The sequence below is a fragment of the Notothenia rossii genome (assembly GCF_949606895.1).
Source record: "Notothenia rossii genome assembly, chromosome: 3".
NCBI classification, from domain to species: Eukaryota; Metazoa; Chordata; class Actinopteri; order Perciformes; family Nototheniidae; genus Notothenia; species Notothenia rossii.
In genome coordinates this window covers 69,943,339-70,231,696 of record NC_136901.1, presented here as the reverse complement: position 1 = coordinate 70,231,696, position 288,358 = coordinate 69,943,339, and the positions used below count along the sequence as shown (strand labels likewise).

The window sequence follows — 288,358 nt, the reverse complement described above, 5'->3', positions numbered from 1 at the left end:
CATTAGAGCTGATAACAAAAAGAATAATATCCTGGAGTGCATTGTTCTCATTCTGTGATGAATTCTTCCCTTTGTTGCCATCCATGCCCCAGATCTAGCAAAAAGCCATAACCCCAGAGAAAGCTCTCTATCTAATAACTGAAAATCCAAAGCTGTGTATTAGGTGTGTATTCATGGTTAAATAGGTCATGTGGTTTGGCCGACCTGACCGAGGGAAACCTCCCTAGAAAACCAGTTGAAAGACTAAACAAAAGACAAAAACTGCTAGAGGTGGAATTACTCTAAGGAGGAGGTCTGTCTATGTATGTGTGTGTGTGTGTGTGTGTGTGTTTTTTTTAGCATGCGTGTTCAGATCAAGTTCTCCCAGTGAGGAATCTGTCAACTTCTCTATCTAAGCCTGTCACAAGTCTGTGCAGGGTGCTCTACGCCAGTGTTGTAGTCAAGTCACCAATTCACGAGTCCAAGTCTTTCTTTCGAGTAACCACTCTTCGAGTCCGAGTCACCAAGGGAGAGTCGTAGTCGAGTCCGAGTCACCCAAGGAGTGTCCGAGTCGAGTACGAATCATTATTACCTGTGTTCGAGTCCGAGTCCAAGTCTGAGTCACCAAAGAAGAGTCCAAGTCAAGTCCGAGTCACAAGTCTTCATGTATTAATCTTCGTGGATATATGTGTTGAAATGTAGCTGCTCCTCTACATTGCTTTTATCCTGTCATGTTATACTAATCTGTCTATTGAACTGCTGTGAAGCGAGTTTGGCTACAATTCGTAATAAGTGCTATACAAATATAAAGCTTATTACTAATATTATTATTATAAACAAATAAACTATATTTAAAATGAGTTACCTTTTAGAGAAGTGATTATATTTGTATGCCAAGATTGGGACTCTTATTTTGAAGGAACTTTTACCGGTTAAATCGGTTTACCCAGAGCCGTAAAATAGAATTCTAATAATAGAATTCTCTCTATATGGCGCTGGGTTTACCATAAAGATTGAGCCCCAGAAAGCACATGGCTACTTAGCATGCAAAATGACGTCATTCTGCATGTTAAGTAGCCATGTGCTTTCGTGTTATCGGCTGAGTCTTTATTTATTGATTAGATCACGTTACTCTGATGATAGTGTTCAAGACAGCCTATAGGCCTATGTCTGAACTCGATCCTTAGAGTAATGTGTTACCGAGCCTTCTTCAATATTGTTTCCACATAACGAGCATTTTGTGCTGCTCTTTTCCAATGTGGAAGCAGAATGTGTGAAAGCATGTATGCGGGGTGTGTCTCTAGACATCTTTAGACTGGAATAGCGGGGCCCAGTACGTGAACTCGCGTCGCAGGTGCACACGCCAGGATAGAGGACATCAGACTCCAGAGAAAATTTGCTAGAGTCCGATTCCAAGTCGGAGCTTCAATGTACAAGTCGAGTCCGAGTCATCGTGGGGGGAAAAAATCACGAGTCCGAGTCCAAGTCAGCGTACGCGACAATTCACGAGTCCAAGCAGGGGGGGGAAAAGTTAGGACGATTCTAAGGGCCCGTGACTGACAGGGGCCCCAAAAACTGACAGGGGCCCCAAAAATTGGAGAACATGAAGAAAAAATGTTTAAGTAACCTTTCATCAATCAACAATAATTAACATTAATATAACATTATATTGATAATGTACTCACTAAACTTACGATTCATTTCACTTTTGTTGTTCGAAAAGTTAATTATCCAAAGCCTCTGTATACCCCCCTCTATTTACATGTAATGGTTTGGTCCTGTCTCCAAACGCTGTTTGACACCGCTCTTTCTAGCAGAGTGAGAGCATGTGAGGCAGGGATGCGAGTACTTACGTGTGTACTATGTCTCAACCACTAACAAAGTCAAGCTTTCAAAAAGAAAAGAAAGGAAAGAAAGACAAGCGAGAGGGACGAAAGGATGACAGTATGTCACCCAGTTTTGCTCTGATTTAGCATCACCATCAGGCCTTTTCATTTCCATTTCCGTTTTGTTTTCCATTTACACTTTAATACCCGCTTATTTTGTAGTTTTTTGTAGTTTTTTTTGTTATAGCATTTTATAAATCATAATATTGGTGTTAATGTTCACTTTATTTTAATTGAAGTGGTCATGTATATTTAAGTTATATTTATTTTGATTTATGAATGTTCCATTAAAAAATGTTATTAAAAAGGCATGTACACCATAAAAGATGACTATTGAGGTCTATTCTCAGGAATTTTAGTGTTATATCAAATAGTGAATTCTACTGCAGCAGAATGTTGTAGTAGAATTTGCAGTCTGCGCAGTGTTATATTTTCACAGCTCAGTGTCAGTAAATATTGTGCTAGTATTGGACTACAAGATAGATGCAACAAGCCTGTACAGGTAGTTATTTAAAGCATAAATGAGTCGGTTGGGTTCTGGAGGTGTGGTTACAGCAATTGTGCTTGGTTTGCGTGGCCTGTGCCTGGTGGTGGGGCCCAATGTGATATCTTTTCATGGGGCCCAAAGTCCCTGGCGGCGCCCCTGAGTCCGAGTCCAAGTAATCGTGCGCAAGAATTCACGAGTCGAAGTCCGAGTCAGTGTGCGAGTCCGAGTCGAGTCACGAGTCCCGAAAATCGGCACTCGAGTCCTACTCGAGTTCGAGTCCAGGGTTGCGTTCCAATAGTCCATTTAGTTTAGGAACCTTCCTAACCAAGTGAAATGACCCGGAAGTACGTCAGTGGCAGCCATGTTAACTGCCGTTCCAATTCTCCAAATGAAAGGAAAGGAGGTTTCAAACTTCCTTTATAACCTCCTTTAGCTTAGGAACCACTGGACCTCCCTTGACGAAAGGAGAGGAGAAAATGCTGCCCCACAATGCATTGGAGCCGCAGCATTTGCCGTCACTCAAAAGTCGGCCGTTCACGGAAACAAACGATTATGACGGAGAAATTATATCATGAAAGTTACGGTGCTTATTAAGCATTTTAAAACGTATGTGGTAAGTTGCCAAAGTGCTTTGTTCTGAACGTTCATCAGTATTATAATCAAAAAGAGAAATATGAACGTTAGTTTTTACTGAAATGATCAAATAAAGTCAACATTTCACTGAGCTGTGTGGGGTTTGTTCAACTTTTAAAAGATGTTTGAATGGTGATATACACAGTGATAGGTGTTAAAGACCGGAGCACGGTGCAGTCTCTAGATGAGTCCGTCGTTCTTATTAAACATCCATGTTGTAGTCCATTGTATAGAAAACTGTAGTTTCCATAGTTTCCCCACAGCAGCAGACGCACACAATGACGTCCGCCGGCGCATCATAAACACGTCGGATAGTGAAAGTGCATTCGGATTCTCTAAAGTACCGCAGTCTCTTCTCCTAAGTCCTTTTGAATTCTCCTATCCACTATCCCTTAACCCCGTGACGTTTCACTCAGAGGTCAAGGAATAGGAGATAGGGTTAGAATTTAGGAGCTGATTTTTGGATTATCGGAACGCAACCCCGGAAATGAGTCAGCAGTTTTGCAATTGTGATTCCCTCGTCTAAAAGTCGATTGGTTATTGTAATAAGATTTAGTTTAGTTTATTGGTTTAGTTGTCAGGGACCATGTACAAAAAGAACGAATGTAAGTATTGATTTTTCCTACAATAATTCAATAGAAAAATCCCGATGGTTTTTTTCAGAGGGAACCAGGGTTAGGCTAACTTCTGGACGGGCCTTTAAAAATACATTACCCCTGCATCACTCATATAGCCCCTCCTTCTTTCTATGCAACATGATGTATACAAGGCGTCATCGGGAAACTCAGACACAGAAGGAGAAATGTGTTCAGAAATGCAGCAGCTGTAAATCCACAGCAGAGAGGGGAGGATGAAGCGAGGATTGTTTGGGAGAAACACACCTGCTCCACAGCTTTGAAAAAGAGATCAAAGCATGTCCTCTAATGACAGCACTTTCAACAACACACATGCTTCACCCCTGCATCCTAAGGTGTGTATAGTAAAAGAACAAATACTCTCACTGCCCCCCACCCCTACTTTATATGTCATATCTCACATTACTGCCCAGTTGTGGGAAGCGATCCTCAAATGTGTGTATTTCCGCAGTGCGATGAAGAAAAACTGCACCTGAGTTTTGCTCCTGTGTGCAGTTAGATGTTGAAATGTTCCTCCAAATCTCAGTTTTTCCTAACAGGCTGGGACAGGAGGGCAGAGCCAGCTTGAAACCCCACACTGGCTTTTCCTTTTTTCAACACATCAATGCTTTGTTTTTGCATTTAACAAATTTTTCACATAATAAACAGATTTCTTCAATTATGAGCAGTTGTGTTTAATGAAATGCAAGTGGTATAGGAGTCATTAGGCAGCTGCATATCATCATGGATATCTTTATTTATCACATTAAAGAGAGCAGGAGAGAGGGGAGGGGAGCTACATTGCACTTGTGTCCTCTATATCAGATTCAATCCTTTTTAATTTGATGCAACACTGCTTTGCAATGATGCATGTATAAGACCTAAAGGCTCCTGACCCAGCAACACTGAAAGCTACAAAGCCCCAATCCACATAATCGTGCCGGCACAACGGAACAATGCATAGGAGTTTCATCTTTTATTCAGCAGGGCACTTATCTGAGACGCTTTAAGCTGCAAGTTAAATATCCTGTTCACCTCACAATGAGATAATGTGTTGTTACCTAAAGTGTCCTCCTGAGTTATACTTTGAATGCCAAGAATAAATATGAGAGTAGCCTGTATGAAATAAGAGCGCAGCAACAGATGTGAAGCTGCTACACCTAGTGGATTTAAGGCAGAAGGGCGAGAACCTTTAGAAGAAAGGCTTATGCATGGACATGCTTAGTATATCCAAGTTAATGAAGAAACTGTAAAATTTCTCAATCAGAACAGATCAGTGACACTCAAGTGGTTGCGAAAAGCTATGCAAAAAGCAGAGATTTAAAGGAAAGACATCTCCATGAGCTGGAGATTATAAAGCAATTATTAAGGAAAAATTGGAGGTCAAACTTACTTGTTCTATGGTTTGAAAAAAATATATATTCTACAGTTCAGCCAAAATCAGTCATTTTTGTACAAAACGTAATCTTACATTTATTAAAGCAGAAAACACTGTGCAGGAGAACATGAGACATTCAGACTAAAAGGACTTTACATTGGGTAGATACACACTTGATTTGATTAAGTTTGACATATTGTTATAAACCGAACTTCAGAAAGCATTTTACCACGGAACGAGGGGCATGATTTTGTCCTCTATCCTACGCTGGAATCAAGTTAGGCAGGAGTCTCGTCAGGGTCAGTATGCAGAAGAGGAAGTATTGCAGTGACCAAAAACGGTTTTAATTCTCATATAATCGTGTGAGTATTATATTAAGTCTCTTCCTCTACAAATGTTGCATTATCTATTCTCAACGGAGGTCAGTCAGTATAATGAATAACTCCTAAGGATATTTCCATAAACATATTGCCATTCTTCATCAATTTACTTGTATATTTTGCAAGGAATTGGATTTCCTCTACTTTCTTTCCCAGGGTTTCACTTGGCAAACATCTGAAACAGCAGGCTGGGGTTATGGGGCAATCAAAGTCATTAAAGACCTCACTAACAGCTTAATGCTGACTTTCAATTCAGAATGGGGGAGCAAATGGACTGTGAAATATGTGCTAATGGTAATAAGCGTTCGCTTACAAAGTGAGAGAGAAAAAGAGACGGATAAATCCCTGTGCTGTTATCACTGAGTCTACACATATCCTTTCACAGAGCCATAAACATGGACAAGGACAATTAAACCAGGGACTGCAAAGGGACAGCTTGGCGTAATACTGTGTTACAAAGTCTTTTTAAAAATACAAAATACAGCTCACATATAACAAAACACGTAGGCTCCAGGGTGTCCAAGCGCAAACTGAAAACACACGTTTGTAATTAAGACCATGTGAGACGTGCTATTTCAAAGAAAACGTAATTTTTTGCAGACGTAATTTCACATCTTTGGAGGACTTTGGCTGGATAAATATTCGTTAGAGTGCAACACCTCCCCATTAGGGCCACCCAGATGAAGATCCGTCTCCACAAAACATACAGTGGATCCTTTTCACTTTTTCAGTATACCGTGCTTTCATCATCAGGTCGCGTATACTTCAATGGTACCTTGAAGGATGTAAACAGAAACTCAACATAGCTTTAACAAGTTTAAAAAGGAAAGCAAAGCACTTTGACTCAAACAGCCAGTGAACACATTGATAAGATGCAATAATAACTGTTGTTCTATCGACAAAACAAAGGTATTTTTGTTCAAATTTGGTTAAAAAAACAACAGAGGGTCAATTGTTTAAGACTGCGTTTGCTACACTGTTATGCCAGAATGATTTACTGTTTTAGTATCGGCGATAAATCAGCTCACATTACGCAAAAAACAAATGTTTTTTTAATTATAGAAATTAGTACTGACTCAACAGTCTCTAAACTAAAAAAGCATAAGCAGTATAAAACGGCCAATCTGCACAGCTATGAGCAGAACAATTATTTGTATCCAGGATTGAACAAAGCTGGCTATATTGATCGTTTTCACAGAACACACATTTCACAGAAGGAAAGGGGAAGGTGTAAACAGTAACATTAATTAAATGGGAAATGATGGTTGATGTTCGTATAGCTGCTCTACCTAAGGTGAACCATAACACAAAAATATTAACAGAAAAATCAATCTAGAGCTGACAGCACTGCGAGGACGGAAAGGCTTAAAATATCACCCCCCTATACTCTGGGACTGGGACTGCAAATGTTCTGGTTTTGTCCCTCTGGCATAATGTGTGGAAGAAACATAGCTTGCAAAAATTAAAGAGTATGGTACTAGATGTGAAGTATAAATGAAAAGGTCAGAAGCAGAGTGGCCACCAGAATCAACTGTAGAGCTCAAAACACACAAAAATGTTTTTGTCATTAGACACGTGCATCCAAGGCTTGAGCAATAGAGGAGATCAACAAGAGAACACAACAGGGTCAATCAACTGTTTAATGTAATGTCAAACACATAAAATATATATTGTTTTAGCATTTAGATATGCATCATGATATAAACGACTCTAAGGGCTATCATAAATAAATATGAAAAATGCATTGAAAAATGCTTTAGCATGTGTAAGAGTGCACTTCACAAAACCAAAATTCGCCAAGTAAAGCCTCTTTTCATTCTAATATAAGTATAAAATACAATATCCCTGCATATTCAAGGCCAATAAAGAAAATATGTATTTTCCTTTAAGCTGGAAATGCAAGAAGAACAGGGAAAACAAATCGAGATAGCTACTATAAATTCAATCTGGTATTCGTCAATAATGAGACACATGGCCTGATCAATATTCCTTTCATAGCAGTGACCCCTGCTGAATCAGCAAAGGAGGATCCTCCAGATGCTTATCTTTGTAAGAGGGCATTTACAAGACCAGATAGTCATAAAGCTTCAGCTCCACTTCAGGTCCTTAATCAGGGCTTTTATAAGGTGCATGAGTTCAGCAGACACTCTTTTCCTAATGTTCTCCCCACCCATGTACATCACCAGTGTCTATAATGCTGCTTCTTCTCAGGAGCGGTGGTGCAGGCTGTGGCCGAGCTGCGAGGCGTACAGATGTGCAGCAGGGAGAATGGGGCCGCGGCCGTATGAGCAGCCCAGTCCGTAGAGAGCTGCTGGTCCAGCCTGCAGGTGAACACTGAGGGGAAAACCTAAGGAAGGGAAGCCTGGGGGGAATGACGCTTTGGGCCCAATGCCAGCCGCTATTTTGAGTTTCTCCACGTCGGCCTCCTGAAGCCTTTTAGCTTTAGCTCGTCGGTTTTGGAACCAGATCTTGACCTGGGTCTCGGACAGTGAGAGCGAGGAGGAGAACTCGGCCCGTTCTGCGATGGAGAGGTACTGCTTCTGACGAAACCTTCTCTCCAGGGCCAGGAGCTGCGCAGTGGTGAAGGGAGTGCGAGGCTTACGGTTGGTTTTGTGCTTCCTCAAGGAGCAAACTGCTGGACCGAGCTGCCCTAAAGGACATGGGGAAGATGTGAGGCTGACATTTTGCAGAGCACCTTTCCAATAGTTAAATATCTAAAGTACTAAATAAGGGCTGACATTATTATTTGTATATATGTATTTAACAGGAAATGATTCGACAAACATGTTGATGCATCTGAATTATCAAGAGAATTGCAAAACATGGCCTCAAAAATATGTTTGATGCTTTTTTATTTTTTATTGAATGTCACTTTAAAATAGTCTAAAAGAATAAAAAAACGAATCAGATTTTTTTGTAATCCCCATGAGCAGCTTTTAACATACAAACCACAAATGAGAGGAAACATATTTAAAAATTTAGGAATTAACCTATAATTGTTTACGGTTCTGCCTTTCATATGTGATTTTCCGTGTGAAAAAACCTCTGAACATTTGAATTGTTTTCTTATATGTATTACAACTATGGGAAATATATCTCACCTTAAATCTATCACTTGTTAACTTTTATTATCTAAAACATGACAGAAAATTGAATCCTACCTTGGATGATTTAAGGCACCAAATATATATTAACGATTATTATTATATTATTAGAAGGCATTATAACCAGTAAACGCCTATTAATACATCTTTCCAGACCTCACCCTGCATCACTTACGCTGTGGTGTTGACATCTTAATGGGGCTAGGTATCCAGGACACACAGTCCCCTCTTCCCGATGGTTCTGATTTCATAGATAGGCCTACTAAATGTTGAGGAAACTCCTCCGGCCTGTGCGAGTGATTTCGAGGTTTCCTGTCGGTCGCATGCAGCGGCCTCGACATGAGCGCGTCCACGCTGAAGGGCAGGCGCGACACCTGCTCCGCGCGCTTATTCTTCTCCTCGTCTGTAGCGTACCGGTCCCTCCGGTCTCCAGGGGAAGGCATGCTTTCCTCTTCAGGGCCGGGGTCGATAACTAATTCCAATCCAGCCAACACATAACTTTCTGTCACGTAGTGCAAACATGCGGGCTCCACACGAAGACAAAAAAACTGTGAAGGAGTAAGTTGACAAAGTTGTGCCGGGGAAAAAAACTTTGGGAGGTTCTCGGGAATTTCAGTCATGTTCAGGATTTGGGGAAGGCTTTTGATTGGACGGGATCACTGCGGGGGCCACACCCCCAACTACACAGCCGGTTAGCTGCACATCAGTAATTATGCAGGGAGATGATTGTCTTAATCATAATTACCGACAGTAAGAGACTGTATTCAATTCACTCTCCACACTGAATATGCTTAGCTCGCTTCGAAAGTACACAGGAAATGAGTCCTGATGGATGTCCTGAATTTCAAATGCAAGGGACGAGATGGAGGCCTTGAATTTTGTTGTAGAAAGCGTACTAATATAAGTAAATCAATCCAATGTCCTCTCTATGCAGCTGGTGATGGCCTGCTTTCTCTCGTTGCGTCAGTGTGACATCTGAAGAGCTACATTTCCACTTAACAAAAGCTGACAGAGCTCATTCAAGCCCGAACTCGTTGGACCTGACAAAACAATTGCGATGGTAATCAATAAGAATCATGGAGCTTTAAAAAGTCAAATCTCACTGAAGAGAAAACACACACTTAAATGTGAGAGCCAGTTTGGAGATGGATTATGGTTTTGGGCAGGCTTTAAAATGACTGTCATTACATTGTTGTTATTAACACCTTGTAATTAGGTCTGTGGAATCCGGTTCTTTTAAGCAGGATTTAACGGTAATGATGGAAAATTGCTACCTTCCTGAGGTGTGTGGCGCCCGCTGCGATTAGTCCCAGTCTCTGCTCTATTGGAGGAGACAGAGGCGTCTCATGCCCGTTTGAAGCTCGTACCTGTAGGGCTCCGGAGTATTAGGAAACATCATGAGAAGTGCAGCCTCTCCTCTAACCACTGAGATTCTGAGATTCAGTGTTCATTCAGCCAGGGAAAGACTTGCACAGCTGCTGATGCAAAATTAATGTGCTTTTTGCATGTCCTCTGCTCCGAGTTTCTATTTTTACTTTCATGTCTGTCTCCTTGTCTACCATGCAGGTCTATCCTAGAAGCCCACACATGTAAAGGCCACCTGTGCAGTGACTGCAGTGTGCTGTCCAGAGCTCTGTGATCTGTGTGCCGTCTGTAATCTGTAATCAACAGGATTACAGCGGCATCAGGGGCTCGGCTGCCCAGAGCCTCAACATTAGTCTCCATATGAAGCAAAGTGCACACACAGCAGGAGCTCCCTCCACTGTAAACACATGCAAATCAATTAGGGGCTTACCTGTCCTTTAAGTGTCCTTCCTATAAGAAAACCTTTCCATTTGATAATCGTCTTGTTTTATAAATCAGTAATTAACAACGCAGCTTTGACTCCTTATTCTGAAATACTGCAACATTGCATTTGACAAATATATTGTAGGATAAGGGAAAAAACAGAAACAAAAATGGAATATATTGAATATATTTTTAATTCGACCCCAGTTTCATAGAGTAAATTAAGAGATAGATCATCATTGAAATTGCTAGTCCAACACATTTTTGCAGCTAAACAGAAGTAGACTTTTCTATCATTTGAGGGTGATTGAGCAGAGCATAAAATGCCCCCTTTAATCTTTCACCAGTGTAATCTGTCTTTGCAGTCTTTTTTCTTGGGCAATCTGAAGCCAGAGTCTCTGTATGTGGCCGAGCAGCATCAGACCAGAGAGCGAACGTCCTCTGCTCAAATTGATTGTCCCTAACACCAATTACTACTGCTCTCTCTTCTGCCTCGCCGCACCTGCATTACACATAAGCACATGGCTCAAAAGTGTACAGTTTGCAACCGGAAATATTTATTTTGTATCAACACAAGTGCATTTTACGAGGACCTACAGACACATAAGATTCTAAATCAGCAGAAAAGTTCATTTAGATAATTATAAATGTTGATTCCTGTTCTGAATACAAACAATTAGCGTCTTATATTGAAATAATACTCAACACTATTTTAGTGAGGATTGGGTCTGTTTTTGCCACAGCGTTGTTTCGAGGACATGCTTCATGTCCAGAGAGCGCCCGCCACACATAGTATGCAGCCCACACACTTTCTTATTGCAGCCATCACGGGCCAATCAAGACTGACACCATACTTCATCTGGAGACAGTGAAAATAAACAACCCATAAAAATAGAAAAATTTCGTTTTAAGTATAGGTGACTAAGGATTACAGCTATAAGTAAAATGAGCTTTTAAGATGTATTCTTAAATCTAGAGAGGAGGTCATTCGGGGTGCACTTTGGCCAGATGAGGCCTGTGTTATAAAGCGGACTCCCACCACTCCCAGAACTGTTTACTTACAGAAGTACGGTGGTTACAGTTTACTTTCTTAAAACTGCACTGTTGTTCTACATACAGAACAGTACCTCGCCACTTTGCAAAGCATTTCAACAGTGAAAAGCACAGAGAACGGCATTAGTTTGTGTCGGGTGCCCTTAAAGGCAATGTGAGCGTCCATTCCCATTGGGTAACGGAGAATTGTACACCCGGAAGTAAGTATTCCCCTTACTGTCGATTGATTTTACAGTCATATCTGCACTACTCATCGACTAAAAAACTCCCGATTATCCTTGTTAATTACACAACATTGATTGGTTTAAATTGTGCGCAATGCTTTTGTATTTTTCCCCTTCGATTCGGAGAAACAAATATTTTTTCGGAGTAAAGGATGGCAGAAGACACTACACTACCCAGAATCCCCATCGTTTAGGACTACGCCATGTGCTCTGTTTGACAAACCCCGTGATTAGTTCTCAAGCTCTGTGATTGGTTGACCTCCAAATGCATTCCATATGAAAAAAAACGTTTCGTAAAAGATAAAATCATACTTTATTCAGCAGTGCTTGCTTTACTCTTTGAAAGTCATCACATGAATGCATTGTAATAAATGGTTCGGCTGCATTAAATATATTACACATCTGTCGTAGTTCTTTATTTTTATTTATCTACAGAGATCGGGCTCAGAATAGACCGGAAACTATTCTTTTACCGTTCAGTTTGAATTTCACAATAAAGTTAGTAGTAATATTTTGTTTTGATATTATTGTTTTTTATTAACTACTAGACCGCTGGGTCATGTTAAGAGACCATCTTTTCTGTGTTGCTGTGGGGTTTTTCCATCGCTTTTGTGTTACAAATATCAAAACAATAACTAAATATATCCGTCGTAAACTAAACCAGAAACAGCAGTATATTTTATTTTGTTAACACTGTAAATTTGACAGCTTTTTAACCCAAACCACCTACTGGTTAAAGCACGTTATTACACGTTTAGAGTAATGCAATGCAGGTAGATTGTGTTGCTTTTTAATGACTGTTTAAAATGCCTTTTTCTTAATGTCTTTTATTATTATTAACTACTTGTTACTTGTTGCTAGGGACGCTGCTATTGATATTGTGTTTCGCAACATGTTCTCTATCTATGGCACGTCTCTACTGGGAGTTGTAGTTTTAAAAGACGTTTTCGTATTTCCCAAGTTGCCAGTATACTGTGTACATCCCTGGAGGTTTAGGGGATAGGAAACACTCAAATTTAAAACATATAATTAATAAATTGGTGGAAATTGCTTGTGCCCATAATGGGCAGCATTAATATATATACCCACATGCCAGCTAAGGTCAGAAGAGCTTTATTTAACAGCTGGTCTTATGTTTGTGACCCCTCCTGTTGTTAACTGATAACATTACATTACATTACATTACATTAATTGATAAGCCTAAAACATGCACTTTTGCAAATATGGCAGTAGCCATTGATCATCTTAAGATAAGATATACTTTATTGATCCCAAGTTGGAAACATTTGTGTTAGATCAGCATGTGTAACAGTTGTAAATATGCAGTGGTGTTTATTTGTAAATTATTTAGTCTAATCACACAAATTCTGTGTTTTATATTTAATGATTCTGTGTTCTTTATTTATTGATTGTTCAATACCTGACAAGGCCGGAGATGAAATATCTATATACATCCTATAAGAGTATAATCATTATGTATAATATCAGTTAAAATAAGTGCATCAACATAGTTAACATTGCTGGAGGTATGCACAAATATTGATAGATGTCTTGTAATGCACTATTGAGGAACCTGCGACCCAAGTTTTTCATTCATTGCATAACTACCCAGTTTGTGAATATAATATGTCAATAAACCTTAGAAAATCTTGAAATCTTGAAAGGGATGTGCAAAATAGTCATTATATACAGTCTTTAATGAACTATTAGTAGAGAATAACGAGTAATGAATATACTTTATAGGGATCCTATTAATATCTAATAATAAAAATAATGAAATTCAATAACATGCTTTAACCACCAGGTGTCCCTTTCTATCAGCTGTGCACCTTTATGGTGTAAATACAGCCTATATCTACCAATTGGATCAAATATAAAAGTCAGCCGAATTAGTGTTGATCCTGCGAAGAGACGTATTGTGTGAAAAGAAATGTAAGATGTTGTTTAATTGCTGATATATTTATGATCCACGTCACGTTTTCAGTGTTGGTGGCAGTTCCTCATGTTTGTCTAGAAGTCTTCTCATCAGGGCGTTATAAATAGAGAACTACGGCAGATATGTAATATTTAAGTCAGCCGAACTGTGTATTACAATGCCGTTATGTGATGACTTTCAAAGAGAAAAGCAAGCACACTCGGAATAAAGTATTATTTTTTTTTTTTTAATGTTTTCGGTCTATTTGTTAATGACGATGTGATGTGAGACTGGAATTGCACAGGGGAAAATAACGTATCTTTAGATGTAGATTTTGTTAAACTAATACGTTTGCGCTTTGGACCAATACATTAACGGGGAAGGGGGTAGCAATAAAGATAACACCATTAAACAGTTACACAACATAACAGAAATAATATCGATAGCAGCGTCCCTAGCAACCACCTTGGTAACAATGAAAACGTTCTATGGACGCAATTTCCTGAAGTAATCTTCGTAATAACTAGCAAACTAAAGATCATGTACATCCACTGCACACATAGTCGGAAATAACAACTCATATTTCTCGCATCAAATGACATCAAAACGCATTTTAATGGCCAAACTAACTTTAAAATAGGCATTTTCCACCGAGAATAAAACGAAGTTCGGCCATGTTTTTTTTTTCTGCAGGGAGAAATTTGAAGATCACGTGACATAGGGCCTTTCTCACTTCTCTTATTTTTAATTTCCTCGCTCCTCGGTCTCGGTCTCACCGGAAGTTGATTTGTCTGCGCCATCTTGAGTAGCCTCCCAATGGCCTTAGGACCGAGGAGCGAGGAGCGATAATGGAGGAGCTATAATCGAGGAACCACCAGACCATCCTCCGATGAAATCCTCAGACACTCGCCCCGCCCCCCTTACTGTGTATCGTGCATCACAAATGGACGTCGCTTCACGTGACGCTCCGGAGGAAAAGACGTTCCATTGCTCTTAAAACTAATTTCCCTGCTTCTCGTGGTTTCCTTGCGTCCCTCCATGCTTCCCTGGTGGGAGGGACTAGTCACAGGGAAACGACGCAAGTGAGGGAGGCAAGGAATCCATTTAACCGAAGTGAGAAAGGCCCATAGACGCCAGCCATTGGAATGAATGGTGAAAAAAAACGGGGTTTGTCAAACAGAGCACAAGGTGTAGTCCTAAACGATAGCTGGGGATTCTGGGTAGTGTAGTGTCTTCTGCCATCCTTTACTCCGAAAAAATATTTGTTTCTCCGAATCGAAGGGGAAAAATACAAAAGCATTGCACACAATTTAAACCAATCAATGTTGTTTAATTAACAAGGATAATCTGGGTTTTTTTAGTCGATGAGTAGTGCAGATATCACTGTAAAATCAATCGACAGTAAGGGGAATACTTACTTCTGGGTGGACAATTTTCCGTTATCCAATGGGAATGGACGCTCACATTGCCTTTAAGGGCAGCCGACACGAACGAATGCCGTGCTTCCATGAGCGTCAAATCCCGCCGCAGGTGGGAATACATTGCAATCAGTTGAAAGCTATTTGCGTCCCTTTATGAAGCTGAAGGAGCCTAGGAGCATCAAATATATTTAGCTATAGGTTCTCATGGTTTATGTGCTGTATTGCTGGAATGCAAACCAACTGTACATTAATGAACATTATTAGCCATACAAGGAATAAGTTTGCAAAACATGGAGACAGAAAGTTTGTCAAGAGAATCAGTACAATGCTAACTTCAGGGTTCATACACTTTTTCACCAATGATTTTCAATGACTTTTCCATGACTTCTCAATGACCTTTACCTAATTTTCCATGACCAAAAAAAGTACTCTCAGCGGTACCACTGAAAATTGTTTATTTTAACATGGAACAGGAAAATAAGGTCAGTTATGAAAAATGCTGTGCCTATCTAAAACAAATCAAATAGTTGGCTTACTAGCTTCTACATGCTAAAGCAACTAAAATCTCTCACCAGCAAAATACCTCGACAGTTAAAACCTTTTATGTTTCATTACTATACGATACAGTATTTATTGTCATTATTAGGGATGCACCGAATATTCAGCCACTGAAAATTATCGGCCGAAAATGGTTAAAAAGGCCCTTTCGGACTTCCGGTTGGGCATGACGGAGTAGAGACGTGCGTAGTTCTGCTCCCGCAAACTTTTGTGCTGTAACTTTTCTGAAGCCCATAACTTTTCTTTAACTTACATTCAAGTGAACATTAATATTATTCCGCTCACAACGCCACCATAGTATGCCGTCCAAATTGGCGAAAAGCAACAAAAAAGAAAAAACCGCCGGGACCGATAGCCCCGAGCTAGCTAGCAACGATCTCAACATGGCGGACATGGCTAGCCTCCTTGAAGACCACCGTAGAGCTCTCTCTGCCGACTTTAAGTCTGCCATCTCAACTCTTGAAGCCAAACTAGACCGAATCCAAGCGACTGTGTCAGACCACGGGCAGACAATTGCTTCACTCGAGTCCAATGCTAACTTGCAGGACGAACGCATGTTAGCCCTGGAGGCTACTTGTGCTACGCTAACGGACAGCAATGCTAAACTGGTGGCCAAGGTCACTGATCTCGAGTCCCGCAGCCGGCGCAACAATATAAGAATTGTCGGTTTGCCAGAATCCATTGAGGGCCCTCATCCCTCGACATTCTTCCCGAAGCTGCTGATGGAGGTCCTTGGTGAGGGCGTCTTTGATTCGCCGCCGGAGTGCGACAGGGCCCACCGCTCACTCACCGACAAGCCCAAGCCGGGACAGAGGCCACGGCCGGTCATCATCCGCGTCCACAGGTACCAGCAGAAGGAGAATATTATCCGTGAGGCCCGGGCCAGGAGAGGCAAGCTACAATACCAAGGTACGCCCCTCGCCATCTACGAGGACTACGCACCCGAAGTGATGGAACAGCGCTACAAATACCGAGAGGTGATGGCGGAGCTTTACAACCTAGGGCTCAAGCCAGCCCTGCTGTTCCCTGCGAGGCTTTCCATCGTATCGAAGGAGGGAGGTAAGAAGAGATTCTCCTCGGTGGCAGAGGCTAAATGCTACATAGCATCCATTCGTCCTGACGCTGAATCAGTCTCACGCGTCTGATGGGACGTTTAGTAAGAGACTATTATTACTTTTTTTGTATTCTGCTTTCATGGACACTTTTTGTACATGCACTTTGGCCGCTCTGGTATTTGCACTGATAGTTTGAGCCTAGTGCTGATATTGCAATGAACATGAATGTACCTGCTACTGTTTACACTACATGGGACCCAGGTACTTGGACTGTTCTGAATGCTGTTTGAACTGATTCCTTCTATGGGTTTTAACCCTTAAAGTGCAATTCTATTTTGTTTTACTTGATCTCTGGGCCTTATTTTATTTATGTATGTTACTTGAGATCTATGTCAGTGCCTTATTGCCCCCTGCTATGCTTATATTGGTAGGCTGTTTACCTATCTATGGATGTTAGTATAATTGCTATTTTATGCATATATATATATACACTTGAGTTTTTTGTTTTTTTGTTTGTTCACTTGATACTTTTCCGTGTTACAATGGGCTTCCCGCTTTTAGTATAGGGAACGGGACCCCGGAAGATAAGTTCTGCTGTTGAGCTTTGAGCTATAGCGCTCAGTCAGGGTTTGTATTTGCGATGCTCCGGGTATGGTCACATTTGGGTTTATGGGTTGTGTTTTGTTTATGGTTTGTCTATTTTTGCCTTCGCTTGTTTTTTTTGTACTGTTTTTTCCCCTTCCCCGGTCTTCTTCTTCCCCCCCACCACTCCTCTCCCCTCAGTCCTCGGGAAGCACAACGTTTTCAGACCACCTTCATTAGACTCCCCATATGACTAACAGTATGACGACTGCTGGCAGAAGTGTGCGCCTGATCTCCTGGAACACCAGAGGAATGAACAAAGCTATTAAAATTGGTAAGGTCTTGACTCGATTGAAACATCTTAAAGGGGACATTATATTTTTACAAGAAACACACCTTAAAACGTCTGACACCCTTCGCATCAAGCGGGCGTGGATGGGCCATTACTTCCACTCAAGATTTTCTAGTAAAGCCAGAGGTGCTGCCATTATTATTCACAAGAGTGTGATGTTCGTACCAACAAATACTATTCTCGACAATAATGGCCGCTACGTCATAGTTTCAGGTGTCTTGCAGGGCATGCCTGTAATTTTGGTTTCTGTTTACGCACCCAACTGGGATGATGACCAATTCTTTATGAACCTTTTTGCTAAAATCCCGAACGCAGACAATCACCGCATAATCGTGGGTGGAGATTTTAACTTGATTCAAGATGTGCATCTCGACAGGTCATCCCTTAAACTTGGCACTCTCTCAAAATCCGCCAATGTAGTCTCAAATTATGCAGCACAATTAGGAATCTCAGACCCTTGGAGATTTAAAAACCCTCAAAGTAAAGCTTTCTCTTTTTTCTCACACGTCCACCACACATTCTCGCGAATAGATTTTTTTCTGCTTGATGACAGCTTGCTACACCTTGCCAGCGCGTGTCAATACCATCCTATAGCCACCTCAGATCACGCCCCTGTATCAATTGACATCCACTTCCCTCTTAGTGTTACTCCCGCTAAGTTGTGGAGGTTCAGTTCCCACCTGCTGTCAGATGACAAGTTTAAGGACTTTGTTAACTCTCAGATTCGTTTATATATCGAAATTAATGACACTGCTGACGTAAGTTGTGGAACAGTGTGGGAGGCTCTCAAAGCCTATGTTCGTGGGCAGGTTATATCGTATGTTTCCAAACTAAGAAAGGATGAAAGGGTTCGGCTGTCGGCAATTTTGGAAGAACTTCTCCGAATTGATGAAACGTATTCCTTCTCCCCCTCACCAACCTTATATAAAGAACGCATATTATTACATTTGGAACATGACCTTTTAATGACGAGCGTAGTGGAGAGACAACTGAGGCAAACTAAGCAGCGCTTTTTTGAACAGGGGGACAAGGCTGGGAGGCTTCTGGCTCAACAGGCTCGGGCAGTTAACGCTTCCAGATTAATCCCCAAAGTAAAGTCGCCCGAAGGCAATTTAGTCTCTGACCCGATTGAAATAAACAAGTCTTTCTTTGAATTTTATAATAATTTGTACACTTCTGAATGCCCCACAATTGGCACAATAAACCCAAATCCTCTTGACTCCTTAATTTTTACCCCAAATTGACGTAGTTAACGCAGGCGGAATGGGGGAACCCATTTCCACTTTAGAGATACAGGAAGCCATCAAATCTATGCAAAATGGGAAATCCCCTGGTCCGGACGGCTTCACAGTCGAATTCTACAAAGCATATTCGTCTCTTTTGGCACCAATTCTAGCAAGGATGTATAATGATTCCCTTAAAGAAGGCAGATTACCTCAAACCCTGTCCATGGCATCCATCTCTCTACTATTGAAGAAGAATAAAGATCCTACTCTCTGTGGCAGCTACAGACCAATTTCTCTCCTAAATGTTGATTGTAAAATACTGGCTAAGATTTTGTCCCTCCGCCTCCAACTCGTGATACCTTCTATAGTTCCGCTTGACCAAACAGGCTTTATGATAGGGAGACACTCTTTCTTCAACACCAGGAGGCTACTTAATGTTATTTTCTCGCCCCCGTCCAATGTCCCCGAAGTCATAGTTTCACTCGATGCGGAAAAAGCTTTTGATAGGGTGGAGTGGAGCTACTTGTTCTTCATTTTAGAAAAATTTGGCTTTGACTCAAAATTTATTTCTTGGATTAAGCTTTTATATGCCTCACCTTCTGCATCGGTAAACACAAATGGCATTCAATCGTCTGCTTTCCCTCTCCAACGTGGGACACGCCAGGGCTGCCCGCTTTCTCCCCTATTGTTTAATTTAGCCATCGAGCCTCTAGCTATATGGCTCAGAGGCCATAATGGGTTTGAGGGCATCACTCGTCATGGTATAGTTCACAAACTTTCCCTTTACGCGGATGACCTTCTCCTATACGTCTCCAATCCTGTGTCCTCTCTCCCTCCTATATTGTCAATCCTTGAGCAGTTTGGTCGTTTATCAGGCTACAAATTAAATCTCCAAAAGAGCGAACTATTTTTTGTAAACCAACTGGCGAAGACACTCCCCCCAACCGCTTTTCCCTTTAATATTGCATCAGATGGCTTCAGATACTTGGGGGTGTCCATCACCAGCTCCTTTAAAGATCTGTTTCCCAAAAATGTTCAACCACTCTTAGCTAAATGCAAATCGGATCTATCTAGGTGGTCTTCCCTTCCCTTATCCCTTGTTGGCCGTGTCAATCTTATTAAAATGGTAATTCTGCCGAAATTCTTATATCTCTTCCAGCATATCCCAATTTACATCAATAAATCTTTTTTCACCAGTCTTGACAGTCAACTAAATGCGTTCATTTGGGATGATAAACCCGCCCGACTTAAAAAATCAATTCTTCAGCTCCCCAAGTCGGAGGGTGGCTTGGCACTCCCGAACTTCCGTCACTACTACTGGGCCTCTAATATTAACCGACTCCTTTACTGGATTGGCCCCAAGACTCCTAACTCCAGCCCACCATGGGTTCACATGGAGATCTCCTCCTCCTCTAGCTCCTTACACTCTGTGATTTGCTCCCAACTTCCCGTAATGACGCACAAAATCTCAGTCAACCCAATTGTTACCAGTACTATTAAGATTTGGCTTCAATTCAGAAGGCAACATGGCTTACACAGAGCCTCAATCCTAGCTCCAATACTAAATAATCACTCATTCTCCCCATCCTGCTCGGACCCCACCTTCCGTATGTGGGCTGGTAACGGGCTTGTCACAATCAGTAATCTTTACAAGGATGGGGTTTTCTCTGACTTTGCATCCTTGTCAGCCAAATATCACCTGCCAAATAGTCATCTTTTCCGCTTCTTCCAAATTAGACATTTTGCTCAAAAGCAATTTCCCCATTTTCCCAACCGCCCCCCTGAGTCAGGAATTGACCAGTTTCTCACCCTTGATTGTGACCAAAAAAGGCTGGTATCTACTATTTATGGAAAACTTGCCTCCTTTGACCAAGCCTCTACTACATCTGTAAAAGAGTCCTGGGAGGGTGAGTTGGGTGTAGACATATCTGACAGTAAGTGGAGGGACATTCTTCGTTTGGTGCAAACCTCATCTATCTGTGCTAGGCACGGTCTAATGCAGTGTAAGGTGCTCCACAGGGCTCACTTTACCAATGCTAAACTAGCCAAAATATTTCCTCTTAGAAGCGATGCCTGTAACAGATGCAAGCAATCTCCAGCCAATCACACGCATATGTTTTGGTCATGCCCCAGCCTGAATGCATTCTGGTCTAGTATTTTCAAAACCCTTGAACAGGTCCTTAACACACCCATACCCCTTAACCCTCTAACTGCCTTGTTCGGCATCCCCCCAACACAGAACATTCCCACCACGACCCAGCGGGTCATCGCCTTCACAACCCTGCTGGCCAGGCGTTCCATTCTTCTGAAGTGGAAGCACGTTTCCCCGCCCACACATGACAGGTGGATACAGGAACTATTACAGTGTATTAATCTCGAAAAGATACGATTTTCACTTCAAGGATCCCTGACACTCTTTCATAAGACCTGGACTCCCTTACTACTGCTAATCAATGACCTGACAATCAACCCTGATGCTGATGAGTTGTGAATGAACCCGGTGGGGGGGGGGGGGGGAAGAGACCTTCACTTCCCCCTTTCCTTATCTCCCTAATATCTCGACCATTGCTTTGTTTGTCTTCTCTGTTTCCTCATGTAACTTGCAGTACCATTATTTCCCTGGTATTTATTTTTACTGACTAAAAACATGAAGAAGCATCTGTATTTTTATGTAATTTTCAGTTATTGGTCTTCGTATTTCATGTCATTTTTATCCCCTTTTATTTTTTTTATTATTATTTTTTTTATGTTGGTGTTTTGTAACTTTTTGATTGATGTCTTGTTTATAATGTGATCATAGCCCATAGGGTTGAGGGTGGGGGGGTGGGGTAACTATTTAGTCTTCCTACAGACCATCTTCTCTACGTGTGTACCTAATGTATTGCAACTGTGATGTCTGTCAAAAAGCCAATAAAAAGATTTTGAAAAAAAAAAAAGAAAAAAAAGAAAAAGGCCCTTTCGGTTTTAGCACCGAAAAAATATCACCGAATGTCAGAGAACAGGGTTACGTTGATTATACTCCGCATATTTGTCCGGGTGTTTTGATTTCAAGTGGTGGAGTAATCCCGAAGTGGTGAAAGTCTTTGCAGTTACACCCCCTCGAGAAATGTCAGCTGAATATGTTTTACAAATCGCAATCCGCGCCTCTCTCTCTGATATTTTTAAATATCTCCAAGCGGAAGACATGTTGGCTGTGAGCCAGCCGCGAGCATGGTCGCGCGCCGTGCTTGTCACCGCGTTTTGATTACGTCACCACAACAACACGTTAGGTTACCAAACTTATAGGTGCATTTGTTGTTGTTGAAGGCCTGGCTGTTACAGTCTTTATTTACACTATTTTGCTGCAGGCCTACTGGCCTAGATGTTTATGCAGTTTTAAAGCACCTTGGCTTTGTTCTGAATGCACTTTGTTGTAGTTATCCTACAGAGAAAAGAAAATGCACTTGACTTGGAATTAATGTACTGTAATGCATTCAAAAGTGCTGAATAAATGTTTTATGGACCCATAATAGTGATTATTATTTAAGTTAAGTTTTGCCATAATCATGTCTTTTTCCATAATCAGGTAGCTCAACAACATTGGTAAATAATGTATACATTATATATATATATATATATATATATATATATTTCTATTAATCATTTTCGGCCTTTCGGCATTTGGTTTTCGGCCAACTGTTTTCCTATTTTCGGTATCGGTCACCTCTAATCATTATGGTATTACTATTTCGGCGATTAGATCAAATATAAATTATATTTTATGCAACTTTAGTTACATTTCCATGACTTTTCCAAAACTTTGGGGAAAATATTGTTTTCCATAACTTTTCCAGGGCCTGAAATTAGCATTTTGAATTTCCATGACTTTTCCAGGTTTTTAATGACCAAAAGAACCTTGTAACTTGGGTGCTGAATGAAAAAAATCATTCATTCTTATTAATCGTATTTGATATTTATCGCTGATTTAAACAATGGATGAAAACATTATTTTTTCAGAATGTTCCATTGGTGATGACAAAGCAACATGGGTTTTAGGAATAAGCCGGCCTATAAGGTAACAAGTGGACAACTTTTAGTTAAACCAACTTTACACAAGTGTTCAGTCAAGTGCGATTTAGCCCAGAAAAAGGTTCACAGTCTCTTATACCCAAAGTCATTTGCAGATAAGTCTCAGACCAAGACAATATGTCAAAAGTCCAGACCCAGAGGATAGAATACCATATCAAGGTGGACCAGCCATGGAGCAGCAGATCCTTAAGAGGGACTCTGAGTCCTGGATCTCAACAAGGAAAAGGATGGTCTCTCTGTCAAACTCAAAGAGCCCAGGAACCTGCTGCAGAGAGACCAAGGTGATCCCCAAATAAACACAACCATTAAAACAGCGCATCTTATGAATAAACAATCAAGTACAGATACAACCAAATGATCCGCTCTAAACATTCATAAAGCCAAAAAAAATATTATATGTCAATCAATTCCTTGAAAATAAACAGCACACTTTAAAAATAGCCTACATAAAAATACGGTATTAAAATAAATACTGTATTTGTACCGTATTATTTTGTGTGTGTTTTCACGCACACGCACGCACACGCACGCAAACACACACACACACACACACACACACAAAAAGCAAAAGGAAACAAATTACTTCCTCTTGCATTACATTTGACAGCCACTTCATAATCTTTCTCTAACCCCCCCCCCCCCCCCCTTCAAACACTTTTGTGTGTTTCATCTCAACAGTTATTCAAAATATGTTTCTTTACATTTATAGCAAAGATACATGTAAATTATTGGCAAAAATACACATGTAACATTCACAAGTGTTGAGGACATCCTGATCGGTCCATGCGTCTTCTGTTACTCTGCAGATATGAGCAGAACTAAAAGACTCTCATTATTTACTCAAACACTTCACAGCAGTTTGCTCTTGGCTTGAAAGGGGATAATGCCTGTTGACTCAATTAAGGCCGATTAAACTCTTTGACAGCACTTGTTTTCCTGCTAAATTTAACAACCTGAACATTACCAGCTCCTGTTACCAGCTCCTGTTTCTCAGATAGAGCTTTTACAGTCAGGATGTGGTGCAGTAGGTGTTAAAACAGAATCAATCACCCAGACTTCTCAGAAGCAGAAGCTCCACCACACTACTATCTAGGATGCCAGCATTTGAATAAACCCAACACGCACTACAAATCTATGCAAAATGGGAAATCCCCTGGTCCGGACGGCTTCACAGTCGAATTCTACAAAGCATATTCGTCTCTTTTGGCACCAATTCTAGCAAGGATGTATAATGATTCCCTTAAAGAAGGCAGATTACCTCAAACCCTGTCCATGGCATCCATCTCTCTACTATTGAAGAAGGATAAAGATCCTACTCTCTGTGGCAGCTACAGACCAATTTCTCTCCTAAATGTTGATTGTAAAATACTGGCTAAGATTTTGTCCCTCCGCCTCCAACTCGTGATACCTTCTATAGTTCCGCTTGAAACACTTTTGTGTGTTTCATCTCAACAGTTATTCAAAATATGTTTCTTTACATTTATAGCAAAGATACATGTAAATTATTGGCAAAAATACACATGTAACATTCACAAGTGTTGAGGACATCCTGATCGGTCCATGCGTCTTCTGTTACTCTGCAGATATGAGCAGAACTAAAAGACTCTCATTATTTACTCAAACACTTCACAGCAGTTTGCTCTTGGCTTGAAAGGGGATAATGCCTGTTGACTCAATTAAGGCCGATTAAACTCTTTGACAGCACTTGTTTTCCTGCTAAATTTAACAACCTGAACATTACCAGCTCCTGTTACCAGCTCCTGTTTCTCAGATAGAGCTTTTACAGTCAGGATGTGGTGCAGTAGGTGTTAAAACAGAATCAATCACCCAGACTTCTCAGAAGCAGAAGCTCCACCACACTACTATCTAGGATGCCAGCATTTGAATAAACCCAACACGCACTACAACCTCAAAAGCGGCTGGGAATCAGGCTTTGCAGTCTAGAGTTGCAAAAACAGAAGATGACTTTATACATACATTAAGTCACAATACTTAACACGCAACAACATGCTCATTGCTTTCTTTTTGCAATGGTCCTTCCCGGTGTCTTTTATAGGTCTCCTGTCCACCACATTAGTTTCTAAGCAGATCTTGTATAATACAACCTTTTGTTCAAACTACAGAACCTCCCGGGGCCTCTGTCCATGTGGACAATGCAACACACTGCCGGTCAACATGCTACACATGTGGTCTGGCGGTCCAGCTGCCACAGTCTGCCAGTCACAGCTCTGATTAAAAGGCCTGTTTAACCGCTAATCACTACTCCTACAGCAATTTATCCTCAATGCTGTAGAAACAGTCCCATAAACTGCCTGTTTACTGATTCAAAACCACAGCCAACTCCATTTCCTGAAGAGCACAACAGCATGTGGTCTACAGGATTTGAGTTAAAGCATCTTCAATCTCATGAATCGAGCCTGTTTTGAGCACTCAGTATTTCAAAGTAACTTAGTTGTGTTTATTAAGGGGGTTGATAATACAGTGGTCTTTAAACCAGCTGTGCAGGTTTTGCTGCTGGAACTTTAATATTAATATTAAAATAAGTTTTAAGTGATACATCTCAGGTTGAATCAAAGTTGTTTTGTTGTAGGGATCCTATGCTGAGGTGCCTGGTAATGGGTCATCTGGAATATTCACATCAGGGACCAAAGGAGTCAAGCTACAAAGCAATGTCTTTGATGCAGTAATTGTGCTATTATCTATATAATCAAGAATTAAGGGATTCAAGGAATTATATAATAAACCCATAAACATTGAAAAGCAACATTGAAAATATTCGCAGCTGTTATAACCATGGGCCCTTCCCTAAAGACTTCAATGGTGTGTGAGAGTTCTGATAAGGCTGCCATGTTGTGTTCAGGGCAGAAAAGGGCCAAACAACTGGTCTCTAAGCACAGAGGAAATGAGGCTTATCAATCTAAACATTGAGAAACTGCAGAACATTTTAAAACAAATGGCCCATGGTTTAACAGCAATTAGTTGGCTGTTAAAATAACCACAGCCATATGCTGCAATATGATGTTGTTATCTAAATTCTGATAAAAGGAGTAAAGAAAACACGCTCATCTCAGAAAGCCAGTTGACTTTATTGAAATCCAAAATAAAAGAGTTGCCTGTATAACAGTTACTAAGTTAATGAAGCAGCTTTTGTAACTAGACATGCAGCCAAATGAAGTCAGCTTTTACAACAGTCTACAGTAAAATTATCTTAGGAACATATTTCTTTACTTGTATAACAAAAACACATGCCACTTCTTTAAATAAAATATGTAAGAAAGGTTGTTTGTTTTTTTGCCACCACCCACTAGTTCAGACATGTGTTAGTTTCCTAATGTAACTACGAAATTGACTAGTGACAAGTCTGAGTGGATCTTAAAAAAGGGGCAAGTCCACACCTGAACTACCAGACTTTGATATTATAGGAGGTGGTGCCCTCTGGTGGATAATTAAAATACTTTTATCTAAACAAAAGAGATAATATCATTCCTGCACCATGCTGTGCTATGGGTTGGTGGACTCAATACCATAAATAATCATGCATCACAACTTTAAGACATATTGAAGAAACATTTGTAGTGTTAGTATACTGTTGATGTGTACATAGGAAATGAAATAAGCACCTGCACAGTTACATTTAGGTCACCTGCCACCATGGTAGATGTAGTTAAATAAAGAAATATTACTTTGAAAAAAGCAATTACTAAATGAAAATTAGGGCCATATGATATATATTCTATATTAATAGTGTCTAGTACCGTTAGCAGATAAAAAGATTCAATGGCTGGTAAAAAATGTTCTACACCTGCCACTGTTTGACAAAATCATTGTAAAACAAAAAAATGTATATAAAGACTATTTATTTTATTGTTTATAAATGTAATTTAGGCCAAAGAATGTTTGACCGTGGTTAATGTTAATTTTGAAATGCAAAACCTCACAAAATGATTATTTCATGTACAAACATGATGGGTTTTTTGGAAATTAAAACACCTATCTTTCTCAATAAATGTAGACTTTGGGATATAGCAACCCTCTGGAGTTATTACGCAGCCCAAAAAGGAATCTTATTCTACAGATTTATAATGATAATTGTAGTAGTGTAGCCTAATTTGTATTTACCACAGTGCAGCAATACCAGGTTTAAACAGAACAGAATAGACGTGCAAGAAAAATAAAGACTTGCTGCATTTAAATGTTGATTTAGAACTTGGTATAACCAAAAATATGAGATACTATACTGTCCGGACACACTTACATTGTGGAACTGTAAAATACCAGACTCATTTGAATACAAATGTATGCACACAGATGTAAATATGGTCTCTTAATAAAACAAAACAACAATGTTATATGAACAGTTTGTAAGAAGATTGTTCTCTTTGGCAATACATTCTTATGCAGATTACTTTATGTTCTGGAAAACACAAATATATATTGTTGTAACATTGGTTTTCAACATTCCATGCTAAAGGAACTAAACGTTTCCATTGGTAAGAACTTTGATGTGGAAGAATACGAAAGTGAATGTGTTTTAGATCAAATAGGGAAAGTGACCTGCTCTGGTTGTGGGACGTGCAGCCTCAGTTGGCCTGTCAGACAGAGGCCAGTCTCTGTCTGATCAACTGGTTCTCCTCCAGCATCTTGGAGATGGTCCTGAGAACGGCAAGCTTGGCCTATTCAGGACAGGGTGATGCATTCCAGGGAAAAGAAGGTGTGGGTAAAAAAGATGTTGGTACTTTGGTTCACGGATACTGTTTTGGCCAATTATGCAAAAAGTAATGTTCAAAGGCCACTTAGTCTAGGAGGCGAATTTGAGTATTAACTCGCGTATGTTGAAGAACTCCAAATATCTTGCTCGTTCCATTCAAGTGCTTTATTAGGAGGTTCAATGGATCAGCTGGCGGCCCACTGCCGACTTGCAACTTTTGCACGGTATTTAAACAAACAAATCCAACAGTCGCACGGATGTGTGCGGTCAAAAACCTGTTCCAACTTCCTCTCTAGACTTCCTGCTGTGTCACGCTGGCAGCGTCATTTATACCTGAGCACGCTACTAAATTCTGCTTTCTATAAATAATAACAAAACATAAAACTAGAGCTGTCCATAAGCAAAATACAACATTACAAAAACAGTATAATTCATGTTCAATTGGCTCACCAAACCATCATTAATTACCATAACACAATGTGCCTAAATGGCTCTTACAGATACTGAGGATACAATGTAAATGTGTGTCTCTACTGTATGGTGGATGAGGAGTTTCTGATCAGCTGACTTGTTACCAAGACTTTTCAACGCAAATTGTTTGACTTATGTCATAATAGAAAAGAAGAAGAAGAAAAGCACAGGAGTTTACTGCTTACATTTAACAATCACTCAATAGTCTCACTAAGTCATGCCAGGCAGCCATTATTGTTTTTCCTATTCATACCTGTGGACTTCCTACTCTGAAATGTCTTCTATGAAAAAGGACTATGGATGTAATCAAACTCACTTTGACTTGTATTGGCTAGTATTAAAGTACCAGTATTGAAATTCAAAACTGAATCAACATCTTGTGTTATCTTTACGAATATCTTTGCACAAACAAATATCACACGTGTGTGTGCTGGTTATCGAAGACAATGATTAGCCTCTAGATAGTTTACGTCTGGTGATTCAAAATGAATTGATTGCGGCACACAAGATTAATGTTTGACTCCAAGTAGATTCAATATACAGCAAAGCTCAAAATAAACGGTAAGGGCCCGTAATAATGCTCATGTTTATCTTTATGAGTAGGACACACCTCCTAACCTTTCGAGGTTCGTCACCAATACACTTATTATCTACAATTCAATATGAGTTCAACACCATTTTACCTTAAAAGGTTTTTAGTATATTTCTTTTTTTTTCTTGAATGTCTTCTCCTATGCACATTATGTATAGTTTTTAAAGAGCCTACCTTTTCCTTCTCGTTTAATTCTCTGCTGGTGGGTCTTTGGGAGAAGAAGAAAACATCTCTAACCATCGAGTCAGAATTAGTTCCAGCGCCTGAAAAACAAAGTAAATGTTAAAATGAGGCTTCTGCTTACTACCCACAATAAACCATCTCTTAGCTTATTTAGGCTTAGCTTTGACAATTTAGACGAAGCGGGTCTGTGTTTGATTATTTTTTTCTAGCTACACGCCTTTGCTTGAGATAATTTAAACCACAGTCATCCAGTTTGATGACTTTGACCTTTAGAAGGACATCTGAAAAGGTTTTAGTGATAATAAAAATAACAGCCCTGCTTTCAAACAGAATTAACTCTCAGGCTTCACACAATAACTGATGAAAACAATTGAAGCAGGGCCTGTGCAGCACCAGCAGTACAACATTTAAACCAAATGTTATAATATATTATTCTTTGCAAAGTAGTTTGTTGCGGATTTAGGAGACTGTACTGAACTGCAATGGTCCTCAGCCTTTTTCAGTGTGTGACATCTTACAATTCTGACCCCCAACACTACAGGTCACAGCCTTTGTGTAAACATTATATATAATAGTCTAACCAAAGTGTTGCCTCTCCTCTCAGTTTGTCTTACCTTGCTGATTCAGTGGCCAACAAATGTAGCCAGCAGTAAAAAATAAATAAAATGTGCAGGTACAATGCCCATAGATTACAACAGTGGTTCTCAAACTTTTTCTGTCATTCCCCACTTTGAACAGGTGGGCCTTTTCAAGCCCCACCTGTTCTTCATCGCTCCAATAAAATGGTAGGCCAAACTTAAAATTGTCAAATGTATAGTTCTATAACAGGGGTCTCCAACCTTTTTTAGGATGAGTTATACTTTCAAAAAATAAAACAAGTCGTGAGCTACTTTTACTCCTCTTTTTTTTGTTTTTTTGCAGTGTATATATTTAGCACATTTGAACATTATTATATGCCACCTTTAACCTTTGTCTGCTGTTTGGGTCTGTGGGACCCGTTTTTCAATGTTTACTAAAAGAAAATGTATGCAATTGAATTATTTTAACCTGCTTTATTTGGTGGTGGACGTCACATCCTCTAGGGGGGTCCGGGGGCATGCACCCCCAAGAAGATTTTTTTTTAATGTTGAAGTTAAATGCATCAATCTGGTGCACTTTGAGCTAGGGCTGCTCAATTCATCGTATTTTAATCGCAATTACGATTTTGGCTTGCAACGGTTATGAAAACAACATAATCGAAATAAAACTATTTTATTTTTTTTAAATAGGTTTTTCAGTCGAATTATACTTAAAGTTCAGGGTAATCAACTGTTAAAAACATACTTTTCAAATTATTTTCTTCAATAAATTGATGTTTTCAAAGTAAATGGTTAATCGTTTTTAATAATCGTGATATCAATTATTGACCCTAATAATCGAGATTATGATTTTTGCCATAATCGAGCAGCCCTACTTTGAGCCAAACATGAATTTATGGACACAGCTCTCAACACTCAGATGAAAGGGAGCTGTATACTTTTCAATAATCCATACATCTTTAGAATATGATCACAACAAATCATTTAAACTTGTTTATTCTTATCTTATGTTACCTAGTTAGGATTCTTTCTTTTTATTTATGCATATTTTACTAATCCCTCCCCTTTTAAACTTTTTAATGTCCTATAGTACACATTGGAATGATTTCTTACTTTATTTTTTACAACTTTATTAAATAGATAAAGGTTTGCTCTCTCTCTCTTGCTCTTTCGCTCTCGCTCCACATTGCTTTTCTTCCCGACTGCAACGCTGTTGTGTGTGTCTGTGAGAGCGTTTCACATGTGTGTATGAGAGATTTTTACCAGAGCCTGTCTCTGAGGGCCTAAGATATTCTACAAAATAATGTTTAAAAACATTAAAACAAATTATATTTTTCTTTATATATATTTTTTAAATATGTTTTTAGTAATATTTTTCATTAGTTTTACCAAAAATAACTTGATTAAATTGTATTTAAAATAACATTTCCAAAGAAATAAATCCTTTGAATCTGCCTATTCAGTTTCTGTTTGAATGTGAAGGGTTAAATGAAAGAAGCTCGTCTCTGCGAGGTGAAGACAGGAGCTGTTGGACGTCCAGCTATGAATTCACAGAGGGCCCAGCTATAGTAACTGAACGAGAGTAATGTCAAATGACAGTACAATTGACCAATCATATCTTCCCTCTAAATGGGTGGGCTTTATTATCGCGGACTTTATGACAAGTTCCGCCCGCTGTGAAACTTTTCTTGTTTCCATAGCAACAACAACTGTCAACAGCCTTAACTCGCCTTCAAAATAAAAGCATGCCAAATTACACAAATTGGGTTATTTACAGGTGTTGCTTTGTGTGGTAGAGGGTCGCTGTCATTGATGCGTTTTGCACCCCGGGCGGGCCGTTGTTTTGATATTCCACCAGTGGGAAAAAAAAAAAATAATAATAATAATTAAAAAATATATATATATATATATATATTTTGTATTTCGCGACCCACCTATCACATCTCTGCGCCCCACCAGTGGGGCGTGCCCCACACTTTGAGAAACGCTGGATTACCATAAGTACTCCGATCTTGTAAAAGTAGAAATACCAAAATGTAGGAATACCCCGTAATAATTAAAAGTCCTGAATTGAATTGTACTAAAGTCAATGTACAACAGTATTGGCATCTACATATACCTAAAGTACCATAAGTAAAAGTACTCACTATGCAGATTTCAGAATAATATATATTACATGTTTTTTATAATAACTATTGATGCATACTATATTATAATTATTGATGCATACTAGACAGAGTTATTGATGCATACTAGACAGAGTGTTATCAAAGCTGGTAAAGGAGGAACTCATTTTAGTTGACTGTATTCACTGCTGGGTAAAATGTGAAAATAATCCAGGTGTAACTAAAGTCTTATTTAAGTCTTGTTCATGTGTTTTATCATTAAAGTAACAAAAATGACCTACATACATGTAGTGAAGCAAAAGTAAAAAATGTTCCTCTAATGTTAGTGGAGTAGAAGTACAAAGTAAAAAATTGAAATTAAAGTACTCATACCACCGAATATAATCAGTGTATCTACCAAATCTAACAATTGGACGGTAGATACACGGATTGAATATGACTTGAGTAAATGTACTTAGTTGCATTTCACCACTGATAACCTCTCAGATTCTTAGAACTTGACACTATATTATGCTTCCTGGTTCACAAACAACACAGATGCTGCTAACTAGCTAGCTAGCGTTACGGCTAACCTTGCTAACTTGAGCTAACCATGTTTAAGCTAACATTGGGAGCAACATTACCTCCTCCGATAACGGTGCTCTGGGTTTTATTTGTGGCGTCCTCTTTCATCCATTGTTTCTTTTTGTTCTTCTCTGGCCTCGTGTTGGACAAAGTGCTGTTATTGACTCTTTGCAATTTAACTTTTAAAAATAGTCGAGTTTTTTCATCAATGACGTTGTCCCTCTTGTTCCCGCGCTTGATCCGAGAGGGGAGCTCAGTCCGGCCCGGGGTCTGGTCCGGTTGTGTTTCATCTTTTTGACTGGAGCCCAGCTGTGAGCCAAAGTGGGGCACATATATTGACCTAACAGGTAACATGTTTTCCCCTCTAAACTCTACTTTAAAGTTTAATGGAAGGTATCAGCTTGACCAACTGTCAGGATTTATTTATTTGCCTGTCGCGCTGTCAGCCAGCAGGTGACAGTATCCGGGTACTAAAGACACATTTATGTGAGTCAAATTGCTAGATTGCTACGCATCGCATGTAAATTGAACCCATCAGTGGTAACAGGGGCGCAGATAGTGGGCGTGGGGGGGATACGTCCCAACCAATTTCATAGGGACACTGATCCGTCCCCCACATTAAAAAATATATATATATAGATATTTTTGTTATTTGTTCACATGATCGTTGTAATATGCATATGTAATATATAGACAACTTTTACTTATTATTAATTGTTATTCCTCTAAATTGTTATTTCCTCAAACACCTTAATAAATTGTCTTCCTTGCACTTAAAGGTAAATACCAATTCATTTGTTAAACCATATACATACTTACATTGTATTGTATTTTATCTTGAAACAGTTCATATTTGAGCTTACGGTTAATGTTACTTATGATTGTAAAACATATAGTAAAACAAATAGTCAGTACATATTGTGAAAATCATTTTTCTCAGTTTCGTCCCCCCCCTTTAAAAATCTCACCTGCGCCCCTTGGTAGAATGTAACTAAGTTGTAACTAAGTACATTTACTCAAGTGCTGTATTTAAGTAAAAATTAAAGGTACGGAACTTTACTTGAGTATGTTCACATTATGCTACTTACACTTTTACTCCATTACATTTTGCAGGCAAATAATGTACCTTTTACTTCATTATATTTATGTGAGAGTAGTTACATTGATGACTGTGGTTATTAATGCAAAAATATAAATCAACTAATACTTTATTAATTAGTACAGTAAATAGAGTATCTCATACTAACCAAACTTTTACCAAATGCAAGCGATGAACAACTACATTTAAGTATCTTTAAATATTAGTTAAATACACTTATTTGATGTATTTGGTATTTAAAATGGCCATTGTCCATAATGAGTATTGTTACTTTTGGTACTTGAAGTATATTTTGACAATAATTTTTTTTTTTTACTTAATTAAGTACACTTTTGAATGCAGAACTTTAGGTATTTGTATACTGTAGTAATGCTACTTTTACTTAAGTATATACTCTGAATACTTATTCCACCTATAGTACCCATAAACTGATATGAAAAGCCTAAGGTACGTTTACAACCTAAGAAATATAATGAGCTTTCCGAAGAAGCAGTAGTTAAGGAAGAACTCACATAGTCTTACCTTTAGGAAAAATATCTTAGCAGTCTTTAATTACTATTATGTATGTCAAGTATTACAGCAAAACTAGCCGCCAGAAAAATTATACTATTATAGTTCTGATGCATTAACGTTGGAAAGGGTGCTGCTACTCTTACATTTTTATATACAACTGTAGTGCATCACATGTCATAGTTAATCAATTTATGCATCTTAATAGGTCATGGGAATGTGACGTCATCAACGGCGAGTCATCCATCTTGGGAGGATACCAGCGAACTTAACCTATTCACTTAACCTGTATGCAGACCAATTAGCGTTACTTTCCACTTTAAACCTTTTAAACATCAGTCTCAGTCAGTAATAGACACCGTTATGATGCTAGCTGTAACAGCCAGTTTACTAAAAGTGTTGAGAAAAGCTAAAATACAGTAACACATACCACCTCACCAGGGATTCGATATTAACCATCAAATGCCGCAGTTTGCAAAAATGGTAATTTATGTATGCATGATGAGCAGATGTTGGGCATGCTTTATTAATTTTGGATGGAATGCAGCCGACAAATGACAGGCGACTGCTGTTAGGTATTAATGACTGCCATCATTGCTATAGACTCTATCCTCCTAAAATGGCTGCAATGCCCCAGAATGCACTGTGGTTCCCAGTCCCCATACAACATCTACAAAAAAAATCTTGATTCAAAATGCCTTTAATAGAAAACATTGTATCCATTTTCGATATTAAGTTGAATTATATTTATGTGTATAAGGGTTATAAAATCTCATGACCTTTTGTCACGTATGGGTATACTTTTATTGTATTGAAAATACTTCCTTTTATTAGACTGGAAAATGTTTGTTGGTACAGAAGACAGAGGGCTTAGGGTAACTAGGCGCTCACCATGGCCTAAAATAAACCTCCGCCTATAAATACCACTAACCTAATTAAACACCACCCACCAGATGTGCCCCAAAATGGCTGTCACACAACAATGGCATCAGGTGTTAGATTCCCATTTACTATAAAACATCCCCTGCAAAAATCTATTTAAAGAGCCTTTCTGAATATACTGAAATTAAAAGAGTACCTTTTTTTTGTGAATCAACTCTAGGCGTGTAATTCTTCCTCACAGCTGTTTTATTCGTTCAACAACTCACATTACAAATACTTCAAATGTATGCATACAGTTACAAACAGTTGGCAGCAAATGAATATATGACATTAGATTTTTGTTTTACTTCAATACTACAAACCAACTATAAAAACTGACGTCTGTATTGTAGCGTAAATTAATCAGGAAGAAAATATAAAAATTGGAACTTACATATAAATGTGAAATGACTTAATAAAAATCAAAATGATATCAGGTAAAAAAAAGTTAATAAATATAACCTTCCCAGCATAAAATTAAAAACTATTGAAATGTTGCAATCAAGTAATACTAACTGACATAATCAATATTCTTTTCATCTGAAAATGTGGAGCACAATACAGCAATTAGAAAAACTAGACACATCAACGAGTTTAACACATCACCCCAAAAATATAACAAAAATCTGATCAAAATGATAGTTATACATTTCAATTGAAAATATAGCAAATGCTAAATACATTATCGACCTAGTATATACAATGTTTTCAATCACAGTAGCATGGTAGTAGCAAAATAAGTAAATAAGCACAAAACTAATGTTTAAAAATAAATTCAGGTATAAATTAGTTTTTTTTTTCCTTGCAGACATCAGCATGAACAATAGGAAACAAATAATGTGTAAATGACTGCATGATTTATATGGATTAAATGACTTACACTGCGGAGACTTGTTTCTGGAAAGAATAAGTATTGCACATAATGGCTCAAAGTTAACTTGCAACATTAAATCACATTCAGGTTATGTCCCAAAGCATGCCACATCACAAAGGGGGTCAAGTGATCAAGTCTCCATACCTATGTCCTACTGAGTGTCCTCTACATTACAAAACGCATCCAAAGTGTTGTCACTGTGTAGATTGCATAAACATCATGTCTGTGTAAGGAAGGCAGACTCCATCATGTAAAGAGAGGCTACAAGAGAGGTGATCTCAAAGAGATAAGGACAAAAAAAAAGTTAAAAAGGAGATCTAGTGCATTACATTAGGTCCTGCATTAACACTAGCCATGTTATTTCTGTATTACATTATGCATGCCAAGAATAAGTAGAACTTACAGGCAGTCCCAGAAAGAGGATCTAAATATTCAAACAGATGATATCCACTCCGGTGATAGAAGGGAAGATTTCACATTGACCAAAGCCAAAACATTTACCCTATTTATAATCTTATTGAATACACCTAGGAGAGAAATATCAGAATATATTTTCAAGACTATCAAAATCAGTTTAGAAAGGTCTTGTCATGCCTTAGGATCCTGTAATTATGTTTATAAGGACAGAGGAGAATCCATATATGACTGGCTACAGATAGCCTTTTTTTTTTTTTTATCTACAGAATCACACCGATGCACCAGACAATTTTCAGATTTACCAGCACTTAAATATATAAAAGCTAATTGAAAATTATATTAATATCATTCATTTTCTTTTTTAAATTAAGTTTACCATAAATGCAGATCTCTTAGTAACAAAGGTACAAAATTATTTTTCACCAAGTGAAAAAAATGAGGTATTGCAAAAGGAGTTCTCCCATCTGTGAAAAATGTGCCTAAAATGACTATTGAAAAAAATATTTAGAAAAGTAGTGCATAATAAATGTATATATGTTCATGACAAAATAATCAGCTATAAAACACTGTACAAAAATCAGCAGGCCATGTATAAAATAATATCTTTATCTCTGTGACAGCAAATTCTAGCTACTACCATATCCAACCACAACACTTGTGATAGAAGCTCCAGTCATGGTAGAGCGTGCAGTGGTACACCATGAGGACAGCTCAGGGAGACTGGACTGTGCATTCCCATTAGTTTGTACTACATTAGCATGTTAGCTTCCAGTGCTAATATCCCTGACAATATAAAGTGAGCAAATACTACTGCCAATACCTGAGCCCTGAGGGCTGTGTCTTTATTAGCCGACACTCACAAACCGAAACTCCAGACAACGCCAGCCTTTCCTCCGCCGAGTGACAAGAGGACACAACATTATCCTGAAAAACCCTCAGATCAACATCTGCTTTTGATGATGCGTTTTAGGCCAATCTTTGGTTTGCCCTTTCTGGTTACAAAGTGTCGACTTTTAAACCTAAACCTAAAAACTCATGCCAGCAATCGAAACACGTGTGCCAGACTGAGGGGAGATTTTGTTTTGTGACGTGGCCAGATGCTATACACTGAGCTTCTTGGAAAACTCAATCGTACGACCGTGTGAAACGGCTTTCCTCCTCTCTTCAACCCAACCATTTTCACTCAACCTTTGGTAAATGGTACAGTTGTTTTCTAATCCTGCAAGCGAAAAGTAAGAAAATGCACCCTTCTTAAACTCAACTTCCATAGTTAGTATACTGATTTAGGTATGATGAACCTCACTAAAATTTGATGTTACTCTTGACAACAAATGTAAGCAGCTTTGCCAGCTAACACGAAAAGAAAGTACAGTCAAGTCAGAAAACATCTAAATCCAAATCTAATGCATCAATATGCTCATGCACACTTAAAGTCAAAACATAAATGGGATTTCACTCTCTTCTTAGCAGTTACTTCTTTTAGAAGGCCCAATTAAAATAAAATAAAAAATAAATTATGTTTTTTTTTTTTTAACTTAAAAGAAAAGTGCATTCATTTTTCATATCATAGCCCGTACCCCTTCCCTTACTACCCCTTTCTCTCAATCCCCCTCCGATCCTGCATCTTCTCCCTCCCTTGCCCTTTCGCCTCAGTTCCAGCGAAAGGAGATGTGTCTCGGCCGGTCGCCTCCCTCCTTCACCAGCGGCTTGTGGAACTCGCGGCCGGCCCGGGAATGGATGGCTGCCCAGCAGTACTCACAGTAGTACTGCAGACAGGTCACGTTGGCGCAGAAGAAAGGAGCAAACTTCCCCCCGCAGCGGGTGCCCTGGCACTCATCACACAGCTGGTCGTCCAGGACATATGGCTTCACTTCCACCTGAGAAACAGAGATGAAATGGAGGACAGAAAAGCTGTGTTAAAATGGAGGTTGAGAAAAGTCTGAATGCATGCACAGCAGCATGTCAGATAGGTTTAGATAAATATTTAATGACCTTCCACATTTTTACAGACCTGAATAGGAGATGGACTCACCCGTTTATCAATCTCCCCGTGCTGCAGTTGAACAAATCGGGCACTAATGGCTGCAATGTAGCTTTGCTGATTGGAGAAGGCTACTCGGCCCGCCCCTTTTGGATACTTAAGTTCAGGGTCTGTGTCTATCCCAGCGTAACACACTCCCCCATACAGACGGTCCATGATCATGGCGAGCTCCACTGGAAGAGCAATACAAAACGTGTGTTATTGGGATCAGAACCACTGCGAAACTGCACAACATTTAGGGGTCACAGCACACACGTACCTGCACGTAGGGGACGGGGGACACCTCCTACAAAGATAGTTTTCCTCGGGTCCAATGGCTGAGAGCCGTCCATTACAAAGTCACTGTCGTTCAGGTTCCAGGGCCGGATCTGGACCTGCAAAAATCAAGACCAAGAAAACAATCTTCCTCAGTTGGGCTCTAGTCATCCATTTTGGATTGTAAAAAAGGAAAGTGGGTTGCAGCTCATGTAATATGTATTGAAACCTTCCTTTGGTTCTATTTCACTGCTTTTGCAGGATGTTGTTGTTGCGGAGGATACTTTAAGGAAGCTTCTAGAATGAGGATACAGTAAATGCACCAACTTGTGAAGTCAATACGTTTCGCTTTTCTCTCCTTTTGTGCCGTTAGCAGAATACTGAAACATCTACATAAAAGTAAACTGAAAAAATCTAAATGAACGTTACAGTTGAAAGTACTTCCAATGCTCACAATCACTGGATCCTTCACATGTGTACCAATCTATTTTTCAATCATATGTTGCACTAAAAATGAGCAGTGCACTTAAAGTATGTATCAGATGGATTACCACTGTGAAGTCCTCATTTGGGCAAACAAAATAAAGAGATCCTTTCTGAGATACAATGACCAGCCACACTAAACTACACCATTTGTGCGAGTCTGCTTTTGCTGAACAGGACAGATAACAAGCATAAAATATTAAACAGTATAACCGACTCACAGGCTTGTCTTTGATGGTGGGACTGGAGACACACAGGTAAAGCTTGCCATCCTCCTGAATGCAGGCATCAATCAGGGCCTGCACAGAGCTCTCGTCTTGAAACAGCAGGAATGCATATCCTGGAAAGGTTGGACAAACAGAATAATGAGTGTGTATAACGAGCAACTATTCATCATCACACTGCTGTTGAGTCAACATGCTGGCAGAAATATAATGTTCAACTGGTTTGACTCACCTTTTGGTGGAAAATAGGACTTGCTCTCTGCCTTGTGAGGCCAGTCTACAAACAAGTGACCAAATCGGCGGAAACTGGCAGTAATTTCATCTGGAAAAGGAAACTCAAGACAATCAGTAATGATAATTAGTGCTGCCTTCAAGATTATGGGTGGGCAGATCAATACCAATATGTTTAGATACTAAAGATCTACATTTCTTCGGGAATATAGATTCTATAATAGTATATATTTTTTTTACTACATGTGTAATTCACCAAAGAGTGCACAACATGTAGTAAATAAACAATAAATGCATACCCTGACTTATTTAAACTGCCCACCCTTACATAAAAGCAACTTTAATATGAAAAAGTATTGACATTAGCAATTGTGGCCCTTGTGTAAACCAAATCGCCAAACCCTCGTCAAAACTAAATTATGCTTTTAGTTTCATGAAAAGGAAAACTGAAGAGAGGAACTAAAGTTGAATTAACAACATTTGTGATATGACTACATTTACATTTCAATAAATTATTGGTAATGATATTAAAATCTCCCACAAGAATTACAGGTACCATCAAAAGAAGTTCAATATTTAAGTTTGGTATAGCTTTTGATTAACAACAGTTTAGAATAGAACCACCCCCTGTAGCCAGTTACATACCTTCATCTATGTCTGGGGGGAGCCCTCCAACAAACACTTTGCGAGAATATCGCTCAACGCGTTCACCATTGAGGTGGGGGAAGCAGTGGGCTGAACCCAGGCCAGCCAGACCCTGGTCCCCAGACTCATCCTCTCCAAAAGAGCGCTCATCCTCCATGGGGAACAGAGACGAGTGACCTAGAGGAGATAACAATCTGGATTACACATATTGTTTCACCCCCAGCATGGTTATACAACAAATCTTACTCATTTGAAATAATATTAATATTACAATTAGAGGGGAATTTGATGCAAATGAATTATGTCAAGAAATGCACACAGAAGCAGCCGTGATTGCTAGTTTTGATGACACAGACAATACTACTAGGTCTTAGCAGGCAACATTGGAAGGCTTTCACGCCCTACAGAAAAATATGATTTAACCTGACACTATTTAAAGTCAAACCACTGACACTGAACAGCCAAGCAGACAAACAAAAATATAGAACCACAAGGTCATCATCAGGAGTCATCACTGATTACTAAATTCAAAATGAATGAAGGAATCAAGACATATTCACAAGCTTTACCTCGTCTTCTGCCATAACTTCTCGCTGCATGTAAAACAACACAAAACACTCTTGAAAAGACGTTTTTTGAAAAAGGCACAAAATAAGAGACAGCAAGTAAAACATTGCCAGGGCTTGAAATTAATTTATAGGATGACCAGTTCAGTGTGTGAGAGTGTATTTGATATTTACAGAGACTGAATATCCACTAAGCCAAATATGCTTTTCATCACATGTACTGTACCTATCCATTCAAAACTTTAGGAGAGATACATTCCCACTGAAATTGGAATAAATACATATTTCTGAAAGACAGCACGGCACGTAATCGTACGCCACAGTAATTAAATGCCTAATTAATCACTAATGCAATTAAACCAAAATAAAGCATACCTGCATTATCCCTATGGTTTATAGTGCTAAACTTTCAGTAATACCACATTACTTGAGAAACTCTGAATCATTAATTTTATAAATATAATTCTTATCATTTTGCATCCGAAAAGTGATGCCTGGATTTCAAATATCACTCCCAAAATAAATACAACCTACAGCATCTGTCTCTGACAGCATACTAGAGATGAAATGAATTTGCTCCCTCCCGTCTCTGAACCTCCCTGACAGCAGTATTATTTTCCTACTCCAAGAAGCCGGTCTGGTCTGGTTTCCTTTTAGTCAGCCATTTTGGTCGTGTGTCAATGTAACTACCACAGCAGTTCAGAGAGGTATAAAACTAGTAACATGACTCGAGCCATTTTATGATTTTACCACTCGTTTTATCTCAGATGTGGTCAAGTGATATCCATAGGTTTCTCTTTTGTTTTCTATTTTATGTCAGCTTATCAAACTTATCAACGTTTAAAATGTTAGTAAGACCTAGTCTATTCCTCCACATTTTTTTCCCTGCATTTGGCAGACATTAGTTCCAAGCCCTGACTTCTGCACTCCATATTTGTGTGCATGTCATTTACATACCATTCATAGGTAGAGGCCCGTCTCCTCCCTGGTGAGAGAAGTTGTAGCGTCCTACATGACAGAAACAGGAGAGGCCTCAGAACACCATTTCATGACATTTAACTCCTTCACCCTTTACATAATATTCTTTTCATCTTAATGCATCATTTTCTGTGTCTAAAGAAAAATACCATAATAGCACACAATTGGGATAATAATGAAGACGTCAGTAGAAAAATTCAATAGTGCCTCAAATGTAGTTCAGCTTATTCTTACATGTACAAAAGTGCATGTTTGCAAATCAACACATTCTAGGAAATACAATATATATTCGAAAATAGATGTGTTGCTGTAAAAAAGAAAGTACAAGAATGCACTGGCACAGATTATTATCAAATGGCTGTGATGGAAATTGAGCTTTATAAGATTGAATGGAACAAAAATGATCCGAATTGTTTTATTAATGGGAGTAAGTAAAGATGAAGGGTCTGCAAAAAGGCTGAAGGTAATTATTTTAATGAGTTACTGAGAATCTTAATTATGATACATGTAGAACAGTTGTATTTGGGACCTAAAAAGCACAATGCACGTTCAAACTGCCTTCAACACAATTAGCAAGGTGAAAATAATTTCCACTTGCTATCAAATACACACAACAAATTGCTGTATTTATGGAGAGCTATTGCTGAGGAGAAGTATCCTTTCCTCCCTTTTGGTAGTGTGGGAACCAACCTTTCAAGGAATCCTGCTCAGCCCTCATAATGTCAATCAGAGAGTTCTCCAGAGAGTGCATACTGAAACCATCAAAGGACCGTGTTCGCTCCTGCTGAAAGAGAGGAAGACAACAATTAGCCTCCTCATTTCCCACATCACCATCTGAAGCTGCAAGAGCGCTGACATAGTTTGCCATGATGCTAAAAGCTAATAAAAAGCTGCATAGATTATCCCCGTAGAGACTTCATCGGATAGCACTGTAAACAGAAAATGGAGCCCAGTATGCAACACAAAATCACCTGCATATCTCTGCAATATGAAAAAGATCTTCTTCCTGTATCCAATAGTATAAGATATAAGAATATATGCTAGTTAAGGGGCCAAAAGATATTATCCTTCCACTTAGCTAATTTCAGATCAATACAAATTCTAATTGAATAGCTGAATGTTAAACGATATATTAGCATTTGAATCAATTCAAACAACGCTGAAAAGCTTTGATATGTAATACAAAACACAAGTGAGGGTGCTTCAGTGTATCTAAATGGGTTGAGAGCATGCAAAGCTGCAGCCGAGCACAAGACTTCTAAAATCAGGACAAGAGGAAGACCATGTGATGAGGGCAGATGATAACACTGCTCTCCTTCAATGCAATGATCTAGATAAGAGCTCACATAAGCACACACAATACTTTTCAATTCATCCGTTTAGTTGGCTTAACTGTCACGCATCCCGCTTTGGTCAATGGCCTATTTGTTGTATTTGAGACAGATGAGCATGTTTAATAGGATTAACATCATTTGCCCCTCGAGGCCACACTAAAACTAAACTTTGTTCCTTTAGGCATCACACCAAGAAATTCCCTTAACACCAGCCAGAGTATTACCTGGGATTAGTGGTGCATGTTGTGAAAAAAGATCTTATTGCGATATGATCCATGATATGGAAATGAAATAATTCTAATTTTTTAGATATTTTAACCAAGTAAATATTTCTCTCCTCTGGTTTCCAGGCAGGGACATCTCTGCAGCTCCGTAATTCTTAATTCATTTCGATAAATATTTTTCCTTTAACAATTTTGTGCTTACTGCAAATTGTATCCTGCAATATGACATGCGATATGCTCACCTGGAAAGGGTAGACACTGTCACTGCGGCTCATGCTGTCCTCTACCCAGCCTTTGTGATTGAAACCAGAGCTATTCCTGGGGAACTTCTGAGAGGGAACCTGTAAAGACAGTTGGATGCGTTTCAAACATGTTTACGAAACAAATGCATCGTGTGCTATTATAACAAATATGCGAATATATTGTGTTGTTTGAGATGAGTCTACCTGATTGTTGGGGAAGGACTTCTTCAGCGGAGAAATTGAGTTAAGACCCGTCATGCCTCCACCTACCCCACGCCTGTACTCTCGGACCCCCTGCGTGCCTCCCCAGCCGCCATAACCACCGGGGCTCCAGGAGGTGGAGGTGGGAGTGGAGGGGCTCTGGTAGCTTCCCCAAGGTGAAGGGGGTTTGCTCTGGGCAGGAGTGAGGTGGGGCAGCTGGGTGAACGGTCCGGAGCGGTGGGGGTGCGGAGGGAAGGAGGGCTGGGGTGGATGAGGGCTAGCTGGGGAGCGCCGGTGCTGCTGCGGGACCCCCTGACCATGTGGGTGGTAGTGCTGGGGGTGAGGTGTGGGTGGGTGGTGCTGGGAGACGGGTCCAATCTGCGGGGAGAAACTACCTCCTGCTCCAAAGCCAGGCCCAGCGTGGTGAGAGAAGTTCTGGAACAGCAGCGGAGGCCCGTTGGCGTTTGAGCCAGTGGGCCCAAAGAACCCTCCCACGTCTTCTCCGACCACTGGAGACTGGGTGGATGGGACAGCGGGGGACCAGTTGTTAAAGCTGGTCAGGGAGGATGAGGAGGTGGATTGTGCACAGCTTGTACCCATACCCAGGCTGTCCTGGTAATCAAACCCACTCAGCACAGGGGATTCCATCCTCAGCTTCTCCTTTCCACCACTGCTCTCCAAAGAACCCTTCTCTAATGGGCCGTCTTCGGGAAGACCTCCCTCGAGCTCTCCTAGGCCTCCCCCAGCCTCCTGATGGCCCGGGGACAGGGCCTGAGGCTGGGACTGGACCTGAGACTTCTCCTGCATGTCCTGGAGGTCCAAGGCCTTGGACTTGTCTGACTCCAGAATATCATCTTGCATGTTACTGTGTTGGGCTACAGCAGGGAACAGCCAAGCACTGCCCCCATTGGTGGAGCAGGTGTTGTTTACGAAGGAAGGGGGGCTGGGGGGGTTGGAAGGGTGGTGAGGGTGCTGGGGTTGGAGGTGAGGAGGGATCCTTACAGGGAAAGCAGATTTGTTACCACTGCTGTTCTTCACCAGAACTCCGAACCCGTAGTCCCCCATTTAGGACAGCCAGTAAATCTTCAATTCACTTCTGGCTTTCACCGTCTTCTTTATTCTAATGTGTGGGCAGGGAATGGGGTAGGAATGGGTGACAATAAGCATAAGGCTGTTAGACCTCAAGTTGATCTGGCATCTAAAACAACATTTAAAAAAACAAGCCTCGCTTTAACCAGTGAATGTGCTTGGGCTGCACCCTGTCTGGTCTTGTGATACAATCAATGAGATTAAATCATTGACTCTTTAGGCCATTGGAGGCCTGGATGAAATATAACACCGGGGTAGCAGGCAGTTAACCACGGAAAACACCCAGCCTAACCAGCGCAGGCAGCTAACAGCCTGGTGAAGATTATACGCATCTAAAGGTCGTTACGCAGCTAGCAGCAAGCTAACAGCTGCTCCGCCACCTTCCATGTGCCCTTTTAATCATGCAGATCCCAGCAGTCAAATTTAAGGTACGATTATGCATTACTGTGCATCCGTGAACGCATAAGCGCTTTGGAGGCTTACAGCACGGACACTTACCGAATAATCTTCCCTTTTCAGCAATGACCTCCTCGTACGCGACCATTTAAATACAGGAAAATGTTGATGACGTCTCCTGTCTGTTCTGAATCTAGGGTAGTTCCCTTCACCGAGCCGCTAGGCTAGGATAATAGCCGATACCGCAGAGACGCTGTAGCATATTTGCAAAGCAGCTGGGAAGCCATACACGAATTACACGGCTACAACGTCCCTTCAAATGTCAGTAACCTACACGACAGCGTTACCAACTACAGCACGGCAGAGTATTACATGACATGAGTGGTTAGAAATGGTGTAAATCTCTTTAAACGACCTCGTCTGTTTCGTGTCCTGTATGTTCAATGTCACACACAGCCTACCAAACCCTGTCATCATTTTTACATCTCTAAATAACGCAACGCAACGTCGACGGTTGTTCCAACGTATCGACAAACATGTGCATTTAGTGATATGTCGGGCATAGTTACCTTCAGTTCGGCGTCATGACCTTATTGTTTAGATGTTAACATATTTTTGCGTTTTCCCTTTTTCTGCATTTCCTAGGCAGCCGGTGTAAATGGTCTCTTCTCTCTTCTCGATGACAGCTGGACCAGTCGGGAGACACTTCCGTCTATAAGCCCCGCCCACACCATCAGCCACCAGCCACTGTGTGGGTCAGGATTTCCCTCACAAGCCCCGTCCATTCTACTGAAATCTGACATTTGATAGGATGTTTGCCATTTGGCCACGCCCACATCAGTCATTCTCAATGAATGGCACATGCCCTCAAGACGTTCTCCTCCCAAATAAGGATGCCTTGCAATCAATGGGAGGAGTTTCGTTGCAATGCAAAGCAAATACATTAAAGATCCAAGCTAATTTATATCAACCAAGACACAAATGTGATTACTTAAGGCCAGTGGAAAGGGTTAAAATGCAAGGTTTAGGATTGGTATTTGCATTTATTTTAAATGCAGTTGTGTTAATTTGGCTAAGCAAATATGTTTCTCCATTACATACGCCTACAGCAGTTGTCTAGGATTGGTGTGTTGTGTATCAATAAGGCCCTGAAAAAAGCAATGGATAAGATAGATATATAGATATTTTTGTTTGATTCTTTACACTGGAGGCAGTCTATGGCAAAGTATATTATATTCAGCACACAATCAAGTTTGAAAGCTTGATTAATTTAACTTTAGTCAGATGCGTGCTGTACATTGATCATACCATCAGCAAGTTAATACATAACACATATTCACACATAGCCAATACCTCACTTAGTTAGAGTCTCTCCTTGCTGAAGCCAATTTATTAAACCCTTAATGATCCCTCACCAGGAGAGGAAAGAGTATCCTGTTCAATAGAATTACTCTTGCAAGACCTACAGTATACATTACTCAAGTGAGGCGTAACATTACTTGTGTTAAAGCTCAAGCAAAAAATACTCATTTATAAAGTCCTAGTAAACGTCATATTTAATTGTGGACACTATTTAAGGGCATGTGTGGGGTCCTGTCTCATATTAACATGAATACTTGATCAAAAAATGCTGTGCAGTTCAGTACTACGCCAATAACTGTTGGCCACTTTGTCTCTGAAAGCATTAGCAAATGTGCCTTTTTAAGGAAGCGAGTTTCAAAGCAAGCTCAAAAAGACTGTCTTCATAACTGTGCCATGAAAAATCTCCCTGAGAGAGCTTATTCTTGTTAACACAGTGTTCCCCAAGGCGGACCCACCCTTCATTTGTATCCTGTAGTAACAGCACACATCACCCCACCCCACTCCTGCAGCAGGGCCTGTTAGGGTGGTTTAACAACACACACAGCGGCGTGTCTTGAGCTTCTGGTTTCTTTTTAAAATAACAGACTGCTGTTCCAGGTACTACTTGTTTAATATTTCCCAAGCCAGTGTAGTGTGTGCAAGGTTAAGCGTCTCAGAACGTGTGCTGGGATCCACCATCTTATATATGCTGCTGCCTGGTCTTTTGAGGGCGACAGTAATTTGAGCAGTGAGTTGTGTCAGCGTTTTCTTCCCTAAGAGCAACACGCTCTGTATTCCCCAGTGAAACTGAGCCTTGCTGCTGAGGTTCCACTCATTTAATGCAGACAAATTACACATGATTATTCAACACGCAGTTTATAAAATGTGTGTTGTACCATAGGACATTCTTCTCTCTGAGGCCCAACAGTATAGACAGAAGTGGGGTGCACCCATTTACCCCCAAAGGTTCTTTAATGATTCATCCATGGAACTTAGGCACCCAGTCATTAATTCATTAGTTCTCACTGGAACACAGGGTAGATGTTCACAAAGCAGACAAGGCCGACTGTCTCAGGTTTCTCTGCTTCTCTTTCTGCTGCTCAGCCTCCTCTCAGATGTGATCTACTGCCTCCATATTGCTAGAGCTTGGTTGTCATACCAACCATGCAAACTGGGAGATGTCTAGTCCAGCCTGTTTGGCCAGGAGGTCATCGGTCTCAGATGCAATGCATTGTTACAACATTGTGACACAGCATAATTTCTCTTACACAATGTATCCCACTACACTCTGTGGCCTTTATATCAGCTCCCTGACTGTAGCGTAACACTCACAGTTTGCGATGTACAGGCAACTATGTCAGCATTAATTTGAGTGTTTGCATATACTGTAGCTCACATTTCCATTAGGACGGTGCCAATGTATTTGGAAATGAGTTAGTAATATTAGGATAAACACAAAAGTAGTATGGTGCAATCATTCCTGCAATGTTTTTCTAAACAAGAAAAGTTCTAGTTTAAAACAAAAATTGGAGATTTTATGCCACGTATCAAGTGTGTTATTTCATCAAGGGGTTACGTAAAGATTGGGGACTCAAAGGGTACAGAATTGAAAAAGAAGAAACTGTCAACAGGATCTAAAGGGTTTTGGGGAGTATGTTGAAGCAAAAAAACTACTTGAAAAAACTGAAAAACATCACAGTTCGGGTTAAAATAAGTATGTTGAATTAAAGCCAGGATGGGTGCGTATTTGTTGAAACACTCTTCACATCCTGACGGCAATGAATAAATCGAATGCTTTGTCAAATCTGGTAAATGTTGATGTTGCAGGACTTTTATAAGTCTACATGCCTGCCCATGCACTCATTGCATGTCACTGGAGTCTACGACAAGCTGTTAGCTTGACAGCTGTTCAAACTAAGCCCTGTTAGTCTTTTATGTTCATTAAGATATTATTACATTCATAATGATGATTACTGGGGAGTGACCTTGGACGGAGGCTTGAAGGGACGGGCTTTCAGTGTTGGCAAAATGGCGTCTTTCTTGCTAGATGTAGCAATCTTTGGAGCTAGAGCTGCTAGCTACTTTCATTGTAAAAATGTTGGTAACATCGGGCTGGGTTTTTCAGATGGATATATTAAAAAAGGCTTGTTTACTTGTGTTGGCTTCTACAATGTTACCTTCTGAAGCTTTAAGTTTCCTATGTAAGTTAATTAGTCAATGTCAATAAGTCAATGACACACAAACAGTCCTGATCTTTCATCATAAATAAGTTAATACAGATTTTAATTTCTTTATACTACCTTACCTGACTTTGTCATGGAGTAAAATTATGAAAGTGAAAGTTAAGCAAAAGGACGCGCGGTGATAACATGCTTAAGAATACTTAAGAAATGTACCTGTTACTCGCATGTCATTTGGTGATACCAGGGTGAAACTGAAGCAGTAGAGGATGTGATATCCTGATTCTTAGACTCTTATCTGGGTCAAAGTCCAACAATGCTAGACTTCTCATAACACAAATGAATAGTATTGTCACCTAAACTCTGATAATCCTTATAACGTCATCAGGGAAGTTTGGAACATTAGAAAGCTCCTATAGAGCCACAGAAGACATTATAGTGTTTCAACAGGCTGAGCCCTCGTGATGACTCAACTCAACTTCATCGAGTCCTCCATTAATGTAAAACATAATTCAAATGCATTGGTTGTTCCTGAATAGGTAGTTTAGAGACATACTATTTTAATGAACTTCCTGTAATCAAATATAACAGAGTATAACATGAAGCTTAGACACTTCGGATTCACTTTTTAAAACTAATTATAGAGACAACCAATGCTTCCTTAATGTGACATCCTTGTATCCAACATATGGTGATAGCTTAGTTTGTCATAAGAATAAATATGAATACTTGGGGAGGCGTGTGGCGCAGTGGATAGAGCCTTGGTGTTGGGATCAGCCGGTCACAGGTTCAAACCCCACTGAAGTCAGCATATCGTTGTGTCAAGACATTTCACCCGAAATTGCTCCTGTGGGGATTGCCCACAGTATTGATTATGTAGTCACTTTGGCTAAAAGTGTCTAACAAGCAACATGTAATGAAATGTACTACTTTCAGGGTTGAGGTTATACAAGGATTTCTTCACAAAAAGACCAGGTGAACCAAAGTATGAAAAAAGGGATTACACCTTAGAGAGTTAATAACTATACATTTTCAGCTTTAAAAACATTTGCAGCTTCCATTAAGTAAAACAACCCATATTGAATTAAATATGTTCTCATGCTCCCACTATATGCCTTTTAGTCAATAAAAAGAGAAATGTCACCACCCAGTGGTCATTTACTTTCACTACACACTCAGAGAAGGCCGGCTAACTGTGGCATTGTGGCAGATTCACAATGAACTGCAGAGGTGCTGATACCACTTACTTAGGTTGTAAGATACGTTATGTGTTATGTTGCTTTTTATCAACAAAAAAAACGAACCAAGGGTTTTGTGTCTCACATTCCCATGTATGGGCAAATGGCCTCAGCACACTTAACTTGACCCTAGAATGACTTAAAGCTGCAGAAGGACAGTTGGAAGTCCAACATTCAAATCAGAGCACTGTGTAAATGTTTAGTGAGGTAATGTACACTGTGGGTACAACTCATAAAAACTGACACCCTGATCCAAGCCCAAGCATAGCCAACAATCCAGAGCAGCTGACATCACTGTTTAGGCCTTTCAAAAGGGAGGATATTTCCAGTCCTTGAAACTTTAAACACAGTCTGTATTTCACTGTCAGAGGCGTCAAGTTAGACGGAGGCAGATGGGGTGTCTTTTAACTTGTGTGTATACCTGAGAAAACCTTCTTATGTGATACTATGCCACAAGAATGTGTTTGTCATGGTGTTTGTGCCATACTTCAATGAAATCCTTCTGTTCTGTTCGGATCAGATTTACTACTTTCAACAATCATAAATGTTCTGTTTTATATTTGAAGGCCTTATGATATCCTCTACAGTAGGCATTTGAACATATCAAATTGCTGATTTATTTAATTTTATTTTGAGTGGTCTCATCAACTTTTTAACACCTATGATGTACCTGGTCAAAGATGACCACCATAGGAAATTAATAGGAAACCCTAGATAAGGTTCTTACATCAGAAAGCACACACCAAAACCGACTAAATATTCATTTTATAATACATTACCAGTGTCTATTCTTTGTATATTTAATGCAGTTATTTATGTGAACCAGTAGTCTGATACATTGTTTACAGCTTAAAAGGGTGTTAGATAAAATGTGGTGATGATTAATGGTTGTAAGAGCATAAAACAGACAGGTCAAATTTGAACACGAACACCAAAGCAAGGGAAAAACCGGAAGGTTAAATAAATACTATAGTGATAGACACATGTACAAAATACAGACAAAAATATTTTAATGATAACAAGATACATTTGACTTCATGAGTCCAAAGATATTTGTAGGATCATATGCCCAATGTCTTAGGTGAGTTACAAACTTCTAGACCATGTTCTGTATTTTCAGCGGTGGAAGAAGAGTCCTTGTGCTTAACGGAGGAAAACACGTTGTGATGGAGTACTAACAATACCGGAAACGTGGTTAGTTTTATTTCCTCTGAACACATAAAGAAAAAAGCCATTCAAGCCACTACATTATTACAAAAAGCCATATCAAACCTAATGACAGAGCTGAACAGATTGTTACTTTACACACACATACAGTACATTCTCAATAGGATTAGCTTATGTCTCATGCTGGGCTGTCACAGGAATCCCAACTTCCAATAAAAAAAGAAAAGCCTGAAAGCCTCACTGATGATTCAAATCCACAGAGCTTATAATACTCTCTAAAGGATTGGGAGGAAATAACCCTAATGTAAGTACATCAGGAAAATAAAGTAGAAAAAAAACTGAGCCACAAAGTCTGCGCAGGTTTTAGCTTCTTTTTTTGCACCAATCACTCCCCGGCATGTGGTGTAATGTGCTCACAAGCTGCACTTCCGCAGCTTAAAGAGTAAGACTGGCCTGAAATGGTCAAAATAAGTGTCTGTGAATTAAAGCACGGAGAGAAGAAGAGTACGAGGAGAAGTCAAGATGGAGTGAATCATCACATAAAAAAAAGTCTCCCTTTTCTCTGCACTCCTCTTTGCCTCTCCGAATTGCTCGCTCTTGGCTGTGGCCCAGAGGAATTCTCTGGTGGCCTCGGTAAATACAACATTTAGAATAACAGCGCCAGAGCCCCCGTGTGTGGACTTAACCCAGTTCCTGGTTCCTTGCTGCGTTGCCTGCGGCTCTAACGGGTAGAATAACAGGCCTTCATGTCTCTCCTGAACTAGGTAAGGGACCAAAGAGGGATAAGGGATGATTTAGAGATCTGGAGGGTTTCAAGCCTCTTTCCTGCCCATTGGGACACCTCAATCTTCTGAAGAAGGGGCTCAATCTGGTCCTAAGGGGCATGCTGGGATAGAGGCTTGGTGCTTTAGTTGATAAGGAAACCAGGTTTGATCAAATTAAATATCTTGTACAGTTAGCTCTGATTAGAGGGCGACTGCTCTAGAAACCTGGTCTTATTTCTTAACCTGCAGCAGTCCAACACGGACTAACAATCATCCAAAGTGCAAAATCTAAGACTTCTGTGGCTCAACATCATCGTTAAATAGCTTCAACATTAAATCTCCCCATGACAAAGTATCATCCATTCACTTAAATCACAGAGAGGCGGTCACTGTGGACAATAACAAGTTTAGGCACCTTGATGTGTGTGATTTTACATTTGAAAAGGACTTGATTGAACATCCTCTCTTTGCTGCAGTTCACCAATAGCTAGATGGAAAACCAATGTATAAGATTTGACAGTTCAATTCTTGTTTGTGGAAAAGAACAATAATGTCTCCTGAAAGAATAAACATGAAATTAATCTGTGATGTCACCAGGGCAGAGTTTCTGAAGCTCCATTAACAATGAATGGGAGCGCTGTGACAGTTTTTGATAAAAATAACAAAGAGTCCATGTCTCCCATTCATTGCTGTCCAGACCGCATTGCTGGATGACATCAGAGATTAGTCTTGGCTCTCTTATTATTAGCTTTGTGAGAGACTTATCAATACATACAAGTGTGAAATGTCCATATTCATAGTATTACATGTGCATCCTCTTTAGAGTGGATTTTCACTTGCACAAGTGTGTTGGCTTCGTGGCCATCATGCACTACAATTCATATGTGCCAGAACTGGACTTGAAACCTGTACAATTTTGTATTTAATCATCAAGTATCTATAATACACATTCCCACTTTTGAAACCACAAATGGTGTATGTTACATATCTACAGACCAATGTGTGATGGGTGCAATACTGTGAAGAGAACGACAGACAGCACGCCATATACTATGTCATCTATAGTATATCAGTATTGCATATTGTAACTATATTTATGCATGTTTATATAAATATAGATAGGTATATTTCTATGTACATTTTGATACTTCAACATCGCATACAGAATGAAATAAATAATACAAATATAATCAAATCTTACAGTAAGTATGATTTGAGAAATGCTATATTAGAGCCTAAATAGTCCTAACAGATGAAATAATCATGATAATTACAATTATTATTCAATTTCTAAAAAAATAGTGGCCTACAGTCTGGCATAACAATACAAGCTACACCACAATTACCCTGCAAGTTTACCATGTGGGACTGCTGGAATGACTGAAGAGGGCGGAATAAGGACAGGAAAAGGTCGGGGCCTGTTTCCTTCTGCTCAGTCTGTCTGGGAATTTGTGTGTGTGTGTTTGAAGAAGTGTGCGAGAGTGTGTTTCTGTGTGTGAGGGTGTGTTCATTTGTGTTTGTGTGCATAAGTCTGCAAGTGTGGTTTTTAAACGTTGTATGGGATCAAAGGTCGGGACAGTCTCCTGCACTTTCACCTCCGGATGTCGATGGCCTCAGGGTCTTCCTGCTCAGCCACGAGTCCAGCCTCTGGGCTCTGGCGGCGGGGTCCCTGACTGCGATTGCGTGGGTGAGCATTGAAAGCCGCTTTAGCCGGTTTGTCCTTTTCGCCTTGCCGCGGAGGGCGAGGGAGCTCCAACTCAGGGTGGGAGGTCAAGGGCTGGCGGTGGTGTTCGACGGCAGAGCCGGCTGGAGAAGGGGCGAGGGAGGAGCAGAGGCTCAGGCTGTCACACAAAGCCCCCCAGTTCTGCTCGCACTGTAGCCGCACGCTCCGTGTCAACGCCTCCTTCACCTCCTCTCCGCAACTCAGGAGAATATTCACCAGCTCCACGTATGGGCTGGGCAGAGAGAGGCAGATAACTCACATGAAGCTTGTGATTTGGAAGCACAATAAAGACCAATGTCTAGGAAACAACAGGAATAAATGGGATGGCACTATTACTATACATGAAATAACAGAACAGGGAGGTAGGGAAGGTACACAAGCAGAGATTTGATAAGAAGAAGGGACAGGCCAAATAAATCTATCCAAACATGCAGTCCGGAGCAGCCACTCACCCTTTAGGAAAGAGATCTTGAAAATGGATCATCTCCACCATGACGGCCACATTGTCCTTAGCCGCAGAGCACAGGTTATGTTTGATGTAGCACTCTCTCTGGAGCTGGAACACCATCTCTTTAATGGACACACACTTCCTGCTGATGCAGCTGAACTTGTGCCGTAGCCCATGTGCCATACATTTCAGAGCATCCTTGATGAAGGATTTCCCCTATAAAACACAGCAGAGATAAAACTGTGAGCAAACTCTCAAGACAAGCTGAAGTTGTTGGATCATGTCAGCCAAAAATAAGCCTTCAGGTGTTTCTTTAACATATTAAAATATAATGTTGCTACTTTCGAGAACTTCACCCGTTTAAGCAGATTTTGTGAATTTGTGCAGTTGTGTTAAAGCAAACTTGTTTTGAATGTGTGGGGTGGAGAAATGCTGTGTGAATAGCAGTAGATCGTGCATGATTTGACTGCCAAAGATTCCCAGAATGTGATCCTATAGACATGTTAAGACCTCAGTCAGGCCTGGCTTGGCAGGTCTTCGGCGTCCGCTAGGCGTACGGCCAATTGGCTCATGACCCCTGATCCCAACTGTACATGCACCAGTCCAATGAGAGGGAAGGGAACCTCCCAAGAGAGGAAAAGAGATTAGGGGAACCGTACATTCATGATCGTACTTCTAGGAAATGTGGGTATGTATATATATAATACACAAAGCACAAGTAAACACATCTGTGCATAGATGACAAGTGTGGAGTGGTGAAGAGGAATGTTGCCTCTGGTTATACAATTTTTGCAAACACACAGACAGACTAGTTTAGTACCTGAGAGTCAAATTTGCCAGCATTGTGCAGGAACGTCATGCAGATTTCCTGCAGCCCTCGTATCTCGCAGGAGTTATTCTCAAAGCACTCAAACACACCACAGCCGACATCCCCTGCACTCACCAGGCAGTGCTGGATCTCAGCTGGAAAGAGAGAACAGGTTAGGGGAGGGACCTTATCGTCTGTTCACAGCAAAGACGGCAGCAAATTGTTACAGTTTTACTGCTGGAAGACACAACTCCACTTCATATTGCTGCACAAAATCACAAAGCTGATGTGGCGTAAGAATATTACAGGCGCTCGCTCGTGTGTTCATGACCTAGAGTCAGAGAGAGAAAAGGGATGCAGGGTGGGTGGAGGGAAGGGAGATAAGTCTCATTTCCCAGGCTGAGGGGTTCCTGCAGAGGAACACTATGACTGGTGACAGATATTACTGTGTCATTCTGCACCACAGTCCATCTGCATTGCCTATAGCATTGAGATGGGATGGTGCATTGCAGATATAGCCTTGACTGCTACTGAGTGGATGAAAACACAAATGCAGTCGTTTCTATAAATGTGCATCAACAAGTCTCTCAATCTTTGCATTCAACGATGAACTGCACACTAAATCGGCAGTATAAAAAATGTGCATCATTAGCTACATGAAGGGGTAAAAAAGCCGCCATGCAGGCAAAACAACTTGCAAAATATCTAAGTATATGTCATGTGAACACATAATATGAGCTTCTGCACACCACTGGCTGGCTCCAAAATGACATTTTCTCTTTACAGTGGCCACAAAAGACAGGAATAAAACAGATGTCTGAGGACAGAAATTACCATGTGAAAGTTAAGGTCTCTTTTAACCCTAAATTGCTGTGTAAGAGCATGCATTATGAGCCATCGACCAGCAGGGAACCTGTCAAAGAAACTACTGCTTTTATGTGACATTACTCTTAAATTAATCTGGAAAATTGCACGTTAGGTTGGCAGCAAAACCAGCCTTACACAGTTTGGCTCCGAAAACCCTGAGTGTTGACTCGAGTGAAAACATAATTACACGCGTGATCTGCCTCGAAGCTGATAACTGAAGGGCGTAAGAAAATGTTTTCCTTCAGTCGGAAGTGCGCATCAGGCGCGTAAAGGTGAAGCAAATACAGGATTAAATGGGATTTATTAAGAATCACGCTTGTCAACAAAGAGCCTCTGTTGGGGGTGGTAGGGGGAAGGGGCAGAGTTTGTAGGCACTGAGTTGAACTTTAGTGCGCAGGAAAAGTGAGCCGCTGTCAGCAGTGCTTGTTTTGGCATCACGGGAATGTGCTTGGATCGTACGAGCCTGGCCGCAACGTGCATTGAATTACACAGTGGTGTTACAGGGTCTCTGCTATGAGACCTGCATTGGAGTTTGTCCTTATAGTTTTTATTCCAATGTGGAGGCAAGATAAAAATGATGCTGTAATATTTTGACACAGGTTCACGTGGTGTGGCGCAAGTCATGCTGTCAATAAGGGGGGGGGGGGGGTCGACGACGACAAATCAGCCAATATAAACCAGCAGTTTGAACGAAAAGGCAGTAGTCCAATGTGGTTAGTGCTGTGTGTTAGACGCGTGTATGGTTACTACGCTATATTTCCCCCAGAAGATTGGGTCAAGAAATAAACTCCTGCTCTTCTTTAGCCACACAACTACAATCATGACTGCTCTACTAGCCTGCTTGAACACATCACACAGTATTAATTGGAGACACAACACATGCAGATTGTTTCCAGAAAACACTGATACTGTCACCCATGACGCGCGCACACGTACACCAGCACGCAAGCACACCTAGATGCGCTGCCGTATACATTACCTATTACCTTGTGCCGATCTATTAATAGTTTACTAACATATTGAGTTTCTGTCTGAGAGTATTTACAAGATATCGTCTTTCTGAATAATCGAAAAAGGGTCACTAGTGTGCACCACGGCGCCTGGATTTAATTTAAAAGCTGCGGATTGATCAAATCGCCCGGAGGGGTCCCCAGCATGGTTTAATTTTCAGCCACCGAAACACGTGTAAACCCCACGGAGATGTGCGCGCAGTTGCATCACCGAATCTTCCCATTCCTTATCTCCACTGACAATTGTAGTTCTTACCTGTATTCTGCAGGGAGAGGCGTCCTTTCTGGCTCGCAGGCTTCTCCGGGAGGGTGTCGTGGATATCTATATTATCCAATCCCACCACTTTTTCCAGCACTGACAAAATCAGCAGCGCCACGGCCAGTTTGACCAACATTGCGTCCCCCGTGCTACGATTCCCACCAAAGGTCCTGCAGTGTGTGTGTGTGTGTGTGTGTGTGTGTGTGTGTGTGTGTGTGTGTGTGTGTGTGTGTGTGTGCGTGCGTGCGTGCGTGCGTGTGTGAGGGGTTCACCTTGGATCAGTGATCAGCTCAGCTGCGGCTCGGTGTCTTATGGGGCAGCTGTGGGACTGAATGCATGAGCTGGAAGGGATGCTGCCTATATTTCTCAGAGCCCCGGGTGTCAATTTGGATGAAGGAGTTAAGCAGGTGTTGTCGGTTGGGGCTTCACAACCAATCAGAGACGCAGACATCCACGTCCAAGGTTTTAGGGGAGTGTCCAGTGAAAGTCTTTTGAAAGTCCCTTTTTGCAATAAAATTGGTGCTATAAAGAAATATTCATGAGTAAGTTGACTGTGACAGCTTTCGGATGATCAAGCAGTTTCTCACAAACCAAATCTGTCAATCATAAAACGCTCCATTATAAAACGCTGATCTCCAGTAGGAACTGTGATACTTTCAACAGCTTATTTCATGTGCATATTGCAAGATAACTCACAGGTCCTGTTTTTTGTTGAAAAATCAGTAGAAAGTCTGTTTTTGCCATAAATCCGGAACACTTATTTAGGCTATGAGAGCAGCGAGAGGACCAAGCTTGCCAACAGACTGGAGAAAACTGTAGCTATGAAGTCAAAGTAGTCTACATAAAATAGGCTTAGCCTGTGGGTCATTAATGCAAGGGAGTAATTCAATTTATTGCAGCTTCATTATGTTGTCACTGCTTTAAAAAATAAAGGTGAAAAGTCAGCACCATAGACTGGTCAGCACCCCATGAAAATAAATTAAATTTGTAATCTTGCAATCGATGCTGTAAAATCAATACCTTTACTCAATAACAGGATGACATATTGATTTGGTGATAAACGGATTCTTCCATTCAAAGGATCCTAAAAATAGAAGCCTTAATAACTCTGTGTTTATGGGGATGGAAATAGGAAGGGGTCTAATGCCTGGTTTAGTCCATGACAATGAGATCTGCTAACCTACTACGGGGAGTGGTCTAAGAATAGATGACGAAGGTTGGCAGGGTCGCACATTTGGAGACCTTAGAGGAATCTTTTTCAAGAGCAACACTCGAGGATGTCATGTGGAATAACTGTGAGCAGACTGAGCCTGCAGTGAGAACAGAAAGTCTATTTTCTTTGAAATGTTTCCAGTTACCTAATGGTGGAACTCTTTCAGGTAAAGGCCTCCATAGGAGACAGTGGTGCAATGCAGAATAGGAAGTCCCTGCGTGTGTCACTTGTCATGCCATAGAACCACAAAGGGACAGGAAATAGTATTGATGGCAGTAAATGACTATCAGGGTGCAGGGGGGGGGGGGGGGGGGGGAAATAACTGCACTTATTTCCAAAGCCTCTAGGGGGCCCAGTGATACTAATTGTTTATTCCTTTTTGCAATTTAAACTTTGCACCAGAGCAACCTCATTATAATAAGCTTCCATACATGCAAACAATACGCATTAAACATAAATACAATTTGTTTTCAAGCAAGATTTTTTTTGTTCAACTCATCTGCATATTTTAAAATGCTGGGAGTAAACTCAGGGAGACGAAGTAAGGACCCACGCTAAAAAAAACCATACTTTCTGGTTCGACACAATCTTAAAAGTGACCTATCATGCAAAATGCACTTTTGTACGTCTTTTATACATGAATATGTGGCCCCGGTGTTCCAGGGAACTCACCAAGTGTCAGAAAACACAACCCTCTCTATTTTCCTCCCTACCCAAATCTCTAAAAACGGGGCTGCAACGGATCTGATACAGACTGATCCAGATTTGAATTAATGTTACAGAAGTGGTGCTCCGCCTATATGGCCAACTCTCCACCTATCAGGGGAATGTGGGGTTGGGCCTATGGGTTGGGCCACCGCCAGCCATTCCCGCTTGAAAGCGCTGGAGACGCTGTAGTACATATGCCAGGCCTGTAAGTGGCGCTGTAGTCTGCCACAAAAGGAGCAAAGAAGACTTCCCGTGCATTGTTGCCCTTCTGTTTATTCTCCGCTGTGGCTCTTTTTCTCCCTCCAAGAGGCAAGCTTTTGCTCCCTCGCTGTAATTCTCTCCGGTTAGTCCACCAGCAGATGACAAACACCCACCTCTCCGCCTCTTCCAAGGAACGAGGGGACTGTGCGGCAGAGTTTCAGTTCGATTTTTTTTCCGTTAAAGTTTAAATCTTCCGGACAAAATTAGAAAAGTTTCGGTCAAAAGTCTTCTTTGTTATTTATTGAGCTTTAAAACAAATGAATAATGACTCTATAATCATATATAAGAATAAAACACGGAGGACGGAGATCTCTTTTTGTCCCCCTCTTCTCCCCGCTGCAGCCTAGCAGCTGATCTCAAAGCATGCTCCCCTCTCCTGCAGGGGGGCGTGGTCAGCTGCAGCTCACAGAATCAGCCCCCTGCAAAAACAGGGCTGGAAAGAGCATATAGAGCAAAATGAGGCATGGCTAAAATGCATGATCTGTTTGGTATTTTGAAAAAATATATATATTTATATACTTTATATGGGTATGGCCCTACAATATATTGTTCAAATATAGCATGATAGGTCACCTTTAAACTTCCATCCTGACAGTAATAATGAGGAATGATGATGTGTTTTAGGACGAAACGGGTTGTATCCGCTACAGTTCTCTATCGTATGGACGGTTCGTCCAAACGAGGCCGTAACGGAACAACAGAAACGGAGCCCTCAAACGATAACGGCTCCCAAGGTGGATAGATCTGCGAAACGCTCTGGGGGGCCAAACGGCTCCGTGTGTACGTCCAAAATGATCATTTCCTGATAACGATGACGCCATAGCCCCGCCTCTCCCCACCTCTGCTGCTCACCCCCACGTCACCCGCATCATTGCTGATGTGTTTCGCCAACAACAACAACAACAATGGCGGATCACAGGGTTGCTTTTGTGCTCCAGACACTACTGACTACTACTACTACTACTGACGCTACAGATGTTAGTGCAAAATCTACAGCTCCTCTACCACAACCATCAGCAACAAGTGGACATGGAGAACTACATGAACTACATGTTGCTAAATCCACCGTGGAGAATAAACAGAAGGGCAACCAGGCAACCATGGCAACCATGCTCAGGGGGTCTTCTTCGCTGCTTTTGGTGCATTTTGTGGCAGAAGTACAGCGCCACTTAAAGGCCCGGCACATGTACTACAGTGTCTCCAGCGGGTCGAGCGGTCTCGGGTGGACGGACATGTTTCTTTAGTGTAGGACGGAAGACTTTTTTGATATCGACTAAGCTTCGTTTTCGTCTCCGTGTAGGTAGGGGTAGTGGTGGTCTAATGGATAGTGAGTTGGGCTGAAGATTGGAAGGTTGTGAGTTTAAATCCCGCCTGGACCACCACTAGTGTGCCCTTGAGTAAGGCGCTTAGCCCTTAGTTTCTCCAGGGAGAATGTCCCTGTAATCGGTAATTGTAAGTCGCTTTGGATAAAAGCGTCAGCTAAATGAAATGTAATGTAATGTGTAAACGTGGCCTTAGTATCTGCGTGTGATCGGGTGAGTGTGGGGACCATGCTGAAACTCAAACCCTGGGACAAATGTGCTACGCCACTGCTCAGACCTCCCATACAGGAACATGGGGAAACAATTGGCCGTGGTGCGAGTGTGTGTGTGAAAGACAGACAGAGGAAAAGACAGACAAACAGGCATCTGATTGTGGCCTGCCTAATTTCATAGATCTGTGACTTTGAAATGTGTTTATTGTAACAATTTCATTTATTTTCATAAAATCCTTTTCATGGGAAGCTCTGGCTCTGTCTGGTGGAAAAACTTTAAACCCATGGCTATATTTAGACCATCAATGAAATTAGCCTAGAGCATTTTTGGACTCCCACTCTAGCCTAACCAAAATGATGATCACTTATAGCTCTAAATATAGATAATTATTATCTACAGACTGCAGTATCTATCGGTTTAATTTAGGTTTTTAGTCAGTGGAATGAATTTCAGAGAAGTCACCACAGCTGAGAAATGGGAGGTATTCTGGCCAGGAGATGGTGGAGCGTGGAAAACCTCAACATTTCAATATTCCCATTATATTCTTATGCTGGATGTGGTAGACTCTGCTGTCTGCTGTTGATTTATAATGATCTTGTCTCAGTTTTGTCTCCTATCCTCATACTATTACTCTAATTCAAAGATTTGTTTTGGTATTAGTATGGTATAATCTAAATTCAATATAGCATCGTTATGAACTTTGCGTTCCTCAATAAAAAGTTGTTCCAGTCTGTTTGCCACAAATTGGCTTAAGCTTGAAGAGCACAGAACGGAAATTGCAATGCAGCATTATTTTTCAAAGTCCACTGGATTTGCAGCCGGCTCACACACAGGAGGGTGCAGCGGCCGAGGCGCGCGTCTGGAGATGGGCTTGGAGTGTTTCCAGTTGTGCCTATACCACAAACTGGAATCTCCTGCTCAATTCACGTCTGCTAAAAGCTGCCCACGCTGTGAACACACCCTCGGTTTGGCCCAATCAGGGCGCTGCAGTGTACCACAGGCTTGTAATGGAGTGCGTCACCGATGCCTGCTGGTGCTGCATCCAAGTCATATGGGAAAAACTGCTCAACCAAGACTAACGACCTGGAGGCATTCAAGTATTATAGTTATTTAGAGACTATAATATAACTGTGGTTACGTTTTTTATTGCGAAAAATCAACAAATTATTTATTTTTCAAGTTAGGAAAATCTTTATGGATCCTTTGGTGAAATCCATAAGCTAACCAGCATATGGTAAACCAACCACAACCTTAGAGTGATAAACACATTATTGTATCGATAAATATAACACAATTATATTATATCATTGTGAATTCTGTAGAAAGCGCCAGAAAACGTTTTTCCACTTTTGGTATTTCAGGTATACTCTGATGTTTTTCGAACAAAGTAGGACTGTGATTTTGGTTACTTAAGAACATATCTGAAGACTTTGTCAACCGCTGGACTCACCAACAGACCAAATACCAATCATGAAATATATCCTTGTTTCGTCTTAAACGTCAGCTGGTATGTTACAAAACAAAATCTCAAGGACAATTTACATTAGAACCACATTTGTATTTCACAGTCTTCCTCTGTGGATGGACACAACTCAACATGGACAGCTGGTAAGTGAACCCTGGTTTTTTTGTTGTTGTAAAGATACTGTTTCAAGTATCGATAATGTACAGTCATGCTAAACAGTTAGCATGTTTCACAAAAGATTTTTTTTTCTGTATTGCAGAAAATAAGCTCCATGGCAAACACCCATTCATGATGCTAAAACATAATGTTCGGCAGGATAATCTCCACATATTAACGCCAATTTGTGATTTTTGAAGTGCCACAGGTAAAAAGCTAGGCTAAAACGAACTACATCACAATTGCATGGCTGGGCATCACCACTGTTAGGCTAAAGACGGACTCATTTTGGTGTGATGACGTTTTGGACAACTAGAAGTGATATGGAAATGCAGCAATGTGGTAACAAAGACATGCCAATACAAACATGGAGGTAAACCATGAAGGGTTCAAGCTTTTTTTTTAAATGTGCTTTGCAAATGTCTTACGAGGACACACACACAATTTGTTTTAGTCAATAACACTGAACTGAACAAATCTTTTGTTTTTGTCATGGCAACGCCACAGGACACCTTTAAGGGTTGGAGCTACTGGCACCACTTGTGTTTACTTCATATGAAAGCAACACAAAATGCCAAACAAAGAAACAAGAACATTCAGTGGTTTGACTAACCAAATGAACATCATGATTTAAAACTTTATTCACAAGGTTAAAATAATCTCGCAAAGAGTGAGCAAACAGCGACCAACTGTATACTTTGAAACGTATAATCAAGTTTTTTCAATTTGAATAAAAAGTATGTTTAAGTTTGACTAAACAATTGCACCTAAAGCTCAATTTAGTGGCTACCCTGGAGCTTTCAATAATTGTGCATGGTTGTCATTAGCAGATGAAGCGACATGTCATCCATGTTGATTACAAAATTGAGTTTATATGATATGATTGCGTGTTTTGTACGTGTGTCAGGGTTTGTTGCACTTTGTATGAAGACCTTGTTCACAACTTGACTGCATCTGTCACGCTCACTTGAATAAGTGTGAGGACTGTCTCAGTCTGATCCACAGATGGTGGCGTGAAAGCTATAGTGATATGTTTTTTTTCATAGCCTATTTAATCTGTCTTGCTTCAGAGGTATTAATAATCTGTTTCATATTTATGTTGCGTGAAGGCATTGTCTCCTTTTTGTGAGACTGTCCATAAAATGAGGAGTATGCTTTGACAGGAGTAATGCTCATTCACTTTGACTGCTGTACTGTAAACATACAGAAAGCAGACATGTGTTCTGAGTTGGGACCCCTGCGGCCCTGGCAAGTGATCAACCAATGAAACCACAACAGAGTGGCCCGGCTGGGGTGTGTGTGTGAGCGTGTGTATTTGTTTGTGTGAATGGGGGGTCACTTCACTTGGAGGGAGGCTTCTGTAAAAGCAATTAATATTACGAGTTTACAGACTGCTTATAGTACTTTACGGGAAGCATGTGGGTGCAATACGGCTAAAAGTTAAGGCTCAGCCGTGGAAAGCCGCTGGACCATTACTCCTGACTGAGTGACCCCAAAGAGACTTCAATAAAAAAACGTATAACATCTTCTCTTTAACTCTCAAACCGCACGTGTTGTTGTAAATGAGGGACAGTATCGCCGCGTTTACACTTCAGGTAAAAGTGTCTCCAATCTGAATTTGTTCCCCCCTCAAATTAGTTCAGTGTGAACAGAAAAAAATACATATTTTACATTTCATTACATTCTCTGATTGCTGTCCTTGATCAGATATATTTATTCTATATTAAATTGTGACTTGGGCGTGAATCCAGTGCAATATCTCTCTTGATTCTATACTAGCATTTGAAAAACAATGATAGCATCAATGATGTATCATTGAATAATTGTTTTTTGAATAGAATTTAGAATTTTGTCTCACTGCCAAAAAGAAAAACAAACAAACATAAACAAACACTCAAAAACAGCTCCAATGCACTGGTGTAAAAGGCAATGAAAAAACAATACAAGGTACATTATATATACATTGATTTGATGTTCTGGGAAATACACAAGACTGTGCTTGACCATAGAAGATCTTAGTCGAATAACACTTATAACATACCATTTTGTGGACTAATGGACTAGTTGATAAACACGCCTGATAACAATATGCTTCTCCAAAAGGAATAATGCTACTTTTCCACTTTAAATGTTTCCAGCGATGAGCTCATGAGCTACTTCAAAAAAAGTAATCCAGCATGCACAAGCATTACAAATTGACCAATCTACCAAAGAAATGTTAGTAGACAGACAAAAAAGACCAATTAACTGATTAAACAACTAAGAGGTGTCATATTCTTATTTCTATTCTTGTTGAATTAGATTAGAAGATTGATTCTACTCTCATGTTTATCCAAACTGATTAGCTTAGTTTAGCACAAAGTCTGAAAACAGGAAGATACCGCAAGACTGGCTCTCTGTCTAGAAATTACATAATCCACCTACTAATACCTCTAAAGTTAGAGGTGTTAGCACAAATATACATTTTTACAAAAAGGGTCAAACAGAGAGGTGGTGGATTTACCAGTCTAACTGCATGTTAGCTGTAGCTTCAGATTTATCGTATCAACATGAGATAAATGAGGTAATAATCTTCTAATTTAAAGGACCAGTGTGTATGATTTATTGATTGATTTATTGATTGATACATTTCCTAAAATAGATAACTACGAAACAAATGTTGCAGTGCATAGTCATATAAGAGAAATCAAAACAAAAAATGACATTTAAAACAACAACAGCAGCATTAGCAACATAAACAGTGCCACATCTAGTGTTCAAAAAGGAGTGAGAAGAAGTATAATTCATTTAATCTCACCCCCTTGTCCCTAAATGATTTATTTATAATCTACAATCTGCAATAATTATCATTTGTGTGTAGGATTTAGTGTCATCTACTGGTGAGGTTGCAGATTGCAACCAATTTAATATTATAAATGTGCTCACCCTTCCCTTTCTAAGCGTGTAGGAGAACTACAGTGGCCTTTTGGTAAGTTAAAACATGAAATGACCTTTCTAGAGCTGGAGTTTTGGCTTGCTTGTGTTGTGGCGATGCAACGTGGCTTGCTCTGTGAAAGAAGACCTGAAAAATACGAAGAGGGAATTCCAATCTGACGGAAAAAAGCAGCAACTAACTTTGAAGTGATTGTACACTAATGAAAACATATTTATGAAAACGATACATTCCATTTCTGCCAAAAAATCCCAAACACTGGACCATTATCTCTCAGCAAAAAAACAAATTCACATATTTCCCAATATCTTGAATCATTCATTTAAAATGATTGTTATTCGTCATCATAGGGTCAGTTCAGATCCATTCAGGACATGGCTACAAAAACATAGTATGAAAAGAATCAGATCAGTTAATCAAAGCTGAGCATAGAGTCTTGTAGTGTAAACAAAACTTATAAAACCCCTCAGAGGAGAAAAGGCACGAGTAGGGAGCAGTGTACCTCTGTAAGGAGAAGCTGTGAAATATCCAACACTTAAGTCTTCGAGGAAACTGAAGATGATATCTTAGTTTCTAAATGTGGCTCAGTTTATGACTGTGTATTTGTTTGTGTGTGTGTGTGTGTGTGTGTGTGTGTGTGTGTGTGTGTGTGTGTGTGTGTGTGTGTGTGTGTGTGTGTGTGTGTACACACGTATTGATGGTGTCCAGTGAATACGTATCATCTAAATGTTGACTTATGGGAGCTGCATTTAAAAAAAAATATGCTTGTTTTAACACGATGGAAGTACATATTTTATAAGGTTTTATGAGTCCAGAGAGTTGAAAAACTGTCTCAGCTCATTAAAGAGCATGTAAACTTGAGGTTTCGCACTGCGTACTGCAACATAAAAACCTGCAGTTTCGCAACATAGGTCTGCAAAATCTTTCTCCCTCTCTCTCTCCTATCCCATTAATGCACTCTTTGGTGAGTTAACTCACCTGACTCGTGAAAAGAGAGGTTTTACTGGCCCAGCTCAGCAGGCAAACTCTGGGCTTTGATTCCAACCATCCAGAAAGCGCCACATCTCAGACCCAAACTTAACTTGCCTCAAACAATGTGCTATTATAGAGTTTGCTCTGTATGGGTTATATTGCTAGAGCGTTGGCGGATTACAAAGTGCTTCGTCTCATTACTGTCTATATAAGCCTGCAGGCCCGGCCAGCACAAAGGAGTGATTGAGTGATAAGGGGAAAGAGATGGCCCGTAGCTGCCTATGAGAGCCCACACCTTGGCTGCTCTAGCCATGATGAGGACAGAGCTGATGTCATCGTGGCTAGAGACACAGGGGTCGACCCCTCTGATAGGTGGGCACGCTGGGACAAAAGAGAGCAGCTGGGACACAAAGGCCCCATTTAATGAGAGTGAGACATGAGGCCAGAGCGGACTCCGTGGGTGGCGCATAGTGTCATAGCTGCTGAAAAGACCGGTGAGCAATTAATCATCTGATTCAAGAACTGGGCAAACGGCTTTTTATGTAACATCACTTTAGACAGCTTCATCGAGGCAAAGCGAGACCTTTCTGGGTTACACTTCCATTTGATCACACTGATCCCCCCAACATTTCCCTCATCCCATAATATTGGATCCAGGGATGCTATATTTATAATGGTGTTCAGGTCCAACAATTGTGCAAACATAATATGACACACTTACCCCTCATTAGAGATGAAGGGTCCTTTGTGGCAGCCTGACAATCATTAAAACTTCTCCCCTGGCTTGGCATGTTTACTCTGTGGTAATTACCAGGTGATTGTGTAGCCCGTGACCCACATTCAGAGTCAGGTCAGCCAAGACATGGGGGATAATTGACAATATTCAGGGAAGTGCACGTAGAGAAAGAGTGTTAGAGTGGATAGTCATGTTCCTGCCTCATTAGACTGTGTTAGAAGACAAGCTGGCTCACAGTATTCCTGCAGTGCAACAATACCCCGCTCCGCTGTAAGCCCAAACCGTGGGCTCTGGTGTCTAAGGCGGTGTTTAAACGAGAACGAAACGGGTTGTATCTGCTACTTTTCTCTCGCGTGTAGCCCATTCGTTCACACAAGGCAGTAACGGAACCGCGGAAACGAACCGCGGAAACGAACCGCGGAAACGGACCCCGCAACCGATAACGGGTCCCAAGGTGGATAGATCTGCAAACGGAACGCTCTGGGGGGCCAAACGGCTCAGTGTGTACGTCCTATAATACGACCATTTCCTGATAACGATGAAGCCATAGCCCCACCTCTGCTGCTCACTGCTGTAGCATGGTCAGTAGCTACTGCTAGCTCCTCTACCACAACCATCAGCAGCAAGTGGACATTGAGAACTACATGTTGCTAAATCTACCGCGGGGCATAAACAGAAGGGCAACCATCACCATGCTCAGGGGTCTTCTTCGCTGCTTTTGGGGTATTTTGTGGCAGAAGTACAGCGCCACTTACAGGCCCGGCATATTACAGCGTTTTCAGTGGTCTCGTGTGAACGGATACGATAAATGAGCCGAATGCGAGTGAACGGAATACTTTTTTGATAACGAATTCGGTCCGTTTGCGTTTGCGATTGAGAGGGCATATGGCAGGATCGTTTAGCTATTTATTCACTTGTTGGTAATATGGAAAATAAATAAATAAACTTACTTTGTAATGTATATTTTTTGGGTGTGAGCTTATTTAACTTGGCCTCTGAAGCAGTTTTGTCTCTTCAGTGCCACCTAGTTCACCTGTGCAAGTGAGTGCACCACTTCTTCTGGCTGCGCTACTACCATGAAAAGTGTCTGACTACCTCCCTAACCAACACACACACCCACACACAGGCACACACACACAACATCTATGCCACCACCTTACTTATCACAGTGGCAATTACTGTCATCACCCCCGAAGTAAGCCCCACTGATCATTGGCTGGCCGTTTCCTTGCTTTAATGAAATCATGAATATGTTTTCGCAAATCGGCTTATGCTATTTGATGCGTTTATTACGTGATTATCTCCACAAAGCAACACTGGCCCAAACACAACCAATAAAAGCTAATGCTAGACCAAGCTGTGAAAAACTCAAAGGTGGCAACATCACTGAGGCTGCCAAACTAAATTGAATTTGGCAGTGCTCAGTCGCAAAAGGCACTGTGAGGTCTCGGCTATGCGATGTAAATCCAGGTTTGTTTGTTTAAAGGCGTCCGCACAAGACTTTGTGAGTCAATTTGGGAGCGGATGACTCACAAAACAAGAAGTATACAACTTAATGAACCCCAAAACACAACCTAAAATAACTGAATGTGGTACCGTAAAATGCTACCAGTAACAAGACGTTGTTGACCACTTGTAGTGGACCTGTAGTGACATGGTGATGGAGGAAAGGTTTTGGTGATTTCAGCCTATTGAAACTCCTGTTTTTGGTTGCATCATGCACTTTTAAATTGTGAACCGGCTGCTAGAAATGGCACAAAAAGGCTAACAAACTGCTGTGCTTAATGCTGAGACCTAGAAGTACGAGTACTTCATTTACAATTCATCCTCTTGGCTTCATGTGGTTGTTGTTAAGAGTTCCTAAGAAGTAGGACGATCCAAAGTCTTATCTGTGTCTTTTATTTTCCAGTGCTACTCAGAGACATGTTGGGCCCTGCAAAACTATGCATTAGTAAGTACTAATAAACCTTTTAGCTAGCTCATTAGAAAAGTGTTATTTGACATGTCTTGATTGGAGAGCATTGTTTCTATACTGGCGCCTGTGTCTGCACGAAAAACAACATTGGACTGGTATGGTGATAATGTTAAAGCCTTATATAAAATGACCTGTTTTAAAGAATAAAGCATTTTATTGTACTAGTGAGGAGTGCATTCAGCAGTTTATTTCCCTTTCCTGGAAATAACTATTTTCTGATAGTGGTATAAATAAAGCACTTGATATATTTAGAATAGTTGACGTTAATTAGCCAGCCCATGAATTAGTGGTTGGGTCCACATCAAACCAACATGTCACTGATGCTTGTGCCATGAGGTTACAATTGTAGGATGTTTTGGGATATGTGTTGTTTACGATGTGTGTTCTATGATGAGGGGGTAATTGATTGCTCTGATGGTGTGTGCTGGAACATGTTGTAATTTTCCGTAAGGAGAGGGGGGCTCGGCTCCAGCAGATAAAGAGTAGGACCGTCTAACCTTACCAGGAATTCCCAGAATTCCATTTCCTAATTATGACATCCGTGTAGCAGAGGCCCAACAATAACCCCCCTTTCACCAATCACACACACAACTGCGTGAACACACGCACACGCATGCAAACACACGCACTTACACGTGCACACATTCCAATTCCCTTCTTTGAGCATCATCAGATAAGAGATGGAAAGTGACGGGGAAATGGTTGAGGAGCCTCAGAGCATAAAGAGGAAGATAAGAGATGGAAAACAAGGAGGAAGAGCTGGCTTTGAGTGACTGTTAAGTCATTGCCATTTCCTTTTCTGTCTTTGAAGGTACTTCAGTGATATGGCAAGCCCCATTCAGCTTGGTCTTTTTAAAACTAAAGCGACTCATTATTATTTGACGGTTTTATACCTTGGACAGGGGAAAGATGCGCCAAAAGTCAACCGAGACACCAGACACCACAACTCTGGCATACTGCGAAATACACATAGCTTTCCTTGGCGGCTTGTTTTGGAAGGATTTGTAGCAAACTGACATGAATTTGGCAATAACTGAAAAGTTTGGCCATTTGGGGGCAGCAGAAACAAGCTCTAAACACAACACTGAATAATTATCAATGTTTTACTTGATAGGGAGGACTTGTTAGCAAAGAGTTGACTATGTGCATATCTAGCGGCTATAAAGAAATATACTCAATCATTTTGGAGTTGTGTTTCTGGTCACCTTAAGGGCAAGTATCCAGTCTCCTTTTAGCTTTTCTGGCCTCTACAAACTCTTAAGGGGAAAAGCTGGCTCATTAGCTGCTAAATGTTCCACTATGTCAGTGGTTCTCAAACATTTTCTGTCAGGCCCCCCTTTTGGAGAAAAGAAAAAGTCGGACCCCGTAATGGGCCAAGTTAACATTTATTAAAATACATCAATATGAACGTGAGCATTCCTTTCAAAAAAATCACTTCTAGAACAGTGAAAATAAAACAATGCTCCATAAGTCTGTGTGCTCAAAAAAAAAAAACATAATAGAAATTGTGCAATCCCTTTGCTAGAACAATAAGTTATAATACTTTGCCACTTTGCAATCTCTGCAAAAAAATGAAAAGAAAGAAAATGCTGATATTTGGCTAAAAAGTGTGTCTTATCAGGTGGCTGCAATGAGCCTGTTTTGCACTGCGCATTTCTTCAAAATGGTTTTGCAGGCCCAGTGGCGGCACCAGAGATTTTCTTCTGGGGGTGCTGTGCGGTAGCTTGATATTTCATAGAGGCTGCTCAAACATAGGCTTTCCCATTAATGTACCTGTCGCTAGTTGAATGTTCTACTGCAACAATCCACACGCACATACACAGTGCACCCGCGACTGTTACAATGAAGGCTCGATAATCAGCTCACGGCATATAGACAGGGGTAAAGTGCTATTTTTATAGGTGTTGTGTGGACCTAACCTCCTCTAGGGGGGTCCGGGGGCATGCTCCCCCGGGAAGATTTTTTTAAAATATTGAAGTCAAAAGCATCAATCTGGTGCACTTTGAGAGCAACATGAAGAGATCTATGGATACCTCTCTCAACACCCATATGAAACAGAACTGTAAACAGATTTACTTTTTCTTTACTCAATCATACCTGTTTTTCATTTATTCTCTTATTTTTTTATACCTAATGATCATATAAACGTGTGCCTTGGAAATAATTGTTTACATTAATCGTGACCAAACCGTTTGAGACTGACTGAGATAACTTAGACTAAAGTTAGGACTCTCCTCCACCGTGTTGTTGAAAAAGCTCCTTCTACCCGTTAGCGTAGCTCGCTAGCACCAGAAGCTAACAAGAAACGATCTCCGTTACTGGTGCGCTCTCTCTCGCTCGCGCACGCACACAAAATGGCTCGTTCCACACACAGAGCCGAGCTTTAATGAAACACAGAGACCGAGACGTACTTGCACTGTAGCATATTATTTTAGAATCAATAATTTTTCAAATTATGATTTTTTTTTTTTTGTCATAACAAATGTTCCTCCTGGTCTCTTGCGCCCCCTGACATGCCTCCGCGCTCCCGAGGGGGGACGCGCCCCCGACTTTGAGAAACACTGCACTATGTTAACCAGCTACCGTCCGGCAGGCTGTCTATCAGTGTACAGTCCGTTTTGAGAGCTTCTTTGCTAAGTAACTTTTTAGGCTTGAGTGCAGAGATATGAGTTTGGGTCATAAACCAAAACAATGAACTGAAAGAGGCTAAAATAATCTGATGAGGCAGAAGGCTTCGCAGGTGATATTTCTCTTTAGGGTTATCATATGAGCAAACCCTATTACACATAATAATAATAATAATAATAATAATAATAATAATAATAATAATAATAATAATAATATCAAACAATTATAATTAAGTAATATTAATCTTTTTATGCACATTTCTTTACCTTAAAGTGCTTTACAAGGAATACGTAAAAGCCAGGCATTTAAGGCAAAAAAAAAAAAAGATAGAATATGTTAAAATATATAAGTGAAAGTAAACAAAAACAGAAAGCATTAACAACACTCCTTTGTTTGAATCCGTAACATAGTAACATCACTACACAAACGCTTCAATTGGCTAGCACTCCAGAACATTGCACGCGATAGGCTAAGGCACAGGACATTTCTGACACATGATTAAGCGGTTGACCAATCACAACAAAGCAGACCAGCCAACCAATCATTGAAGACTGGGCTCTGGTTTCAGACAGAGGGTGAAAAGAGGTGCTGCAGCACAGGCAGTATGAGAAAAATAAAGCACTTTTAGAACATTAAAGCATGTAAACATGTCACAGTAGAGACACATTTGAACAAGAGCGTATGTCCCCTTTAAAATAAAAGTGCTGGATTCATAATGGTAGTTGTTTGATTCCTTAAAAAACATCTAGTCATAAAGCCTATTGCTCCCACCGTTCCCCTTCACACAAAGCAGTATAGGGCTAGTTAGCTGCACTGTCAGCCTGGCTTTCCATACAGCTCCTTCATTTCATGTGCCAGAAGTGCTTTTGGACACAAATCCTCTTTTGTAAGTCGTGGGAGGTATGAACCAAGCTCGAGTGTTGCTGTTTGCTCTGTACATTTTGTCCCTTTGGGAAATCTCACTGATTAAGTGCTACTATTTTGACAATATGTCAACTCACAGGGAGTGAAGATGAATTGATGTGCTTGGCAGTTCCGTAAACAACATTGCTGACCAACATGTTCCCAACCTCATCCCAATGCCGTCTGAAAAGAAATGGGTTAGAAGACTGCCTATTTTAGTGCTGCTGTCAGACTGTAAAGCTGTAATGAATCGTTTTAATTCAAACCTGTCAAGTGCAGTCTTCTCCCCCCCTTTTTTTATTCCTCCTCTAAAAAATGTCTTGACTGAGCTTCAGTGAATGTGCATGAATTATCTATGAAACAAATATACCAATTACTAAATTGCATATGTATGTTTCTATATTTTTAGGATTGAGCCCAGGGCCAGACCACTGTGTGAGTCGTCGTGGGGAAATAGAGGCCCTTTATTAGTGATGGCACACAGGGGTCCTTCATGAGGCCCACATGGGCACTTTATAACATCTGACATTAGCAGTTGAGAGTGTGGTTACCAATGCTTGTGGTCGATGCATGGCTGACGGAGTCCAGTCTTATGGGGTCAGACGGCTTGCTCACTTTCCCTCCCCTCTCCACCGCCCTTCAACTAAGAGAAAGAAAAAGACAGGGTAAGAATCAGAGGAAAGAGAAAGGGGAAAATACTAATCTAGTGATGCTGGATCAAAAACACACAGAAGCAGTTGGATAAACACCATGAAACTCACATAAAAGCTCTAAGGGGGTTACTAATCATTGTTAGCCAATGCTATATTAATCTGCATCAGAGGTGTTGGCTGACTTTATTAATGTGTTATACAATTCCAAAAACAGTGGGTGTTTTCTGATCCTTCTCTCCATTGGCATCTTTGTCACTACCTTCCAGAAGAAAACTGCAGATTGTGGAATATCGTGGAATATCGTGTATCAGGGTTAAAAGGGGGCTAAGCATTTAAAGCTATGCTATCAGCTCTGGGAGAGTGAGCGTAGCAGTGCCTTAAGTAAGAGGGAAATGATCACCAGTCAAAGGGGTTTAATCCTGTGCGGGCGATGAGTGTCTGTACAATATTTATTGACAATCCATCCTGTTTGTTGAGATGTTTAATTCTGGACCAAAGTGGTGCACCAACTAAATGACTTATCCATCTGTAGAGCCACTAGCAAGGCTAAAACCTTGGTTAAGGTTGAAAACATATTGTGGTGCAGGTTTAAAATCAACATCTATGTGGTTAAGTTTAGGAGAGGATGATAGTCATGGTAAAAACAACGGTAAATGGAGACGCAAACAGATGCTGGTGTCACCCAACCATCCGTTCCAACCTTCCCTAAGAGCTTTTGCGGTACTTTAACAACATCACGCTGCTTCCACCTTTGCTTCTGACAGACAACAGTCATAATTCACATGGCCACACGAGGTCCTTCTCAGAAAATCACAAACATAGGTCATTTGAGGCATTTGAGCAAACAACCGGAGCTGTAGCTTTTTTGGAAGGAAGACCAGTCTCCAAATTTAGACAATGTCTTCCAGGTCAGGAATGTTAGATAGCCTGCTACCAGTTTTCAGGCCATGCCTGAGTGTTTGTGTTTCCGTATGTGTGAATATTCCTTGCATGGCCAAGCATCAGAGCTGAGTGCACAGAGGGGGGTCAGTGGAGTACTTGTAGACCAACTCAGTGAACCCTGGAAGGCCAGTTCATCCTTCATCATACCTTGTGCGGAAAGGTCATGGTGAGAGAGAGGGAGCAGGGTTGTTTGTGCACACATAAAACACACTTTTTTCCAGCTCCCGATCCATGGTCTATCCCCTAAAGCCCTTACGTATCCATTGCCTTTAGGCACATTTTATTGAGTTGTTTAATAAATCTATTCTCTGTGTGGTTGGTTGGATTTCAAGGCAAAAATGTAAGTTATTTACTATATCCGAACCACGACTTCTTAACATTTTTGACACAGATTGACAAGTCATGTACATGTTTTGAGCACCAAATAGATCCCATACTGATATATTTAAAGCTCCTCATCGAAATACAAATATGTCAGACTTTCAAAGACTGACAAATCTCCTGTGACCCTGTTTGTATATTAAACAACACAAATAGCATCTCGTCCCCAAGGTTCAGAACTCTGGTGTAAACATTTGAAACTCTGCTGCTGTAAGTACTTGTTGCAATGTTGATGTCTTTCTCCAGTGTGTTTGTCTCTGAACTCTCTATCAAGGGAGACCACATGGCAGAGCGAAAAAAAAATCAGGTCCGGGGAGCCTCAGCGCAGCGAGGTGCCGCTTAGTTTTCAGGACATTCTGATGGTGGGCGCCACTCATCTTCATGGTTGCAGATCCCAACCCCCAATCTGCTGATACGCTGTCTTGGCCATCCCAGCTTGCGTAGCCATACCTGTGGGTTGGATGGGAGCTGCAGACAGCTAGTGAATTGAAGTTGAGTGTTTATGGTGTGAGAAGCAGCCCCGGGGTCTAAACACTGTCTCAGTGGAGTCTGTCACAGTAGGTTTGGTGAGGGAGGCAGATAATGGCTCTTCCGTGGTTATACGCTTCTGTGGTCTGAGCTGATCTACGCTGCGGTATCACATGATTCTAGTTAGCTTAAGGTATGGCTTAAGGTATATGTCTGTAGGCTAATGCGTTTGGTTAACAGCTAGCCAACCTATACAGTATGTGTTGTGGTTAACATGTAGCTGCTAACCCACAGCCAGGCTTCTTTCTGAGCCCTAAGCTGGATAAAGCTGCTGTGTGGGCTCTTTGCACCGTTGGTTTGGGTTCGAGGGAGTTGGTCTGAGGAGCTGAGGATGTAGCAGACATGCACAGTGGCGGGAAGTATGTGGTAATTATTGTGTTCAGGACTGCCATCTGTCAACTCTCCCCTTTTAGATATTTACTGGACCCGCATTCCTCTTGCTGGGTTGGTATTCACTTTGTGTGAGTGTGTTTGTGGGTGTGTATCTGGTAAATGCATGCAGTACACAAAGGGGTGCATATGATGTGTACACCAGACTCTATGCCTCAGGCCATCTTCCGTCATAATACCTTATAGTCCATATTATTCTAGCTCTCTCCGTCTCTCTCTTTCTGATTTCTCAAAGTTTATAACTCCTCTACAGATTGAGTTTGTCTTTTTGAATTATTTACATTTTTCAGAGACAAAGTTATTTCTTGAATATACAAATGTTACTCGGTCTGTTTATGTGTTGTGTGTATGTTAGATTCCAAACATTTTCCTTGTTATGATGTGCAAAGAATTAGGAGCATGTTAGGAGGGGGTGAATGCATTTCTAATAAAATGACAACATATTTTTTGTTTGTCATCTTCACCGTTGGTCTTTAAACGTAACCTGTCACAGTGTGAGCTGTATTCCTCTCCAACATTTTAGCCGAGCTCTTGGCTTTGTTAATGGAAATATGTCGAGAAAGTGTTCTGTCCATAGCTGGTAGAAAATGATTAAAAGTTTGTGTTCTTTACTTGTCTCTTTCTCTCTGATAAAGAAAGAGTGGTATCGCGTGATTTGGAGGATTATTAAATCTATTTAACTAATATAAGATAATATGATACCAAGAGATAAAAAAAAGCCTGTAAAACTGTCATGATGCAAAAGAAAATAATGCATAAGAGAGACATTAGGGACACAAGACAAGGACAAGCTGAAAGTGATGAAAGACATGAGGCCAAGCTTCTCTCTCTGGAGGTTGTGCCTCTCTGAGAGTAGACCCTCAGAGAAGACACCGCGAACACAGCACGCTCTCTAGAACAGGTCTTAGTCGTTATTATATTGGATAAAACCAATCTGATTTGGTTACGGCCCTAGATTCAAATAGCTGCATTCAGGTCTGCATACCGTCCCAACACAGGCTGAGATGTGCAGTGATGTCACAACTTCTGTCTGAGAGCTGCTCTTGGCAATTAGCCAGACAGGTCGGTCAGTAAACACAGCACGGGTCCCCTGCAGCGTGTTCAATGTTTGAAGTACATTCAGCAGCCGAGGCCCTGAGCAGTGGTCTTGGCTGTCATGGTGGGACCCTTGAAGGAGTCTGTGTTGTTATAGGAAGGCTCCCAAGCCACGGCATTAGCTCTTATTCCCCACAGCCACTCCTGACAAACCAGCAGGCTTCAGATGTGGCTTTTCCATACACACAAGAGCAGAGTGGTTCAGACTAATGTTTTATAGACCTGTTAAAACAGCACCATAAACAGAGGCTTGACTGAGTAACACATGGGGGTCTTGTCCAGTAAACCAACAACCCAAAGAGGCAATGATTTTTGTGTAAGTATATGCAGCCGTTAGAATTCTGTCATCGTGATTCTGAGTGTTTAACCCCCCATCTGTAAAATTAGGTGTGCAATTCCATGTATGTGAACTCAGAGGTTTATAAGAACTGTCATTAGTTGTTGAACGTCCATAGCGCCCTGTGTGGATGTAGACTCCTTAGCGTTGTGTCAGCGATGACTTTACTGACATCTCTGCAATGACATCTTTCCTTGAAGGTCTAAGTTTCTCATGTTAAATAAATGTTATTTGTTGGCTGCCACTCCAGCTGGCTCCACTTTCAAAATCACACTTTCTTAAATCATAAATTCCAGTTCCCAGAATATGTCGTTCCTAGAAACCTGGGTGCTAAATCGCAAGAATGCATCTATAACCCAAATGTGGGCCAAATAGTTTCCACGAAAGCCAATCTTGGAAATAGATTGACAGCAACAATTTTGGGACTATCAATAGAAAGAATGATAGTGGGGTATGAATTCTCGGATGAATTCTCGGATGGTGAGGTGCCCAGGGGAAGGAGGAGCAGGAGGGTGTCTTATAACGGTCATGTTGCTCATGATCCGGGGTGATGAGATGATTGATCCTGTAAGCTCCTTCGTCAACCTTAATGAACTATGTGGTGCTTCTCTGAGGCCACCATTGTTTCCTGAGTCCCATGACACAAGGCCAAGCTTGAGAGCCACCACACATGAATGGAGATAAATGCAGTGAGTGCCTGAGGTTTCCAACGTGGCCGTGTTATATGAGTAAATGATTAATCCGCATAGTTGGACCGTGTCTCCTGTCCGCAACAGCATACTCCAAGGCCACACAGCTGGTACCAATTTGCATGCCCCCGCCACATCATGATCCCACTGCATGTGTAGGAATCATGGCTTATCGCGGCAGTAATTCACTCCTTCCCCTCATGCCGAGGCTATTCTTGGACTTTCTGCCTCTTTATTTTTAGTCACGGCTGCCTCTCTGGGTCATTGAAGTGGTCTTGATTTGGTGCGTCAGCTCAAGGCAATGGACCCTGGGTGCTCAACTGTCATGAATCGCCTTTGGGATGCATGCTTTAGCAGAACCACAGCGTCTTTGTCAGAGACAAAAAAAATGCGTTGTTTTGCTTTGTTCATCGTTAAAGCTGCACCTGGATGTGGTGGAAAATGCATCTGTGTTTTATTCTTAGCTCTTGGGTTTGGGTGTAACCCAACGCACTTTAGATGTAAGAGTGCATGCATGTTCGCCCCTCAGTTCATCAGGTTTAAATGGTATCTTGCACAAAATAATCTGGGCCCCATTAAAACTTTGGCAAATAAAAACACAAATAAAAAGAGGCTGGATTGTCTCTGATAAATCTTCATCTGATCTTGTTTTCCTTGAAGACATCAAAGTGGTCACTTATAAGACATGTGCTGAAGGCCGTGACAGACCCTGAGGTGACCTCGTAGGAGGACGGATGCCACCCGGCCTCCTCATTGGATGACCTCATTGGTCGGCGGGAAATGAACTGGTGTACCCGTCCTCTCTGTCTTGGCTCATCCCTGGGTTCCTGGGTTGATTGAGAGCCACAGGGAACATGGAGTGCATCCCAGATTAACATAATGGAGTTAATTGATCAGCTAAAGTTCAGTCGGGGGACAGTCCTTGAATGGACTTTCTCCTTTTCTATCTGTTACTCACAGAGGTCCAAGATGACCTCACTCCATTCACCGCTTCATACCTGAATGTGAGCTTTCAGGTCACATCAGATAGTACTGAGAGCTTCCTTTGTCTCTTTCTGTTGCCTTTCCTTTGTTCAGCTCTCCTATAACTGTTGGTCAATGGAAACCAACAGCAGACAGACAGTTAGCTCTGGTTCTTGAAACAAATGTAGATAAAGAATTTTTTAAGATGTTAAAGGAATAGTTTGGTGAATTACATTTGATTAAAATGACTCTTAAGCTACTTACAATGCATTCATCCATGTAGAGTGGAAAATGTGGTTCTGCATTGGCTTTAACTAAGCCAAACCTTTCTGCTTCACAGACGGGATTTTTCTATTCAAGCTACAGTCAAAACAGGTGGTTTGTCAAATACAGATTTCAGTATTCTGACACAGAACGATTTTAGAAGCAATGTATTTCTATTGGTAGTATGTTTCGTGCCTGCACCAAATAATAACAAATTAGAAGGAAAAAAGATGACAAAAAATACAGATTTCAGTATTCTGAGGTTCTGAGCCTCATTTCTTTTCCTCGCGGACGGCAAAAAAACTCTGACATTATACAATTTAAAATAAAAGGGATAGGGTTAGGCCTAGGGTAAGATATTGAGTAAGAAAATGTTTTTATGAACCACACAGCTTCTGGTATTCCAAGACCCGACCGGACAAAAACATGTGGTGCAGGCACAAAACATACTACCAATAGAAATACATTGCTTTCAAAATATTTCTGTGTGACACGAAACAAATGCGAAAATCGTGTTGTTGAACACGAATCAATAGATTAAATAAATGTTGTGACTAGAACACGAAATGCAGTGAGACTGGGTTGCTTACAACAACATCAGGGCTATCACCCTAACACGCCTGCAACATTTTAACAAGCAGGCCGCCTACTGTGAGGAGGTATTTACACATCATTATGCTTGGTCGAGTATTAGGGTCACATCATCACTTTCCTTCTTTCCTGGCTGGATGGCAGTGGGCGGGGGGCATACCAATGAACTTATATGAAGTGCTAATACAAAGCAGCCAGCATGGGTCAACTTTGTAAAGTGATAGATAATCTGTGCCTGTGTAATCAACTTATTTTGGAGTCCACAAACTTGTATTCAACATCAACATTTGGCGAGCATTTTTTGTTTTAGCTAGCCGTTAATTCTGACTGAAGTTAGATCCACTGCCAGCCTGAATGTTCTTTGTTGTCATGACTTTTTACACACTTAGTGACTACTATTAAGGAGCCAATTGCGAGTTATTCCTGTAACAGCTGACAGCTGTCTTTATGTTAGCTACAGTCTCTGCATGGCACACTCCAGAAGTACGCTCCTCACAGTGAGAATTCACACACTTTCCAATTCAAACAGAAGCATATGATACAGTTTACATTTTTCCCAATTTAAACTCACCAAGAGAGATGTCTCAGAGATTGCGCTTGGAACGAAGAGAAGCCTGGTCTGTTTCTCTTTCCCCAGCATTGCTGCAGCTCTGAAAGGATAAAGGGTATAATTCAGGTTAAGGATAGAGAGGAAGAGTAAGGGGAAGTAATAGCAAAGAGGAGCAGAACAACTCACCAACCCTCAAACATCAGCCAAGAAGCTTTGAAAAACATTGATGGAGAGAAAGGAAGAAACATGGGTGGAGAAATAAGAGGAAGCATGAGGGATGAACTGAGGTAACGTCTAATGCCCTCCTGCTTACAAGCTTATAAAGATCTGTGTTCCCTCATTTAATATCTCCATGGGGTTGAACTTCGACTCAGCTTGAGGAGCTACAATCACTTTAAAGGCTCAATGCCAGCTTCCTATTAGCTAAACAATGTGTTTTTTCAGCCATACGTTTATGAGAATGTATGTATAAGAGTGAGAGAAACACCAACTCAGTCTCACGGCATTTCGTGTTATAGTCACAACTAGTGCTGTGTACCTGGACTCACATTCAGGTTCAGGTCCGGACTCAAGTCCAGAGGTTCAGGTTGAGGTCCGGACTTATAAGTCCGGACTTGTGTCAAGTTGTGTGAGTAACTAAAGTGAACTTATTGTGAGCTAATTATCAATTGAAAATAAACTCATAATCAACTCAAATTCAAACTCGTCAGGTTTATTGTGCCCCCTTCCAACTTGTGTCTACACCATGTCTTTTCTAGAACTCTACATGTGTTACTAACTACACAACACAACTACATACATAGTGATGTACATACAAGACTCAATATGCAAGAGTAAAAGTCTATGTGTTCTTGTTCAAGAACAACAGCATATTGACATTGTCTGGGTGAAGTGTTGCTCTTTCGGCAGACACGATATCACCATACATACAAAGGAGTTAGCTTAGCAACACTACCAAATATGGCAACCAGCATCCCACGCTGTCAGTGTCCACTATGTCTAAGCCAGTTTCCCTTGACGTCACACAGATCTCGCGAGCAGTTGCGATATTTTGCGAGACTTCGTGAGCTCAGTAATGGCCGCCATATCAGAAGCCAAAACAATGTTTTTCGTCTTTTCTCAGCGCAAATTTCTCGATCTATGGAAGGTTTTAGATGGTTTAGAACACAAAGGAGAATATACGTAAGTACCGGTTCCTGACGTTCCGGTTTTAACCGGACTTGAACCGAAACTTTTTACAAGTCCAGTACGTGTTCGGCGTACCGGTACGCAGCACTAGTCACAACATTTAATCTATTGATTCGTGTTCACCAACACGATGTTCCCCTTTGTTTCGTGTCACACAGAACGATTTTAAAAGCAATGTATTTCTATTGGTAGTATGTTTCTTGCCTGCAGAACGTCCTTTTGTCCGTTCGGGTCTTGGAAGATCGGAAGCTGTGAGGTTCATAAAAACATGTTCTTACGGTATGGTTCTTACTCAAAATCAAGCCACGATTATTGTTTTTATTTTAAATCGTATAATTTCGGACTTTCTTTGTCGTCTGTGGGGAAAAGAAATAGGGCTCAGAGCCTCAGAATATTGAAATCTGTATTTTTTAAAATCTTTTTTTCCTTCTAATTCGTTATTCTTTTCTAAATAACACACTGTTATTTACTCACCAATAACACACAATTATCCTTGTTTTTGTTTATTTGTTTAATTCCATAATCTTGGGCTTTTTTGTCCGTCAGGAACTGAATTTCAAAATAAAAATAACCGGAAACAGACGTAGCATTGTTGCAATCTTTATATATCCAGGCCGTTTCTCAATCGCGAGGATGCTTGCTTGGTAGCACATGTCTTCCGAGTCACTTGCTTCAGAAGCGAGGCAAGAATCCTTCCTGACATTCGGAAAACGAAGAGTGGAACAGACTCAAAATTACCCCCTAAACAAGGACGCGGCCACGGTGGAATTCCAAGTATACTGGAGATTGGAACAGTCCTTCGGCGGCACTCGATGACGTAGCATGGTTGCGATCGGATTGCGATAGAGTGGCGAAGTCCCTCCCTTTCCGGTGGACCGCCATGGGACCTTATTTCGGAAATATTATTTATTGAAGTCAATGGAGAGAGAAAGATTATCTTTCGATCCCGTTTGAATTGTGCCACGAATTACACATATGATGTTTGTCGATTTAATTTTGTCAATTATTTTTCCGAAATAAGGTCCCATGGGCCGGAAGTAGATGGGCGTGACTTCGGCCACAGCCAGTGAACTGATTACCCAAAATCCTCTGCTATGGTTTAAGCTCGCTGATTGGATGTTTTAGCCGCAATGCATGTAGGGATATGGTGTTCATGCCATATCAAATCCGAAAAACTTTTTTTTTTAAAGAAAATAATACTGTAATAATATAATACTGTACACGAAAAAAAGGGGGAAATCGTGTTGGTGAACACGAATCAATAGATTAAATGTCGTGACTATAACACGAAATGCCGTGAGACTTGTTTGGAAACACACACACTGAATGGGAAAGCAACGACAGAGAGAGAGAGAAGCTGAGACGAGGGTTACTCAAGGTAGCTCTTGTTATTGCATATAAGATGCCACTGGCTATTCAGAGTTTTGCCAAGTTGGTATTTTCATTATTAAATACATTGGAGGAATGTTGAATTTGGAAGGTTGGTGCGGCTGATATTCTCCCCTTTCACACATGCACTGCAACCCTTAGGTTATCTAGACATTACATTAGAGGAGCAGTATGTGAGAGTTCAATTCAGTCCTTTCGTCACTGAGGGCCGACGCTGCAAACGTCACATAGGCAAGGCAAGGAAAGTTTATTTATATAGCACCTTTCAACACAAGGCAATTCAAGGTGCTTTACAAAAATGAAAAACATTCAGACAAAGGCATTTAAAAACAGTAAAAGATAATAAAAGAAACATTAAAAGAAAAAATACATGACATGAATAAAAAAGTACATGAATAAAAAGTTACAGTGCAGTTTAAGATATGAATAGTTCACACAGAAGTTCCAATTTACTGATGAACATAACGGCTCAGTTTCAATTAAAAGCAGCGACAAAAAGATAAGATTTAAAAGTAGTAAGAGTTGCAGCGGACCTGCAGGTTTCTGGGAGTTTGTTCCAGATATTTGGAGCATAATAACTGAACGTTGCTTCTCCATGTTTAGTTCTGACTCTGGGGACAGAAAGCTGACCAGTCCCTGAAGACCTGAGAGATCTGGATGGTTCATAATTTAGCTGAAGATCAGAAATGTATTTTGGGCCTAAACCATTCAGTGCTTTATAAACCAGCAGCAGTATTTTGAAATCTATTCTTTGACAAACAGGAAGCCAGTGTAAAGACTTCAGAACAGGAGTGATGTGATCCACTTTCTTCGTGTTAGTGAGGACTCGAGCAGCGGCGTTCTGAATCAGCTGCAGATTTCTAATAGATTTTTTAGTGAGACCTGTAAAGACACCATTACAGTCGTCCAGTTTACTGAAGATAAAAGCATGGACAAGTTTTTCCAAATCCTGCTGTGACATTATTCTTTTAATCCTAGATATGTTCTTTAGGTGATAGTAGGCTGATTTAGTAATTGTTTTAATGTGACTGTTGAAACTCAGGTCAGAGTCCATGACTACACCTAGATTTCTGTCTATCTGTTGTTTTGAACATTGCAGGCTGAAGCTCAGCGCTAACTTTTATACGTTCTGCCTTGGCTCCAAAGACCATTACCTCAGTTTTGTCTTTGTTTAATTGGAGAAAGTTCTGACACATCCAGTCATTGATTTGTTCAATGCACTTACTCAGTATTTTAACTGGAGAATAGTCTCCTGGTGAAATGGTTATTTAAATTTGTGTGTCATCCGCATAGCTATGGTAACTTATTTATTTGTTTTTCATTATCTGAGCCAGTTTATGTTTATTTTTATTAAGGATCCCCATTCGCTTTTGCTCTTGACAAAAGCTACTCTTCCTGGGGTCCGACACTTAAAACAATACAACAATAATACAACAATAATACAGCAACATTTAGGACATAAGTCCTGACATCATTAACAAAATTAACAACATCACCAATATCATCAACAACATGCGATCAAATTCAATTAGGGTTCACAGCTCACAAGGGTACATGGTCATTAGTAGATGGCCCTTCAATCTCTTCTTGAAAGAGGCTCTGGACTCTATTTCAGTAAGGTAGTTTGGCAATGAGTTCCATTCCTTGATAGCTCTATAAGACACAGAAGATTTCAGAAGATTTGTCCAGGGTTTAGGTGCCAGTAGATGGCCTGATGTAGCTTGTCTAGTCTTATTGTCATGCTCGTTTCTTGTGTAAACTATTTGATTTTAGAAAAGTGATAACACGAGATTGCAGACATTTCTCAACTGGAAGCCATGATAGGTTTCTATGCATAACTCCAATATGAGTGCGCTTCGAGCAGTGGAGAGCTAGTCTGGCAGCCTTGTTTTGAGCTATTTGTAATTTCTGTAAATGTGTTTTTACTGCTGATGACCATATGACCGGACAGTACTCAAGATGTGACAAAACCAGAGACTGAATGACTTGTTTCAAAGTGGTTGGTGTTACATACTTTGTACATTTTCTCGCCACAGCTATGCTCCTTCCCATTTTAGTTACGACACTCTCAATTTGCTTTGTCCACCGTAAACCAGAATCAAGAAAAATGCCAAGCAATTTAGTCTTGTTTACCTGTTCCACTGGCTGACCAGCCAGTGTCAGGCTTAATTGAGGATTGCTGCTTAACATATGTCTGGTTCCGAACACCATTGCTTTTGTTTTTGCAATGTTGAGTACCAGTTTTTTATTGTTGACCCAGTCTGCTATGGCTTTAATCTCTATTTTAAGTAGATAGTTTAACTCACTGCATGTTGATGCTGTACTGTACATTGTGGAATCATCAGCATACATGATTAAAGCCAGTTGTAGCATGTAGATGTTAAAGAGAAGAGGCCCCAAGATGGAGCCTTGAGGAACCCCACATGTCATATTTGTCAACTCAGATTTGTATTTACCTATAGAAACAAAGTTGTTTCTGTCCTTTAAGTAGGATTCAAACCAATCTAGAACTGTTTCTGAAACTCCCACCCAGTTTTCTAGTCGGTCTAGTAATATGTTGTGGTCAACAGTGTCAAACGCAGCACTGAGATCTAATAATACTAATACTGAAGTTCTGCCACTGTCTGTGTTTAAGTTTATGTCATTGAAGACCTTTACAAGAGCAGTCTCAGTGCATAGGCTCAAGCAATGGTAAGAGACTTGTTGTCTATGAGGGAAATACGAGAATCTTTATCCAAGAACGTTATTATCTGACTGGCTTATCCTTTAAAAGCAACCGTTCCCTGCTCACTGGTCCCCGGGCTAAACTTTAGTTAAATGATTCATTCTCTGACACAATCGCTCAAGCCTGTGCCTCTCCAGCTCTCTGAAGTCTTTATGCAGGAAGAAGGAGCAAATATTTATATCATATATAATATGTGTCACAAAAAATATATGTGCTGTAGAGAATGGGGTGGGACTTTTTCAGTTTGCAAACAATATCTCTATCCAACAGTTACAGTGAGTGTGACTATACGTGCAGTCGGAGCCTCGGTTAAGCACTGAACAATATGGTTAGCAAATCTTTTAAAGACACTTTTAAATTAATAGATTAGAGTGATACAGTATATATTAATAAACTGCTTTGCCCATCAGTACTGGATCTTATGTTAAGCTCAACTGTCTCCGGGCTCCAGCTACATATTTAGCGCTCAGATGTGAGATCTTTCTGCTGATCTCAATCTCAAGAGAAAGGGAATAAGCATAGTTCGAAAAACGTTTTTTTAAATGTATTTTTATTCTAAACATATCAACTCTTTATAAAGTATGCTTAATTGGAAAGGTTTCTGTGTGTGTGTGTGTGTGTGTGTGTGTGTGTGTGTGTGTGTGTGTGTGTGTGTGTGTGTGTGTGTGTGTGTGTGTGTGTGTGTGTGTGTGTGTGTGTGTGTGTGTGTGTGTGTGTGTGTGTGTGTGTGTGTGTGTGTGTGTGTGTGTGTGTGTGTGTGTGTTTGAAGGGTTGCATGCTGCCAATACTTTAGTTCTTCTTACATCTGGCCAAGCACAACACTGGCATAGAAGTGAAATGGCCATAGCGAGCGCCTGGCAGCAGCATCTGAGAAGAGAACGCCAAGCTGAGGCAGCAAGAATCTATGCAAAGAAAAAAAGGTCACACCCTCACCTCTGCCCTACAAGACAAAATGCAAAAAAACAGGCTTACAGACTTACACATGTGTCTAGTAGCCGTTAGCACATTGCTGCATTTATCAAGGTACCACTAATATAAAATGAGGCCAGAGTCAGGCGTGTATCATCCACTGTCATCTAATCTGTCAAGAAAAAAACATGCGGTGATAGAAGTATCTGCTAAAGACAACTAAATTAGGAGAAGCAGAGACCCTGGCTGTTGGTTTTGGCCTCTCGGTGAGCACTGGCACAGATATCAAATCATATCGCAGACATTTAGCATTATTCAAATTGAAGCATAGAAATCCTTCCTGTATGTTATAATGACATTTGTACATTTATTATGGCTACACCACAATTTAAATGTCTTTTCTGGGAAAATTAGACACTGATAGATATTATTTGTCAGATCCAGTTTTCCACCATTCATCACGGCTGCAGGGGTAATTGTGGAGGTTACAGCCTATGGAACATTCCACTTAGGGGTGAATGATGAGGGGGGGGAGTAGACTCGGTATCACTCCTGTGCTTGACAGAGTCTTCGAACTGTCCTCCATTAAAGCATCTGATGAGTGATTCAATGCTTCTATATTGGGCAGGACTTTGAAACAGTGACATGAAAACGCAGTTGGCGGCAGCTTCACAAATCCCACATCAGGCCCAGGGAAACCATAATCACCACTTTCGTTTTTCAGCCTTGTTTATTTCAGAGGCTGGGGTTACAATTAAGACCATTTGCCTTGCAATTACTGTGTTAAAAATAATAAAACAATTTCGGCCTACCTAAAATACCTGCATTTTCTGTAATGATTCAGGGCGTGCAAATTGAAATTGCAATGTTTGGACATTGTCAGGGAGCTGTGCAAAGAGTGCCAGAGTGATAGAACTATGTTTATCTGGATGTTTGTCTACGTCTGGATTTCTAGCACTTTGTCAGAATGCAGCCAAACCCTGGTCACAATTTCTGCGTGACCTTCACTGGATAATTTTAGCTGTTTGGATGTATAATGTCATGATTTACTGCGAGGATTAGTTTTTCAACAGCCACAGCGTAAGTGAGGAATGTCTCCGGTGGACTAGTAAGTAAATTCCCCTGTCAGTAAACCCCCCTCTCCTGCTCCAAAAGCCCCTTCGCCCCTCCGCCCACATGCTCCCCACCGCACCACTTACCCTTATTTTCCCAATAAAGTCACACAGCTCAGCCAATGTCCTCCCCCCGGCCAGCATCTAGCCAGGGACGTACACAACGTTCTGAAGAGCAGCTTGCTCAAACAAACAGCCCACCCCCATCATGGCAAAAAGAGAGAACAAGAACATCATGATCTGATATCAACACTAAAAGTCTCTAGACATTCAAAAATTGGTTTTGGAAATATTATATGAGGAAGGAAATGGATTCAATATGTAGAGGCCTTAAGTCTGAACATTAATTCATGTTTTCTGAAGGCAAGGGGCAGCATAATGACACGGACATTTGTATTACTTCCTCCAAAGGGTGTATTTCTTAATTTTTTTGGGGTTTGTTTGTCTGTCGGCAGGATAACGGAAAAACAGCTTCATCTCATTTCAATTTGGAGCAAAAACATTTATAGATTTTGGAACACAATCAAACACGGTAGGGATACACAAAGTATGTTTTACTTTTTAGCCACAAAATGCTCCACTATATGTCTTCATCTGTTAATCACTTTGTCTGTCAACCTCAGGAGCTGCGCAGGAACTTTACAGTGTTTTTTTAAGGTATTTTCAGTGAAAACATCTACTTGCTGAGAAAACATGGGTTGATGAGAGCGTTGAGAGCTAATCAAAACAGTTAAGTTGGGGTCCAATAAAAACTAGACACTTTAAACACAATAACCTGCCGAATCAGGTGATATTCCTCAGCGGGCCTTTCACTGCGAGAATCATTCTTTCTTTTCCACAATGCACCCTTCGGTAAGTAACAAAAGAGAAGCCAGCAGGAGAAGGCTAGATTGTTAAAAAATTATCAATATAAAGGTAAAAACAACTTACATGGCTATTGTTAGCACCCACAGTTGTCAAGCTCAGCTTATGGAAGAATCCGGGGCGCACAATGAGAGCACAAAATAATGTGTGCAGTTAGGCAGGCAGGTAGACACGACAGCTGTTGACCTTTAATGAAATGATGGATGAACTTTTAACAGTCCTGGAACAGCCACACATACTGTATCTTATTATCTTCATTTTATTTATTGATTGCTGTCAGGATATAAAGATGATTAAATCAAAAATAACAAAAACACTTCTGAAGTACATAACCAATCATAGCTTTAAGGCCTAACTCTAAATCTGCTCTCGTAACACTTGTAAGAGGTTTGGCATCAATGGTCGCTACAGAGATTGTGTGCGAGAGCGGCACGGAAATAGATGTCTGTGTTTCATGTTTTTGATCCAATTGTTGTGGAATCTTGTTCAGACTGTGACACATGTGCTGCTAAGATGAGGAATAGCGAGCCTATAAAAGTTGTGCGTCACATCCCACGCAATGCAAGTCGTATAGGCCCGAGGTCTGGCTGTGCCGTGCAGGGAAGAGCTCGCAGTGCACGGAAAGCTCATGTCTCACACCAAGCTCTGTGCTGCAGGCCCACATGCACTAATTAGAGCTGATATACAGCCTGATGTGTGCTGATTGAAAGCAGGCTCATCTAACTCGGGACAGGGTCCTGTTGAACTGCTGTGGAACGCCGGAGGGTGTCATTTTGTTTCCAGGCACTTGTCTAAGGTCACTTTCATGGTCTCCAGACACATTTATTTGCTAGTGATTTAGAGAGGGTAAAACGATGCAGATCTGTGCGTATTATGCACCGACTTATTGATGGTGTAAAAGGATGTGGCGGTTTGTGCTCTCTCAGAGCTCTGCAGCTCACAACCAGCTCTCCATGTGGCGACAGCTTCAGCTTCACACAGAAATGAGTGGCATGCACCAGGCCACAGCACCATGCCAACCATGCCAGGCACTCCCTCTGTGCCTCTTGAAGCATGCACCCTCTTCTGGATATGCTAGGCTATAGTGTCTTGCTTGAATAATGATAACAGAAACACAAAGCCATCAACTTTTAAATCCATGTATGTGCATAAACAGTTTTATTAACCTGCTTTTGTCCAGACTTAGCTATTTGCTGTCCTCCTTGCAACTCTTCTTCGTAAAGGAATCAGTGCGGCGTTATTGAGATGGCAGGGCAATTACCTACTGTAGGATCAGTTTTCACTGGAACTGCAATCAAGCGTCTAGAAGAGTTCGCCATCCATTCTTGGCCAAAGTTTTACTATTTTCTTTTGAGACCGTTTATTCTTTGTGTTTGAGCAGGATATCTGTTTTGGTGTAGATTCCAGGAGGAATGTTATATAATATTGGATTCAAGGCCCTTTATTCATTATTGCAGGAGTATCCTGTGGATCTGCCCACAGAATGCTATCCAGCAGTTTGACTTTAATTATGGATGTAAAAAAAAAAGGAAAACGCTGGTACAGTTTGGCAGCTCAGACCAATAGCATGTTTTTTTTAATGCGGACGATACCGTGATGTACTGTGCAGGTCCCTCCATTAAGGAGGCTGTTGTTAAATTACAGGCTGTTTTTAACATTATTCAGACTCAGCTCTCTGAGCTAAAGCTTCTTTTAACTGTTGATAAAACCAAGGTAATGCTCTTTTCAAAAGCTAGAGACACCAGAGCCTGTTTTAGATATTGTAACTACGCAAGGAATACAACTTGAAATGGTTGCCTGTTACAAATACCTTGGTATCTGGCTTGATGATTGTCTCTCTTTTAAACTTCATGTCAATAACCTGCTTAAAAAACTGAGGGTTAGGCTAGGTTTCTTTTACAGGAACAAGTCCTGTTTCTCGCTTGAGGCCAGGAAGAGGCTAGTCACTGTGACCTTTTTACCTGTGCTGGACAAATCATTAACACATCACTGTACCCTGTATGCAAGGGCAGGTTTGCCTTCACTAACTGTACGCAGGCTCAGTCGCTGGTACATTTTTATATACAAAGCCATGTTAGGAAAACTTCCATCCTACATCTGCTCCCTGATCTCACGGCGAATTGTAAGTGGCTACTGACTGAGGTCGCATGCTGTGGTTTTATTAAATGTGCCAACTGCTAGGACTGTCTTAGGGAAAATAGCTTTAAGATGCGCAGCTCCACTGCCTTGGAATAGTCTGCAATTGAAATGGAAACTGAGCAATCTGGTGCCACTAAATGTTTTTAAAGCTCAGTTGGATACTACTCAATCGGAAACTGTTGGTACCTGTTCATGTGGATAGTTAGGTCAATTGTAAACCCTGTAATGATGCTGTATGATGTCCTTTTGTTGTTCTGTTGTTTTATGTTTTTATGTTTCATGTGGAACCTACTTGAGCAGGTCTCCCTTGAAAAAGAGATCAATGATCTCAATGGGATACACCTGGATAAATAAAGGTTTGAAATGAAATGAGAACAGCCATCCTTGTGATTTTACAGCTGGTTTGCAATTGCAGAGTTATTATAGATTAAGAAAACATGACTTGTGTCAATGAAATAATGGCAGCCCATTGACAAATACGCCTTCAGCAACCCAACACCTGGTGAAAGACCCATTGTTAGGTATAACAGCATGCCAGCTTGAAAAGAACAGAGCGGGTACACTGCCTTCATTTTTCCCTTTGAGATGAGGACGTTAAACAAATTGTGTTCCAATAATTTTGTCAATGGACAAGAGGCAATTTGACTTTCCTTCAGCTCGCACACTATTAGTCAAAACATCACATTTCTCATTCCTCTGTAAGGCCTTTAGGTACAATCACTGAGTGTGGGACCGCCAGTCAGCTTGACCAATAGTACATGATTTATGTCTAAAGGACTGCAAGCTGCAAGCAATTAACTACTGAAAGCACATTTGGTCAGTAAGTCTTTTACTGACATACTATAACAGTCTATAACTTGGTTTTGAGCTCTGTATGGGAATACCAGTATTTACTGAAAACAGGAGCAACCAGCTTGCTCTGTCCAAGGACCCTTTTACACATCCATCCACAACCCTGAAATTATCTAGACATTACCCAGAGGAGCTGTATGTATGAACGCAAATATCCAAATCATTTGGACCGGCCATTTAACAAGCTTAACCTCACCATCGCCCAAGTATCAAGTCTGTTTCATGTCCAACAAGCCGATCTGTGAATGGATCCGATTAATGTGCAAAGAATTTGCAGCGTGCATGTGGCCGCTTTGATGGCGCTTCTTTTGCGTCAGGTGTAATTTGGAAGAAAGAAATTCTTGAAAAGGGTGAAGAATATGGGTTATTTGGAAAAAAATATCTTACTGGATATGCAGACATGATTCATCAGATGTTGAGTTCATATGAAAAAACATACAAAGAAATGGTGTAAAAATGTAAAAGCAGCAGGCTGGGGTTTTAAAAGTATCCTTTTGTGCAGGACTATTGCTTGGCCTGGTGCATTGACATAGGACCTTTTGTATTTATAAAACAAATGAGATAGAGGTATAAAGTGAGCTTTGTGGCTTAGGCAGGCCGATTTGGGAACATTTTGACAGACTAGAACCATTTCAATTGAGCATTGCATTATGGGACAATGGTTTCCAATGGTACTGTCTAAGACCAAATTCATACATTTCATAGCTGCATTTATCTCGTGATCTTTTATGCAGTCATACAGAAAAAAAACGAATGGCCAATACAGTCGCTTGCAACTTCGACAAATCCCAGCCTCGCCATCATAAATGTCTCCATCATTATCTCTTAAACGTTTTCTCTCTCTTTGGTACAGAATGTCAGATGTAAGAGCCAACTAAGAGACAACTTGAAGTCTGGTGTCAGAATGTGCCGATTCAGCGATTCTTCATCACACTGTGTTTGAAAACGAGCAGGCCCCATTACAGACAGAGGATAAATGCGGGAGAGATGCATGATGGGGGAACGTTGGTTTGTCCAGTGATTTAGCTACCAGTTGGAACCTCTCACAGCGTCACTGATTCACTTATACAAGTCCGCTCAGTAGCGTCAGCCAACGGTAATGATGAGTTGCAGTATGCTAACCACACGGTGGACGCTGCCTCCTCAGACCCCAGACTGTCTGCACTGAGATACACCTTGCTGTTTGAGTGGTTGAGAATACAGAAGAGTGCCAAAAAGCCAGGGGAAAAAAGCATCGGCCATTTTCATCCTTTAATCAAACCAAACTTCTTTTCTTACCGCACACACATCGACGAACGTACACCCATTGCTCCGAGACGCAAGTAAGTAAAAACGTATAAGGACACGTGGCATGTTATAACTTTACCCCACAGGAGACGCACGTTTACAAACTTGTAAGTCGATTATGTTTTTGTTGCTTTACTTTTTCTCTTCTTCCTGTCTCTCTCTTCTTCCTCCTCCATCCCTTTTCTGTCTCCCACTTTAAGCTGCTTCTCCTCTCTGTTGACAGCTTTGCTCGTCTGAAAAAAACAAGCAGAATTACTGAGTAAAAGGGAAAAAGAGAGCAAATAACAGCTCTTAGAATGTTTGGACTGTGAAACCAGAACATTAGTACAAACCATAATGGCTGGCCCAGAGAGCCCAGCGCTTCTCCAGCACTTCACTCTCACAGGCAATGATGTAACGCCAGCCATTTCATATGAAGCGTTCGCTTGTTGCACTCCTGAAAGTCTATTTATACCTACTTCGTCTACTCAAAATAAAGCAGCCTATGTTAGGCTGATGCCCTTTAAATAGCCTATTTGTTTAAGCTGAGGGAGACTGCCACCATCGGATGGCGGTAGCTTAAATCTGGAGAACGTTGAATTGTTTAATGCATACAAAATAAAAGATGAAAAGAAAACTTCTAAATGTAAGAGGTCTTGCTTGTTTGTGATGATGTTCTACGCTTAGATATCCATAAATGACTATGTTCATGAACATAAAAAAGTGAGTCAGTCTACTGGCAGGTACAACCTGCTCCACTGTCCAGGACAGATAATTTTACTACTACAAAGAAATGTGTGTGTGTGTGTGTGTGTGTGTGTGTGTGTGTGTGTGTGTGTGTGTGTGTGTGTGTGTGTGTGTGTGTGTGTGTGTGTGTGTGTGTGTGTGTGTGTGTGTGTGTGTGTGTGTGTGTGTGTGTGTGTGTGTGTGTGTGTGTGTGTGTGTGTGTGTGTGTGTGTGTGTGTGTGTGTGTGTGTGTGTGTGTGTGTGTGTGTGTTTGTGGTGCCAACCAGGCCTCAGTGTATACTATGCAGCAGAATAAACAAGTCTGTCTGTGTTTGCAGTCTGTAATTAAAGCCGTATAAAAGTGCACACGCATGCAGTAACAGCACACGTCATGGCCCTCAGCGGCTGTTTCCCTCCGCCCTCAGCATGGGCTTCACAACAGCTGACCAAAAACCATCTAGCTTCTCTGCACAGACGTATATGAAACATACAAATGTGAAATAAAAAAGCTGCACAGACGTGGGCTGCACGGCAGGCTTGGATGGAGCTGAATGTGCAGCATACACTAAATGCAGCGTAATAACTTCCTGCTGCTGCTCACAATCACCCTTTGCAGTCTTGCTTCGTCAAGGCTGGATTCACAGATACACGGCAGGGAGATTTGATTGTATTGGCCTATTCCAGAGAGTAATCAGACCTCCCAATGGCTCCACCACCACCTCAGCTATAAAAATAACCTAGGCATGAGAAAAGACCACATCATGCTGGATCCTGCCAGCGTTTGGCTTAAATCTAGACCCATAATCTACAGTGAGGTGAGCTCACAGGGTAGTCAGTTTCAAGACCTCCCGGCTCCAAGCTGACAGCTACCTGTGCTGTCTGTTTGATCTTAGTGGGCATTCAAATGAATTATAGGCCCAATACAACACATGTACCTCCCAAAACCTGACATCTTCTTAGTATGATCAAAAACATATTTTTTTCTTCCCTGAAGTGCTATTTATCAATCGAGATATTGGCTGTACAGATGTTTGCCTCCCCTCAAATATAATGGATCTAGTAGGCACTTGGCTTGTCGTGTTAAAAGTAAAACAAATACTTTTGAAGAACTCCACAGCATTATCTGTTTCCATAAATCATGAACCGGTAAATCAAGATAATCCACAGATCTTGTTGTGACCAGATTCACCTAGGAAATATATTTTTTTATCACAAACTACACCCGCAATCCGCATCACCACGCAGCGTGCATTTATACAGCTAGTTTTAGCTACAATTCGAGAAGTAAGATTGTTGTTTCCTATTTCACAGATGAAACATTCACACAATACTCTGCACCAATACCATCCAAATTCATTCAAAGCACTACAATTAAGAAGAACAATATGTATTTTAGCAATTGTATGGCAAACTGTGCCTTTAAGGGTCAACCATTACATATGTATATTAGGTTACTCCTTGCTCAGCAAGACTGCTATACATCCAGATCCATACACTCAACAGAAAAGTGTAATATAAACTGTTAACGCCGGGACTTGTATATATAGCCTACTATATGTTACCGCAAGTCGGAGAATGTAAACGCTGACAAAAGGATTGTATGTGTGTCAAATAGCAGGGAGTGTGCATCTGTGCCTGTAGATACATGAACATGCCTATGTGTATGAGTGTGTGTGTGTGTGTGTGTCTGTGTGTGTGTGTGTGTGTGTGTGTGTGTGTGTGTGTGTGTGTGTGTGTGTGTGTGTGTGTGTGTGTGTGTGTGTGTGTGTGTGTGTGTGTGTGTGTGTGTGTGTGTGTGTGTGTGTGTGTGTGTGTGTGTATGTGTGTTCATTCACGTGACGCTTGAGAGAATCTCCATTATAGTTTCTGACCAGATTTTGCCCTCTGGTGGTCCAACTAAGACAGCACTGTTGTTTCCCTTCACTCCTCCACAAGTGAAAGCATCCCTCACAGCTGCACACAGCAGATGAAAGATGTTTTTTCACTGATTCAATTTATAAATATGCTCCACATGAAAACTTTTGTTGACCTTTTGTAGCTTAAATTTGGAGATTTTGTCAAAAACATTTAGCAAGGAAATGTAGATAAGTGGCCAGGATGACCATCTGCTGCATCCGTGCATTCAATTGAGGGTTGCTAAGTAAGTGAATGAACAGCTCTACACTTATTTGTGTATGTGTGTACCCATGCATATGTGTACATCCATGTGGGTGTGTGTGCGTCAGGTACCAAACAGATGCCCTCAGAGCCAGTGACGGTCCCACGCATTTCCCATGCTCACTCACACTGAGCAGTGAGTTCCACCACTCTCTCATTTTCACCTCGTCATGTGCTCTTCCCCTCTCCTTTTCATTCTCCCATCGTCACCGCTGCCATCATCATCACCCCACTTGGTTTTCAGCAGTGCTTTCGGCCTGACCTCATCTGTGGAGGAGGATAATTACCAAACGGGGACACCGTGTCTTATTTCTAGGTCAACGACTCGCTCACGTTTGCAGGTCTTTTTTGTTTCTGGGTTGGAAAAAAGTTGCCAATGTTCCTGCACCCCCCAGGCGTACCCCCTTCTGTGCCCCCCTGCATACATCAGTCGATAGTGAGATGGCTTTAGGAATAATCACCGTAATCTCTCACTGTCTGAGGAGTTGGCAGGGCCCCCTCTGTGCACTGCGACTAGGACGCTGTGTCCACGCAGTGCTAGATGTTAAAGAGTGGTGATTGCAGAGAATGTGGCATGGTTTCGCTGAATGCCAGCCTATTAAGTTCAGCCATGCCAAAGCTATATTTGTGTTCCAAATGTTCGGCTGATTTATAATGTACTGTACACATGAAAACACAAGAAATTGCTTCACTTTGCAAAGAAAACAACTTCCAGAAGAGCTACATATTGCCCTCATAATCATCCAAGTTCTGTTGTTTGTACAGTCAGAGTAGCTGCTAAGTGGTACCATGCAGATTTCATAAGTGTGACCTGGCTAGGGGACAGTGTTGGAGCAGGTGGTCAGCGGTAGATGGCTTGGGGTGATGGGCAACCCTGAGCGAGTTAAGCTGAGGTCTAACAGGAGCTGCCCTGGCATTTCAATCACCTTGAGCATCTAAAACACTATCCCTGTGGAAGCAGCATGAGGTCCGGGGGAAGGGGTCAAACTTTACTTCCCTGCCTGGACATACTGTGGATCACATAACTGGGCCAGCATGGGACTACTTGAGCTATGGAGGAAAACCACAAGGAAAAACTTTAGATCAGAGGTACGGTAGCTCACACAACAATAAATCTCTTGTTCTGTGGCTTCATTCATCACAGAAAATAGAAGATGACTATCATAGCTACCATACAATTTTAGTGCCGTTTTAATTAAAACAGACACATGCATGAACCCACACCCATCACTGCCCTATTCATTCCGCAGTAGCAGCCGTCACAGCCCCTAAGTGTCAGTTTGAAGGAGCAGCATTCAGGGAATGTAACGCATGTTGTACGTGCCTCGAGGTTGCCGCAGAAATTAAGCACATAGGTGCAAAGAAATGCCAGTCAGCCTCTGCATGGCTCCATCAGTCCAGCTCCTGGCCGAGCGCTGCCAGGCCCCGGGGCCCAGGAATGCTGTGCCCATCTGTCAACACAGAGCTGCCCTCCCTGGCAGATGCCACAGAGAGGATTTTGTAACCTGGCCCTGGTTGGATTTCATAACCTGGCCTGGCAGTGTAGCAAAGATTATGGGCTTGCATAAGATGGAGCTGCCTACGTGTGTGTGTGTGTGTGTGTGTGTGTGTGTGTGTGTGTGTGTGTGTGTGTGTGTGTGTGTGTGTGTGTGTGTGTGTGTGTGTGTGTGTGTGTGTGTGTGTGTGTGTGTGTGTGTGTGTGTGTGTGTGTGTGTGTGTGTGTGTGTGTGTGTGTGTGTGTGTGTGTGCGCGCATGTGTGTGTCTGTATCTGTGTGTCTGAAAACTAACTAACTAGAAAATAAAATCCAAGGTAATGTCTTAAAGTGGCTTTTTTTGTAAGTCCAAAAGTGAATTAACTTTAGTTTCCTGACTTTTGGATTATTAAGAGCATTGATATATTTGATATTGTTTTGTTGACTAATGATTGCAGCTCCTATGAATTAAAGTGGGTTTGACCTCAGTTTAAGACACATACATGATTAATTTACTGAGCAAGAATGTTACATCTCCTCTGTTCATCTCCTTGTCCTGCCTGCTCCTCCTTCACCCTCTCCCCCCCCCCCCTCATATCTCTTCCCACCACTCCTGTTCTGCTCCTGTAGCGCTGATATTTATAATGAATGGTGTTCTCTATGTGGGGCCTGAATGTGTGTGGTGGAGCCAAGGGAGCACCACCTGAGTGATGATTCTGTCTGCCTGAGTCTCTCTCTCTAAGTTTAACACGCACACAAATACACGGACACACACACACACGCACGCACGCACGTACGCACGCACGCACCCACGCACGCACACACACACACACACACACACACACACACACACACACACACACACACAGGGACAAACACACACGCCTGACCTGCTGGGAACACAGGGTCTTGCTGTACCAGGCCTCTGTGGCAGGGGCAATTAGAAAGGTCCAGACGGAGCACAAGCTCTCTTCTCATACTGTCCCCATTAGAGAGACAGGCAGTGAGGAAAGACAGGAAGAGGAGGACACACATTGACACACTGTCTCTCGCTCTCACACACGCACACGCACGCACACACACACACACACACACACACACACACACACACACACACACACACACACACACACGCACGCACGCACGCACGCACGCACGCAGGCACGCACGCACGCACGCACACACACACACACACACACACACACACACACACACACACACACACACACACACACACACACATGCACTGTGGCCGTACAGACAGCCCTTCGCTTACTTAAGGTGACTTGGTGGCTAGACATAATTAGCATTTTCCTCAGCTGTGTTTTAACCTGCTCCACAGACTTCTCAGTGAGAGCACAGAACATGGACATCATGTTGGTGTCTCAGAATAATGGGCTGGAGCTGGATGAAGCAATGCACAATCTGTTCAGATGCCAAGATGACGACATAATGGTCGATGCTTTAAATCTGGAGGGGTCAAACATCCCCCTTCATATATTTTCAAATATAAACTCCGATATGGCTTCAAGATATTTTTTATAAACTATGTAGATTGCATATCCTATATAAAACACTAGATGTAGACTATCTTTATTATATATTCAGCATTTTACTTTTTGCATCTCAATATTAGGCTTGCAGATCTACATCAAAAATGTTCACAGTAATCTATGCAAATATTCAATGGGCGCACAGGCTAGGCCATGAACACAGATCAGCATTAGGTGTGCACTTTTTAACCTTACTTATTTACACACATACTAAAGTTTTAATTAGTCACTATGGCACTGTATCAGAGTTTACAGGTGTTTATATTAATGTAAAAGTTGTGTAAGAGCAATCCCAAAAATTGACACATGTGGGCACACTAATAAAATACTTGAATGTCAAATGTTTAATGTTAAAGGGGTTGTCCCTTTCCTGTAGTGTGCTATAGGTTTTTGTGCATGTAAATGGTCTACAAAGGCTAACATCTCTCCCGCACACTCCCCCCTGTCTGAAGCACCTCCATTGGACTCCTTTTTCTACTTCCAGAACACAGTGACATCACTATATAACATTTGCGCTCCTATTGGCTAGATCTCCGACACATTGCAAGTGATAGGCTAAGGGGCGTCTCTAAGCAGTTGACCAATCACAACAGAGCCGGCCACCTAACTAATCAGAGCAGACTGGGCTCTGGTTTCAGACAGAGGGTGAAAAGAGCAGCACATGCAGTATGATAAAAATAAAGAGCTTGTTGAACATGAATGCATGTAAACATGTCACAGTAGAGGCACACAGTACAAATGTGAACCTGAAATGATCATAATAGGGACTCTTTAAGTCAGGGGTGTCCAAACTACGGCCTGGGTGCCAAATGCGGCTGGCGGACCATTTTGAATCGGCCCTCAGCAAATTCAAAAAGTTTAATGGAGTATGGCCCACAAATGAAACTTGTGCTTGTCTTATATTGTACTTCTTAAATATAAATGTACAAATATATTAAACAGTAGTATTCATGTGTTAATAAGACCACTTTACAAATAAATGCACTCAATTCAAGTTGAAAACATTTTTTAACATAATCTTAGATGATAAGAAAAAATCCCAATGACTTATTTAAATAACAAACTTGAAATACACCCTTCCTATTTCTCCTTATTATAATCAATCTGAGCTTCTGTTTTAAGGGATCAGCTGCCAACACTCACAAGCATCATTTACCTACATTTGATGGATTTTGCTAACTTATAACTGAACTTATGAGGCAATAAACCTCTAGTGAGTGGCCCAGCCCTTCGTATATTTTTCTGTATGTGGCCCTCGTTGAGAAAAGTTTGGACATCCCTGCTTTAACCTCATGTCTTGTTCCTGTGCCCAAGAATAAGCATCCCAAAACAAACAGTCATTGGACTATAGACCAGTGGCTCTGACTTCGCACGTCATGAAGTCACTGGAGAGGCTCATCCTGACGCACCTCCGGATAGTCATCTCACGCCTAGACTACTGCAACTCCCTCCTGGCTGGTCTACCTGCATGTGCCATCTGACCTCTGCAGCTCATCCAGAATGCAGCGGCTCGTCCGGTCTTCAACCTTCCTAAATTCTTCTACACCACGCCGCTCCTCCACTCTGGCTGGCTTCCAGTAACTGCTAGAATCCACTTCAAGACACTGGTACTTGCGTACCATGCTGCGAATGGATCTGGCCCTTCCTACATCCAGGACATGGTTAAACTGTACACCCCAGTACGTGCACTCAGCTCTGCATCAGCCAAACAGCTCGCTGCACCCGCACTGCGAGGGGGACCCAAGTTCCCATCAGCAAAAACACGTGGGTTTGCTATCCTGGCTCCAAAATGGTGGAATGAGCTCCCCATTGAAATCAGGACAGCAGAAAGCCTCCACATCTTCCGGCGCAGACTGAAAACTCATCTTTTTCGACTCCACTTCGAGCGATAGAATTATTAACAAAGCACTTATATACTAATAAAGGACTGGCTTATCTAAAGCCAGTTGAGTAGCACTTGAAATGTTTTAGCTCTATGAAACCTGATGTACTTATATGATTCTGTTTTCTTCAAGTTTGTATTTTGTTGGTCGAACGCACTTATTGTAAGTCGCTTTGGATAAAAGCGTCAGACAAAAGCGTCAGCTAAAAGCGTCAGCTAAAAGCAATGTAATGTAATGTAATAGTCGTTGAGACACTATTGGACCCCCTGCAGTTCGCCTATCAGCCCCATATTGGAGTGGAAGACGCTATCATCTTCCTTCTGCACAGAGCCTATACACACCTGGAAGAGGCAGGCAGCACTGTGAGAGTCATGTTTGTTTACTTCTCCTGTGCTTTCAACACTATATGCCCTGCCCTGCTCTGCAAAAAGCTTCTGGACATGTAGGTAGATGCCTCACTAGTGGCCTGGATTACTGAACTACCTCACATGTCGTCCCACAGCATGTCAGGCTACGGGACATAGTTTCGGACACCATAGTGTGCAGTACGGGGGCAGTACGGGGGCACCACAGGGGACGGACCTGTCTCCCTTCCTGTTCACAATATACACCTCTGACTTCAGATCCCTATCACAGTCCTGTCACCCGCAGAAGTTTTCAGATGACTCTACCAGCGTGGGCTGCATCAAGAGGGATCATCAGGCTGAGTACAGGGGTGTGGTGGACAGGTTTGTGGAGTGGTGTGGACTAAACCACCTGCAACTCAACGTCACAAAAATCAAGGAGTTGGTGGTGGATTTTAGGAAACAGAATACCCTCCCGACCCCAGTCACCATCAATGGAACAGAGGTAGAAATCGTGGATCACTACAAGTACCTGGGCGTCTATATAGACAATAAGTTGGACTGGACTAAAAACACAGACGCAGTGTACAAGAAAGGTCAGAGTCGTTTGTATTTCCTAAGGAGACTCAGATCTTTCAATGTCTGCAGAACCATGCAGCGGATGTTCTATGGCTCGGTGGTAGCAAGCGTCATATTGTACGTGGTAGTGTCCTGGGGCAGCAGGCTGAAGGCAACTGACGCCAATAGACTCAATACGTTCATCAGGAAAGCTGGTTCGGTCCTGGGAGTAGAGCTTGAGCCTTTGCTAGAGGTGTCAGAGAGGAGGATGCTGAGGAAACTGCTCAGCATCATGGAGAATAACTCTCACCCCATGCATGCCACTCTGGAGGCCTATCAGAGCACCTTTAGCAGTAGACTGCGAGCACCGAGGGGCACAACAGAACGCCACAGGAGGTCTTTTCTTCCTGTGGCCATCACACTTTATAACTCTTCCTCCTTCTGCAGGAAGGATAATTAAACTATAACACCATGTTTAATATTAGGTTAATGTCATAATCTCATAATCTCATAACATCTGCAGTTTTAATATTTAATATTTAACCTGATTTTATTTAGTACGATGAGAAATTAGCAATTAGTATTAGTTGTTTTTAGTATTTGATATTTAGTATTTTACTTGAATGTGCACTATGACTCACAGGCTGCTACCTATTCTCTACTGGGGCCCTGTAATACGTTACTTTAAAACTTTGTATATTGTATATTGAGCTATTGTATATTGCATACTTTTATTAAGATGTATCTGTATTATTTGTATTGTAATTTTGGAGCAACCTGGCAAAAACAATTTCCTTCGGGATTAATAAAGTTCTATCTAATCTAATCTAATCTTTAAATGGTGTTGCAAATTTATTTTGATAGAAAATCATTTTCCATGGTACATTGGGTATTGTGATTTAGAATCACAATTTTCTATGGCAGTATAATTGGTTGAAAACTACGCATTTACTGTTGTTTGGCCAGTGGCCACCCCTGCTTTAAGTCCTGCAGAACTTTCCACTCAAAGAGAGGTGAAAACATGTTATTCAGAATGAAGTGTGAGTATCCCCAGAGTTTTTGCAAAGGATGGGAACAACTTGATGGAACTCTTAGTGATACTTGTACGTCACAGCTGACTTTGTGTGCGTTCTTGGGTGTGTGTGTGCGTGTGTGTGTATCCAGACCTGATGCGTGGCACAGGGCTCATCCTCGACCAGAGACGTGCGCAGAGGCCGGTGCTCTTTCCATGCCACCTTTGTCTCCTCATCAGGTTGAGTGTAGTAATCAAGCTGCTCGAGCAAAGCCTTATTACAAAGTTGGTCATTTAACCCATTAGCAATACTCTTACCTCATTCCTTGGTCAACTCCAGTTGCATGGAAAACAGAGCAGTCAGCATGTTAAATGGGTTCAGGGGAGGTTGGGTGAGCTAAGGGCCATAAACCGGCGGCAGCTGATACAGCACATGCAGGCTGGCGGTGAGACGCTGTAAACCTCAGAGCATGTAGACGGTCATGGGTCACTGGAGAACTCTGGTATGATGATCTCATGATCGTGAAAACTAATATTTAAAGAGGGGACAAAGGAGTACGCAGAGCTATGCTGTATATTTACTAATGCACAAAGAGCATTAGGGAATGACACAACTCCTCAAACACCAGACTAGTATGATATAGTGTTGGAAACCTGTGTATGGGCCATTCTACCGAATTGGACCAAAGTCAGGTTGGACATTTTTTGAATTTGTTTTTCTCCAAAAACGTTGTCCATATATATTTTGTACCATATCTAAATTAGACATATCTAGTAAAAGAACCGTGTATTTCTATATCATACTTTCAGACTGTAAAACTGTCACTACCGAAACATAGTACATACACTGTAGTAAAAAACTATTATATTAACCTGTTAAGATTGTTTTACCTTCCCTTCTCTAAATAGTATTTCAAATATTTCTTGAGGGTTTTCCCAATTAAATTAATAAAAGTGAATTTGTTATCAAATTTCAAAGTTCAATTTATACAATTCATAAAAATCATAATGCAAACTTTCTTTGTAAAATGCATAATACTGATCATATTGATTCCAGAGTTGATGATTGTTGAAATTGAACATACATTAAACCAATCACTATCGTATCATTTTAGTTGATAACTCAATATACTTTATTGTTTACAAAACATCCAGTGTAGTGACCACAGTATTTTGTTCTCAAGGTTGTATCATATTCCCTCAACCTTATTGCTTAATCTGAACTCATAACGTGCCTTATGTTGAAGTGTGAATGTTTGAAGCTACTGACCCAGAATCAGCACTTTAGTAACAGGCTGAAATAGAGGGGGATGAGGCTAGAATGCATGATCTGTTTGGTATTTTGAGCAAAACACTTCATAGACATGTTTTTTATATATCTGAGACCTATAATATATGCCTAACAACAGTATAATAGGAGACCTTTAAAGTAATACACTGATTTTCAGACTTTAAAACACATTTATTTCAAAATGGTGGGATTTACCTGCTTTTGGCACTACCGAAACGATCATGTCAATTACCGAAACGTAACCATATGTTTCGGTAGTGACTGTTTCGGTAGTGACGATTATAGCTAAAATTGAGCATAACTAAAGAATGCTAGCAAGTACATGGCTAGCATACACATTTTTGAAGAGGTTGACACACATGCAAACCTAATACTTTGCATAAAACCCCGAAAAGGTTTACTTAATTGAAGATAAGACAATTCTTAAGGTTACACGCCGATTTTCAGATTTTGGAACAGATTGATATCAAAAGTATGGGATATAGCTACTTGCCATTCAGCCATGAGGGACAGGGATGCAGTGTCACTGCCTAGTAAAAGGTGCAGGGTTGTGGCTAAAAACCAGGCTCAGCCATTGGACTAAAACCCCTTGTGATTCGGTAGTGACATGAAAACTGGGGACATGATTTTTTGAGTATAGTTTTTTTATTAAAAAATCATACCCGCAATAAATCTAAATATTCCAACTTCTGTTTGAATGTAATCATAAAGATCTTCTAAATACACCATTGTACAACATTTAAAAAAATGTTTTAAGTGTTATTTACAGAAATTGAAATGTAGATGTCAGGGTTGGGGACAGCTATACTCCCAAATAGAAAGTAACCTATAAATGATGTTTTTGTATATATTAAGCTTATCACTATCTAATTTAATGCCTTGTCTATAAATAGACCATAACATATTCTTAGTAAATATGTCTGGATACTGAATTTTTTCGTTAAATAGTTTTTCTTGTTGTGGGACCGCACTTTGCACTAATTCGGTAGAATGCCCCGTACTTATGTATAGTGCTCTTGCTCTTTTGCACTTTTTGCATATAATGTATTTGTTTATGCTATGTTTGTTTGTAAATGTCATTTTCTTAAATGTTTTATGTGAGGGACTGTGGATGGAAAGTAGCTGAAAGCTAAATCCGGCATATTTACGCTTGGCACATTTATTGGTTTAAGTGTGCAATGTCCCTGCCAAATGAAAAAAATGAAAATGAAAGTCCAAATTAACAGATTGGATAAGCACCGATCAAGAAACTATCTATCAAATTATCTATTATCAATTATATTGTACTCTAAAGTATTACATATAAAGGATTTCTGATTTTGTTTCTCACCTTCTGTGAATGCAGGAGTGGCAATGCAGGAATTTTCCATCTCAATCACGAGTTACAAACGGGGGAAATGTCTGTCTTCTAACGGAATATGTAGTGATGTGAAAAAGTACTTTAATCTCAAATAACAGGGTGAGTTTGGGGTAATATTGTGGGAGAGTAAGTGAGCTACTGTGTGCTGCTGCCCTCCTCTGGCTACTTTATGTACTAACAACGCCATGTGCAGACAAAGAGTGTCATTACTCAAGTCATTACCATGCAATAAGATAAATCACATCATATTATTAATTAAAGTGTGTTAAGAAACTGCTTATTGAGAACCAACAAAGCCAACATTGAGGCAGCTTTTACCCACTTTTAACATAACCAATGTACTAGTATCATCTGAAATTAGAATTTTGTTTAAACTGTATGGTGTGTTTTTACAACAATATGTTTTGAACTATTACTGCAAGCTGATGAAAACTAGCCTTTCAGCTAACTCGAGTAAATTGACATTAGTTAAAATGTTAATTCACATGCACTCTTCAAATGCAAAGAGAAGATAAAGAGAAAAAGAGTCCACTTGATAAGATAAGTAAAGAAAAGTGGAGACTTCACCAAGTGGAGAAGATCCCAAAAAATGACAGCATGACAAAAAAGAAGAAGGAGCAACAATGACAAGCTACACTCCTACAGTAGCTTCAGGTATGTACAGCAGAATACACATTCAGAAATAATCCGGCAACAGAAGCAGCCTGTGCAACCGTAAATATGATATAAGACATACAGCTCAACAATGTAATGTCTTCTGTTGTCTGAGAAACTCCCTCAGGTCATATCAGCGGGTTGATCTGGGGAGTGGCTTTAGACTCCAGTGGGTTGGTCTTATTTAAAAGATTGGAGTGCACTTATAAGGCACTTTGCTTCATTTTCAAGCAAAGTGTTTTTTTGCCTCTCATTCACACAGTGACCATGATAACATGTGCAAAATATACAGTGTTTGCCCTTATGCCGAAGACAATATTCCTACTGAGCTTTTCACATGCCTCATGAATCTAACTCAAAACGCCCCAATGATGAAGCCTACATCCAGATATTGACCTGTTGATCCCACAGTCTTTCTCCTTAAGGACAGAAATGCAAGCTTTTCCTATGAGCATGTAACTCTACCTCGGCCTTGGAAACTGTTTACTAGGTGTGTTGTGAACAACACATAGAGATCACAGTTAAAAAAAGCAAGAGGCCATTTGTCAAAGAATGTGCTAAAAACTTAACAGGGAAGGATATTCAAAAAACAGTATACATGTCCAAAGAAAGCTTCTTAAACACAAATAATATGGCTGTATCCCACACGTCTTTATCTGAAAATGTTACGTTCAGAATGAGGCCTGATTTGGAATCAAATGGAATGGACAAGGGTACTTAGACATGAGGAGCCTGGAGTCAGATCACCCACCCTGAGAAATTAATGGTCGACCCACTCTACGTTCCCACATGTCTCTTCACTTCTAGGATGTAAATCAATGTGTAAAAGGTCACGTTTTAGAGAAGATGCTTGAGGAAGGATAGAACAAATATTTTGAGGAAATATATATTTACGGATACGATTTGGTGGTCCAACGACTTGAACTCTTTGGATAAAACATTCTATTGAATTGAGTTACAAAGCCCTTTGGAAGCTTTATTCATACAAAGTATTTAAGTTCAGGGTATCTCTGCTTCTTCTGCTTTCATTTTGATGTGGAGTACCTCTTTAAATCCTGGTTTTATATCTTTATGAATATGTCAGCAGGGCACAACCTGTCCCCTAAAAATCCATTCACAGCTCATGAGCTACAACACAGCAGATATCCCACCACCGACCCTCAAACATCAGCTGTAGACAAAACTAAAGCAGCCACGGAGTAAAAACCATCCTCTCATGTCCCCCGGGGGCTCTAACCTCACCTTGAACTCAACAGAGAACTGAGTGAAGCCATGCCAAGCCCAGGAACATGACCTGGGGAGTGCGTGTCAGGGGTGGGGAGGAGAGGATGGAGCAGAGATGAAGGGGATGCTGCTCCCTGCATCACAGACAAGACAAACGATGCACGGACAGATGGCACTTGACACAGCTGCCATATTCACTTCAGTTTCCAGTTACAACAATCTGGCTCCAGATCAGCAAGTGCTTAGGTCACGCAACAAGTGACACAGCGGGTTCAAAACTGTAACTCACAATCATTCATACAATAGAAATCCACTTAACATCATAGGAAATATAGAAATAGGACAATGTATTAAAATAACAACCTTACCCCAAAATGATAATCTGTGTACCAAATTACTTTGTTTGCACATTTTCTCTCACGTTGAAGGAAGAATCCAAAATCTCTTATAGAAAGGGGGCAGCGTTTAACAACAGAAAAACTGTTTCAAATAACCTCTTTACAAACCCTCACACACCTTGTTCAGAAAACATACTTTTTTGGTTAAATTAGAAGTAGTGAGTATACAACTGGATAAATGATACTTTATTTTTTTCCTGCACAAGTTGTGAAAAGATGACTTGAATAAGAGTAGTTTTTGTTAAACATAAAAGACCTTCTTCAATTCATCCAGAATTGTCTCTGTTTTTTTATTTTAGGTAAACCGTGGAGGCAATTAAAAAAAATTCAAGCTAAATGCTATTTTTCGTGAAGTATTTATTTAAGCGAGAGTTTGGATGTGTTCTATGTCCACATGGTGGTAGTGTTTCTCACAAGGGAGTGGAGAGGGTGAAGGTCCATCAGACTAAAGATTTAACTCATCCATCGCCTGCAGTTAACCACAACAGTCATGTAAATCGGAGTCAGCTCATGATATCTTCACCACTGTTACTGTGTGAAATACACAAGGTACGGCAAGATGGAGAGACACAGTGTGAGAGTGAGTTGCCAAAGCCTGACCTTGGACCTAAAGCTGTCTGATGTTATGATGTGACCACAATGTGAATCAGTTTAAAGGTTTACGTTTAATTTAGGATACATTCAATATAGGGCTACTCAGTATTAATGTTGAATTAAATTGGAATTTGTATTATTAATACAGTAGTCTGCATTTTTGCAAAGGAAAGTACTAATTTGAAAGTTTAAAGACAGACAGCTGTGCTGAGAAATTATTAAAGTTGTCCAGGCATTTACCAGATCTACCCATTGAAATGTGTGATTGTCAGGTCAGACACTTTATTCAAAGGTAAAACAAATCTACATTTTGAATGAATTTAAATTGTATGGTGACTTATTTTAAGTATTGCTGAATTTCAAAATAAAATGCTGGAATGTTTTTTTGATTCTCCTGATAAAAGTGTGATGATGTTATAAAATTGGTGTTGTATGTTTGTAGTTTTTTATGATTTGGTGAAACATTTTAATAAGTTAAATATATCACACATCAGGCTAAAGTTACTTTTAAAATGGAGTGGTACTGGTTAAATAATAATAGTAGTTAATACTGGTTGAAACTGTGTTAAAAATGTGCAGCCTTTGTTACTTCCACAGTGTCAGTGGGATTTTCTCTTATAGATTATATCCTCATCAGAAGGCACAGTCAGATTTGTGATGTATGCCAAACGAAAGTGGTTTCTATTATGTTTTTTCGGCTTTTTCTTTTCCAGCCTCGGCTTTGGAAGACCCTGTTTGGTCAGGGAAGCTCACAGCTTTCACTTCTTCAAATCACTTTATTTTTCTTCATTTGTAAAATAAGGTTGATTTGATTTCACTTTAATCTTATGTTGTATAGCATATTGTTTTGGCAATTGCATTGAGACATTTTTGCATATGTGTGTGTGTTTTCATTGATGTTATGTGCATTATGCAGTTAAATACTAAAAACACGGATGAGTATTATATTTGTAAATATTTCATTATAAACTTGCACACATGGAATGTCATTTATGTATGCACTGCACAATCAATTAGGGAATTAAGTTATGTGTTTGTGTATAAACACAAAAAATATATTTCTGGCTTCTTTTCAAATGATCTACATTTTATTTTTTAGAGCTAAATTATTTGTCATTAGTTACTATTTGTTGTCTTTTTTTTAATTAAAGCTTATCAACAATGACCAGTGGTGGAAGAAGTATTCAGCTCTTTTAACTAAGTCAAGTATAGCAAAACTGAGGAGTATAAACACTCTGCTACAAGAAAAGGTCATGGATTTAAATATAACTTGACGAAAAGGACAGGAGCTTTAACATATACTTAACCTACAAAAAGAAAAAGTACCCATTATGAGGAAAGTTCTATTTCACAACTTGGTTTTCATTATATAAGGCCAAAATATAATTATTAATGCAGGAATATGTTCATTTTGTTGCAGTTTATACATGTTAAAATAATTTGAGTCACTCAACACACTGCTGGTTTAGCTAATCCTAAACCAATATATCACCATTTTTTATATAATTTGTATTTTATATTAGTATTTGGAATCTGCTTAAAATGTAGTAACTTATATAGATATTTAATTAAAGAGAATTATATTTGCGTCCAAAATGTGGTGAAAGTACATTATTCAAGTCGAGTACAAGTAGCGTATGTCACAATTATTGCAGTACTTAAAGTTTAGGGGATACTGAGTTACAATCCAAAGCTAAAGGAGACATTACTAAAGTTTAGATGAAACAATTATAATGCATCCCTAATTCAACATAAAGCCATTTTTAGGAACCACAACTTTAACTTTTTTGGATGTCCATCACTTCAAGCCGCTGGCATTGTGAACAGACGCCAGGCAGCTTTGATGGAGAAAGTGTAAAATGTTTGCGATGTCATTCCTAACCGGATTATATCCCAATGAGCCTGTTGCATCCCAATTAGTCTAATCAGTGAACAGTTAATGGATCTAATCACCAAAAGGCCTCCAGGACAGAGAGAGGCACCAGGAACGTTTAGGCAAGAGACAGACATTTTAATTTGGGTCGCGCACATGTAGGGGGGGGGGGGGGGGGGGTCCTCACTTCGACACACAGGCAGCCCTCAAAATACCCACACGTTCGTGCAGCGGAAGTTTTTAAGCAACCTTATCTAAAGCTTTATCTGAGTTGGAGATGTGCTGCAGAAAGAAGGGTCAAAGGGGAGCTGCGGGCCGGGACGAAGCATTAGGGATATGAAACACATGCCAGACCTGTCATGTTCAATTTACAGTTGACTGGATGGTTTAGTTACAACTGAAGGTTCTGTGGTGGTACGGTCCTATCCCACGGGATTAATAGTTTTAAAGTCATATCTTTTTGCAATTAAAGAAATAAAACGGTGAGACTTTACGTCCAAAACAGCACAAAGCCAGCGGAAATCAATCATCAGGAAAACATGTTCCCTTGTGTCTCATGCCCCCTCCTCCCTCCCCCTTGAGTTTACTTTATTTCGCCAATTATTACAGCAAGAGCCGGGCCAGTGTTGACTCTCACTGCGCCTGAGAGAGATTTTACGGCCATTCATCAGCTCTCGAGGCGCACAAATAGTCTTTAAAACTATAAACACCATCGCTGGGTCGGAGACAGGGGGACCCATTTACCCCGTGGCTGTGCTAAACGTTGAAGATAAAACAAACGATAATACTGTCTGTCTCCTGTGACCGTCTCCACAGGCATTAATAGCAGGTTTAGTGCCAATTGTGCAGGGGGAGACACATGGAGCTAATGCGTCATTGCGCACTCCATTTTACTGCTGTCTGGCTAAATGATTTGTAATGTGTTGTTCCATGTATGTATTCGACATTATTGTAACAGATTCTAAAGGCACAAGTATCGATTGTCTTTGGTTTAACACTAGAAATCATGTTCTGTGATGTTAACCTTCACAGTAACAGTTGCACAGTGTCAGTATATGGAGACACGAGGTGTTTTCCTACATTTTGATTTTTAAGATGTTTAAATAAACGACACACGCCATGTGTAGTCAAATATAGAAGTTGTGTGTCCCTATTTTCTTACAGAATAGCATATTGGGATTTAAAGCTGGAATTGATCAAACAAATATCGATTTGGCAAAAAATAAAAGTTTAAAGGCAATACAACGTGTATCTTTTTTTGTAACAACATGGGTGTATATATGACACATATTTAGGATAACCTGGCCAGCAGCGTGGGTGGGATTGTGTCTGTGCGTGTGTGCGTGTGTGCGTGTGTGTGTGTGTGTGTGTGTGTGTGTGTGTGTGTGTGTGTTTGTGTGGGTTTGTTGTCATCTGTTATCACGTCCTGATAGCGCAGACAGTGGCTCCAGAATCTCTCGGAGGCAGACAGCAGAGTGTGTCGCTGCTGGTCTCAGGTTCCTGACCAGGGACCCAATTTGTTGTCTGCTCCGTTTCCCCTTGGATGAGGCGAGGGAACTGGCCGACACCCCCAAACACATGCACGGGCACGATCAGACAACCTCACTTGTTATAATTCCTCCATCATGGAACCTACATGATGCATGTTTGATTCATCAGTCAGTCTTTATACACGTTTGATGTAGACGCAGTTAGATCAATCATTTATCTTGGTACTTGAAGATGTGTGTAAACATCCGTCTAAAAGCTGACTAGGAATCGTGCGTAAAGACTACAGCACTGAAAATAGCGTATTCATTGAACGAGACAGTTATTTCACATGATAAAAATATAGAAATATGAACGTTTTTCACCAAAGCTATCTTTGATTTAGGGAAACATTTATAACTAATATGCTTTGTAGGGAGAACAGTTGGGTTGGTGTTGTTGGTGTTGTTACAACACCAACCCAACTGCCCAACTGCACATATACAACACTGTTGTATATATACAACAGTGATTGGACACATGTAGGCCTATAAGGAACATGCACCAGACATCACTTTGTGTGATGAAATGGGAGTATCATTGTCTCCATATAGAGGGTCCCAGTGGCTCCCCCTTCCTCCTCCCCCCTGCGTCACTGAGAGGAGAAGAGTTGACATTTAAAATGCCCACTTCACTCACTCAAGATCAGTCTGCTACACCAAACTAATACTTGAATCCAGTAAATATTACCAGGAAGGAGAGGGACTTTGTTGAAGTTTTTTTTGTTACTTCCACATGACAGGTTAATAGTTTATTTTTTTCAGTTCTTGGCAATGTTTCCCTGCCCCAGCAGCACGTCCACTCCCTTCTCTGTAAAGGATATATTAAACCTGGAGCAGAGTCATGACGTTATGGTGTCTCCTCTGGACGTTTCTTCTCGTATGGACTGCTGCAGCGTGCCGACCTCCTCCTCCTCCTCATCCTCCTCCTCTTCCTCCTCCTGCATGCTGGCCCGCCTGAAGCAGGAGCCTCTCCGGGACATGTCGTCCGCCATCTCGATGTTTGGAGAAGACCTGCAGGAGCCCAGAGCCGGCAGAGGAAATGCACTCAACTTCGCTACTACCTTTTATGGGAAATCCCTCATGGAGATAGATTTGGTTAAGGATGGGAAATCAGATGCGTTTGAGGGGAAACGTAGAAAAGGTGAGATGAGGAAAGCAGGAACATTTTATTGTGCAGTCCTGTGCAAACATAGGCCCAATGAATCGTGTTTTTTTATTCGTGCACAACGCACCACATATTAAAGAAAAAGTTCGTCTAAAGAAACAAAAAAACAGTCATACAGGACAAAGTCCTTCACTGCGGACACAGGCCTGGATTTTCTAACCGTAAAAAGTCGAGTTGGAATGAGCTTTTTCTTGTGGCCTGCTACATTTATTTTGGAGTTATATAATCCAAAAGAATATCCTGTTTTTAAAAATGAATACCAAAAGTTGCAGTTATTTATCTAAGTGTCCTATATATGTGTTCCACATCTATAAATCGTGCGCATTTTTCCAAATCACACACTGAATACATCATGGTCAGCTCAAATAACTGAATTTCGTATGCACAAGCTAATTAACCAAAAAAGGACAATATTATCATTATTATTATTTAAGTAACCTAAGATGCTGTAGTAAAAATAGCTCTAGGCCCAAATGGGTAAATACATTTCCAACTCTCACTGTTCTATTCATTTTTAGCAATGGTTGTGTACTTCTGTTTTTATTTAATTTGTTGTTATTACTAATGTGTGCTTTTCTTTTGTATGTGACTATCTGTAACACTATCCCAGCTATGGGATTAATACAGGAATTCTGAATGTGATTGATTTGTGTTCATCCTTTTCTTTATGTCTGGTGTGTTTAGAGGAGTTCAGCCCTCCTGTGGAAGACACAAAACCCGAGGATCCGAACCGAACCAAGTCTCGAAGACGCAGGAAGCCGCGCGTGCTCTTCTCCCAGGCGCAGGTGTACGAGCTGGAGCGGCGCTTCAAGCAGCAGAGGTACCTGTCCGCCCCGGAGAGAGACCACCTGGCCGGGGGGCTCAAACTCACCCCGACCCAGGTGAAGATCTGGTTCCAGAACAGGAGGTACAAGTGCAAGCGGCAGAGGCAGGACCAGAGCCTGGAGATGGTGTCGCTGCCGCCGCCCAGGAGGGTGTCGGTGCCGGTGCTGGTGCGGGACGGGAAGCCCTGCCTGGCCGCAGACACAGGCTCCTACAACCCGTCCTACAGCATGGGGCACATCAACCATTTCACGTATAACAACTACCCGGCTTTCAGTAACTATACCAGCCCCGGCTGCAACACAAACTATGCGTGTAACTATCCTGCAGCCACGATGCAAACTATGCAAGGGTCCTCCAACAACGGGAACTACATGAACTTCGGGGTGGGGGACCTGAATAACGTGCAGAACACATTCTCCTCCAGTAATGGGGTGTCTTCGTTACATGGCATTAGGACGTGGTAAACCGATCTGTGTTTCTGTTTCAGTTTAACTGGGTTGTTTTACGATTGCATGTATTTTTAAATGTGTAAAGACTTTCAGAGTGTCGTCTAACTTTTATTATATCAAATTACTTATTTCTGATAGTTTTTCGTTTGTGTTTTAAGCACTGAATAGCTTACATTTGTATTGATTTTCATGCCCTGTAAAACAAATGTCAAGATCTGACTGAGCGCACAGATGTGAAATTTGAGCCAAAAAAATATGCAAGCAAAGTTCTTTAAATGTTATTTTAGAACAACAATTTCCTTTCCCTTCCTTTTATTTTATTATTTGTATTGACTCCAATTGTATTATTCGATATTTGTACCTACAGATCAGATTCAGTGGGCGAGAATAAAAAATATACAACCACTTGCAAATAAGGGGTTAATTTATTAATTATATAAGGCTATTATTGTACATGTAATTACTATTATTGTCTTTTATATTGCTTGAAATAAGCTATTTAATTCTGAAAATGAAATTACAATAATTTGCTCTAATTTGGCTCTATATAAAATACATGATAAAGTATAAATGTAGTCAACTATGTCTGTGGGTCACATAATGGTTGAACTGGTTAACCAGCAGGATCCTAAAGTTTTTACAACCTTCATATGGTTTGTGTCTGGTTAAAATGTTCAAGTGGCCATTAGGAAGCTTCCTTCAATGTTCTTAAACAAGGTTAAAAGGTTGTTCAGAGTTGACACTTTTTAATGCTCCCTGTCAGCCACCTACACACATGTTTTAAGTCACTGCTACAGAGATGGCTGTCAGCCATGACCTTGAGCGGTACTAAATGTTTTTACATCAAGTTCTGCTGAGGAAATGCTGTTTTTAATTCTGTGGATATGCAAACTTTTCGATTTCTCTTTTATTATATTGTGTGTACAAGACTTTTCTATACACTTTCTCAAAATGCCATTCTGAAAGTCAGCAACCTTTTTTCTCTGTACTTGTACAAATGACAAATTCAAGATGTTACCTGATCCAAAATATTTATCTATTTTTGGACAGTTTACTTAATTATTAAAGACTTCCTTTTTGAAATTATTTCGGTTTGGCTTAGTCATTACTATTTATTTATATAGAGCTGGACTGTATGAAGAAAGTCAAACATACTATAACTTAAACCATGTTTTCGATAATATAAAGTTGAATTATGGTGCTTTGACAAAATATTTACATAATGAGATTTGTAATAATCATCAGTATAATAACAAAGTCGGAAATCAGGTAGAACAGTGTGGTGAGTTCAGAAAATTACATCACTTATGAAATGTAGCCTTTAAAATCAGTAACGACAATACTTATGTTACACTTTTGATATCCAAAAGCTAAGACTTGTTCATGTTATCGATGAAAAACTGCTATTGCCTAGCCCTATTTGAAAATTAAAGGTCTCAGACTGAAATATGACAATTAATGTATGCAACAGTCCGATACATTACACAGAAAGCTCCCTTTAGCCGTAAAAAGGACTTCATGAATTCAGAAGAGACTGTCTGGTTCCTGTGTTTACGCCATCATTGTGGTGCCGTGTACGCTCCTCTGAGACCCCCGTCCACTTGTCCAGATACAAACCCAAACACTTGATTGACACTATCACGGTGCTAAATGTAAGAATAGTCCAATTTGCTTGACAGAGAGCCAGAGTCCTTGTCTAAGTGTGCAGTTATAGGAACAGGACGGCTCTGCCCCGCTGCCACTTTACACGAGTAAGAGACGCTTAGGCCTCTCTCAGCTCTCTCCACACACACACTCTGTTGTCTTCCTCTCATTATGAACCCTTACAAACACACGTTTGAGAAACATGTCAAACATCAAGTCAGAAGACTTTTTGTTTATTGATGATTAACACTGACCACATTAACATATATTAAACAGAAAAGGCAATGGCAGGCGATAGCAGACAGGGTAGCAAGGTCATGTAGCTCCTCTGGCCACCTTCTCCTCCGAGGTGTTGAAAAGGCAAAGTCAGATAACAGCACCACACAAAGCTAAAAATATCCCCCCTCACCCTCCACCCACACTGGAAAGGGAAACGGGTCGGAATAATCTGCTTTTCCGGGTCTTATCTGAAGAAAGGCAGGGATGTATGCTGCTCTATCTCTACCAGGGTGATCACTGCCACGGCCTGAGCCGTTCTGCTGCGCTGCAGAGCAGAGCGGGGCTCAACCGGAGGAGATGGAGGGGAGGGGGCACACTCTTTAAAAATCATATATTATTTTTTGTTTTCACGCTATGTGACAAAAGCATATAGACAATTTGAATAGCACTTATACAAGTGCAAGCGCCATTCTGAATAGCAAACTGATGGACAGTGAAGCTAAAAGCCATTTCAATACTACACTTACTAAATATAGAACTCAGTCATTGTTGTGCTGTAATAAATTAAAACTCACTTAAGTATACAGTACATCCTAATAAATAACAATAACAGGGAATGTTGCCATCATTTGCAAAGTATCTGAATAATCTGAACAAGTTTGATTGAAACATCAGTGAGGATATGTGAATGTGTCACTTTTTTGTTCATACTTATATTCAATACCAAACAATATAAATCCTTGACATTGTGATATGTAATGCTACTATAGATTTATAGTATTTGAAAGTATTGAACACTACTATAAACACTCTTAAATGAAATGTATGCCAATCAAAGCTTGTTTAACTGAAATGAATGGTGGAACTTTTTTGTGATTATTAGATATTACCAGGGTTTACATTATTTTCCTCAGCCTTTTTTTAAACCTCTATGGAACCATTGTTTGTCATTACCACCATCAGCATTTTACCTTTAGCCACAGAAACAGAGGCAAACTGAAGGAGTATCTTAGGGGTCTTAGAATGACTTTCTGTACATTAAGAGTCTGGGTGTGTATATATAAATATAGGCATATAAATACGGATAAACTGTACGTCTTTGATATACTTATACATATGGAACAAAAACCGAAATGGATATTGTCCATAGGAATGTACAAAAGAAAAGATTATTATGGTTTGTGCATCTTCTCTCTCAACTTATTTCATTTAAAAGCAATGCACAGCATTACTGTCACATTGACCAAAGATGGACGTCTGACACAATTCGGACCAATAAATAATGAAAACACATCATGGAACCATAGGTGTGTGGGTTTCTCTTCGCTCTTTGAGCACAGTATTCCCCCTCGGCAGCGCCCGCTTCAGCAGAATGAGCGGGGCACATTCCTCGGAGCAGACACTCGTGTGTAATGTGTGTGTAACACGACACGCAGCAGTCAGGGTTGTTTAAATCATTTGCGCTGACCGAGGAAAGTGCTGTATGTAGTAATGGAAGAGCTCCTCTGGAAAAAAAGGTACCTGGTCTACAGAAAGGGGAACAGTCTCTTCTTAAGGATGTAGAGAATGGTGGCGAGGAAGAGGGCGAGCGCCAGGAAGATGAGCAGCTTGTCGGTGAGCTCTCTGCGGTTGTACTTGGTGATGAGCTTCCTCCCGAGCTGGATGGTCCCCGTCATGGTCCTGAACTCACCGTTGGTCTCTGCCACTGTCCTGGAGGAGGTCGCTTCAAAGATAAGATACACCATTAGTATAAATGTTTAGTTAAATTAGACATTTTTCATGATTTTGGCTTTGATAATGCATATGGCATACATTTTTGCTAATGTGTGTTTTTTTAAGTTAAACTTTAGCTCCATAAAAAGTGTATTAAAAAAAGGTAAAGCCAAAATACAGACAGGCTTTTAAGTATAACACGTTCCTCATTGAAAACCTCATTTTAGTTCCATTAGCCATTAGAGCACACACTCATTCATTCTAATAGATTAGGCTTTGGGTTCCAACTTCAAAATTATAGTTTTTGCTACCACCAGTACCCCATGGGGCAAATACAAGCTATTTTTCTGGTTTCCACTAGGTCTATTGCTGCTGTATCATGGAGCACTTTGCAATATGTGCAATATATATATATATATTCAGTGAATAACTGTGCAATATGGCTGCTCTTCTTCAGAACTGTTACAGGCTGTGTATGTCTGTATTTTGTAAATTGTGTAATTCTTTTTTCTTTTTAATCTTTAATCTTTCTTTTTTCAATTTTTTTATGCATACTTCTTGTCAACATTAAGCTGTCTTTGGCTCTTTTTCTGCTGGAACCAATGAAAATGTCCCCTCTGTGGGAAGAATAAAGGTATTCTGATTCTGATTTAATGCCATGCATCAAAATCAATGATGCTGCTTATCATTGACATAACCCAGCCTGTGGAAAACAAAGTTCCCCTAGCATTTAATAAAAATAAAATAACAAAGGTTTAGAGGAGGTTTGTTGTTGTAAAAAATAACAGACTGGCATTTAAATGGTTAACATTTTGAAATGTTATGAATATTACTCAAGATAAAGACTCAAATTGCTATGAAGATTCAACTTCCTTTCAAGTCTTTCAAAAGGATATAGTAACGTTTTTTTACGCAGTTGCTCCCCTTTAAAGCCTTCAAAGTATGATTTAAACAAGTTCAACAAAACAATCACATTTTAAGTAACTGGTAGATGCCTTTGGTATAAAAATGATAATTGTATTGTGTTTGTCTTCACTAACCCAGCGAGGTCATGGTCTCCTCGCTCTGCTGGACCTGCTGCGCCATCATCCGGCTGATGCTCATGAGATTCTCTGTGATGTCGCTGGTTGTCTGGGCCAAGCCTTCTTTGGTCATCTTCCTGAGAAATAGAATAAAACCATTATTTGAATGTATACTCAAAAAGGACTACAAAGATAAGAATGATGTATTTATTTATTACAAGACTGAGAGAATTGTGTATCTTCTACAAAAATAGACATAAAGCTGAGTGCCAGTCGTCTCTTTAAGAAACATTACACACTGTTGGCTCACCTCTCTCTCACAGCACTATCTGCTCCATAAAGAAGCGCCTGCTTCTCCATTTTGTCTATAGACAGTTTGCTGGCCAAGTTGGCTTTCCTCCAACCTGTCTGGTTACTGTGAACATAGTCACAAACACAAAGTTTAATAACCACAAGTGTAATTAGAAAATATAATAATCACATGACCGTTTTCCACCAGGTTAGCTGCATTATCAACACACAAATGTGACAAGAAACACAGCAGTTCACAATAATACAATCCACAGAATGTTAGATTTTTTAAATATATAGACATTGCATTACATTTAGCTGATGCTTTAATCCAAAATGACGCAAATAACCAAGAGGACACACATTCAGTATTATTACCTCAGCATCTGTTTTCTGTGTCCCTCCACCTGACTGATCAAAGCCTGCTTCTCCGACTCTTTGTCCTGCTCCATGGCCATCTGCTCAAAATCCTGTCAAAGAAACAAAAAAAGCCCTCTATTATGATACTACCAAGTGCAAGTAGTTGATGTGCAGCTTCAAATAGTTTCTTACCTGAATCCGCAACCTGAGATTGTGGAAACTCTTTTTCACGTCTGCGTTCAGTTCTGTCAGCTTACTTTCAGGGCCTTGGCACTCATTGAGGTCCTGGTTAGGTATCAAAACAAGGATGAGAATAACATGCATAGGTTTACTGGTATAAACTCTCATTTGACTGTAAAAGCACTCCAAACACTGCTGGAGAATGAGGGCTGTTTGAGTGGTTTTCTAAAGATGATCTTAGACTGTCTGTTATTAAGAGTTGCATTATGCATCATTCTGTTAGGTGGGAATATAAATACAAAACAAATAAATAAAACTTTAGGCCTGCAATTACTATTTTCTTTATCTATTGGTCTGTCAATTATTCCTAAGCGTGAAAATAGTGACACATGAATATTATAATTGTGCATATGGTAAGTGACTTCAACAATGAATTATCCAACTATTTGAATGGGTTTCCTTTACACATTTAAAAAAGGAATCAGTGGAAACTAAATTACAAATATAGGTCCACTCTAATGTGTGAGAGAAAGCTAACCCAAACTCAGTTAAGATTGGTCTTTTTGTAAAGCAGGTGCATCCTACTGTAAATCAGCTTCAACATGAATAATTTATATGACAGAATAAGCCAACGTTACCTTTGACAATAGCCAATATAAGTTCTTAATAGTCGCGTTTTCACATTTCATATAATACCCTTACATATAAGGAAATATGACGCATTAAAGAGAAAGGTAAAATCATGTGTAATCCACCGGTAGCTGCAGCTTGTCTCGAGCTGTCAGTACACCGGCTGTCTGGAGCTGGAAACACTTCATTTAGCATTCTGCTATCACACGGTTCCCTTACATGACAAGCTTCAAAAGCACCATGTCTTCACATAGTGCTATGTAATTTTATCAAATAAATATTCGCACCTGGATGAGAGCTTTGATTTCCAGGTCATATTTGAGTATTTCTTGTTCACAAATTCGGACGTGGACATCTGAGGACGCCATGTTGCCAACTAGCCGGCTCGCAGCTACGGAAAAACCGGAAGTCTGTTTTGATGGTCGAAGGTCGCCCATTCAAATGAACAGAACAGACCTCGTACGATATTAAAAAACAGAATGTATACAATACAAATATGGTGTTATACTATATTTAAAGTATTTACATTACTGATATATATGGTCTGCAAAGACAAAATTCACTGAAATAAACAAATAGCCTTAAGAACGTTCTACAGTCATTAACATGTAGCCTACACTAAAATGTATCACGATGTGTCAACATAACAAGGAGAATCTAAAATTACATTGACAAAAACATGTGTCAGAAATATCAACACTTTAGGCTAGAAAGTAATAAATGAGTCAAAACAAAATACAAAGTGACAGAGCAATGGTGTATTTTTTGTTTATTAACGACTATCGTATGGATTACATCCATCACTAATATTATCAGACAAAAGCAATCGAACACACATCAAATACTCCACTTCACTATTTAAAGAAAGGTCATTCATATTAACAATAAACACGATATACATAATATATAAACCAGACAACAAGAGAAGGTTGTTTTAATTTAAAGTAAAGCACATTCAGTGAGATCTCTCAGAAGTCCTTTGGGAATAATTTTTACACAAGGCGCAAGTGTGGGCATCACTCTGTATATCAAACAGGGGTCTGAGTTTAGAAGGAATGATCTCAGCATGAGGTGAGAAGCAAACGTCCATTGGTATGCAGCAGAATCAGGTCCTCCCCTGCTGGCAAAAGTAAAAAGAACAGTTAAAAAAACAAGCATGGCAATAATATAAATGAGTTATAGGCTACTATATAAGTACATTATGAGCTGCATAAAAGGTACACAATAAAATGTAGGTTCTATAATTTACTTTTTTCAGAGGAGGAAGTGTACCTGCATGATTCGGGAATCCTTTAAGAATACACTAAGCCCAGTGATAGTTCAGGTACCAGATGACGTCAGTGGACAGAGATGGCCCAAAAAGTGGGTTCAGCTGGGCCAGAATTGCTATCAACCAGCTGATGAGAAAAAAAGGGTATTAAAATCAAATGTGTCAATACAAAACTACTTAAAAAGGCAAATAAAAAAAAGTTATTGTGTTTCCTATTGTGTTACAAAAGGTAATTCTGAATTCAGGCCAATCATTTTCACAATAAAAGATTCCGTTTTAAGGATTATCAAATTGAGGGCTTTCATAAATTAACTTCACCTGTCTCTATGGAGGTATTTTGCATATTTTACATGTAACATGAGCACACTTCAACTCATTGTGAATATAAATAATATATCACAAGACAGTAATACTATACACATAAACGTCCAGTGGTAGAACAGTGGCACTCTGATCTATTATTTATAATGTACATTTTTAAAAGCCACAAAATAGTGATGTGAACAAATATTGAAACTGCTCATTACACATAGAGGCAAAGGAAAAACCTTCAACAGTGCATACTCCATAGTAATTCAATAAGACATCAGAAAACGAAAAGGTGCATATTGTTACATTTAAGGAGTATGAGGAATATATTGAATAAATTATTTTAATCCAAAAATTACATGAATTATTCAAGTCACCTGATCATAACAATATGTTTGCTTTATACGTGATTATTACTGACCGTTAACTTTTTTGATTCAATTTGTGCTATTGGTTCATGAATGCATGACATGGTCTTAACATAGACCAGTTTTAAAGCACAGAAAACAACATTTTAATTTATTTGTACATTTCTTTAATGATGATAATACTTACAACAGGTAACAGCAAACAGCAGTTAACACCAGCATTGTGACTATCACTCTGTGGAAATTCGAGAAAATATGTAAGAGGTAAGCATCTAATACTGCATTAATGTAAAAAAACATCACATACTTTTAACATAGCGTGATCTCGTGATGCAAGTGACAAACAGGCAAATAGAGGAAGTTTAATCAGGCATATTTTCCAGAGATGAAGTACATTAACCTTGAGTTCGGTCTTTAAATATATAAAAATACACAATTGAAATGTATTCCAGCGATATGTCAATAACATCAATATTTTAAAAAAAAAGTGGGAAGTACTGACTAACACAGGAAGAGGGGCTGTAGCTTAGTTAGCTAACACTAACTTTTACTTTGGCAAACAAAGTTTCCCCACAAGGTTTACATGTTTTAGTTGTTCAAGTAACTTTGAGAAACTTTTTTAAAGTGTCGCTACATTATACAGTGTACTTGTAACAAATGAGAGTCACGGGATAACATAAAGTAACACTTCCCATAGCTGGCTGTGTAGCCAATAGGAAGCTAAAGGTACGCTAACAAACTCACCCTCTGTTTGGTCCTTTGGGGATGAACCACGGCACTACTCCTCCGATAATGCCCCAAAACAGAGTCATCACGGACATGGCGATCACAAAACCCATTTCTGCCATGGTGGGGTTTCTTGAAAACCAAGGATATCTCAGTTGTACAAACTTTTAACAACTTCAGTGCTGTGCAGCTGGCAGACAGGATCCACAGGCAGCACGTATCACATGACCACCAAAAAGAGGGAGGGAACAGTCTACCATTTAGTGTATGAAACATTAAAGTGTACAAAATTAATCTGCAAACCTCCTGAGAAGATGAGGCAATGACCACTTTGGCATATAAGACATTAGACAAAGAAAAGCAGCATATTGTTACATTTAAGGAGTTGGAATCATAGACTGTATATATACATGTTGGAATACGTCATTTTGATCAACAAATCATTGATATAATCTATGTTAACTGAATTTACAAATATTTTCAAAACTGATTTGTCAAGTGTTATCTAAACTGATCAGCAATTCATATTATATAAATGATAGTTAACTGGCCCTTGATTATTTGTATTTAATGTGTGCTATTGGTATGACATGTTTTAAAATAAAGAGCATGACGACTGACCAGAGAAGTACGTGAGTCTTCGCCTTGTATGAAACAATGAGAACAAATATATATCTTTACATTTGGAGAAACGATCAACTTGGCCTTTTAAAAAAAAAAATCAGTTCACTCCTTTAATTATTGCAGTTTAGAGATTGGTAAACATTTTTAAACTGTTTAATTCATCTTTGAATCTTTTGGAAAAGAGAAAATGTTCTGCATGTATTGCTACCCTTCCCCATGGCAATAACTGTGTGTGGTGCTTGGGTTAAATAAATACTTTTCAGGTTACTCATGTAATGTTCATTTTAGAGTCTGATCCTAAATATTGAGAAATCTAACCTCCACAAGACAATTTATGAAATTTACACTAACATTCCACTCATAATTTGCATAATTGCCAGGTTCTAAAAGACTTAATCCAATTAAAAAAAATCCAATCAAATGGGTAGACTTCTTTATATCTGTTAAGGATAAGAAATCAAAATAAGACAGAGCCCATAAATATCTGTATTTTATTGTATGTGCATTACTCAAAAGAAAAAAATGTATCTGTATTCAAAACGAGTTCCTCCAGATAGCAAACATCTGTCAGCACTAATTCTTAATGACATTGGATTCCTAGATGCTGAAAGACTCACCAAAGTGAGTCTTTCAGCATCTAGGAAGTAGTGGACACAAAATGAATATTCAAGAGTTTGGTGGGATCTGTACAGACATGACAATTACCAAATTATCTTCTGAAAAGGGATGCATTGTGTACCTCAAATAAGGCAGGTCATATTTGACCAAGATTCCCTAATGTAGACAATACATAATGCTTGCAAAGACAAAACAACTCACCTACATAATCAAACAACACACGACAGACAGAATATGGTCCATTTATACATTTTTTTATTGAAAGCAAAAAGTATTTTTTACTCCTGCATTTTCTCAATGGTCTCCTCCTTGTATTTGCCCTTCTCCTTTCCATCGGCGCGAGACTTGGCCTTGCGCTCCAGGATCTTCTTGCGGTCCTTGTCCAGCTTTAGCCTGGTGATGACCACCTGTAAAGGAAAAATAAAAACAGGTTGGTAAACAATCATGGAATAAGCAAGTGATGCCAATCATAGTAGGGCACGTCTGAAAATAATCTGGTGTCACAACTACTTACGGAATGAAAGTATGTCCAAAACCGTTTTAATAAAAATACTATTTACAAGTGTACATATAAGTTCCACAACAGACACATGGATAGAACATGACCGGCACCACATTTCTTATAAAGCCAAACATGATGTGCATCAAATAGCATATGTCTGTATTTATAATTCACAGTTCAGTGCTTCAAAGTAAAGGCCCACTGTGAAGCTCTCTCTGATACATTTTTCTCAATTGTAAGAGAGCACAAGATAAGTTTAAGCGTAATGAGTGCATTTAACTTCTTTTGAATTCAAGCACTCTGTAAGTATTGCATGCTGGTTAAACAGTATGGCTTACTAGATGACTTATATTTGAACTGAAATCCTCTGTTGTCATTCCTTGAATTTGTCCTTTTTTCAACATGTTTAAGAATTTGCTACAACACAGCATTTTGCCAGTATGGGGATGAACTAATACATTAAAAAAAATCGTTGTGTTGGGGTCAAAACGAAAAGGCAACTGCAGCCCAGTAAATAAGAAAAGGACAAATGAGCAATGGCAGGTCTGCTGCCTGTTTAAGGGTCTGTGTAAGCCATAGCTGTGAGTGAGCCAACATGTAAAATACCAGGACGCTAAAACTGCTGTGATAATTACATTTGAATAAATGAGCAAAACTATTCAGAAAAGCCGTACAATCCAAGGATACAGGCATACAACATTACTATTGCTTTAATGTACCATACATCGGCAGTATCATCTTTGTAGCACTACATTTAAAACAAAATACAAAGCAAGATGTTGTGAAACTTTTCAGTCACTGAAACTACAGTGAATTTGAATGTTGGTAGAATAGTGTTTGTTTCATATTGCCTACTTTCCAACACGGTCAAATGTCATTTTCATCTTGTTGACAAGGTGTGAAACTGAAAATCTAAATATTAGGAGCAATATTCTTTCCAGTTACAATAAAAGAAATGTAACTTTGAAGTATAGCCCTCTATGATGTATTTTCTTTCAAGCTTAACTTTGAACTTTAAAGCCCCCGAAATAAGTGATAAATGTAAAAAGTGGTTGATAAACAGAAAGAATAAAATGTCATTCAATCCAGCCACACCGCTTCCTATATTGTCAATGATTACAGAATGTAAATCGGATCAGTGTTTCTTTGACAATTTTAAGCCGGTTTACCTTTTTTGAGTAAAACAATCAAATCAACTGTTGTCCAGCCCTTTCATTCTAACATAGAACACAACAGTGTGTCATCAAACAGTCAAGTGCTTCTCTGTAGATCTACCTCTTTTTTAGAGTGCTTGCAAGGATACTCGTACAATTACGGATAAAAAAAAAAAGAGGGACATTTGTCTTGTACTTCGGGAACACAACAAAAGTTTTTCCTCAACAAGGAATCTTCTTGAACATAATTTGTTTGGCACTTAAATTTCACATTAAAAAAAAGGGGGGAAAGAACACAAATTCAGTGTCAACACCCAGCTAATGAACAGTTTTAGTCTCTCTAAGGTGTAGGCTACAACTTTGAACAATGCCAATTACACTTTCTTTTTTGCCACTGAAGGCAGCAAACCAATTTGAGGATATAGTGGACTTTCTCACCTTGCTCGGGTGGATACCGACATGGACTGTGGTTCCGTTGGCCTTCTCTCTCTGCACACGCTCGATGTAGATGACATACTTTTTCCTGTAGACCTGCACTACTTTGCCAATCTGCTGACCTTTGTAGTGTCCACGGACAACCTGTAAACATGAACAACTATGTCAAGCAAAAGCCTTACACTTTATATGGCAATGATGAAAACATTAAGCAATTGTAACTACAATACCTGGACTTCGTCATCTTTGCGGATGGGCATGGACCTCACGTTGTACTTCTGGCGGAGCTCCTTGGACAGTGGGGAAGACATAATCTTCCTCCTGATGTGTGAGGGGGCATTGAAATGCCTCTTGCGGTTCTTGCGGCGGGAGGAGGTTACAAATGGATTGAGCTTCATGATGCTGTAAGCAAACAAGACATGAAAAAGGTTATTATCCAGTTTAAAATGTCTCAACTGATGAAAGCATGACTCCTGTAAGCATGCACTGATATAATTGCTTGTTTCCAACTCGAGTACTACGAGAAGCTATTTTCTCTACACATCAATCATTTTACAATGAAATTAATGTTGCAAAAAAGATTAGCAGAAACACGTAACACCTTCCCGGTTTTAAAACAGCTAGATAGAAGGCTAGGCTACAATCTGCCTTCAGAGCCGTATGCTAAGCTATAAAGCTACTAGGTTAGCATAACATTAAACAGAGTAGAGCAAGCGTATGTCTGTGCCAACAGTAACAAAGTTATATTACCGAGTGTCTTACAGACTAAATGAAAAGCGGTTAACTGTAAAGGAGAAGGAATACTCATCGCAAGTACCAGAAATCAACCACCTTCACTAGCTGTAGCCGACATGCGGATACTGAGGGACCTAGCAGGGACACCAAAACCTGATAGGTTTTTTACTAACAATATATAATCAATCTGGGTTCAATATTGGCATTATGTTGATTTGGATTATGTTAAAATTGTGTTTAGACGTTTATAGGGACACACAACGAGAATAAAGGCAGGATGGATAGTGATTACTATTGAAAGTATCTGCAAGGAAATCTTACCCTGCCGTTTGCTCCTCTATGGCCGGCGGAAAAGAGACTCGCACAGTACTTCCGCTGGCCTTAGTTCACACTCAAGTCTCGCGAGAGTTCATAGATATGGGGAAAAAACATGTGAAAAACTGCCACAGTTATCAAATTATAAATCAACAGAACATTATAATATTATTATTATAACTGTTATGTGCAGTTCTTACAGCTTTAAAATGTAAAGCTGTATGTTTATTAGACTTTTAGGATTTTCATAATCCTGCATTATTGGAAAATAAACAAGCTACTGTTTATTAATATTATTTTGCCAAAAATAAATTCCAAATCCCCTTTACTGGTTTTATATTATATGTTCATCATTGTACTGTAACCATAGACTGTAACACGACTGTAACTCTCATTTGCTGTCAATATTAAATAGTGCCACAAGATGGCGCCAAATCCAATTGAACAATAACCTGGTCAGCAGTTGGAAGTTTTGCACATGATTCATCAAGTTTGAGCCAATGGTCATTATCACACACTGTGCTGTTTTAATCCCCCCCTACTTAAAATCAACCATGATGCTGGGATACAACACAAATATAACGTCTATCATTGTGACACCATAAATGTTTGGGGGCTTAGATTTAACTTAGTAGCCTCCATGAATCATATGGTAACATCGTGGGAACACCATGACCATTCCGGACCATCCCTGTAATTACTTGTGTTCCTCCAATAAGCTGACTAACACGAGGGGGTGGGGATGTTTACACCGGCAGACCACACATAGGCTACATTGACCTCCCATCTGTGAGGACAGATACGACCCCCTGTCCGGCTCTCACTCAAACAACTCGGACTGAACTACCAACACGGAAGCGGAGGTGCCGTGACATTGTGCGGCTGTTTGTTCCCCGGGCAGCGCGCAGTTTTACCGGAGCCTGCTGACTGCCTGCCTGCGCTGTCTGCCTGCGAAAAGTGATGCTGTCATAGCCCCCTGCGCCGCGGACGGAGAGCCTCTTCCCCTCCCGCTCCCCCAGGTTCTTCTCTGGCTGCTGTCGCGGCGGCAGTGCGGATGTGGAGCCCACAACGCAGCGCTCTTCACCCGTCAGCAAGCATCGGAGAAGAAGAAGATGAAATGTTTTTCCCGTTATCTCCCGTACCTCTTCCGCCCTCCGAGCACCATCCTGTCCTCCACTTGCCACACCGAAGGTAGGGTGGGACGCTTGGGGGGCTGTCACAGGCTGCGAGTTGCTTACTTCGAGCGTGTGATATGAATGTCTGTGTGACACATACAGTAGGCTAAACATGTGTGATGTCAGAAGTTAGATAGTTGTATGGTTACTAACCCACTGCAGATATGTCACAGTGCCTGAAGTTGTTAGAGATACTCAAATGTATGTATGAGGAAAAAAAGAGAGAGATTGTTTATGATGTCTGTATGGTGCAAAGAGTAGCACACCTTTTTTCACTCGTTTCGCTTTCCTTAGAGCTGTCAACACACAGGCCTACAGCATGCCAAGATACACTCAGTTTGTGGAGTTGCATGACAAGTAATTCCATTGACCTTTATCTCATAATTAAAAAGACTTAAACCAATGCAGGCCTTTTTCTTAGAATATTAGATTGAATTGCAATTAGTAATTATCAATAATTGTAATTATTCATTGTAATTTTGATGGTGGAAATTCCTGGAAATACCCAAACTTCTTCCATGTAATACACAAGGTGTACAAAGTTATTGTCAGAGATGAACAGACCATACATGATTTGAGTGAATAGCTATAGGCCTACATTAGTTAAAAAGAGCATGGTCCATTCATGCTTATGATTGTTCTGTTAGACTGGGCAGCCCAAGAGGGTCTGAGTGTTTGTATAACCAGCCATTTACTAGGTCGTAATGTGGAGACTGATCCACTGCATTATTTAGCTTTGCATGGTTGCCCTCCTTCCTGTGCACACTCTGCCCTCAGCCCTCTGGCCCGGGGAGGAAGATAGTGTGCTACAGTGTACAGTAGAGTATGTAGTACTAGTCATAGCCAGGGCCCTTTACAGCATGTAGAGCTGACCTAAATACTGCATATATGAAGACATGAAAAGCATTTAAGCACTCACTCATTCATTCAGTCACTTACTCATGTATTCTTCTGATCCATTCCCTTTTTCAAAGTTTTACCACAAGTTATCTCCCTCCCTCAATGGTTCTGAGTAATTCTACATTGATTATCGATTTAAAATATGACATTACTCTGAATTTGTAGGGTATGGTTTGATTACAAGGTTTATTTATTGAAATATTGAATACACAGTATACCAAATATATCACGAGTTTGATGCTAAACCTGGAGCTAGATAATGAATAAACAACAGAAGAGAGAATACATTCTTAAAAACACCATCCATCCATTCTTAAAAACACCATCCGTTATCCATTATTTAAAATGGGAAATTTCAACAATCATACACCTTTCAATGCTTATTTTTATATATGAAATGCAGAGATATGATCGACTAAGCTCCTAAACTTAAAAGCGTTGGGGCCAACAAATAAAGTCCTTCTCTCCCCTCTCTTGGCTCTCTCTCTGACTCTTAATCTTTCTGATGCCTGAGATAAGGGAGTGGTATAATAGAGGAAGTGATAGATCAGTACGCATGGTAGCTGCAACACTCAGCCACAGTGATATGATACATGATCCAGCGTTGCTCTCTTTGTGGAGAAATATGAAACATTGCTAAAGCGAGTGAAAGACGTTGAATGTCATGTGCTGAGGCCAACGGGGTTCTGATGACACAGCAGACGACCTTGGAAATGTGACGTGTACAAATGACTGAGGCCATCTCATCTGCACGCTACATACTGTGTGTATAAGTGATTAAAAATAAGAACAAGTAGAATCCAATCATTGCATACACATGTTTGCATTGAAGTCCCTCAGTGTTTGTTTACGCTTCTGTTCGCACTTCCTGTTGTGTCCTTGTTGTGTTGTATTGACCTCCTGGTCTTGAGGAGGCTTGGCGGTGCACTGCTAAAGTCCTTGTTTTCCTCTCAAGCCGCCCCGCCCCCCCCCCCCCCCCCCCCTCCTCTCTTCAAACATCTCCCAGGATTCATGTCCAGCCCAGCTGAGCCGAGTTCACCCCAGGGAAGACGAGTGTGCGGTTACCATGTTAGTGGAAAATACATTATATAAGCTTTACTGGATCATATTAAAAGTGTGGTTTCTCTTTGTTTTTCTGGGCCATAGTGGGGAACAGCATCGCTGAAATTCACCTGGGTCCAGCCTCTGAGGGATATACAGCCAGATACAATATCTTCTGAAACGTGTGTGTGTGTGTGTGTGTGTGTGTGTGTGTGTGTGTGTGTGTGTGTGTGTGTGTGTGTGTGTGTGTGTGTGTGTGTGTGTGTGTGTGTGTGTGTGTGTGTGTGTGTGTGTGTGTGTGTGTGTGTGTGTGTGTGTTTAGGCCCCCCAGTGTGTTTTTTCTGTATTTTGTCCCCTGGTGTTTTCTTTTTCCCCCATTTACATCAATCTGTCAGTTCTACTGTGATGGATTGAGTCTTAAAGGTTTCTGATGGGTGTGCGTTTGTATGTGGGTCTCCCTTGTGCTGCCTTGAGTTTTAGTCAGGGGGAAAAGATGAGCGTCCCAAACGGACACCTCACCACATCTCACGCTGCCATCAATCAACACAGCCAGCTTCCTCAGCTTTTTCAGCTTCCTCCTTCCTGTTCCTGTTGGGGCAACATACATTATTGGTTTGAGTGAAAGAAAAAAAAGCTGGATGAATATTTACGATTAGATCCGGGATGAGAAAGTCTTTGTTATTAAGAGCTCTAGTGTATTCATATGTGGGCATTTTGCATTCATACAGGCTGTTTTATTTATAGGAAGAGCAGTGAGCCCGTCATGGCAGCGCCTGAGGGGGACTTCTGTCGGCATTTTGTCAAAGCATGACATTGACTTGAGTTTTGTGGGTGAAGAACACAGCGTATGCTAGCGTATGTGTGCTTCCGCCTTTATCATACAACCCGCTGTGTTGTTATCCTGACAGACACCCACTTCACAGCTCAGAACACACTCCTTTAGTCGCCCCGTCCTTACGTGCCGCTGGGGACAAACACCCTACATAGACACACAAACACACACATAAGGCATCTGAAAGCGCGTACACGTGACTGTTCTGTTTCAGTTTAGTCAGCCTTTTTGTTTTGCAGAGGATAGAAAGATGGGAGAACAGGAAACAAAAGGGTGCTCAAAGGAATACCAGATAAATATGGAGAAGAGATGTCGCTTTACCACCCTGACAAGCTAAAAAGCATGTTGAGAAAGGATAATATCCAGAAAGCTTTAGGCTACTCTTAAGAATGTAGCAATACACTCTCACAAAGTTGAGGAGAGCGATTGATAAACCAATAAGAAGAGGCACAGCAACTCTGAATTTACTATCTAGAATAGCTCAAGCTCCTAAAAACACTGAGTCCTACAATTTCCAAAACGCTAAATGTTAGCGACTTTTAATATGGGACATTCCAGAAAGCTTCTGACCTCCTATTATTCCAGTAGAACGGTAGAAATGAACAAAGGCCATGGCTGACCGTGACAAACTGAGAAGTTGTCTTGTTATTGAAGTAAATTGTTCACCAGCTACTTTATAGCATTGGTGACATATTTGGTTAAAATGTTTAAAATGTTTATTATATGTTACTTTACATTATTTCAGTTAAATACAGGTATACTTTTAGTGTATATGTTACCATTTATAATGCCTAAACTGAGATCCCATCACTGCTAGATTTATCTTCTAGCCACAGAAGACATCATGCAAATGTTTTCACAGACTGAATAACACTCATACTCACAGAGAGGGAACTCAATGGTAAGATTGGTGGAGTGCCTCTCTAAAATGGAGAACACATTAACAAACATCTGCTCTGCTTAAAATCCCAGGAGCAATACACTCTTATGCCTTCTTGCTTTAGGTTCTCATGTGCGGCGTTACTTGTGGTGTACAGAAATCCCCTTCAGAAGAAAAGGACTTTGAAAATAAGACTTTTGATTTTGAAGGAGTAATGAACCAAATTGATTTGGTGGTAACCCATTTATGTTTGCATCAATATAAAATATGCACTAATCCAATAATCGACATGTAACAGACTTATTTGACACATCACGTCAACATTAGAGATGTTTTCTTAAAATGCAGGTAGGCACACATGACTCTTTGTGTCTTGTAATGTATTCACTGCTGTAGTAATGTCTGTGTGATGGGACCTTGTGGTGAAGCTCCTTACTGCCATGTGATAAGCAGCGGTTGCTTCAAACATTTGCAATACAGTGTGTTCCCACCTGAGGCTAAGAGCAGGAGTTAGCAGTGACATGAGATGTGTCCAGTCAACATTGGAGCAAAAGGGAGAAAATGATACCAAAGTAGCATTGGTCTTTTTTTTTAACAGCAGATGAAGTAACTAGATCTTGCTATCGTGAAATGTAAACTTGCACAACACTGGGGTTTGTTATGGTTTATACCAAACTAATGACATAGGAGAAAAACATTTACTCCTCATACTTCAGCTCGATTACCATGTGAAAATGAACAAAACAATAGTTAGTAAGCTAATATTCGTCCTGTTAACCTCCCTGGATCTCAGGATGGTACGAATCAGATAGAAACATGGTGTTCTCTTACACAGTGAGACGAAAACACCATAACATACTAGCCTTTTTCTCACACAGCACTCATCCGCAGTCTCACTTTACCACAAACACTTCCTGCTAGGTCTCTACGGCAAGTCCAAATGAAAACAAGGAGAGGGGCGAGCAGCTAAAGTATCACCGAGACTCCCTTCGCTCCTCCAGCCTTGCAGGAGGCAGCGTATCATTACAGCAAACACAGTGACGCAGGTCTTACCCTGTCTTTTCTTTATCACTGTTTCACAATATGTAGTGCAAATGATTCACCTGTGGCCTGGAACTGGATGGTAAGCCTTGGTGTTTCAGGCTTTTGTGTTATATGGAATCGAATATGCTCCTGTTGGGAGCTTTAGAGCCAGACAAAGAGGCTCCTTATCGAGCCGGACCGCTGGGCCTTTGCTCCGGCTGGCAGACTGCAGCTCAGACAGAGACTGCTATTGGGACGGGGGTATATATAGAACATCAGGATGGGCTTCCTCTCTTTCTCCCTCTCCCCCTCCACCCATCTGTCTCTGTGGTTTGAGAGCATCCTGATGGGTTGACTGAGACAGCTCTGCACCGCTGCAATAAAACCCTTTTATTAAATCCTGAAGTGCATCTTGTATTCAAGCCCTTTAAAAGTACTGTAAAAAGGAACTGCACAGCAATTTACAGAATATTATATTAATGAGATTGTTAATAGCTTAGAGCCAACAATGTTTCGTGTACTCTCTTCACTTTTGTGTTAATCTCTGTTCTTATTGCTTACCTAATGAAACCTAAGTGCATAACTCAGATGTAGGAATAACAAGTGCTCAGCACATCCAGGTGTCACACACGGATAAAGAGCTTTCCTTGTTTGTATTTCCCTTTTAACTTGTGTGCATTTTGAAGAATAGACTAGCTTAGATGAAACTTTAATGAGGTTGTGCAGCGGAGGAGAGGATTTGCAGTGGATAAGAAGAACAAATGGTGCCGGAGATAAAACAAGTGTTACAGCAACTATACATAGTTGAAATAATGCAATAGAAAGAAAGAAAAACGGATTCTAAGCTTTAGGCAGATGTACTGCGTGTATTGCAGCTGTATTTAGATTTCCAGGTTTACTGGGAGAACAAGGGTCAACATTGCAGTGATTTTAAACCAGGGGTAAATCTGCAGTTGCCATTTGTTATCAGGAGTAGTACAACTTTGGCCTTTGTTGGTGATTTGACATTTAAAAAAACAAAACGGAATTCCAAGTTTGCATTAAGATGATCCTTAATTACTTATAAACAATAAGATAGCTGACCAACTACAAAGACCTACTATAAATGGCAGACAAAGTTAGTGACAACTGAACTACTTCTGAAACGTTTGAACTTTTCACTTTAGAACATAGCTTGTACATTTTCATAAAGTATTTCTTTTTTTCTTATACTTAATTTAACTGGCTTTTATTTCTATTTACTTCTAATATTGTCACTGTCATGCTCCAATTCATCAATGCAGATCCCTTGCATGTGAGACCCCCATGACAATAAACCAGATCCTGGATCTAATTCCGGGGTTCCTCAAACAGAAAAAAAGTTCAGACCCAATGCTTTACAACAAAAGTCTATATTCTATGGAAAGTAAAAACTAAAGCGAGACGTGGCATTGAGGAAATAGTCCCATAACACTTTTTGAATGTGAGTATGAATAAGTAACTTGTGGTTGTACTGTGCTCTGGTCCTAGATGTGGAACTGCTGTTGTTAACATGATGCAGGATGTTACTGATCAAGAACATTCATTTGAATTTCTTTGGCTGAATGTCACTTAATAAGATTACAAATATAAAGGCAAATGGCTTTGAGGCTCCAGATGTCGGCTCTTTGATCTCATGACTGTTCCCTGGGGAGGAGGGGGGTCATTGTCCAGGTTCTCCAGAAGCCCTGAGACGAGTAGCAAGGACTGTCCTGATTCAAGTTCTGGATTAAAAGTGTTTTTCCTGGTGTCATGCCCCTTTATGGCCCTATAGGAAAGTCAAAGGGCTCACGCATAATACAACTAACATCCACATACCTATGCTCCTGGAACTCATTGGTAGCAGGAAGAAATTAGCGACAACAATGTCATCAGCTTTCAGGAGAGTGGAGAAACAGATTTGCTGGGGGTTTTCTTACCCAGCCATACCCACGGGGGGAATGGATGGGATCCAATTAGGTCTGGCTTCAGGTTCCTTTTTATAGTTTCCCAGCATAGTTTTTCAATATCCCTCTGAAAATAGCCGTCTGTTGTGACAGTCATCACAGCCCCGTTTGAGTAGAATAACCTGAGAAATGTGGTCGATATGGAGCAGTGATCAGACCAAAACACAGCCTGCAGCAGATGGCTATGGATAGAAGAAATAGATAGAGGGCTGTTTATAAGGCGTGTGTTGTGTCTGTCAGCACCATGGATAGAGTACAGTGTGAAACGATAGAGATACTCCTCCAGCCATATGGTAGTGAAGGCTTTTACTGTTCTGTCTCAATGGCAAGCCATGACACTGGATAAATAATGGAGCCTATGCTACTGTACGAGGCAGCCGACAGCAGCAGTACATGAAGTACCAGTCTGTGTCTAACAGCCACTACACACACATACACACACAATGTACAAAACTCTCTGAATGGATGGCACATGAAGTCACATGATGAGTCATATTTCAGCAAACCAATTCTCCGTCTGCCTCTGTCTTTTTATATTTTTGTTTATCTCTAGTTTTGGACTTTTTATGGCCACAAATTATGATGAGCAGCATCTAGATTCAGCACATTTCCACTGACTCTCACTCCGAGCCACACCTTATTTACAGCTGGTGTATTGTCATGCAGGAAAGGAAGCTGGTGGTGTTTCCCAGGAACCTTATTAGTCATCAACCAATTATAGTACTCTAACTAGCCGTAAGATTCAGGAAGTGGTTACTTTAGTCATATCACCACACCACATATACTCATTACTCAACATCTTTCTTCATCCAAAATATGTTTTATCTGCCTGTAACCTTTGAACTAGAGTTGAATTAGAGGTAATGTCTTCAGCCTGCTTTTTTGTTTGTGTGTTCATTGTCCGTTAGAAGGACGGTTACTGGGACGATTTCCCAGTAACTTAACCCTAACCCTCCATTAAATTAAGTTGAAGAGTGTAGCTGGTCCTGCTAAGAACAAATCAAGGGGCGGATAAACCGTTTTTTTCTAATGGAAACAGCCTCCGTGGATTTTCTCTGTGCTCAATTGCCATTAACTTGTCAATATCGTGTTTTTTAATGATGAATTCCTATACTAAAAGTCCATTGAATCGTGCATATCCTACATACTGTATGCGTGAGTAGTGTAGTCTCTTAAACAGAGATAAGAAATCATTCAACCAGCTTACATTTCTCAACGACTATCTGATGGATTACCTTGAAATATGGTTCAGACAGACATTCATGGTGCCCTCAAGATGAATTGTTATACATTTGATGAGCCCACTGACTTCCTCTATGTCATTTATCCTCACATCAGAATTGCATTGGGGCCAGTACTAATGTTTAGACCCATTAAGCTAATGATATTCCAATCATCTTTAGCTGTACCATGTGTTGCTAATTAGTATATTGTTAAGATGCTAACATGCTAAACTAGGATGATGAACTAAGTAAACATACCGGTTCAAAACATCATGTAAGTATTATCACATTGGGCATGTTAGCATGCTGATGTTAGCAATGAACTCGAAGCAACACCGTATAGCATCATCAAGATGCTAGTAGTCTCTTGGTCTTGCATTGTTTATTTTATTGTTTTTCTTTATCATGCCATTTCAAACTACTAATGTAAGTTTCTAGAAATGATACATATACTGTATTTTTATACCATAATAATTTAACTCCTTTTATAAGGGGACATTGTTTTTGATAACTGACTCGGATACTAAACATCTAGAAGCTTAATATTTTCTTTTCATATTATCCAATGTGTGCTCCTATTAGTTAAGATTGAGGCTAATGCTTCTAGCCTTCATTTGTATACGCAGTGTATTGAATTTGACCAGCTGTGAAGGTGAAACACATTAGATGTCTGGCTCACACACACATATTCAATATTAAACCCTTGAGTATGACCACGGGGTCAATGTAAATGTAAACTATAACATAACAGAGGACTTCTAAGATAGCAGCTGACAGCTACTCACATAAATGGATTTGGCAAAGCGCCCTGTTGACCAGCTTTGTCTCACTAGAATGTAACCAGGTTTTAAATCCCCCCACTGACACCGTACTCTGGATCTCCCTACCCTCCAGTGGGATTACGCAGACGTGACTGAAGGGGACTCTGTGGGATCTGCACTTGTTATCTCATTTGCTCGACATATTCACAGGCAGGCTCCAGAGACTCCCGGGCTGATTTCAGTCAGAGGCCGAGGACTCCCAAAGAAAAAAAAAGAGCTGATTTGTGTCACTTTCCATCACAAATGAAATCTAATAAAAACTTGAGGGCAACATTTGTGAAAATCTTAGTCTGGGCACATCTTGTCAAAGCAGCCTACATACGGAGACACAAAACATTTAACATCCACGACATCCATAAATATTACAAAATAAAGTCAATGCATAAGAGGGAATTTAGGATGGCAGATTATATTACGCTTAATTAGAATTGGATAATAAAGTCTGATGGTTACTCAGCGGCATTAACCTTTAAATCAACTACCTTATATTCCTGTTTAACAGCCATAGTCTCTTTTTAAATTACAAATCAGTCAATACTTTTGTTCCCAATCTGTTATACAAAATTAGTTTTGTTCAGCCTGTTCTCAACCCTGGCGCTCTGTGATAAGCTCCCATTGATCTGACCTAATGGCTCTGTGACCCACCTAGCATCAAATGTATGTGTGTTTCTCACAAGCAGCCAATTTAACGCTTGGAAATGACTTACAGTAAATGTTTTTTGAGGGTCATGACCCGACACGACAAGGCCATCTATCCTAAGAGCTCTTATTCTTCCGTGGTTTGTAACGACCTACACATTGTGACATTGTGCTCGGCTGGTTTTGTAGTACACACTTTGACAAAACTGTACTTGGAAATGAAGCAGCTCTGGAGGGCGGCAGCATTATGAAGATTTAAGCGGCTGTTAGATGTATTTCATTGAGCCCATCTGGCATGTTTGAAAGTGTTGCTGAGTCTAGAGAGGCGGTCAGGCGGTGCAATAGAGAGGGTGATGGATGGGCTGATGGAGGCAGGGGGAGGGGAGAAGATGAGAGTGCAGATTTTGGGGGGAAAGAAGCTATTTTCCGGCAGAGTTGAATCTCAGGCTTGGCATGCGGCACACTGCTCTGCCTGTTTTCATACCGACACTCGGCTCTGGCTCCTAACCAGGCTCAACTCACCAATGCCTCTGAAGAGCACACAAACCCACCCGCACACTCTCTTTCTCCCCCTGACGTTTTGGCTCACCCCTCTCTTCCCCCTCTTTATCTTTCTGACTCTCGTTCACTACCTCCTTCCTCTGGCTCTTCTCAATTTTTCTTACCTTCACTCTCTTTTTCTCTGGCCTCTTTTCTTTTTTTCCACCCAGCCTTCCGGTAGTACAGAGGGGTGTGGGGGAGCCTCCAGGTTTCCATAGCGACACTTTGTATCCTGATGTCATTAGTATTGACGGTGTGCAGCTAGTCCAAGCTGTCCTGGCACCGGGGCTGTTTACTGGTTTCCCCAAACTTAAATGATCCGATGTGGGACATCTGTTTGTTTGACTTCCCAATGTGGTCTGTCTAACAGTGTCAGTTTGACATTAAGATAGTGATAACAAGGAGTTGTAGCAACATACATATACAAAAGTGAGTCATTTGTGAACTGTCTGTTGAAAAAGCTCTGGTGATGTGGTTCCAGAAGCTGGATTTGCACCAGGGAAAAGGCTTGGCAAGGTGGAAATGGATGTTTCATGAAGAAACATCGCCTCTGTCTGCTCGCTCGCTGTATGACTACTGAAGCATGTCAGTAAAGCACAACTCCCAGCCCGACTCCCCCAACTCCCTCCTCGTTCTTCTGCCTGCTTCACTGGCTCATCTGAGGAGATAGGTGCCTCCTTAGCACCACTCCCCTCAGAAATGCATATAAGTGTTTATCTGTTGCCTGCATGTATGACCTCCTACATAGGTGTTGAATGTTTGAGTCACGTGGCCGCAGCTCCCCCTTCTCCACCCCCCACAGATTGTTGAGCTCCTCCTGCAGGTCCACGGGCCGGCAGATTGCAGCTCTGTGTTGCCAGGGTAATTAGTTATGTAAGGTGTCTTAGGCCATGGGTGTACAACATATGGATCCTGTATTGATGCTGTCACATCACATGCAAGGAAAGAACATCTATAATGTCATGCAACATTCATACATAAAACATCCTCTGGTGATCCTTTGTGTTTAATAACATGGCTGAAGATGGTCTTGGGATGCAAAACAATGCATTTTCTGCATTGATTGAAAGGGAGAACCAAGAATAGTTTATCTAAGGAGAAGTAGAGGAAGCAGAGCAGATCATAGTCTTGCAGTTGATGTTAGTTTATCACAGATAAATGTTTTACTTTTGTACATGTCTGGGGGATATTTACAAAGGAATTGCATCATTTAAATGTTTTACAGACTGCATCTATTTTATTGAAATTAACCCTCCCATTTCTTAATTTAAACTAAACGTATTTCTATGTATTTGTGTGTGTGAATTATTTATTGGCTTTGAGGCATTTTGTGCCCATATTAGTGAGTCAACAGAAGAGAGATGACAGGAAATGAAGGCGGGGAAGGGAAAGGGGAAAAACATGCACAAGCAATTATTGTTCCTGGTGTTCATATTGGACATGTTGTATTCCTAAGGCAAATATAACGTATGTGATGGTGTAAAATATTCCATTTAGTGCAAAAATGCATTCCAAAAGCAAATATGATGATTTTACAGTTTGAAAAAATTAGTATTAGTAGTAATTGAAAAAGGTCCCTGCTTGTACTTCAACAGCTACAGAAGAGGCTCAGCAGGCTTCGGAAACATAAGGAGTGACAACACCTAAAAAAGTGTGACTTGTAAGATTTATTTTCAACTCAGACTGCTTATGCCTCATATTACCTTCAGCGGTAAGCACACAGAGGGAGGACTGTGTCCCTAATCACTTACAATTGGATTAGTTAGATATCTATTTGCAGCCAGCATGAACAGGAGAAAACACCTATTTTATGTACATGTGAATGGGCATGTGGAAATGTGAACCTTTTATTATTTCCCAAGGGCACTCGAGGTACATTCATCTCTGAAAACACAGTTTATTGATCATATTCCCAACAAAAGATCCTTGTTTTGTGCCACAATGCCATATAATACTGTATTTCTATCAGCTCTTCTACACTCTGAAATGGGATCCACCTCAGAAGTCCAGTATCATTGGAGCTCTGCTATTTGCATCGCCTTTGATTTTATTGATTTATTCCCTGGAGTATACTCTTACCAATGCACGGTTTACCGTTAAATCTAATTGTAAATCTAATCTTGACAAAATCAGGAATGATTGTCGAAGTAGCTGCATTTCTCAGTGTGTCATGTAACTGGCTGATAACTAGCTCTTGGATATTATGCAAAGGCTAAGGTTAATGCATTTGCTTCATGTGTCTTAAATAGTGGGTTGATTGAATTACTCAGGTTAAAACATGTAATATCAGCTTTCGCCAGATGGTGGTGCTCTAGGATCAGCTCTACTAATGCAGGAGGGAGGTTGCTAAGATCCATTTCATATATACAATGGGGCAAAAAAGTATTTAGTCAGCCACCAATTGTGCAAGTTCTCCCACTTAAAAAGATGAGAGAGGACTGTAATTTTCATCCCAGGCATACCTCAACTATGAGAGACAAAATGAGAAAGAAAAAAAAATCCAGAAAATCACATTGTCTGATTTTTAAAGAATTTATTTGCAAATTATGGTGGAAAATAAGTATTTGGTCAATAACAAAAGTTAATCTCAATACTTTGTTATATACCCTTTGTTGGCAATGACAGAGGTCAAACGTTTTCTGTAAGTCTTCACAATGTTTTCACACACTGTTGCTGGTATTTTGGCCCATTCCTCCATGCAGATCTATCTCCTGGGCAACACGGACTTTCAACTCCCTCCAAAGATTTTCTATGGGGTTGAGATCTGGAGACTTGCTAGGCCACTCCAGGACCTTGAAATGCTTCTTACAAAGCCACACCTTCGTTGGCCGGGCGGTGTGTTTGGGATCATTGTCATGCTGAAAGACCCAGCCACGTTTCATCTTCAATGCCCTTGCTGATGGAAGGAGGTTGTCACTCAAAAGATCACGATACATGGCCCCATTCATTCTTTCCTTTACACGGATCAGTCGTCCTGGTCCCTTTGCAGAAAAACAGCCCCAAAGCATGATGTTTCCACCCCCATGTTTCACAGTAGGTATGGTGTTCTTTGGATGCAACTCAGCATTCTTTCTCCTCCAAACACGTCTAGTTGAGTTTTTACCAAAAAGTTATATTTTGGTTTCATCTGACCATATGACATTCTCCCAATCCTCTTCTGGATCATCTAAATGCTCTCTTCAGACGGACCTGGACATATACTGGCTTAAGCAGGGGGACACGTCTGGCACTGCAGGATTTGAGTCCCTGGCGGCGTAGTGTGTTACTGATGGTAGCCTGTGTTACTTTGGTCCCAGCTCTCTGCAGGTCATTGACTAGGTCCCCCCGTGTGGTTCTGGGATCTTTGCTCACCGTTCTTGTGATCATTTTGACCCCACGGGGTGAGATCTTGCGTGGAGCCCCAGATCGAGGGAGATTATCAATGGTCTTGTATGTCTTCTATTTTCTAATAATTGCTCCCACAGTTGATTTCTTCACACCAAGCTGCTTACCTATTGCAGATTCAGTCTTCCCAGCCTGGTGCAGGTCTGCAATTTTGTTTCTGGTGTCCTTGGACAGCTCTTTGGTCTTGGCCATAGTGGAGTTTGGTGACTGTTTGAGGTTGTGGACAGGTGTCTTTTATACTGATAACGAGTTCAAACAGGTGCCATTAATACAGTTAACAAGTGGAGGACAGAGGATGCTCTTAAAGAAGAAGTTACAGGTCTGTGAGAGCCAGAAATCTTGTTTGTTTGTTATTGACCAAATACTTAATTTTCCACCATAATTTGCAAATAAATTCTTCAAAAATCAGACAATGTGATTTTCTGGATTTCTTTTTCTTCTCATTTTGTCTCTCATAGTTGAGGTATACCTAGGATGAAAATTACAGGCCTCTCTCATCTTTTTAAGTGGGAGAACTTGCACAATTGGTGGCTGACTAAATACTTTTTTGCCCCACTGTAAATGCATGTTGCTGCTAATACTATATAAAGCACAGCTAGATAAATAGATTTACTTTATACTACACAATTTAATAACTTACAAAGCATGAGAATTCTTTAAATCTTATTAAATAGTAAGCCTTTAAAATGCTTATTCTTCTATTCTTTCCTATTACCTGTGTATCATCTCAAAGTATTTTTGACAGACAGCCAGCGCCATTAACAGACAGATGGACAGACCATTTTTGCCAGCAAGCCTCCCCACGCTCGGCTATATCAGAAATGGCGAGTTCCTGAGGCTACTCTGCACCAGAGATGCCAGATCAATACATTGAGCAATACAAATCAAGCCCTTTTCAAAAGGGAAACTGTCCGGGTGAGCCAATCGACATGTTTCCATTAAAGTGGCATGCATTTATCATTGCGGTGGTGGAGCCTGATCCCACCTTAAGCTCCTCGTGTGTGTGTGTGTGTGTGTGTGTGTGTGTGTGTGTGTGTGTGTGTGTGTGTGTGTGTGTGTGTGTGTGTGCCGTTGAATAGCGTGGACGGACAGCTTGCCACCCTGTGGGCACCACAACTCCAGTCCCTCTGTGATCCACACTGGCAGCTGCTCTGCCAAATGGGATTTTCCTGGAGATTATGGCCTTTAAGTACGACACACTTGCATGTGTTTGTCTTTGTTGTTGACTGAGTGCATGTGAGGAGTCTAAGTGTGTGTGTGTGTGTGTGTGCGTGCGTGCGTGCGTGCGTGCGTGCGTGCGTGCGTGCGTGCGTGCGTGCGTGTGTGTGTGTGTGTGTGTGTAGACAAGGTGCACAGAGAGCATGTTCTGTTGTCCCATGAAACTAGTTGGCACATGAACTCTCTCTGGCAAGCTGTAAACATTGAAAGAGAGGGAGCGTGTTCAGATGTGGGGTCAGGCTCATTTCCACACTGATGCTGTTCTGATTATCAACCCCCAAGCATTAATCCTTAAAAACACAGTAGCTATGTTATGATTTGACTTTTGTATAAAAGTTTTGTATCAGATTGTATTGGAAAATGTTGCTGTGTTTGCTTTGTGCAGTGGACGTTATTACCTGGCAACTAACAATTATTAATCCGCTGGTGCATTCTTTTTTTTTGTAATTCAAAATTGTATTGGATTTTAAGCACAAACATCCAATATCATATACAGACTCAGAGAAAAAACAAACAGTAACAAACAAATAATATTTAAAAAAAACATAAAAACCGGCAGGTAAAAACAGGCATTGACAAGTAACCATACATCAAAGTAAAACATCCAGTCATAGCAGCGCACATTAGGGGATGATATTGTGAGTGTCCCACATCCACTTATTAGTGTTTTCACACGGTTCCACCTTCCCCAGACATGTCTACTGAAACTATCCCATTGTTCGTTAGCGATGCCACTTTGAACATTCAACCTTCCCAGCATCTTTTCACATGCAGCAGTCTCCATCATTTGAACCCTCCACATATTCAGTGTAGGAGTTTGGGGATCCTTCCAACATCTTAAAATTATCCGTGCACACGTTATTAGGCCAGTCTTTAACACTCTAAATGCACATTTATTCAGATGCCGGGTCAACGTCCTGTCTCTACGGAGACACAGTCTTGGCGAAGTGGGAATATCACATTTCAACCATTTTCCCATAGAGTTCAGAACACTCCTCCACAAGGGTCAAACCTTCGAACATTCCAAAAATGCATGCATATACGTGGCACGTTCTTCCCCACATTTCCAACATAAATCATCCTTAATCAGGCCCATTCTGTGTAGTCTTGACAGAGTATAATAATATCTTTGAATTATTTTATACTAAATGAATTTGCCTCTAGCTTCCCTTATGTATTTTTCCGAGTTAGATATCATTTCCTCTCTTGTTTTTTCGTCAATTGTAAGTGACAGGTCCTTTTCCCATACACGTTTGAGATTACCACAGCCATTGTCATTTATCCAGGGACACATCCCGTACCACCTAGATGCTCTTTGAAGCATTGTTGGCAGTTGTAGGTAACACTCTATTTTATTCTCATCCCTATCAAAGGTGGGGTAGATCATTTTGGAGAAACCAGCTCGAGTGCGCTAGAATTTGAAAATACACAATCGGAAAAAATCTGCCACTTCCTTAGAGCCTTTGTGCACAGATGGAAGGCTGGCAGGCAGGTAGGCCATCCAGTTATTTTAGCCGGGCCGGCTAAAATTATTGGTCGTGCTTTTTACAGTACTACGGCTTCCACAGATGAAATTGTTTTATGGTTTTTTTTTTTCAAAGCCCTTAAGATATTCATTACTATCGGGATGTTAAGAGCATTCCATGGAATATAACAAAAAGTGTATCTCGTGCCGGTTTCTCAAACGTACCTACCCCACCTTTAATGAAACTCCTCCCCCACATCTTGCTGGTACATTCTTGAATAAATTAACAATCGTTTTGAAATGTGAAAATGGTGAGAAAGGCCCATTGCATTTTACCCAAAACCAGGGCAACATCTCAGTTTATTTAATGTCAGCAGTCATCAAATTAGTTAAACGTATTATCATTGAAGACTAAGAAACCAAACCAGCTAGTATTCCCATTTAAGAGGCTGGATCACAAACAAATATTTGTTCTTCTGTTGGCCTCGCTGGAAAGGTTGATTTTTTGAAGGTCTATTTTAGTCCAGACTGAAATAATAAAAAATACATTTGATGGATTACCTTAAAATCTTGGTAAAAGGGACCAGTTTGTGATTTTTGGAATGCCATGACATTTGGTATCTTCATACACGTTTTTCCTCTAGTGCTATCATAGGGTCAAAACACATTTGATCATACTTTGGTTGATGACCGAAACAATACCAGAACTAATGGCATTCCCATCAGCCTCAGCTGTGCTGCCAAAAGTTAGCATGCTAACATATTAAATTAAAGTTGTGAAAATTATGTCTGTTAAATATCAGCTTGTTAGCATTTGATTGTGAGCATGTTAGCTTGTTAACGTTAGCATTTAGCTCAAAGCACTTCTATGTCTAAGTACATCCATATAAAGCTACGAGAATGTCTGGCGACTCTTCGGGTTGTTGCTTTTTAAAGTTATTTTAAATTGATGTTATGTCGGATAATGAAGTATAGGCTAAAAAATAATGGATACAATCTTAACGTTTCAGCTTTGCTATTATGATGATTTCATGTTGATTTTATGATGATCCTTCATTATGATGACAGTCCTAACCAATATCTACAATCAAAGACAATGTCAAGTCTCTTCAGGCATCACATTTGAATTGATATCGTTACTGGTGGAATGGGTCCATTGACACTGAAAGTGACATTTAATGAGTTTCTGTCTGAGATATCACAACCAAATTGGTTTTATTTAAATGTAGTGCTTACAGCTAATTGGAACATCTCTTAAATCGCAGGACAATTATAATGGGGCGCTGTTATAGTATTATAGGAGTTTTCCATTATTTTATTGAATCGTTCATATGTCTATGAATCAGCTCCAGTATTGGTCCCTAGATGATGTCATCAAAACATGTATCCCCCGAGCTGTGCTATATTATACAATATCACACATGAATTAAGTATTTTATGTGGATTCTCCCATTAACCCATTTCTGTTAGCCTCAGCGTCTGCTCTTTGAATAGCCGTCTGTGGTCCTAAACATAATCTCTGCATGGATCCTCATCCTGGTCCTGTATGGGAGGTGCCTCATTCACTAACCTGCTTAACCTACTTTCTACTTGCCGGTCTTTCATCTGCCCGCAGAGAGGAAAGTGCTGTAGGATATATATAGAATACTTAACACGTACACAGTGTTCGTCCAAGCTTTTCCGGGCAGCACGGATGGTTCCGTGCTTTGTTGTATTTCTGTATCCTTAGTTCCTTACCCTTAATGCACCACTGATCATTTCCCTAATGAAAACCACGTTGCTCCCAACATGAACTCCTCATGTTCAGCCCATTAACCCAACTGGTAGAAAACGTGTTGGGACGCGCTTGAACCTTCATTGAGATGAATATGACCAAAATAATGACATTTTAAGATCTTAATTGTCCAATTATGTAGACAGCTGTTGTGCTGCATTGCAATGCCAGTTCAATTGCAGTTTCCTAGCAACCGGAATGGTACAATGCAATGATTTTCTGTTAAGTGGCACCATTTCCTCTCAGCGTGATTACACTGTATGTTCACAAAACAAATATAAATGCGCAATGTGTGAATGCTTCCTTGCCTTAAGGCCACTTTTGCGTTACTGCTTATACCATTTTAATACATTTAAATGTTCGTGTTTTGTGTAAGGGTACCTGCTAATGTAGACATCCATATTGGTCATGACTCATGTGTGCATCCGTATTCCCATGAGGTGTGTCACAGCATATGAAAAAGCTGTGTCGCTGCAAACAAAATGATTTCAGTTGATTAATGTTCATCCAAAATGCACCGTCCTGAGCTAATCATTGTACATGCATTCTTTTCAATTAATTCATTATCAAGGGAGCTACAGAGAGGGGGGGAAGGCTGGGGGGAGGGGAAAGGAGAGTCAGGAGGGGAAACAGAAAATCCAATCGAGCTGGTCTGAAGTCTCGGAGCAATGGAGCATTAGTCTCATCCTGATGTAATTGGAATGACACCAAGAGTAAAGCCCGCTGATTTAGGGACAGCCTCTAGGCTTGATTTAATGCCCTCTACCAAAACTATACATCCATCTTTTTATCTTTCTCTCCTTCCCTCTCCCAGGCCCTCCGTTCTCCTCCGTGTTCCTCCCCCACCCTGTCTCGCGCTTTCTCCGTTCACCAGTTACTGCCATGCATCTCCATCTGTACTCCATTAAACAGAACAGTATCTGCATTTTATCACATTTCAACCAAGGCGGTTATAAACTCCCTCGGAGCATGTGTTTCCAGCCTTTTACTTAGTCCTTTGGCTTTTACACACTTGAATGGCTGTGTTTTACTCTCACAGAGGTTGCGCTTTATTACTGAATAAATATCTCCAGAGAAGAAAGCGTAAAGAAAAGGCCGGCTAAGCAGGTGTATCAGGCCAGGGTGCTGCGTCCCGGGGGTTTCTGCTGCTCAGTCCCCTGACAGATGGACGGCCAGGGCAATCCTATTACCCTCCATGTGTTTAGCTCCTCTAATGCCAGGGTGGGATGCATGGCTAATGGAAGGCAATGAATGTTTGGAGGGAAAACAAATCTTATGTTACTGAATCATCCCTATTTGTTTAATAACTTTGAGGGGATCTAAAACTAGTGAAACGGCATTGAAAATGATAACCATGACGACTTTGTAGCTCAGTTAGTGCGCTCTGACACAGCTCGTCTCACTGAGCGATGTCATATTAATCAGCTCAGCCACTAAATAGGCTTTGCTGTATATATTTCACATCAGGGATTTGATCCACCCTTGTCCAGCAAAGTGACTTTTAAAAAGTGTCATCACTGCTACCAACCTTCTGGAGTCATATTTGTGAATATCACAGAGTACCCTGTCCTGTCCTGGAGATAATAATATATCATGTCTGAATGAGACATTTAGTGCCCCTATAATAAAGCTGGAAATAAAGGGGGCAAAGGTCAGCCTCAGGTTGAATCTTAATACTGACTTTCACCCTTCTGTTCCTGTGTTCTTTACTCACACTCATCCACAATTGCATCATGCATTATGGCTGTATATGTCATGCAATAATATGGATGTGTTTACCCTCAGAGATTTGTATTTAACCATTGTGGGCAATATTATAAATCAATTAGCAGCAATGTTTTATGGCAATATAGATTATTAAGCCATGCTAGCGGCTCTTTGGGTGGCAAGAATGTCCTGACTGGAATATCTAGACAACTATTGTATGCATTGGCATATCATTGTTTATAAAGATGTTCATCTTTTTAACTTTAATTACCCTTTATTTATTTTTCTTGCACTTTCTTTGGGTTGATGTTTTTTAAATTTCTGGACAACTATTGAATGGATTCCCATATCATTTGGTAAACACAACCATTAGCTCTTTTGTAGAAATGGTAATAACTTTGCTAAACCCTTGACAGCTATCGTTAGGTCAAAATGTTGGTCTGTCCAATACTTCACGACCAAATATCAGCAAAACAAATAACCATCCGAAATCAATAAATGTTAGCTTTATAAAATGCTTAGATGGTGAAAACTGTTAACAGGTTACCTTCTGAACATCAGTATGCTAGCATTGTCTTTTTTTTTAGCATTTTGCAGTGCTAGCGTCCGCATCTTTATCATAGCATGGCTTTGTCAAATTGTAGCCAGTACAGCCTACAGAGCGGCTAGACTGGCTGTAACTCGCAGATAGTCTTGCAACATTTCAGGCATTTAATTGTATTAAACTGGATTAGCCCAAACCAAATATTCCAGTCTTATTTAATCCATAATCCATCCATAAACAGGAACAAAAATATGAAACGTTATACTTAAATAAATCCTATATCGATATTGCAACCCGACTCCATTCTGAAGACTCTGTGAAATGTACTGCAGAAGACATACTGTACGGCTTTGTGACCCGCTATTGAAAATCAAGCATGCATTCAGAGGAACCCATCAGTTACATACCAAATACACTTTTTTTTGGGCAATCTTAGTAGCATATCTTGTGTTTGAAAGTATTTGATGCAGATTTTGGATTGATTTGCACAAGATTTCACTCATTTATCTTCAAGGCATTGCAGATGTAATTATTTGTCTGTTTTGAGGGAAATCAGTACACAATTGAATTACTGTCTACCGGTCAATTAGATTAACTGCACCATGATATATTTTCCACCTCTCGTGTTAAGATATTTTTCCTATATATTATTAACAATATGGCTCTCTAATATATTTTGTATTGATCTATCTTAATCTCATATTTGTTGGATTAACTGGATGAAAGTAATCAATATTATACCCTATTTAAACCAGACCTTATGCAGTGGTCAATATACCATCGACCGCAGTATCGAGGGCTTTGAGGGATTTGCAGTGAAGGTGAAGTATAACTCTACTGTGTGGTCAAATATCTATACTGTTTGAATGTATATACTGCTTGGTATGCAGGCAGCGTTGTTGCCGCCTGTAGCCCAACCAACAACGGCATCCCCAGGTCAAGCAATTACCACACATCAAGGAAACCAATTGGGCATGACTAAAATATCATTGCCATGTGATCGTGTCCCTATGTTCGGGCTGCTGTAGCCTAATTTAACCCACTTTGTCCATACGACAGAGGAGAATTGAGGACACGCTCTCCACTCCTGGTGGCCCCCCGAGCATTTCCTGCAAGTCTGACACGCAGCAGCTGGGCCGTAGACGCGCCGTCACCGGTCTCCTACCCAGCGGAGTGAGAGATGGGATGTAATGAGCGAGAGAAGTGAGCCAGCAGAGGAGAACAAGTGGCTGGAGGTAGTGGAAGGGAGCAATACATGAGCCATTGGGTGCACAAACTTGAGGCATTTCGAGTAAAGGATCTCAGACTAAAATCGATCCTGGGATCACTTGAAGGTTACATGACAGCATCAATTTAAGAGTCGTACTGGTTTCCAGTCAGGGTTGTTGCTTTCCATCTGCACAGGAGCCAGTGTGGTCACATTCGGACTTGATAGGGGGGGGGGTTAAGGGGGAGAAGATTGGCATATATGAACCAGGAATGGGAGAGGCAAGGAGCGAGATGGTGAATGTTATTAGAGTGGCAGCATTGATCCCAGGCTCTGGCTCCGAGCAGCATTCAACACTCATTATACAGTCAAATATCTCGGTGCCTTTAACTGCCAACCCTGCCCTTCATCTGTCTGTCTCTCCTCCTCATAACCCCTCACCCCCACCCCCTTAGCCTCCCAACAAAATCTGACAAACCTGAACCTCTCATCCATGCGGCTTCATTCTGCTAAACCCATTGTTTCATCGATAGCATTTCAATTTCATCCCGTCTTGCTGCTCGGCTGTAACTTAGCCGTAAGTCTTTTGTGGAAGAGGAACAATGTGTGTGTCTTTTGTCCTCGTGGAGCCTGTTTAAATATTGATAGAGATGGGAAGCATCGCTGACCACTCAGTCAGATCTGAGAGGGTCAAGGATGACAGAGTTCCTCTGCAGATTTCATTAAGGGAGCAGAGGACTGTAAATACGAAAGCATGTGAACCACGGGCCCTCACAGACGCTCCGGCAACCTTCATTATCCCCCCGCATGGATAGCGTCCTGTAATATATTCTGATGGGGAGATGGAGGTTGGAGGGTGATGGGGTGTTAAATAGCATGTGTAGGAAGGCCCTGTTTTCCTGCCACGAGCAGTCTGCCACCCTCACAGCCAGATACCCATTAGTACAGGAGCAGAGGATTGGATGTGCAAATGGTCCCATGGATTAGAGAGTTAATGCATTTAGGAGAGGGGGCTCCACAATCTCTTTATTGCCGCTGCTGTGAGCGTGTGTGTGTGTGTGTATGTGCGTGTGCGTGTGCGTGTGCGTGTGCGTGTGCGTGTGTGTGTGTGTGTGTGTGTGTGTGTGTGTGTGTGTGTGTGTGTGTGTGTGTGTGTGTGTGTGTGTGTGTGTGTGTGTGTGTGTGTGTGGAGGCTCGTGCCGGGGAGATACCCAGTCCCTTTGTGGAGCTTGAGAGATTTAGGGTAAAGTGAGTAGATAAGGGCAGCGATGCACTGCAGCCACACATCTGAGACACACACACACACACACACACACACACACACACACACACACACACACACACACACACACACACACACACACACACACACACACACACACACACACACACACTCACACTCATCAAAGCTTACGGTTTGACCAGTCGAAGGTCTTGTTCTGTTATTAAAACTCAGCATGGAAATGAGAGCTTTCCAGAAAGAGGCGCAGACGGCGGCCCTACTAATCTAATTAATCAGCGTCTGGGATTTTTCATTTTCTTCTGCCCTCTCTGTGGCTCTCCGGTCTTCTCTCTTCCTCGACTCATCCCTCTCTCTCCGTCGCGCTCCTTTTGTGTCCTTCTCTGCCCCGATTTATCTGAATCTGAACTTCACGCCCATTTCTCAAGTGTTCGGACCAAAATGTGCCCTGTCATGCGCTTCCTATAGCATTTAACTCATCTCATAAAGCATCTGTTGTGCTCTCTTGGTGAATAGCTGCACTAAGGGAAGCACATACAGTATGCTCAATCTGCTGTGATAGATGCCTCTGCAGCAAGCAAGCAGGATGAAGATGGAGGGATGGATGGCGATGCAGTGCAGGGTGTCGAGACAATAATCAAACTGTCTGATTTACACGTACATAGGTGGTCATCAGAATATGATCTCTTCCTCTGTGGTGGTGTTTCCAGTGAGCGTTACATTTGCTGCTTGTGGTTTTTAAAGATGGGAGGGGCCCTCCTCGGTGGGTAATACAGCACGGCTCTGCTCTGTGCTATCCGGCACAGTGAGTCAGCTGAGGGGCCAGTGAATGAATGAGAGAGGAGACCCTGCAGGATTTTTAGGATACGGAAAGGCGAAAGGTGCAACTCTGGAAGCTGAGAGCCTGACATGGAAACGGAGAAGTGATCGGAGCAAGCTTGTTGACGCATAATCCCGCCCGCCCCGCTGGCACTGGGAGGGGGCAAATCTCGCCTGCTTAAACTCAAATCCTCCACAAGAGGTTTACGGAGTGCGCTGCTGCACCTTCAACAAGACATTTCATATATATTTTTTAACCAGCTCTACAGGCGATCTGTGGTGAATTTGATCATATTTTATTGTATTCCTGGAGAGACATAGGCCTACGTGTCTCAAACGGAGGATCTAACGCGCTAATATAATTGAGGTATTTAATCCAGTGTTGGAATCGGCACTGTCACTGCGTCGCGGTTGGATACGCCCTGAGGTGAGGACAGGACCTGCCCGTACATCGTCACCACCATCACGACCACCACCATCATCACAGGGATTTGATCGTGATTGTGTTGATTACACCGGAGATCTGGAGCCATGACAGCCCCCCCGCTGGTCCCACAGCCCGCCTGCTGACGGTACCGGGCATGATGGGAGCAGGTCTGCCGCGTTCAGGATCCCGAAACAGCCGATTTATCAATGGAGGAAGAGAGTGACACCCGGAAAATCAACAACAGCTTCCTTCGCGAGCATAACTATGCAACTGAAGGTATTTAAACCGATGGAAGGAAACATAATTTAATTTAAACTGCTTTACCTGCATAGGAAATAAACTGAGGCTGTTGCTAGAGGGATGCAAATATCACATCAAACCAAAGTGACTGCATGGGAATCTCTAAGAAATTAAAATATAAATGGCATAAGTGATCAAATAAATATATCATATCAGGCTATAGTGATGCTGTTTGTAAATGCGATTTAAAGACCATTTAATAACCCCAACACCCTATAAACTATAGGGGAATTAAAGGAATATTCCAGTCATTTGCCATAAACATGGAGCTTGTAGCTGAGCATGAGACGATGAGGTGGCTTCCCATCATGCCTGCTATTTTAAGATGATCATCCTGACCGAGGGGAATCAGGGCTTTAATCTGTTTGGACCATGGGAAGCAATGGGATAAAGCCTCCTGTAAAGCTTTAGTCTGGAGTGTATGAAGTAAACATGTAATGCAGTTTAAAATGATTGAATTGATGGTTTATTTTTTTCATTCAATGTTCACTTATTGAAATAATTGCACAGAGAAGGGGCCCTCATTTTTAGAGCCAGTGTATTGAAATGTGGATGTCTCTTTTAAACACACAAAGCAGTTCTACCGTACATGATCATAATTGGATCTGCAAACAATAGCTTTTGTAGTCTTCAGCCTAAATGCTGCTTCTGCACGTGTGTGTGTGTGTGTTTGTGTGTGTGTGTTTGTGTGTGTGTGTGTGTGTGTGTGTGTGTGTGTGTGCGTGTGTGTGTGTGTGTGTTTCCTTCTCATTGACCACCAATCAGCCCTTCTTCTGCCTGTTATCTAATTGATGGGAAATAGTTCCCTTATGTTCCACCAATCAGCTCCACCTCTCCCCCATCTGCTTAGATCATTGATCAACATTAACCCTTGATTTAAAGTGGAAATGCTTTCATTAATCTTATTACCACCTTGTTCCACATTCATTTCATTGTATTAGTCATATCGGTTATGAAAGTTAACTGCTGTGGTAATATCAGTAAGCTTTAATTGCAAACTGAACATCTTTAATGTCATCCTGCAATGCTGTAATGTACATTGACTCTAAATGTATCAAATTACACATCAATACTTATTTTTAACACATAATAACTCAAAGTATACATTTACTTATATGAGGATGTCTATTTTATTCTCTTTAATAATGCAGTTATTTAACAAATAATTGATAACAAGGTATTGTATAGATATTTCTATATTATTTCTAATATATTATATATTAGTGCATTGAGTGGTCTTTATATTTCAGGTTGAAGTCAGTTCAAAGATAGTCCCTGGCCTGCAGTAATATATTCATTGCAATACCCATTTACAACAAGGTGTATAATAGAACCTCTATAAAATATATATTACTATTTTTATTTAAAGGAGCATCCCGGTATTGAACAACAAAATAGAAAATCGCACAACTTATCTTCAGAATTTGATAGAATGTCATAAAGGGGTATTGGGGCTTTATATGAGTTGGTGGAGGGTGTGTGTAGCTGCAGGGTGGGTCCGAGCCACAAGAGCTTCTTCCATTTGCCACCAGTTCAGGCTACAGATGCCACTGCAGGTTGGAGGAGAGACAAAGTCAAAGCCCATAAAGCAGAGTCTCCTTCTCACCGTTTCTCCTGCTGCTTTCCTCAATGTATTTTTTCCCCCTTCATTTCAACATGGCTGATCATCATCATTTACTCTCCTGCTCCCACAGATGATTCCCTGTCAATTCTAAACACACAGTCACTGGTTTACAGCGAGAAGAAGTGGAGTGGGGTGGGAGTGTGGGTGTGATTTGTTTGATGTGTGTGCTGAGATGAAAAACAGTAGGGGATCTTCCTCTTGCAGCTTCTTCCTGTCTCAATCTGTTTCATTCATTTGATCAGGGGAACGTGCAAGAGTTACCCAGGGTGTAAAACCTGTCTCTGAAAGCAAAGCACTGTCTGGTCTGTGGCCCATCTGCGCTTTTTTTTAACAACAAACGTCTACTTTTGTTATATTTTATTGCTGTAATTTATCACTGATGGTCACACCTCATATATCATGTGTGTGTGTGTGTGTGTGTGTGTGTGTGTGTGTGTGTGTGTGTGTGTGTGTGTGCGCGCGAGCGAACCCATTCACTCGCTCGTTTCTTGTCTCCTAAGTGGTATGAAGTCAGTCTGAAGCTAAAGATCATAGGGCCGGTGTCTGGGTCAATTGCCCGTCCTCATAAATTCACAAAACTGCACATGTTCCTTCAGGTTCGGCCCATTCAGAGCACGCATGCACGCATGTAAGCACGCACGTAAGCACGCACGCACGCACGCAAGCACACACACACATACACACACACACACACACACACACACACACACACACACACACACACACACACACACACACACACACAGGCAGATCTCTGATGAGTGTCGGCGAGCTGGTAGGGATTCCCCTCAGGCCGCGCTTGCCCACAGCAGCAGGACTCTAAAATGATGTCACATTTTAATGATGTCACCCGCGCTGACCTTTGGTTTGCACCAATCCCACGCCTCAGTGGGTCTGTGGGCGGATACATTGACCCGCTGTGTCGACTACATAACGTGTACACGCTGTGAGTAAAGCTGTACTGGTCGTTCATACTTGTTCATTTAAATTATTCTCAAGATATAATGCAACAGTTCCACATTCAAATGTCTAAAATCACTAGACCAGAACCATGTTACATATATATATATAATATAACATAATGCTGAGTTGTGTATCTCCATTATACCAAATGTAACAATCTCTTTTATTTGGTTGCTTTTCCAAATGTACCAGCAAGCTGACTGCCAGAAGTACATTGACATAAATAAAGTATTCACCGGAAGTGTGTATCTTAGATTATCAGCTAAATAAACTACGTCAAGGCTAGCAGTTAGCTTGCAGCCACTCCATCCAATGTCCGCCAAACCGTGACGGAGAAATACCGATTTACAAACAAAAATCTGAAATACTTTATTCGTCCAACGCGCACATTTAGGCCATTACAGCAGCAAAGGTAGAGTGCAGATAAAAGGCTAAATAGACATTAAATAGAAAGGATAGCGAACAGGGCAACCTCGGATCCTCGGATAACTCTGCTCCAGGTAAAAAACACCTGAGTGAACAATAAATTAATGCTAACGGGAGGAGTAGACTACAATAACAAACTCTGATAATGTTGCGCCACTTGAAAGCAGCACTAAATGATGTGTTTGTTTTGATGGAGAGACCCTAAATCACATTTTGTGCATACATTGCAAAGACATTGTTGTTGTCTAGGTTAAAGATTACAAATTACGTTACTGATTGTCTGATTTGCATTCACCGTTCGCTTGCAGATGACACATTGCTAATGGTGATAGAATGGATGGCATGTCTCACTGCAGCTGTGTATATCACTGTGTGTGGAGTCAATGGACGGTGACGCTCCTACAACATGGTTCTGAGTTAATTTTCATAATCTGCACCTTGGATGTTCCTATAATGGATGAAATTGTCAAATAGCCCAACACCACTTGGGGTGTGAACATGTAAATAGCTTCCTTGCTGTGAGGCAGGACCTAACCTAATGTCTGCCTTGGTATTGATTTCTGGTCCTTTACAATTTAGCTACCGGAACAATGACCTAAAGATCTATTGGTAGGACATGTAATCCCTTCCAACTTCTCTCCCCTGCCCCCTCTGTCTCATATTTCTCTCTCTTTCTGCTTTGCCTCTGTCTGATGCGAATACAAGCTTGTGTGTGATGTGACCCCTCGAGCCCCGCTGAATACTGATGCAGTCCTGTAACACACGGTTAAAACAGCCTTTATTGCAGCTGCTGATGAGAGAGTAGCACCGACTATGGTTGCCTGTGCCAATGCAAACGGCCTGGGGCCACACTTTAGGACCCCGGCATAAAAAAGACTTAGCCCACCATACCCCCAGGTCCTATCCATTATTCAATACGAAACACTCAAAACGCCGAACCCCGCCTCGCCACGTAGAGCGCAAGAAAGATAATGTCTACGTGTGTGTGTATGGGGGCTGGTGTGGGGGTGGCGGGCGCTTAATGGCAAGCTGTGAAGTTGGGGCAAGTCGCACTCCTTATTCAGCAGCTGCTTTCATCCCCTGATTAGCTTCTTATTAAGTCTGCAGCTCCATGAACATTTAATGAGAATTTATTAAAGAATACCCATGGCGTTGCTACTGTAAGACGATTACAAAAAATATCCTTTTTCCTCAACTGGCTTCCAGTTCATTTGAGGCGTCACGGTGATACATGTAGTGTAGGTGAGTCTTCCAGAGTACTGCTAGCCTGAAGGGTAAGCAGTGTTTGACCTTTCTGGACTTTATAATGGGATACATTTGTACGTTTTGATAGCTAATTCCTGTGTCCTGTCCAAGAAGCATCGTCACTCTGAATATTTCATGTTTCGGTGATAAGGTTACTGTATACACAGGATTTGAGTGTGTGCAGCAACCGTCGAATGTTTGATGCGTTGAAAACAAGAAGATGAAAGGGATTGCACTGGAGCAACACAGACGGATAGAGAGGCAGCTTTTGTTTTGGTGGATTATAATTCCATGCTCTCCCGCTTCCCCACCATCCCCCCCTCCTGCATCTTGAATTTCTGAGAGAATACCAAATAACAAGCATCTTAAATGATCCCTCTTGGTGTTCATGTTGGAGCATGCAGGAATCGATCGCTGATTTCACTGCTTTTCACCACTTCTTCTCGTTGCACGCTGTCGTGTCTGTAGTCACGGCAAAGTGTTAATGAAGTGTGAGAAATGAAGCAGTAACACGTCTCGCCCATTTCATCCTCTACTCCCCGGACAGGGGGATACAGAAAAGCTAGCATACGTACACGTACAAAAGTGAGAAAGTAAACACACCCACACACACACATTATGTCTGATTCTCAAGAGGCTGATCCTGGAGAAACCAGGTTAATTAGCTTGTTCATTCCAGATCTTACACAGAGTCATGCTCTTCAGATGAAGAGAGCTGCATTGTGCTCTGTCTCTTTGTGTGCTGTTAATAAAGACTAATAAAGCCTTAATCAAACGGCTGGGCACCGGACCAGCGGGTAGCAGGGTTTATTCAACATTTCGATTGATCTCCATTGTTACTTATGTGAAGTGAAGCCGTTATCAGCTGCCTATTCAAATGTAGGAAACATGCGAGTATGTGGTTCCCGGATCGAAAAAGTGAAGATTGATACGTATTGTTGATTTGAAAAAACAAGAGTGTCGTGTGAAAGAGAGTACGAGAAGGGACGTGAATGATCCCCCGTCCTGATCCATTGACGCAGGCAGCTCAGCACAAGTGCTGTAATCCTCTCCTCTCCACATCAATGGCTAACAAAGCATTTACACGACACCATGTTGCTCACGTCCCTCCCTCTACCTGGAATTATTGCACGTCACTTACGCAACTAGCTTTCCAATGTATCATTTGGGTCTGTTTGTCTGACACAACCGTCCAATACCACAGGATCAACTCAGTTTGTTTGCTTTAGCTTTTTTCCACTCCTAAAAGGATTACATGTCTAGAGGTTAGCCTGGGTGCTCCTTTGTCTTTGCTGTAGTCTGCGCCGACGAGACTCACTGTACGATCTTTTATTGACCTACTTACTTGCCAGACTTCCCCCCTCTTTTTCTTTTAGCGGCCCTTTCTGTTATGTTGGATGGATGGTGCTTGCCAGGCGTCTATAAATACATCCAATATCCCGTTCCCCGCCCCGAGTTTCTGGAACCTCGTGCACGCTTTTCATTCCAGAATCAATGCATATCTATGTTTCCATCCAATTGGAACGTCCCAATTCTATATTGCATGCTGAAGGGATGTTATTGAGGTTCAGATCGGTGAATAGAAACAGATAACGGCCTGTGTTTTTTCAGTCTTACGTACACAGTTATACTCACACATTACAGCAGCAGGCCAGCAGGCTTGTCTGTGTTATTACCGGTGATGGATGTGTGTTATCTCGAGCATCCCTCCGAAGCATCAAGAAGCGCTGACCTGTCTGCGTCAGACCTGGCTGGCCACAGGATTTATGGGCTTCATCTTGTTACGGTCTGCTTATGAATCTGTGTGTGTATGAGGCAGTGTGTGTAAGCACACATTTGATCAGCCTAATGCTAATTCAAGTCCACCTTGAACCTGCTGATGTTGATCTGGTACACGCTCAAATCGTGACAGAGACCCCGCCCACCTGCGACTCCTCTGCAAAGCAGTTTGTTCTCTGTAATGACAGTTTGTTTGAACACACTGTATGTTGCCGTTGTAACACGGTTTCATCAGTAGCCGAGGTTAAATAAATTGCAGTTGTCTCGTGTTTGAATTCATTTGCATGAGGAAAAACTCATTTCGGGAAGCATTCCATCACGTTACTCTGAGTTTCCGCTTCACTGCCTTGCCACGGTTCTCCATTCAGTGAGATGATTGAAGGATGTATCCGTGTGTAAACTCGTTAAAATGGCACCCATCAATTACTGTTACTCCTCAGTGACTTAATGGGTTAATGATGAGGAGAAAAGAGAGGAGAAAGAGTGAACAAAGTACAGGGAAGACAAAACGAGGGAGAGAGAAAAGCTTTGATTCAAGGATGCCTACTGCGAAGCCGATTCAATTCGATTCACACCGGCGGCCTTGGCCTGATGGTGTTTGGGAATACACAGTTGTGTGTGTGGGAGTGTGTGAGTGCTGGGGGGTTGCAATTCACATCTCTGTGCAGATTCAGAAACAGGGCTGTTTTTCTGCACTTGCGAGGGTCTATGCTTTGACGATATTTCGTGTCGGTGGGGTACTCCCAGGCTGTAATTAGGTCAGAGTGGGTCTTGTCTGCGAAACGTTAATTAGTTTTCTGATTCGAATATGATTAGGATCGGCGCCCCCACCTCATGTCATTATCAACACATGGGCATAAGAATCCCTCCGGTGTCATCAACAATTAAATGAAACCAGGGGAGGACACGCACACATGCAGTGGAAGACATGGCGCTTAGTCATTCCCACAATGCACAGCATCTCTACATGCAGGGATGAGCCCGTCTACAGGGACTCCATTGTCTGAAGTTGTGTGCTGCATTGAAACGGCACTCACTCCCCCAGATGCAGTAGCAGCGTTTCACTCTATTGCAGCACTCTCTCTGTCTGCTGAATTACAGCTAGCATCAGCAACTAAGTACTAGAGCTATTGGCACACACACACACACACACACACACACACACACACACACACACACACACACACACACACACACACACACACACACACACACACACACACACACACACACACACACACACACACACACACACACACACACACACACACACACACACACACACACACACGCACACACACACACACACACACACACACACACACACACACACACACACACACACACACACACACACACACACACACCCCTCCGACTGCCGCTAGAGATGGAAACGGTCTCCATAGCAACGTTCGCCTCTCCTGTTTAGCGCTCCGCCAGTAGCAGGTCCACAGAGGGCGTGGGGGGGGGGGGGGGGGGGGGCACAAAACAACAAGCTTCTCTTTCTCTTTCTTTTTCTGTCTAATATTATTGTCACTGTTAAACAGAGGGCTAGCCTCTGCTGTGGTGTGTGTGTGTGTGTGTGTGTGTGTGTGTGTGTGTGTGTGTGTGTGTGTGTGTGTGTGTGTGTGTGTGTGTGTGTGTGTGTGTGTGTGTGTGTGTGTGTGTGTGTGTGTGTGTGTGTGTGTGTGTGTGTGTGTGTGTGTGTGTGTGTGTGTGTGTGTGTGTGTCACAGACATATTATGCATATTACTTTTTAGCCCAGGGCTGTATAATAGTTACAGTCACCATTAGCCTCTCCGAAATCTAGGCAGATGTATGTGAGCTACCTTAAGGGTAGGTGTCTGTTATCTACTTGTGTTGGAACTGCAGCTATGCACAGAGACACTGAGAGATGTTGGCGATGAAGCAAATGTATCTTACTGCTCTTGTGTTTTTTTGTCACCCTGTTGATGCACTGCATAGATTGAACATTAAAACATGCATGGACATATATTAAGTGCTAAAAGGTCATGTTTTAAAGGTGTATGACTGAGGTTTTTTAATGAAGGAGCAGGAGAGTCCCTGAGCAGCACGGGGTCTTGCAACCGGGAGGAGAGAGTGAATGGCCATGGTTAGTGCCCTTAAAAAAAGCAGGACTGCAATTAAATAACACAGATTGGCTCACTTCAGTCCGACAAGGGGCTGAATTAGTTGATATCATGCAGTGACTCAATCAATGGCTTCTACTAACCCATATTTCACCAAACCAGGGTATCTGTGGGTTTGTCAAGAGATTTACCTTTTTTCTAGAAGTCACTCTACCAGATCTAACTGAAAGCTCTTTTTTTCTGTCCGACTGATACCTTGACAGCTTTGTGCATGCCGTCCATACTGACATTTTCTCCCCCTCTCTGCTTTGCTTCCTGTGTTGCAGCTGACATTATCTCAACGGTTGAGTTTAACTCATCGGGGGAGCTGTTGGCCACCGGGGATAAAGGAGGCAGAGTGGTTGTCTTCCAGAGGGAGCAGGAGGTAGGAAATGCCAACAATGCAACGCTAATTATCCCGCCCTTCCGCTGAGAGGATTTGACAGCCTTGGAATATTAAACTTGTATTGTTAGCTTTTAAAGAACTAGCTGAGGAAAAAAAGGTGTATTTGAAAAAATATTGCTAGCTGGAAAGTTCAGAATATCTTAAAACCATGAACAAGAAAAATGGCTGTGATCGCTAAGAAGCTTAGGTGGGGCCATTATTATAAACTTATGTTAAATGGAGAAACATCTTTTAAAACCACTAAGATGAATTCTGATTCAGAGGTAAGATGCCAAGGTTTCCAATGATATCGACTACATGTATTCTGAATTACAAAGAAATATGTGCAGATGGTGCAAAGTACCTCTACAATTTAAGTTTCATGTCAGGGAGAAGCCATACAAATATAGATATTGAAATAGAATGATGTAATCCACAGTGTAGCTGCTATGGAGTGCTAAAACAAATAAGTAATAGTAAAACAATGCTAACAGCTAACAGGCTGATGGTTAGCATTTACAGTGTTTACAATGCCAAAATGTGCTAGCTACAAAAATTGAAACAGAGGCTAATAAAAAGGTCATCAGTTGTGCAGTCTCACATGACGTGAGCAACAAGTAATAATTAGCCAAATATGACCAAATAATGGCTCAAGATGAGAAGTCATGGGACCAATTTACAGCCACTAGCATGGCTAAAAATAGAACATCTCACATTGAAGATACTTTAGGGGAGATTGAATTGAATACAATGAACATTTACACCAATATCAATATTGAATCATCTGCAGTTAACAGCCAATGAACTGCCCTCTCACTATGTTTCTCTTCTTGCAGAGTAAGAGCCAGCCCCAGCGTCGAGGGGAGTACAATGTTTACAGCACATTCCAGAGCCACGAGCCGGAGTTTGACTACCTGAAGAGCTTGGAGATTGAGGAGAAGATCAACAAGATCAAATGGCTTCCACAGCAGAACGCCGCCTACTTCCTGCTTTCCACCAACGGTCAGTCAGTTAGCTGAGGCGGCCCTCTACTGTAGCAGCATGGCAAAGTGGTTAAATAATAGACCATTCATCAGTCATGATGAGAGTGTGTTTAAATGTGGGTTATTGTTACTCAATAACGGTGTTGAGTATAGCCATGGTTCATTCCTCACTCTGCTGAATGGTCAGATATACACTTGATTTATGAAGAGACGTTATTAATATCACATCAAAATGTCTTTTTGACTGTCTGTGCGAATGTATTGGTTTTCCGCTTGGCTGAGCAAGTGCCGCCAGCAGAAGCGTTTCAGATTGAGAACTTCATGCATGGTTGCCACACCAGGAACACACCCACACACACATATCAAAGCATGTGCCACCATACATGCACGCTAGCTCACACACATCAGCAGAGAGACGTCTTGCAGATTGTGGGCTTCATGCATGGCTGCTACAGAAGCGCTAGAGGTGGCTGGAGCAGATGGTGGAGGATCCTGTGGTGATGGCCTCGCTGCTCCAACACCAATACTCACAGCGGAAATTAAAAAAAGAAGTGGCAACAACCTGACTGCTGCCACCATCCCCCTCACTAGCCGGAGAAGATGGGATGTAACTGGTGTCTGTGTGAGACTGAAATGAAAAGTGCCCAGATGGCTTTTTCATGGTGAGCATACACTGCTGAAGGAAAATGTAGTCCACATGTAGATTGATATCTGTGACATCAAAATGTAAACAGGAGCCGCAATTCATCATTCCCGCTGGCTGCTGCCCAGCTACACGCCAGATTGGCCGCCCCACCCCCCGCATCTTGTATTTGAGATTCACTGTAGTGAGCTGTGATATGACTGTATTTTGTGTTTCTGTGTGTCTCCCTGTTGGTGTTTGTGTGATGTATCCATCCCAGACAAGACGGTGAAGCTGTGGAAGATCAGCGAGAGAGACAAGCGTCCGGAGGGCTACAACCTGAAGGATGACGACGGTCGGATCAGAGACCCGTCGACCATCACCTCGCTACGGGTAAGAGTGTCACCCCAAACACCTGAATGTCACATGGAGTCAAGTTAACAGCCCTGGGTCTTGTCTTGCTGGTGTGTTAAACTTTCAATTTGGCTCAGAGTCAAATTTGATCTTAAGACAGGGACAATTCCAGAGAGTTCCAAACAAAACATTTCGAGCTACAGTCTCATACGACTGCATTTACATTTCCTTTAAGTAAATATGCCAACTTTCTGAAGTTACTTCCACAAATACATAATACAAGTTGACCATTTAAATCCCCAAAATGCACCACAATATCAACTTCGACCGCAGATCAGACAAAACGCTTAATTTAAGAATATTACTAAGCAGAGGAAAATAAACGTATCATATTGCACCACAATATTTTATTATTATCTAACCCATCTTTTGTCTTCTACATGTAGCAAGGCCATACCTTTGTAATTGTACTATCCTCAAAACCAATCATATGGTGATTTTTAACATTGGGAAATGTGCTTATATGCCTTCTTGATGAGAAATTGTTACCTCTTTAATGTTTATACAGTCATTTAGTTAAGTACAGAGCTAGAGCCAAGGTTAGGTTGGGTTAGGTTGTTGTTACAATACATGTAACAACTTCAACCTAACAGCTCCTTTGAAGCTCACAAATAAACATGTGACAGGCTTGAAAGACAACTTGCATGTAATGTACTAATTAGTGAACCATGGAGGAGCTGGTAGGGGAATTTTGTTACATTTGGAGAAAGCCAGGCTAGCCGTTTCCAAAACCACTGTGCTTTTCCTATCTGCTTCTGCTTAAATGTTGTCTCTGACCAAAGTCGAAAGTCTGAACTCTGAATGTGTACAGCACAGAATAACTGATAACGTAACCTTCACTCATTATGCTATGATAGCCTTTAATCCTACTTGATAGAAATGCATACTATGTCTGTACTTTATTCGTCAAAGTTGACACAGTTTTTCCCGTAAAGCATGATAGCGTTCGGCTGATTTATACCAACAGCAAACACAATCGTTGGACCTTTTTAAACTTGGAGTGGTAGTAGAAAGTGAGAATGAGTGATCGATATCAGGGCTCGACATTATAAATGGCCCGCTGGCCCGGAAGCACTATTTAGACACCCCGGGCCAGCATAACGTACTTTCCACTTGCCCGCTCGGGCCACTAAAAATATTGCTTTAAAAAAAAACAATGGTCCTGTGGTATTGGTATTTTTGACCAATTTAGTTAAATTGTTTCGTTTATTAACGCTACAACATAGCGTTTTGTGAGGCGGTTGTCGTTGTTGGGTGAAAAGCAAACAGCTGTTTGCTGCGGAGCGCAGCTCGAGCAGGCTCCCGTGAGCGGGAGCGCGCTCCTTCTTCACTACAGACTATCGCGCCACCTAACCATTCGCCAAAAATGTTTTTAATACCAGCGGTAACCGGCCAAGCGCCAGGCAAAAATCAATCTTCAAATAAAAGAAAGTCACCGGAGGAGTTAAAGGAGAGTGACAGGGAGTATGAGAAGAAGAGGGAGAGAAGGTTTTAGCCACACTGTAACGCGTCCTAAAACCCTTTTATAATCTATCGATTAGATTTATGACTCGAAAATTATAAAAGTAGGGTAACAAAACGTGGAGATTATCCGGCTGAACAAAACTTGCATTTATCAAACAGATTTGTTTCCTACAGACCTTATTTCCAGCTATTTTCCAAAACCCTGTGGAGAAATCCCAATTCTTTTTTGACAAGGGAACCAGCGGCTTACTTCCTGGTTTTAGGACGCGTCACTGGCTGCACCTCTCAATATGATGCCAATATAAACAAGGTCTTCTGTCGGCTCTGTACATCAATGCCGACCTATGCTGACAAATCAGTGAACAGTAGAAAATATAAAGGTATTGGCTATAGGGAAATGTCCCAGCAGTTTAGGATAATGAAGGTTCTAATCTAATCTACTACATAGCCATTACATTTCTAACTCCTAATGACAGGAAGGCAGAAAGCGCATTATACAAATAACAATACTCATAATAATAGCAGACATTTTTTAACAATGACCACAATATCATTATTTTAATAAACCAAATATGAACAATTGAGGAAAATGAGGAAGAACTGATGATTCAAATGTTGTAGTACAAGTAGTAATGTAGTTAGTGCATAAATTACTATTGCAACAAATGTGTTAATTTTTTTCATTATAAGTCGATTTTCTTTTTGGACGAATGCTCCGGGCCAGAGGTTACAATGGTGGGGCCAGTGATAATAACATTCCACCGGCCCGGAGGGCCAGTGGCATTTTACCCTTAATGTCTACCCCTGGATATGAGCACTGAGGTGAAAACCGTGAAGGGATCATCCTCTCTGTCTCCCCCTCTCTCCGCTCTCCCTCTCATTCTTATCACTCCACTACCTCTTTAATTTCGTCACAAAGCAGGCAGGCACATAGGACAGTGTGCGTGTACGTGAAATGCGTGTGTGTGTCTGCCATAGTAGATTAGTGCTGTGCTCAGCGTGTCTGTCCTTCTTTGTCTGGCTGGCCAGGGGATCATAGCAACCTGGAGGACAGGCCGGGGCCTGTGGCAATCCTGTTTAGAGGCTGTGAAATCTGCTCATTGGGGGGGGGGGGGGGAGAAGTGTGGGGAAAATGATGAATTTCCAAAAATCATTCCGAAATGTAGCCTTCATTCTGAGGATAAATGCTCTTTATTGTATCATGCAAAGTCTATGATCCGGTATTCGTTTTTAAAGCAGAATTCTCTTATTTTTAAATCTTCTGTTTTATATACTATAAGGAAGAGAATGTATTTGGTCATTATGAAGGTGCGAGAGCAAGCTGAAGCGTGTAACTGTCAGTGTTGGGGGTTATGGGTTAATACAGTCTGTGTCTCTCTGGACGGCCGGTGAAAGACATGGAAATGAAGTGACACCCATGGAGATACAGCGGCCTGCTGGGCTGCCATGTCTCTCTGTCAGTGCCAGAAACAGACGGGAGGAAAAGGGAAGAAGCAGTCGATTTGTTCTCCTCTCTTGCTCCCCTCCCTACTCTCTTTGTCTGGGTTTTATCTGGCCAACGGGGGGCTGCATGCAGACTGGTGCTAGCTGTCTTTGAAGACCGAGCAGCACTGCGTATGTGTGAAAGTGTGTGTGTGAGATCTCGTCTTAATTCTGCAGAGTTCAGTTATCATTCCTCAGCAGGGTCTAGCGATGCCCTCGGGCCATCTCTCTTTTTACCTCTTTCCCTCTTTTTTCGCCTTTCCTCGCACACAAACAAGAAAACAGAAGTGACTTCTTCAGCACTAACATGAGAGAGGAGAGGAGGGGGGGGGGAGGGGGTTGCGGGAGTAATCTCAGAGTAGCCGTGTAGAAAGCTGATATCAAACAGCCCCTGAGCCCCTCAGTCACTGTCTCTGTTTCATTAAGATTTGTGGAGTAAATGTCATATGAATCCCTGGAGTCATCTAGTTATGGATCGTACACACACACACACACACACACACACACACACACACACACACACACACACACACACACACACACACACACACACACACACACACACACACACACACACACACACACACACACACACACACACACACACACACACACACACACACACACACACACACACACACACACACACACACACACACACACACACACACCAAATTCTTGCACACTAGCAACCATGTGCATCTACATTCCCCCATAGATACCTATCTAAAACAGCTTTGAGGAAATGAAACCAATCACAGATTTTCGAGTAATTTATGTCATTTTTTCCAGTTTCACAGTTTTAACTGACCTGTCTTCACTCATAGGTGCCGGTGCTGCAGCCAATGGACTTGATGGTGGAAGCTACGGCCAGGCGAGTATTCAGCAACGCTCACATGTACCACATCAACTCCATCTCTGTCAACTCAGACTATCAGACATACATCTCCACCGACGACCTCAGAGTGAACCTGTGGAACCTGGAGATCACCGACCGCAGCTTCAGTATCCTCTTCTTCACGTCTTCTTAGGAACTCAAATGTGGGAGAAAAAAAGTATAGCACTTGTCAGAGTTTAGCCTTCACAGTCTTGTCTGAATGCTAGAGGAAGCTGTCTGAATGTTTGAGTTGTTCCTTAATGCCTGTCTCTCAGACATTGTTGACATAAAGCCGGCCAACATGGAGGAGCTGACGGAGGTGATCACCTCTGCAGAGTTTCATCCCCAGCAGTGTCACACCTTCGCCTACAGCAGCAGCAAGGGCTCGATACGCCTCTGTGACATGAGAGAGGCCGCGCTCTGTGACAAACATTGCAAATGTGAGTACAAGCAGGGTAACGACAAAGAGCCAACACATCTCTTTATAGATTTTCTTTCAAGTGAAAATATTCCAGTTTTTATGCCGAGCATCATGCATTGTTTATGCTCCATGGTGCCTCATTAGCCACCACAAAAAGGCCGTAAAACGAAAGGCAGTGGGTGATTCTTTTATTTGTTCTTTCTCATTTATTTATTCCTTAACTGTTATGTATTATTTAAATGTTACACCTCTACTGTTGCTTCAAAGCCTTCTCTCTAGAAGGCTTCTGCATGAAATTCCCCTTGCTTGAATAACTGGTCGCATTGTATTGCATTAAACTGAATCAATGACTCCCTTTAATGACTATAACTGATTTTCCCCCTTTAAACAGTCAAATGTCATTATTCAGTCTAAAAACATTAGAAACCCAGTTTGTGTAATCTGAAGTTTATTGTAGCATGTCATTTTCCTTTTCTTGGATATCAAAATCTTTAAATTCATATAAACGACACAATAAATGGACCTCAATATCATGGTGTTGTATTATTATTAATATGTTATAGCTTCAAGCAGAATGGAAGGTCAGTGTGTTGATATATGTTTTTAAATACATAATCGAAACACAAAAGACAGAGGTGGGAAACCACGAGACAATTTTCACAAATTCACATTGAATGTATTCGCTTCAGCTCTGCCTTTGTGTGGTGTTCCCTCTGCTTTATATGAAGGGGTTGATAATCCATCAATAATTCTCATTGTGTGTTTCAAACAATGAACGGCTTTCTCTAAAGCCTAACATCTCATGCATTCGCGTGGGCCAAATGAATAATGAATACATTGACATTTTCGATGCAAAATCAATAGTTTAAGAGCAATCGCATTAGTCCCTCATGGACACACCTTGTTGCGATAATGCCAGTCATTTCCTCAGACATATTGATGTGTTCATTCATGCGCTAACATGGCCTGTAGAATTCAACATGATCATTTATTTTGGGGCGGAATAGGTATAATATAGGCCCAAAAGGTTTGCATTTAAGTGTACATTTTAAGTTGTGGCATTTAGTGCTGTTTCATATTGAAATAGACGTGCGATCATTTGACAGATGCATTGCTCACACACACACACACACACACACACACACACACACACACACACACACACACACACACACACACACACACACACACACACACACACACACACACACACACACACACACACACACACACACACACACACACACACACACACACAGGTGCTCTCTTTAGCCTTGGGACAGGTCATACTGTCTCACTGCATGAACAGTGTATGGCTCAGAGCGATATTTCCCTCCCACGCATGCACACACACACACACACACACACACACACACACACACACACACACACACACACACACACACACACACACACACACACACACACACACACACACACACACACACACATTCCGCCCCTTGACACACACTCACATACACAATACTTCCTTAACCTTGTACATACAAAACACAATCATACTTTATCCCCTCCCATACCTGCTGCTGGTGTCTGTCAGATTGAAGATGGTTAGATGCATAGGGGAGGATTGCCAAAGCGCAGAGCCCCAGGACACAGAGAGGGAGACCCAGCAGCCCCCATGCCCACTCCCCAGGGACCCTATTATACACCCCTGCAGTGGGAAAGGGAGGAAGGGCAGGGACGCACATATACATGCATATATACATGCACATATTGCACACACCCTAAGCTCCTTCACTGACACACACACAAATCCAGTGGGGCCAAAATGGGCCCAGCACTTTGACATTGATTTGTTTTCCTTATCCCTTCCTCATCCCCCCATTTTTCATCTCTCGCATCCCTTGTTAGACTCCCCATTGACACATCACAGAGCTATTCTTCTGGCCTCAGCTGAGGAGGAGAGGGGGCTTTTTTTGGATTGATGGAGAGTAGAGAGGGGAGGAAGGGTGGGAGGAAAAGAGGAGGAGGAACAATAACTTGACAGCTAACGATGGAATGCCTGGCTCTTATCCCCAGCGTGTTGGCCTGCACACAGATCAGCAGCTGCCAGAATCAATGTGAATCATAACCAATATTTACCCAGCATGCTGACCCACCACTCTCTCCCTAAACACACACAGAAATAATGCCATGAAGAGTTGCAGCTGCTGCGGCAAACCCCGCACCAAAGCATTGTTGTGCCTGTTATCGTTTGCTAATGACGGCCCCCACCACCCAAACTAAATCTGCCTTGTTTTTTTCTCAATGCGAATGATTAAAAGACCTGCCGGAGGAAGAACATCCTTTTTAGGCAGCGACCTCCCATGGTGTAAAATGTGTTTTCTCTGTCAGAAGATAACTGCTTTTTGTTTTTTCTCTCCTAGACTTTGAGGAGCCTGAGGATCCCTCCACTCGCTCCTTTTTCTCTGAAATCATCTCGTCCATTTCTGACGTGAAGTTCAGCCATAACGGCCGCTACCTGATGACAAGGGACTACCTCACTGTCAAAGTGTGGGACCTTCAAATGGAGAACAAACCACTGGAGACGTACCAGGTAAGCTTTCATCTTGCTTTTATGAGCCTGCTAGTTCGAAGGCGGCGAGAAAAATCCTAAATAATGTCAAGATCAAATCAAAACGTATTGATTTTCAGACTAATCGCTCAACATAATCCTGTTTCACTGTCCCCCTGCCAATCTGTAACTGCCATCTTCAGCGATTACCCCAGGCGGGCTTATTGAGCTGACTGTCGGTCAAAAGACAGATAGTGCCGCTCCTGATGCAACCTGAAGGGCATAACCTCCCACTGTGTGGTCACTGGGGTCAGATCCACACTGTGTGATCATGGGAAGCCATCTTAGGGCAGGTCATGATTGATAACGGCATTAGCCGGGCTCAAGGGATTCCCCATTCAATTCCAGCAACGCATCCACCTGCTAGCTAGGGTCTTAGCAAGGGGTCACCAGGTCTGAAAGGGATTATTGAAAGTAGAGCATATGGTAGAGCAGTTTATGGCGATGTGAGGAACTTAGGTCATTGGTGGATCTAAGATCTTCAGATGTTCATGTTTTTATTTTTATTTTTCAGGTTCACGACTACTTACGTGGCAAACTTTGCTCTCTGTATGAGAATGACTGCATCTTCGACAAGTTTGAGTGCGTCTGGAATGGATCAGACAGGTACGATTCACTTCTTATCCATCCATCGATCCATCCATCAGTTTATCTCAATAATAAATGCAATCTCTCTTCTCCTCTTCAGTGTCATTATGACCGGCTCCTACAACAACTTCTTCCGAATGTTCGACCGCAACACTAAACGTGACGTCACACTGGAGGCGTCCAGGGAGAACAGCAAACCCAGAGCCATTCTCAAGCCTCGCAAGGTAAAGCACAAATCATGAATACAGGTTAACTGATATCCAGAGGTAGCTGGATTCTTTTTTTTAAAGTAGAAGACAGTGGAGAAAGATTCATGACGATTACCATATGTGTTGTATATACGTAGTTTCTGCTAGCAACAAACAGCATACAGACAAAGTTAGCAACTATAGCTAAATAACTTGGTGTAGAACTTAGCATCTAAAGACAAAACATTTAGCATCAGGGGCTCGAGACTATAACAGAGCTAAAAGTAGAGTTAATATGTCTCCAGAGTGTGTAAATAAACTGCTAATGAAATATCTATATCTACTCTATAAGGTGATATTAACAATGCAGCTTTAACATCACTGAAATATGTTAATGTGTGCACAATAAAATATTAACGCCTCTTCATCTCTACTGTTGTCCTCCAGGTGTGTGTGAGTGGGAAGCGGCGTAAGGATGAGATCAGTGTGGACAGCCTTGACTTCAGCAAGAAGATCCTCCACACTACGTGGCACCCCCATGAGAACATCATTGCTGTAGCGGCCACCAACAACCTATACATCTTCCAAGACAAGGTCAACTAAAGGGGCGATCTGCCTCTGCTGACCCCTCACCCCTTCACATGAGGGGGCTGCAGGGAGAGCTAGGGTTGGAGGAAGAGAAAGATGGAGCCCTAATCTGCATCCTTCCCCTCTTCTCCCTATGACTTGTTGCTGCCGGTCTTGAATTTTGCTGAAGATGTGCAGAGATCAGTATCCAGAGACTGAAATATGGACGCTGTTTTATTTTGGGAATTTGATACAATCTGGATACAGCGTTAGAAAAAAAAAAAAGATTTGTCGAATTTGAGAATGGACTTTCATTCTTCAAATTGACTTCTTATTTAATTTATTTAGCCATGCGGACACCTGGAGAAGTGAATCCCTTGCAACAAGAGGATTGCTGCATGAACCACGTGATGTAGCAGCCCTCCGGAAGGGACCCTGGAGGAAGGGGTTACACTGAACTTTAAGAAGAGCACACAGACAGAAACCTAGCTTACATGATGGTGGCTCATTGTCATGTAGCAACAGTGCCCCCTCTCTTTCATTCTGCTCATGCTGCAGTGCATGTGAACAACCCTGCGGCCTCTAACTGGGGCGGACAGTGCAACCTGCAGCACAACTCTTACTAAAGAGAGCGAGGTTGTAAATCTCTGATCCCAGATACCGAGAGTTCTCTCTGCTTTGGACACAACATGGTCAGTCCTTCTAGTACCAATTCTGTGTCTCCCTGGTGAGACTGCTGTCGTCTGTAATGTGAATGAAGCCCTTCCAGGGTGTGTCAATGGTTTTATTTAATGCTGTTGTTTTATTGAGTCCTTCGCTCGGTCAATGAGTCTGTTTAGAAGCTGTGGTGCCTTCTTTTGGTATGTGGGGGGGGGGGGGGTTGAGGTAGTGGGGGCGGGAGGGTGGTGGGGGTTGAGTACAAGGCAGGAGTGTGAATGTTTCAAATGAAATGTTAATTTAGGATTTTTATTTCTGTCTTTCTCCATCAAGAACAAAACAAAATAGCTCTTCGGAGTTTTCCAAATGGAAAAAAGAGGTGGAAGCGATGCAGTCATGATGACATCATAGCACCGGCTACATGCTTGTTCTTCAGGGGGGGACGCTGAGATATGTACAAAGTTATTGTTGCTCCTATCACATTGCAGTCAGTCTAATGTCAGCCGTTTGCAAAAGACAAGACACAACAAATAATTGTTTTGCAAATGCCCTCGCAAAAAACACCTCGCCCCGTTTTTAACCTATTTGGATTGTACTGAAAATGATCTGTAGATTGTAGAACTGTCAATTTTTTACGATGATTTATTAAAGTTCATTGGGTAACATAATGCTAGCGTAGCTCTTTTTGCATGCGTTGGATCTTAATCTGATGGACCCGACAGCCTGCACATAGATACTTTGAACATCTACAGATCATCTGAAGCACAATGCAAGTAAAATATTTGCCTGTCTACGTTCCTCCTCTTGTTAAAGATTGGTAACGTGGAACAGTAGCAGGTTTCTTTTTCAGCACTAAGCTCTGATCAGTCGGGAGATCTTCATTTGTCTCAGATTAGTTTTTAAGAGCCAACTCCCATAAAGAAAAGCAGTCAAAGGTCTAAATGAACTCTGTGAAATCAGGGAATTATTAAGTGTGATTCCTTTAAACACTAATGTCTTCTAAACAACCTCCTTTGTGACACTTCTAATTGAAAAAAAAACTTTTATAGCTCAGAATGTAATGAAATGCAATTAATTACCATGCAGTCTTTATGCTTAATGGACTTTCTTTGAATAAAAAAAGAATGAAGATGTGCAAGATAAAAGCCCTGGACCTCCTCTGTTTATAACGCTGAATGTACTTCAAATGATTCATTGCTGCTTGTGGTGCAAGAGGGCCCTCGTGTGGATGGAGTTAGACATATAAAAGCAGTCTGGATGAAACAGGATTTTCCTCCACTGGACCCAGTCGGTGGTTGATTTCAAATCAAGAGCCAAATTGACAATTTTCTTAAATGTTTAGATTATTCATATTATGTAATTTACCATTATAGGAGCAGAAATCCAACATATAACATACACAATTGACCGAATCCATCTAGATTGCTGGTGGATGCTTCAGATGTTATAGACCATGAACACATTTTCAAAGGCCATTGGGTTATATCAAAAACATCAGTAGTCAAGCATTGGTATAAGAAAACTGTAAATTTGCTATCCCATATATTCCTGTGTCCTACTGTGCACATTATGCAGAGTTTTTCTAATTGGCCCCGTGAGGCAGTAGTCGACGCACATTTCGTCAGCTGGGGACAGCAGCTGTCAATCAAACTGCATCTTTATAACCAGCGGCAGAAGCTGCATCATTGCGTCTCAGGATAAACCCTGGGACAGACAGGAGCTCCACTGTGATTATTGATCGGCAATCGATAGTTCTGTCTGATGCAGTTATTCAATCAGGTTTAGATTTAAAGTGGTAGCATTGCTTAACATATTAAATCATTCTTTTTAGCATTTTCTCCTTCTTCCCAGAACCTTTCTTCTTCTTCTCCTGGAAGGCTTTAACTTTTCCTAGTGTTTCTTCTTATATCATCTCCCCATATTTTTGGGAAAGATGGATAAGTTGAGTGGGAACAATGCAACACTTGTGAACAGCTCTATAGACAAGTGGTCCTTCAATGAGCGAGGCTTGTACCCACACCTGGACCCCGGGGAGCTGAGGGTCCTGATGCCGGCCATTCTAGGAGTCATCTGTTGCTTGGGTGCGGCTTGTAACCTCACTGCAATGGTCATCTTGTTCTCCAGCGCTCACAGGGGCAAACTATCTCTCATCAACTCCCTGGTCTTCAACTTGATGTTTGCCGACGGGCTGGTGCTGCTGTTCGCGGTGCCTTTCAGGGCTGCAGTCTACTCCAAAGCCTCCTGGACTTTGGGCTGGGTTGTCTGCAAGACGGCCGACTGGTTCCTCCAGTCCTGCATGGCAGCCAAGAGCTTCACAGTTGCCATCATGGCCAAAGCTTGCTACCGCTACGTTTCCAACCCCAACAAGCAGGTGAGCATCCACCTGGGCTCCATCCTGGTGGTGTTCTTCTTCATCTGGCTGTCCGCTTGCTCCGTCACCATCCCTCACTGGCTGTTTGCCACGCTCCAGAGAGAATCTCGTGGACTGGTGTGTGTGATGGTGGTTCCTCCTGAAGCCCGGGACTTCATGGCTGTGTACGTCAAAGCTTACCCCCTGGGAGTGTACTGTGCACCCCTCAGCTTTTCCCTGATTTATTTCTGGAGGGCTTACAGCCAGTGCCAGCGGCGCTCCAGTAAGTCTCAGAACCTGCGCACACAGATAAGGTCCAGGAAGCTTACCTTGATGCTGTTCAGCCTGACCGTGGCCATGGCTATCCTCTGGCTTCCACAGTGGGTGGAGTGGGTTTGGGAGCGTCATATAGCAGAAAAGGACATTGCAGGAGCCAAGCCTCTCGTCTCCTCTCTTCCCCCACTTCTGACCCTTTCTGCTCAGCTGCTCACCTTCTCCCTGTCCCTGGTGAACCCTCTAATCGTCCTCTCCCTCTCCGAGGAGTTCAGAGAGGGCTACAGGGGGCTCTGGAGGCGCCTCACCATGCGCAAACATCGTCCTACCAAGAAAAAACCCGGACCTCACAACCCTACTTGTCTCCAGTCTCCTCGCCCTAGACCGGAGACTTCGTTCCAGCTGCGGGGGGAGAAGAACAATCGATCAACCTCCAGCCAGGGTCCCGGCAGAGAGGCTGAGCCCCAGCCAGAGCAAGAAGGAGAGAGAGAAGTAGACACAGAGAGTCTCAAAGATGGGATCGTCTTGCCTGATCTGGAGCAGTTTTGGCACATGAGGGAGACTGGATCTAATGCGGAGGAAAATGATCCAGTGCCGTGGGAGAACCAAAACAAAGAGGGGGAAACATAACACCAATATGGTCCTCAGACAGCAGCTTCTTCATCTACAGATCTCAGTTTATGTACTGCTGCTCACTGCACTATCAATTCATTGTATTCTGTCAACAGTGTTAATGTAATTATTCAAAGGTAAGACGTGCAATACAAGAGTGGAGTACAAGTGGAGCAGTGTCTTCAGTATATATGATAAATATTACACAATATTGTCTTTCTTCTGTGTTTGGAATTAAAAAAAAGTATATAATATATAATGGAAGAATAATTAGGGTGAAATTACTTTGGTGGCTGTAAATAACGCTTGTGTTAATGATGATAATGTGAATTCAATACACATTATATTTATATATATATTTCATTATACTCTTTGGTATATGAAACATTGTAAATTACAGGTTTCTTGAATCAACTGAACAACCCACTGTGGGAGTAGTAAAATGTTTAACGACTGGTATGCTGCAAAAAATCTAGCATATTGGAAGTACATGTTAACATCCGTAAATGTATGTTGCACTCATGTGCAATCATTGTATGAGTACACTCTTTGGATAAGCAGATTTTTGTAAGTGAAAGTGAAGAAAGTGTTAGTTTTCTGTACTCTTTTTGTGAGAGAGAGCTTTATGTCGCTAATCATTGTGCATCAAAATGAATAGTGTTTACAATAAAGACAATTCTAAAAAGGTTGCCTCTGTGTGATAACATTGTCCTGGGGTGAAGATATTAGAGAAAAATTAGAAGCACAACAGTTCATTTTTTAGTTGAAGTTCAATCAGGAATGCTCCTGTTATTGGTTCAATCAATGACATACAGACGCACACTTGTACATCCAGGACTTAATGAGATGTATCAGACATCGGCGGATGGTCTCCCGCTGGCACCAGGTCATTAAATATTATTTTATAAGGGCATCCATTAGAATTGCCATGGGTTCTCATTAGAGGTAAAGAGCTTTCGTCTGAACTCTGAAGTTCTATCAGTGGACCCGCCTCTGTGGGAAGCTCATAACAAATTTCAATGTATTGACCTAAATGTCTCACAATTAAAGGGATAATCATCAAGAGGAAACTGTGCCCAAGCTGATCTGCAATCGATTCGTCTGTCTGGTTTAAAAGCAACCCAGCTGTGCTGAACATTGAGTGTAAATAATGAAGATTTTCACGCCAAAAAGGACCTACATTAAAAATGTACATCAAAGGTATAAGGTTTGCATAAATGTAAAGTTCAAGAAAAAAAGAAGAAGACATTTTTAGGATAAAGGAGTCTTTCCACATTATCTTACACCACTTTTTGCTCACCCCTCTCCCTTATGACATTTTCCTCTCATTAATCATTGATGTTGACCTTTTATTGCTACAGGCAAGTAACTCCAGCAGAGCAACACTTAACTATATAACCCAGCATCAGTCTCCGGGGTGGTGACCCGGCCATAAACACTGAAGGCAAAAAGCTATGCACTCATTGTTAGAAAGCAATGTAACCTTCACTGTATGAAGAGAGAAATGATTAAAGGTTATTTAACAACAAAAACACATAAACAGTAACTGTGAACATTAATGATGCCATCTTTAAAAGTACACTTTGTGTCCACTATTTCCAGCCTGTACAGTTTGCCAAGTAAATGAGGCAGTAAATCACTATTTGCAATTACTATTTGTTAATTAGAAAGGCCTGAAGCTGTGACTCACTGTTAAACAACTGGTGCAATCTAGGCTATCACATATTTAATACATATTTGATAAGATAAATAAAGAAGTTGAAACACTGAATGAAGTAGTTTTAAATAAAAAAGCAGTGTCAGCCTCAGCCACATGAAGGCAATCCCTTGGAGTTACGGAGAAAATCAAATATCCAAATACTTTTTGACCAAATACTTCAAATAAATTGCATCGCATATTTGTTTTCAAAATGGTTGGGACACTTTTCTGAGATAAAAATAAAACTGTATTGCACGTAACCCTTTTTTTTGTACACACTAATTGCCATACTATTTGTCAAAAACACCTGCATAGACAGGATTTACAGAGGGATCCTTCCTGGTAGTCTCTGACAAGAAAATAAAGCAAAAAGACCACATTGACTTCAGGCGAACAGGCCAAACAACATTGCAGCAAGCATGTTTTTAGGTCACTTTAGGATTTGATACATTGACCAACCTTCTTACAGTTCATAATGTTGAATGTTTGGAGAGTTTTCTTTTGCTCCTTTTTACTTTAAACAGCAAAGCCAAAAAAGACATGTGAGTAACAAATGAAAAGAGTGATAATGAAGGATAACAAATCTAGAGCAGAAAGAAGGGACTGATTGAGAGACAATTGGTGAAACAATTAGTGAGGTAAGTGGAAAAACAAGTTAGGTTTAATTAGGTCATTATCCAAGGCAGGGGAGCTTTCAGCAGGTGAGATCCTCTCCTCACTGACCTCCTCCCACTGTGAGGGGAGGCAGGGGTGTCACCCCTGTGTTTTATCTCACGCCAATAATAATTTCTATTAAATGAAACTCCACAGGAAGTGACATGCCAGCTAACACTAATTATGCTCTACAGGGAACGCTGCAATTAGGCCACATGTTAAAACCTTTGACTGCTAAATCACAGCAACCTTCGCCTCCCTCTGGTCTTGTGGAAGATCACCTGGCACCGCAGTCCAAAGAGAGTCACCTCAAAAGTGTGTGTTTATGTGGTGTGGTAGTGGTGGGGGGGTCTGGCATTGGTATTTAGCAGTCTTTGATTAGAATAAATCAGAGAGCTTTAATCTCAGTGAAGGATGTGGAGATCTGAAGGGCAGCACCTTTCAGCACTTCCAGCAGTGCTAGGAGGGTATGTCATTCAAACCTATACACTATAGATTTATATTGATCTGTTCATAAGCAGAGGGAGATGCTTTGACATCAAAGGCATTTAATAACACACAACCAAATAAACAAGTCCCCCCCCTCAAAACAATGAACTAATGTGGATGTACCGTTTTAAATTGGCAGTAGGCCTACTTGGTATAGCAAATAAAGTTCTTGCTTCTAGTGATGAATCCTCAAAAAAAATTAAATTACCTTACAACTCTGTAGTTGCCCATAGCTGAATAGTGCATTTTAGCATCTTTTAGCTAATTCTTAGGGATTTAAGTCCCACAATTGTTACATTTTTGGATAAGTGTTACTCTAACAGGTTCGGTGAAAAACTCTGACAATCCCACTGTAACTACTGAGCCTGTCTTCAATGTCACAACAGACAGGACAAAGTAAGAAGCTAGCATGTCAATTGGTCAGCATTTAGCCGACAATGAGCCAGATATGTCCCTCAGGACTTGAACAGAATTAAAAGTAGAGTAGCTATTGGACTTACATTCTTCAGGCTGTTAAAACAAGACTTCAAATTAATGTTTTTGTTGGCTTCTTCCTGCTTCACGTGCAAAAAGCTCATGTTTGCAAGCAAGTTCGCCATTACAACACATGAGACGAGTCCATGTTGTACTTCTAGGTTGTGGTTGTAGCACTGCCTGCCCCCTACCGGTCGAAATGGGAATTCAATTAAATTCAAAGCTTTTTTGGTAAAGTCTATTCAATATTAAGCCTATTAATAAGTATTGCCTGTTTGATGATTAAAAGAACCGGGTTTGGAAAACAGTGTATGTGCCTTTCTGAGGTTCAGATGCATGACAGACCACCATGTAGGTCTATATAGCTTTAATTTAAATTAAATGTAGGCCAACTTCTGACTGTATAGTAGTGCAAGACATTAGAGCAGTGGTTCTCAAGCTTTTTCTGTCAGGCCCCCCCTTTGGAGAAAAAAAAAAGTCGGGCCCCCCCAAAACGAATAATCAGGCTCAGTGGCGGCGCCAGAGATTTATTTTGGGGGTGCTGTGGGGTAGCTTGACGTTTCATAGAGGGTGCTCAAACATTTAGGGTTTCCCATGAATGTACCGGTCGCTACAGTGGAATTTTCTACTGCAACAATCCCCACGCAAATACACAACGTACCCGCGACTGTTACAATGAAGGCTCGATATTCAGCTCACGGCATATAGGTGTAAGCAGGGATAAAGTGCTATTTTTATAGGTGATGTGTGGACGTCACATAGGGGGGTCCGGGGGCAAGCTTCCCCGGGAAGATTTATTTTTAAATATTGAAGTTAAAAGCATCAATCTGGTGCACTTTGAGAGCGAAAGGAAGAGATCTATGGATACATCTCTCAACACCCATATGAAACAGAAATGTAAACAGATTTACTTTTTCTTGATGGATATTTTACAAATCACCCTTTTAAACTTTATTCTTGTTTTACTGTCATATAGTATTTCATACCTGTTTTTCATTTATTCTCTTATTTTTTTATAACTATAATGATCATATAAACGTGTGCCTCGGAAATAATTATTTACATTAATGGTGACCAAAACATTTGAGACCCACTGGGATAACACTGAGAGAGTCCTTTAGCTCTCAGTCTGACAGGAGAGGACTCTCCTCCACTTTGTTGTTGAAAAAACTCCTTATATCCGTTAGCGTAGCTCGCTAGCACCAGAAGCTAACAACAACGATCTCCAGTACCGGTGCGCTCTCTCTCTCTCACGCGCACACAAAATGGCTCGTTCCACACACACACACAGAGCCGAGCTTTAATGAAACAGAGACCCAGACGTAATAGTACTGTACTGCATCATATTATTTTCGAATCAATAATTTTTCAAATTATGATTTTTATTTTATTTTTTATTTTTATCTTTTATTTTATTTTGTTATAACCATTTTTCCTCCTGGTCTCTCGCGCCCCCCCTGGCATGCCTCTGCGCCCACCAGGGGGGGAGCGCCCCCCACTTTGAGAACCACTGCATTAGAGTGACTGTGGTACTGTTAAAGGTTTTACTAATCAGCTTGAAAATATGTGTCCAGTTAGTATTTACATTTTGAAAACAGGCCTTAACTCAAATCTGCCTTTTTTTGTACCAACAAAGAACGAATAAACAATATCACCCAAAGAAACACATGTTTGTATTGTTCTGCATCAGATTTTCCTTGTGTTTTTTCCAGATGTTTCAACACAGAACAGACATCTTGGATATTGGACTCATTGCTGGTTGAGGGGCTGTGCAAAGGAGTTTCACACATACAAATTGGATCTCTGAATATTTTAAAGAAGTGTACCTGATTGTAGAAGTAGAAAGCAAAAAATTCAATACACAATCTTTTTTTATTTTTTCCATGTGTTTATTTGATTTCCAGTTGAAGACACAGTGTTGCAAAGTGCCACAGTTTGCATAGGTCTGATAAGAAGATAAACCAAACAGCTGTATTTCCATATTTCAGTTGAAACCAGGTCACCGCCCACCAAGCAGTCAAACGGACCAGGATTTGTTGCAGTACCTTACAGTAACAACAAAGTAATCACTGTTACACATACTGGGATATATGTCATGTTTTATCATATAGAAAAGTAACTTTACAGTCTTTTGGTCATGGGGGAAGTCCAACTGAAATGTAGAAACGGTTGCAAAATTGTTCAAATTAATGTTGTAATTTTGATGTTTGACTTTGACATTTAAGTATGGATCGGATTTTTCCCAAATTGAATTAGTTTGAAAGGTTGCCCAGGGACAAAGATTACTTCATCACTGATTGTCTGTTACAGAACTAAGAAATAAGAGTGAGTGTGGGTTTAAAATTATACTTAAAATATCTATCAAACGCTCACCTCCTCCAGGCTTAAGATCCTTCAGGGAGGGAGTATTTGACCCCAACCAGATTGCTCAAAGTGCAACATAACGATAATATAAAATCACTAAAACAAAATTAATAATATTTGTATAAGTCCCTAACATTTCCTGCTACATATCAGACATGTATCTCTCATCATAAGCATATAATTACAGCATGCATACAGGGCTTTCACTGGTCCACTTGAGTCCAGATAAAATCCCGTCCTTATTCACACATAAGACGCGTAAGCACTTCCACATTGGCATCTTTTCTTAATATAAGATATCCCTTTACAGCTGATGCTCTTTAAGAGACACCATGTTTATTACATAGGCTACATTGTAAACATTCATTTTTCTTTGTGAATAAATACTCCTGGGTCAGTGTTTGAACACTGCTGCACACATGGAACAAGTTCACATTTTCATTAACTTATTTGGACATTCATAACAAAAAGTTATTAAATTCACAGCTTTTGCCATTTGAAGTTGTGAAAGCAGACACAAAGGGCTAATTTACAAAACAGATTAAGCCTATATCTTAAGGTTTAGAGACTTCAAATATACTAATTGTGATGTGTCAAGTTTTGATCATATCCCAAAGTTTCATTCTCAGATGTCTATTTTCAAAAAAACAGTTTGAGGCAGTCCATTACTGGGTGTGAGTGGTGGTCCCCAATCTCTCCCTGAGCTCTTAGTTTCTAAAAGAAGCACACATAAAAAGAGAAGTTAACAAGGAGTTTGTATAGATGAACATTTAAAGGTCCCATGTCATGCTTTTCTGTTTATTACCCGTCCCCTTGTGTGTTATGTAGCTTTTTCTGCATGTAAAAGGTCTGCAAAGTCACAAACCCTCAAAGTACACCCTGTAGCGAGTACAACTCTAACACAGAAAAGACCTGTCTATGCTGCCCCAGAACGCCTCGTTGGAGATTTCTCTTTTTCCATTTTTTTCTTCTGGGGTAGGTTGACGTCACTAAGTCCAAATGGCTAACAAACGCCATTGTCAAACATAAACAATGATGTTCAGCTGTAACGGTGGTTGACTAATCAGAACAGAGTGGGCGAGCTGACCAATCAGAGCACAGTGGGCTCATAGGGAGGGGGGGGGGGGGGGGGCAGGAGCTCCAACAAGGTGTGTAGGACAGAGAGTGAATACACATACTATACAGAGATGCTGTATGAGAAACCAATGTGATTTTGGAACATTGAACAATGTAAATCTATTCTAGTAGACCTCAACAACGGAATTATGATCAGTAGAAAATGGGACATGGGACCTTCAAAAGAAAACATGCGATATATTACCTGTTTGGCCTTTTCTGTCCAGCAGATGGAGCCAAAGTGGCTTTTCCTCTCTGCAGCGCATTAGTGGAAACCTGCAGTCCCTTCATTTGTTGCTGTTCCTACATCAAAAAAGGCAACATTTAAATTTCAAATTTAATTCACAACAGCAACACGGGATAACTTAAAGAATGACAGAATATTCACCCCTGGTAGCTTGTTGACAGGTAAAGGCGGTGGAGGTCTGTTTGGGGGGTCTGGTCTGCCTTTTGGTGCTGCTGAATGCTGTGAGTGGGTTTTGGCATCGTTGGAAGGTAAATGTGGAGGTGCTGGAGGCGGTGGAGGAGCCTGGTTCCGTCTCTGCTCGCCGAGTTGCACAGATTTAGCTGAAGGTGGAGTGTAACCTTGAGAAGAGCATTGTCTCTGAGGTGTTTGCTCTCTCTGCACTGCAGCATAAAAAGGGATAGGAGGAGGCTTCACTGCTGGACGCACTATGGCGTTCCTGGACCGAGAAGAGCAAGACGGGCTGGGACGAGGAGAAGATTTCCCCTGTGGAAGAATGAAACCATCGCAAAGTTAGTGCTTTCTTCAAATATGAACAAATAATAGCAAAGTGCATTACTGTCTCTTCTTTACCAGGTTATCCGAGTCCTGTTTTTTAAGCAAGAATGTTGGGTTGGCATGACCGTTCACATGAACGTCAGCATGCAGAGGCTTGCCATCGACCAGGATTGAACAACTGAGGGGTAAGACACAAATACAAAATAATATTATTTATCATTTTTGTTCATTTATTGCATTTAGTTACAATAATGTACAGCCATACCATTACAAATACTAAATATAAAACAGATTAATAAGAAGGTTTATAAGAAAAGTAGCTCATAAAAAGTTAACAACAGTACATAAACTGTTCTCACCACACTTTAAATAGTAGTTAAACTTGCAGAATATAATTTCCTAAATCTTTCTGAAATGTTAAACAATATGGGCAACCAGAGGACTTATCCTGTAATTATTCCTGCGTAATGAATGACATACTTTGGCACTGGAGGTGGAGCGGAGGACTTCAGTGGGTTGAGTTTATGTCTGTAGCAGAACAACAGTCCAACAGCAGCCAGAACCACAAACAGGACCAGAGGAAGGACCACCAGGACTGGAAGGAGATTGCCTGTTGAACATTTAAATAGAAAAAGTCAAAAATGTGCATAATTTCAAAGAAAAGTTATAATCTAAAAGCTCAGTGTCTCACTGTGGGTGATGACGGGTCCGCTTTCCACACTCCCCCCCGACCCCTGCTGCTCACACAGAGGAGGAGCCCAGCCCGTGTCACAGTGGCAGTTGTGATTGTTGTTGCACAGCTGGGCAAAAACAATATTACACATTAGAAATACAACAAACAAGTTTATATTCATTACATTGACAGGCAGGTACAGAAGTAAATAAACAAATATGAATTGAGTCCAGTGTTGGCATGTAACTTAGCCACTTACTGTTACTTGTAATTGACTTTAATATAATATTTTGCAATTTTATAGTTCTATACTTCACTTAATTTGAGAGGAAATACATATACATATGTAAATGTTTCTGATGATCAACTGCCCTTTTACTTTAAGATTGAGAATGCATGCGCTATTTCCACTTTGCTATATTGACATTTATAATCAAGTAAAAAGGGTCTCAATACGTTTTGCACCACGGCCAAGTTTGCAAGCTTTTCATAATAATGGGCTGGCAGCCAAATACACAGCTAGGAAATCCATTTCCTTCTTCTCAGACACACATAGAAACTTACCCCGTGTCCACGGCACTTTGCATTGCACTCATCAGCTCTGAGGAAAGATGCATTGCGGCATTCTCCGTTAAAGCAAATCTGTAGAGAGAAGGAGGGGTGTGAGGAAGAGAGAACGAGAATCAATTAGTTTCTATAGGTGGTACAAAAAAAGGTTTGAGCCACAAACTTTGTAATTGACAAAGAAATTATGAAATGTGGCTTTCTGACAGGAATAATACTAACCAGAATCTGAAAAACACAACTAAAGAATTATCTCTGTCAAAACAAGAAAATCTCACCGAGTCATCTCCACACTTGGTGCCCGTCATGACCAGGCCTGGGTCCAGAGTGTCCCCCTGCCCCTCCTTGTCCCCCTGCCCGGGCTTGTACACATGTGTCCCCATACAATGGATCTTCCTGTTGCCCACACTGACAGTGGTTTCTATACGGACAGCATTGTTCTCGATGGGCTTGGCGGATGAGGTCAAACACTGGATTTTCCCACATTGAGCATCACTAGCAGAGATAATAAAAGCAGATATATAGTTTGTTGATTGATTAATAACAAGTTTAAATGAAATTCTCAAGAAATGTCAATGCCCTCTATAATGTTTTAATCGTCACCTGTCCTTACAGCTCCTGTACTTCCCGAAAAGATCCTTGCCACAGTTCCCGTACATGTCCCCGGCTTCGTTTACCTTCCTAAAACACAGGTCAGGTGCTGGACGGCCATCTGTGGTGGCAGGAGATGAAAGGAACACATACACATGAATACGGCTGCAGATACACACACAATAACACACACATGCAGATAATGCCTGCACAGTGTGTTATGTGACCCCCTGATGTAGACCAGATGGCATCTCGTACTCTTCTGTGTGGCTCCTGTGGTCCTACAAAGGCTCTCTGGGGAGGCTCTGTCACAACTGGAATATGGACACTGTCCAATAAAAATCACTTATCCTGTGACCCGCTGAGGACTCTATCTCTACCCAGACTCCCTGCTTTACTAGGCTCTGGATATTTTACTGCTTTAAATATACAAGAGTGTTTGATTGTAACAATTATCATTTATAGATTATCTAACCACATTTAAAAGATGATCTTATTAAAGCATTTATCATCCACTCATGCAGTTAAACACTGAAAATAAAAGGTTATGGAACAGGAATCTCCTTTTGGAAATTCCTTTATTCAATTTGAATCGAAATACATGTCAATCTGGTGTGTACCAAGCCTTTTAAGAGGCCTCTGAGAACTAAACAATTGTTATTTTGTTACACCTGTATTGTTTTTCTTAAGAACAGAATACCAGGAAAATATATTTTTTATCTGCGAAATAAGTGGGGGAAAAAGTGTTCCTCTATCCAATATAAAACTCACATGGAATAAAGCCTTAATGGTTTAATGCTATTTATTTACAGCATGACACAGTGTTGCACATCAGCCTCTTGTGGCCAAATAATTATTACCACACCAACACAGAAAAAAGGTGCCAATTAATGGCTTAATTTTTTTTGTAATACTACACCAAGCAAAGAAAGTGTCTTAACTTGCAATCAGACTAGCCCTAGTTTTAGATAGTTATACCCAATAAACTTGAAACGGATTGTATATGCTTTAATACATTTCCAAAACTGAATATGCTACACGTGTTTAAATGACATACTTCCCCTTATGGAACTAAATATGTTCAGATAACAAGCATCCAGTTTACGCACCTCGTCCCCAGAGAGAGAGACACTGCTGCTCCAGGGTCAGACACATGCCAGTGTAACAGTAGGCCTGCCCGCCTGCACACGACGAACCATCCACCAGATAGAAATTAGCCGGACAAGACTCTGCCTTCCCATCGCAGTACTCTGGCAGGTCACATGACCCCGAGGGAGCACGACACAGCACACCCGGGCTCTTCAACTGGATAGAGAGATGACGAGAAGTTTAGGAAACACACTGATGAAGAAATAATTAATTGTAGAGATATCATTAAATATCTACAGTGTTAATCTAGTAAACCCAGTTGAGGATTTTCTCTTTGTTAAGGTGATCATCAGATTCTTATAGTACCTTGCAGTTTTGGCAGCAGACACCATGGGCACACTCAGCTCCAGCCTTCAGAGTGCAGTTGTTGGCATTACAGCAGGGACTGGTACACTCCTACACAAACAATATGGAGTCATTATCCTACTATAAACATACAAGCAAAATATGCCAACATATGAGAGACACAACACACCTCTTCTTCTCCACAGTCACATTCTTCTCCATCCTCCAGGTAGCCATTGCCGCAGCGCTGCCCTCCGTACATGGATCTTGTGTTTGGCAAGTTGAAGAGACACTTCCCCCCTCCAGAGCTCAGGTAGCTCTTCAGCTCCTTCTGGTTGCAATCGTTAAAATCACGTGGGAACGGATGCCTGGGGTGGGGGGTGGACGGAAAACAAACACAGCAGGTAAGACTTCATGAGATCAGCCATGTTAAATCTTCTGTTTGTCTCTTCCCTATTAGGGTTAGTAACTATCATTTGTCTGGTAGTAAGTCATTTCTGGTTCATACCCAGTAGCAGCAGCCATGATGCAGCCGCCGTCCTCGGCCTTGGCCTGGCAGCAGCCTGCACTGTCGTGGCTCATGCCGAAGTTATGACCCATCTCGTGTGCGATGGTGGCAGCTACACCCACAGCTGACTCTGAGTGGTCCTATTCAAAGAAGAGTCAAAGATTACTCAACGATGTGTAGAAAAATATTCAACATATTGTGTAATATGTTTCTCTTTGCATTTTGGGGATACTGTCATTACTGGACACACACTCACTAGTCTAAACTAGAATTATTTAAACTTAATTAGGTAATATGTTTGGTTTGTTCAATAACAAAAAAGTTTGTTTAACTCGGCTAATCAAGTTCTTTTTTGATATATTTGAAGTTTTAGAGGAATATTAATCAGGCATTCAATTGTGGTCCTTACCTTTTTTCCTCACACACGTACATTTGGCGCACACACCCAACAAACCTTCCCCTATTTTATAAAAGTGAGTGCATAGGAGAAAATGTTCGTTTGTCTCTCACCGTGTTAACTCCACCAGACTGGTAGTCGGAGCACATGGCTTTGAGAGGGGCCAATCCGATGGTGGTGCCCTGGAAGCCCTTCCCCCTAAAAACGACACAGTATGCCCTTGGTAATTACTAGCTCCAACTGCACAACAGCCCACTGGGATACAATTGGTGATGGTTATAGTCTCATGCAATCAAGCAAATATCAATTAAGAGATCTACTAAACAACACTGTTGTTGTAGAGAGTGAAGTATGGCAGATGGAAATATGAGTGGTAGAAGAATGACACTGACGTGATGAGCTGAGCGTTGTCGTTGGGCAGCGAGCGGAGCTGTTTGCTTCTCCAGGACAGGAACGCTGCCAGAGTGCTGTGAGGGTTGTCCGAAACGCTGATCATGTTCTGGTTGGACCACACCTCCAGACCGATCAATGCCACGCGGATGTTTAAAGCCTTGTAGTACTGCGGGTGTGGACATGAAAAGCAACAGACACAGAGTTGAACTACTACATATAGGCATCACAAACCTGATGAGTCCGTTTTTAGTCAAATCAGATGTTACCTTGTCAACCAAGTTGGCCGCTTCAAGTAATTTCTGTTTGGTCTTCTCGAGACTACTCCCATGCTTCTCAAACTGCAAACCACATAAATCGAATTAAACAGAGAAACAGACACACCCACGCTATGCTTTTTACATCTGCTCGAACCGTAAAAAGGGGACTTCAGACAACAAATAGGATGTGAAACTGAGCTATTTAAAGTTTCACATGTACCTCACCTGGTAGACTATTCTAAACCAAGAGAACTATTCTCCAGTAGTAAGTCCATACACCTACATACAATGAATCATAATCTCTGAACATATATCACTAGAAGTAGTCCCTGCCAAACAAAATAATAAAAAATAACATACTATTTCACATTTGACCACAGTTAACCCTCCCCTGCCTTCACCCTAAAAAAGGCTTTATTTGATGTCTTTATTATGTCTCTCAGCTTGCTTTTGCTCTTTTTGTTTGTCTTTATACATGCACGTTTCCTTGTCTGCTCCTGACTTGTATCTGTTGCCTGTTTGTTCTTTTATCTGTGGTCAAGGTGAGTGGCTTACTTGCACCTTCATTCCTTTTTGTTTTAAGTAATATTGTTGTTAACCTTATGCATTTTTAGATACCACTTTACAATGAGACTACCCTTATAAAGGGTTTACAAATATTTGTAATTAATTAATTAATTAGGTTGTGAACACATCATTAATAAGCTTTTATGAGACATGAGATAAACAGGGCAACTGTGACCGGTTGCTTGCCAAATAGTGAGCCCGTATTTATCTGTCCTGCTAAGCCTTATATTGGCTACTTAGCTTACTTTGTGTTCTTCATCAGCCAGCATCCTTGGTGTCTGTTGTTCACTGAGTTGATTCTCGCTAAGTAGCCAATATAAGGCTTAGTCATCTTGCCAAATAGTGAGCCTGTGTTGATGTCTATGTTAGAACCTTTATGAATCCTTTATAAGGATAGTCTTATTGTAAAGTGGTACCCATTGTTCTTATGTCTCATTGGCTACTAATTAGGTTTAAAGCCTCTTCCTGTACTCCCACATTGAATGATGTCATAAAGAAACCTTCTTGTCCTCACCTCAGCCTTGTCTGCCACTAGCAGCAGCTCCACGTATTTCATACTCTTACTCAGGTCCCTTTTTTCCTGAGAATAGAGACAGAATTGTTTATAATAGATGGTGTGTTTACAATATTGTCATGCTTTGTGTAAAACTTGCCAAGGATTTCAGTTGTCATCGTTCTCCCTGTCCTAACTCACCCTCCTGCTCCGTGGCGACATTATTCCATGGAGGAAGTCGTCAAGCCCCTCCTTATGCTCCTTGTTGCCATGGTGATGCAGGCAGCTACCCTTGGGTAGATGGAGACTCTCTGCTCTGAACACGGCGTGCTGCTGTGCGCCCGTGGAAACAGGAAGAGGCTCGATCAGGTAGCTGACGCTTGTGTTCAGAGAAATCAGTCCCCTGGGAAAACAAGACACTGTTAATGGTTCCATCCAATCAGGGCTCAAGGTGGATCAATAATGTTGATGACTGAATCTGCACACTGTGATGGACTGTGGAAATCATAGCTTCTGCAAATACGTCTCAAACCTCTGATTTAATGTTATTACCATCAGTAATCTTTTATTGCATTGTCAAACTAATGTCTGCATGTCAAATCTGGATTTTTTTTTATTTGGCTGTGGTGGTTTTATGGATGGGTGGAGCAGAGCGTCGCGTCTCAGGCGATTTACTGCCGTTTATAAATGAAGATCAGCTGCAGCACACAGAGGGCTACACACACTCCTCTGGCATTCTGACAAAACTCTTTCATGATGGCAGACGTCTAAACACAAACACACACACGCATGCACACAGCAGCAGGTCAAGCAGCTGTACAAAACATCTGGAGAGGTCAGACGCCCACATGTTGATGTCCCTCTGTGCTGTGTTTGCATTCCCCCAGAAAATCCACATAGGAAGACTTATTCATTCACTCATCCTCCAGAGCGCTGAGCCCACATAAACACACATATGGCTACGATTCAGTTCCTCCTCTGCTGCCGGCCTGTCTGATTGTCTCTAGCAGGAAGGCTCAGCAGCCTTGCATATACAGCAGGAGGAAACACAGGATCTCCAAACTGAGCTGTACTCAATGAACCAGCTCTGGAGCCAATGACCTACTAACATACTGGACTGCACAAGACACTACAACTGTTTCCTGTCCCCTTATCCACTTCATGGGTCGATAACAGGCTGGACGGTTGTGCGACCTTTAGTTATAATATTGTCATCAAGAAACTTATGTTTAAATCAATCTAAGGGTTTTCTCTGGGAGCACATAACTTGTACTTAAATAAATCACAGTAAGGATTCCCAGCTTAGACCCTGATTAATGCATTGTCTGACAAGATCTGTTCAAATCTGTGTCAACATTGGACAAGTTTAACCAAATAGAGATTGTTGAACAACAGTAACTTACTGCATGCTGGACAGGTATTATATCACTTACATCGTAAAAATGATTATGTATGCATTAATTACGTCCTGTTGGCCCAAAGTGTTTTCTTGTCAGCTAGAAAACAAATGAACTGAGAGCGTAAATGAGTATTAATGGAGCTAAAAGCTTTAATTCATTGATCTCGCAGTGCCAACACATCTTTAATAAGATGAATCACAAACATAATCCATCCAAGATTTATTCTGCAGCACTAACTCCCTGCTTGGGAGTATTGGGAAACGTTCTCTTGGCTCTACTTCTTAGAGCTCTTTACTGCTTTGCTGGAGAAACTGGAGAAAAGAGCTGTCTTCATGAATCGCTTTTTAAAAATATGTTTACTTTTAAAAGGATAACGTCTTATGGGAGACTTCTTCAAATTCTAAGAAATGCCTTTCACCATTGGGACCAACTCTACATATTAGACAACTTTATGAAGTGTTACTCACCTGAGTCCTGAGCATGTGCTAACAGCAACACTTGAGCCTTCCATGCCCAGAACCTCCCCATGGTAGAAACAGTGTCCCTGAAAGACAAAGATAATAGAACTTACTCTCTATGTGGGGAAGCAGACTGGTGCAGTGATAAGGCCATCATTCAACCAGAAGACCTTATTATGTGAGCATAAAATGTATTATTTGACGACCATACCGCCTGCTATCCTCCTGCCAAGGCTTTGATCAACCAAAATGGTGTCCATTTCTCTTCACTGATCACTTACAGCTCCCCACTGTAGGGAGAGCATCAAACTGTCGCACAGACTTACAGTGTTGCTAGGAGAGGAGGACTTGCGAACTCCTTCGGGAGTGTACCATATTTCCTGATATCCAGGAGCCAACAGATGCCTGGAGAAAGATGGCACAAACTCAGAGAATGCAAAAGAATATATGTAGTGTCAATCTCCTGAAACAGCTATAATATGGTAGAGCAATGGGGGAAAATGTAAAAACTGCAGCAGACAGAGATAGAAAAGTCTCTCCCGCAGCCCACAGCTCATGAAACATTTACTTTGACAGAGACACTCTACAAAACCAGACTGCTTTAAAGATTTAGACAAAGATCCTCACAGAGATAAGAGGAAACACAAAGAATAGTGTGGAAATGGGTTGAGACTGTAATAAAATCCATATGTACCTTTCCCTAATGACTCTTGTGATCTTGTGTAAAGTATAGCTTAAGTAGCAGACTGCATTTGTTTGACACAACCATTATTTACAAATGTCCTATTTTATATTACTAGAGTTTCTCCATTAGTATACAATACCGAATGCACATGAGAGGCAGATAAATCAGTGAACACATACACATACCGAAAGAACCTACATTTCACTGTGGTAAAACATCACATTCCTCTTACTCTCCATCTGTGAGTGTGACTGAGTGAGTGTCTTCAGACTCGGGCTGTTTCTGTCAAAGTTCTGTCAACCCACCGCCCCAATATTTACATCTCGCACAGATGCTTGTTTTCCTGTCTCTCTCCTTCCAACTCTGTCTCAATCCATTCTTCCTGTTTTCATTCATAAACTGTGCCTGTCTCACAGCTGGTTTTCTTTTGCTGTGTCTCTCTAAATCTCCCCCACGGTCAAACTCAGATGCATCAAACAGGCTGTAACTGCAGTTAAATCAGGCTTTGGAGAAACCTTCATGTTTCTACTGGAGCTGGGAGTAGACTTGACTTAAGCCTAAAATAAACACGAGACAGAGACACAGACAACGTCTAAGATGTCCCACTAAGATTGATAATGCCGTTATGTGATGACTTTCAAAGAGAAAAGCAAGCACACTCGGAATAAAGTATATATATATATTTTTTAATGTTTTCGGATTTCTAATCGCATAAACACCATATCCCAACATGCATTGCGGCTAAAACATCCAAATCACTGAGCTTCAACCATTGCTGAGGATCTTGGGTAACCAGTTCAGTGGGTGTGTATCGCAATCACGCTCGAAAAACCCCACAGCAACATAGAAAAGACGGTCATAACATGACCCGGCACCCTAGTTAAAAGACAAAACAATTTCATACAATTTTATTAATGACTTTATTTTGATTCAGTTCCTGACGGACGGCAAAAAAGCCCGAGATTATAGAATGAAACAAATAAATAAAAACAAGGATAATTGTGTTATTGTTGAGTAAATAACAGTGTGTTATTTTGAAAAGAGTAACAAATTAGAAGGAACAAATATTTTAAAACGGCAAAAAAAAGTCCGACATTATACGATTTAAAATAAAAAGAATAATCTTGGCTTGATATTGAGTAAGAAAATGTTTTTATGAACCAAACAGCTTCGGGTGTTCCAAGACCAGACCGGACAAAAAGACGTGGTGCAGGCACGAAACATACTACCAATAGAAATACATTGCTTTTAAAATCGTTCTGTGTGACACGAAAACAGGGCCCGACTGGGACAATAAGTCAGGCCGGGAATTATATACCCAGCCAGGCCACTACCAGTATTTTTTGTGGTATTTTGCTGGATTTATTTGTGAATATTTACAGCATTGCTGCGCTGCCCATAGTGATAGCCCTATAGTTTAAATCTACCCAATAATAAACATATGGACAGGGGTTACTATTTAAAAAAAATTGCAAATGCAAAAAAGGCCACATCATGTGGACAGACAGTCACCCTGTGTGAGGCAGACCCACATTTGTGCAGCGTTGCGTTCAAAATACATTAAAAAAAAAAGAAAATCGCCAGGCCAGCAGGCCACTTAACAGGCCAGGCCATCGGGAAACCTCCCGGTCCTCCCGATGGCCAGTCCGGGCCTACACGGAAATTGTGTTGGTGAACACGAATCAATATATTACATTTCGTGACTATAACACGAAATGCCGTGAGACTGGGTTGAGTAGTTACAAAGTCACTTCTGGTTACAGTGAATCTTTAATGTTATATAAATTACATTTAATGTGTAAATGAGTGAGGTCAAAATAGCTTGATTTTGTTATTCCTGGACGCTAACATTTCCCCCCTGCTTGAAGTCTGTATGCTAAGCTAATCTAAGATAGCCAGCCAGCTCCTGGTTTTGCTTGGGAGGACATGAGAGGGTCCACTTATCAATCTTTTCATCTAACAATCGGCAAGGATGTGATTAAGGGCATTTACCCAAAATGTCAAACTATTCCTTTAAATGACGATGAAGACAAATTAAGGGAAGACGGGGATTTTATTTTCTCTCTCTCAGATGCCCTGAGGGAGAAAATAGTCTTGAAACAATGACAGCCTGGTGATGCAATCAGCCACAAAGCAAGTCAAAGACAGAACACATCTGATTCATCCTTTAACAGATTACCACTCTGGGTTTGGTGGGGTGAGGGGGACTCTGTTTGCCCACACACGCATAAGCAGTCTAACAGAAGAGTTAAAATCATCATTCAGTGGAAATGTATCCGGCTGATGTCACCCTAAGCTTGGTAACCCCCCTTTATTGTTATTTGACCTTCTAACCGCATTTATATCTGTCTTTCCTCTTGTTTTCCTGCTTGTCTAACCACCGGAATATTCCCATCATGCTCTCCTGTCATCTGTGTAGCCCTCTCTGTCGCTCTAACTTGCAGAATTAATGGCAGCATGCCTGATGATCGACTGAGCTTTTCGCTACCGCCTTCACACAGGAAGGATCGCTTCTTCCACTAGGAGACACATAATGACTCTTTCTCTCCGCCATCCTCCCTTATTTTCCCATGCCTGCAGCAGCTGTGTACATTAGAAGATTGATGACTATATAACCTGCTGCCATGTGACATATAGACAAAATAATTGTATATAGACATTGTCATTACTGAAAGCACTACCAGCTTAGTTGTAGTGTTTTAGTTTTGTCTTCAAATTCTGAGTTGAAACCCTGCAATTTATTTGGTCAAATTCAGACAGAAAGTTAGATACAGACTTATCTGTTAAGGCAATAAATAACGTACATGACCACACTTTATAGCGCCGAGACACTGTGGTTGCACCAGCTCGTGGTTAATATAAACCATTAAGAACTGGATGAAACAAAGCGCCTGTCATAGGGCCTGAAAAAACATCCACAAGAAACACTGAAGATAACTTATAACCATTACCATAACCATTCAAACAGTGTTGTTTCAATTTGACACATCAATGTTTCCGGTAGTAAAAATAATAATAATATAGCTCAGGTAAATGGACAAATGCATTAGATTCATGGCTTCATGTCTGGGAACTGTTTTATGTAACAATAGGAGGATATGTATGCTTCCGAGTGTAGAATAACCATGCCCAATATAGCATGGAACAGGTGACATGGATATCCATATACAATACAATCTGTTCATCGTAATGATAGTCTTTGATCAGAGAAAAGGGAGAAAAATATTTTGAAAAGAAAAAGTGACAAAATTCGTTATTTTACAATGAATGGTTATATTAGCTTAGCATAAGGACTTTAAACAGTCTGGAAATAGCTGGCATGGCTCTGTCCAAAGCAATCTTTTTTAATTAAAAGCACCCGTAAAGCTACTGATTTAGTCATTTTTAAAGTTTGATTACTGTAAAGAGTAAAAACAACAATTTCTGGTCGTTTTCCAGACAGGACTGTTTCTTCTGCAAAATCAAATTTTTCTGATTTTACACTTTGTAATTTGCAAGAACATACATTGTGTTAATCAGCTTCAAAGGTGCTTTAAGGAGGATTGTATTACCTTTGGACATAGCTAACAGAGTCACCCTGTTTTCTGCTGGAGTTTTTTTTTTTCTTATGTACCCTAAGGGAGTGAACGTGCAATGCAATTCTCATCTAACCCTCAGTTGCATAGTTAAAAAGACAAACACCCTTTGAATATCCCAAACCCATTGACTCTAATTCAATTCTGGTAAAAGCAGTTAGAGCTTTCAAATCTGCATATACCGCTCTTCATGATGGCGGGAGAGCTTTGCAGAGTTTGGAATTTTTCCAGTGTTCAGACAGATGCCGTGATTGAGGAGCGCAATACTGGCAGAATCAGGACTGTCTGGCAGTCAGGCCGAGACAAAGGCTTGGTTCAGACTCATGAGTGGAGAGGAGGGGTGGGGGAGTAATGCTAATGTACTTGGGAGATAACGAAGGAGGCAGGGAGGCAGGGAGGGAGAAGAGGGGACGTGGGGTAATGCATCAGGGTCAGTGGGTCGCATTCCCTCATGGTGTCGGGTGACATCACCACACGCGGGTGGAGGGAGAGAAAGCTGACGCAAAGTCAAAGTACCACTCTGCAACGGATGATGAAGAGGCTTTTATTGCACAGGGAGGCCACTGTACTGTGTGTGTGTGTGTGTGTGTGTGTGTGTGTGTGTGTGTGTGTGTGTGTGTGTGTGTGTGTGTGTTTGAGTGTTTCCCCAACACATACACCAGCCTACATTAAGACATCAAAGCATCCAGAACAGAGCCACAGTGAGACTAAACATAGAAACAAGGACAAGCGAATGCATCCCTGCATCCCAGACCTGTAATCCATCAGGTCTTTCAGCCTTGTTTGTGTTCTTTCAGGCTGCTGTGTGTTTTTATGTGTGTGTGTGTGTGTGTGTGTGTGTGTGTGTGTGTGTGTGTGTGTGTGTGTGTGTGTGTGTGTGTGTGTGTGTCGTCTGTCTGCGTGTGGCCCGAGTCTCTCAAACCCTGACCACGGAGACGAGTGGGAGATGTATATTTGTATTGGAGCCCTGGGGAATGTCAGACGAGGTGAGAGAAGGCGAAAAAAGAGGAAGATTGGGGTGCTCGTTTTTTAAGAGTAGACAGTGGAAGACATACGAGGTGAGGACGAGGGGAGAGGAGGAACAACGATTTGAACATTTCTCACGGGAGTGCTTAATTCAGGTTCATGCACTTCAGGGTGTGCAGGAAGGGCATTAACCAGGAGAACAGAGAAAGTCATGTAGAGGAGGAAGCGAGAACATCCACAGGATTCAATATCTGAACCACATAACTCACCCCCAAACTGACCCAGAGCGTCGCTACTTTTCTCTTTCCATGACTTTTCTCACCTCAACCCTTCTCTTCCGGCAGATCACTCACTTTCTTACACTGCGTCCTCCCCCCTCTCGCTCTGTTTTTACATCCCTTTTCCTGCACTCTGAGTCAGCACACTAGCCGCTGCCTGACTCCTAACCAGATCAGCCCTCTGCAGCCTTTCATTAAGATAAAAGCTCAGGCTGAGTGACATTGCATCGATGCACGACAAACCACAAAAAAGGAAAACCCACACATACATTGACAAGCAAGGAGGGGCGGACGTAAATGGATTGATTCTGTGCTTCAGCCACAGGGAGTAAAGATGCCCACAAACATAAACAGCTAGTTCTTTCTCCAGGTTTTGATAAAGGGATACATTTAGTAGAGGAAGTGGAGTGGAAAAAAAGGGGAGAGAGCGAAAAAAAGGAGATAGGTAGATAGGATAGATAGGATAAACAGAAAGATTAAGAGCATCTCACAGGGAGTGTGGGTTCTCCCTTATCTGGTGACCATCTGAATTGCAGTTGTAAGGGCAATGAGGACAAGAGGGAGTAGCCAGGACACGGAGATGGTCACCGGCAGCATTTCTTCTGGCTTATCTCCAAAATCAGACATTGATATTCAGTGGCACAAACTGCGGTCGGGGGATTTACTGTTTGCAGAGAGGGGAGACACTGGCTGGTGGCTGGGGAAAGTGGTACAACTCAGACTAAATAACGTGTCTTCAAAGAGAGCCAGAAAGCACTTTCTCTTAAGGCTGTAGATTTTCTGTAAGGAGCCGTGTGAAAGTTATCGGGTTGGGGAGGGGGAGTGTGCTACAATGTTTGAAAAACTAATCCTTGAAAGAGTCACTAAAAATGTTTTGACTTTATTCATACAAACTTCTGTGTTTTTAAAAGGTTGTATCATGTCATTAAATCATATGTTAAAATGAACACCTCATTGCTCATTGGAAATGATAGTCAACATAGTTGTCGTGCATGGTTTATCAGACTTGAGTGTCAGTGACTAAATTAACAAGAACAGGCGCAGCTCAAGGGAAGGCTTACATAAAATATAAGGTAACACTTTATATTAAGGTACACAAATTAACCATCAACTAGTTGTATATTCTTGGATATATATACACCTAATTTTGAATTATTTAGACACAATTAACACTTATAATTTCATGTCTTGTTAATAAGTGTTATTATGGTATAATTACTATTCTTGTGGTACTACTGCCTTATTAGGCCCATATTGAGCAGAGCATATTAAGACCAAAACTCATGTACAACAACTGCCTTACTTGCAATAAATAAGCACGAATTAGAGGGTTATTGAGGAAAAACTCTCAACTAATGGCTTATTACTTGTAGAATATGGTCATGCAGAATAAGGCATTAATAAGTGTTTTATAATGAGTAAAATAAAGAGCCAATATACTGCTAATATGCATGTTAATTAGCAACTAGTTGATGGTTCATTTGTGTACCTTAATATAAAGTGTTACCAAATATAATTATGGTGAGAAAATGTTGAAAGACCTGCTCTTACAAATATATTCAGACTACCTTCAGAAAAGAGTCAACACAAAGAAACGACCCTCCCCCTTTCGACTCCTTCCTAATAATGTTTCTACAGTCCTTAGTGGATACTAGAGGCTGAGGCTTAAGTGGATGAAACAGAAAAGACTATTTAGATTCTTTCTTTTTCACATCAATAAAGCTTTTAAAAAGAGAACATCAAAGGATCAATGACAAGGACAAGGGATGAGTTCCTTTAATATTGAACTACGTCTTCTTTTGCTTTATTTAAAAAAGTTCTCTGTCTACCACAATGCTATTTTCATATCATGCCTTGTTTTACTCGATTTTATACCAAAAAACGTCTGCACTCTTCGATGTTTATATCTTTTAATACATAATAATAAATGTTTGACTTTCTTTTTATGTTTATTTTATGTGCATTGTTGGCAGGAGCTTGAAATTGCCTTTGGGATTGCCTAATTAAAAATAAAGAACACCTGAGTCCTCTTGCGCTGTAACTGTAGCAGAAGTGATTGGCACCGGTGAAGAAATGTTACCAGATGTCTTGGTCCAGGAAACCGTTGAGAAGTTGCACAAAAAGGGTTTCAAAATATTTTTCTTGCCTATGATTAAAAGGAATAGGACTTTTTTTCTTGAGAATTGTATTTCCTCTTTCTCAGGACAGGCTTTAAATCAGTCAACACCATCTCCACCTCATGTAGTGGAACTCAAAAAAGGAAATCTATATCAAACCAACTTTCTGTCTGTCTTTTTCTCTGTCCTTCTCTTGAGCACCATTGGCTGACAACCAGCGTGTGATTGATTACAATTCCTTGCCCAGGAGGAAATCGAACAGTGTGACCACCTGCTGGGGAGGGTCAAATCCCTCAGGGTCCGGTCAGTCAGACACAGAGGAGTCATGGTCTGTTAATCTGTGTGCCTGTGAGTCAATGAGTGACAGGGAGAGTCTGCACTTGAACAAAAATGGACTGTATTTCTAATGTTCATAAAAGCTTCCATTTCCGCTTGTGTGCTGGCCTAGATCCAAAAGTGATAAACCACAGCCCTGTAGTCACCAAACACATCTCCACCACTGCTGTCCCCCCCCCCCCCCCCGGACAGGTACCGCTCCATCAGATTAGAGGAAGTTAGGTGCAGACGCACAGTCTTACTTCCTGTTTGCCCAGGGCACACAGATCGGGTGTCAACCCTCTGTCGTCTAAAACCATCAGCTCCTTTCCTCCCTTCATCCCCCTCTCTCTGCACTGACCTTATAAATGTGTCTATGTGACAGCTAACATCTGGTCAAATAAACGTCTACTGGACGTCTAAGAATACACAGCTCAATGTTGAATATTCTTAAAGACTTGATTTAGCGTCATAGGAAGAGTTTGATAAAGGCGACTACTTTAATTTTTATTTTGGACTCGTTTATGTACTTCCTGGGAGTGCTGAAATTAGAGATATGAACCTCCTGTATGAACACACTGGGGCCACTCACTTGTTTTTCTCCAGGTGTAGCTTGAGCTCACGGCCCTCAGCGGAGATCAGAACCTGGGCCTCTGCAGGATGCTGGGCCAGAAACAAAGATTGCAGCAAGTTGTCAACAAAAACTGACTCACATACAAATGCCAACATTATTATGTTTATTTTATATTTATAAGGTTGTAGATCTGAAAAAAAGTTGATAGAAATTTGGTTTGGCGAGGTCACACATCAAAAACCATTAATTCATGCATACTCTTGGAGACAGGAAAAATAGGGAATCATCAAGGATTAAGAGTAAAAGACAAGAACTGATGTGTCTGCATCTCACTTTGATACTACTGACTCTTTTAAAAGAAAGGATGACAATAAAAAGAGGATTAGTCACAGGATTAGAAGAGTCATTAAGAATATGATCCTTTCTTTGTTAGTCTAATGGTTAAGACAACAGTAAGGGGTGGTAGCTCCTCACCTGTGTTAGTGATATTAGTGAGATGAAGAGAGAAAGACTCACCTCTTCGTGGGCAGACCTCCTGTGTCTGTGAGGATGCAGCCATGTGGGATAAGTCATCTCATAACTCTGTACCTGGTCAAGGATGCTCCTCACTGAACCCTGCTCATCTCCTGATGATAAAACAGAAACAAAATGACATATAACCATGTTGCAAATGCTCTACAGTAGGCTTTATCAATTTAGAAAATATAACATATGCATTGGAGGATTGACAATTTTAACAAATAAAACAAACTATGTTGTACATGTTACATTCCCAACCCACGTGTGGGGTGTTGCATTTAAAACCACACGTTTTCGAATGAAATGCAATACAGATAGACGTGTTCAAATCAGATTTCAGTCATTGCTCCAGGAGAACTCACCATTGTAAACAGCGCCTTCAGACTCAGCAGCCTGAACACAGGGCAGTGAAGCTATGAGCCACAGACACAGGGAGGACAGCACCGCACCGGCAGGAGGAGAGCGCGCTCCTCCCGGACGCATCCTAACAACGCGCGGCTCCAAATGAACAATCTGCCGGACTGAGACATCAATGTGCGCGGAGCCGAGCCTGGGGGGTTCACATCAGATGGAGAAAACCCCGCCGGTGTGACATCGCGATAAACTGTGCGTCTGAATGAGATGCTTGCAGACCGCGGGGTGCACATCTCTCACTCTCAACCCCTCCCCTTCATGATCACACATGCGCGCACACACAAGGAGAGGCACACTGTTACGAGGGAAGATAAGACAGGATGTGATGAAAAGATGTAGAGTGAGAAAAAGACATTGAAATCACGATTACCGAACACTAGGCCTACAATGCAACAAGCGGTGTGGAGTACTTCCATGGAGCTCTATCTAACATTGTAAAAATAAATAATGTGTCTATAATCTTTATTCTAAATCTATAATAGTGTTCAAAAGCATCAAAAACGTAGTTAGTCAGTATACAACAAAGCAGATGTACATAGTTTAAGGGGTTGTTTAAGGATACCTGAATTGTTCTGCCTTATCTCTTAAAGGGGTACTCAAGCAATTCTATTATTGCACTTTTATAAAGTTGGTGTACACACAATAAGCAGATTTGAAAAGTTTATTTTTAAAAATTGAAGCAGTAGTGATGAAGATATCCTTACTTTCAGTTATCTATACTTTAAGCTAAAAAAATGCTGGATCCTACATTTCCCATCATGCAACATTTAACTTTTTCTTTCTTTGGACCTTACCTGCCTGATTAATGCCTACATTATATCCTTTTTGTAAAAAATGCTAGTTTCCAAGTCCAAGCGGAGATCAACATGATGACATCCAGTGCTTGAATTGGGCCGGTACTCACCGGTACGCAGTACCGGCACTTCTGATTTTTACCCATGTGGTACCGGCACTTCTTGCCGGTACTCAGCCGCCGGCAATATACGTATATATTGTAAACGCAACGCAGCGCAAATGTGGGTCTGACTCCGCCTCACAGAGGGTGACTGGCTGTCTACATGACGTGGCCTGCCGACATTGCCACTTTCATACAGATTATACTAATGCCCTCGATTGGTCTCTGTGTGTCATTCAAGCTCGGGAGGGTGTGTGTTGGTGTATGTGTGGCGCGAGCAAGCGAGAAAGCGCGCGCACCGGTTACGTGTATTGTTGTTAGCATCTGGTGCTAGCTAGCTGCGCTAACGGATATAAGGAGCTTTTTCAACAACAAGGTGAAGGGAGAGTCCTTTGCTGTCAGACTGAGAGGCTGATAACTACAGCTCTGGTGAGGTAAATTACTCTCTGAGTCTTTAGATAGTTAACTTAGTTTAAGTTATCTCAGTGGGTCTCAAACGGTTCGGTCACCATTTATGTAAACACATATTTCCATTTGAGGGGGTAGTGATTAGTAAAATATGCATGAATAATACAAACAAAATGTTAACTAGGTGAAAAAAGGTAAGATAAACTTGTTGAGAGCTAAAACTAGTCTTTGCTGTTGCCTCAAAGAGGAGCAGGGGGGAGAGGAGGGAGACAGGAGAGGCCGATTCAGGAGCCCAGACACACTCACAACTATAAATGAACCAAAAACAAATAAATAAACAAGTTTCAATGTTTTTTCATATTGGATATTGGGGTGTAGTCTCTTTATTTCCCCCTCAAAATGCACCAGATTGATGCATTTAAGTCCAACATTTTAAAAAAAATCTTACCGGGGGAGCATGCCCCCGGACCCCATAGGATTTGAGGCCCGGCTCCACTGTTCCCAAATAGATTTGCAATTTTTTTTAAATAGTAACCCATCTCCATATGTTTCTTTTTGGGTAGTAGATTTAAACTAGAGGGCTATCACTTTGTGCAGCGACGCTATCGACAAATAAATCCAGCAAAATGGCACAAAAAACTGGTAGTGGCCTCAGGGACGAGGAGTCATTTAACCAGCCAGTAGGAGTCAAGCTTTACTTTCTTTTATATCCATAAAGAAAAAGTAAATCTGTTTACAGTTGTTTCATTATGGATGTTGAGAGGTATCCATATATCTCTTTATTTTTCTCTCAAATTGCACCAGATTGATGCATCTAACTTCAATATTTAAAAAAAAATGTTCCCGGGGGAGCATGCCCCCGGACCCCCCTAGACTAGAGGGTGTCAGGTCCACTCCCCACTTATAAAAATAGCACTTTACCACTGCACCCCCTCTAATCTCAGATGCACCCTGAGTCATTTTGTTTAAGTACAGTGAGCCTTTCTAAAATATACAGTAAAGAGACAAACCCACCAGCATTATAGGATGTACTATGACTTTGTGCCAAATACTTGTTGCTGATTTAGAGTACTGGCACCTTTTTTATTCCAATTCAAGCACTGGTGACATCACTGCGACATCTTCGCGGTTATCTTCTCCCGATTTAGAGCCGCTGAAGACGTTCACTGTTTTCACCGCCTTAGTATCACTCCTCATTTCTATGAAGCTGGGTACAATTGACTTCTTTAACTAGACTATATACTGCTGCATTCACACAATGTCGACAGAGACAAAAACAGGAAAATTAATCATTTAGACTTTTAGGTTTTTAATTAAATTAACCAAGGAATGTTTTGTTGCCTTCACATTACCAAGTCGTTTTTTTGCATTTAGTTTTCTTTCAATTTACAACACTAACCACATGTTTATAAATGCAACCGTAATCTTGGAATCCTTGAACCTTCATTAAGAATGCAGTAAAGTTGTATTGTATCGTCATTTTGTAGGAGCCAGGGTCGAGCAATATGATGTAAAGACGGCTTACTTCTCAGTGGCCATTTTACCTAAAATAACTGAGATTTACAGGAGCTATTAAAGTAATATATTAAAGAAGATGTTTAGAGTATTTCCTGTTTTTTTACAACCAGTATCCCAATGGGATTAGGTTTAGACCCTGCATGTAAATACATGCTCTCTTTAAATAACTGCACCGCTTCCCTCAACACGTTCTGGTCACTGAGATACCTTCTATACAATAGAGGCATTTGTTGAGTCATTGTCATGCTAGCAACTGTTACAAGTGAACCGATCTAAGCATACAGAAAAAGTCATTAAGAAAAGATGAACTTCTGCTTTCATAATGTGCTTTTGTACATGTTACTTTATCGAAAATGTAGCATGTTATCACGCTAGTTTGAAATGATTTGTTAAAGTGTGAATATATTTGAATCCTAGTTACATAAAGTACAGTAGAGAGAGCTACATGCGTTGAGACCAAAAATACAGCTCTAATACTCAACAGTAACTGAGCCCACTACAGTATTAAAATACAGTTGGCTTGTCCACTTCAATCCTTCAAAAGCCATTCATACTGAGCAGGTCATTTATAAGTGCGATGATAAATTAGCCTTGGAGCACATGTCAGGGGATAGAGTGTATGCAGGGTGTGTGAGGTATTCTTAGCTCTGATGACAGTGCAGGCCGCCAAATCCATTCACATCTCTAAATGGCGTCCTGGCCCAAGACAAGGCCACTTGTTCCTGCCAAGGTATTAGCTTCTGCTTTACTCTGCTTATTCCTATCAAGTATGCTCCATCTTACTACAAACTGTAAGTGATATTGAACACTTTGCAAATAGCCGTCCTGAATAATTCAAATTCAAGCATAAGAACTCTGCTTTATGGACAGAAAAAGGAGAGTTGGGATTGAAAAACGCCCACATGCAGATAAAAGAACAAACTTACAGTGGGTCAAGAGATATTATGGCAAAAATGCTGAAAGTTCAAATGATAGTACCCGAAATTATATATATATTTTTTGTAAAAACAACTTTAGGAGAGCTACATGCACAAGAGTGTGATGATGCCTGGGGCAGTTGTTGTTTGTCGTCAATACACGCTGTTAAAAGATTTATGAATGATCTGCCTCTCTTTGAACATGACGCATCATCATCAATTTAAGCAGAGAACGTCCTACTTCAGGGAACATTATGAAAGAAGTTTAAATTATGTGATAGCAAGAATATGTTCAAGAGTAAGAGTAATTACACAAAATCTGTCATCAAAGGCCTGAGTCTCAGAAATGGCTCTTTCAAGGGATTCAGGGGCACGGAGCCTCATGGGTGACATGTTGTTTGATGTTTATCTAGTCAACAACAAGCTGCTATCTGTCCACCGCTGGTATGGGTCCACTTCAACCGTTCAACCGTTCAGGATTCTTCTCCCTCAGGAGCTGTTTGTTAGCAGTTGTCGTCCTCCAGGATGTTAGAGTGCTCCTCCCAGAACTGCTCCCCTATAACGTCGCAGTGATGGGCCTGCACCCGCCTCCTGCTGCGGGTCACCGCCACCTCCTTCTCTTCTGCGTTCGGCAGCTTCATGTGTTTGGTGACCGTTTCATCTCGCTGGACACAAAAAATGAAGAGTATATGAGCAGTGCAATTTAAAGGGAACTTAAAGGAATAGTTTAACATTTTGGGAAGCACCAATATAAATGTCTGTCTAAAGACTCGGCCGGATTCCAGACATCAGGAAGTCAGTGCACTCTGCCAGGAACCCCCCAGCATTTAAACCCCTACTGAACCACGTTTTTGTATTTGATAAAATACCAAGACTTATAAGTATACTTTAGAGCAGGGGTGCCCAACCTTTTTTGAAACGAGAGCTACTTTTAAAGTTGCCAGTCTGCCGAGATCTACCAGTCCAAATAGAGAGGCGTAGCCATAACTGACAGCCTACTACCTGGTAAATACACACTTCTACTTGTATAAAACTGAGTAGTGTTGCTACAAAAGTATAAATGAGGCTTACTAATAAGACAACTCAGATCTGAAGCTACACAGGAATCTGCTGCCAAAGTGCAATAAAAAGACAAAATTAATAGAATCAAACTCTTTTTGTTGCATTTAGTAGAGTATAAAAATAAATGTCTTTCAAATAGGATGCAAGCAACACTAGTTTCTTAACCTGAATTGATAATAGACTATCATCTTTATCTTATACCATTTTGTACAATAATTATAATGAATAAGTTCAAACAAACTAAAACTTACAGCTGATTATTAACGGTATCTAACTTGAGTTTTTATTATATCAAAAACCTGTTGAAATGCTACTTTTATTTTTACTGTCCCCAAAAAGCGCGTCGGCAGCCTCCAGGAATGCTTCTTTCACAACTTAGCCGTCTTTGAAAGACTCGGGCCCGGCGCCACGAGGGGGCAAAAGGGGGCATTGCCCCCTCAGTTGTCTTATTTGCCCCCTCACTTTGAGCATCATTCATCCATCGAAAAGTTAAATGAATGTCACAATTATTAAATAACTTTAAATAATTATTTTCCTCAACACACGTTACTATGTTTAGATCAGATATGTGGGCAGGCAGTCAAGCAACGTGTAAACAAGCCTCAACCCCAAGTGAGCTTGTAGTCTTAATTAATGTTAGCATGTGTGCTTAGCTGTAAACACAGTCGGATGGGGGACCAAAAGGTCCCCGTTTCCGGGCAAAGTCCCCGTTTTCGGAATGTGCGTTAAAAAACATAGAGCAAGGTGAAATAAAATGTTACATGTCAGTAAAAACAGAGTAACAGTGTTGTGCCTGTTTGTAGCGTGAGCGTATTTCTTTTTCTAATACTTCTTCTTCTTCTACCTCTCCTTCTTCTTCTTCTTCTTCTTCTACTTCTAATTCTTGTTCTACTTCTAATTCAATGTACCTTCCCGCAAAATATTGGACAAAAGAAAGTCAGCTAGTAGTGTCAACTAAATCCATAGTATTAGAACAAAATGATTTAAACAAGGTAAATTACGAATGTATGTTCTCAATCGCCAAGTTTGGGATTGAATATTAAATTTGTTTAGATTAGATGTATTGTCCCCAGGGGGAAATTCATTTCCACAGCTCTGTGAAAACAAGATGAAATCCACAAAAAATAAGACAACTACAGATAGTACCACACATGATACTTACCTGTTATTATTTAGGGCTGCCTGTATGGATCAGGTTTTTGCCAAAGCGAGCCCTTTTACTATAATAATAATAATAATAATAATAATAATAATATGTTATTATATAAACCGTATTGGTACAATGAGCGACATCCAGTGACAGATTTTTAATCTGTGTTTGTCCATTTGGTGTAGTATTTGATCCAATATTACATTTGGTTTTATATATTAGTCACTTTCTTATGAGATGCCAGGTTTTAGGTCTTGGTTTGAACATTCAATCCTGAAAATAAAAAATCAACCAGATTAATGTTTCTTTAATCCTGACCTGCCTCTCTGAAGAACCAGCAGCACCTTACCGTGGTAGAGAGGTTTGTGTGCCCTGATGAACCTGGGGGCTGTGTTGTCTGGAACCTTGTGTTCCTGGTAGGGTCTCCCATGGCAAATTGGTCTCAGGCAAACGGCCAGACTAAGATTGGTTCACAAGACCTCATGAAAGACGACACACGAAGTGAGGATACTCGGCCCGGAGGAAGCCCGGGGTCCCCTTCTGGAGCCAGGCCCAGAAGGAGGACTCGTCGGCGAGCGTCTGGTGGCCGGGCTTGCCACGGAGCCCGGCCGGGCACAGCCCGAAAAGGCAACGTGGGCAACACCTCCGCTTCTCCGTCCCGCGGGCCCACCACCTACGGGAAACAGCGATGGGGTCGGGTGCGCTGCCAGAAGGGTGGCAGAGAAGGCAGAGGGTCTCGACGGACCAGACCCGGGCGACAGAAGCTGGCTTTAGGGACGTGGAACGTCACCACTCGGGGGGGGGGAAGGAGTCGGAGCTTGTGCGGGAGGTGGAGCGTTACCAGTTGGATCTGGTTGGGCTCACCTCTACGCACAGCGTCGGCTCTGGAACCTTACTTCTGGATAGGGGTTGGACTCTATTCTTCTCCGGAGTTGCTCAAGGTGTGAGGCGCCGGGCGAGTGTGGGGATACTCACAAGTCCTCGGTTGGGTGCTTCGTTGTTGGAGTCTACCCCAGTGGACGAGAGGGTTGCCTCCCTACGCCTGCGGGTTATGGGGGGGAAATCTCTGACTGTTGTTTGTGCTTATGCACCCAACAGCAGTTCAGAGTATACGGCCTTCTTGGAGACCCTGGAAAGAGTCCTGTATGGGGCTCCTGAAGGGGACTCTTTAATCTTGCTGGGAGACTTCAAAGCACATGTGGGCAATGATGGAGACACTTGGAGGGGAGTGATTGGGAGGAACGGCCCCCCTGATCTGAACTGGATGGTTGGTTTGTTACTGGACTTCTGTGCTAGTCATGGATGGCCATAACAAACACCATGTTCGAACATAAGGATGCTCATAAGTGTACGTGGTACCAGAGCACCCTAGGCAGAAGGTCCATGATCGATTTCGTTATCGTATCATCGGACCTGAGGCCGTATGTTTTGGACACTCGGGTAAAGAGAGGGGCGGAGTTGTCAACTGATCACCATCTGGTGGTGAGTTGGGTCGAGTGGCGGGGGAAGCCTCTGGATAGACCTGGTAAGCCCAAACGTGTAGTTCGGGTGAACTGGGAACGTCTGGAGGAGGCCCAAGTTCAGGAGGCCTTCAACTCACACCTCCGGGGGAGCTTTTCGGGCATTCCTGTGGAGGTTGGGGACATTGAACCAGAGTGGTCGGTGTTCAAAGCCTCTATTGCCGAAGCCGCGGTGGGGAGCTGTGGTCTCAAGGTCCTAGGTGCCTCAAGGGGCGGTAACCCTCGAACCTCCTGGTGGACACCGGTGGTCAGGGAAGCCGTCCGACTGAAGAAGGAGGCCTTTAGGGATTTGTTATCCCGGGCGACTCCCGAGGCAGTTGCAAGGTACCGACAGGCCCGAAGGGCAGCAGCCTCAGCCGTGGCCGAGGCAAAGCAGCTGGTGTGGGAGAAGTTCAGAGAAGACATGGAAAAGGAGGGTCAGGCCGATCGTCAAACCTCAGATTGAGGAGGAACAATGCGGATTCCGTCCTGGTCGTGGAACGATGGATCAGCTTTTTACTCTCGCAAGGATCCTGGAGGGGGCCTGGGAGTACGCTTATCCAGTCTACATGTGTTTTGTAGACTTGGAGAAGGCGTATGACCGGGTTCCCAGGGAGTCACTGTGGGAGGTGCTGCGGGAGTATGGGGTGAGGGGGTCTCTACTCAGGGCCATCCAATCTCTGTACTCCCAAAGCGAGAGCTGTGTCCGGGTCCTCGGCAGTAAGTCGGACCCATTTCAGGTGAGGGTTGGCCTCCGCCAAGGCTGCGCTTTGTCACCAATCCTGTTTGTAATATACATGGATCGGATTTCGAGGCCTAGTCGTGGGGGAGGGGGTCTGCAGTTCGGTGGACTAAGGATTGCACCACTGCTTTTTGCAGATGATGTGGTTCCGATGGCTTCATCGGTCTGTGACCTTCAGCACTCACTGGATCGGTTCGCAACCGAGTGGGAAGCGGCTGGGATGAGGATCAGCACCTCCAAATCTGAGGCCATGGTTCTCAGCAGGAAACCGATGGACTGTCCACTCCAAGTAGGGAATGAGTCCTTACCCCAAGTGAAGGAGTTCAAGTATCTCGGGGTCTTGTTCTCAGGTGAGGGAACAATGGAGCGTGAGATGGGTCGGAGAATCGGAGCAGCGGGAGCGGTACTGCAGTCGCTTTACCGCACCGTTGTGACGAAAAGGGAGATGAGCCAGAAGGCAAAGCTCTCTGTCTACCGCGCCATTTTCGTTCCTACCCTCACCTATGGTCATGAAGGATGGGTCATGACCGAAAGAACGAGATCGCGGGTACAAGCGGCCGAGATGGGTTTTCTCCGCAGGGTGGCTGGTGTCTCCCTTAGGGATAAGGTGAGAAGTTCGGTCATCCGGGAGGGACTCAGAGTTGAACCGCTCCTCCTTCGCGTCGAAAGGAGCCAGTTGAGGTGGTTCGGGCACCTAGTTAGGATGCCACCTGGGCGCCTCCCTAGGGAGGCGTTCCAGGCACGTTCAGCTGGAAAGAGACCAAGGGGTAGACCTAGAACCAGGTGGAGGGATTATATCTCTTCGCTGGCCTGGGAGCGCCCTGGGATCCCTCAGTCAGAGCTGGTTGATGTGGCCAGGGAAAAGAAAGTTTGGGGCTCTCTGCTGGAACTGCTACCTCCGCGACCCGACCACGGATAAGCGGGAGAAGATGGATGGATGGATGGATAATCCTGACCTGACTAGAGTAGATAGTAATTAAGTAAATCTGTATAGGAAGACGAGTTCAGGGATAGAGGAGAAAAGGTTATGGTATAATTACAGAGCCCGTCCATTTATAAATTGAGGAAATCAATGTTAGTCTGTTAACGTGACTAACAAAGTGCAGGCATCAAATAATGTACTATCTATTATTAAAGATCAGAGGAAAAGAACAGAAGGAGAGGGGTCAATCCGGAAAACAAACAAAGAAGCAAAGAGATTGTAGAGCAGTGAGAATGAAAAAAAGTTGGTGTGTCAATTCATTACATTGCCAGTATTTTTCGTTGTTGTGAAAAAAAATCGCCTCCTCGGATTTTTGAACAGCCCCCTCAGTCATTTCATCCTGGAGCCGGGCCTGGAAAGACTTCATGTGTTTCGCAAGAACGTGACTGACACGATAAGATTCTATGGTAGCAGCCTTGCTCTTGTTGTTGGGCCTGGTGAAAATGGACTGCTGTGCATTTAGCTGTCCTTTCAGGTCCCTCACCTTTTGGGAGCGTAGGGCAAAATTAGGAGGGAATTCCGTTGTCAGTACCATATGTGCTCGAGGTACCAGATCTGCTCGGGGTCCGTTACGCTTACCAATGACGTCACGCATTGGCTGTACGGCAACCCAAGAGGTAATAATAATAATAATTCTAAATAAAACAGGAAGTTAAACTAAATTACATTTAAGACACTGCAACGAAAGTAACAAAAACAATGTAATATCCTTTTCCGCTTCACAGAACACAAATTGGGTTATTTACATAATTATGTTTACACTGGTGACATTTACGGGACACAATTCACTGGGTTGTATAGTGTGTGTTGCACCACGGACGAGTTAGTGAGTGCACCTGTGTTGTGTTGTTATTCTAGTTTGTGTAGCGTGTATACAAGATCATCCTGCTGACTCCCATTCATCGGCTCTAAAACACTGTCGATTGTTCTTTTTTAAAGTTCAAACATAATAAATAAGAATCGACATTAATCTGAATGAGGGAGGTCATTTATTATCATTACAACGTGATTTCCCGATCATTTAAATATGAATATGGTGAAATACATTCTTACAATAAGCGAGAAATTGATTTAACTCCTGTTTGACAATAACTGTGAATTTATTTCCTTTTATTTAAAATTAGAAATCAAATTTGATCATACACCAATAGGGCGGGTCATACTCAGGCGCTAACATGAATCTGAAGGAAAAGGAAACTGGCTTCCAAGCCAATATTTCAAGGATACTACGTCATCGAGTGCCGCCGAAGGACTGTTCCAATCTCCAGCATACTTGGAATTCTACCGAGGCCGCGTCCTTGGTTTGGGGGTAATTTCGAGACTGCACATGGGTAGACTCCGCTTCCTTCAAATCCCCACAATGGTTTGCGCACGGACCAATTTCCCCAAATCTGTGGCGGAAAATGTAAGGCGGGGCCTCTCATATGACGCACACCTGCACACTTGCTAGCCTGTTCCACTCTTCCTTTTCCAAATGCCAGGAAGGATTCTTGCCTAGCTTCTGAAGGAAGTAACTCGGAAGACATGTGCTACCAAGCAAGCATCCTCGCGATTGAGAAACGGCCACTGTCTCGCAGCGTTTGTGCACTGTTTTGAAATGCCGCTCCTAAATTACCCTTCTCCGATAAAGCCACGCCCGCATTGCAGATGAGACAGATGGACTTTGAATTGGAATAAATACAAAAATAATCATCCTCCCACTCGGAGTGAAAATGATATATTTTGGGCTTTTTTGCTTGTGCCATAATTGCAGTCTTGTGTGTGTGCGGACTGTCACTCCTGTTGACACGGACAACGTCAGCGAAATAGTGCCCACTGCCCACCAGCCAGGCCCCGACACAAGGGGTCACGCCGGCCAATCACAAAGCTTTGATGCGTTCAAGTGCATTATTCTGGCACAGGAAGATTATGTTATATGATATTAACGATAAAACATAATATTGTTGTTCTATTTTTAGACACATCTCGCGATCGACTGGGAATCTCCCACGATCGACCCGGTTGGGCACCCCTGCTTTAGAGAGAGATTGGTCGTTTTTTTGTATAAATGTTGACATTTTAGAGAGTTTTACCCCTTGCTTTAAATCTTAATGCCTAGCTAAGATTTATTTCTCCTGTCCTTTGTTTCATATCTGCGGTATCAAACCTCTTGGACAAAAATAAAGAAATTAAATTGCTGTATATTGAAAAACTATCCATTGAAAAATATCAAGAACTATTTTAAAATGTGTACTGTTGAGACATTTCTGACATTGGTTTGTTAATGCTTTTATTTGTTTTTCTGGTAATTACTGACCCACAATGCAATGCCACGTTCAGGTAATGCTTGTGTATACAGCACGGTGGAATTCTGTATAATTCACAATAATATTAGCCACCTTTTGTAACCGGCTATGTTTATTCGAAACCTGCCTGGAATTAATTCGTTTATTTTCCTTTTATTTCACTGTGGTATGAAGTGGTATAATAAAACGTGGAAGTTGTTTGAGATGTGTATGTTTTCCTACAAAATTATGTTATTTTAAGAGCTAAACTAAAACTGTGACCAAACAATAGGCAACCAAAATATTTGTATGTCCGGGAAAAAACTATTAGTAAGTAAACATGCACAGAAGGCAATTCTGCTTCCCAAATATAAATAGTAAATGTAGTAGACAAGACATTAAGTGTTGCTGTCAGCCAAACCTGCAAACTGCAGACAAGTGCACACAACTATTCCTGACTCAATCTTTTCTGCTGTGTTTTGTCTGAGGCAGTTATCAGCAGATACCTCACACACAGTCATGTTGAGAAATGTTCGGCTATCACTGACTAAAGCAGAAATAGATGAGGTGTGAGGTGGAAGTGGCTGAGGTGAGATATTAAAAGCCCTTTGTCACACAAACCAAAGATATCAAAATGAGTAGGAGTTACCCCAGTAAATTACTCATGCAACATGAAAACCATTTTCAGCAGCTCACCTTTTCCCAGATGAGAGTGGTGCCTTTTTTGAGGACGGCAGGTTCAGTGTTGTAGTTGATATTAAACTCAGAGAACAGGATCTCATTTTTGTCTGCAGCTAGTGTTCCCTGGGGGGAGAAACAACAAAGTTAAATTAATATCACAAAACGTTATTTATGCAGTACAAAGATCAGCTGATTCGTCAGGCCTCACTGGAGTCTTATCATCCACACCTCTCACAACTGGTTCTATTTTTGCTTTGTTTTGTTTTTTATGGAAGTGATAAAGTAACCAGAAACATGGCGGTTTGATGGGTTGTGAATGACTCATTCATCCAGAATAAACACTTTCCACAACCCGTCAGCTGTCATCACTTTGTGTGAGTTACAGACCACCGGAGAATAAAGTGACTTCCAGAGAACAGCTGTTTCAGTCAGAGGCATGTGTTCATCTCCAACCAGAATAAACCAGAAGTAAATAAAGTGGTCACCATGTGAATACATGTGAAAAATCGGCCAATGAAAAGCACACAAAAGCTACACAAGCAAGGATCATGTCATCTTTGTAAAAACCCATTAATAAAGTAATATAAAATAAAGTTTACAGAAGAACTTTCAAACACAAAATAGTTCATACGGAGACATTTTTGTCGAAATATTCACACAATAACTATACTTCTCATAATCAATTTATCCTATGATATTTATATTTTTCATTAATTGTCTCCATTTGGAAAGACAAGGTGAGAAATAGACTCTAAAATAATGTCTTCAACTTGATCAATTTATTTTTGTTTGTATCATCGAATGTCATTCAATTTAGAATGATGTGAAATAGATAACAAAATTGTCAAACTTAATCATTCATAATAGCTGAACCAGAAAATGCAAAATCAGCCAATTATTTCACCAACAATACATACAAAAATGTCCTCATAAGGCTGTCTTGGAAATGGCTTGCAATTAAAGGCACAGTCCACACAGTAAATGTTGTGCACATTCAGAAAAGTAGAACCAACATTGAGACAGTGTAATTTCTTAGTTAATGTTAACTCTAAATGTGCAGGTGTTTTCTCCTTATTATTGTTTTTCATATTTTGAAGGTCTTGCTGTTCATATAAAGTTATTAATAGAAATGTAAAAGGAAAAAACCTTTGATATATTATACAAAACAGCATATTTGTAAAAAGACAAAGCAAATATTCCTAAACACACAAACATATTTTTGTTCATTTATGATTTTGTGACGCTCTCACCTTTAAGCGTTCCTCTGCCTGGGCTGTGGTGAGTCCTCCCTTTTGTACCAAAGTCCAAAACACTGTGTTGTACAAATTATTCACATGACCTGAAAGAAAGAACACACACAGTCTGGTATCGTTGGTTTAATACAAGAAAATCAGTCATACTGTGTGTGTGTGACTTTGTAAAACAGTTATGGCACAGTGTGCACTTACAATCTGCTTGCCTCCAGCTGAGGTAGTCTTTGAGGTTGCGGTTGCTAGGATACAGGACCACACGTCCATCAAAGCTAGGGGGGTACAAGAGGGGTAGGTCCTCCCCAAAAAACTCCTTCCAGTAAAACACATATGAGGATGAGAACTGGGAGGCCACATGTGTCATAAGCTTACTGCAGGAAGAGAAAGATGGAGGAATGAAGTCAGAGAGAGGAAAGCATGTGGGGAAATCAGATACATTCAAAGTGCTGCAAAAGTGTACCTGGCTCTCCTCTTAAACCAGGTTGAAGTCCTCTTGAAAACAAAGCTGAACTCATCACTTTGACCATAAGCGATGACAATATCCTCTAACTCTTCCATGACGGAGCGAGCACTCCGGCTCATCAGGCCCAAAGCCCTGTTGTCGTTGGGCTTTGCAAATTTGTGCTGCTCTGTAAACCTGAAACAAAAAAGAAGAAACTCAAAACAAGAGAAGGATCCATTATGCTATTTATGTCTTCACAGAGATGACAGAACGTTTGACTTGAAGAGGAAACTCACTTGTGAAAGTTGCGACCATCCAATCTCACAACAATGTAGCAATTCCGTAGACAAGTGTCATCTGTTTCAAAGTTGCGGACATACTCAAACTTGCTCTTGGCCATGTTGCTGGAAGTCGTAAAAAGACAGGCCAAGGGTTTGACAACACAATACCTGGCACGTCCACCAAATATGCAGGCCTTTCCAAACAGCATTGAGGGGTTCCTGAAAAGCAAAAGCAAATATGAAGCTGACACATTTACAGCATGAATGGAGTGCATTTTACAATCCACAAATTGTCACTTCTATGGGTGGGTGTATCATTGTCCAAATATCTGCATCATTTCTGCTGTTGTGTTTGCAGTGATGCCCTTGTTATAAAAAAAAGTCAAATTTGTCAATTTGTAATTGAATAATAGTCTTGTGTTGAGTTACAACCATTGAATAGTAAAAGTCAAAAATGCATTATCGTTGTCAAATGGTTATGATGTTATTGAAATATAATATATATTCCAAAGTTAGCAATTCAAAATGCATTCACATCATACATGTAGACATGTCTCTCCAATGAAAATAGTTTCGGTTTAACCTTTACACAAATTATTTGTATTATTTCAATATAAAAGGCTATCCTCCTAATTATAGAATAATTATTAAAGAAACATGTTCGTTTGTCTTGCTATAACATTATTTATTACTTACACTTGGAGGTGATGTGTTGTTAGCCAACGTACAGTGACCAGTAGGTTAGTGACTTAAACCCGTTGTCTTCATGCGTTAATATCTATATATTCCGTTAGTTACACAAACACCAATATTTGATTTAGTAGGATAAACAGTAATGCAATAAACTGATATCTACATTTATCCTGAGAGTAAGTTCGCTAAAAAAACGCTGGTTTGTGTACAGTCCGTCAACGAATGATGTCGTAGTGAAGCCGGAGACAGCACACACTAAGGTTCCGGAGCAGACCTACATAAAGAAATAATTGATTAATCACAAATATCATATTGCTCTCAGACACTTCTTGTTCACACTAACAACGAACATCGTCAATTACCAAATTGTTGTGTTGATACTGAATAAATAATCAAAGCAGATTTACAAGCTACCAAAACATAACTTGTATTTTGGCGCCATCGTGTGGTTAGGTGAGGGGAAGGGCAACCAAAGATCGTGTATAAGGGGTTACGGAAATACGTATTGCGGAACTCGCAATCCAGACATACTGTTTTCTGAGGGTTGAATTATTTATTTAATTATTGTTTTATGATTTGAAATAGGTAATCACTGTCAGAATATCACAGAAAAAATGGTAACACCACACAAAAATAAGGCTTTCGTGATTGAAATTCGCCACCACTCTTGAAATAGGTGCAGAGTGAGAGCTCATCCTCAACCTACGTCAGTCACTTTCCCAGGGTTCTTCGGTTCTTCGCTGCACTGTGTGCTCATTTGCGCCTGTTTCAAACATGGAGGAGAGGGAAAGAAAAATTGTAAAGGCACACAGCAAAGAATCGGTCACTGCAACCTGTTCGAGTACACCATCAGCTCCGGAGCGTTGCGGTAAAGCTGCGGGCAGTGGCGCAGATAAAACAGATGTCTGCTCGGATAAATTCGACCCTCTCTTGGCCTTGTACTCGCCCACTGTGTCGCTTCCTTTTCCAAATATCAAAAGCTTTAACAATGTGGCGGCATACGAGAGCTTTCTAAAGGGCGGCCGGGGCAGAGCAAAGCCGGAGAATGTGGAGAAGAAACGACAGAAGGCCATGAAAGGGGTGGCGGACCCGGAGCGCATCGAGAGGCTGAAGAAGCTCATGGTGAACAACCCGGTGACTCCGGAGGGGGAGAGCAGCGCACCGCGGAGAAGGAGGCACAAGCCGGTGAAAAATGTCCTCACAAGGATGCCCTGTAGGTTCAATAAGACCTTCTATTACATCACTACATACATTGAGATTTGTTGGGAGTTCCTCATTCAATGTCAACAAGTGGGATGCTATCATGTTGACTTTTAGGATAGGCCCGTTTGCCATCACTTGGAAGCTGCAACAACTCCACATACTTGCACAGGCCGCTAAAACACTTCAAACATAAGCTTTAAATAAGTTACTCCATAGTATTTTCATTTATTGAAGGAGATTGTCCTGCTTTTCATATGGATAAACATTCATTTCAAACGTGTTGTACCTTTCTCACAGTCCTGTAGTGTTTAACTGACTTATAAATTACTACCATGAACTTAGAATAATAAAATACATAGGAACACAATACCATTTTTGTTTTTATAAGGGCTGCAGCAAACGTTTAATATTATATAATTTACATATTTATGATTCGCCTTTTTTGTACACGGGTAAATGGCTAAATATGAAAAACCAATGTCAACTCACCATTGCCACTTTTCAGAGCAAAGATAATTGCTATTTTTTCCAGCAAACATTCAAAATTCAAAGATATTTGTTATATAATGCTAATAATCTGAATAAATATATTGAACATTATATCTCAGAAACTGAAACCATACAATATGTGTACATCAACCAATTGAAAAGTGAAAAATCCAGTAGAACCCAGCATTGTTGGCCTTTTTTGCAGAAGCTTGTTGTGATACCTTCTAACTGTTTGTTTGTGTTACTCCTTTGTCATGTGTGTTCAGTGTGTAAAGGCAGTCCATTGGGGGAGCTGTACCGATGCGTGGAGGAGAAGATCAGGGTCAGAGTTCACATCAGGACCTTCAAGGGGCTGAGGGGAGTTTGCTCGGGCTTTGTTGTGGCCTTCGACAAGTTCTGGAACATGGTGAGCGCTCATTCATTATTTAACAGCTGCCATATGCTGAACAAATAATCTGCATCTTACTTGAAACCATGAAGTTTGTGTCTTTTTATACTGAATGTTCACTATCTGTTTTTATCCTCTTTGTCAGGCCATGGTGGATGTAGATGAGACATACCGAGAGCCTCTGCTTGGAGAGGCATTTTACCATGAGAAGGCCCTCACCATTTCCCGGGTAGGCATTATTCTTCAATGTATATCTGACAGAAATATATTTTTTCTACTCTGTAATAGTAAAAGCTACAATCAGTTATGTTTTTAATAAATAAGTCAGTGATAAAGAATTGTTTACTGCAAGCTGACTTTAATGTACCAGTAGTTTTACTATGTGGTTTTTTTTCAAATGCCCCGAGTTTCCTTTGACTGCTTTACAATGAAAGCTTGAGAACTAGCAGCAATTAGAAATGTGATGCATTTTGTCATGTGCCATTATATTGAAAGCACTGTAATTGTTCAAAATAGAGTGCCTTAGCTTGTTGTAATTTTTGCATTTAAATGTATCCTTATCCAAAAAGCACCTAAAATAAAAGTGATTTTAAGTCCGGGAGGTGCTCCTCCCAAACCCTAATTTATTTATGTGACAAACATCTGTGTGCAGCTCTTTGAGAAGCTGAGGCTCCAGGAGAGTCCAGGAGATGATGAGCCAGCAAAGAAGCAAGGAGCCCAGGAAACAGCCAGCAAGCATCAGCCTGCAAACCCAAAAAGTGCTCCAAAAAGTACTCCAAAACCCCCGTCTGCTGCTCAGCCTAGCAGCCAGAGACAGGACAGCAGGACGGAGTCCAAACTGTCAACCAATGTTAGAATCAGAACGGATGAACACAAAGTCTCGCCGAAGGCCCAGGGGCCAGAGGTCTGCCAGAAGAAAGTCTCCCAGAAGTATGGCAAGGTGCACACACGCCACATCAACCAGCTCTTCATCCGGGGGGAGAGCGTCCTCCTGGTTAACCCTCAGCCGCTCTGATTATTCAGTTTGATGTAACCCCTGGATACAAAGACTACAACCACAATCAATTAAAGTTAGATTTTACGCTGCACATCTGTAATGATGGTTGTGAAAGATGAACTGCCAGAGATGTAATTAGATTCTGAGGAATCAAAAGAGGACGTTTGTTATATCATATTGATATGGAGCTGGTTCTCTGCCCACCAGAGAAGTGATTTTGATTTTGAGGAATAAAAGCTTCTCAGTTCTAATTATAGTCTTTTTCGTTTTGTCTGACAGTCACTAAAGGAAATGTATTAACAGCATAAACAGCGGTGTTATGGTTATTACCCAGCAGGTGGCAGCATAAACACATTAGTGCCATCTCTGAGGCCATTGTCATCGGAAAGCGCTTGTCCCTTTATGTTGCTTTTCCCGTTAGTTTGAACAGGAATGACAGCGCAGTCTCAGCGGACTTCATAAATGCATTATGAATAATTGAGTTTGTGAAGCTAGAGATTGCAGATGGCACTCAAACGCTGTCATTTGTCTTGACGTCTCAGATTGCTTTTACTCTTTAATGGGCACATTACCCATAAAAGCACAATTTACTGCATCTAGTGGAAGTTGTAAAGATGTCGCGTTTTTTCTTATTTTTAAATGGCAGAGGTTACTTTTGGATGATGAGTTGCCCCGCATGATTGCATGTTGCTGTATTTCTAGGTCTGCCTTATTCTAGATTTTTCTAATTTGACTGCAGTTTAATTGACCTTCTTTCTATATATTTGTATGCCCTAAATAGGAAAAATTGTATGAGCAGTTGAGCTGTTTTCATCTATATGCTGTTACTTTTCATATGTATATATATTATTAGTGTAGCCCATTTAACAGTCTTCCTCTCCAGAGAGTGAAAACGGGGTCAATTGTTTAATGCAAGCTGTGTTTTAGTCGTGTTTGTCACACTAGTGTGTTGATGAAATATGAGAAGGGCACTGTGGTGAAGAGATGAGCCACAATTAGACTCCACAATTTTCTCTTGAGTGTATTATATCACCAGAGTAATCAGGCCATCCATCCCATAGGGCAAACTGTACATATCAGTTGATATATATTGGATATTGAAGGACACAACGTATACATTATTTAAGTACAACACCAACTTCCTTTATAGAATGCTACTAAGCTTAAATTAAACAAGGGTTGAGATTTTAAAACATGTTGCCTTTAAACACAACAATGATTATCCTCCTTACTCTGAACATTAAAGGGCCCCTATTATGGTTTTGGGGGTTTTCCTCCCCTGTAGTGTATATATACGTTTTTTTGCATGTAAATGGTTTGCAAAGGCTAAAATCCCAAGTTTCTCTCCTACACACTCCTCCATTGGACTCCTTTGTTCACTTCAATAACATAGTGACATTACTAACACATCTATTGGCTAACGCTCCAAAATATTGTAGGTGATAGGCTAAGGGGCGGGACAATGGGACATATCTATGCGGTTGACCAATCACACATGACATAGCCAGCTAACCAATCAGAGCAGACTGGGCTCTGGTTTCAGACAGAGGGTGAAAAGAAGTGCTGCCACACAGGCAGTGTGAGAAAAATAAAGAGCTTTTTGAACGTTAAATCAAGTCATTTAAACATGTCACAGCAGAGGCACAACATACACATATGAATCTGCAAATGAGCACAAGACCCCTTTAAGTATTAGAAGTATTTTTTGTTATAACCTATGGATTTTGTATCCAGCATACTTACATTTCCGCAGATTTGCGTGTATTGTACGCCTTTTTGTTCTTCTTTGCCCTATTAATTTGTAAATGTGTATATTTATCAAAGACTTTCCGTGATTACCTCAGTCAATGAGGTTAACAAACTGGCATGAACTAAATGTAATTTCAAAGTGAAGCGCAGTGATTTCACATCTGCTGCTTGAAGCTCTTTTGAATGAGGCTAATGACACAGCACACCAAATAACACACGCCATTAACACATTTCAATCAACTGTTTAATGTTGTAGATAAAGAATCGATGTGTAAATCAAAATGGGAATAATGCAAAAATTCATTTTCTCAAAGGATTTTCTTTTCTTACATTTGCATATGCTAGTGTTTCAGTAACAATCCCATTTTAGAGCAGATCAAAAAAAACAATTTGAAGTAGAAAATAAAAAAAAATGAATAAAACAACAGCTACTTATATTTTAGAAAAAACAGCAAACAGATTTTGGTCATTTTTTGATGTTTCAGAGTCCGACGCAAGGCTACTAAGTGTTAGTGTGCTCTGCCTCTGAGCCCTTGAGACAGGAGGAAAGCCTCGATGCTCTCGGGGCCGCACATCCACCGCCTTCACCTCTGCTCAGTGAATTATTTATCCAACCGTCGACATGCCCAAAATGTCAGGCAGCCAAGATTTACTTATCACTCATTACAAGGGTCAGGAGGCAACCACCGGCAGGCACTTGAACCGATGAAGAGCACTGTTTTGTACGTCTAACCTAGCAGTTAATTATGCGTTAACAGTCATGGAACCGGCATATCAAACTTGGTGCAAAGTGCGTCCTAAAAAGTGCGTCCTCTCACTATCTTCTTGGTTTTCATGATGACGGTTATGATGTTTTTAATGAGTAACGTTATAAATGACGGAAGGTGAGAGGGCAGCATTTACAGAAATGCACTGTTGGACATTTACAATGACATCTTTATAACAGTCTCAACACTCAAAGTTCAGTTTTTTTGCGCTCTGAAGGTATTATCTGACCTGAATAAACCATGAAAGTGTGCATGGGACAAAGAAAAATAATGATAGGATTGCATCTGATATCTGTACAGACAGTACTCTCGGCTTTAGGCGCTCTGTGCAGTCGCAGCGTTTCTTTTAGAGAGTTTAACTGAAGAGAAAAGGCAAAGGGTCTCTCAGGCACTGTGCTGTAATGAACCCTCGACCCCTGTACGAGGCCCTACTGATTATCTCATTTGGATGCAAACTGATTATATTCTTCATAAGTAAAATATATATATTTATATAGCAATAAGAAAGGCCACAAATGATGGTCTGATAACTCCTTAAATGAATCAATGTTCACTCCAAACACTCATTCATTAGCTGTAGCACGTCTGGAGTGTGTGGTATGTACATAGAGAAGGTGTCGCTGTGCTCCGGGTCTTGGTTCGCATCAGATTTGGTCTGTATGATACAACTCTCACACCCTCACTGCCTCTCATATATTGGAACTTCATAACTTATTTGCAAGGGCTCCAGATTTCTATTTACAGGTCAAAAGGAAGAGCAATGGAAAAAGAAGGAAAGAGGTAACTTGACATTCTTAAATGTACATTAGAAAAGTTAAAATAGCCGATCATGTTATTCAAACTTGAATCAGTAAAATGACTGAGAAAGCATCTCAAAATAATTACGCAGCTACTGATATTTCTTTGCTATTATGGTGATTTAACTTGATTGAGGTTATAAAGCAGACCCCCCCCCCCCCCCCAAACATTCTCTTGGCGGCACACTCTTCCTTTTCATAACCCACGAGGCCCCCCGTCACCCAGGACCAGGCGGCTCATTGGTTCAAACACAAATTATTTTAGATCCACTACACAGCATTCCTTAAAAAACTAAAAAAAAAGGCGATTGCAGGGTGTTTGTATTGTGATAGTTGACATTATTCAAGTACTCTTTGTTTGCAGCTCGTGACAATCCTTCACCAATGGACGGAGAGAGAAAGAGAGAGAGAGAGAGATCAACACCACTCCACCAGATAATCTTTGCTCTCTGGCTCTATTACTTTCCAAAGTTGCCAAAGTCAGCGAAGGCATCGTGTTTGGGCTGTTGGACCATCGCAGGGTTCATCCCCATCCCCATCCCCATGGCCATCCCCCCCTGTGGCATCCCCATGTTCATGCCCATCCCCATCATGCCCTGGTTGGGAGACATCCCCATGCCCATCCCCATTCCCATGCCAGCACCGGGGTGCATCATGGGACTGACAGGCGATTTGACTGCAGCAGGTCCAAGGTTCATGGCGGCAAACCCCTGGGGGAGCATGCTGCTGGGTACTGGGGTGCCTGGAAATGACAGAACAAAGGCAATTTATACAAGATTTTAAAATCTCATACATGAGGAGATTTATAGGACAGTCTGGCTGCTATGGTTGGGATAGTCAGATCATTTCATAGTTGGGAGATATTTAGATATTTATTGCTCGAGTTGAGTTTTAAGTATAGCAATTTAATATGATTTATGTTATATCTTTTACCACTAGACCGTGGGAGAAAGTGCACCGAGAAACATTCATCCGTTTGTCGTCATCTCCAATCTACTTAATTATATAAATAGTTATCACCGCAACAAACCGTATTTAATTTTGTCTTAATGTACATTACTTAATTTCATATTCTGTTCACATCATATTCTATACATGTCACATTGTTTTTTTTCTTTACTATTTCACTTTTTTTTTTTACCATGTCCTTATTTCAAATACATATATATGATTTTTAGGAATTCAAATGATTTCTATCAACCCAAATATATAATGTAAAAGTTTAAATGAAGTAATAAGTATAAAAGTTATGTTTTATATTTTTTGTGAAATCCATAAATGTATGTTGTATACCATTCTAAACCTCATTTAGATAATCGGACATTGTTCTGCTAAGTCTGTTGCTAGCTTTCCCCATCAGCTTGTACTGGGCCGAGTGAATGCATTCAACCTGAATGTCATTAAGAAGGAAGGTACACTACCATTTGAGGAGAGACTGATTTGTTTTTTTATGTTAACAACCGCAGTGGAGCACTATGGACACTCATGTTGGACTCATAACCTCAGTCATTGACTTAGTTGCAGCTTTAGCATGTGTAGCTCTGCCTTTTCAGACAATGTGTGAACCCCAACATGTTTGGCTGTGTCAGGTCACCTTCCAACATGGCAGATTTGTCTTTATATCAAAAAATATTACTTTTAAAATTAACCCTAAATTAGAATCAGGAATTAAGTTTACATGAACTATTCTATATTTATTTAGCTGGTACTGCTGACTCAGTGTTTACTAAAGCCTTAGAATGAGTTCAGAATAAGCAGAGAAAGATTGAGTGGCCAGTAGAAATGCTCAATGAGCTGCCACAGTGATGCGCAAAGAGCCGGGTGTAGTGGATTTTGGGGCAAATATTAAGACATTTTTAAATTGATTAAAAACCTTTATGTAAAAACTTGCAATAGCAAAGTTTATACATTTTCCCAGATTGGCTACAGTGTCACCATTCATACTAGATCTCCCATTGGTCTCACCGTGTTGGAGGGTGTTGAGGGTGGGCTGGCTTTGCTTGGGGGGCTGCACGCCCGGCCCCAAAAAGTCCAGGCTGATGTTAATGGAGGAGTCCGACCAGGTGGCAGGGAGGGCTGCTTTGGCTCCTTGAGAGGCCCCCCCCTGCTGCATTGGCTGCATAGACTGCGGTTGAAGAGGACCTCCCATGTTCTGTAGGGGCAGCAAAGACCCACACAAGCAGAGTTACAATGTCAGAGAAAGAGCTAATCCGAGCTGAAATCACAGAAGAATACTGCGATAAGACACATCAGAGCTCCAACTCTGAAATACTTTATGAAAAGCTAAAGTTCCTTCTCTTAATTCAGGGCCTTTAAGCCCCCACTTAACCTCCATACTGTCAGGGAGATGAGCTGCTGTCTGTGTCTGAGCTCATTAAAACACAGAGTGGTGGGCGCGTGCTCAGTGAAACAAAGACAACGGTTCTTTTTTAGGTCAACAACCTTTTAACATGGAACACAGTCGACATCCACATGCTTTGGTTGGGTTTTTAATGTTTTTGTAACTCAAACCTGATTCTTCTCATTCTGTGTGTCAGGAACAGGAGGAGTGGGTGGTTAGTGGGCGGTCTCTGGGGGAGAGGAGCATCTGGTGAGGCTGCATGCTAACCCTCCACCATCATGCTTGTCCTCCATCTCTCAATCACACAAGGTATGTCTTTATCACACAGGCACACCGACTCATTATGTCAACAGGGAAACTGAATGCTGGGAGTAAATGTGTGAAATGTTCTCAACATTTGTACTGGAACACTACTTAAAGTGAACTTCTTCTCCCCTTGTTTGAATTTCATTTATTTCCCGCTTCAAACTGAAGCATAAAATGGTTTAAAGGTTATTTGTGTGAACATGCAAATGCCAGAATATTACTCATTTTGCTATGCCAAGGCCAAATCAACAAGCCTGGGGTTGGAACATTCCAAACTCAACAAAAAACACCACAGCTCTCAAAAACGGTGATTTTTAAAACTGAAAAATATAATTCTAGTTTGGCTTTAGCTCGCTGGCTCAAATGTATGATGAAAATGTTTGATCTAGTACCAGAGTCATTCCGTTTATTACATCGATATCAAAAATAAAGACTGATTTTATTACAACGATATGCTTTTTCAAATACCGTCTTTATTTGATGTATTTACAAAAACATCAAATGTATCAGTCTAGCTTGGGATTGATGAAATCTGAAGTCATAAACTGCATTGTTATTTTCCTGAGGATGTTTTGTTTCCACCTGTATAATTTAGGCCCCCCATCATGAGTCTTGTAATGATATGTATAATAATACATTATTTAAAGAAGGATGCGTGGATTGTATGAGTGCGATCATGCATACCTGGGGCATAGACAGGGGCATCGCCGTGGCGGTCATGCTCTGCGAGGAGCTCATGCTGAAGTTGAGGCTCTGGGAGGAACTGAGGGAGTGGGTGGGCCCCATCAGGTCGAACAGGTCTGCTGAGGCAGGGCCTGAGCCTGCAGCCGGGGCGGCTGCAGGAGCTGTCATGGCTGCAAAAAGGTCATTTCCGCTGGTGTCGGCAGTTTGAGCAGACGCTGGCATCTGACCTCCGGGGAAGGCGTTCCACTCTCCAAATTCTCCATTGCTGCTAGAGGAAGGTGCTGCAGCTAAAAGAAAGAGGACACATATAAGAGGGTTGGGTAAATGTGTATGTTTGCTATCCAAACAGTGATGTTGTGAGCTTTGTAAATAACTGCAATATGCTGCCAACGCAAGCTATTTAAACCCGTCATAGCAACTAAGAACAACAGCTGAGTGTTCAGTGAGTGTGGCTGTATTCAGGGCATCCTCAGTGACCACTGGTGCCACATTTTACATTTTCATTGAACTGGCTCTGCTTGTTGTCTCCATCCCTCCTCCCGATCTCTCTCAGCTCCCTCCACCCCCTCCTCTGTCCCCGTCTCCTTGTCATCCATAACAGGAGTTGATGTGTGTCTGTTCTTGTTATGCAGAGCAGGTAGCAGGCTCCATATGGCCAGGGCTTCCTCACAGCATCTCTCTGAATATTCTAGCAGTATGGCTGCGACAGCACAGCAAACACATGCGCACACTAACAAACAAAAAAAAATAAAGTCTTGAAACCCACCAGATACTGAGGGGAAGCCGACGGAGGCAGCCGGTGCAGAGAAGTCAGCGAATCCACTCATCAGGTCTGCGTTGAGAACTAGACATAAACACATCAATTTTAAACAAGAGAGCTCCAGGTGTCATTCCACCATAGTTAGCATTCCTTCAGTGTCAGAAGTGTAGGAGGGAGGGGAGGGGTGGGGGCCGCAGTGGATAGGTGGAGAGGAGCAAACATCTGTTCAGCGCTCCCGCCCTCTCCATTCACCGGGGACTGCTCCAAAAACATCTGGTGCACTTAGCTCCTATACACCCACTCCCTCCCACTGCTGTCCCCAAAATCTGATGCTAGCCTCAGCAGTTGGGCCCGTCACTGCAGTGGACCTTCCCTCTGAACAGCAACACTGAGCAAGAAGGTCACTCCTGGATTTGATGGTGTCTAGCTTCTTTGCAAAAATACATGTAAATAAAACATATTTGAAGATGATAGCAGGCGATTTTTTCCCTTTCTAGCCGTTACTAAGGTGCTAAACTATGCTGAACAGGTCTGGGATCAGTTGCTTCTCTGTGGTTTCGGCATAGCAACAAGAAGATTCAACTAAATGTTAACTGAAGAAATGAAAGAATACCTGTGGGAGCAGGCTGGCCTGGTGTTGTGTCCACCATGAAGAGGTCAGCTAGGTTGCTGCTGGCGGGCTGGGGGGCTGCTGGCTGGGCCTAGATTGAAGAATAATATAAAACAATTATAGAACATATATATAATACATTTAAGAAATGCATCTGTTGTGCCCTGTATAAACACTTCAGGAACACTCCATGGATGATTATACACATATCGATAAAGTTTGACCTTATATGCTCACATGTGCTATTGTTACCTGTTTGGGGGTGGTGTCTGGGCTCTTGTCTCCTACATAGTGGGCTGCGGCCCCCAGGTCTACTTTCTTAGACGGGACCCCTCTCTTCCTTGTTGCTGTTGTCTCTGTTGCTTGGACTATGTGAACACTCTTGGTGGTTACGGTCTCCTCTTCATCTTTGAACTCTTTTCCCGACTGGCCGTTTTGAGACGAGCGGCCCCGTTCCTCCTCGTTGTCGCTAAAAAAGACATTTGAATGTTTCGGGGTTAGGGTGGGGGTTCTTCTCTCTTTTGTTCAAGGTCTGATCAGTTCTTTAAAAAAAATGTATCTGCAGGTGTACAGTGGGGCAAAAAAGTATTTAGTCAGCCACCAATTGTGCAAGTTCTCCCACTTAAAAAGATGAGAGGTCTGTAATTTTCATCCTAGGTATACCTCAACTATGAGAGAAAGAATGGGGGGAAAGAATCCAGGAAATCACATTGTAGGATTTTTAAAGAATTAATTTGCAAATTATGGTGGAAAATAAGTATTTGGTCAATAACAAACAAACAAGATTTCTGGCTCTCACAGACCTGTAACTTCTTCTTTAAGAGCCTCCTCTGTCCTCCACTTGTTAACTGTATTAATGGCACCTGTTTGAACTCGTTATCAGTATAAAAGACACCTGTCCACAACCTCAAACAGTCACACTCCAAACTCCACTATGGCCAAGACCAAAGAGCTGTCAAAGGACAGCAGAAACAAAATTGTAGACCTGCACCAGGCTGGGAAGACTGAATCTGCAATAGGTAAGCAGCTTGGTGTGAAGAAATCAACTGTGGGAGCAATTATTAGAAAATGGAAGACATACAAGACCACTGATAATCTCCCTCGATCTGGGGCTCCACGCAAGATCTCACCCCGTGGGGTCAAAAATGATCACAAGAACAGTGAGCAAAAATCCCAGAACCACACAAGGGGACCTAGTCAATGACCTGCAGAGAGCTGGGACCAAAGTAACAAAGGCTACCATCAGTAACATACTACGCCGCCAGGGATTCAAATCCTGCAGTGCCAGATGTGTCCCCATGCTTAAGCCAGTACATGTCCAGGCCCGTCTGAAGTTTGCTAGAGAGCATTTAGATCAGGGGTGGGGAACCTCCGGCCCCCGGGCCGTATACGGCCCGCGAGACCATTTGCTACGCCCCTCGAGGTCATTTATAAACACACGCAAAAAAGAAAAAAATTAAAGAAATCTAGACCGCAAAAAAATTAAACAGGCGAGTGCCTGTTTTTCCTGGCCAAGGTCAGGGTCCTTGAACACAACACAAGCCTAACGTGTCATCACGTGGTATATGTCTCGTCTGACAGGGGAGCATGGCAGGAGAGCACCAGAACATCACTTCGGCACTTCCAAAAATTGCAGTACCCATAAGGAGCCGTACACATGCCGCAGTTTCTGCGTGGCTGTGTCTTTAGTTGTAAACCCAGTGGGCGATCTGTTCATCTGTCATACTGATCATACAGTCAATAACTTTGTTGTTATTAGCATCTGGTTAGCTAGCTATGCTAACGAATATAAGAAGCTTTTTCTCCAACCATCTTTATATGATCATTATAGTTCTAAAAAACAAGAGAATAAAGTAAACGGGTATAAAATACTATATGACAGTAAATAAAAGTTGTTATTAATAAACAAGAATACAGTTTGAAAGGGGAGTGATTTGTAAAATATCCATAAAGAAAAATACATCTGCTTCCAGTTCTGTTTCATATGGGTGTTGAGAGATGTATCCATAGATCTCCTAATGTTGCTCTCAAAGTACACCAGATTTATTGCTTTTAACTTCAACATTTAAAAAAAAAATCTTCCCGGGGAGGTGAGGACCCCCAGGTTAGGTCCCCCCCCCCACTCTTAAATCAGGTCAACATGGATAGGAAACGAAATACATTTGCACATATCTTGTGTCCAATATACTTTCTGTTTTGGTGGTCAGGCCACAACCGTGCACGTGAATGCATGCACGAGTCATGGTAAAATATCTGGATTAAGAGTTTGCTTTTTCTTTGCACGGCATGAAAGAAAGGCCAAATTAATGGGATGTGATTTTAGTATTTTTAAGCAGAGGTCAATAATTTGTACAGCCCTCGGAGGATGTTTAAAAATTTGAAATGGCCCTTGAGAGGAAAAACGTTCCCCACCCCTGATTTAGATGATCCAGAAGAGGATTGAGAGAATGTCATATGGTCAGATGAAACCAAAATAGAACTTTTTGGTAAAAACTCAACTAGACGAGTTTGGAGGAGAAAGAATGCTGAGTTGCATCCAAAGAACACCATACCTACTGTGAAACATGGGGGTGGAAACATCATGCTTTGGGGCTGTTTTTCTGCAAAGGGACCAGGACGACTGATCCGTGTAAAGGAAAGAATGAATGGGGCCATGTATCGTGATCTTTTGAGTGACAACCTCCTTCCATCAGCAAGGGCATTGAAGATGAAACGTGGCTGGGTCTTTCAGCATGACAATGATCCCAAACACACCGCCCGGGCAACGAAGGAGTGGCTTCGTAAGAAGCATTTCAAGGTCCTGGAGTGGCCTAGCCAGTCTCCAGATCTCAACCCCATAGAAAATCTTTGAAGGGAGTTGAAAGTCTGTGTTGCCCAGCGACAGCCCCAAAACATCACTGCTCTAGAGGAGATCTGCATGGAGGAATGGGCCAAAATACCAGCAACAGTGTGTGAAAACCTTGTGAAGACTTACAGAAAACGTTTGACCTCTGTCATTGCCAACAAAGGGTATATAACAAAGTATTGAGATGAACTTTTGTTATTGACCAAATACTTATTTTTCACCATCATTTGCAAATAAATTCTTTAAAAATCAGACAATGTGATTTTCTGGATTTTTTTTTTCTCATTCTGTCTCTCATAGTTGAGGTATACCTGGGATGAAAATTACAGGCCTCTCATCTTTTTAAGTGGGAGAACTTGCACAATTGGTGGCTGACTAAATACTTTTTTGCCCCACTGTATGGTGCAAAGGGCAAATGATAACTAGTCTGTCTCTAACCTGAATCCATCTGGTGAGTCATCCATCTCCTTCTTCCTAAATCTGCTAATGGTATCGTCAATGGTGCTGCCGATTTTGTCGCTGATCTCCCCCAATTTCTCGCTGAAGGGGAACTGCCCTTTATTCCTCTCCCAGTCGTCGTCCCACTTCCCCCGGCTGTCGCTGGAGTCGTACTTGTCCCCCGCTGGAGAGATGGAATTATAGTAGGTGGAAAAGGAGATCAAATAAGGACATGAATAGAATAAAATCCCAAATATTATTTTACATTACAGTTGATATAACTCAATGAAGGACTTACTGTTGTAGCTTCGGTATCCCATACTGTCTGAGGAAACCCCGATGTATTTGTCTTTGTTCTTCTTCGATTTTTTCCGTTCTTCCCTAAGCCTCTCATCATCCTGGACAAAATCTATTACCTCCTTCACCTTCTGACGCACATTCACACCCTGATCCTTCCCATTCTCGTCTATAAACACAGAGGTGGAAACACAGACAATATAATGAATGGATTAGCAACTTTCTGTGTTACCTTTACCATCAAAACACTGAAATAAATCTAACAATCTCTGTATGAGGAAAGTTCATTTTCTTGTTTTGTAAACTTCCCCTCAAATAAACACACGGCTGGGAAGAGCGAAAGCAGCTTTAGGGAAGTGTGTGTGTTTGTGTGGCTTAAGGGTTTGTGGAGTAAGCGGTGCTTAGGGCCCCTGTCCATTCAATACAGCTCACACTGAAGCTATTGTTAATAAACACTGAACACTAAAATGCTGAGATGTAAAGAGTAAAGAGTAGTGGTGCACGATAATTATCGGCCCGATAATTATCGGTTATCCGATATTAGGAATTATGACGTCATCCCGATAAACCCGATAAAAGTATTAATAGCCCCGATAATATACAATATATTTTTTGGGTAAAATAAATTAAAGAAATACTAAGGTGTGGGTGGATTGGGATCAGGGGCGCTTGATTTTAACTCGGCTCCTCCCGTTTTGCCAGTACTGTGGTATTAGTGGTTTAGGAAGAGGGGAGTTTTTCACAAATCCAGCGCTCCCTAACTCATGCCTGGCTGTGACGTAAATGGTGTGAGGCCGTGAAGCCAGGACAGTAAACAAACATGTCGTCGGTAGTATGGGACTATTTCAAAGTTTCAGAGTTAGATAGTTCGCTTGCTATTTGTATTAACAAATGCAATGCAGAAGTTCCACGAGGAGGGAAGAAGGCAACGAGCTATAATACTTCCAACCTGATTAGTCACCTGAAACATCGCCATTGCTACGATGGTGTGTTAAAAGCGTACGAAGACGCCTGCGCTGCTAAACTAGCGGCGAATCCAAAGCCAGCTGCAAAGGCACCGGGGCTTTTTATTTGGGAAAATAAATATGGTCACTTTTAAGAGTCAAAACTGTTCTTGGCTTTGTTTTGTTCATAGTATTAATGCTCATGTCGTTTGCTCACTACTAGTCTTTTTTTTACCACCAGGTATGCAAAAACTACAGGTACATTTAAAGAGCAACTTCCAGGTTAAAGACACCTGTGAATAAATGTGTAGGAAAATGATGAATACACTAGATTTTCAAAAACATATACAGAAATATACACTACAGTGACATCTGGCGTCGTTTTTGTAAGAAATGTTCACTTCCGCATAAAAAAGCCTCGGCACGTGACCTCCCGCGTGTGACGTAACACGGGGGACACAAGGAGGAGAGCGGCCGGTGTAACGTATTAATAAACATGGATCCCAATGCTAGTTTCGACACAGAAGACACAGAAGAAGTTGAACATGAATATTCGAATGGATATGACGGACCACAACCTTATAATTATGAGCCTGCTAGGCGTCCAAGAGACCAGGAGCAGCCAAGGATTAGAAGAAATAACGGCCATCGGAGAGAAATTGAGCTGTGGTGTGAGGAGAACCAGTGGAGAACTGGGCAGCTATCTTGGTGAGTGACCGGCGTTAGCTACAGAATGTTAGCTAACGTCACATCACAACATTGTAAAGTTAGCTATCATACATCAGGCTATAACTAAAGTAGCATTGATAATATAGTAACGTTACTGGCAGGACTGTTGATACTGATCCATAACAGAAACTAATGCGCAAGTATCAGCCTTATCTCGCGTTACCTAATGCAACTCCACACTACGGTGCTATGTACCGGAGGAGAGACGCGAGATACGGCTGATACTTGACGATCTGGCGGAGAAAGGTTGTGGAGCCTCCGTTGATATGTCGTTGTAAATGGCTTGATGGAAAGCAGGTGTGTAGTCGGGGAGGGTGCACAGCTGATTGCAGCAGGTGAGTGGAGGTTCAGTCGGGAGCCAGGAGTGACAGCCACCACGCCCACACAAACAAAACAGACAGGGGGAAACAAACAAACACAAAGGAGACGGCTGGAGCAGTACAGCCACCACAGCGTTACCTAATGCAACTCCACACACTATGTCTTACGGTGCCGTGTACCGGAGGGGAGAGAGAGAGAGCAGCGAAGGGGGGGGGGGAGAGAGAAGTAATACAGTTTCCTGATAAACCTGTGGAGAGTATGTGCTGCAGGGAGGTGGATGCACAACGCACCCAGGAATGAACGCTAGCTCCGGTCCTTTTTACTGTGTACTCGATGTCCTGACAGGCTGGTATTTGTGCAACCTGCACAAACACAATACTGCACCATGATTACAAATGGTGAAATACAATGTAAAACTACCGAAAAATACCAGCTCCTTAAAACACAACCGCTCTACTCAACGCAACTCTACTATACCCGCGGTCAGAGAGCGGAGATGTGTCCCCTGTGTGATGTAATATGACGTGTTTGACGTATGACCTTAAAAAAAAGCCGTTTTTAAGAGCAGAGCTCAAAATTGCTCCTTTCCCTCTGAATTCCTGCCCTTATGTCTCGTAAAACATATCAAATCCTGCATTCACTTTTTTAATTGTAATTTTCAAGCAAGTTTAAGCATAAATGTAGAAAAAATAAAAACCTGCAAGATGCTCTTTAATATATATATATATAATATATTATTATCGGGTATCGGTATCGGTCTTGAGAAGCAGGAAGTTATCGGTATCGGTTTCAAAAAAACAATATCTTGCATCCCTAGTAAAGAGTTTCTCGACTAATCAAAGCCAAATGTGTGTTTTTTTGTTCAGCAAGTTCTTAGGTAATGCTTCTCCAACGTGTAAAGAAAACAAAGGTTTAAAGAAGAGAAAAGACACAGCGGGAAAAGACCAGAATGTTACCTTACCTACAAAGTGGTAGCTTTCTAATGACCTCAGGTCGTACAGATGTTCTCTGGTACTGGTAACAACCCTCTCGGATCCATTTCTGATTAGATGGGCCAGCAGTAGCATCGACTGAGAAACAGACACAAAAAGTGTTAACGGTTATGAGTATGCTTTTATTCATCACATCAGTTTCCCCCCTCATGTCAGAGCCTGTTAACAATATGAGACATCCAACTGGTTCTTTTTAAGGCACAGTGTTTGTGTTGTAAACTATTACAAATATGTTATTGTTATCTGTACATACAAGTACAAAACAATTCACATAAATGTTAACAGAAGGCTCATTTTAAAAAGAGTTCAATCGGGTCTGGTCCGAAGTATCTCATTTTGGTGCTTTAAGGCCTTCAAAGCTTTGTGTGATATAAGGCATGTGTCGCAACAGTATTCAGGCAGACCTTGTAGACTCTCCGCCAGTTCTTCTTGTTATCCCTCAGCATGCGGGCCCACAGCATGTTCATCACCTCTGGGAACTGCTCATACATGAACGTGGCTCTAGATAAACAAAGATTCACAGAAGAGGAAAACATTTATAATTGCACCTGCATACAACCAGACAACAGCAGTGTACTTTTAGAGAAGGTTATAGTTGTGTTGTCATTTTCTACTTTAATGTCTAAACTAATGTAGTTAACTGACATGACAAGGGGGGAAATTAGTCTGCAAAAACTGAATGGGGACTTTTTCCAGAGAAGTAAAGAAACTCTCCGTGTTTTTTTGTTTGTTCACGTTTTAGTGTGCAACCAAAATTGCAAAGATATTGTTAGTATTTAGTTTTACACTGTCTGTAGTCAACTAAATCACTAGCATGTATTCGTCAAGAACAGAACATTTGACAGGTTTCGTCAGCTTTAAAAGGTCCCATGTCATGGCCATTTCTACTGATCATAATTCTATTGTTGAGGTCTACTAGAATAGATTTCTATTGTGCAATTTTCCAAACTCACATTGGTTTCTCATACAGCATCTCTGTATAGTATGTGTATTCACTCTCTTTCCTAAACGGCTTGTTGGAGCTCCTGCCCCCCCTCCCTCCCTGTGAGCCTAGTGGCCGTCTGCGAGACAGCGAAACCCAGCCCCAAACACACACACACACACACACACACACCCGCTTACTGGCTGGGAGTTTGTGTGTGTGCCAAGGCTGAGTTCCACGGTGTCTCGCCGACCCCACACCAGTGAGCCATCTCACAGTATCCCGCTCCTTGCAGCAGCGAGCCTCGCAACGTCCTGCCGAGTGTGTGTGAGGAAGTCCGCGGATTGGTCCAAATGTAACGGCTCCGTTACGTCACTATACCCGAAATACGTCACTATACCCAAGAAGTAAACAATGGAAAAAGAGAAATCCCCAACGAGGCGTTCTGGGGCAGCATAGACAGGTATTTTCTGTGTTAGAGTTTTACTCGCTACAGGGTGTACTTTGAGGGTTTGTGACTCTGCAGCCCGTTTACATGCAGGAAAAGCTACATAACTCACAAGGGGACGGGTAATAACCAGAAAAGCATGACATGGGCCCTTTAATGAATGCTATACATGTCGCAGCAGCTGTAGGGCCTGTGTTCATTACAGCAGAGAGTGGAACAGCAGTTTCTTTCTGGAAGAAAATACTACCCTGGAAACAGGGGGTTTGGTGGGCAGGGCTAAAAAAAAAAAAATTAAGCTCAAAATAGGTTCCTAAAGTCAAAATGGAGGTGAATTTCCTGAAAGATGTTCCTGCAAAAGTTCACTCGATAGAAAAAGGGCTTTAAGATAATCTTTCTACATTTTGATTTTATGAACAGATAACCTTGGTGCTTTTCAGCGAGTGGTTCAACGCTACATGTTGTCCTTACTTGGAGATTTCACTCATCATCTGTCCTGAGGGTCCCCAGGAGTCGTCGTTGGTGGCCTCTCTGACTTTGGACTCCACCTCCGAGTAGTTCATCACCACATTGGTTCTATACAGTAGGAACAAAAAGACAATTCATTCATCATGCCTGTATGAAGTATTATACATGGCATTTATCATTTTTAGTTCAAAATATATGGCCTCCATGGAAAAACCCACAACATGGATGATAATAGATGACAGCTCTTATTTCAGCCACGCCCATGCACATGTCCTTTCAGGGGCTAAAAGAAATGGGACAATAGGGAGTGACTGTGGGTGTGCTCGGAAAATAGGGGAATAAACAACCAAATGCAAATCTGTGTCCAATATAAACACACAAATGAGACCTCAGATGGCACTGTGTCAAACAGTATGGTGCTCTCTGTGGGTGAGCTCTTGTTGCATTTTAAGAAAAAATAAAAGGGAACAAACCGACACTTTCTAACAACCTCAGGGACACAGAGGGCAGGTTTTCCAGATCATGGGTTTGGTAGTCTGTTAACGTATTTAGAATCATTATAAAAAACTAAGGCAAATTTATAATCTGCCTTTTTATATTCAGTCAGACCCCATAAATGTAAGCTTCTGTTATAGGTCTACAAAGTATTGATAAACCAGAATTTTTGAAAGAAATAAAAAATAAATGTAATTTCTTATGTCCAGTCTGTAAAGGAGACAAGTCAGGTGTTAAGAACAAAGGATTTTCCAGGCAGAGAACATTCTAGAAATATAAAGGATATGTTTGAACACTGTTGTAGAAAATACTTTGAATCCCAATTGGAACGTGAATGATTTGTTAAAAGAGATTAGATACATTTTTCAAGGCAGATGGCCTTGGTGTATTTTGATTTTTAGTCTACTACCTCGAGTAGGAAAGGTTTCTTACAGGACTCGAGAGATATATAATTGTTAAAAGACCAGCATCTTATTCGAAAAGAAAAAGTGTCACAACTTTAGCCGAAACATAGTGAGGAGAGAAATGTGAACCCTGTGCCTCCTTAGTCTTCCCTCACTACTGCCACATCAGCAATAAAATGTACAGAGCCTGAAAAAGCAGCATTGGATTGATGGTTGGAGATACACCCTCTCTGTGGTTGAGGAGAAAGGCTGCATTACTACTGCAAGCTGCAGGGTTTGGTTGCCACTCTACATGACAACATGCTCTCTTTTGTTTAAATTAAGTCTATGTTTTTTCATTCAAGTTGGATCAGGGGTTACAGTAACTTTATGAGAGATTTGAGATCCTAGACAAACAAACAGGCCCTGTCAGGTATCACACTGAACACTATTGCCAATGCTCTTTAAGGACAATGCTGACTTCATCTCTGTTTGGGAAGGGTCAGGTTTTAGGTCTGATTTTATTTATTTTTGGAGTCTTTCTGATTAGTTTGCTACTACGTTACAACTTCATTTGGCCCGAGTCCCTCTGGCATTTATCGATGCTGCACACATAATTATGTTTGCATGAATTATGGCAAAAACCAAGAGGATATGGGGTAGTGATGCAACTTCTTATCTCTTCATAGTGGCGGCCTTGTTCTAGATACCAGCCGTTAAAACGGAAGTTGTGATACTCTCTCAGTCACACTATCGCCATTTCCTTTATAAAAAAATTAAAACCTGCTTTCAGTTACTCATTAACCCAATTGTATTATATACTTCATCTAACACATGCTACTTGCATTCATAGCAAGTTCTTTTTCAAACATGATAGAACCTTTGCTTGCATGTCATGCCTTAGCAAAGACCTCACCTTCATCATGCAACAGGAAATATAGCATTATGCCATGCTGTTAGTGTGGATGACTCACAGCTTGGTGACACTTAATACAAAGTCAATACAAAAGTGACACTTTTTGAATGTCACAAAACACAAACTATTGCGTCACCCTATTTACAAAGAAACCAGGAGGAAAACCACATGCATACTCCCATCCTTTAATCTTTGAAACTTGCACTTTTTTTTCTTAGTCTTGGTCTGGCCTTCTTTGTGTCTCTCATGAAAGCAACCCGTATTCCAGGAAAACACACTCCAGGGAGACAAGTGCAATCAGCAGGAATGCATTCTTGGAGGGACTTAAGAACACCCTATTGTGGGTGTCGGTAACATTAGTCATAAACCTTGCAAAGGGGCGACATATTGCATAATAACCTATACAGTGTAAGACAACAATTCAACGTTTGGTCAGCAGCTCAAAGCAGACCAGAGTCCAAAGCAGAACAAAAATACACTTTCCACAAGATGTTGCCTAAATTCAGTCCTGGGACAGGTAACTACTTCAAGGTGCTTGAACACTGCTGCTGGACATGCAGGGTAACTGCCATCAAACTATGAAAAACTCTTTAGAAATGCAGCTTCAATGACTCACAGTGTACACATGTTAAATGCTTTTCTCGCTTTCTTTCCATTTTGCATGCTGAACTCTATCTTAATTATTTTCAAACCCGAATGATAAGTAACTGGTTTGTATAGTTGAACTGAAATAATTAAATCCTTGAATTTAAGCTCGCAGCTGGACAGGTACCAACAAGTTGCAAAACTCTGCAGAATCACTGGTCACTGATTAATAAGTGCCCTTTGTGGTACCGGTGTTTATCTTGTTGTTCTTTGGTGTCGCAGATCGCAATATTATAACTCAGCCACCATTTGTAGACATAAAACAAACCAGTTTGATAAGATCGCTGTACATTGCATGTTGGATCGACGTGTTTATAGTTGCTGTGGAAAAAGGTGTCTTATATCTTAATGTACTATGAGATATTACGACATATGTACACATTGAAGACTGAGTTGATGTTTGACTAACTAGTCCAACCTGCCAAACAGTCTAGGGTTCAAAACAAGTAATAACTTGGTTATGAAGTAATCCAGCCTTGTGGTGTAACTTAAAGTTTTGAAACAGACTTAATTTTCTGTAAAACTACTACTGTAACGTTCTTGTAACTTAGCTACAAGTGTCATAACAATCATACCGGAGAGTAACCTTAACGCTTTACTACACCCAAGTGCGTGATTAAAAATATGTACAGACAGTGGTAAAGTAAGATAAGATTGTGTGAGTTAACGTTTAGTTCGATAAGCATTCCCCGTTTATTATGCAGTCCAGGAGCTGTCAAACTAGCTTAGCTGGCTAGCCCGTTCAGCTAGCTACATAGCAAGCAGCCTGGTAATTAGCTAGCTTGTCAGCTAAGCTAGTTAGCTTGCACTGTCGGAGAAAACGCACAAACAACAAGCATAAGTCATCTCACAGGAGTGCTAATGTTATCTTGGACCAAACAAAAACCCAGGCAAACTGAAGATGACTAAGAGAGCACTCTCATACTCGTGGGAAACCGTGTTTGTAAAAGTCAGCTAACTAACTGGCTAGTAGCAAACAGGCTAGCTAACTTGTTCAAGTGACGTCAGAGTTTTGGGTACGTGTCTCTTTCAAACAGGTGAACTAAAAGCACAAACAACGCGAACCAGGCGTTATGTAGCGAGGCGATACTTACGCTTTGTCAACCAACTCCCTAACCTTCCACATGTTCAGCATCTTGGCTCCGTGAAAATGGGCTTTCTGCCTCGACAAAACCCTTTACTCCACACGAACACCGTACCAAACCCTTGAACTCTCTAAAAGTAAACTCTTCTTCACCTCTCGTTCAAGACAGGAGGCGCAAACGCACCACCGGGCAGACAGGAAAGGTTACTACGGGAAATGCCCATGTAGCGTCACCAACTTGCGTGAAGCAGCATTGGAGTTGTAGTTTTCTAATTGCCACCATTGCTACTGTAAATACGCTGAACTTTAATGTGGATTAAAAAAATGCCTTGGCCATCTGCAACGTAAAACAACAGGGAACACCATTTGCCCGAGATGAAGTGAGATTAAACGGTTTTTACAATCCAATGAAAGATGTATGGGGTCTGGATTTTAAAGAAATTCGATATTTTAAAAATTTAAAAAGATACCCTGAGAGTCCAATATACATTATTGTTAGAATATAAATTATTTCAGCCCTTATTTTTGTTACTTTTTGCGTAGATCTCTTGATGCATAGGGTATTTATTGGTTTGTGTGACTGATAATATGATTTGTCTCATTGCCAGATATATTGGTAGCCTATCAGTCAATGTTTTAACGTTACGAGAAATTGCAGCACAGAAAACCCAAATATATCTTTGCTGGTGGTAGATTCAACATTTCATACATACTTAGTCAATCAAGACAGTCAATAGAGCATGGACATTTGTTTTTAAGTTTATCGGATAAAAAAAAATAGGCATCCTTTTCAAAAAGGTGTGGTATGTTTTGTATAGACTTCATTTAAATTACATGTTGTTGGGACAATATTATCCAGGAAAGACAACTTCTATATAAACCTTAATGTATTATTTGTTTCCATTCTGAACGGATATTCTTTGGCTTTCACTTCACACTGCTAAAACCTGTTTATTTTTTAATCCAAATGTGCCCCAGCTACCTCAAAAGTGCAGCCTACATCCTCATCAGCAGGTCACCACCCTGTGTGTTCTCCATCCCTCCTCATCTGGCATTCAGGCATGCTACAATGACCCAGTGATGCTGTGTGACGGGCCAGGCAGGGCACTGGCTGTTTGTGTCAATCCAGATCAATCACTCCCTCTTCTGGACGGACAACGTCATCAACGGGCAGAAAGGTCACAGGGTGTATTCAAGCCAGGCCTTATGTTGTGAGTAGGGGGGTCAGCAGAGCAAGCGAATACCCTTGACTGACTGAGCTTCATCTTGAATAGACGCAGTGGGCTTTTGAATAAGACATTTTTTTTATTTGATTGTTAGAAGAAGTAATTTCTTCCCCCTTGAAATATTTTTGTTGTACTCTCCTGCGACTGGGCGTATACAAAAAGCATTAAGACTGTTTGTCGTATTGATTGATATTCCAGTGGGCATGATAAGCCCTCAGTTGCCCCACATATGACAGGGTCCCTATTCTCTAATGATACTTGTAAATATGGCCCACCGCTTACACTTCTATAAGAGAGCAGGAAGAAACAACACAATAGCCAAAATTCAACCCATTTGAGGAAAAAACAACAAGAAACAGCACTTAACAGCCCAGAATGCACTGCACCCGAGGGAACCACCTCAATTACTGTTACACGTCCGAAGAGGAGAACTCCAGGAGAAGTGATTGCTGAGATGGAAATGGCCGTGTGTGTGTTTGTGCATGTGTGAGTGTGTTTTTGTGCGAGTGTGTGGGTTGAAGGATGGATAGAAAGGCACTCAGTAAAAAGATCTTTCAGAAACACTTTGCCTCAGTGACGTTGACATGAGCTGTTGATTGACATGCACTTCTCGACAGAAACCAGAGCTATCAACCTATCTGCCACGCATTAAGAATGGCACTGTCCTCGGGGAGGGGCCTAAGTGGTAAATGATGTTGCTCAAGACACTCTCTGTCCACAATGTGTGTGTATCTCTGAGTGTGTGAGTGCTGAGGATGGCAAAGTATTCAATCAAGCTTTGATTGAAAACCCTTGTGTCCTTTAAGATCAGAAATCTGTTTGCTGATGTATAGGGTGAATGTGTGGATGCAGGGGTCAGTCTGTATGATTTTTAAATACAGTATGATGCAGGGAAAACAGAGCTAGCAGAAACCTCATCTCAAACAACATTTATGTTAACTAGTTCTGTCAAAGCAAGCGTTGGAGTTTGTTTTTGTTTTGGACAATTTTCAGAAAGAAAGAAGCCACAAAAAATTATTTGCAGGAAATCTTGTAGACTCATAGTTTCTCTTTAGATATGGAAACAAATGTCAGGCTCTCGTTGATATATCATATTTTATAACCACGTTCCATTCATCATCTCGCTCTTCGGTTGATCGTCAATTCGGTCTACAGAGACCAAGTTGTCACTAACAACTTTAGATTTAAGGAGATGAAAAAGTAAGCCAGATAAACATGATGTAATAACACAAGGAGCACCAGGGGGCACTCTGACTTTTCTAGTATTGGGGACTGCTCATTGCACAGGGGGTGAGTGTGTTCAATGTCTTTGCAACTGTGAGTGTGTGTCAGTCAGAGCGACCGCTGGGGGTCAAGGCTGTGTGTTTACATGGCTGAAGTTCCCATGACAAATGTGGTCAGAACATCACCTCGATATGGGAATGCACTCTACAACTCCGCTATTATTCTTTCTCTACAAACATGTGCTTTCAATCTCTCTAAACATTTGGTGCTCTTTTTTTTGGTGCAGTTTTACAATGTCATTAGAAAAAATGTTCTTTGTTTTGCTTGTTTGCTATGAATTAACAACCCCGCCCGTCTTTGTGCCCGCAGAAGAGTTTCTGATCTGTGGAGCCAGTTGCAAGGGGCCCAGCTTTCCTCCTGTCAGAGCGCCGGCTCCTTCACTGCTGCTATATTTCAGGCTGTTATTGTTGGCCCTCTTGGAACCCCGGTAAGATCTGTAGTCCTTTTCCCAAGCGATATAACCCCCACACACATCACACAGTATCTGACCCCTGTCTCCATGACACATGACAGGTCCACTGTGGGGCGAGTGTGTGTGTGTGGGCAATGTGAGCAAGGACTGATGTGTGTGCGCTTTTCCTGTGAATGTGTACTAAATATGTGCATGGATATTCTTGCAAGTGCACAGAGCATATCTGGCACAGTATGTAGGTATTGAATATGCTAAAACAATGAGGCCACTTGTCACATGTTCAAAGTCACAGACAACCCGCTGTGATCTCAAACCACACACACAGATGTTCCTAATGGGACTAAAGTAGCATTCACATTCCTGTGGATAACCAGTCTGTTTATTTTTCTCTCTAAACTGGACTGGATTGCCACTTTTCCTGGTGAGAAAAAGGACAAGAGATGATAGAAAAACAATACAAGGGGGCTGATGAGAGAGGCTCCCACCATAGTTTAGACCTCCAAAGCCAACTGTCAGTCCCACTAAACCGGCAAACCTCAGCCGCTGTGATTTAAGGGTGACAGTAATTCAATGTATAATGGGAGGTGATGCTAGTGTGCAATACATAGCAAGCTAAAACTGCTGTTGTCTCATTCCCTAACATGAGGAAACGAGCTTGGTGTAATTGTGAAGGCTTATGTTTATGAGTCAGGGTGTTACAGTAAATCCTGTTGCTCTGTACACGGGCGAGGAACACGTACACGCAGAGAAACCCACACAGGTATGCTCAAGTCCTGAGAGCATCTGCTCCTTTACAACCAGATTGAATTAGCAATTACAGAGAGTAAAAAACAGAACAAAACATCTGGAGCTGTGAGCAGCAGAGGTTATAAATCTGAGAGAGGGAGAGAGAGAGAGAGAGAGAGAGAGAGAGAGAGAGAGAGAGAGAGAGAGAGAGAGAGAGAGAGAGAGAGAGAGAGAGAGAGAGAGAGAGAGAGGGGGATATGAAAATGAGCCAAAGTGAGATTCTCAAGGACAGTGTCTCTGATTGGTCCATTAACATGCCAGGGGTGTCAAAAAGGACCCGAGGCAATGGTAGAAATGGGACAGAGCAGAGGGCTTTAGAGGGCGTGTGGAACACAGTAAATGGAGAGGTACAGGGAGAGGGCCGGTGAGATCCTGCAGGGGAGGGAAATGCAGTAATGGCAAAGATAATACAACTCAGTAGATACATGGATGGTGTTTGTTTCTTGAACCTCCTCACAGGAAATCAACCAGATAAGCAGAGAAAAAAATGTGGAAAAGCAAGGGGAGTTGTTAAAAAAAAGACCTTGGGTTGATCGGGGTTTCTTCGCTTTTTTTGGATAAAGACCTGGAGCTGTGTGGGTGTAAGAAACAGAGGCTGAGTATCACCACTGTGCCAAACCATAATTATGCATGTTTGGACCCAGAAAAATGCATCAAGTAAACGTGAGGCAGGGTGTTCATAAATGTATTTTAACAACTACATCCAGTTTGGTTTAAGTCCGTATAAATGTGAGGTTGGAAAGCCGCAGCACCATTACCAAATCTATTTTTGCTATTATTGGCACAATAAATTACGTAGAAAATGTGTTTGCGCTGTTGTTAGAGTAATAGAATCAAATTATCCCATGTTAGGGAAATGATTATGTACGAAGCGGAATCCATCAGGGATTCAGAAGGCAATCAGTGAAGTAAGGCAGAGCTGAAATGTTGGCGCTCTGCACATCAGCGCTTCCAGGTCCACGACGTCATTTGGAAGAACTTCTCAACCTCGGATAGGAGATAATTGTACCTGAAGTAGTCTGGTTCACACACTAATCTAGCAATGCTAGCTCATTGTAGAGTGACTGTTAGTAGATCTCCAGTTCAACATCAATCCAGTGGAGGTGTAGGAAAAAGAAAAACACAGAGTAAGAGTAATAATTGAAAGAGCCTGACACGAGCGAATGTGTGAATGAAGGACAATATCAAATGAGCCTTATCAATTAAAAGTCAGTTTACATTCCCACTCCAAGGCCAGACACTGGGTGGATGCTTCAAATAGGTCAAGGTTGAAGCGAAAACAAAAGTTAGTTGATTAGCAGTCGAGGTGCAACATTCCTACTTTGTATGCTAATCTGGCAGATCATCATATCGTGTAGGCACTGCCTGCGATTCTACATCTGCACGCACTCATTTAATTATCCAAACACAATTCACAAAAGTCATTGGAAACAAACCAAACCAAAATAAAATAATTTGCATATATTTAAAAGAGCAGATAACGTCCCTCGGGGTTGGTTAATATTTCAGAGGCATAATAATAATATGCTAAATCATTCACATTTTATCCAGCACCAAAACAAAGTGGCTTTGTCGATGTAATTAGGGTGTTTTAGAGTTGAATCACCCTGGCAAATGACCATGTTTTTCTCTCTGGGAGATCTGTGTGTGAATGTATCTAAGCTCCTCTCGCTGCCTATATGTGTGTGTGTTTGTGTGTGTGCTTGTGTTGTATTGTCACCGTTCCTCCATGTGCACGCAGTCTTAGAAAAGGATTGATTAAAGAGAGAGTGTCTGTCTCAGAGCAGTTAATGAGGTTTAGTCCCATGAGCTGCGAGGTTTGGGCGTGTGTGAGTGCACGCACATGTGTGTGTGCGTGTGTGCATGTAGACCTAGTGGAAGACGTTGTTAATTGGCTAAGACTTACTTTCAGCAGGGGGATAGTCAAGGGCACAGTGCTTCCACATTTGCAGAGCGCCATTTGTAGAACACGGTGTTATGCTCACTTCCTATATTAAAAATTATTTTGAGGGAATGATGAGTCAGTAGCAGGCAGACAGAAAGAAACATGATTGTATTTACACTGTAGAAATACGAAGATTGCATGCTAAAAACTGAATGGACAACTGTTATTTTGCTGTTTTGTGTTACCTGAGTGTATCTGAGGATGTGAATGAAACTGTCTCTGGGGACAATAAGAAGACACAAAGGAGAGGGAGAGGAAAAGAAGAGGAGAGGAAAAGACACAGAGAAATAAATATTTTAAAAAGACTGGAAAAAGAGAGACACAGAGGAATAGAGGAAGAGGAAATGAGTCAGAGAAGGACAAAAAACATGGATAAAGATATTTCAAAAAGGCCATGGACTGTTGATGGATACAATCTCACCTGCTCTCTCCACACAGACCTGTCCGTCTCCATGTATATACAGACCTGTATGTTCCTGTGCTGCGCAGCTCGTCTCAAACAGCAGGAAGCATCGATGCTTTCATGTGGAGCACAGCCCAAAGTAGAGCAAGATCACAATGTGTGTGTGTGTGTGTGTGTGTGTGTGTGTGTGTGTGTGTGTGTGTGTGTGTGTGTGTGTGTGTGTGTGTCTGTGTGGGTGTTTGTGTGTGTGTGTGTGTGTGTGTGTGTGTGTGTGTGTGTGTGTGTGTGTGTGTGTGTGTGTGTGTGTGTGTGTGTGTGTGTGTGTGTGTGTGTGTGTGTGTCTGTGTGGGTGTTTGTGTGTGTGCGTGTGCGTGTGAAACCCAGGCTTTTCCCCCCCTGGGACCTGCACAAACACGCTTCCCATCTTTCCTTTGAGTTTCACATTCAAAGGTTCCACTCGTTCAGCTGTCAATCATCCCCTCAGCCAATCAAGGCCCTTCATTCTCAGTCTGTTTATAGATCAAGGGTGGTTTAAGCGTATGTATGTGATGTGACTGGAATTTTTACCATGACTAATACTAATACTGTAAATATTCTCTTTTTTTTTTACACATCACTTGTGGTGTCAATCAAAATCAACACTATTGTGCCGTACTGTGAGCATGTGGGAAGTCTATAATAATGTGTATGACTGCAGGAACTGGAAACCCATTGTTGGTACTAGAAGGATGCCAACAAATGCAGAAAGAAATCTGGACTAAGAAAAAAAAAAAGGTCTCAAAAATAATATGGTAAAAAGGAAGTATGGATGTATGTAGAAGGAAAGAGGAAATTCGGCACACATGGAGGTTAATAAAATACGTGTGTTAGGGCTGGTGTGTGTGTACATTTGTGGTATCAAAAGAGACTTGGTGCAGTATAGAGGCATTAACTATTGGGTTATAGGGCTATCGCAACCCAGATATGTCATGCTTAATTTAGTGGCTAAGAGTACTAGAGAAAGGGGGAGAAAAAAGTACAAATTACTGTGAAATGTACAATATATATCTGCAATGTTGAATACATCACACAGCAACTGCACTTATGCTTTAACACATGGGAGAAGGAAAGAGAGCCATATTAGAGAGGCAGAAGGACAGAGCATCAGGTGACAGCAGGCATTATCAGGCCTCACCTCTGATTGCTATCTATTTATGATAAAACAATGGTTTCCTGAGGGCCATGCTAACGACCTGTGTTTGTCAGCAACAGGGGAAATTAACCCAAGCCATAGTTTGCCTGTTTAATGCCAGGAGGGAATAAGACAAAAGGAGTGGAAGAAGGGAGAATTAGTCACACACCTGTTAGGTAGTGATAGACAGCTGCCATACAGTATGTCCAAACCTGCACCGCGTGGGAAACAGTGCAGGGCGAGTATCAGCCGCCAACAGAGGGCAGCAGAGGGCTTCGGAGCTGATGGCCCCCTCACAGGCCGGTCACAAAGCTCAGTCTCCTTTCTCAGAAGATTGTCTAGTAACCTCACACATGTCCACTGAACCCTAACTTTACATTAAAAATGATTGAACGCAGCGCTTGTGCCTGTAAACAAATCATGGCTTCACCTCGGAGCTGCCACGGTTGCAGATACTTGTTTGTTTTTGTCAACTTTACCTATTTTTCCCCAGCTGACACATAAGGTGGGAGTGAGGCTTGAACTGCAGGGCACTGGTAATGGCGGAGTGTGTGTTCTACAGCACGTCTCTGTGAGAAACTAGCTCGATCTATTCACGCTACATGCAGAGCCGTGGCCTCCAGGCTTGAGTTCCTGCTTCGGTAATGACTCTGTTCCCCTGTGGAATGTAGAACATTGTCTTTCCTCAAATGAGGAAAGCACACAATCGCACAAACATGGCCACAAACTCACACACACAGGGCCTCACACGCACACACTTCAATATGCATGGATCTCACAAGGTTGTAAACATATATGGACAAAATAGTGCACACTTGCATGTAAGTACACACACACACACACACACACACACACACACACACACACACACACACACACACACACACACACACACACACACACACACACACACACACACACACACACACACACACACACACACACACACACACACACACACACACACACACACTCCCCAGTCTCCGAAACATTGATTGGGCCTCCCTCTCAGGTCTGCTCGCCTCCCATGATCAATCAGTGAGTTTATAGACCACATTGTGTGGCAGCTTGTATTGCTCTTTCTCCCACTTCGTTACCGATCAGAGAAAATCCCACTCCAAGCAAGCGCAATGCACATTCATACAATTTTAATGACTCCTAAATTAACCATCATATTTTTGCTCCACTCCTTCACTGACTAAACCGCTTAATATGCATCAACACTGGCCTTACTTGTGGGTTCGCCGTGACATTTTTATAATTCCTTTGCACGGGTATTGTGTTTATTTATGAGTGTGTAGGCTTTTTTTGGCTGATAAATGGCACAATTAAACAGTGCTCAGACACTCGAGCAGGCGTTTCAGGCTGCTGACAGATTTTTAGTGTCCTCTTCCTTGGCTAACGATGAAAGTAAATAATGTCTTAACGAGGTTGCTGGAGCAGTTGTTTGAGGATTCACTTTATATTTTACATTTGCTTTGAGCAGCGTTGCTGGAACAACACTAAAGTGAAGTTCACAGCCTAGATTTTTTGGCTTTGAACATAATTTAGTAGCTTGTTAACAAATTCCTTTACAATTATTACCAAGGTTACAAATGAGAATTGAAATAATCTTTGACTTTTTTTCAGGTTTGTGTCAGCAGTGAGCAGACTTATAACATTATTTATAATGTTTGGTTCTGTGAATTTTTGCAATGTTTTAGTGTCTAATTCTGTCCATTTTGTATTTGTATAACTTGATAACAGTGTCAAATAAGACAGCTGTGTTAAGCTGCAGTTTGCAGAGCACCACAAAACTCAAATCTGACTTCCTGTATGCATTATTCAAGGTCCCCTATTGGCTGCTGTGGGTTTAGTGATGAAAGCAGCCTGACGCAATACACGGCAACAGCGTTTTACAGTATTGTTTTACAAACTATTGTAAGGCAGGGTTAGAACAACGGAGAGTATTAGCCAGGCTGGGAGGAGGGTAGCTTTATGAGCCCTCTGAGGCCGGCTGGGCTCCTGTGCAGTTCAGCAGTGGGCTACGGCGCTACATGCTGCCCCTACATTTACAGAATGCCCTTGGACGGAGGATGTGTGCGAGAGAGAAAGTGTGGGGCATGCATGCTCATGGGCTAATGAGTGCATGTGTTAATGCCTGTGTGTGTGTTTGTGCGTACATGTGAGTGTGCGCGGACGAGATGTTGTTGGGTTGAGTCAGTCTCCAGAGGGAAGGAGAAGGACAAATGCTCCTTAAAAATAGCCCCTGGGCAGCTGGTGTACACAGTCTATCAGCAGTCCGTCCCTGGGGCCAAGGAGGGAGGGAGGGAGGGAAGGGAGGGGGGAGGATGGAGAGAAAGAGGTAGAGAGAGAGAGAGAGAGAGACAGAGGATGGATGTAAGAGAGAGTGAGAGAAATGTGGAAAAATAGGGTAGGAATGGAAAGGGAATGGGGGAAAATATATGGATACAAAAAAGATAACTCTCTTCTCAAGAAAGAGTAGTAAAAAAAGTGCACCAGATGTCAAAGAGAAGAGGAGAACAAACTGAGATAGTCAGCGAAATAGAGATGGCAAAAGATGGAGAGTGCCTCCTGGTCCCAGTTGTGAATGCTCTAGAGGTCACAGTGGAGGGAGAGGGTTTGAGAGAGAGCAACTCCTTCCCCAGACGTCTTCAGTTACTAATATACCAGTGTGTGCTCGGCTAAATCGCTCCCAGTCGGCGGGAGTAGAGATCCTTGAGACCCACTGAGACCCTTTATGGAAATAACTCTACCCCATTTGCTCTTCATAACTTGCTGTAACATTTTTGGTGTGCTTGTGAGTGTGCAGGGGGTAGAGTGTGTGTGAATTGAAGGTTCTCATTGAGCGTTTGCGTGCGTAGTTTTAATGGACATGCTCATAATGGATAGATGGTTTTTACAACTGTTCAATCTACTGGGAGCGACAAAATCATCAAGCTATTAGATATTTATGGAGCGCTCTGAATTTGAGGCTGCAGTGTGTGCTTTTGGGGGATTCTGGGGTTATCTTAGGCATGGCATTGCCATATAGCAGAAAATAATGTGATTAAACACAGCATATGCAGAGAATTCTTTAAAGTAAGAGCAGGTAGATAGTTTTCAGCATGCGCCTGGAAAAGGGTTTGTGGGTGTATTTCAACTTTAAATGAGAAATAAAGAGCTGGAAGTCATCCTATGGTTGCCTGAAGGATCCCACACTCACAGTATCATCAACACACCAATTAGAGCCACAGACTGGGGAAGGATCAATGCGGTTCTGAGTGTGTGTGTATGTGTGTGGGTGGTGTGTGTGTGCATGTATAGATGTATTTCGTTAGCTCCTGCACCGAGCTAATTGAGCTGTTTTTCCTCAACAGTTGGGAGCTCTTAAGGCTGCGGACAGATGCCCTTGGGCACAAGGTGTGTGTGTCAGTTTGTGTGCATCTGTGTGTTTGCCACGGCGAGCATGTGTTCCATCCTGATTCCATAGTGATTGCGAGAGTTTGTCGGTGCATGCCAGAGTGAAGACTTGTGTGTGATGTGTGTGTGAATGGCACGCAGGCCGTTGGTCTGTCAGTGGCGTATTTAGCGGTCTCCAGGCGTCATTAGTACCCTGACTGTCACACCGCTCCGTCTGACTTGAGCTCTTTATAAAGCTTTGTTTGGAATACTCCGGCCACATGTGCTCCGCTGCGACTGATGGGCCCTGAGCGGGTGCTGATGGAGTGAGTGTGTGCGTGTGTGTGTGTGTGCGTGGAAGCGGGGTGCTGATGGAGCAGAGTCGTCCTGACAGAGATGTTACCCAGCAGCAGGATCCTGTGCCCCAACCCCCTCCCCATAAACACACACACACACACACACACACACACACACACACACACACACACACACACACACACACACACACACACACACACACACACACACACACACACACACACACACACACACACACACACACACACACACACACACACACACACACACACACACACACACACTGCCATCACCTACCCAAACAGCCTCGCACTCAATGTCATCGCTGGGCTCATGTTTAACTTGAGAGAAGAGGATATACTTTGTTTATATCACAGAAAGGACAGTTGACCATTGCTCACATACAGGGCATGCAGGATACTGTAGAGGACAGCAGTCACACCACACGGATGGAAAGTAAACAAGTATATTTAACTTGTTTCATTAAGTACCTTAGATTAAGCACTGCACTTTTGTAACCATTTTCATTATACCCAAATGCATTTACAGTAATTGACAGATGTAGTTCGATTACAGTATCAGATTGTAACAAATGGTTATCTATGCATTTGATTAAAATGAAGTTAAAATCAATGCATTTTGAGCAGCATTAAAGGATGGGGCTCAATCTGTTTGCTGAAATCATCTGACATCATGTGAAACACTTTTCTGATGTGTGAAAAGGTGGAGTCAGGAAAACTATTCCCGCAGAGATTTGCCAGTTGTACAGACGTGTGTGAGAAGAACCAGGGTTTTAATTTCTGTCTCATACAACTACTTCCACTTTTTTAGGAGATATTTTTCAACCATTTGCACAATTTATTACATCAAGACTACAAAGCCACACAAACAAATACAGAGTCATTTGAGAAAGGGAGGCAGTAATCCAGCCAAATAGAGGCATTTTAAGTTGTAATGTTAATGTAGTGTTGGTCAACTCAATGACAGACACATTAAACAAATGTAAGTATATGAAATAACCACGCAAGATACATACAAATCTTTAAAATGACTATCAATACAAGACCTATGACCAGTGTTGCAATCAAACCAATGGACTTGATCTCATCCGTACTCCTATATACATACTACATATTTTGCGTAGTATTTGACTCAGAATGTTTGTCCATCAAAGTAAATTGTTGGTTAACGTTTGGACATGGGCTATATTTGGCAAAATTCCAATTGGTCCATATCTGATACCCTGGGATGAGACTAGATTACCAGACTGTGCCGCAGTGCTTCCAAATAAATATTGAGTATTTCTACTTTATTGTATTCCCATTTTCACTTAACTTAATCTTCTGAATACTTCTTCCACTCCTGCATTGTGATATGAATTTCTATATGACAGGCTCTTTAGAATTAAAGCCCTTGCACAATTTTTTACATCAGCAATGGATCTAAGCACCCGTGGAATCAACAAGTACTAACTCGATGTTGTTTTGAAGGAAACTTCCCTGCAGCATGGAGCTGGTGTTGGTCGTCTCTCATCACCACGGCAGCTGCCTGTGATGGTTATCTCTCATTCATTTTCAAACGCACACACCCACGCACATTTGCACACCCACTCTCGCAACTCGCGCACTTCCACATTTGCACACTTGCTTGTTCCTTTCCTCCCTTTTTCACGCTTCTGACAACACAACTTCCAGCGTAACTTCCAGCAAAAGTGCGCCACGCTCAGTCCTTCAGCTGCAGTCGTTACTTTGAGCTACTCGGGAATACACTCCCAACTTTATGCTACAAGACTAGTCATTGAGAGTCTCTCCTGGGACCTTTGCTATATAACTTATACTCAGTTTACAGGACTTCCATATCAGTGGAAGGCATCTCTTTGTGAACGCACTGAGGCAGGAGTTGGGATAAAGCTATTTGATGTTTTGTATCTGAGGTAATGGATACTGTGTGAAAAGCTATGGCTGTGTGAGTGAAGTGACAAAGTTAGTTTGGGCCATACAGATCTTTAAATCCCCCCGGATCACTCATGCCCCCTTCTACACTCGCCGCTCCAATGATTGTGTGTGTTTGTGTGTGTGCGTCAGATGATTGGTACCTGGGCTAACAGAGAGGAGTCCCTCAGGTCCTTCTGTGGAGGTTCTCAGGTCTGGTCAGTTAACCTCCATCTCTCTCTTTGATCGCTGCGGCTCCGGCGACCCTCAGGGAAAACACAACACACTCAAACTTCAGTCTTCCAGAGGACACACACACACACACACACACGCACGCACGCACGCACGCACGCACGCACGCACGCACGCACACACACACACACACACACACACACACACACACACACACACACACACACACACACACACACACACACACACACACACACACACACACACACACACACACAGATCCACACTTATCCACAGCAGACAAACACATTGACACATAAAGACAAGAAAAACTTTGCGCATATGCCAATGCATACACCCCGCCGTGTACACATCTACACACTTTGCCACACAGTCAGTCCAAGGGGTAATGCTATACAGCCGGTGTCAGTGAGAGCAGGGTACTTAAGGTGCTATTACACTCCCATTACCTCTACTCTCATGAGCAATCAGGGAGAGGTGATGGCCTGCTCTCTGGCAACACACACCCTGTTTCCCCTTCTGACAGCGCTGTGGACAGAAGCCCGAGCTCCAGGAATGGAGGCGAGGAGATTTAATCTGAAGGGTGTGTGTCGTGTCTGGTAGGTGGAAGAGAACGAGTGTAGCTATCAGGGATGAAGCTCATACTCCTATTTGCAGATGATGATGATGGATATGCAGAGTTTCATGTGTTTGGGAGTCTGTTTTAATGAAAACGTACGAAAAGAAAACATCTTTCCCCCTCCCGCCCCCATTTTTTCTACCTGTTTTTGTGTGCTCCCTCTCTCTCTGTCACACACACTCTCTGGCGCTCTCTCTCTCAGCTGGCCCTAGATAGTTTTGCTCTTCCCCCAGCTCCTCTGGGACCCCTTCTCTCTGTCGTTAATCAGAGCTTCTCAGCTCAGCTTCTCTCTCTCCCTTTTTCTTTCTTTTCCAACCAGCCCCGTGCACACACACGCACGCACGCACGCACGCACGCACGTACACACACACACACACACGCACACACACACACACACACACACACACACACACACACACACACACACTCACGGTCTTATAGTCTCTCTCCCCTCCTTCCCCCATGCATCCTCAGCCCCATCCATCATAAAACGGCAGTAGGAAGGTGGGGTAAGTGTAAGTGCGAGTGTGTGGAAGTGTGCGCGTCAGCTCCTGTGTGTGTGTGCGTCATGTATGTGCGCGCTGGAGGCACACATCTTCTGTGTCTCCTCAGCAAAAATGAATTGAGACTTAACAAGAAGAAAGCAATTAGGCCAGGGCTTTGGCCTATCATTCACTGGCTAATGTATCAGAGGCAGAGTGAATATTATTAACGGACGGGGAGGGTAAGGCTCTGTGGATTTTACAGCCAGAAGGTAGGACAAGAAAAGACTAATGATTGTGATAAAGTAACCCCGAGTTGAAGGGTTTTAATCACTTGTAGGCTTTGTGGCTTCGCAGTTGACACTCTCTTTATGATAACTGCGCAGCTTCCAGCTCTCGGTCTCCGCCATCCACTGACTGAACGCCAGTAGGAAAGAATCAAATGAGCCATTATCGAACATGGACAAGGACAGCTGAGTACAATGCAACAAGATTACTCATTCATCAGGATGTGTGAGTGAGGGGCCATAGGGCTGATGGGAGAAAACAAAACGTGAGTCAGGAAAATGGAAACTATGATGAACACAGGAAAAAGAGAGAAATTATTTGGGGGGAGAGGGGAAGGAAGAGATAAAAGTGCTTTGCCTTTTTTTTTTTACTCTCCCAGTAAACTACCCCTAATGTATGAACATAATGTAACAGTAATACATGTGTACAAGTAATTGTATAACTGTAATGATTTAAGATGGCAGAACATGTTTTAAACGTTAATATGTTAACGTTGGTTTAACACAATAATATCTATTTCACCGGTTATAGTGAGTGTAAATTCATACGTTGTTTAACATCTTTGGTGGATCCAGAGGTGGGTCCGCAGAGTCTGATATATTGCCTTAAGTGATGTAACTCATGTCTTCAGAACTATAAAGTACATTTTAAAACTGTAAGAGGTAAGCTTACCAGACAGAAGTCTCTCCTAGACTGTAGCATGCTCCTCATATCTGCGCAGGCTAACAGCTCAAGTCCAAGTTAGTCCATACATATCACAGCCAAATCTCAGACGAACTGACGATGGTCAAGTTGCATTCTGGCAAAAGTGGTCGCCAGGTTTTGACCATAGACTGTTCATCCATTAGGTTTGTATGGGACACTGTGAAGCTCAATAAATGTGGCTCCAACTGTCTATCTTGGCAGGGACGACAAGCTAACTTCCAGTTAGTCTAAAATGTGTTAAAATGGCAGCGTCATTGGTGGTGACAAAACAAAGAGCAGCGAACAGTGAGGGCACCGTACTGTCACAAGTGACCACACGTTTTACTTTGCCTAATTTTCAGCGTTGATATAAGCTGTCATGAATGGGGAAATAATATATAGAAACGAAAACCATTTAGAACAGGGGTGTCAAACTCAATTTCATCACGGGCCACTTTAGCTTTATGTTTGCACTCAAAGGGCCGGTTGTAACTTTAACGGTACGTCCACACAGTATGGGATTAGTTTTGTATCATAAAGATAAAGCAACACTTTCTCAAAATAAAGCAAAACTATGAGTTTAAAGAGCAACTTCCAGGTTAAAGACACCTGTGAATAAATGCGTAGGAAAATGATGAATACACTAGATTTTCAAAAAGATATACAGAAATATACACTACAGTGACATCTGGCGTCGTTTTTGTAAGAAATGTTCACTTCCGCATAAAAAAGCCTCGGCACGTGACCTCCCGCGTGTGACGTAACACGGGGGACACAAGGGAGAGAGCGGCCGGTTTAACGTATTAATAAACATGGATCCCAATGCTAGTTTCGACACAGAAGACACAGAAGAAGTTGAACATGAATATTCGAATGCATATGACGGACCACAACCTTATAATTATGAGCCTGCTAGGCGTCCAAGAGACCAGGAGCAGCCAAGGATTAGAAGAAATAACGGCCATCGGAGAGAAATTGAGCTGTGGTGTGAGGAGAACCAGTGGAGAACAGAGCAGCTATCTTGGTGAGTGACCGGCGTTAGCTACAGAATGTTAGCTAACGTCACATCACAACATTGTAAAGTTAGCTATCATATATCAGGCTATAACTAAAGTAGCATTGATAATATAGTAACGTTACTGGCAGGACTGTTGATACTGATCCATAACAGAAACTAATGCGCAAGTATCAGCCGTATCTCGTGCTACCTAATGCAACTCCACACTACGGTGCTGTGTACCGGAGGAGAGACGCGAGATACGGCTGATACTTGACGATCTGGCGGAGAAAGGTTGTGGAGCCTCCGTTGATATGCCGTTGTAAATGGCTTGATGGAAAGCAGGTGTGTAGTCGGGGAGGGTGCACAGCTGATTGCAGCAGGTGAGTGGAGGTTGAGCCGGGAGCCAGGAGTGACAGCCACCACGCACACACAAACAACACAGACAGGGGGAAACAAACAAACACAAAGGAGACGGCTGGAGCAGTACAGCCACCATAGCGTTACCTAATGCAACTCCACACTATGTCTTACGGTGCCGTGTACCGGAGGGGAGAGAGAGAGAGCAGCGAAGGGGGGGGGGGGGGGGAGAGAGAAGTAATACAGTTTCCTGATAAACCTGTGGAGAGTATGTGCTGCAGGAAGGTGGATGCACAACGCACCCAGGAATGAACGCTAGCTCCGGTCCTTTTTACTGTGGACTCGATGTCCTGACAGGCTGGTATTTGTGCAACCTGCACAAACACAATACTGCACCATGATTACAAATGGTGAAATACAATGTAAAACTACCGAAAAATACCAACTCCTTAAAACACAACCACTCTACTCAACGCAACTCTACTATACCCGCGGTCAGAGAGCGGAGATGTGTCCCCTGTGTGATCTAATATGACGCGTTTGACGTATAACCTTAAAAAAAAGCCGTTTTTAAGAGCAGAGCTCAAAATTGCTCCTTTCCCTCTGAATTCCTGCCCTTATGTCTCGTAAAACATATCAAATCCTGCATTCACTTTTTTAATTGTAATTTTCAAGCAAGTTTAAGCATAAATGTAGAAAAAATAAAAACCTGCAAGATGCTCTTTAAAAGAAAAAAAACTGAGTCAAGCAAAATAAAATAAAATTCAAAAATAATCATTTGTGTAATCATGTAAACTATAAGTCTTTTTTCTTTGTTTTAACATAGGTTTTTGTTTGCAGTTCTTGTTTCTTCTTTCTCAATGATCAGACTTTTGCTCTTGCTGCAGCTTTCTCTTTTGCGCTACCTCCTTTTTTGTTGAAGATTCTGACACAAACCTCCCAGGTGGGCGGGACTTTCAGGGGTGCGTCCCCATTGGCTACTCAGTTTTTGAGTGACAGCCCAGTCCTCCAGCGATTGTACAGTACAGGCAGCTGCGGTGCGGTGGCTGCCTGAGCGTGGATAGAACATCCCCAGAAGAACCAGTATTTCAATTATTATAATACTACAAGTGAAAATATAAGTAAGTATTGATCATTTGTGTTGTTTGTGCTGTACTATACGTTCTGTTTCTTTATTGTGGTAAGTGAGAAGTAAAGCTGTGCTATGAAAGTTAGCTTTTGCTACCTTTAGATCCATAACAATGCAAGCTAAGTAGCCTAACAGTTAGCTACATAGCTAGCAGTGAGGGAGCGTTCAGACACCGGTGCACACACTCAAACTGACTCGTGTGTCTGACTCTACCAACAGGCTTTCATGATTCTGTTTAGATATGCAAGTATAAGCCATGATAGCATATTTTATTAACACGCTAATTTGATATGAAAATCAATGGAGGCTGAGTTAACTTTGTAGGAAAACCTATCGTCCATGACTGTCCCTGAGCTGTCTTTTATTTGTTAACTTCATATTTTTCATTTCCTAAAACATTTTTTTTCCTCTCATATTAACAGTGTGGATCATTGAGACAGCGTGGTGTCCAGAGTCTTATCCCGTTTTCCCACTTCCTCTGAGGGGACAGCAGGGAGGGGGGGGGGGGGGGGGGGGGGGGCATGAAGAAAGACCTACACCAGCTTCATCCACGCTGGGCGTTTACATATACATTTAATAGATTGTATTATTATCCACCTTTTAGTTTTATTTCCTTTTATTTAAAACATTCTTTGAGACTTCATCTTCTGGTTCAAATTTCAATAAATGTAATTTGTATAATCACTCTTTTGTCTTTATTCTACATGAAAATGTTAGAGATTCCATTCAAATCTGTTGATTATTCATATCTTCCTCAGGCTAGGAATAGTATGTCGAATTTTTAATGCTAAATGTATATCATTTTCTCACAGGATATAGAATGAAACAACACCGGTTTTATCCATTGTGTATGAATGCTTCAGCTCTGCAGACCAACATAGTAAGATGTGTCCATGTTCCTAATTGTGTTGGTATACAGCCTAGGTCTGGTCTGTTTAAAAAAGCAAATCTGCCACTTTTATATTGTAGAATTTGTTAAATTAAAGCAGCCTTTAATTGTTTGTCCTAAACATAGGAATATATGCTTTTGAAATGTAAAATTTCTTTGAAAAATAATAGTATACAGTTTATATTGTGTATCACCTTTAGCTTGAAAATACATAGATGTGTTTTTTTAATCTAATAAATAGACAGACAGACACTTTATCAATCCCAAATTGGGAAATTATTTAACAGCAGCAGTGTGTTCAGGTATTAACATATTTAAAGTTGGAATAAAGTATAAACTACACAACACAAGTATAATGCACAGCAATACATAAGAGAAGTCCGATATGTTCATGAAACTCCCCAGGAGACACCAACACTAACGTGGCCGAGTCGACTCCGGAGCTGCATGAGTTGCACTGTATGATCTGTGTTGTAGTGGGCTGTCACTCAAAAACTGAGTAGCCAATTGGGACACACCCCTGAAAGTCCCGCCCACCTGGGATGTTTGTGTCAAAATCTCAAACAAAAAACGAGGGAGCGCAAACGAGAAAGCTGCAGCGAGAGCAAAAGTCTGATCATTGAGAAAGAAGAAACAAGAACCGCAAACAAAAACCTATGTTAAAACAAAGAAAAAATATTTATAGTTTACATGATTACACAAATGATTTGTTTGCAACTTATAGTTTTATTTTTGAGATTTATTTTATTTTGCTTGACTTATTTTTTTTTTCTTTTAAACTCATAGTTTTGCTTTATTCTGAGAAAGTGTTGCTTTATATTTATGATACAAAACTAATCCCATACACACAGCAGCTTTGAAAAAATCTTGAAAATCTTGGAGCTAGGCGTGTCTGAGAGCTTGGGGATTTTTGCGAGAGACGCGACCAACAACCAATCACATGAATATCCCGCCCCCAACATACAAAGCAAAAAAACCCTGGTTCTTCTCCACTCAGAATATGTGCAGAAAGGAGTATGACATTGTGTGCATTATGCATATAGTATGATGTGGCAGAGGTAAAGTGTCAGCGGGAAGGGCTATGATGAACATGTATGAGATTAATGTCTATGGTGCTATTTTATGCTACATTCCATGCTGACTAAAGATACTGCTTGCTAGCAATGTTTAAACGAAGTAAACTGGATATAAAATCCCCAAACAGGCGAAAACCTACCAGTTTCACCCACTGTCTCTGCCACCTCCCTCCATGCCTGGTTCCTCCGGTTTGTATCCCGGTAAATAGTTCTGGTCGTAAAGAACCGGGTGATTTGCTACCGTAATTTATCGTTTGGAATATGAGGAAATGAACTGCGGTCTGGCTCTCCCAGCTTGCACACGGTTTGATTGGCTAGCGCTTGTACTGTCAGATTTGCATAAACGGGATTTGATTGGCTGACGCTTCCACCTCAGCTTCAAAAGTTGAACATTGCTCAACTTTTGAATCCTGGAAATCCTGGAAATCTTCGCTTTGCTTCCCCACAATGCAGTTCGGCGAAAAGCGAGGCAAAGTGACGTCATCCCCATTCAAAGTCAATGGGCAGAGAAGCGTTGGAAGCGTTGGAAGATTTTTTTAAAGCTGCTGTGTGGACGTACCGTTAGACTATATCAAAATACATATATAAATATTTAAAGGTCACCTATCATGCTTAAGCAATAGCATGGGTCTCAGATATATAAAAATATATTAAAAACATGTCTATGAAGTGTTTTGCTCAAAATACCCATCAGATCATCCATTAGCCATGCCTCATATCCCTCCATTTCACTTCCTGTTTTAAAGGGCTGATTTGGGTATAAAGCTTTAAAAAAGAAAAGAAAAATTGATTAAAAAAAAGAAGGGGGCTGAGCTCATGCGGGAGATTTTACCGGCAGATTCTGCGGTGATGAAACGCCATGTCATGGATTATCAAGGATTATTTCTAAAAACAGTATGGAGCTCAAAGGCTTTCTCTCTTGCCGGTTATACCACAAGGTGAGTTCCCTTTTATTTCCTGCTTCTTCACACACATGCTCTGTGCAGTACAGGTTAGCTCTGAGTGTTAGCGATGCTAATGTAAACATGCACCAACCATATTACGTCCAAAACAGTCGGGCATTGTTTCTGATAGCAATGTTTCTGATAGGGCCGTGGGTGTAAAGCCAGCCTACATTTACGATATTACGTCATATCGGACGCAAATCTGGATCAGCTCCGTTGTAGCCCCGTTTTTAGAGATTTGGGTACGGAGGATAAGAGAGAGGGTTTTATTTTCTGACGCTACGTGAGTTCCCAGACACACCGGGGACACATATTTAAGTGCATTTTGCATTATAGGTCCCCTTTAATATATATAAAATAATGTATTATATTTAGGGTTGCAAAGGGTGGAACATTTCCGGTAAGTTTTCCGGTAAATTTCCATGGGAAGTTAAGCTGGGGAATTTTGGAAATATTCCATTGGAAACTTTCCATAGGAATAATCGGAATTATGGGAATTTATGGGAACTAACTGGGAATTGAGGGTAATGTAATTAAATTGTATCGTATCCAAGCATAAATATAAACATTTAGTTTTGTCATAAGAAAACATCCATGCAAAATGATACAATTAAACAGAACAAGTTTGAATTATTTCGTTTCATTGAAGAACAAAAATATGAATGTTGAGTTAAATATTACTTCTAGAAATCATCTGTGCATATGATGGAGGAATGCACAGTGCCTGTAGGGGGTGTGGTCTCAATAGCCATGCAGTAAGCAGTGTGCTATGTGCATGTGATTTAGGAATGGCATTATTCAATCAAGTGTACTTGAATGGCATCTGTTTGTTTTAGTCAAGATTATGCTAAAATATACATCCCCCAATTATATTTAAGTTCCCTATGAAGAGCCAACCTTCAATTTAGAAAATTCCCAGTTTATTGCCTTTTATTCCCGTTTATTCCCATGGAAAGCTGCCATCTTTGAAAATTCCCGGAATTAGCAGAAGTCTAGGGCAAAAAAGAAAAGCACAATTCTGGAAAAAAAGTAACATTTTGAAAAAAAAGTAACATTTTGAAAAAAAAGCAACATTTTGGAAAAAAAAAACATTTAAAAGAGAAAGTCAAATTCTGGGAAAAGGGAAAATTATAAGAAAAAAGGCATATTTTCAAGAAAAAAAAAGTCAAATTTGAGATGCATTGTGCTACATGTATGGGCAACTTGCTTCTTTAAAGCGGCATACAACCGTATAATAAACAAATTATATTGTTTGCAAGCTCTTTGGGCCACATGCAATGAACCCGTTTATCTCAAGTTTGGCATTATCATTTGGAAGCACTATTTTAATCAAGCATTCGTTTTCACATAGCCACAGTTGCTCAATTTATGACAGGATTCTTACCCCCCCAAACATGACTTTATGCAATGTATCACACAAAAAAGCCATGTTACCTTTTTATTTGATTTACAATAAACCTCGAAAGTACAAATGTATGTACTACAATTTAGAAAAGACCACCTCCCTACTCTTCCAATACATTATGACCCTCCCTTCTGCTAAAAAATAAGTCATAATATAACCCTTCATTTCTGGATTACATTTCTGACCCTTCAAATATTTTTTACAGTACAGCCCCTTCTTTTCTCCTTCAAATACATATGTATTCATAATTGTGCTGTCTTGGAGCATTCCTCTGCTTTCTGTGATGTTGAAGCTGATTTTGATTGTTGTCTTTGCTTGCTCATTCTTTTATTCCTCTTCTGAGTCAGCTCTTTTTTGGTGGTGGATTGTGAAACAACAAGAATGTTTTTTATTCCCGTGCGGTCTCACCCACAACATTTGTTTCCAATTTGACAGAATTTGGAACAGAGATTCTTGGGAGAGAAAATGATGGTTGCATGATGGTTCAAAAATAAGCTCTTTACGAAAATCTTCCACCTATCCCTCAAATCTCTCCCCCGTTGCTCTTAGGCCTTCTCTCCTCTTTCCCCTGTTGGTTTGAGTCCAAACAAAGTCACCTCATCTTGTATTGTGGGAGAGATTGTAAAGTTTTCATTGAGCCCATGTGGAAGTGATTTAGCTGTAATCTCCAGTAATTGTGACTGTAACACAGAAACAGGCTGGAACAGATTGGCCTCGTATTTTTCTTCGAGGTCACTATGGGCTTATCTCAATATTTAGCGTCTTGCCTGATTGAGTTATCATATCACATTTGCTGTTAAGAGCTGAGTGATGTCAACAAATGTAACCAGAGAGCACAAAATGTTGCTTTAAATCACAAAGAGGAAGGTTCCTGTTTGAAGAAAGCACACACATCAATGTCAGTGCAACCCGCAGAGACCCTGACTTTTTAAAATGCATGACATTTAAGAGCGCTGTGGAGATGTGAAACAAAAATGCTGTTAAAAACTCCACCATTACAGTGTGACCTATCCTAGATCTGAACCCAGTTCCCCCCGACCCCGACTTTCACACACACACACACACACACACACACACACACACACACACACACACACACACACACACACACACACACACACACACACACACACACACACACACACACACACACACACACACACACACACACACACACACACACACACACACACACACACACACACACACACACATACACACACACAGAGAGAAGTCAAGAGCACTCTGCTCAGATGCTTCCGAGGTGCAAATGGTTTGTCTCTACGCATCACTGACCCCCCGCTGCTCCTTCACCCCCCCCCCCCCCTCTCCTCTGTCTGCTCCTTCTTGACTCTGTCCATCAATGCTCCACCTCAGTCACCCTCCCAACTCCAATAATTTTTATACAGCCCCTTAATAAGGAAGGGACTGATTGTTCAGCTAAGTAAAGTCACTTCTACTTTCCCCCACATTTTCTCCATAAAGTGAACTTGTTGAAATGTCCTCTTTGTCCACAGCAGCTCGTTGGTAAAACAATCCAGGGTAAAGTCAGAGCGTGTGGTCGTTAACTCCGGCTGGCATACCTGCCTTGCTTTTATAGGTGGCAAATGCTACTAATCCTTCAGTCCAATATTTACTTAGTCCAAGTTATGCTTTCCTGGACCCTAGCTATGCATCTCTCCTGCTCCCCGCTTATATATTCTTGATGTATTCCTGGCTCAGGAAACAACTTTTAGTGCCCCGCAAGGGCTGAGTGAGAATTGACAGTGTGTGCCAGAGTGAGAGCGAGAGGTAGGGGGCCTGTTTTAGTTCCACTATGTTTGTAAGGTCACTCAGAGTACATCTGTATGGAGTGGGAACCCACTCGCTTTCACTGTCACAAGCACTCACAACAGCCATCTGTAATGCTGTTATGTGGAGCACTGTGTCCCTTTGTCCCTTACATACACAGACACACTGGCAACCACACGGTCCCCTACACATCCCTGCATGTGTAAGGGGACATACATGTGCACGCAGACACACACACCCACATGGTGTCACCGTTCACACGACAACAAATGAGCCAGTGCGAACACACATTAACATAATGCTAAGGTTGTAATTCACCAAGCATGTGTTTCTAATGAAAAAGTTGTTTTAGGGTTTTATTCCGCTCGGCTGTCAAACAATTCACCCGTGTTTTGAAATATGTGGGGACCATAAGAGTTTCGAAACCAAACCAAAACATTGTTGCGATCCTGGTTTCTAATGTTTCTAATTTGTTAAAATATGCTGAGTGAATGACAAACGTAGAAGCTGGACCTGCCAAGAAAAACATATCAGAGGCAGGGCCATGTGGAAATACAGAGTCTCTTTAAGAAACATGATCAATGTAACCTTTGTTACAGGAAGGAGAGGGGGCGAGAGGAGAGGTGGGGGGGGGTGGGGGGACAACATACCGAGACAGTAGGTTCATGTTTGTGTACATGTTTATTTATCAGTGCATACAGTAAAAACACGCTTAAGAATTCAAGTGGACATTTTCCCTCACATGCGGCACATACCGATGTACACACACACTGTTGTGGTGACTTTGTGCTCGGAGCGAATATGTTACAGAGAAATTTTCACAAACTGTCAAACGCTGAGGGGAAGGGAGAAGGATTTAATCACTTACAGATGGGAAGTATATCTTTTACTTCTCATTTATGCTCATTCTCTCTCAGGCTGGTCCGAGGAGGATGTGTAACCCCCCTCCTTCATCCCACACACTTACAACCCAAAACTAACATACAGCCTGGAAGTGGGCTGAGGGGTGTGTGGGTGTGTGTGTGTGTGTGTGTGTTTGTGTGAGAGAGAGAGAGAAATTCATATGGTTGCAGAGCATCCCCCCCCCCCTTGCTCTCTGCTTCTCTTTCTCTCTCTGTCCCCCCTTCCCTCCCCACGTATCTGTTTCTCCGAAGAATAACATACAAACCCTCTGTGAAAGGATTCATGGTTTATTAAACCAGAGGTCCTTTTCCTGTTTCAACACTGAGAAGAAAAAATAAATACCACCGTTTGTTTTCTCTCCCTCTAGCCCGGTCCTCTATCTCTCAATCTATTTTCATACATTTGTTTTACTCATTTCTTTTTCTACATCTCAGTGGTTATGTCAATCTTACAACTTTATTTTAGCGTATTTTTTACCCTGAACTTTCCATACTCTGTGTCTACTTCAAGTGTTTTTTTTTTCATGTCTTGGACACCAATCAGCCACACAGCCCATTAAAGCCGAGTGTGTGACCACTGAATGGGTCCCACTACTTTGTGCGTATGAGTGTGTGTGTGTGTGTGTTTCGACGAGGGCAGACTAGGATAACTCAGGGTAATGTATTGTCCTGGGCGTGCACCCTGACAGTTCCCCCTGCCGGTGCCTGCTCATTCATTACTGCTAATTTGACATGTTTACGGACCCCCCTCCTAACATTACATACTTAAGGCAATCGACTGACCTTAAATGGAAACACCTTCAGCCGCGCGGCATGTCAATACCAGATGAGGATGTTTGTGTCTGTGTGTGTGGGGGTGTGTGTGTGCGTACCTACCTGCAAAGCAGTGCATCAATACTGAGTTAGCGTTTAATCTCGAGGAGCAGGTGAGTTATGCCTGCGAGGACGGTTTCAGGCATTATCTGAGTAAGTGTGTGTAGTGTGGCTAAAAGGTGAACAATTCAGAATAAAACAGGAAGTGTGTGTGTGTGTGTGTAGAAAGCCAAGTGGAGATTAGACCTTTAAGAGCCAATATCAGATTTTTTCAATCAGGACTTTTCTAATCCCACCCCCACACTCCTCTCTGCTTGTGTTTTTTTTGTACATATTCAGCACTTAAATACAGTGTTGTGTCATTAAACGACCAATCTTGCATTGTCTCTCACTGATACACAACATTAATCACCAATTAGCTCGTCCTGCGACCGGCCACCTCTCTCATTAGAATATGATAGAATATAATGGTACTTAATGATGCTTAGGAAACATAATTAAATGAGTGAGCTGTAGAACATGTGGAAGAACCGCGGTGCATCAATCAAAGACGACCCTGTCAATCCAGCGCTCGTCAAGAGCAAACACTGAGGGTGTGTGTGTGTGTGCAGGAAACCACTGGCCTCTATCATGACCTCATTAGGGAGAAATGAAGGGTGGACGTGTCCCCATCACAAGATACCATTGGTGCTTCAAAGTGTGAATGACATTAATGTGGGACTGTCTCTGCCTCTGTCTGAATGTCAGTTGGTCTATCTGGCTGCACTGGAACAGATGAGGAGAGAAAAAACCTCATCTCTCTGAGGTATCTGCTTCCAGCACTAATTAGCATGTGAATAAATGGAATAAATAATCTATATTATTTATGGATTTGCTTTTATCATTAATCAACATAACAAAAAGCTTGTCTAATGTGCTCGCTGCCGTCGCAACCGTACTGTCAGCTGAGGGGAGAGAGAAAGTAGGAAGGGGCGGGCAAATAGCTTATCTTTTGTGTTTTTTTTTCTCATTTTAGTAGAACAATAAAGATAAGTGTTCTACATGCTTGCTTAACACACGCAGATCGTCAGCCTCCTCCCCTCCTCCCTCTCTCTGCCGGCAGTGGTGAAATCCATCTCTCCATCGCTATCTCTCTAACATCCATTACATACCCCAGCCCCTCACCTCCCTACTCATTAGGCCAACGCACAGTAAATTAGCTGTAGCAATTACAGGGAATATAAAGCATGGGCTCCCTCTGACAGGTACCACACAGATCATAGACAGACACCCACAGTCGTGGAGATAATTACTGTGGGAAACGACCACACACCCTCGTAAGCGAGAGCGCAAACCCTGGATGTGAGTGCACACACTCTTTCGAGGTATGCCTGCACTCAAATATGCTCTGTCTTGTACCGAGTGTGTGCACCTGCAAACACACACTAAACAAAGCCTGGGAATGGAACTTTCTTCCCTCTATGATGTCCATTGTGACTACTTTCCGACATAGAATATTATTAATATTCATCCCTCCTCTCCTTGTCTTTTGCTCACTGCCTAGGTTTGCCTCCATTCTGAATACTACCCCCCCCCCCCTTCACTCCCGTCCTCTCTCTCCATTTCTTTCCTTTCCTTATCCTGGGATCCCCATGGGGACTCCTGTTTTTCTTTCAAACACGCCTCTCCGCTTTTCATGTGTCCATGCAGGGAGGAGAATGAGAAAACGGAGGAGGAGAGGGAGATGGTGAAGAGGAATATGTGCATTAATATATTTCATTAGGGTACTAGTAGCAGAGAGGCTCCTCTCTTGATGTGCGAAGGCTGTATCCAGAGCTCTCCAGGAATGGTGTCTAATGTTAAGTCCCCAGATAGTGAGGCCTCCCACTCCTATTGTCCTCCTCCCACACTGACCAGTCTATCTGGGCCTGGAGAGCTGCTGGAAATAAAGAGCAAAATAGGCTCACCTTTTGGCTATATGTATTTATGATTTAAGAGTGTGAATGTGTTGTGTTGCCAGCCGCATTTGCGCAAAGCGGGAACCTGGAGCCGCGGTGCAACATGGTAGCGGTGCTCGGATCGCTACTCAAAAACATTAGGCTCCAGGACTCATTTTTTCCTGTGTGTAACCTCCATAATTCAATATCCCACCTCTTACCGCTAAATCGTGCACACCACAACCCACTTTAGTGTTTGTCAGCAAAGCATCAACTCTGTTATTAGATGTATGGGAGAAAAGCCCGATGCAGTTACAAACCTTTGGGCAATTAAGGAGGCAAAAACACTCATACACACACAGTGTTTACGAGTCCTCATTTCATCAGTACTTCCAGGTCGCCTCGCTCCCCCGCCCCTCGGGGTTGTGGAAGCCTCCAGTTACCGTGGAGACCCTGGAACACTCTGAGGTCAGCAGAATCCCGGGATCCGCTATTTTCACAGGCTAATCCAATCGCATGCCCCTAAATTAGATATGCAAAAAATAAAAAATAAATTAATTTTCTGCTGATGACCGGGTATGCAAATGATGACTCAATTATGGTGGGCTGGTGCGTTTGCAATTAATAACCTTGGAATCATCATTAACTAATATGTTTAGGAGGAAACTTGTCAGGCTAACCATGTTCACCATGCCATCAGTAATGCAGTAATGAATTAGATTAATTAGAGACAGGAGCCCAGTAGGGGAGGGGACGCAGGCCTTTTTCTGACCTGTGGTATTAGTGATGGCCAGGTCTCATCTATTCTTAGTCAACTGATGATGATGCTTTTAGATGTAAATATGACAAAAAGCCACAGAAACCCCATCTTCATATGCCAAATGAAGCAACTAAATTAGATGGAAGGGGTCTGCGCTATATTTGTCTCTCCTTTGTTTCACACTTGTCGTTTGTATTTCTTTGACATAAGAAATTGCAGTGTCCAGTGTGAAGTTGTTTGAATTAGCGCACATCAAGAAATACCGGAGGCCATCAATGGTTGAATATGCACTTGTATTTAAAAAATAAAAATGACAACTGACAAAGTCACAGACAAGAGATAACTTTAATTCAACATTGTGAGAGTCCAAAAGTTATCTTACAGCTCAATTTTCATCAAAAACAATAACAATCTATACAGTAGAATTTTTTTTTCTTCCCTTATATCATAGAGCTGTTCAGTGTGTTTGCAGTCAAAGACAAAACAGAGGGAAAAATAGACACCAGCTATTTGGTTTGCATCTTTTTTTTTTCATTGTTTGTTACCTAAATACAAAACGCTGTCACCCATTACCAATATTCATAATCAGGATGGAACTTTGCTTACAAAGAAGCCATTGTATGACAACAGACCTCTGTAGTTCATTTGAAACAGATATGGTGCTGCCCCTCCCGCCCGGCCCCGACCAGCACAAGCACACAAGTGCCCGAAAAACACTCGTCTGTCAGCAGGCGCCTCTGTTAAAACGCTCCTTTCTACCCACTTAACAAAACCAGGCTCTAGGAAAGAAAAGCAGAGAGAAAAGCCCTATTCTCTGTCCAGCAACAGCTTGAAGACACACGGCAGACACAAAGAAAAGACTACAGAAATGGCTGAGGGGCCAAGGAGCCCCCTTTCATGCTTCCTCACTTGTTCTTGTTCTGTTTAGCTTGTAATGAAGCTGCATTGTCCAAAGGCTGATACATGGAGAGCAGGACTGTGGTGATCGGATGTCAGATACTAGAGTCAGACCTACGACTCCATGTGTGAGATTCAAATTGTGCTGTGACAGTGTTTCTCCTCACTGTGCGCCCCTTTGTACTACAATTAAAACGGCTCTGTGTTGTCACACTGTTGTGATCCAGTGGTTAACGAGAAATATTACCAACATGCGGATGAAATTATTTAATTAATTTGAAAAAACGCTACATAATCGCTACCAAAGAAAAGTGTTTCTGTGAACACTAAAGTGCAATGAGCACTGCTGGGACGCGCCTCCTTCAAAGCGTGCCATTGCTGTATATTATAGTACATCGGGGTGTGTGTGATTGTTGAATTATGGCTCTTTGTATTCTAGTCTGGCTTCACCACCAAACAGTGTGTTTGTGCTTTGTCCCCAAGTTCCCATGAATTCCTCTGTGGCAATAGACAATTGTGGTGAGGGTAGAAAACTGTACATGTGATTGAATGAAGAATGGGTTTGCATTGTTAAGGCATCTAGACTGCTGGTAAAGATTACAGTGACAGAAAAAAAGAAAGAGTATATAGATACAGTATGTAAGCAGGCATAAATAACATAGGAAAAGAAAGAACAGAGGGGGAAAAAGAAGAACTCAAAGAAAGAAAAACACAGAGCAATTAGTTCTCTTGGTTTCCACACACACAAAAAGAAAGTGTCACTCAAGAGAAGAACCCATGCATATTATCAGTTCAAGAACAGGATCAATCTGAAAGCCCCAACAAAAAGATATAGATTTACAGTATATATTAATGTGTGTATATATTCTTAAAAAATCTACTTCAACCAAATACTCTGAATAAGATGCTACTTTTTTGCCATACAATAAACATTTTCATAAGGAAATAAACTGAAATGTTTTATTAACTTACAAATAATACAAAAATAGACAATGGCATGTTTTTGAATCAACAACTGAAAGCATGGTTCACCAATGCAAAACAATCAACATACAAAACAAAAAAGATTTAAAAAAAAGTCACATTTAAATAGTGAGAGACAACAGTAAATAACGAAACAAAACACTGTGAAATATGTTCACTTACTGTATTAAACTTACACAATACAACTAAACGAGGGTGAGAGGCAATGTACAAATACAAGGGATAAATACATTATTTATAGGATATTTTACAGAATCCCCTTTTTGTATCCGAATCCATGTTTGTCATGTTTAGCAGATGAGATATTGACAACACACAGTATATCTATTTTCTGTATTGAGAAGCTGCCTTAAGACATTTTAATGTTTACATTTCAAACTATAGCTATCGCAAAAAAAGAAAAAGAAACATCAAATGATTTTTTTTTATATACAAAAATATATCACATATATCACGCATTTATTCTAATTTGATATTTGCTAGACTCCTTCAGTACAGTGCTGGCTGGACACACACATCCTCTGGCTTTTCACTCAAATCTCAGACAAAATGTCAATTTTGGCTAAACCACCACCTTTTTCTTCACATGACAAGCAGAAAAGCATATTGCAAACAGCTCAATCCTCACAGTTTTATTAAAATTCAAACAAACAAACAAACCAAACGGGGAGGAAAATAAAAGAAAGGCATGGTTTCTGATGTGGAATTAGCATAGGGCAATTTTCTTATGCCATTTTTAGATAAATGGGATAATTAGCAGCAAGGTTGAAGGTTGACTTTTCTGTATTTCTTTGTTTTTGTGTTGTTGTTGACCTTAGCTCCATTTGGCTAGTGTGTTGTTATGTGGTTTCACTAAAGAAAGAATCTTCTATTGTGACAGAGGTTACGCAAACTTCATGGCCAAACCAACTCTTCACTGTTGTTTGTGCGAGTTACGGTTTGCGAGACGGCGTGGGGCCTCCGCTAATCAAACCCAAACCTTACAGGCATAAACATAAAAGATAAATAAATGCTCTTTTCATGAGGTCAGTGTCACACTGTGGGTAAACTATCAGTCTCTATACACTCCATCCAACGCGGTGTCAGAGAAGCTACACTAATTCAACCAAGAGGGAAATTACATCACAAAGGTTCGTATTGTTCCTTGTTCCTCTCCTCCCCTTATCCCTTCAGATGAAATCCCAATGGAAAGGCCTGAGTTTAACAGAGTCCTGCGTCTTATCTTCACTTCCTTCAGTTCAGCTCCGGAGCCCAACAGAGACTCGCCAGACTCTGCTACTGTGACTTTTCCCCCTCTCAAACATTCCCAAATCTCCAGCCATCCCAGATCCTCTACATGGGTGGAACGATCATCCCGGGAATCGCTGTTTTGTGGGAAAAGAGGGGGAGGAAGATTGTGGGTAAGGAAAGAAAGAGAAAGGGAGAGAGAGAGAGAGGTCAGTCATGTGATTGCTGGGTTTCATCTGTCATCACAACAGTCACATAACAGCAATGTGCTCCAGCATCTGGCGAACAAAGACGCTCTCCCTCATTATCTCTTCGTTCCGAGGCCCCCAAAATCAAAACATTTTCCTCCGCCGCGCCGCTAACTTGGCTAACATCATTCCAGTTTCTTTTCTGAATAGCTGCATGCAAAAGCTGTCGCTGTTAATTGTTAGCAGTTACATTGTGTGAGCCCATAGTGCAGCATGGAGCATAAATCAGACATGAGAGGGGGGGGGGGACGCGGTGTTGTGGGATGACAGAGGCGATGAAATTACGCTCAACACTTGAACATGGAAATTGAAGTCAAGAGCTTTATTCACATTTTTACTTTCTTATATCATACTCTGCCTGCCACTCGCTCCCCGGTTTTTACCTCCTCTCTCCCACCTCCCCCTCCGCCCTATCCCTTCCCCGTAGATTGACACAGAAGCCATCACTGGGAGGAATTTGTCATATAAAATATTGGCTCACTATTGATTCCCCCTTCTCTCTTCAATCCACTAATTCTCTGGTTATTTCCTAAGTGTCTCCGGCTTGTTGGGATTAACAGAGTGTGTGTGTGTGTGTGTGTGCATGTGAGTGTGTGTGTGTCAATGTGATCAGTGCGCAGTAGCCAATGGCCCTTTGGGTCACGGTGGTCAGCGCTCATCAACGCCGACAGAGGAAGTGAGGAAGTGCTTAGCTCGGGGCTCTGATAAAGATTCCCATCCATCATTTCTCTCTCTCAGGATCTCAACACCGTACAACATCCTGCCTAGACTAACTGACCCTGCGCTGCATTCGATGGATATGGGAAAACAGAATGACCCACAGTGGCATAACAACCGCCCCCTCCGCCGGAGTACAGGCAGGAAGCAGGAAGTGAAAACAGGAAATGGAACACATGTGGCGTGGCATGCTGTCTCTTGACAAGTCGAGGTTGACAAATAAAAACAGAAAGGAGAAGGAAGGGCAGGGCAGGATGAGCTGCCGGTGCAAATGAGCGGTGTGGGAGGGTGTCGCGCGGAACGAAACAAAGAAGGAGGAAATCAACGTACTTCAGGAGAAGGCCAGGCCCTGCAGAGAGTTGTTTGATGAGTACTTGCTAGAATCCACAAAAGACTGATCTAAAGTAAGGAAGGAGAGTGGAAGGAGAAACAGGGAGTGAGGAGGAGGAAGAAGAGGGAACAAAAGTGAGAAATTGTTAACATAAGCAGGTGAAGAAAAGCAGAATTAAAGCTTGATGCAGAGATATACACATACATTGGATAGCATGTCAATTAATGTAAGGTGTTCGGCGGCTTACCTTGCAGGCCGTTATTAGTAGCGTTGTTGCACGTGGGCGGGGGGGAGTTCTGTGGTCGCACGACGGGGGCGAAGGCGCTTTTCTGCTTGACGGCGGCGGACACCATGTTGGCGGGGGAGAAGGAGAAGATGCCGGAGGAGCCGCTGCAGTTGGAGGGCAGGCTGGTGGACGAGGCCATGGTGGGGCTGGACGGAACGACTGAGAGAAGAGAGACGGGCAGGATAGGGGGGTTAAGGGGGGTCGTAGGGAGCACGTCGGGGAAGAAGGACAGGGAAGGAGAGATGAAGATGGAGCGGGGGGAGAGTCGAGGTTAGAGAGAGGGCCGAGGGCAGAGGACAGGCAGGCGGGACGAACAGAAAGGGACTGGTCAATGGATGATGGTGGGATGGGGGATGGGGGAGGGGGGTGATATTTTGGACTCAGATCAGCTGGCTCAGACTTAAAATGTTTGCATTTTTGTTTTGTTTTTTCAGCATCTACCTGGCAATGAGATATTCCATAGCCAAGAAAAAAATGTGTTGAGTTGGAAACTTGTATCGAAAACAGCCCCAAGCATTATTTCCCTCTGATGGCTCTGTTTTGATGACTCATGCTGTTGCAACAGCTCGATAAACATCTCCCCCCTAACTCGGGGTGCTGTACCCGTAATTCGTTTTCAGGGCAAACAAGGCTCTCCCACATCACCTTCATCACGGATAATCATCCGCGAGATTTCAATGAACAGCTAGAGCAGACGGGCAGATAACATCGGCGTGATAATGGTTCTTTGTGTTTTCATTGCTATCGCCTAGAACATGGTTTATTCGTTTGTCGGCCATATGTTGAGCCTCATTATCAGCATCATAACCTGAAAGCCTAAAGGCCTGATCACACAAGAGAATGGCACAGTGAAATTAATCTACACTTTTGCAAAGATATGTGGTTTTAGAGGCTTGGTGGCATCGGGGCTACTCTGTGGGCTGCTAGGCGAGCTAATGAAGCTAGCTAGTTCATTCAACAATGAGTTCAATGAGAGAAGGAAGCAAGGTAGCTTACTAAGTGTACATTTGTACCAAAGTAGCTAACTTGCTTGTTCGCTAACAGGACCAGTTTATCTTTTTATAATCAGAACCACCTGTGACTGTTTGTAAACCATGTCTTTGTTATTTTGAGTTAAATAACACTTGATGCTGAGTATTAGCAAGTGACTTTTGTTCCCTTAAAGCTTTTTGTTTGGGAACTTCTCAGATTTGCGAATCAACCCTAGCGGTCTGGATTTAATTGTGTTAAGATTGGACACATAAGACATTGATTTTTAAAAGGAAAAACAAATTATTAAAACTAACATTTTGATATTTAGGCTTTATACAAGGCTGGATTTTGGCTCATCCACTGACAGAAATGACCAAAATCATCATCCCATTCATCCTGCTGGGTTTGTCTTTTGTCTGCTAATATACTAAAAGCATTTTCCTCTTCAGTGATTTTACAATCAACCGAGTCGTATTTCACCTGCCCTCTGATATCTGCTTCTGCCTTTATTGTTGTTATTATCCAACACTTAGCTTTTATGGCTCCTCCTGACAAATCCTCGCAATAAAGTCATAATCCATTTATGAAGGGGCCTAACTAATCAATTAATGAAAATTGGACCTACAAAGGCAGGCCGAGGAGCCATTGATTGAAAGTGTCTGTGTGGGGCCGATGAGCCTGTTAAAATACTTGTTAACACCCAGGAATCAAAGAGCTGAAATGGAATTGCTTCTCTAGCAATTAGTTTATTGATTTAATCAAGGGTCTTTAATGTAGAGGGTGAATGTGTGTGTGTGAACAGAGGTGGTGGGGTGTGTCGGCAGGGGGGGTGCTAGGTGATCTGCTCCCCTGGCCAATAAAGTGGGGATTTGCGTTTGACTCTGTTCTTAAAGAAACAGATGAGCCAGCTGAACTGCATGACTTCCCCCCTCGTGTCACACCTTATTTCCTCCCCCCTTTCTCAACTCCTGCAAAATTCTTATTCTTTTATGTTTAAAAGGCTTGATCTTTTTTGCTTCCCATGTTTTATCTTTTGGCCCCCACTTGGTTTCAGGTGTCGGGTGTGGTGTGTGTTGTACTCACTAGCATAGGGCGAGTTGCCTGCAGATCCATTGAGGAAGTTGGGTGAGGTGCCCAAGGTTGCCATGCCAGAGTTAGAGTAGCCATTCATGCTAGTGGTGCTGTAGCCGCTCTGCTGCGGAGTTGAGCTTGGGACATAACCATGAGGGGAGACACTGCTCGTGTTCCTACTGTAACCTATGGACGGGGAGACGGAGAGAAAGAGAATAGGTGTTAAGATTTAGCAGATGGCAGACAAAACAAAACGAGGACAGGCGGCACTGCCAAATAATCTTTTCCCTACACGGCTAATGGGCAAGGCTATACAAGCCAAAAGAATATACTGAAAACTCTTAAGACAGCATATGGCAGAGCGAGAAAGCAATGAACATGGCGGAGGGATATGATTTGAGAGGGAACTAGCTGCTATCCAACTACGGAAACAAGAGGCCTTTCACCTTACTGGCTCCGCTTCAAAATGAGATATATCGATAAGGCAATTAACACTAAAAGGCCTCTGCAGATCGCCTGTCATTTATAAAGAATGAAGCCAGTATTTCTGACAGGACCTTTTTCTCCTTTATGCTTTACGGGGGCAGCAAGACAGAAGGAGGACAAGATGGAAACTATAAATATACATCCCTGGTCCAATGCGCTGACAACGGAGAAAAAAAACAGCTGGAATTGAACATCAGGAATTTTCTGCTCTCTAGTGCAAACAGGGCGGCACTTCTCCACTGGAGTAGCCTCCTTCTTTATAATTAGGTACCACCAATTCCCTTTCGTCATCCGTTATGAGTAGGAAACGGTAGTCGCGTAGCTGATATCTGTTGTTTTCTCCACATCTGAGGCATGTTTCCAGATGAAGATGAAGGACGGAGGAAGCTCATTGGAAGTATTGAGACATATCCAGAGGCTGGTCCATCCACTGGGCTCTCCTTCCCCTGATACATGTGATGAATCACCGCTGACTGCACCCACATCTCTCTCTGTCAGACAGGGGCCGACCCCAGTCTAATATACACACCCCTAGGACCCGCTCATATTTCTCCATCGTACTCCATCCGCGGCTCTCTTTTTCTCCATTCTTCACTCTCTCACCTTCGTTCTTTCCTTGACTCAAGTGTTCCCTGTTTCTTACCGCCGCCTCCTCCTCCTGTCCTCCTTTTTTCAGAATCTTCCTTATTTGCTCCCTGCTCTTAAATCACCCTCTCTGAAATTCCCATATGACAAATAAAAATCTCCCTTTCCCGCTTCTTTACAATCCATCTTCCTTTGACCAAAACACACATTTCCCATGATAATAACACGTTAATAATTTTCTGTCGCTTACCCTGATTGGCTGTTTGTGCCACCTCCGACCCAGTGAAGGAGTTAACTGCCATCATGCCAGCATGGACGGAGCCGCTGCCGAGGCCGGACAGCTGGTTGTGCCCCCGTGGCACCGTCGTGTAGAGCGCCTCTGCAATATCTGCTGCTCGTTTCAGAATCATCTCCTGAGGAAGAAAAACAAGAGCTTGGGTCATCAACAGGAGAGGGGAAGAGGACAACATCCACCCTTGATGCTCCTCCCTCTACATTGTACATCTCCTCCTTTCCGCCCCAACACATGAGCGGATAAAAGCACCGACTTATTCCCACGTGTGTGCGGTCCCACGCCTCGCATGCACACAGCAGGGTGCTGCGGGGCCGAAGGAGACGCCACCTTTGATGCTGCGAGTGGTCCGAACCCCACACATAATTGGAGGAAAGAGATATGGATGTTTGTGTGAGTGTTTACCTGGTTATTGTGAGGCATCCCGTACAAGGCCTCCACAAGGTCTGCTGCTCTCTTTAAGATCACCTCCTACAATCAAGCACACAAAGAGGAAGGGGATTGATCACGAGTGTGAAGGCTCAAAGAGTTCAGTCACTTTTATTACATTTCACGTCTTACATTATGCTGTGAATGCAGAACAGAGAGCGCGATGAGGAAGGAGGCAGACGGAGGAAGGGAGAGGAAGAGAAATGGGCCTGTCCCGGCACTTTGTTACCAGCCGGGCAGTTTGGGAGAGCAGAGGTAAGATACTGTTATCTGTGAATAAAACATGAGCCTATATCTCTCTATCAGTCAGCCATCTTCTACATCTTCCCCTCCCTGCTGTCAGCGGCGGATCATGAATCTACTTCACATGATCACGCATCAATCTCATTTAACACAACATATCATCAGGTTGACGGCGACACAACTCCCCTCGTCAGCGGGGACACACCCGTCTCTTGCCCCGTATTAGCCCTGATAATGATCCCAGTGAATGGCCCTGCTTCCACTTTGGGAGATAAATGTAGAGCATCATTGCTCAGGTGAAAACCGCCGAGTGGAATTTCCCACATCAAACATTTATCCTTCAGTAGTGTTTGCCGCTCATTTTCTCCCGCTTACCCTCCTTTCTCTCCTCTCCCCGTCTCTATTCTTCTCCCTGCCTGAGTGTGTGAGTGTGTGACTCCAGGCGGTCGTTATATGTGTGTGTGATGTAGACACCTACAGCCCTACGAAACCCTTTTTAAAAGTTAATGTGCCGGGGCCAGGATATATGCTGGAGGCGCGACAACCAGAAAATTGCAGCCCCACCCCCTCCAACCTTCCCCGTGTTTCTTTCTCTCCCTCCCGCTCTCTCTTCCACTCGCGCGCACACACACACACACACACACACACACACACACACACACACACACACACACACACACACACACACACACACACACACACACACACACACACACACACACACACACACACACACACACACACACACACACACACACACACACACACACACACACACACACACACACACGCTGTGCGCTATACCCTCTTGAGTGTATCCCTCGCTGTGAACAAGCCCTGGAGCATGTGTGCTCTCTGTTCCGTGACACACCGCCTTTCAATCAGACCTCATATCACACACACACACACACACACACACACACACACACACACACACACACACACACACACACACACACACACACACACACACACACACACACACACACACACACACACACACACACACACACACACACACACACACACACACACACACACACACACACACACACACACACACACACACACACACACACACACACACACACAGTCTCTTAGCCCCGCACATTGTGGAGGCTGTCGAGCACGCCCAGGACATGACGAGAGGGTCAGCAAAGCAATAAAGATTGTAGAGCGCTGTCCGAGGTGCTAAATTCACTCAATAATGGGAGCGCTGCCTCTGTGTTAACCTCCCATTACTAGCACTATCTGGGGGAGGCAGAGAGGGAGGCAGGGGGGAGGGAGGAAGGGAGGAGGGACGGAAGAGAGGGGAGACTGGTAGAGGAGGCCTGCTCGGCGTGATTGAGAGATGTAGAGGCCCTGGAAAGGTAAGTGGTTCTTTAGTATGTATGCACCGCTCCTCGCTTCCTTCTCTATGCTTTTCCTCGACGCCCCGTGCCTCCCAGGGATTGCTAGATGGATGGATGGATGGATGATGGGAGGGAGGGGAGGGGGAGAAAGTGAGGGAGGAGCAGTGGAAATGAGGGAAGTGTGAGGTATTAGGACACAAATGTATCCGCAGCGGGAGTGTAACGGTGGGCAGGGAGGACATGTGGAACCTCAGTCACTTCATCTAAATTGTCTTTTCTTCACTATGAGTCTCGTAGCTTCGGGACTTCCTGTTTGTCTCCTCCTCACCTTCATCACTAGACATCTTTCTCTTCTCCTCTCCCATCCTTTCTATTAATCACTCTCTCATGGTCCTGTGCCCTGTCTGTACCTATCAGTCTCTCGTTAGCAAAGGGATCTGTCCGGTAGCTAAACGCGATTAGGCAGCGCTCCAGAGTCCTTCTGATAAACAGATAAATGTGGTTAGCGCCGAGCTGCCTCCCTTGCCCTGATGCTGTAAGGGGAGACCATTTCCTGGGCGCAGGGTCTCTTCCCGTAAAGTCAGGCCCACAGAGACGTCAACAGGAAGGGGAACCTGATCCAGAGCAGAGCCTGGCCTCGTCTGGCAGGGCGGTCACTCATTAGCCGGCCCCAGACCCCCAGCTCCACCACAGCCTGCAGTCTGATTCTTACTATTAGCCGCAGCACAGTATGGGGCCGTTTCAGCTGGACACTGGATCATTACCACAATATACAGCGATATAGAACAGGCTTTGGCTCAGTGTTGGTTCATTAGGAAAAAAGGTGCCACTAGAACAGACTACGTTATATCCCCAATCAATTAAGTCTCCATTACAAACAGAACAACCACAGAGAGGCTTCTGCCAAAGTGATCGAGAGTGGACACTTGTATCTAGAGAAGTTGCCAGTGTCTTGCCCCTCTCTTGGATGATTGAGGCCAACAGTTGAGAGAAGTGCGGTCAACAAACTGTTATTACCTCAATAAAGGCACAAATCAATAGAGCTGAAATGAACGAAACCGGGCCTGCCAGCTACCGCTGTTCATTTAAAAGAGAGAAGAGACACCGCGGAGCGAGGGAGGAAGAGGAGGAGAGGAGAAGAGAAGGATGGATACAAAGATATTTAGAGAGATACGGGGGGTTGATAGGCCAAAGACCAGAAACTGGCCGGGACAAGCCTCGTATCCGCCAGACATGACACGTGGCGCGGACAAGTGATTTCTCTATCTTCCTTCTGCATCTACCTGGGCTCTCCATCTCTGCCTCATGGTGACTTCCCTCCGCCGAGTGTGTGTGAACAGCCACAAAGAAATGCGTGTGTGCATTTCTGTGTAATGTGTGTGTGTGTGTGTGTGCTGGAAGTAATAAAGTCCACCAGGGGTTGACTTCGATCCACTGACCCAGCAGGAGGTAAGACTGGACAGCTATGATGGATCACCTAACCTGCTTCTGCCTCTCTCTTCCTCTCTCCCCCTCAACCTCCTTTCCTCCCTCTTTTCCCTCCCTCCATCCTTCCCCTTCCCTCTCCCACTTTGCCAGTCTAAATGACCTTATACTAGAAGGATGAATAGAGTTGCTTGTGCACTCACTGCGCAGTATAAAGTGTTTGTTTGGGCAGAAAATGACCGTATGATAAAATGTAATGTGTGTGTACCGCACAGTGTCATGTATAGCTTACTGTCCGCAGCACACAGTTATTCCTCTGTATGTGAGGTCACGCTGCCCTTGTGCCACGTCTGTCCGTACATGCTGTGAAACTCTAGGAGTTGTCAATATCTCTCGCTGTTACCAGTGTTACCAAGACAAATCCCTATGAAGATAATAGCACGTGGCAACCGGACACACGAGAGGAGCGGAGCAGTGTACCTTGGGTAATCTCTCTTGGTCTCCGGGGTGTCTGGGGATGACCTTCTGTAACCTCTGGAAGCCGTAGTCTATGGTGGGCTCGTTCAGCGCTGCAGAAAGAGAGACAGAGGGAAGAGAAATACAACTTTTAGTGTTTGATTCTTAATAATGACAAACACCTTCTGCTCAGCAGCGTGCGAGCGCTTCAGCAGGAGGAGTGATTCTCTCCTACGGTAGAAACGACTGAATTAAGCAGGTTTTTTTCACACTTCAACATTAAACTAAAAGCGGTGGAAATGTGGGTGTTCTCTATTAAGTCTGGTGTGTGTCTTTGTTTGCCTGTGATGTAATGAATCTCTCTCTGTCGCCGGCTTTGGTGGTTAATAAAAAGACTGTCAGGAATCAGGCAGAGTGTGTGTGTTTGTGTGTGTGTGTGTGTCCTGTGGTCTTGCGTTGATCAGCGACTAATATAAGCAATTACAGAGACTGGTTCCAATATAACAAAGGCTTGATCGCTCCGGGGAACAAGCTAAACACACACACAGACACACATAGAAGCGGTCGCATACACTCACGCACAAACACAGACACACACACACACACACACACACACACACACACACACACACACACACACACACACACAAACACAGTCAGATCATCCAGGCAGCAGGGAGAAATCACTCTCTCGGCATGCTGTGGTCGTGCTACGGTAATTGAATATGAGAAGATTTACCATGAATATTTAAACATTAGAATAAATACAATGAAGATCTGAGGCTCATAGTACAAACACTTCAGAGGAGGATTGTTGGATAAGTGCTCTCTCCACATAATTCATTCCTAACTTACTCTCTTTCCCTGTCTTGTACCCTCCTCCCCCCTGTGCCTCTTTGTGGGTTGCCTGGGGAGTCAATGTACAACATGGATAACAGTCTTGACTACTTTCTCGGCTACAGCCTACACGAAGCTGCTTCTGTTTACAGTTTGTGGCTTTATCCCGTACATTTGTTTCTGTCAAGGGAAAGAAAAGGAGCCGTTGTGCGTGAGGATTGTCTGTATGTGATGTGGCGTCCGTCTGTTTCCCCTGTGGGTCGCAGCTTGGACGTTTCCTGGGGGCTGATGCCCTGCTCGCCTCACATCTGAGCAGCCAGGCTGACTAGGCGGCCCCCAGAAAAAAGGCCCCTAGAGGCTATGAGTACAAGCTGTCCTGCTGGACCTCTAGTGACTTCACCATGGCTCCTCCTGAGTCGCTCGCTCAAAACACACAAACCCAAAAGAGACCAAAGCAGAGGGAATCGGTGTTGCTCTGTTTTGGCACCACAGACGCATTTGGACAGCTCTCCCAGAGGAACACTTCAGTAATCCATAAGAGTGAGAGAAAGGAAAGGTGAATAGCTAGAAGCAAAGACAAAACAGAGCGGGGGAGAGAAAGTGGAAGAGATGCCAGAGGCAGGCTCAACTTCTGAAGAATGACACGCATTACAGGCCAGCTGGTCCACTGATAAAATAAGCCAAAACAATGAGATGATCACATGCAACAAATAAAGTATGAATTATTTCCGAGGACAAATATTTGACATTACTTCCCTATTCTCTGATCTCTCCAAAGCCTTAAGGAGGATTTGCCCTGGATTAGGCGTGCAGTCTGAGGAGGGGATTGTTCTCTCAGAGGCTTTTGTTTTTATGATGAATTTTTTATCAGTTCTCTCCACAATGCGCCAAATGAGCCTCGAGTGAACAATAGCATAAAAACCCTAAGTCATACAGCGATACCCCCTATTACAAATAAAGAGACACTTTTGGTAATTGAGAGAGGAAGCGATATTGTCTCCGCTCATTTTCAAGGACCATAAACCAGGGGAGGAGTATGTGGGGGACAACGTGCACCGCTAACTACGTGGCTGCGTCTCTTTGGGGATTATCTCTGTGTTTTATGTTCTTATATCAATGCTAAATATTTCAAATTTCACAACAAGAATTAGTACTGGAAGAAAGAAAAACCCTGCCTGGACGGAGCAGTGTTGTGCCGGTACACTCCAGGATTCAAAGCACACTCTCCCATACAGGTATATTTATAATCCTTAGCTGTCGCTCTCCAGAAGAGCAAATCAAAGCCAGTAAAACATAACTGCCATAAATAAATGAATAGATGAGCAACAGCCCTGGACTGGAGGGATTCACCTAGCAATCACCCACATCAGATCAGATCAATGCTCATGGAAATTTCATGAAGCCTAGAATCCACACCGCTTCATATTTCACTATAATAACCCACAGAGCCGCAGGGGGAGTGAAGGGGTGAGGGGGGGGGGGGGGGGGAGAAGGAGGAGGGTAGAGGTGCTGGACGTATGAGCTTTGGGTGGGGGGGGGATACGAGGGGGGATGTTTGGGCCGCAAAGAGTAGGGGGGGTGAGGGATAATTGAGAGGTCAGCACGGTGGAGTCGTCCTGGAAACATGGGAGAGGAGGAGGGGGAAACTACAGTAAGTGTCCAGGAGCTGCCTCCCTCTCCTCCTGTGTCACTGTGTGTGTGTGTGTGTGTGTGTGTGTGTGTGTGTGTGTGTGTGTGTGTGTGTGTGTGTGCGCGTGTGTGTGTGTGTGTGTGTGTGTGTGTGTGTGTGTGTGTGTGTGTGTGTGTGTGTGTGTGTGTGTGTGTGTGTGTGTGTGGGGGGTGAGTGGGCAGTGTACTTGCAGGGTGAGGTAATTGGCTCTGAGGCTTGATGTTAACACCTTAACAGGCCCTCAGACAGTAGGTAAGGAGCTGATCATATCACAACCTTCTGTTTCTCTCTCTCTCTCTCCGCTCCTTCGTCTCCCCTCTCCCTCCTTGCATCCCTCTCTCCTCCCTCCCTCCCTTCCCCTCTCTCTCCCCCCCCCTTTCCCTCCCCTCTGCAGTCTCCAGTGCTCAGGTGTGATCTCATAAGCGCTGCCTTGCGATCGATGCCGCCAGTGGCAGGGGGTTCAATAGCCCTGAATTACGGCTTCATTTCTCCCCCCCTCACCCTCACACAGATGAGAGCTGCTCCTCCCCCCCACCACACACACACACACACACACACACACACACACACATATACAACACCCCCACCGACTACTCACAATCCAGATCAATACCTTACAATCTAATTTTTATCCATTTTTCCATAAACCTAGAGATTGCGTTTATTTGCAGAATCCGACAAGCTAAATAAAGCATCGCTTGAACATGTCAGGGAGACTAATGCATGGCTGGAAATTCATACACAGAAAACAGATGAGTGGAGCTTTTTCCTCCTAAAGGAAGGGAGAGGCTAAGGGTAGAAGGAGAGGATGGAGGAGGAGGAGGAGGAGGAGGGGAGACGCTAAGAGATTCTACAAATCAATGGAGGTGTGGATGCTACCACAACTTAAGCTCTAATTATCTGTTGAAAAAGTGCATGTCGACAGTTAACAATACCTGACAGCACTGTGAGAACGCAGGACCTGAACATCCGAGGGGAAAAAGTGTGCGCTTGAATTAAAATATAAGAAAACATAAGAAATCATCCCCCCCGGTGAACGTCGCTCATTTCAGCGGGGTATAAAATAATTTTCGTTTCGAAATTCATTTACATCATCATCATGGACCAGATGCTCCTGTAATAAGAACGGAGCGCGCTAAAGAGGCAAGACAAGCCACATGGTGCAGAAAATTAATCTCAATCTCAAATAGAGGTGTGCATTTCCTCACTGTTCAGACTGTGTGCAGTAAACGTGGATGTGTGCTGCTATCTCAGCTGGCCCCGTCTCCAGCTGGAGACCGGCCGTTTTAATCAACGGCAGGCCTCCACCCAAGCTCAATAAAAGACAGCATTCACAAATAGGAGCAAGACAAGTAATTGACCAGCGCGCGGTTGCACCCCACTTTTATTGCCGGATGACTGCATGCTGCATTTGTGTGTTGGTGAATGTGCTTGTTCACGTGTGTGGGTGTATCTCATCTGAATGTAGAATATGTTTGTAAATCTGTGTTAACAACAGATTTTTCTACTGATTCTGCAAATTGCACCAACATCATTATGTCCACACAATCAGCATCGGCTATATTACCAATTTGATGTGCTCTTCTTGGCATAGTAATCTTTCTCAGCTGTGTGTGACAAGCATATTTAATTACATATTGATTCAAAAAAACTTTACTGATCATGGGAATGTTTTCACCTGGGGCATTGTCTGTGTTTCCCCGCTGTGTCTGCAGTGTGTAGAGTGACAGACAACTGACAGCCCTTCTTCCACTCCTTAAAACTCATTTGGATCTCAGAGGCGGAGAGACTTCAGCAGCATCCCGCCTGGTTTAAATTCTGCTCTTGACTTTTGTCTTTCACCTCACTTTTCCTGCTCCTCCTCGCGCCGACTGACTGATGTTTCCTACACACCTAATCTGCACTCAGCGCTGAAAAACTACCCCTAATGTTTGTGCGTGTGTGCGGATGCGTGTCGGTGCGCACGGTGCCGGCCTTAATGTGAGCCAGCAGAGCCTTTTAATATCAGCCATCGCTGTAGCGGGAGCACTAAGCAGACAAGGCTGCATACTGAGGAGGGAGGGATTGCCTTTTGAACGACAAGGGTGATTCATCAACTCCCCCAATCTATGGCCGGTATCCCTGCGTCTCACACACACACACACACACACACACACACACACACACACACACACACACACACACACACACACACACACACACACACACACACACACACACACACACACACACATCCCTACGGGCCCTGGTGGCACATATTATAACTCTATATAGCGTTGCGTAAAGAAAAGAGAGAGCACCTCTGATGAATGTCACTAAGACAGCAATCCAGTATGAGGTGATACACAACCAAACATGGAAAGGCATTTGTACAGGGGAGACTGGGGAGAAGGGGGGGTGGGCAATGACCTGATAATGAGAGATAGAAAGAGGGAGAAAGAGAGGGAGATTAGGGAGAGCTCTCAGCCCCAGAGGTGGGTAAGGCAGAGGGCAGGGAGAGGAACAGAAGGGGGATAAGGGGATACAAAGACAGAGGGAAGAGCAAGAAAAAAAAAACATTCTTATATTCTTATCAGTGGAGAGCTTAATTGCCTTTGATGAGTCTAATTGGAGCTTTCTGAAGTCTAATGGCAGAGGAGTCCTCAGAGACGGCAGAGGACATATTACTGTAATAGCTTCTCTCCGAACCTCCTCTGCACCAAAAGTCCCTCGCTTGTCTCCTCCGTCCCTAACTGAGGCTGAAATGTTTCCATTCAGCGCCGGCCAGTTGTGGAGTATCAATGATCCGGCAGAGAGAGGAGGGTGGAGGGTGGAGGGTGGAGGGGGGGTAAACGTATAGATGTGTGTGTGTATGTTTGCAAAGTAGCGGTAGCAGCATTATTGGGTATGTGTTGACTTAATTAGGTCTGTGAGCAGCTCGCTTTCCTCTCCTCAGCTGAAGTTGATTAGCAATGCCAGCTGTCCCCAATGTAATTCGCCGAGCGCACGTGTGTGTGTGATCGTGCGTGCACATGTAATATACGAGTGTATGCACGTCCGCCAGTGTTGATGTGTGTGCACGCTAGCTGCCAGCTGCCACGCGGTGCTGCCAATCCTCCATGATTAGTACCCACTGGCAACTGGGCTCAAACTGGTGCCAAACAGACCCAGGAGGGCAACATGGCCCATGGTAATCCTCCATCCCTCTCTCCCATCCTTCTCCTCTCCTCCCTTTCTCACCCACCTCTCTCCACACTCTCATCAATTGCATTTGTTATGCTCCAAAGGCTCAGCTCATCCTCTCATTCCAGACACCAAATGTGAGCAGGTTTTTTCCTGCTAGATGAACGCGAAATCCTAAAAAAAGGGGGAAGATAAAGGAGCAGTGGGAGAGATACAAATACCTGCTGAGGGTGCAGAGCGGGGTCTGAAGTGAAGTGTGTGAAGAGTAGAAGTGGGATCTATGCCTCGACACGGTTGACTGTGTCACCGTGAAGGTGCCAGCAGCTTGGCAAGCATGCAGCACGGTGTGTGTATCTGTGTGTGTGTGTGTGTGTGTGTGTGTGTGTGTGTTTGGCTTCCACTGGATGACCTCTTGCTACCCCTCACCTGTTGAGATTTTTCTATCCGTGGGAGCCAAAAGGCAGCGAGATAGAGAGCGCAGAGAGAGGGGGGATGAATTCATCCAAAGAAGCAAGTTTCGAATAAGTGAATGTGACAAGGGGAAAGAGAGGAGGGCTGGGAAGAGATAGGGCGTTTATGCATACGGTTCCCACATGTCTGGCACATTAAAAGGCTGTGCACACACATCTCCACACGCCGATGTACACACAGCTCTGCGAGTTTGGCAGAGAGAGGGCTGTTGGACAGCTCTGGCATGGCAAAGGCGGCCTACCCATCTGCCCTCTGTCTTAGTAATGCAGTTACTTGTCAACGTGCATGTGTGTGCTTGAAATACATTCACACGTACATACAAACAAACACAGGCGGCCTTCCTCGCAGCCTTTCCTCGTAAGTACACAGAGTCATAATTATGACGCATTGGACATGGATTCTGTCCATGCCCAGTAATTAGGACACACACAAGATGCAGAGAAAATGCATGGCGGCGATGTGACGCACACGCTCGCTCTCAATTGTGATTTTGTCAAATGTTGGCAATTCCAGCCGGGGGTTTACAGCCTAAGTCTATCAGTGGTTGAGATTACAGACAGATTTATGTGATTCACAACGTCCCCGGGGACCTGTGGCCTCGCATTGGTTAATCACCGCTTCGCATTCACTCTTTCTGCCGCTCTTTTCACCGCGTGGCTATAACTCTGCACCGATACACGCTCTGATGTAACACTCGGGGTTTGCGTGCCTCTGCGCTCGCTGTCAAAAATCACACTCTCCTCCTGGATCGCGCCTTCGACAGGGTTAAATCTCAATAATCCCTCTAATCAAAAGGTTAAACCTTCTCCTGACCTTCGCCTGCTTCATAAAAAGAGGGCAAACACTTTTCCTCCTCTGATCAGTAAAGGCTTTTGCAGTGAATTATTGAGTCGTGTTATTCAATTTTAAGTTGCTTAACATGCACATTTTTCTCCAGAAACGGTGTGAAGAAATTGACGGCTCGTGAGCTGCACCAGGTTACTTTCAGCAGATATTGCAAATATGCAGTCAAAACAATAAAAAAGTTATTTATGTGATTATAGCTGTTATTCACATCTAAAAGGCAGGTGGAAATAAGAGCATCAAGGAGAAAATTGTTGTAAAAAAAACAGCAGTTTGGAAGTTTGGGCTACATTATCTCTGTTAATGAGTGTCATTAGTAAGTGTTAGTAAGTGCGTAGTACCTGTGTAGATGAAGCGCCCAGGTGTGCCTTTGCAGAACTGTTTGGATTTGTAGGACAGCGTGACCTCCACCACCCCGGGGATGTGTCTGGGTGGAGTTTGCACACGGATGGCATGGGGGGTGATCAGCTACGGAGAGGCAGAGAGGGCAGAAAGATTAATGCAATGAAATTTAATATCCAAACATGTGCTCGGGGGAGCGTTCTGGGCCTGCCTCAGACCTTCCCTTTGCAGCTTTTGACTCTCTTTTCTTTGTATAATCAGCCTGAAAATGATGTGTTAGCGCTAAAGCCCTCAGGTGGCCTCGTAGCCTGAGGCAATGTCACTGTGAGGTTTCGGATCGTTATCAGTGCTGACATGGACTGTGTGAGAGGGGTTCAAAAGCAGTTATCTGTGTATGAATAAAACACACCTTCCTGTGCATACATCTATTACGTGGTATAAGTAAACATATAATATGCTCGTCTCTGCTGCCCCTTTCTCTGTGTCTGTCAGCTGAGGCTGTCGAGCTGCCGTTAGCCACATTAAAGCGCCATTGTGTCGTAAACAGGCTCACTTAGTGCGGCTGACGTGCCCATGTATGTCTGTGTGTGTGTGTGTGTGTGTGTGTGTGTGTGTGTGTGTGTGTGTGTGTGTGTGTGTGTGTGTGTGTGTATGTCTGTGTGTTTGTGTGTATGTCTGTGTGTGTGCTGAAAGGTCTTTGAAGGAAAACGGTATTAAGACAAAACACAAATGAGACCTCACTGAGTGCTCGTTTTCTGCACGCTATAGTCAACTAGCACTCAAAGCTAGCAGCGCTCAAAAGCTATCAATGCCTGTGCCAGCAGCTATAGTGTATGTGCGTGTGTGTATGTGTGTGTTGTTATAACTATCCCTTTCATTGCTCACTTAGCTATGCTTTCATTCCACCATTGTCTGGCCCCATTCACCTCTTAGCGAGATAATATAGGAGCTTTTTATAGAATTATTCCTTTACTAAAGAGAAAGCTGTTTAGCTGCGCCGCTCGCTGACCTTCAATTTCACACATACACTACATTTACATTTTAGTCATGTGGCAGATGCTCCTTACAAAGAGATTCATACAGTACGGTGTGCACATATTCCAAGAAGGTAGATGCTAACATAATAAAAGACAGGAAGTGAGATGAGAAGGGATATGACTAAAATAATAACTGGTACAGAGAGAAATGAGAAAGCAGGCTGTTAGGACTGTTGAATATTTTTGATATGGGTTTACAGTAGAGAAGCAATTAGTGATCATTGCCATTATTAATTCAGTCATTTGACCTCAAATGGATGCAATTTACACGGATGTGAAACTCAGAAATGAGGAACATTTTCACATTTGAGAAGCTAAAGCCAACTACCGGTAATGTCATTTTATTTGAAATTACTTTAATATTCTGTTCATTAAGAATTCATTGATTAAGTCCTAGTTTACCACGGTTGTTCCCAACGTGGTTTCAATAATACCCCCTTTGGATACCAAGATACTGTAGGAGAAGATCATTAAAGTGTTAGGAAAGGATATCTTTTTTTTACACACCATCTGTATACATGTTTGGACTTTTTTCATTTGTTTCTACCTATTATACCCATAAAAGGCATTCACATCAAACATAAAAGGTGTGCCTTCAACTTATGCCTGTGAGATGTGGGCTGCAAACAGGCCTATGTTTTAGGTTGGCCCCAAGCTAAAGAGATTGGGAACAGTTGGCTTTTGAAGTAGGAAAACCAATATTTGGTGGTCAAATAAAATATGAAACACACACCGTTGACCAGATGACTAACCTCGCTCCAGACCAGCATTGTTCCGAAGATGACCTGCAGCCCGTCGAAGAAGTTGTCCCCGATGATGATGACGGTAGCGCCCCCTGTGGTCCAGCCTTCACTGGGGCTGATGGCTTTGATGCTTGGGGTCGCTGCAAGAGTCACAGACAACATAGATTAGATGGTAACCGACCTAATGACAGCCCATAAAGGTCTTTGCTATTGCCATAATGTATGCTCGCCTCCTCTTCTCCATCTCTCTCTCACACACACATCACCTCTCTCCTCTCTCCCAGGGGTCAGGGTGTGAGCGAGGAATACTAATCAGAGTGATTATACGCACCCCGTTATTAAACATCACCCCTGCCCTGTGTGCAAGGGCTGCTGCGGTGCGCTTGTTTTATGACACGTGGCAAAGCGTGCGGGCGTGTAAATGTCAGGTGTGCTGAGTGTCTGATCAAAGGCCACGCGAGCGGGGAGCGGAGCAGAGCCAACAGTCGGTCTGCCCTGTGAATACGCCGCCTTCATTAACCAAACACTTCGCCCTCGCTCAGCTGTCTGTTTTTATATATCCGTGCGGCTACTGTATCTCAGCGCCTGTGGCCGCAGAGCACGTGACTGGACGGGGTCATTTCAGCTCTGGCTCGGATATTCGTAATGCATTTTGTAAGCTTTCAATGTTTTCTCTCAAAACATATTATTTATCGGGTACATGGAATGACAACAATAAACCGTATTTCCAATAACTGGTATTCCATGTGCTTTTTGGCCTTATCTGTTGGTATTATGGACTTGGAGATTACTGGATGTGATTGAAGAAAAGAACAGCATTGGGAAAATACATGTTTATACAAGCTAAATCTCCTCTCCTTAACAGAAATGCAGCTTGTCAGACATGCTGTAATTCTGTAAAGCGGCATAATCCACTTTAGACTAGGCTGACTTTTTCCCCCCTGCAGCCTAGCATTTGCTCTTTGCCCGACTCCCTGTTCTGTTGATCCCCCTCAACAAGCTGGAATGATATTTAGCCCCTCGATACGCCTGCAGAGATCAACGTTCACCAAGCAGCAATCTGTGGCCGTAATCATGGCCTAAGATGCCTCCTTTTCACAGCCGCTGATATTATGTGTGCTCCATGTGCATGTGTGTTTGTGTGTGTGTGGATTAACCAGATGGTGGAACGTGAATCCACGTGATAGGATTATACTTTGGGGTGTTCCTCGGTGCCATCTGTTCAACTTTATGCCCCGCTCATCTATTACCGCCTGAAATGGGCCCCCAAAGTTATGTATCCGAGCACACAACCTCGAAACACACTAGAGAAAGAAATAAAGCCTTTCTCCGGATCGTTTAATCTTTTCTTTATAGTATAATGCACTTTTACCCTTTCCTCTCATTGTTCCTACCTCTACCCCCTCTGTGTTTTTTTTTCACTCCTCTTGTTCCTACTTCACACAGCTGATGTCAGGAGAGTAAAAAGTCAGAGGAGGAAATTCTCAAACAAATCTCTCTGACACAGGGGACATCTGTTAGAATACTGTGAGTGCTCTCCTCTCTGTGTAAGATCCATGGCTCGCTGACGTCTCCAATATGTCTGTTAACTTTTCAAATCGTCTGTCATAGGGACAAGTGGTCCCCCTTTACCTCTGGAGAATGGTCATTAGAAAGACTTAAACATAACATTCAATCTTAATGCAATCTACTGTCGGCCATCATGTAAATCCCTTCTTAGTTTTTTGTCATTATCATCCCTGAGGTTGACTTTCCTCAAAAAAAAAAAAAAATGTTTCTCTTATTCAATGTCTGGGAAATCGAAATGAGAAAATAACTGGATTAGGGACTTGGGAATCAGTGCGGGCTCCTAAATCATGTGCACATGTCATTATGAAGTATTAAAGGTTTGGGTCTGACTGTGCATGCGGGGGTGTGTATGTGTGTGCATGGGCTTTTTTGAAAACCTGAGGGATGGGGAGCGATGGAGGGCTGGAGGATAAAAGCAGGTCTCCGAGGAAATAAAGCCAGTGTTGGCTTTAAGCAGAACAGACCTCATAAGACACATAGTGCTTATGCGAGGCAGAGTAGAAGGCCCAGAGGCAGAGACCTGGGGGGAGCAAGCCACAAGGGAGAGACGAGAGACTCACTAGCTACCACTCTCTCTTAGCCCGAGCAAGAAACTCTACAAGGGAGGAAAGTGAGAATCCGGGAGGAAGCAGGAGAGAGATAAGAAAGCAGGTTTGAGAGGGATAGAGCGCAGACAGAAGAGGGGTTGAGTGCAGAGCCAGACGAGGGGGAAGGGGTGAGGGAGGGAGGGGAGTTGAACAAAAAGAGAGAGAAAGTAAGGAAGACAAAGAAAAGCTTGGTGAGAGGGCCTGGGTGTTTTGCTGCTGCTGTTAATACCGTGTTCCAGGTAGGACTGAGTCCCTTCCGAGGGGTCCAGTTTTCGGGCCCGGCGTCCGTGTTTGGAGTTGTTGTGCACAAACATGTTGTCGGACACGGCCAGGACGTGACCCTCCACGCTCACCGTAGTCGACACAACCACCTGGGAAATGAAAAGATTGAAGGAAATATTAAAACTACGTTAAACTCCTCAGTTTTGACACTGATTTAGCGAACATAGACACATAGACAGGAGAAGTGTTCCTGGCCACTTGGTGAATGTAGTCCTTATACTTCTGTTTTTGGCTCTTTAGCTGTGAAATACTTCAATATGTTTGTCCACCAGCTTTGGCTGTTTAGTGCTGGTCAGGTAGCGTACAGTGAGCTTTAAATGACTGTGAGAGCTTTAAGAGTAAAGCAAAATAATAAAGTTGCGTGCCAGTAAATACAAAAAACAGGATGGTGTTAATTTTTTATGAGAATTCTATTTGTCATATTGTAATGTTGCTGCTCTCTGGATTCCTCCCTCGGAAATCCAAGAGTGCATT

General features: G+C 41.8%; 14 protein-coding genes and 1 long non-coding RNA gene across 24 annotated transcripts in view; 5 read left to right on the top strand and 10 right to left on the bottom strand.

Annotated features, from left to right (window-relative positions):
- Nucleotides 1-5,601: 5,601 nt before the first annotated feature.
- LOC307032367 (homeobox protein MSX-2-like) lies at nt 5,602-32,406 on the bottom strand. Its single transcript, XM_079670274.1, has 5 exons — nt 31,985-32,406; nt 28,649-28,737; nt 27,258-27,376; nt 8,637-11,108; nt 5,602-8,007 (listed from the first exon to the last, which is right to left on the bottom strand). The coding sequence occupies exons 4-5, from the start codon at nt 9,079-9,081 to the stop codon at nt 7,565-7,567; spliced, it is 888 nt and encodes a 295-aa protein (XP_079526400.1). The 5' UTR covers nt 9,082-11,108; nt 27,258-27,376; nt 28,649-28,737; nt 31,985-32,406; the 3' UTR covers nt 5,602-7,564.
- A 2,235-nt stretch (nt 32,407-34,641) lies between these two features.
- On the bottom strand, nt 34,642-45,375 carry LOC307032365 (cytoplasmic polyadenylation element-binding protein 4-like). 5 transcript variants are annotated; one of them, XM_079670268.1, is made up of 12 exons: nt 45,225-45,375; nt 43,174-44,290; nt 42,970-43,068; nt 41,860-41,953; nt 41,149-41,199; nt 40,195-40,218; nt 39,626-39,802; nt 38,982-39,071; nt 38,747-38,865; nt 38,047-38,161; nt 37,779-37,960; nt 34,642-37,623 (listed from the first exon to the last, which is right to left on the bottom strand). In XM_079670268.1, the coding sequence occupies exons 2-12, from the start codon at nt 44,233-44,235 to the stop codon at nt 37,396-37,398; spliced, it is 2,241 nt and encodes a 746-aa protein (XP_079526394.1). In that variant the 5' UTR covers nt 44,236-44,290; nt 45,225-45,375; the 3' UTR covers nt 34,642-37,395. The 5 variants fall into 5 exon arrangements, with proteins under 5 accessions (XP_079526394.1, XP_079526396.1, XP_079526395.1 ...); XM_079670270.1 differs by having other exon boundaries at nt 41,860-41,950; XM_079670269.1 differs by lacking the exon at nt 45,225-45,375 and adding an exon at nt 44,758-45,013.
- A 5,032-nt stretch (nt 45,376-50,407) lies between these two features.
- On the bottom strand, nt 50,408-56,732 carry stc2a (stanniocalcin 2a). Its single transcript, XM_079669510.1, has 4 exons — nt 56,458-56,732; nt 54,337-54,479; nt 53,521-53,732; nt 50,408-53,300 (listed from the first exon to the last, which is right to left on the bottom strand). The coding sequence occupies exons 1-4, from the start codon at nt 56,594-56,596 to the stop codon at nt 52,937-52,939; spliced, it is 858 nt and encodes a 285-aa protein (XP_079525636.1). The 5' UTR covers nt 56,597-56,732; the 3' UTR covers nt 50,408-52,936.
- Nucleotides 56,733-111,171: 54,439 nt separating this feature from the next.
- nkx2.5 (NK2 homeobox 5) lies at nt 111,172-112,854 on the top strand (the record flags this gene model as incomplete). The annotated part of the gene is made up of 2 exons (XM_079671774.1): nt 111,172-111,541; nt 112,250-112,854. The coding sequence occupies 2 exons, from the start codon at nt 111,172-111,174 to the stop codon at nt 112,852-112,854; spliced, it is 975 nt and encodes a 324-aa protein (XP_079527900.1).
- Nucleotides 112,855-114,698: 1,844 nt separating this feature from the next.
- Nucleotides 114,699-119,523, bottom strand: LOC307033320 (vesicle transport protein SEC20-like). The gene is made up of 6 exons (XM_079671749.1): nt 119,186-119,523; nt 118,281-118,373; nt 118,107-118,198; nt 117,748-117,852; nt 117,456-117,574; nt 114,699-116,425 (listed from the first exon to the last, which is right to left on the bottom strand). Exons 1-6 carry the CDS (start codon nt 119,333-119,335, stop codon nt 116,229-116,231), a joined length of 756 nt encoding a protein of 251 aa, XP_079527875.1. The 5' UTR covers nt 119,336-119,523; the 3' UTR covers nt 114,699-116,228.
- A 127-nt stretch (nt 119,524-119,650) lies between these two features.
- On the bottom strand, nt 119,651-121,819 carry atp6v0e1 (ATPase H+ transporting V0 subunit e1). Of its 2 annotated transcripts, none has more exons than XR_013806469.1 (4): nt 121,590-121,819; nt 121,033-121,080; nt 120,148-120,295; nt 119,651-120,018 (listed from the first exon to the last, which is right to left on the bottom strand). XR_013806469.1 is itself a non-coding variant. In XM_079671751.1 (4 exons), the coding sequence occupies exons 1-3, from the start codon at nt 121,691-121,693 to the stop codon at nt 120,202-120,204; spliced, it is 246 nt and encodes an 81-aa protein (XP_079527877.1). In that variant the 5' UTR covers nt 121,694-121,816; the 3' UTR covers nt 119,651-120,015; nt 120,171-120,201. The 2 variants fall into 2 exon arrangements, 1 of the variants encoding a protein (XP_079527877.1); XM_079671751.1 differs by having other exon boundaries at nt 119,651-120,015; nt 120,171-120,295; nt 121,590-121,816.
- A 1,227-nt stretch (nt 121,820-123,046) lies between these two features.
- rpl26 (ribosomal protein L26) lies at nt 123,047-126,055 on the bottom strand. The gene is made up of 4 exons (XM_079671750.1): nt 125,961-126,055; nt 125,135-125,306; nt 124,908-125,048; nt 123,047-123,220 (listed from the first exon to the last, which is right to left on the bottom strand). The coding sequence occupies exons 2-4, from the start codon at nt 125,300-125,302 to the stop codon at nt 123,092-123,094; spliced, it is 438 nt and encodes a 145-aa protein (XP_079527876.1). The 5' UTR covers nt 125,303-125,306; nt 125,961-126,055; the 3' UTR covers nt 123,047-123,091.
- A 73-nt stretch (nt 126,056-126,128) lies between these two features.
- On the top strand, nt 126,129-170,156 carry ppp2r2ba (protein phosphatase 2, regulatory subunit B, beta a). Of its 2 annotated transcripts, none has more exons than XM_079671747.1 (10): nt 126,129-127,145; nt 159,531-159,628; nt 160,465-160,630; nt 161,514-161,626; nt 165,421-165,598; nt 165,746-165,910; nt 168,279-168,448; nt 168,981-169,072; nt 169,155-169,278; nt 169,690-170,156. In XM_079671747.1, exons 1-10 carry the CDS (start codon nt 127,067-127,069, stop codon nt 169,843-169,845), a joined length of 1,341 nt encoding a protein of 446 aa, XP_079527873.1. In that variant the 5' UTR covers nt 126,129-127,066; the 3' UTR covers nt 169,846-170,156. The 2 variants fall into 2 exon arrangements, with proteins under 2 accessions (XP_079527873.1, XP_079527874.1); XM_079671748.1 differs by lacking the exon at nt 126,129-127,145 and adding an exon at nt 150,136-151,053.
- Nucleotides 170,157-170,712: 556 nt separating this feature from the next.
- gpr151 (G protein-coupled receptor 151) lies at nt 170,713-174,319 on the top strand. Its single transcript, XM_079673258.1, has one exon. The coding sequence runs from the start codon at nt 172,400-172,402 to the stop codon at nt 173,717-173,719; it is 1,320 nt and encodes a 439-aa protein (XP_079529384.1). The 5' UTR covers nt 170,713-172,399; the 3' UTR covers nt 173,720-174,319.
- Nucleotides 174,320-178,884: 4,565 nt separating this feature from the next.
- On the bottom strand, nt 178,885-200,176 carry adam19b (ADAM metallopeptidase domain 19b). Its single transcript, XM_079667816.1, has 23 exons — nt 198,366-200,176; nt 198,001-198,110; nt 197,503-197,573; nt 189,301-189,379; nt 188,984-189,060; nt 187,318-187,519; nt 187,138-187,203; nt 186,066-186,137; nt 185,799-185,965; nt 185,520-185,604; nt 185,010-185,149; nt 184,692-184,869; nt 184,523-184,612; nt 184,177-184,372; nt 183,080-183,188; nt 182,755-182,971; nt 182,477-182,554; nt 181,931-182,039; nt 181,720-181,849; nt 181,315-181,417; nt 180,886-181,227; nt 180,703-180,800; nt 178,885-180,095 (listed from the first exon to the last, which is right to left on the bottom strand). Exons 1-23 carry the CDS (start codon nt 198,484-198,486, stop codon nt 180,089-180,091), a joined length of 2,847 nt encoding a protein of 948 aa, XP_079523942.1. The 5' UTR covers nt 198,487-200,176; the 3' UTR covers nt 178,885-180,088.
- A 1,901-nt stretch (nt 200,177-202,077) lies between these two features.
- On the bottom strand, nt 202,078-213,344 carry thg1l (tRNA-histidine guanylyltransferase 1-like). Its single transcript, XM_079671519.1, has 7 exons — nt 213,205-213,344; nt 212,524-212,727; nt 212,246-212,422; nt 211,984-212,156; nt 211,786-211,874; nt 210,551-210,658; nt 202,078-202,820 (listed from the first exon to the last, which is right to left on the bottom strand). Exons 2-7 carry the CDS (start codon nt 212,715-212,717, stop codon nt 202,659-202,661), a joined length of 903 nt encoding a protein of 300 aa, XP_079527645.1. The 5' UTR covers nt 212,718-212,727; nt 213,205-213,344; the 3' UTR covers nt 202,078-202,658.
- A 631-nt stretch (nt 213,345-213,975) lies between these two features.
- lsm11 (LSM11, U7 small nuclear RNA associated) lies at nt 213,976-216,529 on the top strand (the record flags this gene model as incomplete). The annotated part of the gene is made up of 4 exons (XM_079671518.1): nt 213,976-214,414; nt 215,160-215,299; nt 215,427-215,510; nt 215,934-216,529. 4 exons carry the CDS (start codon nt 213,976-213,978, stop codon nt 216,294-216,296), a joined length of 1,026 nt encoding a protein of 341 aa, XP_079527644.1. The 3' UTR covers nt 216,297-216,529.
- A 1,728-nt stretch (nt 216,530-218,257) lies between these two features.
- Nucleotides 218,258-236,446, bottom strand: clint1a (clathrin interactor 1a). The gene is made up of 12 exons (XM_079671517.1): nt 236,227-236,446; nt 232,697-232,801; nt 231,263-231,359; nt 230,828-230,936; nt 227,874-228,041; nt 227,576-227,759; nt 224,545-224,761; nt 224,296-224,383; nt 223,689-223,766; nt 222,923-223,209; nt 221,557-221,743; nt 218,258-220,333 (listed from the first exon to the last, which is right to left on the bottom strand). The coding sequence occupies exons 1-12, from the start codon at nt 236,265-236,267 to the stop codon at nt 220,050-220,052; spliced, it is 1,845 nt and encodes a 614-aa protein (XP_079527643.1). The 5' UTR covers nt 236,268-236,446; the 3' UTR covers nt 218,258-220,049.
- A 17,164-nt stretch (nt 236,447-253,610) lies between these two features.
- Nucleotides 253,611-254,362, top strand: LOC307031988. Its single transcript, XR_013806137.1, has 2 exons — nt 253,611-253,837; nt 254,268-254,362. It is a non-coding gene; the product is annotated as an uncharacterized lncRNA (long non-coding RNA).
- A 10,305-nt stretch (nt 254,363-264,667) lies between these two features.
- The window catches only part of LOC307031987 (transcription factor COE1-like), a 55,161-nt gene continuing 31,470 nt past the window's right edge, over nt 264,668-288,358 (bottom strand). For 2 of the 4 annotated variants that reach the window (XM_079669637.1, XM_079669640.1), the window contains exons 8-17: nt 287,832-287,973; nt 285,456-285,586; nt 283,666-283,792; nt 276,367-276,455; nt 272,843-272,908; nt 272,396-272,558; nt 271,087-271,260; nt 268,993-269,190; nt 268,745-268,813; nt 264,668-267,586 (exon numbers count right to left, since the gene is read on the bottom strand). In XM_079669637.1, coding sequence (XP_079525763.1) covers nt 268,746-268,813; nt 268,993-269,190; nt 271,087-271,260; nt 272,396-272,558; nt 272,843-272,908; nt 276,367-276,455; nt 283,666-283,792; nt 285,456-285,586; nt 287,832-287,973 — 1,158 coding nt within the window. In that variant the 3' untranslated portion in view covers nt 264,668-267,586; nt 268,745. The other 2 variants (XM_079669638.1, XM_079669639.1) reach the window with 2 other exon arrangements.

What these genes read in the sequence shown, in the direction of transcription:
- LOC307032367 (XM_079670274.1), bottom strand. Translation starts at nt 9,081, where the DNA reads ATGACTGAAATTCCCGAGAACCTCCCAAAGTTTTTTTCCCCGGCACAA. An exon ending in TAAGATGTCAACACCACAGC is followed by an intron (nt 8,008 to 8,636) that starts GTAAGTGATGCA and finishes CATGTCCTTTAG; the next exon opens with GGCAGCTCGGTCCAGCAGTT.
- LOC307032365 (XM_079670268.1), bottom strand. Translation starts at nt 44,235, where the DNA reads ATGGGGGACTACGGGTTCGGAGTTCTGGTGAAGAACAGCAGTGGTAAC. An exon ending in ACAGTGTCTACCCTTTCCAG is followed by an intron (nt 41,954 to 42,969) that starts GTGAGCATATCG and finishes CCTCTCTTTCAG; the next exon opens with CAGGAGCGAACACGGTCCTT. An exon ending in TGAGCAGGATTCCTTGAAAG is followed by an intron (nt 41,200 to 41,859) that starts GTTGGTTCCCAC and finishes TCTGTCATGTAG; the next exon opens with GACGCTACAACTTCTCTCAC.
- stc2a (XM_079669510.1), bottom strand. Translation starts at nt 56,596, where the DNA reads ATGTTGGTCAAACTGGCCGTGGCGCTGCTGATTTTGTCAGTGCTGGAA. An exon ending in CCTCTCCCTGCAGAATACAG is followed by an intron (nt 54,480 to 56,457) that starts GTAAGAACTACA and finishes CTCTCTTTCCAG; the next exon opens with CTGAGATCCAGCACTGCCTG. An exon ending in CTGGCAAATTTGACTCTCAG is followed by an intron (nt 53,733 to 54,336) that starts GTACTAAACTAG and finishes TGTGTTTTATAG; the next exon opens with GGGAAATCCTTCATCAAGGA.
- LOC307033320 (XM_079671749.1), bottom strand. Translation starts at nt 119,335, where the DNA reads ATGGGCGACCTTCGACCATCAAAACAGACTTCCGGTTTTTCCGTAGCT. An exon ending in AAATCAAAGCTCTCATCCAG is followed by an intron (nt 118,374 to 119,185) that starts GTGCGAATATTT and finishes ATACCTAACCAG; the next exon opens with GACCTCAATGAGTGCCAAGG. An exon ending in CACAGAAAACAGATGCTGAG is followed by an intron (nt 117,853 to 118,106) that starts GTAATAATACTG and finishes CTATGTTCACAG; the next exon opens with TAACCAGACAGGTTGGAGGA.
- atp6v0e1 (XM_079671751.1), bottom strand. Translation starts at nt 121,693, where the DNA reads ATGGCAGAAATGGGTTTTGTGATCGCCATGTCCGTGATGACTCTGTTT. An exon ending in CCCAAAGGACCAAACAGAGG is followed by an intron (nt 121,081 to 121,589) that starts GTGAGTTTGTTA and finishes GAATTTCCACAG; the next exon opens with AGTGATAGTCACAATGCTGG. An exon ending in GCTGTTTGCTGTTACCTGTT is followed by an intron (nt 120,296 to 121,032) that starts GTAAGTATTATC and finishes TTTTCTCATCAG; the next exon opens with CTGGTTGATAGCAATTCTGG.
- rpl26 (XM_079671750.1), bottom strand. Translation starts at nt 125,302, where the DNA reads ATGAAGCTCAATCCATTTGTAACCTCCTCCCGCCGCAAGAACCGCAAG. An exon ending in GCAAAGATGACGAAGTCCAG is followed by an intron (nt 125,049 to 125,134) that starts GTATTGTAGTTA and finishes TCATGTTTACAG; the next exon opens with GTTGTCCGTGGACACTACAA. An exon ending in TCGGTATCCACCCGAGCAAG is followed by an intron (nt 123,221 to 124,907) that starts GTGAGAAAGTCC and finishes TTTCCTTTACAG; the next exon opens with GTGGTCATCACCAGGCTAAA.
- ppp2r2ba (XM_079671747.1), top strand. Translation starts at nt 127,067, where the DNA reads ATGAAATGTTTTTCCCGTTATCTCCCGTACCTCTTCCGCCCTCCGAGC. An exon ending in GATCACCGACCGCAGCTTCA is followed by an intron (nt 165,599 to 165,745) that starts GTATCCTCTTCT and finishes CCTGTCTCTCAG; the next exon opens with ACATTGTTGACATAAAGCCG. An exon ending in CTGTGACAAACATTGCAAAT is followed by an intron (nt 165,911 to 168,278) that starts GTGAGTACAAGC and finishes TTTCTCTCCTAG; the next exon opens with ACTTTGAGGAGCCTGAGGAT.
- gpr151 (XM_079673258.1), top strand. Translation starts at nt 172,400, where the DNA reads ATGGATAAGTTGAGTGGGAACAATGCAACACTTGTGAACAGCTCTATA.
- adam19b (XM_079667816.1), bottom strand. Translation starts at nt 198,486, where the DNA reads ATGCGTCCGGGAGGAGCGCGCTCTCCTCCTGCCGGTGCGGTGCTGTCC. An exon ending in CAAAGTGCCGTGGACACGGG is followed by an intron (nt 182,040 to 182,476) that starts GTAAGTTTCTAT and finishes GTTTTTGCCCAG; the next exon opens with CTGTGCAACAACAATCACAA. An exon ending in GCTCCACCTCCAGTGCCAAA is followed by an intron (nt 181,418 to 181,719) that starts GTATGTCATTCA and finishes CTTACCCCTCAG; the next exon opens with TTGTTCAATCCTGGTCGATG.
- thg1l (XM_079671519.1), bottom strand. Translation starts at nt 212,717, where the DNA reads ATGCTGTTTGGAAAGGCCTGCATATTTGGTGGACGTGCCAGGTATTGT. An exon ending in TGGTTTAAGAGGAGAGCCAG is followed by an intron (nt 212,157 to 212,245) that starts GTACACTTTTGC and finishes CTCTTCCTGCAG; the next exon opens with TAAGCTTATGACACATGTGG. An exon ending in CCACTCTCATCTGGGAAAAG is followed by an intron (nt 202,821 to 210,550) that starts GTGAGCTGCTGA and finishes TTTTGTGTCCAG; the next exon opens with CGAGATGAAACGGTCACCAA.
- clint1a (XM_079671517.1), bottom strand. Translation starts at nt 236,267, where the DNA reads ATGCTGAACATGTGGAAGGTTAGGGAGTTGGTTGACAAAGC. An exon ending in GGGATACCGAAGCTACAACA is followed by an intron (nt 227,760 to 227,873) that starts GTAAGTCCTTCA and finishes CCATCTCTCCAG; the next exon opens with CGGGGGACAAGTACGACTCC. An exon ending in CCTCAACACCCTCCAACACG is followed by an intron (nt 220,334 to 221,556) that starts GTGAGACCAATG and finishes TGTCATTTCCAG; the next exon opens with GCACCCCAGTACCCAGCAGC.